Source organism: Danio rerio, chromosome 17 (assembly GCF_052040795.2).
Source record: "Danio rerio strain M-AB ecotype USA chromosome 17, GRCz13ab, whole genome shotgun sequence".
Taxonomy (NCBI): domain Eukaryota; kingdom Metazoa; phylum Chordata; class Actinopteri; order Cypriniformes; family Danionidae; genus Danio; species Danio rerio.
Window position 1 is genome coordinate 28,913,719 of NC_141037.1, and position 216,541 is coordinate 29,130,259.

At 36.3% G+C, this 216,541-nt stretch overlaps 1 protein-coding gene across 7 annotated transcripts; it reads left to right on the top strand.

Annotated features, from left to right (window-relative positions):
• Window positions 1-44,015: 44,015 nt before the first annotated feature.
• Window positions 44,016-204,604, top strand: pacrg (PARK2 co-regulated). 7 transcript variants are annotated; one of them, XR_015512538.2, is made up of 7 exons: window positions 44,045-44,251; window positions 71,463-71,597; window positions 137,843-138,014; window positions 142,175-142,324; window positions 161,366-161,451; window positions 161,597-161,651; window positions 162,176-162,249. XR_015512538.2 is itself a non-coding variant. In XM_087288973.2 (6 exons), exons 1-6 carry the CDS (start codon window positions 44,159-44,161, stop codon window positions 162,246-162,248), a joined length of 678 nt encoding a protein of 225 aa, XP_087145099.1. In that variant the 5' UTR covers window positions 44,045-44,158; the 3' UTR covers window position 162,249. The 7 variants fall into 7 exon arrangements, 4 of the variants coding, with proteins under 4 accessions (NP_001007399.2, XP_087145099.1, XP_087145098.1 ...); XR_015512537.2 differs by having other exon boundaries at window positions 161,366-161,651; XM_087288973.2 differs by lacking the exon at window positions 161,366-161,451.
• The last annotated feature ends 11,937 nt before the right edge of the window (window positions 204,605-216,541 follow it).

Genomic DNA, 216,541 nt, shown 5'->3' on the forward strand with positions numbered 1-216,541 from the left:
GTTCTTTCTCTGGATAGCTTTTGAAAAGACTGGTTGGGTTTAGGGAATGGCACTGGCAAGAGAAATTTATGATCAAAAAGCATACACAGTGGCCTCTGGTGGATTCACAAAAACAAAACCTTTAAAAAAGCATATTTTGGAATTTCTCCAGAAATGTATATAGGGGTACATAATTATAATGAGCCTGGGTTTCATCCTTACCTTTCTTTTCTGTAGAGAATTTTTTAGGACATTTTCAGAAATTGTGAAACTTGTTTAATGTATAGCAGATGTTGGTATTCAGCAGCTGGTTTTGTTTGGCATTTTACAGCTTATACATATTGTTTTGAAATGCATATCATAACCACTGTTTTCACATGAATGTAATTTTGTCTCAAATCTTGGCAATGAAAGCAAAAGAAAAACAAAATTTGCTCTTTAAAACTGATGTGAGCAAATAAATTGCTCAAACCACCACCACCACCACCACCACCACCACCACCACCACCACCACAACAACAACAACAACAACAACAACAACAACAACGATAAATGTTTCAAACCAAGGTTTATCGTGATTAAGAATGTACAGTATCACAGTCATGCTATGTGTTTTTTTTTGGGTTACACTTTAGAATAACTATCCGTTATAACTTGTTAACAGTCCATTAATAAACTGTTAGTTAATGAGTTATAAATGACTTGTTAAATAAAAGTTAATAGTTTGTTAATTATTTATAGCTGTACCTTATAGATGGCCAACAGATAACTTACAAGCTGTTTGTTAACACGTTATAAATGACTTGTTAACTGTATTTTAATGATTTATAACTATACCTTATAAATTAGTTATAGATCATGAACAAGCTGTTAGTAAATTACTTACTAAAGACTTGTTAAGTGTCAGTTAATAGTTTATGTATGTTATTGGGACGTTATTCTAAAGTTGCAATTATTCTTCATTTATTAACTGTTAGTAAATGAGGAATAGCTGCAACCTTAGAATAACGTCCCAATAACATACACAAGCTAATAACTAACACTAATATATTAACTCACACTCTACAAATCAGTTGTTCATAGTTTGTTAACAATCCAATAACACCAGTGAAACTTTTGTAGAATTTTTCTAATAAAAGAAATTTGTGTTTATTTTGTTTTCATGTTGCACAAAAAGTGCCCAAACCTCATGGGTTTGTATTTTGTTGTATTGTGCTGTTCTGCCATGTGAAGGCTCAGCATGTGTGTTTCTATACATTAAACACAATGTTCAGCGTTTCATCTGTGGAGTTTCTTTGGTAAAATACAGCACACAGAAAAGCCTATGAGTGGAACAAGGTTAAGGTACAAACATTTTAGAATTTAAATATTACATCAAATTTCTGTGGCTTGAACTTGTTCCATCGTTTTGCTGTTCTATAAAGATTCACTGGTATTAGTAGATTGTTAACAAACTATAAACAACTGATCCGTGGAGTGTGAGTTAATATATTAGTGTTAGATATTAGCTTGTGTATGTTATTGGGACGTTATTCTGAGGTTGCAACTATTCCTCATTTACTAACAGTTAATAAATGAAGAATAGTTGCAACTAGAATGACGTCCCAATAACAAACATAAACTATTAACTGACACTTAACAAGTCTTTAGTAAGTAATTTACTAACAGTTTGTTCATGATCTGTTACTAATTTATTAGGTATAGTTATAAATCATTAAAATACAGTTAACAAGTCATTTATAACTTGTTAACTAACAGCTTGTAAGTTATCTACTGGCCATCTATAAGGTACAGCTATAAATAATTAACAAACTATTAATTTTTATTTAACAACTCATTTATAACTTATTAACTTACAGTTTATTAATGGACTATTAACTAGTTATAACGGATAGTTATTCTAAAGCGTTACCTTTTTTTGTATTGTTTAAAGATTTAACATTTATGAATTGGATTATATGCTCAAACATTCATTCATTCATTTTCTTTTCAGCTTAGTCTTATTATTTATCTGGGGTCTCCACAGCAGAATGAACCGCCAACCTATCCAGCACTTGTTTCACACAGCGTATGCCCTTCCAGCCACAACCCATCTTTGGGAAACATCCATGCACACCCATTCACACTCATACACTAAAGACAATTTAGCCTACAAATCACCTGTACCGCATGTCTTTGGACTGTGGGGGAAACCAGAGCACCTGGAGGAAACCCATGCAAGTGCAGGGAGAACAGGCAAACTCCAAACAGAAATGCCAACTGACCCAGCCAAGGCCCGAACGAGCAACCTACTCCACTGCGTCGCCATGCTCAAACCTATCAAATGCATTTAAAGAGAGAGAGCCCATATGCCCACTCTTCTGATTGGCTGTCATGATGAATTGTGCGAATTCACTGTCAGGTAATTTTTTTAGTTATGCAGTTTCATTTCATCTGAATCTTACAATTGATGGCTAAAAGTTTACAAACTCATAGAACCTGTATGTTTAGCCTTTTTTTTTTTAAGGAAGGGATAGTTCACAAAAAAGAAAAGAAAATGCTGTCCTCATTTACTCACTCTCCAGTTTCTTCCTTCTTCCTTCTGTTGAACACAAAGGAAGATATTTGAAGAATGTTGAATAAAACAACCATTCACTTAATATTTTATGGAAGTCAATTGCTGCTTCTTCCCAACACTGCCCCAAATATCTTGTGAGGTCACCAGAAGAAAGAAATTCATAATAATTTAGATTTCAATTTTACAATTTAAATTTTTAGGTGTACTATCCCTTTAAGTTGTCACTTGCACCGTGCGAGCACTGCAGAATAATTGAAATTATGTAATTATGCCATGGTGAGAACGCAGCATGGGGTGGTTTAATCTTTCATATGTTTTTTTAAAAATGTATGATTCCATACATATCACATTCACACGAAATCAGCACCTCGTGAATTAATTAAACACCCCTTAAGATTTAAATTGGTTTTATTATCAGGCTAAATGAAAGCCTTAAAACATCTGTACTTAACATGTTGTTGACTCGTCATAAAACATCTTAGCATGCTAATCTCAGGCCTATATTGCACCACACATTTGATTCAGAGCACTAAAGCAGCTTTGTGTCCTTTATCAAGTACAGTCTTTCCCAAAGGAGCAATTAAAAACAGCTGTGCATGAAGCTTCAGCTACAAAAGACCTAAACATCTGACTAGCCAAACAAAGCAAAATATTCATGCTCATATATCCCTTAACACACAACCCGAGTTGCTATATTTTTTTGTATTCCATCTGTTTTATTATGTTAGTATTTATAGCCTGCACGAGTGTGCATTTCCCTTCTGAATTATCTGACAGCTTTGTATCACTGGCTTTCAGCTTGACTTTTCTCTACACCGTAGAATCCTATTAATCATCATAACACTCCGATCCCTACGTCTTCTCCCCTCTCCTTTCTTCTCCTCCTTTCCCTGCATCTTTATCATATTCTTCCCCTTTCCTTCTCCCTGTCCCAACGAGCCCTTGTAGAATAATGTGTGTTAAGACCTAGACATCACTTCACTTTCATTAAGGAAGAGTGCTTCTCTTCTTTCTTTAATGAGTTTCTGGGGGACAACAGCTGCCCCAATATGATGGCTGCTTTATATGAACCTGATTTATGAGGCATTTACACTGGGAAAAAATGAGAGATGACAATAGAGAAGGTGAAGGAGAAAGAGATAGAGACAAAGTGAGACAGAGAGAGAGAAAGAGAGCAGTGTCTAATTCTCAGGGGTGATATAAAGAAGAAAAGCTGTGATTAACTCCCATATCTGATCTGTTATTATTCTCTCCCAAATGAAAATCCAGACACGAGGATATATAAATCCCCTTGGCGCACACTCTTTCTCGCACATACACACAGGCTCGAATAACTCACCCCCATTAGCACTTCAACTCAGCGCTGGAGCTCCACCTGTGACACTGCAGTGATGTGTGTGTTTGTGTGCCTTGATAACTGACAGGAAATGAGGATTTTGAGCTGCCGTGTGTAATTTAAATTCACAAGAAGGGAGCGGGAATGTTTGATATGATAGTATGAGATTGAGGGCATGTTCCTTTAGAGATTAAATCACAAAGGAGGTGTGTATAGACAGTAAGTCAAACGCTGAATGATGTTTGGTTGTGTTAGTGGTTCTCGCTGATGTGGAGGGTACACTGAAATAAGATTCAGATTTTTCTGAACTATTTTGAATCTGTTCAAACAGAATGCAAATCTGATTCAGGTAGTGTAGTGGAATGAAAAATTAAGATAGTAATACACTACCTGACAAAAGTCATGTCGTCGATCCCTGTTGTAAGAGCAACACATAATAACTTGACTTCTAGTTGAAACTAGTGGCTGAAGGTAGATTTTTCCTGATGAATCATCTGCTGAACTGCATTCCAATCATCACAAATACTGCAGAAGACCTATTGGAACCTGCATGGACCCAAGATTCTCACAGAAATCTGTCAAGTTTGGTGAAGGAAAAGTCATGGTTTGGGGTTACATTCAGTATGGGGGCGTGCAAGACATCTGCAGAATGGAGGTATCAGCCTGAGGTATCAAGACATTTGTGATGCCCATTACATTACAAACCACTGGAGAGGGCAAATTCTTCAGCAGGATAGTGCTCCTTCTCATACATCAGCCTCTTCATCAAAGTTCCTGAAAGCAAAGAAGGTCAAGGTGCTCCAGGATTGGCCAGCTCAGTCACCAGAGCTGAACATTATTGAGCATGTCTGGGGTAAGATGAAGAGGGAGGCATTGAAGATGAATCCAAAGAATTTTGATGATCTCTGGGAGTCCTGCAAGAACACTTTCTTTGCCATTCCAGATCACTTTATTATTAAGTTACTTGAGTCATTGCAGAAATGTATGGATGCAGTCCTCCAAGCTCATGGGAGTCATACGCAATATTCATTCTTTCTCCACTGCACCATGATTTTATATTCTATACCGTACATTATTCCTGTTAAGTGACAAGACTTTTGTCTAAGCAAAGTCAGACTGTCCTAATTCAATAAATAAAAATCAAGGTATGATCATCTTTTATTTTGGTAAAATAAGCGTAATCTAGAGGCCTTTGCCTTATAAGCAACTGATAAGAAATGATCAACTAGAAGTCAAGTTATTTGTTGTTCCTAAAACTTGGATAGGTGAATAGACTTTACACCATTTTTAAGTTGAACATCTCTGCTAGCAAATCTAATGAACAAAATGTGTTCTAATATCTATTCTATATTCTATATCTATCTGAGGACACAATATATGTCAACTTAACAATATACACATTAAAATAACAATAAAAATTACATTCAAGCTGACGTTATGCCTCTTTGGGCGCAGAATATATTTGAATGGCTGTAGGGATGGTTTACAGATTGACCCAAAGATTGACCAGTTTGGTAGATGAAGAAGAGCACAAGTCAGAGATTTAAATAAATAAATCAAGTTTACTGAAGATAGTTTGCAGTTACATCAACAGAAGCCAGCTTCAACACTCGCAAAGAGTTCCTATATAGGCCGCTCTGCTTACAATCACTAATCAATAACAATTATACTCTCACATGACGTCATTAACTGCGTCATACATATAAGTGTTCTAACCTGATTGGTTAAAACACAGATAGACTAGGAAAATTTCCACGTGGGTGCATGCGTACAATTCTGAACATTAGCTTAAGCATAAACGTCAGACATCCCTTAGACTGAGTAGAGCTGACTCCAGACCTGTGAAACAGATCAACAATCAAATAAAACACACACACTTAAAGTACTCTCTATTTCTTATCCAAGGCTGAGTGTACTCTCAATCACTTGAATCACTTTAAAAGAATTAACCGTAAAAATTGCAAAATCACTTTAGACATTTTAGATAGTATTACTCGTAGAAATAACTATAGAAACAGTTGCTTCCAGTCCTCAGCCCTCAGTTCCACTCAAGGTCTCCGTGACCTCTGACCTAGTTGGATGGCTTCTGAAAATAGTTATAAAGAGACTGGCAAATGCACTGAACATTCTTATATTAAGCAATGTGTTAACTTATTCATTAATTAAAATCAATTCACAGTTAAATACTGAGAAACAGGATGATAAAAAGGATAAACGTTGGTCCATGATGAGACGGATTTGAAAGCAGAAATCCGAATCCTTCATGGGCTTTCCCGCATTTTACCTTCAGAAAATGCTTTGTTACCTGAGAACTCTATAATTTGTTTTCAAAATAAGAGTCCCACAAAAATAGGAAATATAATATGCTGTATTTAACTTAGACAATACAGGGGAAAATATACAATTGCTGTAATGTCTAGGTACAGGTATATTAAGATTTCCATTTAGTGGCACCTTTAAGAATACAACAACAACAACAACAACAACAACAACAACAACAACAACAACAACAAAACAATAGTAAACAATTCCACTGAGGACTGTTTTTCTGCTAACATTTTGGTCAAACACTTCTGTTTAGCACAAGGCTATTCAACTGACAGCCACAGATTGCACTGGAATGAAAATGTGAATTCTCTTTTTGCATCTTGTATTGTTTCAAATATAGTTAAGGTCAATTATTCAGTCTCATTCATGTTTAAAAAAAAACAATATCAGTGGTTGTTCATTTGTACATCCATATTAACGTTGAGCATTCAAGCAAGTTATTAGGCATTGTTTTCCGTGATTATGATGCCTGTATATTTGTCGCTTTGATATGCCATCTATGCAGAGTGAAATTGCTCTAAATAGGCAAATTAACCATAATGTAATTGGCTCATATTGTGTGATGGGTTGTGGGGGGCTGTGGGGGCGTCCCGTTCACCAGAGCACTAATTCCTACACAGCCATTAGAAAGCCGTTTAGTGCATGAGAATGAGCTGTAAAATATCACTGAGGTTTTCAAGAGTGGATTTATGCTGCTGTTTTGTATCCGTGGGGACTATCCGGCACTAGCAGTATTGCGATAAACATGGACCTGGAGAGAAGTTAATGGGCCCATAAGCTCGGCTTATAGGTCTGGCTCTGTTTGTTCTATCAGATGGGGTGAAGTCCAATGAATTTATAAGCAGTTCATATAGTAGCCTAGGGGCCACTCCAGTTATGTGGCCACTCGCGGTGGTCAGAGCTTCAAGCCTGTGTTTATCAATATGCAATGTACGTACACATTTAGATTCTGGGCAGGTTCTCATTCAGTGAAGCTGAATCTCTTTCTGTGACATCACAAGATGGATGGTTTGCTTGTCTGATTGGTCCTTTTGCCACATGTTGCCCTTTCCAATGCTCCCCTGTGAATGTGACAGGATGGAACGCTTCACTTTTGGGATTGTCAGGTGTGGTTTATATGAATGATGGTTTATCAGTTTGACACTTGACTGGGTATTTAAATAAAGACAGTTTAAATCTGATATTTGTCAGCATGTCTTAAAGAGACAGATCACACTGGTGCACATTTGTCCTTAAACTTGTGTTTTTAATCTGCTTTTCGTGTGTAATTGGTTGATCGGTAGTTAATTAGTTTGTGGAAGTAGGAGGACTCTATATTTTCTCACCTCACAAACATTTACAGAGTAAGTGTATATTTATTACATTTATTTAAAAATGCATATACAGTTGAAGTCAGAATTATTAGCCCCCTGAATTATTAGACCCTCTGTTTATTTCCCCCCCAGTCTCTGTTTAACGGAGAGAAGATTTTTTCAACACATTTCTAAACATAATAGTTTTTATAAGTCATCTCTAATAACTGATTTATTTTATCTTTGCCATGATGATAGTAAATAATATTTGACTAGATATTTTTCAAGACACTTCTATCCAGCTTAAAGTGACATTAACTTAAGGCTTAACTAGGTTAATTAGGTTAACTAGGCAGGTTAGGGTAATTAGGCAAGTTATTGTATAATGGTGGTTTGTTCTGTAGACTATCGAAAAAAAGTTAGCTTAAAGGGGCTAATAATTTTGACCTTAAAATGTTTTTTAAAAAAAATTAAAAACTGCTTTTATTCTAGCTGGAATAAAACAAAAAGACTTTCTCCAGAAGGAAAAAAAAAGACACTTTGAAAATGTCATTGCTCTGTTAAACAGGAATATTTGGGTAGAAAAAAAATCAAAAGGGGGCTAATAATTCTGACTTCAACTGTATATATTTCAACTAAAATATTTACATTATACAATACAAAATCTGTCGATTTATCAATATTAAAATGCATATAGCAAAATAATTTCATACAGTACATACAGTATGTCAGTATGATTTGTACTTTTATTTTATATACTTTTTACCATTAATCAATATTCAGAATTAAATTTATTATGTTGAGCATTTTTCCATTTATAAGGGAAAAAGCTTTGTTATGGATGTGACAGATAAGAAATTGGCACTTGTGTGACTGCTAAATTAAATATAATATTTTGAAAAGATTGACAGAAACATTTGTTTCCACAGACATTTAGTAGCACAACTGTTTTCAATAGATGCTAATGTTTCTTGAACATTTACTTAGAATATTTATATTGTAGATGGGTGACGCATAGGCACAGTAGGTAGTGCTGTTGCCTCACAGCAAGAAGGTTGCTGGTTTGAACCTCAGCTGAGTCAGTTGGCATTTCTGTGTGGAGGCTCTTTGCTGATACATACATAGATCTACATTTCTGGGCGCAGTGATTTACGTTCCTAGAGGTACGTCTGCGTGCAGTTTTATTTTTGCAAATCCATCAGAGACCACTTTTCTACACTTTCTGATAATCTCAAATTTCTCTCGCACATCCTCTTCTTACGTAAATCCACCAGAGGGCACAATATACACTTCAGCCAACCAGGCCTACTTGCTTTCGACTGACTGACCGACTGATCCACTTACTCTCTTCCCTAAACCCAACCAATAGTGTTCTCAAAAGCAAAAACAATGAAAAGCCATCATGGCCGTTTGATTTCATCACATTTTCAGCCTGTTGTTTATTTATTTTAAATGTTTTTTCTTTGGTTTTACCTGGTATCTGGAATCTTCGCCAGAACCGAACTTCTACTATCATCACGATGAACTCCTCTCTGCATCCAAAGTCCATCGTGGAGAGCTACTGCTAACACTGGAAAAATCTTCCACACAGAGGTAAGTGTTCAGCAGTAGCGTCAAAAAAGACCAGAATCTGTCTGTGTCATACAGCCCCATAACATTCATTTTACAGGTGAAATGGAGCCAGACATACCTCTGGGTACATATTTCACAGTCTCCAGAAATGTAGACAGGGGTACATATCCACAATGAGCCTGTGTTGCATGAAATGTATAATGATATATGCTAAAGCATGCTCTGATTCATGTTTTAAGATCGACATGTAAATGAAAACAGCAGGGTTACACAATACAATATCAAGATATAGAGTTTATTATAGACTAGACTCTTTCCCAGCACATTTTAGTTGAGGACATTTTTTAACCACTGAACAGAACAGCACTTATAAAAGATGTAATATTATATTCATCCAATAAAAGTCGAAGCAATCAGTGCAGATATAACCAGATTAGTAAAAAAGAAATAAACCCCCTGAGCCCTTGGATCTGGTCTCTTGTGCTGCAGCACCATGGACAGCGCCAGAGTGAAGCGACTTTACTGGCTGCATGTCAACCAATCACAGCTGCAGCCTCTCGACGCTCATCAACGACAAGGACAAAAGGAGCGCGAGCATCTGTGTCTGATGAGTAACAAGCGGAGGACACGTGCCCATGCCAGATCCTCACTTCATCTCTTCACAGCAAGTGACTGGACCACCAACAACTTCACATCTGCACCACTGATCATCATGCCTGAATGTGCTGCGTTGTAAAGAAATACAGCAAAACCATTTTACATTCTAAAATAATGTAAATACGTTGTTTATTTTGCCTTACATTTTTCATTTGGCTTGGCTTGCTGGTTAATAATGCATGTAATAAATATTATTAATATTGTTATTTCTATTATTAATAAAAACTCTTTTATACCAAAAGTGAAATGTGAAGCCAATAAACCTCAGTCTGATAAATTGTAAATTCACATGTGTACAGTCGAGCCAAAAAAACCTTCTGGATTGTTCTAAGAATTGGAATATGCAATATTTCTATGACAAATATGAATATTTCTCATTTTTAAAATAATTTTAAGAGGTGCTAATTCTGTTTTAATGAAAGTGAGATGATTAAATACATGTTTACATTTAAGTTAGTACTAGAAACTCTCTTGTTAACACATTGTACACCAAACATCTACACTTACTCTTAATTTTCAACATCAGAACTATGAGATAGTAAATGACAAAACAAAGTAACTTAAATTTCTTTCAGCTTAGTCTCTTTATTCATTTGAGGTCGCCACAACGGAATGAACCGACACATTATCCAGCATATGTTTAACACAGTGGATGACCTTCCAGCTGCAACCCAGTACTGGGAATCACCCATACACATGCATTCACATTCTGTCACAATCACCAGTGATCTAGTCCATACAGATTGATGGAGGACTACAAATCTGCCACAAAAAGAACTACAAATCCTTTCATGCACCACACACTCACACCTGTTTTCCGCTGATTGCCAACACACACAGCTAAAACTATTCATTGACTGATTCAAGCACTATATAAACATCACACGCATGCACAAACACATATCTGACACTTCATTCAGATCTTAATAAACCTAACTAGTAGCAAATAAAGGTAAGTATAATCTGGCAAGGGTGCATTTTCTCTACCAGACCTGTCCCGCTTAGAAAGGTTATTCAAAGTAAGGTTCAGTTTGACTTAGGTGAGGTATAGTTAGTATAAATGCGAAAACGGAAATACTTGGGTTCACTTTTTGCCTCGTCTATCATAATTGGTCATTAAAGCTGCAAAGTTTTTCCTGAATTTTGCTAACCTCCTACAATTGCTTGAGATTTCATTATGACAAAAGCACTGGATCTGTTTAGATATATATTGTGTTGTGTGTCACCAATTGTTCAGCACCATTCTTCAAACTGCTTGAGGGTCAGTACATTTCCCAACTATCCTTTTAACATTAAAACACTAATTATTCTGCAAGGCCAAAAGTCATAGCAAAAATGTTTCAAAAAAGTTTGTTCTTAAAAAAGCACATTTTATTTTCAGATACCATTTGGTTTGATATTGTGTAACTAATGCAATTACGTTAATTTGAAGGTGGTCAGATGGTGTTTGAGGGCCACTGTACTTTCCAAGTCTCAATCTGTCATGTGAAAGTTAATTAATGCTGTTATTAAGTATATTTCTGCTTGACTACACCATAGTGCGATCAAACCATATGGAAGACCATCCCCCAAGGTAACCAGAGTGATCCTTTGATGTTTATTTTTGCTGATCTCTGTCTTCAGAGATAAAGCATGAAAGCAGTTTTGTGACGCAGTTGCACACACGCCGCATAACTGATCCACTTTTAAAGTTATGACTTTGTGGAGAAAAATTAAATACAGTGTAACTACATAACTGATGTTTTTAGGTTTATTTGATTAATTACATTGCTCTAAACTTCAAATCTATGTTGAATGGTAATGATTTCCTTGTTTTTATTAACTGTAATTTACTTTTAATTACCTATTTTTTGCAGCTCTGCATTTACAAAAGAATTATTTCCAGTTTGTTTACCCACTAAGGAACCTTTAAAGTATTGAAAGGAGTAGCAACAGTACACAGGGAAATGTTACTCTCGTTCACCCCTTCTCTTAAAAAGAGCCAAAGAGTCAACAAATAATAAAAGTACACAACCACACACAAAAACAAGCTTGTTCAATCTGCTCAGCTCCTCTCCAGAAGTTTCTGATCATTTTTCAGAAACACTCACACATAGGCGCAGATATACGCACATATGAATATTTTATAATAAAGTAAGAACACAACTAATAAAAGTGAAAAAGTACAACCTGCCAGGCTTTACATGACAGCAGGTTCACCTCAAGCTTCCCTATAAAAACCCACACTTCTTAATTAGTGGTTTTCTACAAATATTTTCCAGTTTTATGCCTTTTAGTCGGTGCACCCAGAACTATCGGTTCATTTTATCTGGCAATTCACAACCGCGTATAAATTTAATTATAAACAGCTGGCTTGTGAATGGCGCTAATTAAGAGAAGGGGAAATGAGGGGAACAGCAGGTCCGAGGCAGACAGCCCTCCCCCATGAGAGAGCAGGAGGGACGCGTTTGACAGACAGATGCATTGAGCTTTACAGTGATGAAAATCATGATGCCGTGCACATAGTCAGTAGTCTATTAGGAATGACACAGCATACTAAGGTCAAAATACAAACACACGCGCGCACGCACGCACGCACGCACACACACACACACACACACACACACACACACACAGGGGTCTCAAATAACTCACCCGATTAGCACATACAGCCTACATGTATGCAGTGCTCTGCATAATTGAGTACACCTCATTTTGAAAATTATTTTTTTTATATATTTCTCAGTCAATATAGGCAATGTATTATGGTGCATTAAAAAAAACTGATTTATTAAACAGATGTAATATTAAAAATAATATTTTAGTCACCAAATATGTTTAGAAATGGAAAAATAACACAATTAAACTCAAGCAAAATACTGCAAAAAATAAAATAAAATAAATAACAACCTTCAAAATTTCAACAATTTTTTTCTTTTTTTTTTCTTTTCTTATTTTTTTTATTCATATTTAATATTTTTCTGTAATATATCAATTTAGGTGTTTGCAAGGCGAGAGGGGAGTTTGAGTTCAGGTAGATCTCGAGAACATCCCTGCTTTATAGCCAATGGATTGCTCTAAAGAGATAACTGTATGTGGTGCCGATTTGGATAAGTCGATTAACTTAAGTTGCATGTTTTTAGATGGTGGGAGGAAACAGATGAATCCGAGTGAAACCCATGTGCGCATAGGGAAACATGTAAACTCTGCACAGATACGTTATTTGGCTTGATAAGGACTAGAACCAGTGACGTTCTTGCTGTGAGGCAACAGTGCTAAACGCTGGGCCACCGTGCCACCAATCTAGGAAAAGAGGAGGAGTATGGGTGGAAGAGGGGATTGTTCAAAACAAAGATGGCTGTCATATGGAACTTAGGGTAATCGTCTGATTGGTGAATCATGAAAGCAAGCAATCTTAAGCACGTGATCCTCTCACAATTAGATTATAAATAAACTTAATCTAAACCTTTATGAGTTTCTGTTGAGCACAAAAGAAGATATTTTAAAGAAATCTGGAACCTGGAATCATTGACTTCCATAGTATTTGTTTTTTTTTTCCTCTATGTAAGTCAGTTATTAATCTTTCAGCTCTTCATTTGTGTTCAACCAAAAAAATAAACTCCTAAAAAGTTTGGAACCACTTGAGGGGGAGTAAATAGTGTGTAAATTATATATATTTTTGGGTGAACTGTCCCTTTTACGTATTATTATCATTATTATTATTATGGGTATTATTATTTATTAACATCATAATTATAATAGACAGACATCATTTTGAAAATCCTTTTCTGAAGCTTGCGATTCTACAATTTTTTTTTTCTTGCCTATTTTTTGTAACTCAACCCAACAACAACTTCTTCCCACAAATCATCTGCTCTTTTTTTATCATAGATTTTGTTTGGCTTTTGTGTTACCTCATTTTTACACTCTTGTTAAAGGTTGAATAATTTCTTGTTCCTAGTCACCAAGAAAAAAAAAAAAAAAATTGTAAATGAGGATATACTTCTAAAATATTTTCCTCATCTGATTTCATAGGGTTGACAATAATTGTGGAACACTTATATTTAATGACAAAGATATTTATTTCTGATAAAACTGTGCTGTGATTGCAGTTGTTTGTTCTTAACACAGAACAGAGTTCAAAAGGTTTAAAATGTTAAAAGCATTATTCATAAATAAACAAAAGACAGTGTTAATGCAATTGTAATGTTTATTTAATGAGGACTACACAGTAAAATAAATGAATTTAGAGTAAAATGAGTGAGATGCTGTCACCTAGAGAAATCTTGCCAAGGCACATTTTGTACTGTGCACTGGGTCGACAGGTCATGTGACTCAGCAGAGGGATTTTTCGCTTTGCTCTGCGATAAACATTCAGGCTGTGTATTTTGCAGTGGGGTCAGAGAGAGGTGATCTCACATCATTCTGCTGGTTAGAGCAGTTTGAAATTCTGTTTGGTATTTGGTGCTGTATGCAGACTTACATAATGGCTATTCAGTAGTTTTATCCTACTCCCTTATATAGAAGTGCGTAGATTGCAATGCAACAAGTATTTAATAGTGAAACAGGTCACCTTGTCATACCACTTGTTTATATCCACCCATTAATCAGTGTCTGATTACCGGAGAAGCTTTGTTTCATGTTATTATATGCTGTAAGATATCACTTTGAGCAATTTTGCAAATACTGAGGATCTGTTGTGAATTTGTCACCAAGAGACATTGTTCTGTCAGAATAGTTTTAAAACAGACGGTCCAAAACGGAAGACACATAAACAGGAAATGTCTGGCTGAGCGAGCAGGCTAATTAACTTGAAAAACTATAAAAATGTAAATTTGCAATTTGGTACCACAGGCAGCTAATTAACTGCAGTGGGACAGTTAGGAGCAAATTTAATTTACTAAAGGAAAGTGGAGAGGGGGGAAATCTGATTTCCCTGGACCAATCGATTGGACATCGTGGAATACTTACAACTACACGAGAGAGAGAGAATAACCTAAACCAAAACAAATATGAAAAAAAAAAAAAAGTTCATTATTAAAAAAAAAGAAGGTAAAGTTCTAATAAAAGGTTAATAAAACATCATTAAAAAATCTCGTGTTCTTGTGTCCAGTGGAACCTCAAAAATCCCTTTTACACATATTGAACATCCACATTTTATAGGGATTTTAAGGATTTTTATATGGTACACAATGTGTGTTTTTTTTTAAATCCCTAAAACCTAATAATTGAAAATAATTGTCCTTGCAAGGACCAAAATTTTTTTCATGCAGGTCAATCTTTTTAGGTATTATTTTTGTGGATGTCAGGGTTCTGCCACTCTGATCTTGTAAATTCTTGTTTTGGTGGCGGATCTCGGACACTACTCGTGTCTGGTCCTGTTTCTGTCTCTGTGTGCGCGCGCGCCGTCGTGGGTGTACGCAGAGTGTGTGCGCTCCTGCTTGACGCGGCCGCGCGCGCGCTCTGCGTCCCTCAGACGCGTGCGCTCTTGTACTCGTGTTTGTGTTTTCGTCTGTCAGCAGCATGAGGTTTCATTCCCAGCGTCTCAGTCTTGTTGGTTTCGGTTTTGGTCGGCGCTGGGATGAAGCATGCATGCTGCATATGTGAGCGCATGGTGAGTGTTTTCATTCATCGTGTCTTGCGTCTTTTGTCAAAGCACGTGGCTCGGTGTTTACATTGTGGTCACGTGCTTTTGTCGTGTGCTTCAGTGTTGTGTTATGTGAGCGCATGGCTTGTATTGTCTTTCTGTGTCATGCGCTCTCCCGTCTATTGTCTTGTCCCACCCACCTTGTTACCTTGTTTGTAATTATTATTTTCACCTGTCCGCCTGTCTGTTTATTGGTTTGTCTTTCCTATTTATTCTCCTAGTGTGCTCTGTTCTGTGCTGGTCCGTTATTGATTGTTCCCTTCCCTGTTGCTGATTTCTTTTCTACAACAGCGGTTTAAAGTATTGTCTTGAAAAGTTCCAGATCTTGTCTAGTTGTGTGTGTAATATAATGTTGTTTTTTTCCCCACATGGGGAGATTTGAGTTTTGTTTTTGTTTTATTTTTCATTAAACTCTTCATTCCCTGCATTTGGGTCCTCGCCTCCTCTTCACCACCCCCATACCGTGACAGTGGAAACATTTTATCTGGAATACTTGAATTTAACATTTATAACATTAGGAATACCTAAACTACATATTTATAAAATTGGGAATAGCCAAACGGCGGTTCATTCTGCTGTGGCGACCCCAGATTAATAAAGGGACTAAGCCGCAAAGAAAATGAATGAATTAATGAAGGAATACCTAAATCTCATTTATATTGAGAATACCAAAACCACTCTTGCACTGCACATTTACCATGCCTCAAAGCACTGTCAAAAACTTTCAGGTCAAATGCAGGTCAGTTAGAGCCAGCAGCCTCTGCTACAGGTGAGTCACATGACCTCTGACTCTACTTTAATTAATCTCTGAATTCATCTTTACTTTTATATTGCTTTTACAATGTAGATTGTGTCAAAGCAGCTTAACATAGAAGTTCCAGCAAACTGAAAATGTGTTGGTCCAGTTTTCAGAATTGAATTTAGGTTTAGTTCATTTGAGTGTGGTTTAATTGAAAGTCCAAACAGTGAAGTGGAAACCCATCAATGTGCAGCTCCACAAGTCCCAAAACCAAGCAAGCCAGTGGCGAAATGAAGTGGCGAGGAACAAACTTCACCAATTGACGAAAGTGAAGGCAAAAACCTTGAGAGAATCTAGGCTCAGTTGGGCAAGACCATTTCTTGTCTGGCCAAACTTCTTGTGCAGAGCTGCAGTTTAGGTGCTGGAGGCTGGAGAATGCTGGTTGTCTATTGTGGAGAAGCTGCAGGTGCGAGCAGGTCACCAGTGGGTGTTCAGGCTGGCCCACAGGATCAATGCGTAGACTCTTCTGTCACTTGGGTCTTTTAGGAGGTCTCATGCTCTTTACTCCTCCACCACCGCCACAGCATCTGCTCGGGATACGGCCTGGTCAAGGATTATAGAGACCTCGGGATAATAAAAAACTAACATAGGCATAGATGTCATTCAAAATTATAATGTCTTTTGGGAAGAGTTCCTTGAAATTTGATGCTATCTTTTTTTCAGAAATTCCAAAAACAGGTCTGCATTACATGAAATACAGCTTTGGGAGCATGTTTTCAGGGTGTTTGCAGGAGCCGGAGGTGCAGTCGGTGTTTCAGAGCTCCAGTGAAGGATCTGAAAGACAGAAAGTGATTGAGAACAAACTCCCAAATCGAACCTCGAACAAACATCATTTGAGTGCGGTTATGATAATGAGATTTAATCACAACACAAGTTCAGCTGTTGTTTTTGCATTTTGCCTTGTGGGTACACATTTAGTGCGAGTGTCGGGGGGCAAAACTAGCTTTATGGGTATTTATTGAGCTTTATTTTAGTAGAACGCAGTGCTGAAGATTTGAGATGCCATTTTAGCAGATGGAAACAGGAAGACGCAGGATGCCCATGCTTTTATTGGGCCATGAAAAAGATAATCGCTCCCAAACGTCTGATTTCAGAGCAACCCAAAACCACTCGTTACTTTGCATGTTAATGCACTTTACTGATGCGAGCAATCTCAAAGGGGCGAAGTGTGTGCGCTTGGGTCAGGCTTTGCTTATATTTTGCCTCCAAAAAGATAGCGAAACCTCAAATCATGCATATTGTGGTGGGAAATGGCTTAATAAACATATTTAAATAATAGGTTCATAAAAATGTAAAAATGCAAAATCCTTTCTGCCAGGGTTACATTTAGGTCAGGGGATAGAAAATAACATTGACTCTGTATAAAAACAAACGAAGATGGAAAGCATACATCAAGACACAGTAGAATAACATACATATGTATCTTTTTTTAACACTATTGAGCCTACGCAGCATTTCATATAAATGCGAAACATATTCAGCACAGTTAGCTCGAAGCTAGCTTGAGCTCTGAGAGAAGACAGGCTGCCAGGATAAATTTACAAGCAGCTATTTATCCTTTTCTTTCCTCCTTTCCCTCTCTCACTCGCTCTGTCCTCCCATGGCAGTAGCTGCAGTTTGTTATCTTTGCAGCCCTGTAAAAGTTTTATCTCATAGAAGGAGAGGGATGACCCTGTCAGGCAGTGGTCTGACTTACGGCCCGCTGTAAACAAAGCAGAGAAAGGAGATTAATCGCTGGGAGTGGCATTGGGATGGAGGATGCTGGGACAGAAAAGCGGCAGCAGGTAGTATGCTGTCTTATCAGGCCTACGGCCCTGAGCCCCGTGAGGTGGAGATCACAGATAAAATGCAAAGCGACTGGAAACCTAGAGGGTTCGACAATAGGGTTGTTGAAGAACTGAAAAAAACCCCACTGTAGGTTTAACTTTTAGCTATTTGTGTTTGTGGGTGGGTGCGTGTGTGTGTGTGTGTGTGTGTGTGTGTGTGGGGGGGGGTTTGCATGTTTTTGTGACGTATATGGACACCAATTTTTATAATGACATGGGTGTGACATAAGTATTATAAGCAGAAAGTGACATACAATTATAGGCCCACACAAAAATTCATGTGCAGAAATCTGCAAATAATTAAGTCTATTTACTTATGTAAATTACTGCAAATTCATATTTATTCAGTTTTTAATATTGATTTTAGTAATTTTTTTATTAATATGTAAATGTTTAAAAGATTTTCCCAGTGCAGGGTTGCAGCTGGATGGGCGTTCACTGCATAAAACTTACCAATACCAGATCAATACCAGAGTAATTGGCAATTCATTCTGCTGTGGCAACCCTTGATAAATCAGGCAATGAGCCAAAGGAAAACGAATGAATGAATGTTCAATATATAGTAATAAAGTAATACTTTCTCTATCTTTTAGATTTATTTTATGAGAGACTTTGTATACCAAACAAGTTCTAAGTGGAATTGTAAGCCTAAAGTTAGTTTTTTTAATGTGTTAGGTTTTTAGTAATTATACTCTCAAAATCATTTCAAATAAATCTGCAGAATTTTTCTACAATATTCTAAACAGAAAGAGCAAAAAATGATCTCAGATTCTGTTTCAAAAACCTTAGATACAGAATATGTGTGTGTGTGTGTGTGTGTGTGTGTGTGTGTGTGTGTGTGTTTTGGTTGCAACACAGGCTCATTCTGAAAACGCAGCCCTATATAAATTTCTGGAGATTGCAAATTATGTAGCCAAAAGTTTATATGACTGGATTTCATCTTTAAAATGAACACTACAGGGCAGTATGATGCCCTTCCTTTTCACGCTTACCAGCTGACCTTCGTATGGACTAACTGGTTTCCCCAGTTAGCTCGCCACTTATGTCAGCAGATTTTAGACACAGACCGGAGTTGACCATGAAAATAAAATTCACGTCCGGGGAAGAACGGTTCCAGAAAGCAGGTGAGACAAAAACAGAAGCCAAAAAAATAAAATAAGCAAGTAAATAGCAGAGTAAGAATGTGGTAAAATCTGAAAATCTTAAAATTTTAATAAAGCAATTCTGCACAAAGATTCATGTAGGAGATACTATAGGGTTAGTTAGGTCTAGGATTGATGTAGGGCAATATAATAAACAGATTATGTTGTGTGAAAACAGCAAGATGTATCAAATCTGAAAGCTTTTTATTGTACTTTCATTGGTCTCTTTGTCTTGTGTTTGTGTACATACAAATACAAATACAAATACAGCCCTAAAAACACTATGTAAAAACAAAACAACAAATTTAAAATTACTCAAGAACTTGAAACAAGGGATTGAATGTGAACAGTATATTTTTGAAAATGTTGCATCATAGAGCTAAATATTTTTCCATGTCTGCCAAATGTCCAGAAAAGTCGAGCAAGTAATGCAGATATTTGAGACATCCACACTTGAGGTACCAGAAGAGATGACCTTAATAACAAAATTAATTTCTTTGTCAGATAAACCAAAATGAAAAACATATGTTCGGCACAAGAATTAAACACTCCACTAAAACTCTCCACTAAACAGATAACAGATACAATTCTAAAGAGAAACAAAATTGTGGCTTGAGAAGAGGTCATAGTCACAGTACAAAAGGGTAAAGAAATAGTATCTTGCACTTTTGCAATAAAAATAAAAATTGAAAGAATTTCTGTACATTAGATGAAATTGCATGAAATTAATTATATGATACGTATTTTGGTAAGTTAATGAATCCACAATGAAGTTCGTTTGAAGTACAAATTGTTAATTACAAAAGTAAATCCCATAACTTAAATTTTTTCCCCGAGCAAATTATTTTTAAAAAGATAATCAGAAAAGGCAAAATGAACAACTCAAAATAGGGTTAGGGTTAACCCTATGTCTACTTTTATATAAACCTGTCATACTTTGTTACATTTTTTTTTATGTTCAAATCTCAGGTAGCTTTTATAAAAGGTTTTATAAAATGACTCAATTTTAGGTATTCAAAAGCTTTGGTTTTAAACCCACAATGCAAATCATATGATAATGACTTTTGGGTAATCCGGTTATATATTGATGTTATAAAGCTACTATTAGAAATTGCAGTATCTCTCTAATGGAAATGGGCACTTTAGACAAAGTCATTAAACTGAAGCCAACAAAAGCAAATGAAATGAAACCAGCATCAAAAAACAACAAATGCACAGTGTTAATCAAAATGCATCCATTAAACTGAACAATTAAAATGTTTGCTTCAGTAAAAGGCCAGCCAACAGCAAAATGATGTTTTAAATGGTGCCTTATGATAGATCCAGCAAATGAAATCAGCAACAAAGGAAAACACAACAATAAAAGGGTATGTGATTGGAATAGCAAACCTATGCAGCAGCTCTAACAAGTCTCAAACGAGTGTGACCCATTATCTCTATCTATAGAGCTGACAGAAGTGAATATGCCTGCAGGTCTGACTGCAAATTATTTAACAGATGTTCTGAATAAAACAGGTGTAGCTATAGAATTTCACTGGGGGTAATGAAATCCTGTGGTTTAAAGAGAGCTCTTACAAAATTTGACCATGGTTTTACAACAGATAAAACCAAAACATGGCTGACAACAAATTAACTGTAGTTTTGCTGCATTGTAGTTTAATCATGGTGTTTGGAGTAAAACTGTGATGATACAGTTTGTAATCATTAATCATTCATGCATTCGTCTTAGTCCCTTTATTTATCAGGGGTCGCCACAGCAGATCGGTTCACCTGGAGGAAACCCTCACGAACATAGGGAGAACATGCAAACTCCATACATAAATGCCAACTGACCCAGCCGAGACTCGAACTAGCAACCTTCTTTCTGTGAGGCAACAGTGCTACCCACTGAGCCACTGTGTCACCCTAATCATTAATGAGAACAGCAAAAAAACAACAACAAAACCTGGTTACAACACTTACTATTTTAAGATTGCGGGTTAATTTTTGTAAGGGCTAAAAGACCACCACAGCATGGTTGGATATAAGAATTTGCAAATATAACTTCTACAGACATTAAGTAAACTACCAACGCAATCTCAGGGCAATTCGTAACTTTTTGACTTAGTGGCTAATTCATATGAATTTGTACGATTTGTACAATTCAGTACGATTTGCTTATCACCCAATGACGGTTGGGGTTAGGGGTGGGGTTAAGTGCCACGCCTCCTTTTTAAAATCGTACATTTTTGTACGACTGAACTTGTACAAATTCGTACGAATTAGCCACTAAACTGACAAAACGTAAAATACTTACGTTACCTCGTAATGACTTACATTTTGACAAAGAATTACTAGTTTGTGTATTTTTGCTCTACAAACTTAATAATTTCCAAATGGTTGCATGTTCCTTGATGAATAAGTGTGTTAGAATGAATCCATTTAAGTGAACTACTAAGTGATAAACACAATCCTTGCATCCCAATTTGCTTCCAATCCATATAAAAAGTATTAGAGTTTATTATTCTTGAAACTATAAAAGGTTGTGGATATGCAGTAGTTTTGAAATTGTGAAGAAGAGAGTCTCATTTTTGATCAAATGATTCAAACAATATTAAAAACTAAAATCAAACAAAAAGTGCTTCAGGGGTGGTAAGTGAAATAGTTACAAGGTTTTTATTATTGTTACAGCCAGCCCAGGTTCGCCCCACAATCACCCCTATTGCAGTAAAGCTGCGGTCACACTGGGCTTTTCCTCCCATAGACTTCCATACATACGAATGCGTCAGACCGGAAACGCAGGGTCATGAGTCAAGTTTCGCAGGTTGCTGTGGTGCAAAGTTCAAGCTTGGTGAATTCTGACCTGCGAAATCGCATCCCTTGACTGCGTGAGACTATTCGAGGATCAAAACATAATCTCTTTGGACAGAAATTTAAAACATGGACCAATTGCTTGCTTTTTTTAATGTCTAATAAGCTTTTTTAATCCCGCCCCTTTTCGCAGCGCCACACGACAGAATATCACATGCTCAAACTCTAATGCAGGGGTGGCCAACCCTGTTCCTGAAGAGCTACCTTCCTGCAGATTTCAGTTGCAACCCATATCAAACACACCTGCCTAATTATCATGTGGTTTTCAGGTCCTAACTAATTGGTTCAGGTGTGTTTGATATGGGTAGCAAATGAAATCTGCAGTAAGGTGGCTCTCCAGGAACAGGGTTGGCCACCCCTGCTCTAATGTGACTGCAGCTTAATCTGCATTGTGATTAGCCACACACCTGCACATCATCACCATTCATAACCTCAGCCCCCACAAAACCTGCACCTTGCTCAATTCTCTGGCTGTTTCTCTATATGCGTTCTTCAGCGGTCTTGTGTCCTCGTGTTCTCGTGTAACGTTATCATCAACTTTCAACGTTCTGTTCCAATACTCAAAAACACTATGTTTAGACGTCTATTAAACATCTTTTAAAAACAATGCTTGCTGGATTGGACTTGTGATTTAAGCAAATTGTTTGAGCAGATTAGTCAAAGACTCATTCATGAGGACCTTCATTAATAATAACTGATGAATAATAATAATACATATAAAGTTTTTTCCTATAATAATTCTTCAATAAATAAGAATAAATATAACATATTCAATAAATATTCTTCACTTCAAACATAATTCCTACAGCATAATGAATAAAGTCTACATCATTTTAAAAATTTTTTTATTTTGCTTGTTCAGACTACCTATTTAAAATGATTTGAAACAACACCATTCATGAGATTTTATTGGGAACAACTCAATTTTTCCTGTTCAATCCACATAAATTTGTTACAAGTGTTAAGCTAATCAATTTGTGTTCGGACAACAGGATTGAATTGTGTGAAACCCTGCATTATTTACAGTCTAGTTTATTGTATTTCAGTATGGTATTTTTAACATATCGACCAAAATAAATCACAATCATTTATTCCACTGCAAGTGTGCTGAACTTTTGTAAATTGTGTGTGTCAAAACACAAGAGGTTTTATCTCTGCAAACAAGCTATTATAATGGAATAAGCCCCAGTCTCCCAATAGTCTTTTGTGGAAATGATAATTAATATTTTAAAGGCTTCATGATGCAGAGAGAAGTAAATAAATAAATAAAAGCAGAGGAAGCTGAGCATTCTGGGATTGTATTGGGCAGGAATTGAAAGAGAAGGAGTGAAGAACGCAGGAAACTCTGCCTTGAGTTCATGCCAAGACACAGAAAAAGCAGCTGAATGAGAAGTGAATGTTTATTAATTTGAGGCCTTTTATCTGTGTAATCAGTCGTGAAGGGTGTTTTTCTGAGTGAAGCAATGAAGATGCAAACATGGTTTGAACAAAGCTTCAACAAATGGACAAATTTAACAAATCTCTTTAAGAAGAGAGATCCAAAGGGAGCAATTAACCTTCCAATTTTAAAGAACAGCTGCAGGGTTTAGCTAGCTGCTCAATTTTGAAATACAGCCACCTGAGGGGAAGTGTTTAAAGTTTTAATAATCATTTTCATTATGAAGTGTGCACACTCTTCATGGCTTTGCTTCAGTGGATAAATGCCTTAGGTGACCAAAGCAAACACACCTTATCAAAAGTATGTTTTGAATTAATCTTTCTGACTTTCAAATCCATCTAAACTTTGTGTTTGTTTAATTAATGCCCAATTGGCAACATATAAGCCTGTGTAATATTACAGAAAATGTATAGTGTGATAATAAAATAATATTTGTTATTTATTCTGAGATATCATAATAGATTTTGTTGAATTGTGCAAATTAATTTTTTTTAGGCAAAAGCTTGGACAGTGTGACAATAACAAGCTGAAAACATTGGGGATTTGGTACATTTACAATTTGAAAATTTCCTTCATTCATTTTCTTGTCGGCTTAGTCCCTTTATTAATACGGGGTCACCACAGCGGAAAGAACCGCCAACTTATCCAGCAAATTTTTTACACAGCGGATGCCATTTCCAACCGCAACACATCTCTGGGAAACATCCACACACACACTATGGACAATTTAGCCTACCCAATTCATCTGTACTGCATGTCTTTGGACTGTGGGAGAAACCAGAGCACCCGGAGGAAACCCACACGAAGGCAGGGAGAACATGCAAACTCCTCACAGAAACACCAACTGAGCCGAGGTTCGAACCAGCGACCTTCTTGCTGTGAGGCGACAGCACTACCTACTGCGCCACTGCCTCGCCATTTGAATTTTTCAGTCTACAATAATATTATAACTTATAAATATATATTTATGATATAAATATATAGCGCTGAGCATAAAGGAATTATCCCCTATTTTAAAAATTAACATTTTCACTAATTTCTCAGTGAATATAGGCAATATTTGTTTATGAATTTGAACACATACTGTACATTTATTAAAATATTTGTATAATATGTTTTGGTCACTGAATATCTTTAGAAATAAAAATATAACACAATGAAGTTAATGCAAATTATACACACACCAACACAAACTACAAAAATTTTGTTTCTCTTGATTTTTGCTCTTTTTAAAATTATTATTTAATCTTTTCCCCTTACAGATACATTTGGGCTATTAAATTTTAAGAGACATTGTAAGTTATTTTGCTAGATTAACTCCAAATTTGGCTTTAATACAGACTATTCTAATGCATATGCACAAATATAATATATTGATGCATTATGTAGAAAATATTAATGTAAATGAGGAATTTGTGAGGGGTTACTCATATGCTGAACACTCTTTATATATAATACAATGTATATGTTTCATCTCAATATTCATTTTAATATTATTAATAGCTACTATTTTTCAGCTCAATCTGTGATAAACATTGCATTTAATCAGTGATGGAAAGAGTACTGAAAAATCATACTTCAGTAAAAGTACCATTACTTGCCTAAAAATTTAGTGCAAGTAAAGTAAAAGTATCTGTTGTAAATATTACTCAAAGTATGAGTAAAAAGTAGCCCTTTTCTAAAGTACTCAAGAGTAGTAAGTAGTGAGTATTATTCTGTGAAAAGCTGATGCGTTTACATGTAATTTGTGGATGTGTGTAAACGTAACATTCTGTAGTGCAGTTAGTTATTGCCCAGCAGGCAGACAATGTTATAAGACGTTAATATTAGGTTAGATTAGGTTGTGATGTCAGGAGACCAAAATTCAATGTCTAGCCAGCATCTAATGATGATCTTACTTTGATGTCCAATAATGACATCAAATGACGTTGATTTTTGGTTGATTTTAGGTTGTGTTGGAAAGTGACTAAAATCCAACGTCAAGCCAACATCTTAAACCAACGTCAAATTGACGTCAAATACTGACATTATTCGTCTGGTACGGAAACCAAAATCCAACATCTGATAGATGTCATAGTGGTAACGTCCACACAATGTCGAGCTGTAAAGTCATTAAATGTTGATATTTGGTTGATTTTAGGTTGAACATTAGACATTGACGTCGGCCTGACATTAAGGTCAGAGGTCAACCCGATTTTTGATTCTAATCAAATCGCATTATCCATTTGTGGATTTGTGATTAGTTACTTTACACCACTGCATTTATATGAAGTAATTTCACATTTTTGTTGAGAAATGGCAAATATTAAAAAGCATTTTGTATCTTTTCGAATTGAGAACAGAAATCATCTTTGACAGAGATAATAATTCCACAGACAGTGCAGAAACGCGCCGGATGCGAGTTCTCCAGCTTGGACTTTGACTGAATAAGAGCTCTGTGAAGCTCACAGACAATTTATCCCCCCGAGGAAAACCGAGCTGACTCTTCATAACAGCTGATCTCTGCAAGATTTATTAAAATGCTGTTTACTGGGAAATTGCTGAATGAAAATATTAAACTGCTCTGATGTGGTTTCAGCTGAACTTAAATCAAACAGAGTGTACATCACGGCAGTTCTGGCAGGGATATTTTGTGTACACAGCGCAAAGATGAAAGAGAGAATGATTCTCGCTGTCGTTATGAACAGTGTTGTTACCACTTCAAGAAGTTTCTCTGATTAGTTTTGGCTCCCACAGGTAAAGTTATGGTCAGCAATCCCAGAATTGTTAGACCTGTACCGCAAACTAACAACATCCCCAGATAATCTGAAACTGCCTAAGGAGCACTAAGACCATGTCCATTCCACTATGCGAGAAAGTTGAAAATACCAACTAACATCAAGGTTTGCTCGAGCAAGTTTTTTCACCCTCAAACCTTTTTTAGCTGGAGTATCAGAGTCTGGCATGAAATTCTGAAAAAGAAGCAAAATTTCTCCAGCTGAACAGCGAGGATGTTTGTTGTTTGTTCAGAGAAGTTTACTGACCTTGCTGCTCCTCGTGCATGTTGGGATTCTCCTTATTTAAAGAGAATAAATATTATTTAGCTCGTTCTGCAGCATCTTAAACCTGCTGGAGGACAAACATTAAAGCTGCGCATCTCAAGCGAGAACAATAAGAGCCACGTTTTTAAATCCCTGTCAGCAATTTCATTTTATAGGGAAAACACAATAAAAGCTCTAGTCCGTTGGGCGTCACAAAGGTTTGGTCTTTGGGCTCTGTAATAGAGGGTGCACAGAGTATAATGTGAAGTTATAAACACATTGGTTTTTAATATGTAAACATAAGGAGGTTATGAGGCACAAGCAGATGTATGGGATTCTGTGCTGAGCAGACTGCTATAAAAAGATAAGCCTGAAAAAAAACTGGCATTATAAAAATCAAACCTCCCCCTCCTTTCTTAGTACCAATAATGCATCTAAATACTTACATTAATATCCATGTCCTAATAATATTTTTGTTATAGTATTACCTTTTTCTTTTTAATTCGCCTTTAAAAATTACAGTATATACAGAAGCTGTGCTGTGAAAAATGTTGGCAAAACATTCTGTTTATTCTTATATCTATCTTCTCTTTTGATATATTGATGTTTATGTTGCTGTTACTGCTATTTGTTATTATTATTTTTTTTGCAACCCATGTAATGTCTATTATTTATCAAACTGTTGCAATAAAAATGTCTAAATTTTATTGTATATTGGTGAAAAGTCTAGTGCAGTATTAAGCAATTCTAAAATCTGATATATTAATGTTAAAATACAAGTACTAACAAGCATAGGATAGAGGAGTTGGATCAAAACAGAATACACCCTAATTAAAAAAAACGACTACTTTACTGGGTTGGAAGAGTTACTCATCTTAGAAGATCTTGTTTGAATGGGACAAGATAGAATTAGAAGACAGTGTATTTGTCATGGTTAGATGGAGGACCCAAACCAGAATGAGTGTTTATTGACAATATTATGTGAAATGGGTATTAGGTGGAGCACAGTTCTATAAACAGAGTAGTGCTGGTGAGACTTAGATGGAGCTGACAAAGGAAAGGGGTAGTGATGGAATGTCCTGGATTGTGCAGTGAATAATCACAGAATGCCAGGAGACTGAGCAGTGAGGTTAGGCCAGACAAAAGGTGGTGAAGGCCATGGACTAGCCACTGCAGACCAGAGAACCCAGAGAGATGTCCCCTCACCAGTAGCAGCCTGACAGAGGAAACCAGCAATCAGGGATTAATAGAAGGACAGGGCTGGCCTGGGGCAGAAAGACAAGACACAAAGACAGACAGGGGGATCTAAATGAAGAAACAAAACAAACCAAGTAACGACTGAAGCTATTAAAAATAAAAAATAAAAATTAAACAGGAAGAAATAAAAATCAATAGGAGAAGAAAACATTTAAAGCTACTTGACTAAACAAACAAAACAAAAAATAGACTAACTTAACTAGCACATTTAAGGATAAGCCAGGAAAGACACTGAAGATCTACTGAAAAAGACAAACATTAGACAACGACAACTCAAATAACAGTATAGAGAAAACAAGCATAGTCAAGTCACATGCAATAATGAACAAAGTCATGAGGGACGGGAGCACAATCTTATTCTTCGCTGACGAGAGGGCGCAACCATTTGAATCTTTTTGGCTCGAGACTTCCGGTCTCATTTACTTCCATTCATTTTTAGACATTAAAAACTGCTCATTACTGTTTGATGTTGCAAACTGATATTTTCTTATTATATTATTCTACTTGGTTTGTATAGTCATGCAAACATTTGTTTGTAGGGCAAGTAGTTTGACCGTTTTCTGCCGTTTATTATTCCTAGTCATTTCTCCCATAGGCGACTGAATCGGCCGTTCTAAAACAATCGTGAAAACAGGCGCACTTCCGCATTTTAGAATAAGGTCAATATAAAGGGAGGAAAGAACATGAGGGCCAGGTGTAGACACTAAGACTTATGAGAACTAGATGAGAGCTAAATAAGGGGGGCGTGGCATCTGGAAACAGGGAGGAAGGAACAGAGGAGCACATGGTGAACACAAACACAGGTCGAACCATGTGCTCAGACACAAGATAAACATAGACACATGGACAGTAGACAACAAAATGATCAGAATCAGAAATGAAAGACAAGGACTATGACAGTAACACAAAACAATAAGAGGAATGTACGTATTATAGTAACAAATGCTGAGAAATGTTCACTCTTATGTGGTGTGTCTTTTTAGTGAATCAAAAACATATAATGCAAAATGTCAGATTAATAAACAATTGACCCTTTATGAGCAGTATCAAATTACTTACTGTACCAAATAATCAAAAACAAATGACTCACTAACAAACTAGCAAGAAGAAGATGTGCAAGTAAATCAGTTTGAATAGGTTTAAACCCCACTCCAGTAGACCAGCACTTGAAATCTTGTGAAATTTGTTGACCAATTTAGATGATTGAAAGCTTAGTCAGTTGATGCCACAGTTGGTGCTTTTCCTGCAAATTGATTCCCGGCTCACGATTATGGCACAAAGAGCCATTGTTGTCATTCTGCAGCCAAGTCTATAATGGTGTCGCTGAATGCATCGCTTGAATGTTCTGTTACTGACATCAGGAGAGTGATGTGTGGCTCTCTCCAGCACAAAGCATATGTTAGACCGGTGCTCAACTAAAATCAACACACCATCTGAACAATTTGAGACTCTAGTGGACCTCATTGGTCATAGACAGAGCTGTTGCTGATGGATCATCTTGGTAGCAGTTCTATAGCAATTCTGTCTGGTTCTTTCTGTTTGTTTTTCTCTATTTCCTGGACCACATTACTTAAAAACTCTTTGATCCATTCTAGTCTCCTGTAGCCAGATCTTTGACAAAATGTGCCGTCTGAGGCTTGATGAACTCAGACAGGCAATGAATATGATTGTGTGTGGGTGTGTGTAGCGCGGGTCTAATACAGTCTGTTTATCCTCACTGGTGAGGGTAATGCCAGTTATCATTCAAGCATTCAGCTCAAGAAGGCAGACAAATCTGCGAGAAGCTCTTTTTCTTTCTCTCTCTCGCTCGCTCTTCTGTCTTCTTATGCAGTTTGCTGGGGAAAATCCTGTCGAGATCCATTATTTGGGTTTATGCACCCTGATCCATCCTGTCAGTAAATTCTTGGCACAAGCTGTTTAGTCACTATTATGGATTAATATTCATACAGGGAAAACAAATAGAGCAAGAAATTATTTGTCAAACAAGGACAATTTGCCGCAGAAACAATCACAGCTGATTCTTTGACCAACAGATACAATATTGCCTGTTTTTGCTTTGGCTCCACATATATTTAGCAGTTTTTTTTTAAATAAAAAATATTGAAAACAGGATAACTGTTGTTCATTACAGAGTGACAAATTAGATTTAGATTTATCAAAACTGAAATTTTACATAAAACTTTTGTTGATAAAGAAAAGTATTGTGAATAAATTAGTCAAAAAGAACAAAATTATCACATCCAGCTAAACTGGCACCAAATACCAAAAAGAGAAATGAAATAGGAAAAGCCAATGTGGGTTCTTTCATACTGTATAACTTACTTGTAGTTCAGAAAAGAAAACAATATGAACATGCGGCGGCCACTTAAGACAGATTTAAAATGTAACAATACTGAACCACTTTGATGACAGACTTTGGCTAAGAGATTTAAGAATGACCAAAACAAGATTTCAGATGTGTGCAGTGTGGTCAGTCTGTTGGTTTGTTCATTAAAATTGCCTCAACCACGTCATTTTTGTTGTCATGATATGATCTGTCAAAACAAAATCACATCACTTTTTTGATGTGCATGCTATGTATAGGGCGATTAAAAAAGAATACCCCAACTTTGAAAATCTGTATTTAATCAAAGAAACATGATGACCACAGCACTTGTTATGACAAAATGAGCAACCAGATGAAACTTCAGAGCTTCCTTAAATTGACGACAGAAAAAGCTTAGCTCTCCTTTTCTTCTTTGAAGAGTTGTTGATTTTCAAAGTTGTGGTATTCTTTTTGAATCACCCTGTATACTGATGAGTTTCCATCATATATACAAAATGTATTATCTAATAAAACTTCATTTTTTCTATGCGCATCTTTAAAATTTAAGAGCACTTTGGTGTTTCCATTAGGCATTTTTCTTCAATATTACAAAATGAGCATGAAATAGATGGAAACGCAGCTAAAGAGTTGTTGTTTTTTATTTCAGTTGATTAAAATAGCTGCTGTGTGCATATCTCCATTAAGTCCACCAGACTTTAGTGTGCACATTTATCACTAACAGAAGAGTGATATGGTTTGATTGCCTAATAGTTTTGCACATTTAAAAATGACAGCCTACATCTTTCATAGATGGATGCTGCTGCAATTTACGTAGGTTAAAAATGCAGAAATACTTTCCAAACTGTAAATCTGTCATAACTGGCTAAGCAGCATAGTGAACGTAATAAAACAAAACTATTGCCCTAATTCTCTGCTGAACTTCACATTTACTGTATATATAGCCTTGTCTCAAAAGGGAGGAAAAAACACAAATTACAAAATTCTCTTGTGTGGGTTTATTAGGTGCAAACTTTCCATCCTGCCAAGAGGGACATAGAGACACAATCTCCCAGGAGAAAAACTGAGCCAAGGGATCTGTCTTAGAGTGAGCTAGCTGAGAACACAGGAATAACATCTAAAAAACTCACCACGGCCTGACACACTCACATTAAACACATATAAATACCCAGACATGCACAGATGTGATATTTCCAGTCTCTTGCCCCTCCCTATGCAGTAAACAATCAAATTTGTGAACAACCTACAATATAGCATAGTCTAATTAAAAGTTAGACCAACAAGAGTAAAAAAGCTGTTCAAGAGGATATTGCATGCAAAAATTATTATTCTGTCAGTTCTCATCGCATATTTATTCTCTTAAAATATAAAAATAAATAATACATGAATGGTCTATTGGGATTCCAGCTGGAACTTCAAAATGACATCAAATTAACATTGACGTCAAAAACATGTCAAAATGCAAATCAATTTGATATTAAAACCTTAATGTCCATTTGACATCCACACATTGATGTCCTTTTGACCATTAAAATAATGACACAAAATGTGTGACAAACTTAAAAAAAAAAAAAACGAACACTGATCAAAATTACAGAACACTTTCAGAAACTTGCAGTTACAGTATGACGTGCAGTTCCTTCACTCAAAGCAGCCAAACATGCAGAGCAGGTAAAGCAGACAGATGAAGCTGAAAACAATCAAATAATGAAATGGCCAACCCTAAGTCCTGATGTAAACCTGAAAGAGAATCTCTAGAAAATCATTGGTGACAAAGTTATTGCTTGTTACAAACTCAATAGAGCCAGTAAACTGTTGAAGACATCAAAGATGAGATAATCAAGATCAAGGTCAGTGTGTGTAAGAGAATTCTTTGTTGATGATTATTTTTCCATTACTAGTTTAAATATTGCATTATTTACAAACTGGCTTTGATCTGGACATGTGCCAGTGTAAATGTGTACACCAACGCACAAAATGCCACGAGTAAAAGCATTGAAAAGCATCTGCTACCTTAAAAAATGGCCAAAATTTTTGTTTATGTGCCTTTAAAGTTACTGTAAAACACAACCTGATGGTATTTAAGAATAAAGTGGTCTAGATAGGGTCATTATTGATATGTATCCCTATATACATTTCTAGAGATCGCAAAATAAATCTTAGGAGGTAAGTTTTTTTTTGCAGGTTTTGTATTTTTTAAATCCACCAGAGGCCACGTACACAGTTTTAAATCTGAAATTTCTCTCACGAGTGTTCTCACGTAAATCCACCAGAGGCCGCTGTCGACTGGGTGACTGACTGACAGACAAATCATCCCACCCATCCCCTTCCCTAAACCCAACGTATAGTGTTTTCAAAAGCATCGACTGACTTCATCACCCCCTTTTCTAAACCCAACCGACAGTGTTTTTAGAAATTGCAGTCATCTTTTACCATGTTCTCACCCTGTTATTTACTTGTTTATTTTATTGTTTGCCTTTTTTTGTTTTACTTGCTTTCTGGAACTGTTCTTCACCGCAGTCAATTCCTCTCTGTATTTTAAATCAGCCTATGTATGTGGCAAGCCACTGGGCAAACTGGTAACAGTGGAAAGGTCAGCCACACAGAGGTAAAGGGTCAGCTGGCAGAGCGAAAACAAACAGAAGCGTGATTTTAAAGCAGGGAATGGTTCATCACCATTGAAGTGTTGAAAAAAGTCTCAAAAAACTCTGGCGATGAGCACAAACGAAAAACATCCCAGCGTGCACAAGGCTGAAGACTTTTCAGTATTACTATGGTAAACTGTGAGGCAAGAAATAAAAAATAAAACTTATTTTCCCCTGTGGTTTCCAGGCAACACCATTTCCCCTCTAAGCACTGTACGCTGGGAAAGCTGATACAGAGCCTGAATCCTGAGAAGCTCTCCCTTTTTCTTTCTCCTGCCTGGGATTGAAATGAGAATCCCGGGGTGATCTGACGCAGGCTCTCGGCTCTCTGAGGTTTTGTCATGAAAATGAGTGAAACATACTTCAGTTTGTCTTTCAGTAGGGATTCTCTAGGGGGTTGTGTGAAGGGCTGCACTATTTTATTTCACGACTCATTGATCTGTTGCACTTGGCTCACATATTCAGCCTTTTAATGCCATACTGTATGTGCATCAGTGTGTATTTTGTATGTGTACACTACCAAGGTTGTGTCTTGATTGTTCATGATCACATGACAGATGAGGTAAGGATGGAGGCTGTGGAGACAGTTGAGGTCATATACGTCTCCTTTGTTTGGTGCCCTCGTGTAAAGTGGGGAGCAAATGTTAAATGCTTTCTTTTGCCAGACAAGATAGCAGAGCAAAGGTCAAAGTCAGAATGGTGGGAAGATTCGGGACATTTCTATACAGAGATATGACCTATAAGGGTGTAGCTCTTTTCCCTATATATTAAAGCTTTTTTTCACTCTTCATGCGTTTGTCTCACACGCCCACACTGATATGGTGAAATATTGGCTCAGAATGTAGCATGAACAATTTTTTTTTTATCATTCACTCAACCTAAACTAAAAAGTGTTTCAGTGTACAGATGACAACACTGTCAAACATGATCCCCATTCAGATGGATTCACTAAAACAACCCTATTTATAAAAATGCCCCTATACCATCATCCAAAAATCTGAAAACAAGTTCAGTAATACATTCCAATTAAAGGAGCAAATGACAACAAGCAATTCAACCAGCTTTTTAAGGTCTCAAAACTCAGGGTTTCTAGTAGTACCTAGAACAGCAAATTCTACTAAAGGTGGTCGAACCTTCTCATTTATGGCTCCTAAACAATAGCCTTCCTGATAATGTCCAAGGCTCAGACAATCTCTCTCAGTTCAAAATTAGATTAAAGACCTGTCCTTTTAGCAAAGCTTACACACAATGCATCACATCATGGTATGATGCATGAGTGTGCTCCAGGCAGCCTTTAGAGATAAGGCAGTGCTATTGATGCAATCCAATACCTGTGAAGAAATTATGTCAACTCAAGGTATCTGGACCAGGCCATATAGAGCTGATTCTGTGGTGGTCATGTAGGAGCGGAGTGCATGAGACTAATTCCTGCAAGACCACAGTGACAGGCGAGTCTTTGCATTGATCCCATAGGCCAACCTATTCACATGCCGGTGACATACCAACATCTGCAGGGCTGCAGTTCTCTATGTTGAATGTCCGGCATTCTCCAGCCTCCGGCACCTAGACTATAGCTCGGCACAGAAAGTTTGGCCAGAGGAGAAATGATTGTGCCCAACTGAGCCTGGTTTCTCATGAGGTTTTTTCTTACATTTTCATCAATTGATGAAGTTTTGTTCCTCGCCACTGGCTTTGGGACTTGTGGAGTTGCACATCGATGGATTTGCTCTTCAGTGTTTGGACTTTCAACAGTGAATCTTAAACTTCACTAAACTGAACCAAATTGAACTTCAACTCTGAAAACTGGACTGACACAGTTTCAATTTACTAGAACTTCTATGTTAAGCTGCTTCGACACAATCTACATCGCAATAGCACTATATAAATAAGCATGACTTGAAGTACACCGGAAGGGACACAGTTTTGTTTGTGCTTTTACTGGTTGATAAATCCCTCAGATTTATTAGATATTTAAACTTGTTGGTCAGACCCTGCGATAAATAGTTAACACTTTTAGTGAGCTGTCTATTAGTATTGAAACAACGTATTTTGATTTCTGTCATGTCTACAAACGTTACATTAATTAAATGATATATTTTAAGAAACTAACACCAAAAGGAATTCTCTGTGAAAATCAGATGTGGAAAATAATTTGGCGTGCAAAAGTGCATTGTGGGTATTTTCTTTTTATAATAATTCATTAGCGTTTTTTCACCTTTATAAAGAAAGGACAGTAGAGGTTGCAGACAGGACAGAATTAAGAACAGAGAGAGAGGGGAAGGGTCAGCATAGGACTTCTAGCTGGAAGTCAAACTCAGGTCACTGTGAGCACCATGGTGCTACAGTATATGTTGGCTCACTTAAGAACTGGACTAGTTATTAAGTGTACATGGGTTGTACAAGCAATATTGTGGTGCATTGTGGGATTAATTAAGTGCCCATTATGGTTTTGGGCAGCACTACAAATATGTTTCTTCAAATAGTGCACTGTTTAAAGTCCACATGAAGCTGCGACTGTTTTTTTTTTTTTTTTTTTTTTTTTTTTGTGATGCAGTTCCTAGAGAAATGGAATGTTAAATGAGAAACAGTGGGTGTGGCTTGTTTTTTCTATGGCAAGCTGAATGTAGTAAAGTAGACATTTCATTCAAAAAATTGGTAAAAGAGTTTGAAGAGAGTTATTACAACCTAACAGACACTTCCTTGCTAGTCATGCCAAATTTCTAAGATATACGCAATCAATTTAACTGAAAAAAAAAACAGGAGGTGGATTTACAGATTTCAATTAAAGATTAGAAGAGCAAACAATTCTTTTCTTAATGACATGTACAGATGAGTTGTTAACAAAACTAGCAATGTCAACTAACAAAACCATATGATTTGTTTTGATTTCATGGGCACTTTAAGGGTATGAGGGGCATTTTTGTATACAGCCTCTGTATTAAGAATGCTAACCCAGTAGTTGGAAATATTCTTTGTAAAGTCTTTGTACATATCAGAATGCTTAAATCCCTTTGGTCAGTTTAATGCATCCTAACTGAATAAAATTCTGAATTAAAAGTATTCAAATAATTTTACACATATTAAAAGTATTTCAAATATTATATTGATAACATTATTGTTACAATAATGCATTGCAATGTAAATAGACATAACATATAGCATTGAAATACTGAGATATTTTAAAAGAAAATAACTTATTTTAACTAATAACTCATTTATATTAACTGATTTCATTTTCCACCGTGGAATGAACTGCCAACTTATTCAGCATATGTTTCATGCAGCGGATGCCCTTTCAGCTGCAACCCAGCACAGGGAAACAACCACACATGCTACCCTTCTTAAATATGTAACTGTATATTTCTATATCCCAAACTCCACCTCCCTCATTACGGAGTTAACATTAATGAGACTCACATCATGGATTCAGCATGTGCCAGATGTGTAGATGCACATGTTTGCCAATAATAAAAAAGTGTGAAAAACCTGTTGGTTTAAACTGTTGTGCTAAAACTGCTATGTGACTGCACAAACGAAAGCTGCTAGTGGCGCTCAGCTTGTGTAAGTCTTTGATTTCATTATGTTAATCATTCTCACCTGTGCGCTGGGCTCAGAAAGTCTGCTGCTGTGTGTGATTGCAAGGAGGTGCTAATAATATTTTACTTAAACGCCATCTGCTAAGACTACTGAGATGTTGAGAGGGGAAAGAGAGAAAGACAGCATGAAAAGAGAGAGAGAGAGAGAGAGCGAGAGAGAGAGAGAGAGAGAGAGAGACCGTCTTCAGCCAAACATGATTCTAATGAGAAAACTTGCAGTACATGTAAGTGTCTGAAAGTTTTGCATCATATTTGTGTCTTCATTTAAAGCTAGCTGTGTGGGTTTTTACAACAGTAACATTTTCACAGTGCTTCAGTAGAGTAAGCAGGCAGTATTAAAAGTGCAAAAACTTTTTTTTTTTCCTCTCTCTGCTGCGTTTGACCTTTCGGATGTCACTGAGGGAATATAATACAGTATGTTTAGAGGCACATTTGATTCCCTGAAGATTCAGCTGGAGAACAAAGATGACCCCACAGATGACCTCTGTAAACAGAATTAGATTCAGCAGGATAATATTAAAGACAATATGAATCAATACTTTTAATGTTTGCTTTCTTAGGGCACACCATTTTTAATTAAATACCTTTTTGAATTTTTGCTGTTCATCTACATGACAACAGCATATTTGAGGAATCTGTAAATCCAAACTGTCTGTGTAAACCACAAAAAAAAAAAAAAAAATTTATGCATGGGGTGTGTTCAGTCTACTATTTTAATAATAATAAAAATGATTAATTGCTATGTATACCTAAGATGGAGCTTATGCAAGGGCTCCAAGATGAGAGTTATATCACCAGCTCTGGCCCCAAACATATTTTAGCTGCCAAATATAGCATATATTGAAGTTTGTGTAATTAATGACTTATAAACTCCAACAAAATCATCACATTAGTCAATAAGGCAAAAAATAAAAAATAAACATGAATCTCTCATTAACAGCACATGGTGTAAACATGCTTTTAACACCATTATAAGATGAAAGAAGGATGTACTGTAACAGTATTTTGCAGAAAATTCTCAAATGACAGGCTAGCATTTAAGACAACTCCAACATTTTAAAATTTACTTTATAACTTTAAGGTAACACTATTTATAGACAAAGTGAAGAGGCTGCATTTTGCATGTGATGAGCCATAGAGAATAACTTCTTTTTGGCACTATTTAGGTGCAGAAAATTATTTGACATCCAGATCTTAATCTCAGCATAGCATTAATCTCTCACAGCAGTGGGTTTAAGAGATCTTAATGTAATCCTGCTGGTCCTATGCTACCCAACCCACTCCGAGCTGGTATCACTAGAGCACTCAGAGGAGTGAGGCTCACCTGCACAGCACCAACTTGCTGGCCTCCGTTACACTCACCCCACTAAACACTCCCATCCGGGTCATGGCACCAATGTAACCCCGCCGGTCCTACACCACCCAACCCGCTCTGAGCTGTTATCAAACCGGCAACCTTCCGCATGGAAGTCGTTTGCTCTAACAAGGAGGCTAAAGATCATGGCCTCTAGCGTCTGTCGCTAGAGCACCTTTAGAAGACAGAGGAGTGAGGTTTACCTGAACAGCCCCTACTGGCTGGCCTCACTTACATTAACAACCAATCAAGTAAGCATTATGAAAAAGTGAAAGACAAAGGACTGAGCCTTAGGGGACACCAGTACAGAGAGGAGTTAACAAAATAGTGGCAGACTATAGGACCATCTACTAGTCTTGCCTCCATAATTCAAAGTTTTCCATGTATTTTTCATGGCTTCATGTAGAAATAATTTTAACACTGTTGTTGTCTGCAGGCGAAACATTTAAAACAAACATAAAGGAAAACGTTTGTGGTACATTGTTGTCAACTTCTTGTACCATTAATGCCTTGTTATTTTTTTGTATCCATGTTAGTCTTAAAGAAAATGTCTTCAATCTTTATCAAAATGCAATAATTTTATTATTTTCAATCTATGAAACATAATTAATATTACTGTGAATTTACTTAGACCAGAGATGCACACACAATTTCTTAAGAAGAGTCAAAAAACAAAGTTGATTGAGGGTTGTGGCCAAATTAAAAGTTGCCATGGGTAATTTCCTAATTTATTTTATAATATTCAAAAGTAAATAACAAAAATACTTAATCATATTATCTAATGAGCTATTTATTTTAAAATCGTATGATGAATTCATTACAATAAAACCAATTATTTCAAACAAATAATAAAACCAGGCTTTACTGAAAGTCAATATAGCCAGATTCCTATCTATCCATCACTTTGACCATTTTTTTTTTTTTACATGCAATGCCCACTTTGCACTTTGCACTTAAATGGCAAATCACCTTGGCTTTATAGAAAACAGAATATTAGAATTGCACTTAAGGATGAAAATACACTGAAATAGAAGATTTCAAGTGATGTTTCTCTGGCTTTCACTGATTAAAGAAAGTAGCCCTATCTGAATATAATCCAGTCTATATTAAAGTTTTATTCTGCGGCATTTAGATTAGGCTCAGTTAATAATTCTCAGGCAAATGAAAAAAGGCAAAAGGGGCAGTCAGTCAGATCAAAGATTGGATTTAGACAGAATGAGTGAATAATCACCAGGAAAGATTAAAACAGGCCAACCGTGGATGACAACAACAGAAAAATAAAACAAATTACAAGGCCTCAAAATGTCCCTGCTGGATATTGATTGTTGTATGGATCTGATTGTCCAGATCTGATCTGGAAAATTAGTTTGTTGTTTTTTACTGCCTTAAAGGAGAAAAGTGATTGTATTTGAAAAAACACAGCCCCAAGTGTAATAATGGCTGAACAATAATGATTTTCAAGTCATATACTGTATGTACAAGTATCCTGTAAGTAAAAAATAAAGTAAAACGGCAGCAGGTGAAGAAGATTTTATTCTCTCTGTGTGAAGTATTTTCTAAGTGTAAAGCAGTTCATTTTCTCTTCTCAAAATGTATGGAGTGTTTGCAGCAAACATGCCAGTGTGTGTTAAAAATACAGTGATGTGTCTGTGTAAGATGAATATGTCTGCACAGGAGCAACACTAGGAGAAGGCTATAAGGCTGAAGAATGATTGTGTAGAATAACTGAATATGTAAAGCACTGATTATACATGTTAAATACTTGTATGAAGCTATATGTGTGAGAAGTTAGAGAGTAACATATTATAAAGTTATTATCCTATCATGACAATGTATGTAAACACTTAGTTCCTTTGCATAAGTTGCATCTATACTTTGCTAACATAGACCTGTAACATCTCTGTTGACATGAGCTAGTGGGCTGAGAGCCAAGAATAGTAGGACCCATTAGACTAGAAACCTATTTAAAAATGGTCAAGAGTTAAAAGGAGACATCTAGGGGTGTGTCAAATAACCCGTATAAAGATTTTGGAAACACACAGAAACTTTAGAAGGAGCAGGAGAGACTTTGGAAAGAGAGAACCAGAGATAGGAAGTGTCTAGGAGAGACATCACAATGCTCTGGGGTCTGCTCTTTCTTGGCTTTATTATGGAGAATAAAGTCTATTTTCTGATATTCAAAACCTCTGGTCTGATAATTTCTAATTGATAAGAAGTCGAATCACGACACAGGCTGTAAAAAAATGTAATTTACTATAAAGGCTCATATTAAAAAATAGCGCTAATATTTGACTTATTTGCTTAAAACTAAATGTGAATTTGCTGTAAAATTACGATTAGAGTATCATATATATGTGAAAAAAATTACCATAGTATTTTACACTGTTTTACTTTATAAAAGGATCAAAGGTTTCTTTCAAAACCAAAAATCATATGGATCCCTGATGTACAAAAATTACACAAACACAGAAGCAAACACATACCCACACAAAGTAATTTCACTAGTTACATTTTAAATTCATTCTGCTTTAGGATCGGTTTGAATGGCCACGACACATCCATCTAGCTCTGAGAGGCATTATTCTCGCTCGGTGACTTTCAACTCTACGGCATTTGATCTTGCACTAATGCATATATTCACCAGAATGTGATGTGTGAGGAGGCTGCGACGGCTTTTGAGCTTGTGAATTATTAGCATATACTCTCTCAAAACAGCAGCGCGAGGATCGGTGGAGACGGGAGACGACAAGTACACAACCTGAAACCAAACATAAGAGAGCAGTGGCACATGCTCTGAGAAACCCTTACGCTGATGAATCTTCATGATGCTGTACAGAAAAGTGCTCTCAGATGCATTGTTTACCATTCTGTTTCCTCTTCATTACAGTCGCTGTTTCATTCCTGACAGAGCGGAGATGCTGATGCGTCGTATCTCTGCTTGTCCTGTAGAGAAACTTGAACCCGCAGCCCTAATGGGCCGTTTGGGGGAAGCTGATTGGCATATCCGATGAGTCCTGTCGCCTGTGTTCTGTGTGTCCAGCCCAGCTCCTGCTACTGTTAGTCTGAGGCGTGCATTTTCCTCTGTTAATGGTCCTGCAGCAGCAAACTTTCGGGTGATCGCTGTCTAATTGCTGCCTGTGTCAGTGGATGCCAGATCAGCCCGGAGAGAAACGGCCAAATGAGACACACATCAAACGCCAGCAGAGGCCGAGATGATGAAGATGAAGGTCCGCTGTTTACTCATTACACACACATCATGTGTGTGCGGCGGAGGCAGTGGGACTGAGACCTTGGCACATCAAAAACGGGCCTCGCGCACATACACATCATTAGTGCCATGAGAATGGCATAAATGAGGCCCACGCACTCAGCATCTAATGGTTTGTGTCTGGGGGCAATTCTTTTAGCAATGTCATATGGAAAAACAGCACGATAGCAGTAAAAATATGTGAAAACGTCCAGCATGTGTCATTTTGCTGAGACGGAGATGGAGGATAAATATAAATACCACATCTAATTGATTTGGTTGCTAGGGAGTGTTAGCGCCGATGCAGTAAGAAAATGATCACAAATGGCCCTAATAGTAGCACAGCATTGCAAATATTTCCTTTCAAACACACACGCACAAGGCATTTCCTTCCTCGACGGAGTCATAAAAACCAAATAGGAGTTTTCAGAGAAACTGCTTGCACACCACACTGAAGATTAATTACTGTAGCCGACTGCTGAGAAGAGTCCAGAGGCAAAGACACACCAGAGATTAAAAGTGCCAAACTCTTATAGTGGAATGATTTAGTGCGGTGAAATTCTCTCTAGATTTAGCAGACAATGTGCTTGTAAACCTGTAGGATACAGCGTCACTGCTTAAGCGGTTGATGCAGGATGGACACTATGGCGACACTGGGGTGGAGCAGTGGGGAATGTTTTGTTCCCTGGGCTTGGCATGAGGGAGGCCCTGGTGCAGTGCACAGAGGACTAAGATCCACTAGACTGGAAACTTTAAAGTAGGTCAAATGATGGACTAAAATGATTTCAAATATGTAACTTTTAAGTAAAGATTGCTGTATGTCACTGGTGTTTTTAACTAGTGAAAAGATGATAAAGAATATATACACTCACTGGCAACTTTATTAGGTACACCTGCCCAACTGCTCGTTAACGCAAATTTCTTACCAGCCAATCACATGGCAGCAACTCAATGCATTTAGGCATGTAGACAGAGGATCTGCTGCAGGTAAAATCGAGCATCAGAATGGGGTTCACCAAAATGGGACAATAGAAGATTGGAAAAATGTTTTGATGGTAGGGTCACAATTTGGCATCAACAACATACAAACATGGATCGCTCCTGCCTTCTATCAATGGTTCAGGCTGGTGGTGTTGGTGTAATGGTGTGGGGGATATTTGTTTGGGCCACAGCCTACCCGGGAATTATTGCTTACCATGTCCCTCCTTAATGACCATAGTGTACCCATCTTCTTCTGATGGCTACTTCCAGCAGGATAACATACCATGTCATAAAGCACGAATCATTTCAAACTGGTTTCTTTAACATGACAATGAGTATGTTTTCATGGACACCGATAATTTAATTTTAATGCGATTAAGACAATACTCTGATTTCTATTTTTATACTTATTTTTTTTATTTTATTTTTTGTTTCAATTAATCAGATTAAGGTCATAACAGAACTAAAGAAAAATCGAATTAAGAAATGTGGAGTATGCTGATTTTAGTTGCATTATTGAAGTGCAGTACAGACATGTAAACACCTTAACCTGAACTATTACCGCCATGTAGGACTTTTTGCTGCTATTTGCGACAAGATAGTCCACACACACACAGCTGTTTGACACTCTTTGCACCTACCGAGTCAGTGAAGACCACAGACACCTGCATTGTGAAGTGCGGAGTTTTTTTCTTCTTCTATTAATCATGCTATATGAACTTAAACTAAAACAACACTCTTCCAGCAGTTCATAGTTGCATCCAATATCTGGTTTATCACAGGGGGCATGCATGAAATGTTCTCTAATGAAAATGAAAAATGAAATGCGGATAGTGTGGTGACGCAATGACAATAATCGAATTATGCGCTATGACATTGAAAACAGGATCATGAAAGGAACATTCAAAAAGGAACTCATGTAAATTAAGGCAAATAATTCAATAACTGTAAACGTATTCACTGAGTTCACTGTACTCAAATGGCCTCCACAGTCACCAGATCTCAATTCAACAGAGCACTTTTGTGATGTGGTGAACGGGAGAATAGCATTAGGGATGTGCAGTGAACAAATCTACAGAAACTGCGTGATGCTATCATGTCAATATGGACCAAAATGTCTGAAGAATATTTCCAGTACCTTGTTGAATCTATGCCATGAAGGATTAAGGCAATTCTGAAGGCAAAAGGGCATCCAACCCGGTACTAGTAAGGTGTACCTAATAAACTGGCCGGTGAGTGATAGACTATTTAGAAAGAGGTGATATATATATATATATATATATGATATATATATATATATATATATATATATATATATATATATATATATATATATATATATATATATATATATACATATATATATATATATATATATATATATATATATATATATATATACATATATATATATATATATATATATATATATATATAAATATATATATATATATATATATATATATATATATATATACATATATATATATGTATATATATATATATATGTATATATATATATATATATATATATATATATGTATATATATATATATATATATATATATATATATATATATATATATATATATATATATATATATATATATATATATATGAATGTAAACTTTGAATCTCATTCATCTGTCCCTCCCCACTTTAAATGTCTGCTACACCCCTGTATATACTGTGTAAATTATTAATGCATAAAACATTTAAAATGGTGAACTAAATATGATACATTTCAATATTTATCACATTTAATAATAGCCTTATTTCAAACATAAAATCAATGTAAAATATTGAATAAAATGTTCAAAATTGTAAAATATTTCTTTAAAGGATTGATATTATATTATATTATATTATATTATATTATATTATATTATATTATATTATATTATATATATAAAAAAAACTGAGAAGCCTAGGCTACTTACGATTGGAACTTTATAAATGATTTCAGGCCCTGAACAGACACATACGAATGTTACTTTACTGATCTCAAGTTTGTTTTTAAAAATACAAAAGCGAGCTATAGTAAATCGATTATTGTTTTTCCACAATATTATTATACTACAATGATTTCTCATCTCCTATTTATTTAATGACGTTTGATGAACGACTAGAGGGCGCATGATGTTTCTATGGCGAGATGAACAATAACATCCGGGTTTCTTTTAACCCTACATAGCAACCGCAGCGCGTCCTCAGCCCTTGGCAACTCAAACAGACGAGCATTAATGCGACGCCATTGAGTTATTAGCAGGTGTCCTCGGTGGAGTTTTGTTTCTGTTTATCGGTATCGAACTTAAAATATTGTTTGGTTAGCAATGTGTACAAAAATGAGAACCTTTGAACCTTTGGCTAAAGGAGAACTGAAAACGCAGGGCTTTACAGTGATGTCCACAATGAAGAATTCGGTGGTGAGTGCATTTTAGGTTTGTTATTTCGGTTTATAAGTATTTGATTTACTTTTATTTAGTTAGAATAATCATAAAAACAGAACACTAACGTTACTCGTAGCGAACGCAGATCATAAACAGCAGAACTTTTTGCAGCAAAACATAATATCACTGCAAATGCAGATGTTGTTTTACTTTTATTTTGAACAGTAACTCGATTGCTACCGTTACGACAGTAAGATTAGTGGTTAGCGTTAATATTTTCTTATCTTTTTCTTAATAAGTCGTAAAGCCTTGACTGTCATGAAATGATTATGCAATTTATTTATTTAGTTCCCAAATTATATTTTTTAGCCTATTCATCACATAACCTACAAGTGTAGCAACAAGTGTACATTAGGCCTTTTAAACGTTCATTTCTTTTTGGAATTTTCAGTGTGACTACACTAACGTTATATCTGCATTATTTATACTACATAAAAATATAAAAACTATATATTATATAAAAATTGAGAATAGTGTATGTGAATTGTGGGCAGCACGGTGGATCAGTGGTTGGCACTGTCACCTCACAGCAAGAAAGCTGCTGGGTCAGTTGGCATTTCTGTGTGGAGTTTGCAACTTTGCATGTTCTCCCCATGTTAGCGAGGGTTTCCTCTGGGTGCTCCGGTTTCCCCCACAGTCTAAAGATAGTCTACAATACTGTAGGTGAATTGAATAAACTTAATCGGCTGTAGTGTATGAGTGTGTGAATGTGAGAGTCTCTGGGTATTCCCCAGCACTTGGTTGCTGCTGGTAGGGCATCATCTGTGTAAAACATATGCTGGAATAGTTGGCAGTTCATTCTGCTGTGGCGACCACTGAAGAATAAAGGTTAGCAAAATGAATAAATGAATATATGTGAATTATGTTGTGAATTTGTTTTTGCATGACAAGGAGGTGTGATCAAGCTTCTGTTTATGTTCGCTGATCAATATTTGTATGTGAATGAAAAGCAAAGCAAAATCGTTTCATCATTTTAAGTGTCTTTAAAAAACTTGAACAGTTAATGTGAATATATTTTTTTATCTGTTTTGCTTGAAATCTTTCAGCGGAGATAAGAGAAATCTCTAACAAAATTTCTTCATTTGTGTTCTGAAAATTAATGGAAGTTTTATGGCTTTGGAACGACATGGGGTGAGTTAATGGCATAAATGATTTCAAACTCCTTCTAACTTTCAACTGTAATGGTTACTTTTTTGATGTGAAGCTATCACAATTGATATATGCAACTGACAAATCTCAGGAGGGTGCAGCCTTCACAATGAGACACGATGAATATAAACCACCTACATGCTTCTAAAGACATCAGTAAACAACATATCGAATCATCTTGTTGACTTACATCTTTCATATATGTTAATGGCCTAGTAGAGAGCATTTTGCAGTAATGCTCTTCTGTTTTTAAAACTGCTAATGGTATTGTGTCTTGTTTAATGTGCTTGTGACTGAGTTAATGTCATACTGTATCACTTATTAAAACACTATTTTTTTATTTATTTCACAAACGGATTTAGACATTAAACCATTGACTTGGGATGTATGAATTACATTAAGTTGGAACATTAATCAAACTAATTAATAATTTATTCATGTATGATAATAATTTTTTATGATATGTAATATCTTGAACTTCTATTTTTAGTATAAAATGTGCAAAGATATGCATCAAGCAGACAATTTTATTTTTTGTTATGTGTGTAGTTTTTAAAGTCAGCACAATACTTAAGTTAAGTTTGTCCTTTTTCTCCTACCATGATTTAAATCAAATTTAAAACAAGAAATCAAATGTAGGGTGGTGCATGACCAATTGGATCATTGGAAGATGGGCATTGATAACAAATTGAGCAAGATTTGAATGGCAGTTTGTACCTAGTTGTGGAGAATCACCGCCAGTACTCGGAATGCTTTCAGATGCCCACTGTTGATGAGGATGAGAAAAAAATTTACAGACGGAATCTTGTAATGTAAAGTATCTGCTCACACTGTGCTATTTGAGCCACGAATTGGTCATCTGAGAGAAATCCTAACAGATTCCTATAATTCTGGGCTAAAATCTGTATTCTTTGATTGTTGGTATGACATGTTCAGCGTCAGCCACTTAATAGCTGTTGCAATCAAATTGTCTCTTTGATAAAAAGTTGGCAGTGTCAGTAGTCATACACTTTGCTGCAGTGTGACTTAAGGCATTACTGTGTGTTTGTCATGAGGTTACATTTCAGAACGCAGTATAGTGAATGTGTCATGGATAAATTACGTCAAATTCTGGGGTGAGTTTTCTAGTGTGTTCGTGTTTGGCAAATCTTGATTGTCCTCAGTCTGACATTATGACAACTGAGGCCTTACAGTGACATGGGAGTCATGTGTGTGCAGTCTGACAGGCTGCAATTGCAGTGTGAGCTGGGCTTTAGTTTGAACCACTGCCTCTCCCAAAGGGAGGGCAGAAACAAGACAAGCCCTGATAGCCTTATCCTAAAAGCATTCCATGTGACCAGAAGCAAAAAAAGTTTTTTTGAGGGGGAGGGAAGGTTAGGGTATTTGATTAATATAATGAGAGCAAAAAATATATATTTTTTACTAAATGATGAAGTGCACAGATACATTGTTTATAACAAGCACTATACATATAAAAATAAGTACATTTTATGGAGTCAATTTAGGGCCATATATTCTTGCAAAATAAAAGAAAGTTTTTCAAGCAAAAAATAAAGTATTGCACAAAAAACTCAAATCTCCAAAAATCACAAAGCAATTTTTAGTTTTTAGCTACATTTTTTTAAACTCTGCTTTATTTTTATTTGCAGTTCTTTTTTGTTTGCAAGTTGAATTTTTATTTCTCAAATCTTAATTTTCCCTTTGCAGTTCTTTCTTTTTGTTAGCTAAATGAATCTTTATTTCTCAAAAGGAAATTTTTGCTTTATGATTTTTGGATACTTGCATTTATTTATTTATTTATTTTTTTGCTCAATACCTTATATTTTGTTTGCAAAACTTGTATTTTGCAAGCATATATGGCCCTAGATTGACTCCATAACATTTTGATGTCATGCCGACTTTAATCTGAAAACAAAAAACAAAGAGGATATTTGCTATCTGTAACATTGTTGAGGATAGATTATGGATTTTGATAGATTAGATATGTAATAGACTAAGTGTTTTTTTCTCTTTATCTGCTTTTCTTTCTTTCTTTTTTTATCTTTTCTTTTCTTACTAGCATCTATAAAACAAACAAGTGTCACTTCAAAATGGAGTTTCTGCTTGCTTTACACATTTACTTCAACACAATGAGGATCCCATTTTTCAGCACTCTGCTGACAGTTACCCATCATTCTCATGCCCCACGACATCACCCCCATCAGTGCAGGCTGGGGTATAATTGCCTAAAATGGGCTCGTATTTTGATAGCGTCTACGAGTTGGCCAGAGATGAAGATGTATTAGATGCCTGTAACAACTATAAAAGCCCATCAGTTTAAACTGGCAGCTCTTATCGCACTGTTGAAAGATTGTTTTTTCTTATTTTTGATTCAATCTGTGCAGTAGTTGAGAGGCATTTTCAAACATAAGGATGGATTTAGAAAATGAATCTGCCATATTATGTAACTTATGTGCAGGCCTCAGATTTGTGTCAAACTAGAGGTGCATTTATTAAAGCCACACACCATGAAATGAGCTATTTCACAACATGGATTGTGTTCATTTATTCTTTGTTTTTAAATTCACAATTATTAACACATGCACAGACACACACATGTCCTTTTGCCCACAGTTACTTCACTAATGAGCCTGTTTAGCATCTGCATGTGACTAATTAATTACCCTCCTTAACTCGTGGCTAAACCCTCGCTCCTGAGTTTAAACTGACCTAAATTTCCCACATGTGCTAATTAAGGTTGTGATCTAGACTGTGGACCCTCACAGGAGATGATGAGTGTTGTTGAGGGCATGTCTCTTAATTTATGACTGTTCCTCATTATAGCCATCAACTCACATCAGTGACAACCAACTCACTGTTAAGTTTAATTTATAATTATTTCCTGGAGTCAAACATCTGTTTGTTTGCATGTTGTCCTGATGAAAAAAAAATATTTTGCTTGGACCAACCAGTTTTCCTCAGATTTCTAAATTATTATCAGGTATTGAATATTATATAGTGTGTTAATCTGTGATTAATTATTATTGAAATTAGCTGTTGAGCATCTGTTTTTTTTTTTGTACATGTCAGATAACCCATAGAACTTTCCAGTTTTATTGATGCTTTTATGAGATTAGTCTCGCTGTAATGAGTTAGAGTGGTGAAAAAGGTTAGATCCAAAATAGCAGCTTTATTTAAGAATCGCTATACAGGCAAGGTCAACACAGTGACAGACAGGAGCATGCAGGTAATCTAAAGAGTGGTCAATATCCCAGGCAAATAGTCGAGGCAGAAAGCAAAACAATGTAAATAATAAACAAACAAGGGTCAGAAACTTGACAAAGTTCTAATAACTTAGAACTGCTCATTAGAGTGAAAACAAAACTCAGAAACAATGTGTGTGAGGTGTGTATGTAGTCCATATCATTAGTCGTGAACAGCTTAAGCTGTGTGTGCATAATTGAGAGGTGGTGTGGGGCTTGTGTGTAAGTGAAGTGCATGATGGGATCTGTAGTTCAATTAAGTGGCAGATTTGTAGTTTGAGTGAATGACAAGGAGTGTTCTCCAGCTATCTGTGAAAGCTGGTGATCATAACAGCGCCCCCCTCCAGGAGCGGATTCCAGATGCTCCCTTAACAATCCAGGAGGAAGGTGGAATGGAGGCGGAACAGGGGGAGGAACAGAGAGCCAGGTCCATGCAGCGAAGGTAGGCCTGGAGCATGAAGCTGCCGAGGGCCTTGAGCATGAAGCTGTGGGAGGCTCTGCATCAGCAGGCATTAGCAGGTCAGAAACCCTAGTGGGTCAGGAGGCTCTGGGTCAAGAGGCACTGGCAGATCAAACAACCCAAGTTGATCAGGAGGCTCTTGGTCAGGAGGCACTAGCCGGTCAGATAACCACAGTGTGTCAGGAGGCTCTGGGTCTGGAGGCACCAGCAGATCAGACAATCCAAGTGGGTCAGGAGGCATTAGTGGTTCAGGCAGCTAAATTGACGGCAATGGCAACTTGGAGGTCAGGCGACAGCATCTATGGTTGCCACATCTGTAGCTCCGGAGGCAGCCATATACAGTAGGTCACTGCAGATGGCCTGGATCGTGGAGCTGTGGAGGGCCTGGAGCTTAGATATTTGGAGGACCAGGAGTGTAAAGCTGTGAAGGACCATTAGTAATTTACTTCTTTTTTTACATTAGAATAATAAAATTGTTGCAAAAAATAATTACATGACTTGTGGCCAGAAGTACTGTAATAATAAAATGCCCTTTCCATTTTTGTTTGCTTTACCCCTAAAATTTACAGAGCAGCGCAGATTTATAATTAAGCTGACTCATTTCTATAGCTTTTTTTTATTATTTAAATATGAACTATGGCTTTGATCAGTATAAAAATGTGTCTGCCCTTCATCTTGAGTTTTTAATGGGATCTATTATGCTTTTTATACTTTCAGCTTCATTTAGCGTGTAACATTGCAGTTTGAGCATGAAAAAGTTATGGAGAGTTATAAAGCATAATGTCTTCTTCAAGGCGAGGGATTCTCTATATCACTTAGCAACTGTTTTTAAAATTACTTAGTATTATTTTCCTCTCTATAGTCTGGGAACGAACACAATATATGTAAAACTGGAAAAAATCTAGGGGTGTCAAAATTAATTGTTTCTTTGTTGCATTGTGATGCAGAAGTGGGAAATTCTGTATTAGTTCTATAATAGATCACACTGGTTAAATAACTAGCACGACGGTGTCAATTTTAGCATAACTTGATTCCTAGAGTGCCGCAGCTCTGCACAGTTTTACTCCAATCCTAATCAAACACAGTTGATCCAACTAATCAAGATGTGAGCTGGAGGTGGTTGGAGCTAAACTATGCAGAGCTGTTGCCCTCCAGATTGAGACTGAGACCACTGAATTATAGCATATGCGCTATGTCACAGTTGCATACTATGATGGGGGAGGCGAGGCGCAAATGCAAGTAAATAAAATGTTCAAACTACTTTTTTTGCTGGGACAGTTTTTCACTGACGCTGAAGATACAGTAGAACCCTATATGATTGCTATGGAATTAAAGAAAATATAGCTACTCTAAAGCTCTCTCTCTCTTTCTCTCTCTCTCTCTCTCTCTCTCTCTCTCTCCCCCTCTTCTCTCTCTCTTCCACTGTACATCCTTTGACCTGGTGGCACATCCGCCCATCGGAGGATTTATCTCTTATAAATCCTCCGATGCCAATAAAGAAATTTGATACATGGAAATAGATGCAAATTACATACAAAAAAAAACAAGCTCATGGAATTACATGAGAGTTCTACATCTTGTATAAAACATACATTAAAAGCAAAAATGTTCTGCATTATGTGAATGCCCCCAAAATTACGACAGAATTTATTTATTTATTTTTTTTTTTGGTGAAAAAAACTATTCATACTATTATTTTTTTTTTAAATCTTGAATATAAATCTGTCCAAATAGAATGGCTGATTTAACCAGCTCAGTTCACTGAATGTGGGACATTGCAGAAATAACTTGCTGTCTTTTAATAGTGCGGGATTATCATCATCTGCGTATCGACACAGTCCTGCTTTCAAAGCTGCTAATCTACAGCATATTGACACAGCAGCCCACATACCCTACTGGCTGCATTAAACATTTAGAGGTGTGTGGCTCATTATGTGTGTTAGAGGTAGAAGAGTCAGAGTCTGATTCATCCAGCAGTCACATCCTCTCTCTGATGGCAAGCTCATCACTGGGAGGCGTTAATATCTCTTATACCTCTGTCTGTTTAGAAATGCAAGCCAGACGAAGGATCTGTTAAGTTCGTTACACAACAAAGTATGTCATAGAGTCTGTGGTACAGTATGTGCAGTTTTCAAAAAAATGGGAACGATGTACATGTACATCTTCTGTCAAACTCACAAACAGATCAGCTTTGAGCGTTGTCTTACTGATTACAGGATGTCTTTCATTACTGTTGGTGATTGCAACAGAAAGAGACAGAGAGAGACGGACTGGAATGTTTTTCTTTCATTTTGTATTCTTCTTTATATTTTGTCTGTATACGCTGTGTAAATGAATGACTGACTGCCAGGGAGTGTTTGCTTTTATGCTTGTTGTGAAAGGGAGGTTTTGGCACAGGAGTGATTTTTGATATTTGTGCATGTTGCATGGCATGAGGTTTACTGTACAGTCATGAGTGTGTTAAGATCTGTTGATCTCAAAGAGCAGAGTATAAATTTAAAACAGTAGCCTATATGTTTATTTCAAGAGCCTTGTTTGTTGATCTAGTGAAGGGATTCTCAACTACTAGGTTGTGACACGAAATTGGTCACAGATGTGTTCTGATAGGAAAAGAGGAACATTACTGCATTTGGAGTTCTAAAAGGAGGCATCTTTTGTTCTTTCCCCTTTTAGAGCTTGTGTTCTCCCATTTGAGATCTCCAGATTGATGTTGTATACAGTGTCAGGGTTGCAGACAGAAATGAAAACCAGGGCTAAAAAAAGTGCTATTAAATTAAACTTAAATTAAAAAAATCCATTATTTAATTTTTGCTGAGAAATAAATATTGTATGACATGCCATTATTAGGAAGAATGAAACTTCTGTCATATAAAAATTTTGTTTGTTAAGGCATTGGCCATTGTGAAGCAATGTATGTGGCTTCGCTCTTGGACACAGCCAGTGATTTCATTACTTTCTGCAGGTCATAAACAAAACCTCTCTCCACCAAGGGCCCTCCATAATCTAGCTACTTACATTCCTGGACATTTAGCATCGCTTCAACACACCGCTGACCAGAGATCTGTCTTTGAAACTATTAATATCTACCTCTCTCTCTTGTCCTTTCATGCGGTCACTGATGTATGGTCAGCCTGGGTGGTGAGCAGCATGATTTGCTGATAACAGCAAGGCCATTTGATACCTTTAAAGCTGTGAATCTTGAAGCACACAGGCTTATTATGCTGCCAGGTATTTGTGGCCATAGAAACTGAATCAATACAAGGCCTTGCATCACCTTCTTTTCTCCCATTTATCCTGCCACAGAGGATGAGAGGAAGAACATTTTATATTTTCACATGGAGGTCTTTACCTCCCTTTAGAGTGGGGAAACACATAGGCTTTTCCATGCCCTGGGGCAGGCGCAGGTCCATGTTATGGATGAAATGCATTTCTGGGAGACAGAAGGGAAAGAAATATAGTGAAAATCTCTAAAGGGCACAAGTAGATGTTCGTACACATTCATTCATTCAAGTTGGAGAGGTCAGCCTACTTATAAGCAATCTGACATCTGTTTGAATCCCATCCATCCATCCATCCCTCTACCTTCATCCATCCATCCATCCATCCCTCTCCCTCCACCCATTCATCCATCCCTCTCCCTTCTACTATCCATCCATCCCTCTCCCTTCACCCAACCATTCAACCATCCATCCATCCCTCTCCCTTCACCCATCCACCCATCCCTCTTCCTTTACTCATCCATCCATCCATCCATCCATCCATCCATCCATCCATCCATCCATCCATTTATCTTCTTTCACCCATCCATCTAATTTTACCCATCCACCCATCCATCCATCCATCCATCCATCCATCCATCCATCCATCCATCCATCCATCCATCTCTCTCTCTCTCCCTTCACCCATTCATCCATCCCTTTCCTTTCACCCATGCATCCATCCATCCATCCATCCATCCATCCATCTTTCTCCCTTCATTCATCCATCCATCCATCCATCCATCCATAATTTCAAATAAAACACGAAGACAGGGTGGGGCATATAGTAGCTCCTCCCCTTTAGCAAAACAGCCAATAGCATTTATTTTTAGTGAGAGTGGCTGAGATCAAGGGCATCAAAAGAAAAGCAAATGATATGCATATTGAAGGTATTGGACATGTGAGTGAGATACTATGGAACATTTGATGGTTCAGAAGATTTTGTGTTGATCCATTTAAGTTGAAGTGACTGCAAGTGACTTAAAATGTGTGTTTCCATCCACATATCCATTCATCCATCTGTAAACCTGTCTCTCTCCATCTATCCCTCTTTTAATCTGTCTGTCGACCTCCATCATCCATCTATTCATCCATCCCTTAAACTGTCTTTCTCCCCACCCATCTGTCATCATTAAATTTTTAAGTCCGTCTATGTCCATCCATCCAGCTCTAAGCCTGTCTGTCTCCATCCATTCCTCACTTAACCTGTCTGTCTGTCGACTTCCATCCATCGGTCCATCCTTCTGCCCATCCGTCTTTCCATCTGCAAACTTGTCTGTTTCCATCCCACCATTCACCCACCCAGCCTTTACCATACAATCTGCTTGTCATGGAGAAATGGATGTGGGAGACAGAGTGTGAGTGTCAGTCACAGGCTCTATTGATTAAATACACTCACTACTCTGAAGGTCTTTGACTGAACACAGCATCTGGAAATGTTATTGCCTGCATAATTTTTCACCTTTCTCCCCTTTCCCTGGGTGCTTTTCTTGCGCATTTCACATTTCAAAAAGCAACATGAAACTGTGGATTAGGACTTTAGAGGCTGCATATGCACGCTAACTTCTAAATGCTTTCTCTCTTTAAAATTAGATAGCTGTGGATTCCTCTGTGCTTTGTAGTTTATCTCCAAAAGTGCCTTATTGTGAAAAAGCTGCTTTAAAGATAAATGGATACTGGGCAGAACTCTGAAGGATGTTTGCATGTGTCACTCTCGGGCTCTATGTGACCTTTTCTTTGGTGAAAAAAAGTGGAATTCTGGATGATGGTTGGCATCTTAAATTAAGTTCTCTTTAAAATGTAGACTATATTTAACCATATCGTTCAGAATGTAATGGCTATAGTGTGATTTTATGCAAGCTAGCTTTATTACATGATATAGCTTTACACTTCTAAAGCATTTTTAAAGTTCTGTGAAATTCTGCCACTCCATATTAAAGGGTCACAAAACACCAAAAACACATTTTTTGAGATGTTGACAAATACATGTCTATGTCTCATGTTGCTAAAAACACTATTAGGACATATATATTTTAATAAATAAGTGAAAATTGGTTGTTTTTGCATTATTTTTTAGCAAATTCATTCCTCCGGTTTGAAAATAAATTTTGAAGCTGCGTCACAGCCATGAGATCATTGTGTACATTTCAGCGTGGAGATTGCATGTCTATTCCGGCTAGTACAATGGGAAGTCATTTGAGTTTTCAGCATTAATTCATAAGAAAGACTTGGCTTAAACTAATCAGCACACTCTATTTTAAATGAGATGCAACTTCATTAATGTGCATGATATAGCTTCAAAAACTGTTTTTACCTGTCACAGTGTTCGGACAGCAGAGAGATGCCATGTTGTGTTGCTAACAGTATTTAAAACAAGTGGAAGAAGAGGAATTGTTTGGAGACATGGATCGTCAGTGTTGTTTATAAATTTGCCACAACAAAGGTTTTGTTTCTATATCCCTGCTATGAGAGCCCAGCTTGCATATGAACCCACATTTGTGGATTACAGTGGTCCGCTAACACGCAACAAAAATATGTTCATAAGAAACATTTTTTACCCGAGAGCTTTGCGCATCTGGAAAGTGTGAAATGTGGATTTGTCACTCGTCTTTAAAAAAAAAAAAAAGACACAGTTTCAGTTGGTATCGATTGTCCTGTCTCTACAGATTTTGTAAGTGTGCAATTAGCATTCGTTGTTTATGTTTATTCAGATGACAAAGTTACTTAGCATCATCAGCAGTACTTTTTTATTTTTTAAAGGTGCTGTATGTAAGTTTTTGACTCTTCTAAAGCTTAAAAATAGCATAATATGTTTGCAGAGTTTATTTTGTTTTCAAGATATGTAGTAAACTATATGCTGCTGCTTTCAGTATATGAAAATAAATGTAATTTAAAATGACATTCAAACTCACATTGTTAGCACAGTATTAACACTGAATAAAGCACATGAGGCGTACCTGAGATGATCATTCAGTTTTCTGTTGTTCACTTGTGAGTTTCTAATATATCTATTTGAGGTGTTGGTTAGGAAAAAAACTGCTTTTAGTATGGAAAATATTCCTTCTATTGCGTGCCGTTGCTTTTATTTCGAACATGGTTTAAATTCCATGCTCCTGTCCTCAATCTGGCAACCTGCACTTGCATTTGTTTTGATCCAGGAGTGCAATGCCTAATTTAACCACTGGGTGTCAAACTTACATACTGCACTTTTAAAGACATACCTTAGTCAAAATTATTTAGTTAATAGTTTACAGTAATATCACCACAATATTATGGACTAAAAGATCCACTGTAAATGCTGCTCTCTGAATGTAAACACGTAAACTCCTTAATCAAACTATTACCGTTGTGTAGGATTTTCACCGTGTATGATTATCGTGGCATTTTGTGACAGGATAGTCTATACACAGACATGGCTATTTGGCGCTAATCTCTGCACCTACCAAGTCTCTGCATCTACAGAGAAATGCATTCGGTGTCGAATTCCATTTAAACAACACTCTTCCAGCAGTTTCTTGCATCCAATATATTTTTGTGTTATGGGGGGCATGCATGAATTGTTACTGAAATGTTCATAGCCCTTTAATATGTTTTTTTTCTGCAGAACACAAGGGTACACATTTCTATAAACATTGCCCTTTCCTATCCAATGGTTGAAAAAAAGAATTGGATGGTTGATGTCTTACAATACCCTCAACAACTATGAAGAAGAAACCTAAGGTCAACATGAAAAAGAAATTAATATATGGCTGATTCCAGCGTTATGGATGTGACATTTGCAGTAAAAATTCAAAACATAAATTCGCAGAGAAAGTATACGTTAACATTATATTGAAGCATCTGTTTATATTTTCCAAAACAACTAACCACAGAGTTATGGGATCAAAAAAATTCAATCTGTGAACATTTTTATACTTTAAATGAGGAAAATAAACAAGCGTTATGGATGTGACAAAAAAAGTCAGCGAGTTTACAGTATACAACATATTTCGCAAAAATTCTGTGAATTAAACTGCACAACCTAAAATAAATAATGCTCAACAAAAGGATAAGAGTTGGCTCTTTATAGAACAAAACTAATTGATTTTATTTTATTTTGACATTTTTGCATTTTTGAGGGAAAAGCTTTGTTATGGATGTGACACTTTTTCGTTATGGATGTGACAGATGTGAAATTGACATTTGTTTGACTTTGGTAAATCAAATATAATAGTTTGAAAACATTGACAAAGACATTTTTAAGTATTTTTAAAGTACTGTAAAACACTTGTCTGAGCAAAAAATGTAGAAACGGTTTCGCTATTTTGGTGAAAACATTTTTCTTTTCATGGCAAGGTTGACATTTTCATGGAATTGCTCATATCTATTCTACAAATACATTTCATTGATCTGATTGCATCACTGTATCATTATTTCAACAGGTTTGGACATTGTGTCAACTTGCTCAACAAAACACTTAGCATTTTTGTGAGCAGTTTATTTACAGAAAACAGATATCAGGGCTTAAAAATGTAAATGGCATGCATAATACAGCGTTTTTTTTTTTTTTTTTTTGCTTATTCATGAGGAACATTTTGACATATATTTTCAGTTTTAGTATGTCATTGTCCTGTAAACACCATCAGTGAGAGTCATGGTGATGCCCAAGATTATGCCGATATGAGTGACAGCAACACAGAAAGGAAATGGTGAAAGGTAAAGCATGACTCAGATAAAGCTAGATAGCATCTGTGACCCATGATTGGGGTTCGATTCTATGTCTTTATGGACAGCAGGCTTAGGAATGTATGATTGGATGCGTTTGTCAATAGTGGTTAGGGTGAGGCAGACAAAAGACAATCGATACGTAACATATGCTAGCTGTTCTGGAGATAAGACGACTTACAGCTGTTTGGCAAGAAGGGAAAACATCAATATCACCTATTCAGGAAAAAATGTAGAAAATAAATTCTCAGTTGAAAAAAAAATTAAATGAACCAATTTTTTTTAGTTTCAAAAGCAAATGGGTTCCTGGAAAGGCAAATATATATTGGAAGGAAAACCAGGAGTCAAAGGTTAATAAAACATTAATGTGCAGATGGAAATGCAGAAAAAAATGCAGAATGCAACAGAGATGAACCTGTTGCCGGAGATGAATATGCAAGGATTTATCAGACGGTGAAATCGTTTTATTAAGACAGACATTGCCCTTGGATCTGGCTCAGGGTCACAGCCAGGATGAACCTGGTGTCGTGGACTATTATTCAGCTCAAGGCTTTGTGACTGCCCACATCATGAGGAGACATGGTTGGAAAGAAATCAATACACTCTGGAAAAGTCACATCATGCCAATATGCTGTACAATGTCATGTATTTGACATTCTTCTTTAAAAATCCATAAGAAGTACATTTCCTTTATCCTGACCTGGATGTTTATAATGGCTGTTGTTAGCCCTGAACAAATTAGATCAAGGGAAAAAAAGATTGGTTAACAGAATAACAAAAGGATGAAATGTGATGCATTGTGATTACACCTGCTAAGCTTGTTTTTCTTCTTTATTCTACGCTTATTTATCTAAATTGACTTACGGTACACTTATTACAGAGACAGTCCTTGTGGATCAACCTCAGGTTAAGTGCCTTGCTCTAGGGTGTGCTGGCTCATGAATTGCCTTTGTGGGTTCAGACTCTTTGGTTTCTAGCCAATTGTAACAGCTGCTACCAACTCTGTGTTTTGCAAGCAGATACGAAGAGGCAAATTTTGAATAGGGACAGATCACTTATGACTGTGATTACAAAAAACGTGTTTTTAAAACTTAGTTCTACTTAATATTCCTTATAGTCCTTTGTTATCAGTTTTTTTTATCTCCTGTTCCAGCACATGTCAAATGTGTTCTATTGGTTGGAAATTTGATGACTGTGGGCCTGAGGTCATTAGGTGTCTTGCTCAAGGGCACCTCAGCTGGGTATCAAAGATGGAGAGAGTGCAGTTCATTCACTCCCCCTTCTTCAGTTCCTGCCGGGTTCAGCAACCTTTCAATTACAAGTCCAACTCCATAACCATTAGGCCACAACTGCCCCTAAATTACTGTATGCCCCTTTGATTATAGTGTTTCACCTTAATGTTTAAGAAACCAGTTTGAGATCATTGTAGCTTGGTGTCTTGGCATGTTATTGATTAGACTTAACAAGTTGCCATAAAGTGATGGACATTGTCAGCAGCAAGACTCTGGGATTTAAATGATGCTCAGTTGGTACTGAGGGGCTCAAAGTGTTATTGCTGATCAAAGCCAAAAAAAATCTAGACATTTCAGGCCAGGAAACCCATTTCCAATCATTTATTGTTCAAATTAGTTGATCCTCTGTGAATTTTAACCATTAAAATCTGGTATCATTGGTGTGCTCTTTTGCTGTTGTAGCTCATCTGCTCCAAGGTTTGATGTCTTCAGAGATGCTCTTCTGCAGGACATAGTCATAATATTACAAAATTGATTAATATTATAAAGAGGTTTGCAGACATTGCACAAAGTTGCACATAAGATTTGGTCAGTTACCCATATGTGCAGCCATACTAGCAACCCTGGAATGCAAACAGAAGTATGGATTGAATGGCTGATGTACAGAACTAATGAAAATACTGCTCTGTCTGGAAGCTGCTAAATCATAACAGAAAAGGGAGACAGGATGCAAAGTTTTGACAAACTTTGATTTTAATAGGTGGGAAAAAAATATGTATGAGCAGTGTTAACTAGTACAAGATACTAGCCTAATAATCAGCTTATTTAAACAGAAATTATAAGAACAAACACAAATATTGACAACATTCATACCCTAAAATTCCTGGCCCATTCCCTCTTTTGCCGAAGACAAGCATACTATTCAAAATCTGTTAAGGACTTTTTCTTCCTTTTTTCTTTCTGCAGATGCAAAGCAGTATAAAAATATAAACTATATTATAACCATATTATTAGCTCTAATTTGATTCGAAGTTGAAACTATTCTGATTTTATAAACATTAAGATCATGATTTTCCAAAAGAAATTTGGGAAACAGTAATTTACAATGTGTCATAAGTAAATGTGACTTGACAAAATGTGCCAAAGGCTTTAGTTAGTTAGTCCTTTTTGTTAGTGTATTAGTTTTTAAATAAATTATTTTGTCATTCTTTTTTTTGTGAGCAGGTACTTCTTCCAGTGTCTCCAGAGAAAACACCCCTGATGTGTTAATCACGACTGGTGGCTCTAAAACAATTGCATATACACTGGATTTGATGATTAGGCTTTTTTATATGGTAGTCCTCAGCAATTAATCGTTCTGATTACTCAAGCAAAAACCACACATCAGCAGTTCATTGGAATTAACAATAGAGCATTTAGGTAGCTAAATGAAACAATGAACAGACTTGTTAACTCTTTTAATGACGTGAAACAATTGTCTAAAGAATGTAATCATCTCTTCTTGTAATTACTGATGACCAGATTGTGGTGACAAATTCATATTCAAACATGAAAAAAGGCTGAACTACTGTAATTGCATGTCAGCTTCTGAGTTTATACACCTGAATGTCAAAAAGAAGTCACTTCTCAAGTTTTAATTACACAATCCTTTTCATATTTTATACTGAGCACAGTGAATGTACTGTAAATGAAATCCCCCTCAGTTTCTTTATGTTCCCAGCATGAGTTTCTAGGTGTGTTTGCATGTTGAAAATGTGCCTGCTGTTTTATTGTGCCATCTTTGTGCAAACTAGGCAGCAGTTTTCTGTGTTAATGTCACCCATAAATTCATACATGAATAATAATTTTGTTTTGTGTCATTTGATGAAGTTCACACGTATACCGGTTGGCAACCAAGCGCCTGCTATCAAGCTTAAAATCGACAGTGGAATAATTTCTTAGTGTTTGTCAGCCAAAAGACGCAGTATCTTGTCATCTCTTCTGAATGTGACAAACGTTATGAGCTTATTATGATGATAAACGCAGCTCTGGTTTAATAATCTCATGGCATTCCGATATAAGAACATTTTCTTCTAAAGAAGCTACTGTAGATGCATAACAGGAAATATGAATAACTGCATCTCTAATTTTCTCATTTAAAATGTCTAGATAGTGGCATGGATCTCTAAGTCTGCTTCTTGACAGCAAATACTGCAGCAACAATCTAAGCAGAGCTGCTGGACAACCTTTTAAAAAAATCATTGAGATTATACACATCTGGATAGATTCACTCTTAAAGGTGTCCTGCTGCTAAATAGAATCCAGTGCGTGTCTGTTGGTTAATGGTCATGGCTGTTATTCTTTGTAGTGCTGTTAAATTGGTCTGTCCAGAATAGATGGACGTCTGATTACTGATCATTGCAGTAAATGTATGTGTGACAAGACTGATCAATGTGCTTGATTCATTGAGCTGGCTAAGCAAAACCCAGCAGTGACCAGAAGTGAGTGTGGGTGTGCGTGTGTGTGCCTCTGTGTAGGACACAAAGAGCTAGATGCAGTCTTTAGTCACATAATATATTTGCTTGTATACAGTAGTATCATACATAAACAAATTGTCACCTTAGATTTCTAAGGTTCTATCTGACATTTTTTGTCAAAATTAAGTTATTCACATATTCTTAATTCACATATTCTGATCTTTTTTTATAAGTTGTTTACATTTTAAGACTTTTCATTTAAAAAACAAAAAAGGTTTTATCTACAATGTCAAACTCTATCTTAGCTCTATAAGATTCTTTCTGTGAGCCAATCAGCATTTTGAATGCAAGCATGTGAACCAATCTACACTGCTACACTGACAGCAGAAAAACCACAAAGAAAGACAAAATCTGAGGCGACTAAATTATGCCGTGTCACACAGAATTTAGAAGAAACCTGAAACTGAAAAGAGGTGTTTAAAAGTGATGACTTAGAAGCATTTTTTGACATTGAGATGAAATGTTACATTTTACATTTTTGAAAAAAAAAAACAGTTATTAAAAAATGTAATATAGTAAATGTGAAATATTTGTATTTGTGTATATATAGTCAGTGAAACATTTTTTATTGTTTATTAAACCTATTTGCTAATTGTCTGTTTTCTTTTAAAGTTTTCAAATTTGATATAAAGTCTTTATTTCATGGGGCATATAATGCAACAAAATAATATTCAATAGTTCATATAAAGCATAAAATTTGACAAATACTGTTATATTAATTACTTACAAATTAATAGCTGCACTGAATAAAATATTTGCTTTCAGCCTTGTATTCTTAATTTGAAAAAAAAAAATATTCCTCCTAAAACATTAATTGTTACAGAAAGCAAAACATTTACTTTTTCAAGCATGAACGTATTGCTACAACACCAATGTTTTTCTTTTTGTAAAAGAAAGATTTCTTGTATTTCTTGATAAGTAATGCTTCAATTAATGATCTAGCAGGTTCTATCTTAGCCCTGTTTTTTTTTTTTTTTACCACAACTTGCAAATGTAAGAGAATTTTGATAATTTACATTTAGAGTACATTTAGGGTCTCTGTCATGTCAATGCAGGAAAGAGAACTGTTACACACATAGTTTTTGCTATATGGAATGCAAAAACTTTAAAGCTCAAGATCTCAAAATTATTCAGAACGCAGATAGAACCTTACAATTCCAAGGTGATGAAATATCCACTAATTCATTTAATCTTATTCATCCACTATACTACATTCAAAGAAATGCGGAAACTGATTTTTATTAACACATTTTTATTTTCGTTTTACTTGCATGCTGCTGAGGGTGAAGTTTACATTAATATGTGAAATTACATTCATTTACATTTCAATAAAAATTGAGATCTCTACAGGTCAGCTTGAATTCAAAAACTCAAGGTCCGAGTCTGCAATTTAAAATAAATGTTATTTTTTCAAATGGAATCGATTAGACCCATAATGTTAATGGAAATATTACACTCATGCTGTACATTCAATTATGAGGTTAGAGTGATCATCATTGAGTGATGAGTGATTGACATTTCAGCATTTTAGTGCATTCTTGTTTTCATTCTTGGGAAATGCATGTAACATTGTGTTTAAGTGTGCCAAATTATTAGTTTCTAAAATGTTTCAGCATACCAAATATGTTTTAATATGGTGTGTATTTACTTACTGTAAGTGAGACAATTGTGATGCTAATCAACAAGAGAAAGTACCAATAAATGGTCCGTACACCATACCAATCAAGCATTACAACTGTTTATTGGTGGGACATACAGCTGATATCAGTAATGATTATACTAATAATAACAATGATATTTAAAAGCCATATTCAATAATGAGTAATAAAAGTGCATAGAAGGCTTATCACAAGAAATAAAACAAGTGTATAGAAGACAGATTAGGAATGAATAAAACAATGTTAAGCAAGACGACTTATTCTCTCAGAGATGTGCCACCATCTTCCTCTCCAAAGACTGGGGAGCCCATTGCAGTCACATTGGAGGACCAACACATACAGTCGAAGTCAGTAATATTAGCCCCCTTTGAATTTTGAATTATTTTTTAAATATTTCCAAGTGATGTTTAAGAGAGCAAGGGAAGTTTTATAGTGTGTCTGATAATATTTTGTCTTTTGGAGAAAGTGTTATTTATTTATTTCAGCTAGAATAAAAGCAGTTTTAAATTTTTTTAAAAGCTATTTTAAGGACAAAATTATGAGCCCCTTTAAGCTATATTTTCTACAGAACAAGCAACCTTTAAACAATAACTTGCCTAATTACCCTAACCTGCCTAGTTAACCTAATTAACCTAGTTTAAGTGACCTTTAAATGTCACTTTAAGCTGTATAGAAGTGTCTTGAAAAATATCTAGTCAAATATTATGTGCTGTCATCATAGCAAAGATAAAATAAATCAGTTATTTGAAATGAGTTAATAAAACTATTATATTTAGAAATGTGTTGAAAAAATTTCTTTGTTAAACAGAAAAAAATAATCAGGGGGGCTTAAAAATTCAAGGCGGCTAAAAATTGTGACTTCAACTGTATCTTGCGATGTGACAATTGCGGAAGGGCAAAATGCGATATTGATGCTCAAACGATATATTGTGCAGCCCTTGTGCAGATGCTATTTTTAAACATTTTTTGAATCTAAAGATGAGGTACACAGGGTTGAACAGTGGTAGCAAATCTGTTATTTATTAGGCTATCGATTTAATTTTCATTTAGCTTTATTTTTTAAATCCAGTGGTCAGAAAGCCACATTCAACAATATAAAGCATAAGTAAATAAATAAGTGAAATGAATATACTGTATCTTTGCCGACTGCAGGGTTGAAGGCTTTGCACACATCAATATTATTGGGTCTGTCTCGGGTCAGATTTTATTTTAAAAAATGATTTATGCCCTTCAGGTTCAGATAAGATGTTATTCAGATTGATCCAAGTCTAAAAGCTTATTATCATTTTAGATAACAGATAAAAATATTTCTACATTTAAAATATCTAGGCCAATTATATTGTTTATAGCATTATATTTCACTGCTGGTGGTGGTTAACTTATGGACAAAAACAAACTTTATTTTGTTGCCATTTTTTAATTGCTCTTTTCTCATGCAATTGTTTGGATTTAAACTCTAAAAAACATCTTCACTCCCTCAAGTTTTTGTGCTGTAACTGAGTGAAGGTGATGCTTTTATAGGATTATAAGATTATAGAGGAGAGTTTTACTGGGAAAGCTGAAAAATGCAGATGAGGGTTGTTAAAGGAGGATATTTTCACTGTGATTTTGCTTTCTTGTATTTGTGAGCTCTGGAAGTGCTTGAGATCTGTATGTACTGTAAGATCAACTATAGTGTGGCTCTAAGATGTGTTGTTGTACAGTTGCCTTACTGAACCTAGCCGGAGTCGAAATTCATTTATTCGACGTCTGTCTTGTATCAGAGCTATAAGGTTTATAGAAAATCAGTTTTGTGTACCTCTTTTCATCCTTCTATCTCTGACTTTTTCATCATTGAATACTTGATGTTTGTTTCATCCCTCAATCTATTTTGTTCTCCACAGTGAGCGTAGCATGTTTGCATATGTGTTGTCATTTGTCATCAGAATCAGGAGTTACTACTCATACAACAACACTGAAATTCAGCAGGCTATCAGTGTTAAATCAACCTCCAAACCCATTTTCAGGCTCCATTACTCCTGAATTCATTTTTTTCTTACTTGCACTTTTCATATAGAGAAGAAAAGAGAAGAAAATCTCAGAAGTCTAATCTTACTATTACAGATTTGGTAAAAGGCTACATTAGTTTAGAACAGTTTTAGACTTGTTCCAAATCAGACTTTATTTGTTCTGTTGATCAAAATATCAAAGAAGATATTTTGAAGAATGTTGAAAAACTGTAACAATTAACTTTCATAGTGTTTGTTTGTTCTATTACTATGGATATTAGTGGTTACAGGTTTCCAACATTTTTAAAAATATATCTTCTTTTTTTTGTTCAACAGAACAAAATAATAATAATAATAATAAATAAATAAATAAATAAATAAATAAATAAATAAATAAATAAATAAATAAATAAATAAATAAATAAATAAATAAATAAATAAATAAATAAAAAATTGGTTTGGGTCAAATCCAAGGGTGAATCATGGCTGAATTTTTATTTTTGAATTAACTATTCTTTTGTTTGTTGCAAATTGAAAGTTACTGTACACACAAGGAAGACATATATTTTGTAAGCACTACTGTTTTTTAAAAAAAACTATTCTATGGGGTTAACTATTCCTTTAAGTTTGGGAAGAGATCAATTTCAGAATTCATAAAAAGCAGTGCGCTAACGTTGTTATCATTATTCTTATCATGACAATGTTGAATTTTTAGCAGCCATTATACTTAAATATACTTAAAGTCCTTGTAAGCCAAGTCATTTCACTTGGTGGCCATCTTTGAAATACCTCTCGGGCAGTATGGGGAACATCAAATTCTCCAAAACTGTTTGCCAAGCTTAATATTTAATTTCATATTTGTAATCACTAATAAAGCAAATGTCTTTTAAGTTTTGTTTCTAAACATTTGAATCACAAAAATCAGCATTTGGTGATTTGCTCTTGTTCTAGAAATGCGGGGATTCATTCACCATTGACCACTACACTTCTCCTCATTCAAAATTATACAAGTGACATGGTCTTTGGTATACTCACTCAAAAAAATATTTTTGCTGCTTTTTTAAACTACTTATTTAAAATGAGCTAAATAAATACAATTCTTGAGTTTTTTGGGGGGGACAACTTAATTGTTTTACGGTTAACTTATATTTGTAAAAGTCAAACTAACCGATTTGTAGCTTTTGGGACAACATGAGATAATTTTGTTGAACTCAGCATTTTTTTTTTTTTACCAGTGATCCTTCTAATATGATTAGAACTAGAGAAAATATTCCTATTATCAATGCTTAATACAATTTAACATTAACTGTTTCATATTTTTGAGCAAATAAATATAGAGTTCAAAAGAACAGAAACGATCCTCCTGTCAATACTAATCTGCATCCTTTTTTTAATCACTATCTATTTTGGCTTTAATTTAGTAATCAGTAGCTAAGATTTTGTATTATTAGACCTTCTCGCAGTTTTTTATGATGAATCACTGTATCCTTGGCTTTGGAGAAAAGTGTTTACTAAACAACCAATTGTAACTTTCAAAGTTTTTTTAATTACATTATAAATTTTTCATGGTTACTTTTGATCAATTAATGAAAATTAAATGAAAGCATTTCTTACTTTATAATCCCACATCTTAGAACAAGAGTTTGTTTTGCAGGCTGCTGAAAGCCTAAACCAAATGTTCTATCTAAATAAACCAGACAGGGATATTATTTCATAGTTTTATCACCATCACAGAAGGCTGTTGTGCTCATTTAAAACCTCACACTTGCAGTGTAAATGTTATATAATATCCATCTGTCTTGTATAAATTGGATAATTATTTAGCAAAGAAACTTGCATACTGAGAGAAAGACCTTTATGATTTTATTGATCATATTAAATGGATTGATAAGCCATTGTGTCATCTGATAGTTTGGTGCTTGGTGACTTCTCTGGGACTTTTGCTTTAGGTTTTGCATTTGCAGTTGTGGAAAGAGTACTGAAAAATCATACTCAAGTAAAAATGCCACTACCTGAAGTTGTCATAGTGCAAATTAAAGTAAAGTGCAAAGTCAAATTATAAGTAAAATGTAGCCCTTCTAAAAAGTACTCAAGGGAGAAGTTAATGGGCGATTTGGCCTAAAATCAAAATCTCGACTACAATTAATGAACAATTATTTTTATTTTTTGCTCCCATAGTTTACTGATAAGTGTTGTACAGTAAATATGCTCACATATTACAAGTCAGAGATTTTTGAATAAAAGGTGCATTACTTGATTTTAAAATTCTTTTTGAAAACACACACCATCTATAATTATTTATTGAACATCAGCGTTGAAGAACTGAAATTAAAACACACATTGCCTAAAACGAACATTCAATTTTTTTAATAAAAAAGTGAAAATAAATTACTTTTGGAAACAAAATTTATTGATTTCAATGTTTTTAATATTAAATAAATAAAATTAAATAAGAGTAAATAAAATACTTTTGCATATCCTGTGTATAATATTTAAACGGTGTATTTCTTACATCTTCTGTAAACAAATATTTGAATGTAAGTAATAATCTTAATCTAATGGAAAATTTGACGTCTCAAGGCATCTCTGCGCAACATCCAATCATCGTCAATGTAGTGCAAACGTGCGACGTGTAGTTACATTTTTTTGAGAGATGCGTGGGGATGCGACATTGGGATGTGTATGGGATGCGCAAAGGCTGCACTGGACCATATCCGTTTCATTCGATGCGTAGGTATCAATCATGTGACTCACACACGGTCGGGAAGGTAATTGAAAAAATTGACGTGGGAAAATTAGATCGATTATAGGTTCTGAATGTTGATTTCAGCCCTACTTTCTAACTTTAAGTTAAATTATTTGCTATTCATGCACTATAAATTTAAATGTGAGAATGTGAGATTAATTTAATGTGAGAACACGTCACGTTAATGTATTCACGATACACAATATATTAAAATATTATTGTTATCGCAATGATATATAATGCAACATATGTATCGCAGTTGTGTCTTAATTGTTTTTTTTTACGTCAAGAATTTGTGTGTTCTATGGATTGGTTGTTTATATAAATTTGATCAATCAGATGGGGCCTTACTAACTTTATCCCCACCTCTCTAGTAGTTGCTGTTCTGCAATTGGCTAGAAGTGAACCCAGAGCTGAAAATAAGTGAAGACGAGAAAAAATGAGTCACAATATCTGTTGAGGTTTTCAATCATTAATAGGGATTTATAGACAATTTTTTGCACTTTTACACCATTTTAAAAATGTGATTAGATCTGGAAAAATATACATTTTACCTGTTTATTTTAATGTCCTTACATAAATAAATAGTTTTAAAACATAGATAATAAAAATAGCATATTTCTAAGGAATAGTTTTGTAAAAAATATTGTTATCACAAGACTTGACAACAATATTGCATATTTTCCCAGTATCGTACAATCCTAATACGGACCTATAATAAGCAGACAGGTTGATGCTATTACAGCACATGTGAAATCTGTGAAACCTAACCTAAGGGGTAAAAATCTAACTGTGATGATATATTAATTCTTAGATTATGCACTTTGAACCTTGACATACAAGCTTCAAATGTCCAGCAGTATTGCAGCACGGATAGAACCCATGCAGTTTTTGCATTTATTTGAAAATGTAACATTGTGTAGTGAGTTTAGGTATTATTTAGGGTCATTTGGCAATTTTATCATACGCTAGGTATCCTTCATCTTCTCAGCAGACCAAACAATCTCTTTGTATTGCTTGGTACTATTTAGCATCTTCTTGGACATTTTTAATGTATTTGCATTATACATACTTTTTGCAATTGTAAGTGTCTGCATCTCAAGGACGGTTTGCGATTTGTGAATCCCATGTTGATTGGCCAATACTACTTAGTCAAGCAATCATCATAGACAAGAAATAACAAATATATAAAGTACTTACTCCTTGTTAGGGGAAAGAATGCAGTAAAACTACCCCTATAGCATTAAACATTTGTATAAATAAAGGCACACTTTTTGTTTTTTCTACTTAGTAAAATATACAACTCCTGAGAAAAAAAAAAACTACTCAATTACAATAATTTGAGCATTAGTAATTTATTTACACCACTCTGCATGTGTGTTTGTGAATTGCTGGGTGTATGTATGCAGTGTGGAGGTGAATGCTCCATGAATAAAGTGAGGTAATTTAGTTGCCTGCAGCGGTTGTGTGCAGTCTGACCTTATCAGAGCAGCCTCTGTTTTTTTGGCTAAACCTGGTGAGTCACAAGCCACACACACACACATGCACACGCACACACACATTATCAGAAATTGAATGATATTGTCAGGGGAATGTGTCCCATGAGAGTGGAAATGTTAATGCGGGTTTCACCTGCGCGAGCAGAGAGCTGCAGCCTCTCACCAAGCATCCATCAGAGGCTCTCAGAAGCAGTTTAGGAGCCCAGAGAGAGAGCGAGAGAGATGTGGCCTCAGCTTGGGCAGGTGATTGATCACCTTCATGGAATTACACCATCTCCAATGCGAAGTCAGCCTGAGGATTAATGAGCTGCTCTCTCTCTCTGAGGTAGAGCGCTTTCCAGTGATTGAAACACAGCTTTCATAGAAAGGGAAGGCTGAGGACTCACAGCTCACTCCCCAGACGAGTGTGTGTGTTCTCGGGTCAGCAGCAGATAGAATGGACTGAGCTGTCATCGTCTTCCTTCACACAGGAAGTGCTCACTTGACCATCACTTTGTGGAGAACATTTACTTCTTGGCCGTCCATCACTAGCTGAATGTTGTGGGTTAGCATTCTGCTGCCATCTAAATGAATTATTTGATCATGTACTGAAGAGTTATTAAATGCTTGGTTCTGGATTCTGCTTAATGTTTTTAAAGTGTTTAGTGATTTTCAGTGAAACACAGAAGAACTAACTGCAACTTTAATGAATAAATTATTTGGAAACTGACACATGACATGATTTTGCAGTCGCTGTTTTGAACCAGTTATACTTGTTATTAAAGAGATGTTGACATTTTCTGTATATGTGATAAGTGAGAACAATTCATTGATATTTTTTGTGAATAGATTCTCTGATCTTATACATCCTTTTTGTGGCATAAAAACCATACATAATCATTTATTTATAAAAAAAAATAACTTCTTGATATTTTGGAGATTAATTTGGGTAACAATGATCAAGGAGTATTTTGCTGAATGCCTTTATGTGGCAGTGCCTTGACTGAAAAAAAATATTCAAAGATGATTCCTTGGATTTACAAATTTTTTTAAAGTTAAGAGGTTGTAAACTATTTATTTGGGCTGAATTTAAACAAACAAATTAAGTTGAACATTACTAAATTTAAGTTCTTTGTTGAAATTCAACATATTTAAATTTTTTACAACAATTTTGCTGACATAATTTTTTAAGTGTTGGATGGTAAATAAATATGACTAAAACAGACAGTTCTTTGAGTCATTCATTTAAATGAATCATTGATTTATTCAAAATTGCTGATTAATTTAGAAACGGCAAGTTACAATCTTTATAAATAATTCATTGAATTATTCACTGTTTTCATTTGTTCAAAAACAGATTCATATTAGAGACAAAACACCTAAGTAGTGATATGAGATGCACAGATGTTCTTCTCTGGCAAAGTTTGGAACATTTTAATGGTGAAACAAAAAAGAACATCTCAAAATGTAACGCTATATTAACTAATAGTTTGTCTATTACTATTGTATAAAATCAAAACAGCACTCTCATCTTATATACTTAAAAAAAATTTATACATATTAAAAATAACACCCAGACACATTGAAAAAAATTATTCATAGGATTTACTTTTTTAAAGTTGTTTGCAAACAATTTATATGTGCTGAATTTAAACAAACAAATAAAGTTAAACATTACTTCATTTAATTTGTTTGTTAAAATTAAGCCCATATTCATTGTTTGCAAACACTTACCTTAAAATAATTTAGTAAATCTGAATCTTTTTTTCAGTGCAGAGCCGTTTTTGTTTTTACAACTTGAGCTATGGGGTGACTAACTGCACTAGAGACTGCTTTATCACCCAGTGAATGCTTTTGTACTCGCAAGTCATGTTTTTGTTTGTTTCTTGCAAAGAACATGACATAATCAATGATATTAGCTTGCACATCATTAAAACAACAGTTATGGCTTTATTGCAGATAAAAAATATATGGGAAAAATAAATAATATTGCACCGCCCAAGCTAACTTCAAACAGTTGACATCTATAATTCATGTTCACAGCAAGACTGCAAATTTAGTATAATAGAGATTACTCCTGTATTTCATACAGGCACTAAACAATAACTCAATTCACTCCTGCACATGAACTTTGCTTATACCCACAGAAAAGATATGGGATGCGTTTCAAGATATGATTTTATGTGCCAAAAGCGTGATTCTCGTATAAACACATTAGCATAGTTGCTTTGTTAACCATTAGCCTTATGCGTTCATTTAAATTTGAACAACCATAGCAATTAAGCAAAACAGCATCATTGTGTGACTCACTGCATGATTTTATTCATATGAAGTCAGAATATAATGCCAAGGCCTGGAGCAAAGCCCCGGGCCGCTGCATTCTCACTGCAGGGGCCGTCGCGATTTCAACTGTGCTCCTCAATAAACAACTCTCATTTCATTTTCTTTAGCTCGACACATTTTAAGCATCTTGTATGTTTGTGGCGAACACATCAGTTATTTATGCCGTTAATATGAACTTTGTGTGATCTGATAGATTGTATTATATGAGGCAGATGTGGTAAATAATTGATGGTTTGTAGTGTGTCGCTAAAAAAACCGAAAGATGCTTCCTCTCACATCAGAGGGAAAGCAGATTTACATTGGGATGAAAGAGGATCAAAACCATTTCATTTTCTGTGATGATTTTAGAACTGCTATTCTCTCTGATGAGACAGAATTTGACAGGCTTTCTCTCTCTCTTTGTATGTCTTGTAGGTGGTGGGTCCTCCAGCTGCAGGGGCTTTCAGAGAGAGGCCAGCCAAACCCACAGCCTTCCGGAAGTTTTATGAACGTGGAGACTTTCCAATTGCACTGGAACATGACTCCAAAGGCAACCGTATTGCATGGAAGGTATAGAAAAACTTCTCTTTTGCTTCTTTTTTTTTATGTGTACATAGCAACTCTCAACTACATACTAATAACTTGTACATCGATTTCAGATATAACTGTTTAGATATAGTCAGACATAACTTTTAAAATTCAGGAACACAACAAACTTCACTTCACAAGCTACTTCAATGCAAACTATTGCATTGCTTTTTATGCTTTGATTTTTTTTGTCTTGTTTCTAGTCCATTCATTCGTTCTCTTTCAGCTTAGTTCCTTATTTATCAGGGGTTACCACATTGGAAATGAATCGCCAACTATTACTGCATAGGTTTTATGCAGAGGATACCCTTCCAGACGCAACCCAGTAGTGTGAAATAGCCATACATTCTTGCATTCACACACACTCTCATATACTATGACCAATTTAGTTCATCCAATTCACCTATAGACCATTTCAATGTGGTCATGTCATTGGCCCATGAACATTTCCTGCTTGTTATTTAAGTATTTAATAACTGTAAATGTTAAAACTGCTATCGTAACATTATTTATCAATATCTGGCTCTTTTGGAGAAGCTCTCAAAAGCTGTAGAAATAAAAATGAGAAACAGGAAATACATTGAGAGCATTGTTTTTGTTTACATCCCTTAAAATGGTCTATAGACTATGTCTTTGGACTGTGGGGGAAACCAGAGCACCCAGAGGAAACCCATGTGAAGATGCAAACTCTACACAAAAACACCAACTGGCCCAGTCAGGACTCCAACTAGTTACCTTCTTGCCGTGATGCGACTCTGCTAACCACTGAGCAACCATGCCACTGTTTGTAGTCCAAATATCTAAAAATTCTTAATTCAAGGAGCATTTTCTAGACAAGCAAAAGCTATTGTCTTGTTTTAAGAAATATTATCTCAGAATTAAGTGGTTTTTTTCTTAAAACAAGCCAAATAATTTACCAATGGGGTATTTGCAAGTGTATTTGGATACACTTTTCCTAGTTTATTTTAAAAAGGATCAAACTGATCAAACTGAGAAAGCCTTTTTAAAACCTGAACTGAGCTTGACCATGACTTATTTATGTCTTTAGACACATCTTACACCCAGATATGCCAACTTTCATATTATTGAGTAGACGAAATACAGTATGTGATCCGAGTAGTATATCCGAATACATTCACGGTATTAAAAAATGATGAAATGAAATATACCCAGATGACTTAATACTTTTCAAGATTGCAGTAATAGACTCCAGTAGTGACCGCTCATATTCAAGTGCATTAGTGCCTTCCAAGAACCAGCTACTGGTGAATTACAACATAACAAACAATAAAATATTTAGAAATTGCACAAAAAGACAAAATGTACTTTATCACTATAATGAAGTAATGAAATACAATCCCATGAAGCACTTTGAAGGACAGAAGAGAATTAGTAACAAAAGAAAAATATGAAACTATTCATTTGAAGGTTTTGGGTTTTAGCTATCAAAAAATATATTTTAGGTTTATTGCAAAATATGCATATACAGTGTCATGCAAAAGTATTCATACCCACTCATTGTTTCACATTCCACTGTATGTTGGAGCATCATGTTAAATTTGTAAAAAAATAAATTAAAAATAATAATAAATTACCACATGAATCTCTTGACCTTATTCTGCAATAAAGAAGTAAGTGATTTTCTGTAATCTGTGTTCTGTTTTAGAACTTCTGATTAATTTGCCTATGATGAAGGAAGGACTAAAATGAATGACAATAAAGGATCAAACTACTTGCTCTACAAACAAGTGTGCTCATGACAAAACATAAAAATAAAATGCCATATAATAATAAAATACCAGTTTGCAACATAAAGCAGCAGACAAGCTGTCTTTTCAAGTCTATAAATACATGTAAGTGAATGAGACCAGTCTTCAAAGTCTCGTATTTAAAGGAATATGTTCAATACCCTACAAAATGAAAACCAGACAATTTAGCAAAACTATTAAAAAGGAAAAATGAAATTGCATTAGCATTCAAACTCGAAACTTAGTTCTAGCTGAATCACCTTTATTAATTATTACAGCTCCAATTTTTTTGGTATATTTGCCTTTTATTTCAGAAGCTTACCATAAATAGTCAGAATATTCTTTAGAAAAATTTTCAAAAAATGTATATTTAAATGTACAAAAAAGGCTAAACTGTAAAAAATGTCCGTAATTTTAATGGGAAAGTTTAAAAAGCTAAGATTCATTACATTCTTTTCTGCTCACCACCTGCTTTTTCATCAGCACTTTAAAATGCTGGTGTAATAACATTGTATAAGTTATTTAAATACAGTAATTTATCATACTTTTAGAAATTTTGTATTTTAAAGATTAAAGTTCTGGCAAGGTGGCACGGTGGCTCAGTGGTTAGCACTGTCGCCTCATAGCAAGAAGCTTCCCCCACATTCTTAAGGCATGCACTATAGGTCAATTGAATAAACAAATTGGCTGTAGTGTATGAGTGTGTGTGTAAATGCGAGAGTGTATAGGTGTTTCCCAGTACTGGGTTCCGAGAGGAGGGCCATCCGCTGCATAAAACATATGCTGGAATAGTTGTTGGTTCATTACGCTGTGGTGACCTCTGAAATAAAGACTAAACTGAAGGAAAATGACTGAATAAATGAAAGTTCTGGCAAGTTTTGCACATTTTTTTACAGTGTGTAATGACACTCAATATTGTGTTGACTGCACTTCAATAAATAATAACAAAGAAATACATTTTTATGCCTATCCCTACACTACAATAAATGCTTTTCTTAGATTTTTTTTTTTGTTTCTATTCCAAATATCTAAAAATTCTTAAATCAAGAATAATTTTTTTGATATTTGGACTAGAAACAAGACAAAATCTTTTAAATAAAGGTTAAAAAAAGCATTTTTTTTTTGCAGTGTAGTACCTCTTTGATAAAAAAAGGTTTGTGTGTGTGTGTGTGTGTGTGAGAGAGAGAGATACAGTAAGTACAGTATTATTCTTTGAACAAATGTTTGGAGTGCTGATCAGTCTGAGTGTTGCTCATTGTCTCCTCTGCACTGCGGTTTCTCAGTGTGTTTTGTCCAATGTACAGCTTGTATCTGCGGTTGACCTAATAGCAGACTATTTCAGGTCTCCGTGTGCCTGCAGGTTAGACAGTGTTTATTTCATGAAGGTCGGGAGTAGCATTATCAGTGTTAACCTGCTGCGAGCGCACTAATTCAGAGGGATCAGAAAAGCCCCTGCCAAACACAACTTGCAATAAACACACGCTCACCTCTCTCTCCTTCATCTCAGGTTGAAACACTCTGAAAGCCTTGGCATGAATTATTAAAAGCGAATTTCAAAATGAATTTTCCTACGCTTTTGAAAAAATAATGTCTCTTTTTCTTTGTGTTGTTATGAAATTGCTGGGAGCCGACAGGAAGCGGTGTATGAAATTGTAGCTGTCACATCTAATGCATCTGTAATGCTTATTGATTTTCCTTCGCATGCCACTGTTGATTTGATTCTGCTTTTCACACGCAGTATTTACGCGGCTTCGTTCGTTAATATAACACACGTATGCTTGAGTAAAATCATGCCCTTATTGACCCTTGTGATTCGAGGTCGCTTAGAGGTCGTACTTGTGTTGAGAGCATTTGTAAGTGTTTCATTAGGCATATAGTGATCTATTGTAAGTGGCAGCGGTGCATGTGTGTTTGAAAGAAAGTCTGGTTTATTACATGAAGTGTTTGGGTGCAGCTGTGTTAGCGCTGAGAAACCCTTGGGGCAGTAGTTCAAGATGAGGTGACCAGATCAATCTGTCTGAAAGAGGAGGCAGTAATAGAGTCTTGTTTTCATCTGGCTAGTTAATCATTTGATATCAGACCACCACACTTTTGAAATGCTACTGGGTCGATGGTATGACAGTCTGCCTCTATTAATTAATAAAAAAAAGTGTACATATGCCTAGTGATGTGAATAGCCCAATTGTATATGAGCATGTATCAGAGTCAGAATCAGTTTTATTGCAAGTGTGCTTCACACACAAGCAATTTGTTTTGGCTACAGAAGCTTCCAGTGTACATAAAGTGACAAGTGACAACACAAAATAAATATGGAAAAAATAAATATGATAAACATTAACCCTTTCAGGCTCAAATTACATTTTAGAAACCGGCAAAGTCTATGCTTTTAACTGTTGCAAATCAGCTACGCCTGCCTTGAGAGGGTTAAACAGAGATGCAGTTAGTCAAGAAATCGGGATGGCATTGTATATTGATATAAGGTGCTGTGTACAAGTGCGCATGAGAAAGTATTGCAAATATTTATTGCACAGTTCGGGTATATTTAACTGTATGGCCTGAGGAAAGAAACTTTTCCTGTGTCTGGCTGTTTTTGTGCTTGGTGCTCTGAAGCGCCGACCAGACCGTAACAGTTCAAACAGGAAGTATGCCATGATGTGGAGGGTAGTGCCAGGGATTCGTTCAGCAGTCCAGACTATTCGCTGTAGTCTACGGAGGTCGGTTTTGGCAGCTGAGCCAATACTTGGAAAGTTTTTACATTACATTTTTGGTTTATGAAGTAAACATGTCAGGGTCATGGAGATATCTTAATTTTATAATGAAGAAACAAAAGAATATGGTTTGTTTAAAATGTAAAATGTTTATTATAAAATGTGGTACTTTTTGGTTTTTAAACAATGATATTTACGAATAAACAATTCATGATATCAAAAAAAAAGATTTACCTTGGGACAAATATTAAATAAATTGGGACAAAGATGAAAATAATATTTGTGTGTTCTTTCAAATATATTGAGCACTTGAAAATTAATGTTTTCATAAAAACAAAATATGTAAGGTATATAGGGAGATTAAATTGAGTAAATGGTGAGGTAATTTTCATTTTTGGGTGAATTATAGCTTTAAGGGGGTCACACACCGGATGCACCACTTTGGTGTCTGCGGCGCCCAACTATGACTCAGGACACTGTTCATATTTTTGTCGTGCCACAGAGTGCCATCTGAATAGTTTCTTATTAAATAACATGCAAATGTACGCGTCTGGTGTGCAATACTTCCAACTGTCATGTGTGTGCCATGTTGCGGCGCTGAGAAGTGCATCCATTGGTATGACATTCATTTTTCATGTACTTGTTGTTTTAAGACAATTCTTAAAACAACATTCTTAACCATTATTTTTATTTTGTTTTTCACACTTTTTCAGTTTGTCTTCTATTACAATGCACATTTTTAAAGTTTGCACAAAATTAATTTTTGTTTTCTCCAACACTGTGCCATGAATCTTCACTGCAAACTTCACAGTTTTAATTATATATATATATATATATATATATATATATATATATATATATATATATATATATATATATATATATATATATATATATATATCCGCAACCGCTGCATTAAAACATGCTGGATAAGTTGGCGGTTCATTCCGCTGTAGCAACCCCGGATTAGTAAAGGGACTAAGCCGACAAGAAAATAAATGAATGAATGAATACTGTTGGTTTTTACTGAGGGATAATAATTAACCTAATTACGTACAACATTCTATTCTACAGAACTTGGAAATTTGGGCGACACAGTGGCTCAGTGGTTAGCACTGTCACCTCACAGCAAGAGAGTTGCTGGTTCGAGCCCTGGCAGGGCCAGTTGGCTTTTCTGTATGGAGTGCATGTTCTCACTGAAAAGGAATTAGCCAAACCATTCCCAATACCAAAACCCAAAACAAATACATAAACCATTGACTCTAATAATAATAGTGTATGTCAAATAAAACAAGATTTTTGAATCTGACTATATCCAGTGTTCATATTTTGTGCTAGAAGTGTATGCAAATGAGCTCATATTTAATTAAGCAAATCAGCCTTTTAGAAAGCATGTAATGCAAATAAAAATCTGCAATTCTTAATGTAATTAACCAACTGGGGAAGTACGGTAATACCTATTAGTTAATTCATTTACCCTGTTCACCTCCAGTGTCTTGCCTTAAATCAATATTTGTAATCATCTCCTGTGTTGAGTGTGTATCCCCCTCTCCGTGCAGCAGGGAGCAGCAGTGCATTCCTGCAGGCGTTTCAAAGTGTTTCCCCTTCTTCTCTCCTACAGATCTTTCAACTTCACGATAAACATGGTCTTTTCAAAGAAGCGCCTTTCAAGCTAGTTATTGCTTAGCTCATCTGCATCTTTCAACATAGAGTTTGGAACTTTTCCTCATGTGTGAGCAGTCAGATGTGTGTGTATTCTGACAGGAGGTGTATGTGTGTGTTGACATATGAGAACAGACGCCGCTGTTTAAATGTCAAGGGCAGCGTTTGAATGCACAGGGATGTGAAGCAGGAGACTGATATTTTTAGTTTCTTTCTGTGACTCCTCACAATTCTCTCTCGTGCTGTCTCGGCAGTTAAAGCTTTGACATGTGGTGTGTTAAGAACATGTGCGGTAGACTGATAAGAGTAAGCAGGAGGTCTCTTTTTTCTCTCTGGCGTGGTGTGCATCTCTTGCACATGGCCTTGTTGCTATCTGAACAGTCCATCAATTTTATGGTGTTCCAAAGTGTTTTCCAGGGATCTCCATTGAGAGAGAGAGGAGGAGAGAGAGAGGAGGAGAGAGAGGTATCTGATGTCCTGGTCACTGATAGGGATAACGATCTGGCTGTCCCCAACAAACTCATGTCCATGCATTCTATTTTTCATCTTTAAATGCCAACTGAAAAGAAGGAGATTGTGAATGAAGTCCTTAAAGGGGCATTATTATGCAAAAATAACTTTTATAAGTTGTTTAATCAGTTGTGTCGCTACAGCATATGAATATTGACAGCCTATCCGCTTGTTAAGTGGTGACGTGTTTGTCACGTATCTAATACTGTTTCCGGGTCCAAACCGCCATTCATTTGAGTGAAGAAATCATTCGTTTATGATCACGTTTTATTCCTGTCACACATTAAAGTTAAGTTTATATAAAATCATAGTGTTTACAACAATCTCTGGGCTTGCTGCATAACAAATATAAAAAATGTAACAATTTATAAAAAAATTTTATCACTTTCTGGCCATCGGATATTAGGCATGGACATATATACTGCGATCGTGATTTTCGAAAGCCTTAAATCGCTTTGTAAACGTTTATTATTACCATTTCATGAGTCTCCCCATTCAGTTGAATAGAGCGATTGGACCCGGAAGCCGCTTCGCGTGACGTCACACTTAACAAGCGGATAAAAAATTATTAATTCTATTTTTTATAATCACACCTGATGAAAACAGTCTACAGAAACACTTTGATTTGATTTGATTTGATTTTTTTTATTTTCGAACAGAAATATCATACGTTAAATATCATTAACCAAAAATACATTTCAACATGGTCGAAAATGGAGTGGGATGAAGCACAAGCTTTGATTGACATTCTCCCTTTGTAGATATCATCAGAGGGAAAAGCCCCACCTATTAGTGACAATCTCTCTCTCATTAGCCTAATAAACAGCCTTGAGTGAGAGGCAGCCATCCGCCATTTGATTTTTCACTTTACATTGTGAAGATAATGTCAGCGACTAAAGGCCTGTAGGGATACCAGTAGGGATTTTATTGTCATGTCCATAGCGCGATTTACGCATGTTTTGTATGCAATAGTTTTATACTAGTTTATATCGTTTACGTGGCGGATGTTGTGCTCGTGCTCTCTCGTTAACATGCTTAAATACTTGTGCTACATGACAATATAAAAGATTTTTAGTCCTCGTGTTTGAGATTTTGGGTTTGGGACTCTGTTGGAGTCTGTTCTGAAATAAAAACATGGATGAACACTGTAGTCTACAATGTACAATGTAAGGATGCAACGATTAAACTTTCATTAACTGCACTTTAATTCATCACGTAAAGTTATGCCAACTGTGCACTAGTTTCAATTTACAAGCTTGTACACCGAGGCTGATACGCACACACTGGATTAACTATGGCTGAGGCTATTCACTAAGGACCGTGCATATTGCGTCTTTTGCACTTGCAAGTTTGTTAGTTTCATGGGATTCGAGTGGCTTGCATGCACATATTGGGATCAACACGCATACTTTCCAGGCACACATAGTTGAAATAATGTCACGTGACAAGTACTTGACCGATCAGCTTTATGTTTTGCATGGAATATACACATTTCTACTCCAAAGAGAAAAAAAATTTAAAATAAAAATACCAAACTATTTTGTAATATAGCTGATATATCTTAGATTTACATTAGACAAATTTATATATTGTTATTTGTTCTTATTTTCATTTTCAGTTGAAATGGCAAAAACATGTATCACTTATTTTAAATCTGAAGAGAAATGAACTATTGCTTGTTTTTAATAATATTTTGTGCTCTATTATTTGGTTATTAAGCAGCAATACATAACACTTTAAAACACTAACACTAAAATAGTACTTTAAAAACACCTTTTTTTGAGTGATTTTCTAAACTAGTAGTGTTTTGGAATTCATGAATTCAGCCTAATGATTCAATTGCTGATTAAATTTATGATTTTGTTGTTAATTGTTAAGTCTGGGTGCATAACAAATGCATTTTCCTTTAGTGGCCTGTTTGTATAATAATTTAACCAAATACTCAATCAAATAAACAAACCAATTTAGCGAGACCATCAACATCCCATCACTCATTAACAAAATCAACAAACAGAAACAGTTACTTTTAAATATATTTTGTTGAAGAATGATGAGCTTTTGATGGACTCACTTAATAAGTTAAGAACCAATTTAATCAGCAATTGAATCATTAGGCTGATTAAAATCAGTAAATCACACATTCAAATTTTTTATCCTTTTTGAGGGGTTCATTAAAATTAACTAGCTTATAGGACAGTTACATATTTGCCTAATACATAAATAATATTCAGATCACAGACTCTTCTGAATAAGTACTACATATAAATATTCACTTGTCTGAATCCATCCATCATCCATCCATACATCCATCCATCCATCCATTCATCCATTCATCCACCCATTATTTTCCGCTATTCAAAGTCAATCTGTTCTCAATCCATCCATCGACCATCCATCCATTCATCCACCCACCCAATTATTACTTTCAGCTAGTCATTCAATCTGTTCTCAATCTATCCATCCATCCATCCATCCAACCATTCAACCATCCATCCATCCATCCATCCATCCATCCATTCATTATTTTCAGCTATTCAGTCAATCTGTTCTCAATCCGTCCATCCGTCCATCCATCCGACCATTCTTCCATCCATCCACCCACCCATTATTTTCAGCTATTGAAAGTCAATCTGTTCTCAATCCATCCATCCATCCATCTATCTATCCATCCATCCACCCATTATTTTCAGCTATTCAAAGTCAATCTGTTCTCAATCCATCCATCCGACAATCCATCCATTCATCCACCCACCCATTTATTATTTTCAGCTAGTCAGTCAATCTGTTCTCAATCTATCCAACCATCCATCCATCCAACCATCCATCCATCCATCCATCCATCCATCCATCCATCCATCCATCCATCCATCCAACCATCCAACCATCCAACCATCCATCCATCCATCCATTCATCCATCCATCCATCCATCCATCCATCCATCCATTCATTATTTTCAGCTATTCAGTCAATCTGTTCTCAATCCGTCCGTCCGTCCTTCCATCCGACCATTTTTCCATCCATCCACCCACCCATTATTTTCAGCTATTCAAAGTCAATCTGTTCTCAATCCATCCATCCATCCATCCATCCATCTATCCATCCATCCACCCATTATTTTCAGCTATTCAAAGTCAATCTGTTCTCAATCCATCCATCCATCCATCCATCTATCCATCCATCCACCCATTATTTTCAGCTATTCAAAGTCAATCTGTTCTCAATCCATCCATCCGACCATCCATCCATTCATCCACCCACCCAATTATTATTTTCAGCTAATCAGTCAATCTGTTCTCAATCCATCCATCCATCCATCCAACCATCCATCCAACCATCCATCCAACCATCCAACCATCCATCCATCCATCCATCCATCCATCCATCCAACCATCCAACCATCCAACCATCCATCCATCCATCCATTCATCCATCCATCCATTCATCCATCCATCCATCCATCCATCCATCCATCCATCCATCCATCCATCCATCCATTCATTATTTTCAGCTATTCAGTCAGTCTGTTCTCAATCCGTCCGTCCGTCCATCCATTCGACCATTTGTCCATTCTTCCATCTATCCACCCACCCATTATTTTCAGTTATTCAAAGTCAATCTGTTCTTGTTTTTTTTGCCCTATGTTGTCATTTTTTGCCAGGAGATGTGACATGGGTGTAAAATCGAAGAAGCATTTCATAAAAAACATCAATGTAAACTTGATTCCTGCTATCATGCGGCTGACTGGGGAGGGGGGAGGACAATCAATTAATCTGATCAAGTGCTTCAGGAAATGGAGAGGGTAAGCGATCTCATCCATTCAATCCCCTGATTGAATTATGCCAGGCAGAGGGGGTGGAGAAGACCTGTATGCGTGTGTGTGTTACTGTTTGTAACACTGCAGACATAGCGCTGAGGTGTGGTGTTTTTATTTCCCCTCTATTTTATCTCCATCTGCACATTAGCATTTTAATGGGTGGTGCCTTATGTGAGCACAGACCCTCTCTTGACAGCTATATGACCTGTCCAAGGAGAAGCATTACTCTCAGGAGTTAATCCCATGGTCCACTTTGGAATCCGAAAGCAGTCTCATTATAGACCTGGCAGAGCGTACACCTGTTTAAATACAGAGAATGGAGAAAACCTTCTTCTTAAATTTTTTTTTGAAAACACCCTGTCTCTGGTAGTTGTCCGCAAAGATTTTTGTACATGTTTATTTAAATCCGAAGAGAGCACTGGCAGTCCAATAACATCATCTTGCCCTTCAAAGGGAGATAGGTGATATGGATAAGTATACATCCAGTGCTGTTTTAAATGCTGATGCCATCTTTGACATGGGTGCAAAGTTCTGGATTCTGTTTTAAGTCAATCACCTGAGCGCAAATGCCATGTCATCAATCACTCTGCATAAAAAATGGCTTCTTGATTAGTCGATGACAGCACTGGTGATTGTCCTGGCCTGTGACATACAGTAGAAAGAAGCAATTTATGTGTGACTCAGTTTGTGTATGGCTCAACAGAAAAGGTAGAAAGTTGAGGCAATAGATATACTGGATTGAAACGTGATTTTATTTTGGTCAGACTGTAAAAACATTTGTACTTAAAAAAATATTATGCAGTAAAAACCTGCCAAGTTATCTTACCATATTTGATTAAAAAATGTATTGCAAAAAAATACACCTACCGGCCACTTTATTAGATACACCTTACTAGAACCAGATTGGTCCCCCCTTTGCCTAAATAGCTGCCTTAATCCATTGTGACATAGAAAGTACTGGAAATATTCCTCAGAGATTTTGGTCCCTACTGAAATGAAAGCATCACGCAGTTGCTGCAGATTTGTCAGCTGCACATCCATGACGCGAATCTCCCGTTCCACCACTTTCCGAAGGTGCTCTATTCTGGTGACTGTTAGGGCCATTTGAGTACAGTGAACTCATTTTTATGTTCAAGAAATCAGTCTGAGATGATTCACGCGTCATGACGTGGCACATTATCCTGCTGGAAGTAGGATGGGGACACTGTGGTGATAGAGGGATGGAAATGGTCAGCAACAATATTAAGGTAGGCTATAGCTTTGACACTATGGTCAATCGATACTTATGGGCCCAAATTGTGCCAAGAAATGATCCCCCACACCATTACACCACCACCATCAGCCTGAACCATTGATAAAAGGCAGGATGAATCCATGCCTTCATTTTTTTGACCACAAATTGTAGCAGAGCACAAGTTGTAGCAGAAATTTTTGGAAGATTTTGGTGAGCCTGTATGAATTTTAGCCTCAGTTACCTGTTTTTAGTTTTAGCACCTTGTGTGGTCTTCTGCTGCTGTAGCCCATCCATCTCAAAGTTGGACGTGTTTTGCATTCAGAGATGCTTTTTCAAATCAAATCAAATCACTTTTATTGTCACATCATCAGCAGCATGTGTGCTATGATGAGTGAAAAGCTCCAGACAGTGCAAAATACAGACAGTGCAAAATACAGAAAGTGCAAATACATTAACAGCACAAAATACAGACAGTGCAAATACAACAACAGTGCAGTGCAAAATACAACAACATACTCCCAAAAAAAATGCTCTTCTGCATACCTCGACTGTAATGTGTGGTTATTTGAGGTACTGTTGCCTTTCTATCAGCTCAAACCAGTCTGGCCATTCTCCTCTGACCTCTGGCATCAACAAGGCATTTGCACCCACAGAACTGATGCTCACTGGATATTTTCTCTTTCTAGGACCATTCTCTGTAAACCCTAGAAATGTTTGTGCATGAAAATCTGAAATACTCAGACCAGCACCAACAACCATGCCACGTTCAAAGTCACCTAAATCACCTTTCTTCCCCATTCTGATGCTTGGTTTGCACTGCAACAGATCATCTTGACCATGTCTACATGCCTAAATGCATTGAATTGCTGATTGGCTGACTAGAAAACTGCGTTAACGAGCAGTTGGATAGGTGTACCTAATAAAGTGGCCGGTGAGTGTATTTGAGTGTTTGGATTGCAGTCAAAATACAAAGATATATTTTGTGCACATAATGATGAAATTACGGCATCTGTCAACAGAGGCACACTGCTAATGCTAACCAGCCAAACCTTGACCCCTCTTCTCAGCACGTATCCTTCTGGTGAAGCCTTTAACTAATCATGCAACCCAACCGCAATTATCCAAGCAGGCAAGAAACACACCAACAACAACAGAGCACCAGTGGAATGAAAATGAAAGACCAGTCTCTCCGGAATGGAGAGTAAGTGCTTAATTAATTTTGCTTATGGTCTGCTGGTAGAAATGTGTTTTATTGATCAACTACTGTATATTTGCTCGTAGTCCTGCTTAAAGTAATGGCCTGGAATACTTCCAGCGAGTCATTGTGGGTAATTTATAAAAGGGCATTTGAAGATTTGGATGTCAGGATCTTTAAAGTGACACGATGTTTGTGCAGCTACAGAGATGAGCCAGATCTTCTGAGGTTTAATGTTAAGGCAAAATGATGTGAAATGCTGGGAAGTTTGAAAATTGTATTCTCTGAATGACTGATGATGCTTCTTCCAACTCTCTCTGTCTCTCTCTCTCTCCAGTCTTGAATAAAGAGAGACTCTCCATGCCCTTTAAATGGAGAAATATGGAAGAGGGGCGAGCTGCAGTCTCTGATGTATCTGAACTTAGAGATGGATGCCTCTGTGAGCCCAGACTTTGGCCAAAGGAGCAAGCCTCTCCGGGGGTGGAGGGTGTTGGATCACTCGTTCTGCCCCACCGTGAGCCACAGAGCTTCTATTGATTGACATGTTCATAGCCAGCAGGCTGCAGATCTAAATGGAGCCTTTAATTAACTAAATGGAGCCATAGCAGCTGGATGCCAAACACTCCTCAGCATAGAGAATGAGCAGGGCGCACACTAATGTCAAATACTAATGCTAGTAGGTGGAGGGGAACGAGTGTGGAGGGTGGGAGGGGTGTTTGAAACGGCCATTAGATGCTCTACCACCGTCTGCCTCATACTGCAGTCTAACTGTCAGCGTTATGCCAGTCCCGTCACTGTCTTAGACCCCTGTCACTCACTGTGTCCCCTAGCACAGAGCGTTTCCTCTTTTTTTTCTCAAAGATATCAGCTTCTCTCTCCACCACACTCTCTCCCTTCACTCGCTCTCATTCCTGTCCACTCATCCGTTCTGTCAGAGGTTAATTGGTTTGGAAATGATTCTATTCATTCTGGACGGTAATGCTGTTATCCTGAGAAAGAAGAAATACGCCACACATGCACTTAAGCCTAATTTAAAAGAAAGGATGGGGGGGTGTTTGGGGGGAGAGAAAGAAATCCAATTTAATCTACCCTGACTTTTTTTTATATATTTTCGCCCAGGCCTGTCCCCACAAGTCTTTTATTTAACTTATGGTGGAATTTCATTACCTTGAAAGCTTTTTCTCCCCCCTCTTTTGAGAGGATAGACGGCCCTAATGTCTTTCTTGTAACCTCAAGGTCGGTGTGTTTGGATTGGTAGAGGTGCTCGAGCGTCCCTGTGATTAATGCACTGTACAACGTGCACGCTGATTCTCTCTCGCCGCAGATGAAAGTGCCTCTGTCACTGCCCTTGTTGTGAATCAGGAAAGACATTCATATTCAAATTCAGACACCCACGGGGCTGTTCATGTTTCCCAGGTGTAGCGACACCACCTCCCTGGCCGCGTCTCTTTCTGGCTTCTTCCCCTCTATGTCTCCCAAACGGCTGCTCTGTAAGTCTCTGCGACTGATCTGACCTTCTCTCTCCCTCCAGCTGCTCAGATGATGACTGCCTGTCTTACTGACTGCCTATCTTTCCGGCGCTTCCTGTCTTCCTGCTGCTCTGCAGTCACCCTACAGCTGTTCTCTCTGTCTACAGTCCTTCTGATTGTCTTTTTCTCTATGTAAGTGTCATGGCGGTGTCTTTCCTCACATGCACCCTCTACTCACTTTTCCAGCTGTGCTGTCATACCGATGTAAGAATGTTTTTCAATCTGTAATTTCTTTTGTCGGACTTCATCTGTTTACCTGTGTTCATTCATTTCAAATTCAATTCATTCAACCATCAGTCAATCTGTCTATCACCATTCACCCATCTGTCTGTCTACTTATCTACCTGTATGTCATCCCTCCATCCATCCATCCATCCATCCATCCATCCATCCATCCATCCATCCATCCATCCATCCATCCATCCATCCATCCATCCATCCATCCATCCATCCATCCATTTATTTATTCATTTGCCTCTATGGATGTCTGTCTAAATCCAACAATCCATATGTCTGTCTATTGCACACCTGTCTACCTATGCATCTACACTCATTTATCCATCCATCCATCCTTCCATCTATCCATGCATTTATCCATCCATCCACCCTTCCATCTGTCCAACTGCCTGCCCCATTTACTCATCTGTCTGTCTTAATTGTGTCCATCAATCCATTCATCCATCCACCCACCCATCCATCCATCCATCCATCCATCCATTTGCCTCTATTACTGTCTGTCTATATCTAAAAACTCATATGTCTGTCTGTCACATACTTGTCTACCTATGCATCTACACCCATTCATCCATGTATTCATCCATCCATCCATCTGTGTCCATTCACCTACTGTATCTGTCTTTCTACTCATCTACCTGTATGTTTCCATCCATCCATCCATCCATCCATCCATCCATCCATCCATCCATCCATTTGCCTCTATTACTGTCTGTCTATATCTAAAAACTCATATGTCTGTCTGTCACATACTTGTCTACCTATGCATCTACACCCATTCATCCATGTATTCATCCATCCATCCATCTGTGTCCATTCACCTACTGTATCTGTCTTTCTACTCATCTACCTGTATGTTTCCATCCATCCATCCATCCAACCATCCATCCATCCATCCATCCGTTTATCTACTTGTTTATCTCAATCCATCCCTATCCTCTTTTGTATTGCCCTATAATAATCATTACATTAAAAGGATAATAAAATACAGTTTCTCTGTGAAAAACACTCAATAACGAGGTGTGTTACCTGTTGCTGCTGTAGATGTAAACAGCCACTGCTGTAATTGGCTAACTGCATTGCACTATATCTATGCCTTTCTTTACATTATGTCTAAGTATAGAAATACTTAGATATTAAGAGTATGTGGCACATACTAATTTGAAAAGGAAAAATAATTATTGCATTATTACTAAAGCATACATATGTTTGGACATCAACAGATGACATGCGAAATGAATGATCGCTAATACATATATATTTTTTAAGTTTTCACTATACTCGAAAGCACTAAATTTTGACAGCAAACAGTATTTACATCTGTATTGTCATCGTGAAAAGGAGCAAGTCAGTGAGACAGATTAGGCAAAACCAGTTAAAGTGATCATATGCTTGGTATCTTAATAACATTAAATGTTGAATTAATGTTTGGTACAGTGTAAAAAAAAGTAGTTATTTGCATTACATCCAATGACATTTCCACTGAAATGAAATGCAAAAAAAGACTTTATCTTGAAATCACTAAGGCACATCATTAAAGACAAACTTCAGCCATATGTTTCTAATGCTTAGATATTTAGCAAGGATATTGTTAACTTTCACTGACAAAGTAGAATTTGACAGTCTTGACAATTGTAATCCAACAGCAATATCACTTTTTTGAATAATGGACAGATGTGAGTTGTTCAGAACACATCTCCTTATGTTGATAAAGTGTTAAGGGGTGTATTGTAGAGAATTGTGACATAATGATTCTCCCAAATTTAAAGCTGGCAAGAAAAAAAAATTGTTGACAAGAGTAATTTATATATTAAATGACGTGGTTAGTTTTAAGATTTGAAACTTGTTGTATGCTTATATTGTAGAGTTACCCCTTATATGTGTAAATGATCTCTTTTATTTTTTATTTTATGATCCTTTAAAACTTTTTATCTGATGCTTACAATATGTAACCATACAGATCCATCTTTGTTTATCCCTTGAACTTATTCATGAAGATAACTAAAACTAAGCTAACACTACCTGCTGAATGGAAAAGATAAATATCATTTTATCTCTCCAGGCTCAGTGAGTCCCACTCCCACATGACACTAATTTCTGATGGCAGTGTGAGTAGGTAGGTTGTAGCCCTGCCACCCTCTTTTTTTCTTTCTCTCTCTCTCTCTGACTCAAATGACATTTAAAGGTAGGTGAGATTAGGCACAATCACTGGCCCATTTCTGGTGCTCTTGGGAGCATTGAGAACCCCCAGACATTGGCAGAACAGTGACTGATATTCCGGCAGTTTTCCTATTGTGTGTGGGATGTGATTGTAGGGTTGGTTCAGACTAAGGTTCAGGCAGTGTATGAAATATGGCATACTGAATATACAGAGGTTGAAAAGAGTACATGAAATATGGCATACAGAATATACAGAGGTTGGAAAGACATTGAGGCACACAAAAACAGATGTTTGTAAAGATTATTTTATTGTGTGTGTGTGTGTGTTTTTTTTTTCTTTGAAGGCAGCATAGATTTTAAATTCCAGATTTTTTTTTTTTTTTCTATCCAAGCATGAAAAACTTTGGAATGAAGATAATGAGACATTGCATTCAGTCTCTTGTACTTTACAAGTGAGCATGAGCAGTAAGTAAACATGTGCTTGTTCATGTTTAAAGCCCATTTGAATTAGTTCTAGATCATTAGATTCACTGTGATCGCCATAAACCTTTTGCTTTCCAGCTTAGATTTGTCCACTGCACCACCATGCCCATGATTACCTACATTAGCAGTTGTATAGATCCGTCTCTTGGTGAGTGGATGTCACTGAATTTCTGTCTAGGTCACATTGTAAAGCTCATTAGTGAATTTGTCACGCTTTCCTCCATTATGGGGTCTGACGGCCTTTGTGTCCTGATGGATGTGGCTTTGAGTCACTACATCAGAACTGATGATCCTGCCCCTGAGTCCTTATCTCCCCACCTAACACACGCAAACATGCAGGATAGAGGAGAAATAGAGATGGATAGAGCGACGGGACAGAGGAGAGAGAGAGAGGGGAGGGCTTGCTGACTGCACGCATCTCTCTTTTCCTTCTTTTGTGATAATGCGAGATTGATGGAGGAGACGAGCGAGGGATGCTGTCAAAGTGTCACCTTGCTTTGTTCTCGTCGCGCATAAGAGGCAGAATGACTGCGTAGGCCAGAGAACGTCGCAATGTCCTGCTGGCTGTATCAAACACCTCTTTTCACACCAACTGCTCTCAACAAACAGACAGCTACTGTCAGTGTGTGTCATAGGAAAAAAAGGGCAAAACAAAAGGAAACCGAGGTTGAGGGAAAAACAGAAAGGAAAGATGCGAATTGTCGCTTGTAAGCCCGTAAGAGCAGGGCAGAGGAGGTGGCGCTATATTAAAACGCTGAATTATGGATGAGGGGCCAAGGTGACAACCACATCTGTGACCCCAATATGGCTGAGAACTGACCCAGCACTGTGACTAAATCTTATTACAGCCCCAGAGCACCTCTGACTACGGCCAGCGTACGTGCGAGTTTGTATCTCGATGTGTGGCTGTACACTTGTGTGTTTTGTTGTCAATGGCAGAAAGGTAGGCAGGATCCTAAAAGTGCTGAGCTGTTGCATTTATCTCCTCTCTGAAACTCCACAAATCAGCATATTTTTTTCTTTGTCACAGACGTCCTCTGAGACACGGACCCCCTCTAACTATTTACAGTGTGTGGAAAAGACCCCCTCAACATTGCTTGCAGCAGGTTTGAGAGACACAGACCCCCCACAGACTTATTCACGGGAGATTTGAAGATCCCCCATTATCCCACCATGTGTGTTTCCATTATCTCTGCACCAAAAACAAACCACAATAGCTCTGTTTCAAAACCCAGTCAGCTGACTTGTTGGCTGCTGCTACCTACATATTAAATATCACAACTTAAGTAGTAACTCTGTGAAAAATATAACATGCTCTATATTTCAAATTTTTTTATTATAATGTGTTAAAAAGTGTCGTTTTGGGGGCGTGAACACAGGTCGCTGTTTTAGAGGTGTGTTGCTTCACATGAAAATTTTCGATTTCCCACCCAACATAACAAGGGGGCGGAGCCAAGGGCTACCACGCTCTGTTTTTGGCAACAGACAGGCAGACAGAGAGAAGCAACATGAGTGAGAGATCCAGCATTCAGCCGTACATGTACGACTCAGACACAGGCCTAGCAGAGAGTACAAAATCATTTGTGTCTTTGAATAGTTTTACAGCCAACTGTGTGCTAGTTTAAAGTTCCAAGCTTGTACACCGAGACTAAAAACCATGCACACTGAATTAACTTTTACTGAGGCACCGGATGTGCCGCGACACGGCACACCAGACATGCACATTTGCATGTTATTTAAACTATTCAGATGGTGTTCTGTGACGCTGCAGAAATATGAAGCGTCCTGAGTGGTGGGTGGGCGCCGCGGACAGCCGGCAACTTTAAGCGCCATTGTGTGTACCCTGATAGAAACCTATGTTTAAAATTCTAAAATGCATTGCGTTGCGTGGCACGACGCTGAGCGGTGCTTCTGGTGTGTGACCTGCAGGCAAGTTCGTTATTTTATTTCCAATTGAGGGACGCAAAGTTTAAGGTTAATGTTGATCTTGTGTTAAGTTCAATGAGCCTTACATCTAAAAATAGAGCAAGGGTGTTCCTTTGGTGACATCGCTTTGACTCACACGCTGAAAATGTGACACGTGAAAGAACAAACTGAGGATATGGTGAGGATATGGGCTGTCAATCAATATTGGTGGGCGTGGGGACCACACTCCTATGTCAAGTTGCGGTATATCTAAAAACCGCTCCAATTGGTCCACCATTTTTTATGTTGTTAAATGATGACAGCAGTGTTTGTGTTGTCAAGACGACTACCAAGATTTTTAAGGTTGTTGCTAGATCAGATATGGTTGCGGCCGGAAGTTAAGGAGAACTATTTATATTATTTAAAAAATGTCCTATGATTGTATTTTATTAACGTCTACCCCAACCCTAAGCCCAACCGGCACAGTAACATAAAAACAGTAGTTGTACCCAGTATTATTTATGCTTTCTATTCAAATTTTTATTTATCAAATTTCCGATTATTGACTTACTGTCACATTACTGTAAAATCATTAATTATTGTAAAACAGTAAAAAAAAAAAAAAGCTGTTATATTGATGTGCATATCCCACTTCCAGCCGCTTATCCAATCTAGACTTCACCGGCTTTTAAGAGGAGAAACTAGTGGTCACTATTTTGAGTTATTTGGAGCTGTATGACTTCACAAATCTTAAATATTACAATATTATTAAATATTAAAATTATAACAATATCAACAGCAACAATTGAGCACAATAGGCAGATGTTTCAGTCATTGCCTAGTGACATAAAAAAGCGCATCGCAGTTATATTGTCAACAAAAAGGCATTGCGGTGCACCTCACGTTTTTATAATGTAAAAGCGCGTTCAATGAGATCGGCCCCTTAGTGTGCATGGAATCGCTGGTTTGAATCCCACTGGGTGAATAGACCTGGAAGGGTTACATTAAGGCTGGGTAACTCCAGTCTTGGAGGGTCACTGTCCTGCAGAGTTCAGCTCAATCCCTGTAAAAGAAACTTGAAAAATATAACCTAATCTATTAGAGATGCAACTAAACTCTGAAGAATAGTGGCCCTCCAGAAACAGAGTTGCCCACCCCACGGTTACATTCTAGGATTATGTTTTTTTTTTTTTTGAAAAGTGTATAATTGATCCTACCTTGTAATTTGCTTCAAAGAAGGTATCTTTGTAGAATTATGCATTTTAATATCTCACTGGATTTTGGAACAGAACTAATAGATGGATTATACTCGAAAAAATGGTGGAAGCTCGACTGCTCACTGATTTTTACAAACACATGCCTACTGAAAAATCTTTAGTTAAGCTATACATTTTATTGTGGAATAATATAACTGGTTTCTGACCTTGCTAAATATGAGATATAGTCAAGCTTTTAATTAATGATATGATGAGCTAGTTTTACATTACGGTGGTATTTGTACTTTGATTCTAACCTATTTTAATCTTTGTTTGCTTTTACTGTAAGCACTTCTTGTCAGTGAAAGGTGCTAAATAAATACATTTTAATTACTTTTACTTATTTATAATTGATATAAATTTACTATTTCAGTCACACATGTGTGACCAGCTATTTCAAATGGTTAGTGGTAAGTGAATGGGCAGTCCTAATCTACCACTGTCTATCTATGACTAGATTGGGCCAGCTAGAATCTGTTTTAGAATATAAACTAGTACAGTATAGTATTCAATAAAACAAGTTCTATAAAACTACAACAAGCTTGTTTGTTCATTCTTCAACTTTGGAACACAGATTCAAAGAGGAAAGGCAGTGTGAGAATAGGAGAAAGAGAAATTGGTGAAAAAACAGGAACAGGGAGAGCAGGTGAGGCGTATGTTTCAGCGTGAGGTTAAATAGAGCATGGTTCAGCCCTAATGAGGGACAGTTAGGCTGTGAGCAGTCTGTTTTCCTCTACGGTGTTGGCCTGTTAGCTCTGAGAACTGTCCACACAACAATCTGTCAGTCCATATCTGCAATGAGCAACAGCGCTGTCCATTCTTGTTGCTTGTTAGATAAATTACTTGTTTCATACTTTGGAAGTATCTCTGCTAGGACTTTTGGATTACTTTGTTTGAATATCACATTTTGTGAAGCATTTTAAAACAAAATTCATAATTAAACTACATTGTTTAAGCTTCAGTTAATCAGTTTCTCAAATGTTTTCAGTCGGCTCGCTGTCACGATCATGTTCGAGGGGGCCTTGTGGAATCCGACATCCCGCAAGGCTTCACACACCATAGTCGTTCTTTACATTATTGAGCACCTCACAGTTTTCCCTTCTTTCTTTTTCAACTGTTTATTTGAATCTATAAGCTCCCGCTGTGCACTCTCAACATTTTTAGTTAGTCTCTCTGCGTGACAATACTTATGTAAAATGGTATATCTCAGTGAACCACGTGCTTTGATGTTACATCGGAGACTTTGAAGTGCTCAATTGCATTCGATGGTCATCCTCAATTTCTTCATCTTTGATCAAGCCCTTTTGAGCAGGGGCGACTGGTTAAAGAGCAGCTACTTGATGTCACACCTGATTTGGTTTGCTTTTCAGATGCACAACGGCTTCAGAGCGCTAGACGGAATCGTTTTTCACTCTCTCTGGTCTCTGATGGGATGACAGGAAACCCTGGAGCTCGAATTCGTTGGAGGAAAATTAGAAGCAAAGTGTTCATTCAGTCCTCAGAGCCGGCCCGCCCTCTCTCCGGCTCGGAGAAATGGGCTCCATTTTCCACAATCTTAATGACCTTTCATAATGGCTCTTTGTCAGGGTTTTATTTATGACAAGATTCAATGCAATCTGTCAGTCTGAGGGAGCGATGGCGCTTATAAGAAATGGGCACACTAAGGGAGACTCCATTATGAGGAACATTGTAGTATTGCTTTCCGTCTCCAAATAATAGCAATAAAACAACCTACGAGTAAATTTCAGCTTTAATCAAATTAAGCCAGAGCCAAATGGTGCATTTCAGAGAATCAAAGTAGGATGGAACTGAGTGGGCTTATATTAAGATGTTAAGTGGTGGGCAATAAAAGCTGCATCTGATTGGTCGGTAGAGGATTGAGCGTGTTTGCCATCTTATAGTCTAGCGCTCTGTCTCAATGAACGTCAGTGCCATCGTCCAGCATCTCCTGTGCCACCTCTGAGTCAGGAGCAGACGTTTCATCTTCCTGTCTGAGCACTTTAATAACCATAATGGCTTTGACGATAAATGACCCTTGGCCCAGGCAGGAGTGCGCATTGCAGGGTTTGAGTCTCACGTGAGGACGCTTGTTGTTACCCATCCCCCTCTCAAAGATCGTGGTCTGCGCCACTGCCAGCGCTCGAACAACGTTAAATCACTTCCTAAGTGGACAGAAATGTTCTGGTCCTGAGCCATGGCGGTTCCGCCGTACTGCTTAGCATCTTTCTCCCATTCCCTCCCTTGACAGTTAGAGGTGAGATGAAGTGCTGTATTATTTGGATTCTCGTGCTAAATGAAGACAGGTTGACCCTTCTTACGGTCGACTCTGACAGCCCATGCACCTGACATTCGTGTCTGCCGTCCCCTCCTCATGTCTTCATGCAGATGTGATTTTATTAAAGGCACCGGGGCTGAGGACATGGCTCAGCTCATTTACTGTCAGAGGGCAGGACGAGGACAAATGCAAATGGAAGTAATAAAGAAAAGGTGGAATTCCAGAGAGAAAAGTTCAAAGTCGTGTCCCACAAATAGACTGAAGTAGCAGTTTCAAATCAATCAATTTGCTAAATCAGTTACAGCTCCTGATATATTTTCTACTTACTTTATTCTACTGACGGTAAATAGTGCATGCTGTTACTCAGTGAGAGGCTTTTATTTATTGCTAGCCATAAAACCTCATGCACTTTAACAAAATATGGCTGTTTTTGTACAGAAAAACATAAAAATTGCAAGAACATTTATTTTAAATGATTCATGACAGTGACGTAAAAACAACATTTCGTTATTATTATTATTAACAATTTTCCTTTTAACATGAAATGATCCCATTCTTAAAATTGATCTCATTGTCATTGATCCCGTGGGCCAGCCTAAACACTCACCGGTGACCTACCCACATCTGAAGCTTTGTCATGACGGACATAGTGTTCTTCAGCCTTTGGGGGCTAGACTGCAGCTCTGCACAAGAAGTTTGGCAAGGTGAAATGGTCGTGCCCAACTGAGCCTGCTTTCTCTCAAGGTTTTTTCCTTCACTTTTATCAATTGGTGAAGTTTTGTTTCTTGCCACTCTCGCCACTGGCTTGCTTGGATTGGGACTCGTGGAGCTGCCCATTGATGGATTTGCTCTTCAGTGTTTGGACTTTCAGCTGTGAAATTTAATTTCAATTTTTGTGAAAACCACACTGAACTAAACTAAACTGAACTTTGACTCTGAAAACTGGACTGACACAGTTTCAATGTACTAGAGCTTTTATGTTAAGCTGCTTTGACACAATCAACATTATAAAGAAGTGCTATAAAAATAAACATGAATTGAATTGAAAGTAAAACCATGCTGTTTTTTTTTATGAAGCATAACACATAATATAATATATAAAACTCTAAACAAAAAGTATCAAGCTCATAATGTAATAGTTACATTATAATAAATATTAGACATTTATTCAATATATCTTGATGATGATATTGTGGGCACTTCAAAATACTGTGAATGACTTTTAGAGTGTTTTTAAGAATATTCATACTAGCACTAAATGCTTAAAGGCTGTTTATTTTTAAAATTAAACATTTTCCTATGTTAATCTGGCCTACGATGACGTAACTATTTGTAAGTTGTTTGTTTGTTAGCTCTATACATTTGATAGCATCAAATAAATTGACTAAAGCCAACGTAATAACATTTACAAAAGCTTTTATTAATCTTAGGTGATGATAATTTCTTAGTTAATACATAATAATAGCGTTTTTAAAATTGTTTTAATAAATTAATTTTAGTTTTATTGTTTATTAGCTTTAAAATATGAATATAATATGGATATTCCTCAGATTTAAAAATGCTAAATCTTTGGTTATTATTATACTTTAGCATAAATCTTTTTTGCAGTCTAGGTCAATATCTTGATAATGCCTTTACAACAGTTATTCGCGTAAAACATTTGGAGCATATTAAATATATTACATAATGAACTCATAAAACATTGTCATGTTACTATTGCAAATTAAGAAAAAATGATCCACACAATATGGCCAGTAAACTGCTACGCAATAATACATAAAAGTTGTTGCTACATTGAAGAATCATTATTACATTATGAGCTGAAAATGTTATTAGAACCATTATAAGCAATAAACTATATAAGCATTTTATTTTAATGAATGATGCTATCACTGTTACACTGTGTTCTGTTATTATGATTTGCTTTGTTATTGCATAGTGAGTTGCTTCGTGGGAAATTTATAATAATAGTTATCATGTAATTTTTTGGGGAAAATACAAGCAATTTAGTTTTTTATTCTTTCCATTTGTTTAGAAAGAAAACTTTTTTTTTTTTAGAGAGAGATATGGAATTAGTTTTTTCCATCTCTCTGGACTTGTACAACCCATGTGTGTTCACTGATTGCTGCTTATTCTCCTCATACAAGAGAACTTTAAACTAAACTAAATTCACAGTTGGCCATTAGCAGAAATAGCTCCATGCATGAGGTCAAATTTCAGATTTTTGTAAATGAATGCTTACATTAGTTCTGTGATATTGCAGTTCTTTTATCAGAGGTGAGAGAGATGTTGAATGAGAATAAGTGACCTAGAGAGAGAGAGAGGAAAAGAGCACAAGTGAGCTTTTTAGTCCATTCAGGGAGGAAAAGTGCTCCATTCACAGCATTTAATGTGCTCACATTCCCTTACACTTCCTTCACAATCCCCTTCTCTTGAAGAGCCGAGCAGGTGTCTGGAGCACACACACACACAGAGGAGCCTTTTCTTCCTCCTGCTCATTTATATTCTGATTAAGAGCAAAATGACACATCAGTGGAGTTTTTTCTTCACCGCCTGCATGGTTCCTCTTCACTGCAGTGCTCTTCTAGTCTGGGTCTGGCAGTGTAAAGAGCTCAGGTGTGCTTAGGATTGTCTGGAGGCAAGGCATATGTTTAATGATCTGAGCTTTATGCTCATTATTGCCTCTATATTTGATTGATTTATAAATTTATATAATTTTTGAACAAACAACACTAGTTTTAACAACAAATTTCTAATAACTCTTTGCTTCTGAGCTTATGCACCAACCTTTGAGATCTCTTTGCTCTAAGGATCGACTCTTTTTGCAAGTTCTGTGATCAAGTTTGAAATGTTGAGGTGATAGCAGCTTCTAGACTTTGGAACGATCTTCCACTCTCCTTAGGAACATCTCCAACTTTTGAATCTTTTCAGAGGTCACTGAAAACACACTTATTTTCTTTAGCTTTTAGTCATGTGTTGTGAGTTTATGTATGTTGGCTGTATAACATGTATTATAGCACATGTATTGTGTGTTTTTATGTACAGCACTTTGGTATTCAGTGTGGTTGGTTGAAAGTGCTAAAGAAATAAATTGAGTTGAGTTGAGTAGAGTTATCCATGATGATAGTAGACAGTATAACATTTTGCTTGTAATTTTGCAAGATTCCACACACTGACCCCTAAATATCATTAGATCAAGTGTTCCTCACACTGGTGAGTGGGCTTAACAAACCACCTGTAGAAAACACACAGTCTCAATCTGTCTGACACTTTAACCAACACTTTTACCAGTTTCTTTGAACATTTGCACTAGTAACATTTTCACAATTAATTACATATACAATAAATTAATAAACAAACATTTCACAAAAAACCGTGTGCATTTATGAAGTGCTTCACACAGATGAATGGGCTTGACAAACCACCTGTAGAAACACACACACACAGTCTCTCTCTTAAAAAAACTTCCCCCTTCTTACTCTAGCACTAAATTATCTTAGCATAAATTGTTCTCTTGTATAATTAGTACTTCTTGTGTGGATTGTGTAATCAAGAACACACGAGGAAGAACTAAGGAAGAGAGGAAGAGCCTTGTTTCTTTCTAGGTTTTATAATCTTTCATTTTCGCCAATTGGTGAAGTTTTTTTCTCGCCGTTGTCGCCGGCTTGCATGGTTCGTGACTTGAGGTGCAGCGCATCGATGGATTTGCTCTTGAACTCTCAGCAGTAAATATTAAACCACACTGAACTGGACTTAAAGGAACTTGCACTGTTCCAATTTACCATAACCTATGTAAAGCTGCTTTGACACAATCTAAATTTCAAAAGCGCTTTAGAAATAAAGATGAATTGAATTGCATTAAATTGAAGAGGGAACACAGGGACCTTTAGGGAAAATGAGACAAAGTGCAGGATGGTGGCGGTAGGTTTATTAATAGTACATTTAAGCGACACAGTGGCTCAGTGGTTAGCACTGTTGCCTCACAGCAAGAAGGTCACTGGTTTGAGTCCCGGTATAGGTTAATTGAATTAACTAAATTGGCCTTAGTGTATGTGTGTGAATGAGTGTGTATGAATGATTCCCAATACTGGGTTGCAGCTGGAAGGGCATCCACTCTGTAAAACATATGCTGGATAAGTTGGCAGTTCATTCCACTTTGGCAACCCCTGATGAACTCCCTTGTTCTTGTAGACTAAGCCGAAGAAAAATTAATGATTGAATGAATAAAAGAATAGTCAATATTGTAAAATAGTCATTTTAGCATTTTTAAAAATGTCGGAAGAGTTAATGTGCTCCTATGTGATGGAACTCGACACATTACACAAAAAGAAATAAATGAATTTTGTGTCCCGACACCCATTTACAAATCCCCAAGACACTGTGCATCAAGCAAACCATGCTCAAATTGGAAATAAATCGTATAATCGGAGTGGGGCTTAAAAGTGCAATTTAAAAGCTTAACAAGGTTAATTAGGTTAACTAGGCAATTTCAATCACTTAGGCAAGTGACATCAGTGACTTGTTCTGTAGCCAATTGAAAAAATACAATTCTTATGGGGGCTAATAATATTGACCCTAATTTTTTTTTCAACATTAAAAACTGATTTTATTACCACCAAACTAAACTAAACTATTAAAGGGCCATGAAACCTCCTCGTTTCAGCAGGGTTTTTTCACACCTCTACTTTGGAAAAAGTCAGAAAAGTTGGCGTGTCCAGCTCTGTTTAGGGGGGAGTGTCGGAGGAACTAAAGAGGAATGGTGTGGGAGTGTCGATTTGACCACGTGCACGACCACACACAGGGTAGAAAGTGACTGTGTTTACATGGACATCTGTTGTCTAATTATTTGCCAAATTATTAAATGGTGGACTTTAACTGCAGTTTGTCTCTTTTATTCAGGGAATTCATTCATGCCCCTCGCGACAAACAAGATATTTGATTAGAGGAACTGCTCTAAGAGTGTATTTTTCATGCAACGTTTGATACTGCTCGGCGAATGAAAGAAAAAAAAAAACCTCAGCATTTCCCGGAAACTTAGATGCACTCGGCAGGTAGTGTCAGAAAGCCTCGTGTGTTATTCAGGTCAAAAAAATGCTGTGAAAATCCTACACGAGGTTAAAGTTTGGTTGTGGTGCTAACATGTTTACACTCTGCAATAGTTCGACACGAACAAACTGAATAAACAAAGAGCACTGGTCGCTCACTTACCAAATAAAAAAAAGGTTTTATGCATTAATTCATAATCGTTCACATCTGCATTCTAGTGTATAAATGTTTGTGTAAGTTTTCATATAACACTGCTGTACAGTAATTACATAAGAGCATTTTCCCACTACAAATAGACTATTATCTGGGTCATTTTAGTTTACCCGTCAGAACATGGCAACCTATAGATAAAAGATGCCCATTGTAACTTTTGATTTATCAAGCAAGAGAATGATGGGAAGGTTGAGGTGATTGCCTTCTATAGAGATGGTTATTTCTAATGTAACATTTGTTTAATTGTGGAGCTACACAACAAAGCCAACTGAAATGAAATGTTTTAGTTGAATGTTGTGCATAAATCAGATATATTAAAATGTAAATACTGTCACTTGAAGGATAGAGGACAATGCACAAGACACAGATTAGCAAATCTAGGCAAAGGCAGGTGCACCTTGATATGTGCATTCAGCATTGAACGCCATTGTGTTATAAATGTGTTAACGTTTTTATTGTAAGATTTTCATTATAAAATAATATACATATATATATATATATATATATATATATATATATATATATATATAGTAAAAATTACCATTGCTGTCACGTTCGGTGAGGGGAAAAAGGAGCGAGGACTCAGGTGCAGCAAATAATGGGTGTTTATTAAGAATAAAATAAAAACAAAAAGGCAAAACAAACAACCCCGAGGGGGAAAACTCTAATAAAACAAATAAACGAACAAACAAACTTGACTAGACTGGCAGGACTGGCAGGACAAGACAGGGCTGGACACAACAAGACAGGAAACAATCGACGACGAACTGGCAAAGGACTGAAAACATGAGGGGGATTATAAAGCAAAAAGTAAATTGACACACAGGTGAACATGACAAACTAATAATGAGTAAACAAGGAGGGTGGGACTAGACAATAGACGGGAGAGCGCATGACACAGAGAGACAATACAAGCCATGCGCTCACATAACAACACTGAAGCACACGACAAAAGCACATGACCACAATGTAAACACCGAGCCACGTGCTTTGACAAAAGACGCAAGACACGAGCACACGATGAATGAAAACACTCACCGTGCGCTCACACACGCAGCGTGCATGCTTCATCCCAGCGCCGACCAAAACCGAAACCAACAAGACTGAGACGCTGGGAATGAAACACCACGCTGCTGACAGACGAAAACACAAACACGAGTACAAGAGCGCACGCGTCTGAGGGACGCAGAGCGCGCGCGCGGCCGCGTCAAGCAGGAGCGCGCGCGCGGCCGCGTCAAGCAGGAGCGCGCACACTCTGCGTACACCCACGACGGTGCGCGCGCACACAGAGACAGAAACAGGACCAGACCTGAGTAGTGTCAGAGCTCTGCCACCAAAACAAGAATTTACAAGACCAAAGTGGCAGAACCCTGACACATTGCAACATTAATGTAATTAACGTTTAGTATATTAACCTTCAGGCCACCACCCTCAATCAATTTTGGGTTTTGGCCCTTCATAAGAAAAAGTGTAAAGCACCCTTGCTCTAGATCTTCATAAATCAATTTGCGTGAAACCATCATCTGAACCCCTCATTAAATGGTACTCTATTGCTCTAGATGGCTCAAAAATATGTAAATGACAGTGAATCAGCATAGGGAAAGTTTTTTTTTTACACCTTTCTGGTCACTTTTAACAAAGAAAAAAAATGTATTCAGTCCCACAAGGAGATGCTGATCTTTTTTACATGTGTTGCCTTAGATTCCAAACGGGCCTTTATGGTGCTTAAATAGCTATAGGACATTCACCACATCCACCGTCCTGTCTGCTTGTTTGTGTTTTATCAGTTGCAGTGTGTTAGAAGAAATCTCACTATCCAAAACTACTGGCTAAAGGTGAGAGGTTTTCTGCTGAGTTTGGTTGCACTTCTTTCTCGGCCCATATCTCCCTCTATCTCCTTCCATCGGCTGGAAGGCTCAAACAGATGCTATGTCCTGTGTAGATGTGTGGGTGTTTGGTCTCCAGAGGGGCCTGACAGCGGCCCGGCCTGCTGTGTTATAACCCTGCGCTCAAGCCGACCCCCTGATGACATGAATCGATAGAGCACAGCAATGAAGTGGCCCATCGATTAAGCCCATGACAGGGCATTTAAAGGTTTAATCTGGCTAACGAGGATAACCTTTCCCTCTGAGGCAGCAGCCTGCATGAGAGGAATGTACTTACGGAAATCAGGAAGCCCAGAGCTGGATTAGACGACCTTTAGTGCTTGAGACTTATTTTTGGTTGAATACATTCAGAGTTCAGAATTACCTTTTTTTACAGAAACTCCCTGAACATTTGCTGGCCATAAATATTCCTTCCTGCATGTTGTTCTTTAAGGACATATTACATGTCATTCTGTCTGTATAAATGAAATTTTATTTAGTCTCTAGTTTCTATTGTCTTCATATTTGTTGTCTTGTGATTTGTTTTTATGAGTTAACATGATGTTTTTTGAGCAATGGATTCAGTTGATTTTGCTTTAATGAGGTTCAGTGACTTCAGCTTTATAGTCATTAGAGGGGACCTATTATGCAAAAATCACTTTTATAAGGGGGTTTAAAACCATTGTGTTGGCAACAATGTGTGAATGTATCCAACCTCTAATGGTAAAAATTAATTTATTCTATTTTTAATAATCACACTTTGATCAGCATTCCGGGCACTATCATAAGCTGCTTTTCCACTATCGTGCCGAACCATTCTAAGAACACTTCAGTACGGTTACGGTTGTTTCTCCACTGAGCCTGGAATGGGGCGGCACAATTACAAATCGTTCTCGGGCCCGGAATTCTCGGCACGGTTAGACAACTGTGCTGTGCTGACAGATTCTGTGTGTTGACGCCGCGGCTCTGTTGCCAAGCTACCACAGCTGGCTCAGCGGAAGCGCGCTAGACATAAGAGATCCACAAGTGAACTACACAACATTTATTATAAAAAAAATTATCCAGGTCTAAACGATACAGTTTAAAAAGGGGTTTAAAACCATAGAGCAGTCTCTGGCAGAGAAGTGAATAACACATCACATTTTTATGAAGATATTTTATTTATTAAAGTTTTTATTTTATTGACGTGAATACAATTAACCATGTATGATATAATTACTAACCCGTCATCTAAAATCTTAAAATAATAAAATAGCCTATTGTTTTATTCATGGCTAGAGTTTGATTAATTTGATTGAAATCCTAGGCAAGTTTAGATTTTTCCACCTGTATGGGGCATAAGAATTGGACAGGTGTTTGGATATAACTGACTGCACTTTGATGTTGTTGTTAATTTATTAGTTTATTGGTAATTAGCATTATTAATCTTTTCACTTTACAAACGAAATTAAATATGCAGACTAATGGATATATTTAGTGTAGTGCGTACTGTACAATACTGTTTTCTTATCTACGAAAGTAAAGCAATAAAGTAAAGAGTAAATGTATAGTGAAGAGAAAGCAAAGAGGTCGAATGGAGGAGGCTCCTTCTTAATCCTCTCGCTGCAGATGGTCTGTTAAACTGTTTTCTCGCTAGTGAAGCATTCAGTTTTTCCATGTAAATAGCAAATGCAATATAGCGTGACGCAACTGTCTCTTAAAGGGAATGTGAGATGAGACTCTGATTGGTTTAATGCCTGCTATGCTCAAAACACACCTATAACTCATTAAGAGAATAAGCACAACCCTGTTATACCATGCACTGTGGCGCAGAGAGTATTTTTCCATCCTTAAAATAGCAAAAGTGGATTCGGACATGCCCTTAATGCCTTTGTGCCATGTGCTTTAGACTTTGTGCCTAGATCATTAAAACAGAGCTCTAAATCTTAGAACATGTCATCAGAGAGGGAGAAACCCTACACATTAGTGACAATCTTTCCCTCATTGGCATTGACAGCCCTGGGTTAAAAGCAGCCGTCCACCATTAGAGTTTTTGTACTGTACCTGCTGAAGTCAGACCATAAGAGGCATTATAAATGTGGAGTTTTAGGATGCACAAATGAACACTATAGTCTCGGTAGGCTACCTTCTTTTGTGATACTTTTATAGTTTTTCACAGACAGCGTTAGTCCTGTTTTGAATCTGCTGCTATGCTGATGCATTGGCATTTGTAGCTCTGGATTCTTTAGAAAAGAGCACAATCTCAGTTGAATTTATAGCGACAGTCATTAAAACGGCACAGTTTAGATCAAAGCCTAAAAGGGGCAGTTTGAAAGATTTATTAAACATTATTCTGGGGTATTTTGAGCTCAAAATTCACATCCATACTCCAGAGACATCAGAGACTTATTTTACATCTTGAAAAAGGGGCATAGTAGGTCCCCTTTTAATATCTTTTGTCACAATCCTGTTAAATATTTTGATTCTTTGTTTTGCTTATTTTTTGGTAAGTATCCACTTGATTAATCTTTTCAGATTCACAGTATTGCTTTTTAATGCCACACACTAGATTAAATTTGATCCTTTGATCTTATAATTTGAAAAGTCTTACCAAAACTCAGCTAGTTTGACAATGGATATTCAGAAAAATTGTGTATTAAAGACAGTATTTATTATGTACCATCTAAAGTAACATTCAGATAGTAGCAACATACGGTCAAAAAATGCTCCATTAGCACAATATATATATTTAATGTGATAACAAACATGAACATCATGTATTATATAAAAAAAAAAACAATTACAGTAATATATTTCTTATTTTTATGAAAGACATCCTTTATAAACCATAAAGCTATACAAATATAATCTTTGGTTACATCATTAATGTCTTTAGAATCACTTTTTACCAATGTAATCCATCTTTGTTTAATAAATAAATAAATAAATAAATTAGTCAAACAAATCGTATCACTCATGCCTGCAGTCTTTTTTAGATTTTAGAATAAAATACATGGTATTATCTCATTTAAACCATGAAGTGCAGTTTGAATATAGTGATCAAATTGGCTCACCAGTTTTGCACATCGTCGTTGTTCATTTTGGACGTTGTGTACTGTTGGTTATTAACCCTTCTAGCGATCCCCCTGTACTAATGCACACTACTGCCATTTTTGGTGTCTTTATTGCTGTTCTTATTGCTTATTGTTTGTCTGTCTGGTTTAACACAGCCTGGTGAGATAATCATTTCTGTATTTGTCATGCACATGTCTGAATGTGAAGAGTCAAGGCTTGACTTCCAAAGCGCTTCATAAATATTCATGTGTGCCGTTCTTTTAGATGTGAGTGTACTGTAAACACAGAGAACCGTGAGCCTGCTCATAAACTGCATTTGTTATTGCCGAGGACATTTTTAATTTCATGCTTTTGGTCTGTCAGTCCTGTTTCCTACTGAGAAGCTTTTCAAACTGAACTTTACCCCTCTCCGCACACCATCAGGACTCCACAAATGGCTGTAATCTTTTCTGCTATACTTTTAAGTTCTCAAATAAAAGTTATGACTAATTCAAACGAATGTGCTTCTGTTGGAGAATATGACCTCTGGAAAGAGATGCCATATCTATAAGATGACATTGTTTGTCTCATGAATAAGCTAAACCATACCTTAAGTTACTCTATAAAAACAAATGGTTAATGTAAATCAATCAAACAAACAAACAAACAAACAAACAAACAAACAAACAAACAAACAAACAAACAAACAAACAAACAAACAAACAAACATACAAACAAACAAACAAACAGACAAAAATCATGTAAACCATGGTTGGGGATGAACAATATATTATTTGAATATTGATATCGCAATGTGTGTATCTGCAATAATCACATCACAGAATTAGATTATTTGTTAAAGATTAAAAGATAAAGATATTATTAAATATTTATATATTTTAATTATTTATTCATTGATTACCATGCTATTTTACATTTGATTGTTTGATTTCTGAGTGCTATTCAAGCCATCTAGTGAAATGATATTCTAATCACAATATATATTGCAGTAAAACAAAATATCGCAATGTCAGCGCAGATAAACTATGGGTTTGCAACACACTGCAGTTCAAAATGCTCAGTATGTAATTTTTGAAACTAAAGGCCATGTATTCAAAACAAACAAATGCGTAGTTTGATGACCCAGTGACTAAGTTTGGAATCATCAGAGTTGTAACCATTGCATCTTATGGAACTTCTGCAGAAATCATGTTCATGGATGAGCTAAAGTACTCAAAAATTATAATCATTATAGTATGAACCAGAGTAAGCCTGAAAGCTTCCAAGGGAAATGAGAGCGCTGTAGCAATTGCTGATGAAAGATGAGCGCGGAAGCAGCAGAGCTTTTATTATGCCACTTCTGGTTTATCCGGTCATGATCATATGTGGATGAAGCAGTGCTGTTTTTTCATACTGAATACATTTTAAGGTTCTGTTATAATGGTGCTGTGTGCAAACTAATAGATCACACAACATATCAAAGCATCTTTGGTGTTTTCCAGTTTTCTATGAAACCAAATTGGAAATTAAGGGTGTATGACATTATTACCATGGTCATACAAGACGCATACAGGTTTGTGTCACTTTTTCAAATTTGTCTGTATTCTTTGAAACATTTAAGATAATGTAAGTACACTGCATGTCAGCAACAATTATTGATTTTGGATATTTAGATGAAAAGATACAATTTTAATAATAAATTTAATAATAAATTTTAATATTTAAAAGTGGTATTTGCAATAAAATTATATGAAAATCGATGTGGCAAAAAAACAAGTGTACTACATTTTTGATTGTTGTTCATAATCATGACACAAGACCATGTTTTTTGAAGCAACCATGTGACTTATTTTTTTATACGTGACTTTAGGTTTCAAGCCCTTTTAACTAGACCATGTCTTAGAAATATTTGTATTAGAATTAAGTAGCCAAGCAAACCAAATATATTCAAAAAATTTACTTATAAATAGGACTTTAACCAAAGTGCTTGATATAGTTTATGCTAAGAAACAAAAATAAAGCCACTGTATAATCATCAATAATCTGCCCTGTATTCATAGTTTTATAAAACATTAACTAAAGTTGTAGCTGTTTTACCACTTTCTGGTGTTCATTTCACTTAGAAACTGCAGTGAAACATATTTATAAGCATGTTTTTTGTGTGAGCATTGTTTTTTTTTTTAGAAACATAGCCAAAGCCATATATTTCCAGTGAGCCTGGGTTGATGAAAACCACAAATTGCTTTTATTGTGTAAATGTTCAAGTGGTGGAAAGTGTTTGAACAGCAACAAAAGACCAGCTACTCTCCGCCTACAGACCTAACATGTGATTGTTATGAGACATGGTGAATAAGCACATCAAAATTAAGAATTCACTCTGCTGCACTGCACCATGCACCAACACATTGATTATGGTTCTGTAGTTGCCACCCATGTTGTGTTCATTAGATTTTTTTTGGTTTGTAGACTGTGTAACATGAGTTCAGAAGTAAAAGTCTGCAGTGATGTAGAGTGTGATTAGATAAGAGGGAAGGGTCCTAAAGAATTTGAAAAATATATGGTCATGAGATACATTTAAATGCATGTTAATACAAAGTGTGGAAACCATATGCCTTGGCTGACCATTTTATTGAGACCACTAAAAAATGCAGATTAATGCCAGGTGCAAACAGGGCCTGTCTAGGATCAAGATGATAGTGATTTATGCAGTGATTATTTAATGCTCTTTTTATAGTAGGATATACAAGCCAAAATACATTCTTGTGTCACTTGACTGTTACAAACTTCTTGGCATCATACTAGAATGTTACAGATGGTTAGTTTTTCCCCTATGTGTTGATATTCATTGTAACTATCTTTTAATGTAAATCTGGCAGATTTTTTTTTCTTGTATACTAATAAGCAAATCATGTACCAGGCAAAAAAAAAAAAAAAGATCACTTATCAAAAGATAATAAATTGCACCGCATGGAGACACGTGCTTGTGTATAAAGCAAGGATGTTAAAATATTCAAATAAAAAGACTACTGTTTTAAAAATGACATTCATCAGACTTTTCATTAATTTCACAGTTTTCACAAAATTATTAAGCAGCGGTTTTCAACATAATTAAAGTAAATGTCTCACATCATCATGTAAGAATGATTTCTGAAGAATCGTGTGATTCTGCACTGCATTTTCATTGTTTTTCGATGTAAAAGTGCAGTTGGTGGACGTGCTTGACCGATAGGTTTGCATCTTGTGTATTTTTGCAGCACCTCGGACATGATTGTCCTTTGTCTCCAAAAATCAAAACCATTAAAATAATTTTGTTAGCTCACATTGCTAGTTTTGTGGTGAACAATTCATTTATGAATGTTATTAAGAAAAAAAAAATAGTTTGCCCTTCCTACTTCTAATTGAAATCTGAAAATGCACCTTTTTCAGTTAAATTGTTAGATTACGTATATTTTAGGGATTGGGTGTGGCTAACATATTTAACCACGCCCCTCCAACTGCCAGTTTTGATAACAAACAGAAATGGTGAGCAGGAGTCTGTTACCAGAGACCTGTTAGGTTGTAATAACTCTCTTCAAACCTTTTTCTCAATGTTTCTGAATGAAACGCCTATTTTAGCTCGCGGTAGAAAAAAAATAAACAAACCCCACCCACCATTTTGTCATTTAATATTCCATTTTTCTAAAACAGAGATGCCCAAACTAGGGACCGTAGGACAAAGTTCGCCCGTGGTAACCTTTGATTTGCCCAGCCATCCCATCTGAGAATGGTTTAGAGATTGTAATTGCATACTTTATGTTCCCTTTTATTTGTTTTATTGTTAAGCTACAAAAAGCTATTTATTTTTTAATCTTATGAAAAAAATATGAATTAGGAAATTACCCATGGCAACTTTAATGTAAAATAGTTAGTTATATTCATCTTTGGCCCCTAGCTATCAATGATATTTGATTTTTGGCCCTTCATACAAAAAAGTTTGGGCACCCCTGCTCTAGGAACTGCATCCAGCTTCCAGTTCATGGGGACTTTAATAGATTTACAGCATTTACACACAGTGCTGCTCATCAATGTCAGTTTCAAAGCAGTAGACCAATCAAAAAAACAAAAAAACAAAACAAAACAAAAGTAAACGTGGGGCAAGCATCACAAGCTTCTATTTACAGTAGCTATTTGTCATGATGATTATTGTAGTTGATGGAAAAAAGCATTCTGTGTAAAGTAAGTAAGTAGGTGAGCTGAACTGATGAACTAGCACCAAATATTAACCGTAAAGACGGAATTTGCTGCAGCAGGAGAAGCTGCGGGAGTCTTTTCTTTATTTAATAAATTACTTGCGCCTCAGAAGACAAATGCCAACACGTAAGGAACACACGGTGGCATTTGAGGGTGTGAGATGTGGAGCACAGATGCTCTTGACAGTTCTAGAGGTAATTAATGATATAATAACACTAAAACTGATACAGTTAAGGCGTTGTAGAATGACCAAAACAACATTTTAGAAATTTTACAATGTAGTCAGCTGGCTGGATTGTTTATTCACACACATTTTTATCATCACATGATCTCTTATAACAAAATCACTTGACCTTTTTTAAAGCTCATACTGGAGTTTGTTCAGTAAAAGTGTTTCCATTGTAGTTTATGCGCATCTCTTTTTATCAAATAAAAAGTTTAAACTACTCAGTTATGTGCTTATGTTTTTATGCACATTTTCTAAATTCAGACGCATCTTGCTGTTTCCATCAACTGATTTTTAATGCGCATATCCAAAATGCGCATAAAAAAGTTGGATTTAAACTAAGACTAATGTCTTCAGTAAAAGAAGAAAGCAAATCACAACCAATTTTGTGACCGAGCAAGACCAGTTAAACAAGTGTGTGTGAGACAGAAAGCAATAGCATGGAAAAACACATGGTTTGAAAGTGCTTCATTCTCTAAGGGTGCAAAACACTCTCTGTCCTCAAACAGCCTTTTAGAACATGACACGCCTCATATCTGCTAGAGGGGTGAAACAGTCAAGCTCTCCTGTGAAATGAGGTGTGGGCATTCACACACACATACACACATATACACAGAGACACACACATGTCATCGGCAGCCGTAATAACTTTAAATGTGTATGACTCCCTGTGAGCAATATAGCAGTACCATTACAGTTCAGTACAAAGAGAACTGTCTGTATGTCTCCTAGAGAGAGAAAATGAAGATGATAAGGGAGCTGCAGGAGAGGAGTTTGTGGCTACATTAAGGTTTCAGAGCTGGCATGTATGGCCTCAGGCTACAGTAGCTGCTAATACTTTCATGTGAGAGCTGTACATGAGAGGAGATGAGCTTCACCTAGAGTGAGATGCAAACTCTTGAGTCCTACTTCCTGCTGAAATACTGAGCTGTGGCTGCTGGTCCGCATCCTTTTCTTTAAACATATTGTCTTTTTTGTGTGTCTGCTCTTGTTTTTAGCTTTGTTTCTTACTTAATATGCATTTAAAGTCTTATTGTTGCAAGTGTTCAACCGAGACACTTTTCATTTCCACCTGGTATTAACATACGTTCTTATGTATCCACTTGTTTTAATATAGATTCTTGACTCTTAAGTCAGAATGCGACAGACTGGAAACGAAAGCTTAATCGACATGTTTTGCATGTCTCTGCATTCCAAAGTTCAAGCTTGGTGAATTCTGACCTGCATATTATTATCACATTATTGTAGACCAATAGGAGATCAAAACCTGACCTCATTGTACTGTAATGTAAAGTGTAGAGCTCTATTTTACAACACTGTCCAACAGAATTTAGCTCAAACTGTCTCTTTGCCCAGCATTACTTTTGCAGCTCACTGCAATACACAAGTATCATTGCCATCACAACAGCATGACCCTGTTGTGCGGGTTAAAAGTGATTGGGAAAATAAGCAAATAAAATGTTTGAGGATGGAAAGGACAATTTTGATCCTAATCTTTGTGTTTTGTTACGGCAGAGCACAAATAACTTCATCATAACCATTTTCCATGAGGCCAAAACTCGCAAAATAGGTGGAACACACACAGACAAACAAGCATTTATGCAATGAAGTGAGGCGGTGTGGTGGCTCAGTGGTTAGCACAGCCAGAAGGTTGCTGGTTCAAGATCTAGCTGGGCCAATTGGCACTTCTGTGTGAAGTTTGCATGTTCTCCTGGTGTTTGCATGGGTTTCTACTGCATGCCCCGGTTTCCACCACAGACCAAAGCAACATAGGCTCATTCTAAAAACGTAGCCCTATATACATTTCTGGAGAACGCAAATTATGTAGCCAGAGCTGACCCGGGTTGAACTAAAGGCATGCGCTATGTGTGTGTGAATGAGTGTGTATGGGTTTCAGAGTTCTGGGTTGCAGTGGAAGGGCATCCGCTGCGTAAAACATATGCTGGAAAAGTTGGCTGTTCATTTTACTGTGATGACTTCTGAAATAAGCCAAAAGACAATTTATGAATGACAATAAAGAAATTGAATCAAGTGAAATTTAAACTGCATCATCCACTTGTGATTCTATTTACGAAAATGCACCGTAATATGTGTAAACGAGTCCTTAAACTGCAATATAGTTTCCAAGGCTGCTGGCTTGAAGTAATATTGAGACGCGGTTGGTCATGTCACAATATTTCTTCTAGCCAACAGCCTTGAGAAGTGTGTCACAGCAAAAAGACTACAAACCCCCAAGGCACAATAGTGGCAGCATTCCATAATGTAGTTGACACAGCATTTTGAGTCTAATGTGAAAGTAAACAAGATATTCTGTTTATTAGCTGCCACAGTTAAATAACTTCAAAACTACCTAAGTGCAGTCAATGATAAAACTATTAGGACTACCAACCCATTTGCTTATGAACAACACATTTTAGTTTGCCATTAAAAGAAGCAAAAGCAAACTGTTTTAAGACAGTAAAAATAAATGGACAGGAACAACTACAGAAGCCTCCGGAAGTTACAAATGAATGCACCCATTTTTATGTTCAAATAATGTGGTAATTACAATTTAAATTTCTTGTGAAAAGACAATCGCATAAAGCATGTCAAATTGCTTAGTAAAAAGGAAGGTTGACAATTTGGAAGACCTGATTATTCATTCATTCATTTTCTTGTCAGCTTAGTCCCTTTATTAATCCGGGGTCGCCACAGTGGAATGAATCGCCAACTTATCCAGCAAGTTTTTACGCAGCGGATGCCCTTCCAGCCGCAACCCATCTCCGGGAACATCCACACACACATTCACACACACACTTATACACTACGGACAATTTAGCTTACCCAATTCACCTGTACTGCATGTCTTTGGACTGTGGGGGAAACCGGAGCACCCGGAGGAAACCCATGCGAAGGCAGGGAGAACATGCAAACTCAACACAAAAACGCCAACTGAGCCGAGGTTCGAACCAGCGACCTTCTTGCTTTGAGGTGACAGCACTACCTACTGCACCACTGCCTCGCCCACAGACCTGATTATTGATTATTAATATATTCAGAATGTCTTTAATGAATGTCAATAAATTAGTGTTATGTTATTACAATTGGCCAGTTTTACCCAGGATTTATCTTTGCTGTGTATTGTTATGCTTGTTAGAATAATTAGTAGAGTGGTTTTAGCATGGTAGGGGTGATTTACAGTTTTAACTTAAAGAATGACCAGTCTGTCAGATGAAGAAGAGCCGGAGTCAGAGATTAACAGTAACAAAGTTTACTGAACATAGTTTGCAGTTTCATCAGCAGAAGCCAGCTTCAACACTCGCAATGAGTTTCTAGGCCGCTCTGCTTACAATCACAAATCAATTATACTTTCACATAACGTCATTAACTGCATTAAAGGCTGAGTGTTCTCTCGGCCGTCTTTATCAAAACTGTTTAAGAACTAGTATAATCTACATTTAGGCAGTTATATCGTTACTTCACAAAGTCTATCTTGAATAAAAAGTAGAATCACTTTAAAAGAATTAACCTAAAAAATAGCAAATCACTTTAGACATTTTAGATAGTATCAACTCATAGAAATAACAATAGAAACAGTTGCTTCCGGTCCTCAGCCCTTCATTTCCACTCGAGGTCTCTGTGAACTCTGACCTAGTTTGGTGAGTCCTGAAAATAGTTACAAAAAGACAGGCAAATGCACTGAACATACTTATATTAAGAATTGTGTTAACTTTATTCATTATTTAATAATCATCTTTATTAAAAATAATGAGAAACAGGATGATGAGAAAAGGATAAACGTTGATCCATGCTAAGACGGATTAGAAGGTATAAATCCGAATCCTTCAGCATACTGACTTTATGAAGAAACATTCCAGTGATTTTATGTGGACTTTTCAAAAATTCTTATTAATTACTAACGGAATAATTGTAGTAATTTGTTACAGCTAAAATTTGTAGTTTTTCACCAACCATAATTTAACTTTGGTTCTTTTAAATGTATTTTAATATAATTTTGGGGACATGCAGGCAGGTAGACTTGAGTTATCAGTTCTGTTCTCTCCCTATGAAGATATTCTTAATAAGTCCTGGACCAGGAGTGCCTGAAGACTCTTGCCAAACCTATTACACATGCTGATCTGACTTCATTCATTATTAAATCAAAATCCTCAAATTTATTGAATTCAAAATATTTATTGTGTTCAAGAAAAAAAATAATACATTCACACAAAGTAAAAATATTGTTTATATTGTTTAATATGTAGACCAATTATTATTATTATTATTATCATTATTTAATTCTTTTATTTTTACTTGGTACAATGTATTCTTTTAAATGAGATTTATGTTGAAATCGTTTGTTCCCTACTTTCAAAAAAGTGTTGTTTTATTTTGGTCCAACATGCTGTGTCTGGGTAGGCAAGGAAGACCCAAACGCAAAATAGAAAGGAAAACACAAGGTTTATTTACAAGATGGAAACAAGGCAATGCAGAAGGGCAGTAATGCAGGTTGACGGCAGTAGAACAGACTAGTGAGGGATTAACACTTACTGTAGAATTTTAGGATGATACAGAGGGGAGTGTCTTGTGCGGGTGGAAGTGGCTGGTCAGGAAAGGGGAACTTCCAAACTTCAGTCCAAGCAGTCATGGATAGCCTTGGTTTGGGACAAGGGTGGCAAACAGATGGAATGTCAAGTCAGGAGGATCCACAACCAGCTGAGGCTCATTAGCCAAGTGACACAAACAAAACAACAGGACTAGACAGTTGGGGGAACCAGAAAATCTAAAAGAAGAGTAAGCAAAAACAAACTAGAACAAAGTAAACAAGAAATATTTAAAAGATGGGAAAAAAGAAGCAAAATAAAGCAAATAAGGGACTATATAAAACTACTAAAACAAAAAGGTAGAAAAGCTGTAGAAAGAACTGAGAATTAAGAATAAAGAACTAACAAAAGACAAAGACTAGACTGGGACTGAGGATCACAAAAATGGCTAAATGAAAACTTTAAAACAAGTCTTGAACTACAAACAGGAATAAAAATTAAAATGACAAGAAACAAAATCAAAAGGGTAAATGAACTCAAGATAAAGAACTAAAAGACCTCATGAAGACTAGTCAAAAGAAACAAAACTAGATATATCTTCTATCAAGCACTAAGAAGACTAGCTAGACAAGCACACAAATAGATAGTGGAAGGGGTAAATTACCACAATATAAAGGAAGTAGCATGAGGAACAGGTCAACATAATTATACAAACAAGTACTAAACAAGGGGGCGAGGCATAGGAAAACAAGGAGGCAGGACAAGGGGAGCACATGGCCAAAAAAAACAAAGGGACAGCCATGTGCTGCTACACAAAACAAACATTGAATCATTAAACACAGACATGTAACAGGGCTGTAAAGGCTGGATTCTGACAGCAGGTTTAAAAAATATATACTTTGAGAAAAACAAATTCTTTTAGCTTTTTTTTTCTAATGGATTCATTCTTTACTCTAAAGTGATTTGAATAAAACAGGGTAAATCCATAAACCATAATTTTTCACATAATTGTTCACGATATAAAAATTAACTTAGAATAAAAGACAATAGTTTTCACTTTTTTTCTGTGTAGCTTACTGTATTATTGGAAGGTAGCTCTATTTAAAAACAACAGTCTGTGGTACGTGTGCACAGTGTGTATTTTATGTTCTTCCTATGCTTTGAATTGAACAGGTTCAAATTTACGAGGGTACAAAAGAGTTTGGATCATAAAATCTTGCCGTCAAGTTGTTTTTACGGCTCTGCTGCCGTCAGCTGTATGGTTTTAGCTTGTTTATTGCAGATAGTGGACTAATCATATCCAAATGACCAAATCATCAAAGCTTGCCTGACCAGGCAGCTTATCGAAGCCACCATTTTATGGTTGAAGACGCAGGAATTGCTCCCTGTTGGGTGTTTATGCATGTCGGCATTTTAGCCCGCGTGTGATGTAAGCAATGTTGCATAGTTATTATTCTTTCTCTGCAGTACCTCATGTGGCATCTCAAACTTTGCATTTATCCTTCACATTCTCCCGATTAGCATAAAGTTGCTAATAATTTCACACATCTAGCTGTTGTTTTATTCGTGTTGAAGCTGCAGTCTCCCAGATTTCTCTGATGTTCTCTCCTCTTTCGCATTTGTTTGCACCTTTAAGTGATAATTTTTCCCCTGCCAGCACTCTGGAAACAGATCTTTGATAATAATGAATCAAGGTTGTGTCAGCCATTAGTGAACTGGCAGTGTGCAGAATGGTATTCTTTTACAAGCACAGCCATCTGTGGATACTGCGGCATACACACATAGACGCACCTTGTGAATGGAAGAGAGTGATTTTATAAGGAATGATCTTCATGTCTTGTGCCGGAGAGCTGCCGGATCCATCATGTCTCATTCCTGTGTGTTCAATGTACGCTGTCAGAGAAAGAGCAGATAATGAACCTCAGGTAATGGAAGTGTGCATATGTGGCATGTCTGACATGTGTAATCTGGTCCTCTTTGTGTAGGCCACAGTCTACATTTGCTAAATTGAGCTGCTGAGACATCAGGAGTGCAGATGCTATATTACACCAAGGATGAGAACTATAAAGTCGCCATGCATATATTGACTTCTATATTGATATTGGCGGATAAATGCATGTCATCATTTTGAAAAAAAAATAAGGTTTTCTGCATTTGAGATTTTAAATTAAAGCAAATTTGATACTGTATTTGTTTGCATTTTTAAAAATTATTAGTAACGTGCATTTATTGGCCTGCTTAATGGTAATCAGCATCCGAAAGAATTAACAGGTATCAGTATTGGTCGAAAATCATAATATTGGTTCATCTCATACTAAAGAGTTTTAGGAGCCTTTACTTGAGTGTCCTGCAAAGTGCATGAAATATGCAGTTTTTATTCGATGTTTGTTGTAATCGCAACTTAATAATTAGGAGAAGGAGGGGCAAAGAGTAGCCCCCCCCCCCTTTTAAAAAACAGCCAATAGTGTTTTGTTTTTGTTTCAATAGTGTTTCCAGTGAGAGAAGTTGAGCTTAAGTGCATCAAATGAAACAAATGAGAAGATGGTAGGGCATGTCAGATACGAGAGAGGATTTTATGGTCGAGATTTGATGAGAAACTTAAGTATGAGGTTATTTAAAAAATTGTTAATCCATTTAGGCAAAAGTAACAAAAACTGCAAGCTTTACATGTTTATTTTTAAAATACGCAACACCTTTTTCATAGAATAATATACAAACAAAGTTGCAGTTTAAATAACTTATTTCACTAAATGCTTTTAAAAAGAGAGGGCTTGTAGATTTTTTTTTATCAATTGTTTGCTAATGTATGATTGATGTTAACTGTCAATAGTTTTTTGTTTGTTGTTTGTTAGACCCATGTGAAATGTACAGTGTGTACTACCTAATCCTAACCAGGACACTCTTGTAAAAGAGATTTTTAATCACAATGTAACTTTCCTGGTAAAATAAAGGTTATAATAATAATAATAATAATAATAATAATAATAATAATGATAATAATAATAATAACAAATATCAGTTTTATACTTTCTAAACACCAATTTTGTCACTGTTCTGGAGGAAACTAGCTAATAGATATCCTTAAAATATCTAAAGAGATATATCAAAAGACTGGAGATTTGTCTCCATGTAAACTACTCAAAAGTATTATGTGAAAAAGTCATTATGCACTTTCCCCTCAACGTTTTATTTGTTCATTGTAGGCAAGTGCTTGACAATCAAAAAACTTGTCGTGGGTTCACATGCACATGAGAGAGAGAGAGTGACCGTGGTGAAAGCAAATGCTGAATCAACTTTTTAAAATGCTAAATCATTATCGGAGTTACTTTTGCATGCTGGAGGAAGGTTGACCCCATGGCTGTAGTATTTCTTTTAGACAGGTAATTTTATGTTTTCTAACTATTTTAGTCACGCAAAGCTGATGTAGATTTAGTTGTTTTATGAATGGGTTATATGCATGGAAGTGTTGTTCAGCCACTGAAATCTTTCTTTGAAAGATTGATTAACTGTTTTCAATTTCATAAAGGACCTTTTACAGCATTGATAATGTAGATTTTTATGTAGTTTAATAAAAAAAAAAACATAAGTAAATAGCACTGTTTCACCTAGTCTGCTTTACTGAGGTGAAGTTGGTTTTATATTCACATCACATTGGTTCATTTTTGAACAATGACAATTTCTGACATGGTTTCTGTATTGTTTACCTACTTTGAATTTTCGGTCTGAAGCATGGACGTATGGCTTAATAAGTGTAATTACTGCACCTCGCTGGCCAAGCACCATAGTGGCTTAAGGACAAAGCGAGTGAGAGAGTGAGACCAGCAATCCTTCATTGCATGAATTATTGCACATTATGACTAGTTTTGCATGCTACACAACTAACAACGTGCTAGATACAATACAGTTTTTCATTGGGAATTGTAGTATTATGAAGTACTATAAAGTTTTTTTAATGGCGAATGACATGATCTAGTGGGTTGTCTACTGTCATCTTTATGGTGCGTGTTCGGAATTTCAGGAGGCATAGCTTTGCACGACTGTGTTTTCAAAGCTATTATGCTACCAGTTATCATTTTGGCAGATCACCTACTGCACCTTTAACATTCTACAATTAAAACAAAATAAGTTCACAGCATTGTGATAATTACAGAAATGAAATCAGTTTCAGAGCAATTTTTACAGGTAATTACAGTAATATGTGTGTTTAATATTAAAGCAAATATCATTGATTGATCCTATTGGAAACACAAATAATAATACATTAAAACTTTAGTTAAAGGACCAATTTTTACTTTTAACTAGTGGCTTATTACATACTTGATATTAAGATATTGTCTGTTAAAGTACATATTCTGCATGATCTTACTCTACATGGTTGCTTTTGCTTTAAATGTGTAATGTTCTCTAAATCCAAAACAAGCTTACTGCCTCAAACTTGAATTTAAATCAGTAAGCAGCGTAACTGTAATTGTATTATAATTCAGCTTTATGTTCTTGTCGTTCCCGCATGGTGACAAATATGTATCTTATACTGAAAGATGGCTTGTGAATTTATAATATCTTGTGAGTTATAAAGAAAAATGTCTTCGAGTCTCTTTTAAACGTCTGATATACGACAGTACCATAGCAGGACGTGCTTTCACCTTAACTCTCTTTGCTTTTTCTTACATGTGGAATAAAATACAATAAAAAACCCTGACAATGATAGAGAGTTGAGGAGTAACAGCATCATGTGTGTGTTGCCTGGTGCCTGCAGGAACATTGAAGGCTTTATGTGGCGTGGAAGAAGAGAGCACAGAACTCTAACAGATCTGCAGACTGTGAAAAGATGCATCTCTTCGTGCTGTCATCTCAGGTTTATACCGCATTAAAAAAAATGATAGCTCTCATAATACCAACTTTATATTGCGTGCCATCATTTTCTGCAGAATCAGACGTCTTTGAATCACTCGTGATGTGCTTGTAGAAAACATTTGACATATTAAACAATCCTGCTCAGTTTAAGATCTGCAAGCTGCTCTAGTGTGACCTCGGAAAGCTCTTCTTACACATTAGCACAAACAAACATCTGTCAGAAAACTTCTTCTCTGATTATGATTTAATTAAAATCCTGCGAAAGAGCCCGGAGAGATTAGAAAGGAGGGAGAGAGGCAGACAGAGGAAGAGAGCGAGTCTAATAAAGGGGTATAAAGAGCAGCTGAGTGTGCAGATTGAGCCCTGGGCACAGCAGTGGTCAGCCGGTCGCTGGCAGCCTCCGTCTGGCCGATCTGGAGTGCTGGAGAACAGGTCTCTGCCTGCAGCTGCACCCTCACTCATCTGCTCATTAAAACGGCTGCTCATAATTGAGGCCTGTTTAAAGTGGTCAGACTAAAGGGGCGTCATACTGATTTGCAGTAGTGAATCGGAAGTCCTTCATTTGCTGTGGGATTTGCTGTGAATGTTGCAGATGCAATGTGGCCACATTAACAAAGTTTAGGAAAATGAAAGAGTGCAGAGAATATGGTACCCATGTCTTATAAAAGGCCATGTCTTAATTGTCATGTTATGCATTTTAGAAGTGAAAAGAAGCAGATTAATATTAAACGAGATGCACCCGAGAAGGTAGCTCTCGAGAATTACCCCTGCTTGATAATGTGGGAGGTAGATTATGAATGCTATGGAGTGTCTATGCTGTCAATTTAATTTTGTCAATTTACTTATGTTACATGTTTTTGGGCTGTGGGAGGAAACCGGAGAGCCTGAGGAAAACCCATGCAAACACGGGGAGAAAATGCAAACTCTGCATTTCTTTGAAATGGCTCTCAAAAAAAAATAATTTCTCCAAAACTCTTTGCTAAGCTTATGCTTACATTACATATTTGGAATAACTAATAAAATAAAACAACAACTGTCTCATAAGTTATGTTTCTAAATGTTTGAATCAAACAAAATCAGCATTTTTTCAGATTGCCCGAGCTAATTCGCATGCGCCCATGAAAAAAACGAGATAATGATATCAACCTCATTTATGGCCGTGTTACACATTATCATGGGTCAACCAGAGAAACGTCAGTCTATAGCCATCGATGATTGGCTCCTGTACTAGTAGGCGGGTATTAATTTGCCATATTGACCATTACAGTTTTCCCCATTCAAAACTATACAAGTGACATGTCTTATGTATTCTATAGTCTTAGCTTAAACACTGCTGATTGGCCAATGTGTTCACATGCTCAACAGAGGTGTCTGTGATTGGCTGTGATGTTCATCACTTCACCAATCTTTATCTCTGTTCACAGAGTACAAACACAGATAAAGGGACACTAAAGTATTTCAAAGCAGTGTCGATCAGCTGTTCTATCTGAGCTGAGATACGAGCCATCCACTAATAAATCCAGGATTTGTGTATCTATGTGAATCACAGAGATTTTTGTTAACCATAACAGAAGTCTCACAAAACTCATCAAGACTTCATGTATTTGATCAGAAATACTATAAAAACAACATTATCATCTAATATTACAATTTCAAAGAACTTTAACATCTTTTAAATGTAATTTATTCTTGTGATGGCAAATCTGACTTTTAAACAGCAAAACTAAAAGTCATTACAAACTGAATCAATTAGGGTTAAAAGAACTGTCAGAAACCCATTGATCACTGCATTAAACATTCGGTCATAGATTTAATATTTGTTTGCTTACATTTAAACAGCAACTTTTTAAGGCAAAATATACACAGTAGGACGATAAAAATAAACAGAAAATTACATTCTACTAGAGATGTCACAGTTGTATGCCTTTGATGTTTACAGATAAAAGTGAGCTGATTATGGTAATAAATGGGGTTATTAATAAAACAGGCTTACAGTGCTCTAACGAGCTTGTTTTGTGTGTAATTGGTCAGCATCATGCTCAGTTTAATTAGTCTCTGAGCTCTCATTGACGGGAAGCAGGTTGCGTTTGAAGCGTTGGCATCATCAATAGTATCCGGGAGTGGAATGGGCGTAACACTCACTGCCCCTATTTACTGGACGGTTTAGTCAAAATTACCAGTCAGTTTTCAAGTGTTTAAATTTTAAAGTCTCATAAAGTGGCCGACATGAAGGCCACGCAGCATTTTGATTTAATAATGAATGAAGGCAATCAGATCAGCATGTGTAATGGGTTTGGCGAGAGTCTCCAGGCGCTCCTGGTCCAGGACTTATTAAGAACATCCTCATAGGGAGAGAACAGAACTGATAACTCAGGATACCTGCCTGTGTGCCTCCAAGCTCTAAACTAGACACCGAGGGAATTAATCCTAGACCTCTGAACGCACCTTATTGCTCATGCCCAAGCAAAATCTCCTTTTTTTCTTCTTCTTTTGTTAAAGATAGTGTTGCTAATGAACTCAGACCTAACCAGTAATGAAGTGGTAATTGCATTTACATTTAAGCCAAATGCTTTCTTGCCATAGCAACCACGTCAGCTAAAAAAGCATTTGTTTAAATCCAGATTGCAAATAAGAAGTGATGTTGATCAATAACATTAATATTTAATTTAATGCTAAATCAAAAATAGTTTAATGTGATTCCACATAGCTATTTACGCCCATATGTATATATATTTTACTCTTAAAGTACTGGCAGACACTTTTTGCTGAAATTTAATCTGCATTAGCTCATGACACAAGTCACATTAAACTAGAGATAAACTGTATGTTATGTGTTGGTGAAATCTCTGCTTTAAATGTTATGGCAACCAGGTTTTTATCTCTTTAGCTTCCCTGTCTCTCTTATTTCAAGAAGCGATCAGTGTGCTGTCAGTTATATGGATATGAGTGTCAGCAGACTGAAAGCAGTGATTACGTCTGATTAGAATGACAGATAGATATGATAATGATGACATTTAGTCTTCACTTAATATTTTATTCAGCCTTTCATCTCTTCCCATCTTTCTTCTCATTTCTTCTGTTTTAAGACCGTGCACCTCAGTCAGGGATCAGTCAGATTTACAAAAGTCAATCATTGCTTGCAGACACAGAATTCTCAGTAAGCACTAATTTCATTGCAAAATGTAGGCCACTACAACACTATATATATATATATATATATATATATATATATATATATATATATATATATATATATATATATATATATAATGGCAAACATGCCAAAGATTAAAAGACAGACTGTCAGTTTATAAAGTGATTAGCTAGTTCCCCACAAAAGTCATCACACTGATTTGCCTGTCATCTCTTAACTTTAATTAAAGATGTTAACTTCTCTATTATGCCCTATAAGAAACAGCTAAACAAATAAATAAATAAATAAAAATCAAACTGTTTATTCGCTAAACAACAGAAAGCTTTTCTATGTAATAGGGATTTCTCTGTGATCTATGCTTCTAATAACACTCCACTAATTACAGTACACCCTTTTTTACCCTGAAATTTTACTAATGTGACCACACATTTATGTTGGCCTATAAAAGCTTAGGCTCGAATAATTATCCACAGTCTCAGAAATAAAGGTGCAGGAGCCGTCACTGGGGCAGTACCTTTTTAAAGATACATATTTGTGGACTATACCTACATAGTCCACAGTACCTAAAAGGTGCATACTGTATTTGTACCCAAATATACCTAAAAAGTACCTTTGAGGTACCACTATGGACGATTCAGGTACAAATATGTACACTGTAAAACCCAATAAGTTAGGGCAACTCAAACCATTTGAGGAAACCGATTGCTACAAACAATTTGAGTTATAAACTAATCTACATGAGTACTGTGAACTCACTCCATTTAAACTGAAGTAATGAGGTATTTAATTAACTCCTTACCTTCAGCAATGAGTTCAAAACTCTTTTCAAGTGAGTAGAATTAGCTTTCAGTAAATTTTGAGTTAACATCACTCATTCTATTTGATAAAGTTGACAGTTTTTTTTACAGTGTTTTACATAGTACCTTTTGTAAAGGTACTGCCCCAGTGACAGCGACCATACTTTTATTTCTGAGAGTGCAGGGATTACTTTTCTCTTTCACTTATTCTTGCTAGCTTCTTTGATCGGTTTAGATAAGTTTCAACAATGAAAAGAGATAAAGATACGCTTTTTGTGAAGTTATGTAATTGAATATCCCTCCATGCCAGGAATTACTAATACATGGTAAACAAAACATTCATCATTTAAATAGCCGTCTCAGTTATGCTGGTTGTTTTTATTATTTGTATTTTGACAAAGTGCCAAGCGCATTTATAGAAACAAATATCGCATATGACTGGATCCGTCATCTAGCATGCTCGGTCACATGCCTCCCCGAAAAGTCTTTACTGTGAATACTGTAAACATTTATGCATACAAAGAAGAAGAGAAAATTGCCTCCAATTCAATATGTTCTCCAATTATCATGTGTAATAGGCTGTGAAATCCTCATATCTACGCAGCCGGTTGGAAAGGCAACAGAAATGGCCTGAACACTTAGCCTAGATTCTCTGCCCTCGGCGTGCTAATGACAGACAGCCCTGTCTCCACCGCACACAGAGAGAATATCTGCCATATTTCATTCAAAGGCCTCACAAGAATCCTCATATTTTCTCATTAACTCACTCCTTTTCCATTTCTGCCAATCTTTCCCTAAGCCCAAAAGTGATTAGCAAAGCCCAAAAGTGAATTCCACTTCCGCGTCTCCCAACACTCTCCTTTTTCTCTTCATCTTCCTCTTGAATGCAGACAGAGTCTGCCGTGTTTTGAATTGCTAGAAGAAAGAAAGTTTGAGGTTTGGTTTTACCATGTCATTGCTAACTACATTTTAAACTCATTCAGCGCACCATTTAGTTGGAGAAACCACATTTAGGGTGACAGGAGATGATGGAGAGAAAAAAGGAACGAGGCTGAGGAATGTTTTAAGCCATATTTAAATTGACATTGCCGATATGAGTGCTGGTTTGAGTGCCTGATCCTGGCGTAGGTAATATAGGCAGTTGCCTTCGGCATCAGTGTTCCTCACACAGCTCTCAAAAGTGCACTTCACTTCTCTATCACTCATCCACAGCACTTTCATTCCTGCTCTCTCTTCCACCTGCCTCTCTCATTGAAAGTGGATTTACTGAAAAAGGATATTCCCCTGAACTTTTGAAGACTTTTTTTAAATTGAAACTAATAAAATAAATTGATAAACACATTAATTATTAGTTAATCATATTATTTAGTGACTCGTTCTTACTTTCACTTTTTTAAATTAACATTTTAAATATGAAATTTATGTTTTGTAAATGTTTTGGTTTTGTGTGTGTTTTGGTTTTGAGTTGCTCATGACTGTATATGTAACTACAAGGGAGTTGGATGACAACAGAGTGAGGATTTTGCTTCAGAATGTAACAGGGTATGCACCAACAAGAAAAAACAGCAGCGTTTGTGTCTGTGTGTATGTGTGTGTGTGTGTGTGTGTGTGTGTGCGCTGTATATATGGTCCATGTAATTATTCTTTGAGCAGCTCCCAGCTGTGTGCGTAAGTAATCAAAGGAGAACCGGAACAGGTGTGTGTGTGTGTGGTGCATGACAGGATTTGTAGTTCCTGTAATGACAGGATTGTAGTCCGGGTGAATGTTCTCCAGCGATCTATGAGGGTTAGATCGCTGTTGATCATGACAGAATATGTTTGTATTTAGCTTTGTATTTGAATTTATGTTTTATTTTGTTTTGTTTGTTGTCTTTTTTTATTTTGGTCTGCTTTGCTTCGCTCTGTTTTGTTTTTTATTTTATTCCTTTGTTTTGTTCAGTTCTGTTTTATTTTGTGTATGCAGTACATTGCTAACAGTGTTTTTTATTCTGTTCCATTTAGTTTTTGTTTGTTTTATTTTTGTTCTGTTTTTCTCTGTTCTGTTGTTTTGTTTAGTTTTGTTTTGTTGTGTTCTGTTCTATTTTTGTTTTTGTGTTTGCAATTATGTAGTTGTGTATTTGTAATGTGGTAAACAGACTCGGCCCAGATGTGTGTGTGTGTGTGTGTGTGTGTGTGAGTGTGTATGTGTGTGTGTGCGTAGTATTTAAGGTCCATGTGTGGACACTTTAAATACTAGTATTTAAAAGCTGTGTGTGTACTCATCACCGGAACTTGAATCAGGTGTGTGTGAGCAGAGTGCATGGATGGAGTTGTAGTCCATAATGTGGTGGATTTGTAGTACTCCAGCGAACTGCGTGTTTCCCAGCGATCTGTTTTAATCGGTTTGTTATTTAATTTTTTTGTTTTCCTTTTTGTTGTGTTTATGGCTTTTTTATATATATATATATATATATTTAATATGCTGGTAACTGTGTTGTTTGTTTTCTGTTTTATTTTTTTATGTAGTTTTTGTTTTGTGTTTGCTTTTTTTTGTTTCTTTTCTGCTTGTTTTTTGTTTTAATTCAGTTCTGTTTTCTTTTCGTTCATGTCTTTTTATAATATGGGGTTCCTCATATCATATCTGATTTAGAACCTTACGTAAGTTATGACCTTTACTGACCATTTTAATTTGTTGAAGTGCATATATATTATTAACCACTAGACCTACCTCAGTATGTAATATACCTATCTTTTTATACAGTCTCTGTATGTGTGCATTCCCTCCTGCTGAATGCATTTAGTCCCTGATGAAATGAGAGGAAAAAATACACCTTTAGAAGCAGAATGATAAATAAGTATGTCTATTTCCATGTATTGTGAGTGTGTGTTGTGGAGTCCTGTTGGCTCAAGCTGTTTGCGCCCGCAGCTTTTTCAATAAACCCGTCAGAGACAAGCTCGTCTCCTTCCGCTGGCCGCTCACTGAGTTTCCTGACAATACCTGTCATCTCCGTCTGAAGCTCCAGCCTGGCATTACAGCCCTTCATACCCTGCAGCTCTTCACCACCGCTGACACTACAGCACTCTCTTCACATTAGCTTAAGTACATGAAGATGTGTGTTTGTGTTGTGATGGAAAGCCAGGGTTGAGTCATGCAGCATTATTGTTATCCTGACCAACTGTATGATATGCACATCATCAAAAGGAGGTTGGCTTTTTTTTTTTTTTTACCTCAGGTGACTGGAGCAGCAGGAAAAGATGACTGTCTCCTGTGATATAATTTTCTTGTTTGTTTAGTCATGTCGCACGTAATATTGGTTCATTAATGTTAAGAGAGTGGAATTCTTCAGATATAATATAATATAATATAATATAATATAATATAATATAATATAATATAATATAATATGATATAATATAATATAATATAATATAATATAATATAATATAATATAATATAATATAATATAATATAATATAATATAATATAATATAATATAATATGAGGACTCAGGAAGATTCATTTTCTTAAAGCAAGGGAACAATACAGAAGAAACACAAGAGGTTCCATTCTGGTTGCTCAAAGCAAAGGGTAGTTCTTCAAGGCCAGTTTATAGACCTTTTTCTTGGGTGCTGCATGAAGGGCGCCATAGCGATCAGCGTTTTTTGTTAGAATGTTTAGAACTTTCGTTTACAGTGTTTACAACCGGTAATTTGCTCTCCAAAAATGGGTTTTGTTAGCATTTTGAGTGGATTATGGAGTGTTTTTGTGACACACAACTTTGAAAGGTGTGTTTTAAAGTCGTTATAATCTGTCAGATGTGGTTCAAGCGCACGAGAAAAACTTTCTCCTAGTTCACGTGTCTGCCGTCCGAAATACAGTGTTTGTGTGTGTGTGTCTCTCTGTGTGTGTGTGTGTGTGTGTGTGTGTTTCCCTGGCCTGTCAGCTGTTAACTCAGCGGCTCTTCAACACACGCACACACACACACACACACACACACATGCAATACTTCACTGCATCATAGAGCAAACCATTCATGGCATGGTACTTAACAGGTATGTAAGTGATGCAATTTACAAAAATGACCAATAAAAGTCTGTTACTCATACTCTGCTGGCTGATTTGCATGTTGGTTCTATGCGTGAGCCGTTTATGTTTCATTTAGTGCATTGTGTTTACCATGGTTTGTGTATTTATGTCATTTCAAAATGTCACTTTATTTTCACTTTGTCACAGTTATTAAATCAGTGGGTTAGTGGGACAGTACAGGCTATGCGTGTGTGTCAAACATTTTGGTGAATTACATTTGTTTGGGCTGGTTATATGCTTTAAAGAAAGAGAAAATATTGATTTAGTGATGACAAGGCTTTATTTAAACGGCACTCTGACAATGAGGGGAAAATGCCTCACAGCAGTTGTTTTCCATCCTTTTAGATTGCATTTTTTTAAAAATCAGTCAAGGAGGTGGGGCTGATCCACAACAGTATTAGTTCAAAGATGATAAAAGCAGGTAGAACAGATCAAAACTATCATTTCAAAGCTGTCCAAATGTGACTGTTTAAACGCATTAGTTGCTGACCGGAAGATCTTAGCATTCTCCTTGTGCATACATGCAAAGCATAATGGGTAATTTAGTGTTTTAAGAAAACGGTCTATACACAGGCACACAAACAGATGATGATGCATTGTCTTTAATCATCATTGGTCTAAACAGTTTGTTTGGTAGAATCCTATCCTTTCAAATAATTTTTAGCACAATATTCCTGCAGCTGGCACATTCCAGCTATTCAACTGATTAAAAACTACAGTTGAGCTTGTGATTACATCAAGAAGCACACACATTTAACATTAACTTTGGGTTCCTTTAAAAGTATACACATAAAAAGAATATAAATATAATATATGGAAATGAACAAAAATTTAAATGAAATGAATAATTATTACTTTTCATGATAATGTTTATAAATGATTTACATTAAAATATTCATCATTTGTTTCTTGATTGAGTTGCATCATGATCAAGAGGGATTTTATCCTATAGGACTTTATATATGATTATATAATCATATATTCATGTGGTGTATTCATAAATCTTGACAGCCCTGCCTGTGCCACATGTTCCCCTGTGTGTCAGCTAGTGACAACCATCTCAGAAAAAAAGAAAAGAAAGATTTTCGAATAAGCCTGAAAATGTTTGCTCCCTCTCCTCTTCTCATGCTAGTAAAAGCACTCCTCTGTCTTACAGCAGGAATGTAGGAAAAAATAGATGTCAAGTTATTTTCCTCCCTCTGAAATACAATGACATATTTCACTTGCACAGGTCACACAGACTCTCTCACAGTGTTTACTTCCTCTCTCACACTAAAAAGCATAAAAAGTCTGTCCGGCTTGAAATCTGTGAGGAACAGGTCTATGTTGTGTACAGTACCATCTCAGTGGTCTTCAGAAAGTCCTTTGAGTGTCCTTGAGCTCTTCCTGTCTTCCAGTTCCTGTGATGGTCTAAAATCAAGTGGCCTGATTTGGTAGTTCATCTTCATCATAGACATCACGGGTTGGCCATTTCCCCCTACAGGTGTTTTTGTGGGAGAAATGTGCTGCTGGCGCTCACTTCAAGCCTTATGTCTCATCTCGGTGCCAGAGAGCGGTTAGTTTCGGCTCTGCCTCATCCGTTCCACTGCAGCTCAAAATGCACCTGTCTGTCTGTCTGCTCAATCTGTCAGGCATTAAGAGCTTTCAACAGCCTTGCTCATGGCCAGTTACAGTTTTAATGGCTTCCAAAAGGATCATAATTGCAACCATTCGACAGAAACTCTTTCAGCGAGACCAGCACTTTTCATGTTTCACTGACTCCCAGATTTGACTCTCTGACTGCACCTGTAGTTTCACCGCTCACTTATTTGCTACTGTGTCGTCATGAGGGCTGCTATGAGTTAACCCTGATTTGTCTTACTAACCTGTTATGACCAGGCTCACTCTCTCTAAAGCTAACTTTGTATTTACTTGTGGCTTTTGAAATGAGAGCAGATGAAGTCATTTGTAAATAGTGAAGATTGAGGTTTAGTTTCTGCACTGTAAAAAATTTATATGATGTATATTAAGGATATGTTTTTTTATGTTGCCTTACTTTGATAGAAGAGAATAACTATTTAAATTCTTAATATTTAAATTATGTTAAATTTAATTTGATGTTTTAATATCATGTATAGTTGAAGTCAGAATTATAAGCCCTCATGAATTATTAGCCTTCCTGTATATTTTTAAAAACTGCTTTTATTCTAGTCTAAATAAAACAAACAATATTATCGTAAATACTGTGAAAAAAATCTTTGCTCTGTTAAACATAATTTGGGAAATATTTTGTAAAGGTCCATCTATTAGTCCAATGACGGAACTAACAGCATGGGTGAAGGTTAAAGGCAATGAAAGACTTTTTTTTAGCACATCTGAAAATAAATATTTTAATTTGTTAAAATTTATTTTATTTTGTTTCCAATTCCAAATTCCATTTGACTCCAATTTATAATCATTTAAGTTTAGATTCATCCAATTCAAGCTGATCGCCTTGTGATTTGATCTAATTTAGATTGATTAACCTAATAAATAGTTTACCCGAAGTCGCTTAGATACAGCATGCTGGCCAGTTACATTTGCTCAGACACATCCTCGCCTGGTTCTTAGATGGAGGATAACTAATTTCCTTTAAGTAATATTAGGCAGCCTTATGCTTTCTCATACATAAAGAAACTTTGATTTAGCCACTAGATTATATCATACTAAGTCAGTGATTGTCAGAAATCAACAGGTCTCTAATGCAGTCCCTATGCTCCATCCATTAAGTCCGAGTGCATGAGCAATCCCAGTCATAGGTTGCAGAAACATCAGCCTAAACAATCTACTAGTTTCAGGAGATATTAGAGTTAAACAAGAATTTTACATTTATCTGTCAGGCAAAGATTTTCCATTCCACTTCACATAATTAAACAAAATAAGCCAATTCAGAAATGTACAACATCAATTACCCAAAGATACATTTAAGAGTTAGAGATTAATACCTAATCATGTAGAAGTACGCTGCAGCATATAAGTCTTGGTGCAGAGCTCAGAGACTCACACACTGCAACTGGATATCCTGGATACAGGATCTCACAGACACCTTTGCACCTTTCCCTTAAATACTCAAATCGCAACAAAAGACAATAAAGACTTCACAAAGACTCTTGTCCAGTCATTTTCCTAGAGTGGAGCATCTGTCAAAGATCTTAACAAAGCCAAAACCCAAATTAACATATACAAGAGAAATATTAAAGTGTAATTAAGACTACTTTACCAATCTCACAGAGACATTTAAAAGACACCTAACATAAATATATAGCCTCAAGATACGCCGTGATAAAAACTTAGACATCCTGTGTGATATGTGAGTGATCTGCTGTGATGGAGAAGGAAAAGTCAAGGGCAAAGAGGGTGGCTCAGGGTGGGTGACTGGGACAGTTGAACAACTGGTTTCCTAGCTGATCATCTTCTCAGATTAGACTATTGTTTAAGTGCCTGACAATTCTTTTGGTCGTGTTGCAAGGAATTCCATAACAGGTCTCAGGATTTATATATTATGGAGAGACTCAGCCATCCTTACAATTAAAAAAAAAAAAATCACAGGAGGGCTAACAATTTTTGCTTCAACTGTAAATTGACATAACCACAAAAGTTAATTTGCTTTTAATAAAATTTCTTAATTATGTTAGTTTAGTTACGTTTTAGTTTGAATCACAGGAGTGATGATAAATATGTTAAATCATACTATGCAATGGAATGCAGGGATGGAAATTATGCCCCAAAACGATGAAAACATGAGCCGGGAAAAAAATTCAGTTCACTGGTTTCACTCTCCCTCTAGCCGTTACTGCACAGAGTGAAGTTACTTTTACACTGGATGCGGAAAGCACAGTGCTATGAAACCCATTCATTTCATTGTGCCATGCAAAGGGTGGTTTGTTCCTGCATCAAACAAAGGACAAGAGCAGTACAGTCAATGTTCAAAATGGCTCAGTATTCTGCTCAGTAGATATTCCATTCATGAACTTGTAAACTTTTTAATGAACTGCACATGCTCCCTGGAACTGGAAAGTATGCTCAAATAATGCGCTGAGAGGACATTTTCATGTAATATATGCATTCTTGTAGTTTGAAATAACGCTACTGTGGTGTCAATGCTGGTAAAATGCCTCTCGACTCTACTAATAAAATGTGTTTTTTTTTTTTTTTTTTTAAATCAGTGTTGTTTAAGTTGTCAAGTTCAATTCTGAAAGTCTTACAAAATTATATTATTAAATAAACTAGACCATTTTGAGGGACGTAAACAATAACAATGGCCCTTAAGTACAGTTGAAGTCAGAATTATTAGCCCCCCTGAATTATTAGCCCCTTATTTATTTTTTTTCCCAATTTCTGTTTAACGGAGAGAAGATTTTTTTCAACACATTTCTAAACATAATAGTTTAATAACTCATTTCTTATAACTGATTTATTTTATTTTTGCCATGACGACAATAAACAATATTTTACTAGATAATTTTCAAGACACATCTATACAGCTTGAAGAGACATTTAAAGGCTTAACTAGGTTAATTAGGTTAACTAGGCAGGTTAGGGTAATTAGGCAAGTTATTGTATAATGATGATTTGTTCTGTACACTATCGAAAAAAAAATCTAGCTTAAAGGGGTTGATAATATTGACTTTAAAATGGCTTTTGAAAAATGTAAAACTGCTAGCCAAAATAAAACAAATGAGACTTCCGAGACCTTCTTCTCCAGAAGAACAAAAATATTATCAGACATACTGTGTAATGGTAGGGGGTTGGGGGGGGGGGGGGGGGAGTAATACTTATACTTTTAAAATAGTTTGACAACGAGCAAGATGTGTTCATGGGCCAATGACATCGCCACATTGACATGGTCTATAGCAAATAATCATTACAAACCATTTTCATATTTGGGTTTTAGCCAAGTGCATCCAGATTTTTTGGCTTTTATTCAGAATTTTTAGTATGATGCAGTCTTAAAATACAGTCCCAATTCCTCTAAGTGTGACCAACACTAACAAATAAAATTAGTGAGTAGTTACTATATATTTTTGGTGATATTGTCAAATGTTATTTTGCATTATAAACTCAAAATGGAATTTTCCTTGAGCCATTTTGCTCGCTGTGGTTTATGCATGTCAGAGATGCAGCATGTGTGATGCTCCTCATATTTCTTTGTTTCTGCACTGGTGACAAATCATTTGTCTTCCCTTTAACATCTCCGGCAGCTCTGAATCAATATGTTACACAAATAGTTTGACAGACGTGAGAGCTATCAAAATCCTTTTAAAGGACAAGCGCTCACACACCAGGAGCAAGCACAATTCACAATTCAAGAATTGGCTGGCTTGCTCTTCACAAATAGGAATTTGAATGAAATTTGCCACACCCCACAGGATATTGAAATGGAAAATGAGTGACAGGAAGTGGAATTTATTGGATTAGTGAACACAAGCTGTGTGAATGCTGTAATGTTTTAATATGGGCTGTGAAATGAAAACCGCAATTGTGTGTGTTGTGAAATAGGCATGAAGGTTGTTGTTAGGGGGGATGTAGAAACAGTATATGGCCTTCAGTGCCTTTATTGCTTTTAAACGTTTGTCAGACATACTGTATAAAAAGAAAACATGCAGTGTTGATCTTTTTTATTATATATTAATTATTTATATTCATTTTATTAAGCACCTTTGCTTGGATATGCTATACAGTGGCTGTGTGAGAGTAAGTTAAGGAAGTGTGTTAAAGTGTTTTAAACTATGACGTGTATCACTTGATTTTTAAAAAGTAAAGGTAAAGTTTGTCTTTCAATATTTTATCATAAAAAAATATTGATTTTATAGTTAATTAGACTTTGGTAAGGTACTATTTTGTGCCCAATTTTTGATTGTAGTATTTTTTTTTAACCCTAACCCCGATGACTAAAAACATTTTAAGTTTTTAAGTTATTTATTTATTTATTTATTTATTTTTAAATATTATTATTAAGAAAGCATACAGGCTGAAAAGTCAATATAATCACATATATCAATTCAACCACCCCACCCCCTTCCCCTGCAATCTCTTTAAACAGTGGTATCCAATGAATAGAAGTTAACAGAATAATATAATTAAAAAGTACAGTATCAAGAATGAGATCAATAGAGTGCAATTATTCAAAATAATCATTCTGGATCCTAATCATTGCTTTTTGCAACAAACATGGACATTTTGTCAGCAGTGGACGTCCAAATCTTTGATGTACACATATGTAACCAACTCCAAACATTTTAAAAAACAAAACACATTGGTGTTTTAATTATTAAATAATTAACAGGATAATAGGCAAAAATACATCTTTGTAATTGATTTAAAAACCCAGACTGTTTGCAAGAAAAAAGGATACAGGAAGTGTTTTGTGTCTCTTTTTTTTCTCTGTATAGGAGTGTGAATTTTATCAAGGTGGTTCAGCACATTTGGTTATAACGAGCACACATGCTGCCACTGAATTCACAACAACTAATAATACCCATTGAATCTCACAACCCGCAATATCCCTTCAACCTTTCACAACATTACTTGGAGATCTGCACACATATATGTGTTTTTATCATGTACGGGGTGGGCCATTAAATGGATAACCTTAATAAAATGGGAATGGTTGCTGATATTAACGTCCTGTTTGTGGCACATTAGTATATGTGAGGGGGCAAACTTTTTAAGATGGGTGGTGACCATGGTGGCCATTTTGAAGTTGGCCATCTTGGACCAACTTTTGTTTTTTTAATAGGAAGAGGATCATTTCACACACCATCTTATTTGAATTTGACAAGAAAAACAATGGTTTGCTCGGTTTTAACGTAACTTTGTTCTTTCATTAGTTATTTACAAGTTTCTGACCACTTATAAAATGTGTTCAATGTGCTGCCCATTGTGTTGGATTGTCAATGCAACCCTCTTCTCCCACTCTTCACACACTGATAGTAACACCGCTGGAAAAATGCCAGCAAAGGCTTCCAGTATCCATAGTTTCAGGTGTTGCACATCTTGTATCTTCACACCATGGACAAAAAATATAGTGGGGCCGTTCTTCATCAATGGAATCCTCAAGGCCACTGGATATTTGACATGGGTACATGATGATGTGTTTCCTTCTTTATGCACTGAAGCTGGCATGTTCCCTGAGTTTTACCAGCAAGATGATGCACCATCACATTATGGGTGTCAGGTTCGAGCATTCCTAAATGAACGAATAAATGAATGTTTCCTTAAAAGTGGATTGGTCATCGTGGGGCAGTTGAATGGCCCCCAAGTCTCCCGGTCTGACCCCCTTAGACTTTTATCTTTGGGGTCATCTGAAGACAATTGTCTATGGTGTGAAGATACAAGATGTGCAGCACCTAAAACTACGGATACTGGAAGCCTGTGCTGGCATTTCTCCTGCGGTGTTGCTATCAGTGGGTGAAGAGTGGGAGAAGAGGGTTGCATTGACAAGGTAACACAGCACATTGAACACATTTTATAAGTGGTCAGAAACTTGTAAATAACTCATGAAAGAACAAAGTTACGTTAAAATCAAGTGCACCATTGTTTTTCTTGTGAATTTCTCAATAAGTTTGATGTGTTGAATGATCCTCTTCCTATTGAAAAAACAAAAGTTGGATCCAAGATGGCCGACTTCAAAATGGCCACCATAAGCCCCTTTCACACATACAGACCTTTCCGGAAAATTGCCGGCAATTTTCCGGAAAGGTGTGTATGTGTGAACAGGTCCTTTTTGAAAATACCGGTAAATTCGTTCTGGCTATTTTCCGGAAAGAGAAATTGTAACATTACCGGCAATTTGCCGGAATGCTGCGCTGTGTGAATGCAAAAGTAAGATTGCCGTAATAAGCGCGTGCACGTCTAGAACGTGCTGACGTGAGACGTCTGCTTTAGCCAATCACAACAGTCAGACGCATTTACGTCCGCGCGGTTTATGAGAATAAAAGCCTTTGAATATTTTTCCAGACACATTTAGCTGCTAGAAGTTAGTCAGATCACGTTTATATGTTCTTCTTAATGCCAACTGTGTAAATAATCATCGATGAGATGCTTATGATAAGCCGTTGTTTGTTTACCTTCAAGCTTTGCGTGTGCCTGTGAAACAGCCTGTGAGCGCCTGCACACGCACATATTATGAACATCTCGACATGCGAAAGTGATCCTGCGAAAGTTGTTCACAATATTGATCATCCACAGAGTTTGTAATTTAGTCAAATGTTTACAAATACAAGCGCAGCCGTTTAAAGCTCATTTGTGGTGAATGATGTCAGAATTTACCGGTATTTTGGAATGGATGTGTGAATGCTCTTTTCCGGAAAATTTCTGTAACTTCCTTGCCTGTGTGAACAGCGCTTTTTTGAATATACCGGTAAAGTCATTCCGGAAATTTTCCGGATATTTACCGGTATCACTGTGTGAAAGGGGCTATAGTCACCACCCATCTTGAAAAGTTTGTCCTCTCACATATACTAATGTGCCACAAACAGGACGCTAATATTAGCAACCAATCCCATTTTATTAAGGTGTATCCATATAAATGGCCCACCTTGTAGATACTTTTTATTGACTGTTTTTTAAATTAATTGCATGTTCTCCCTGTGTTCGTGTGGGTTTCTTCCGATTGCTCCACATCCGCTGCGTAATCCATATGTTGAATAAGTTGGCAGTTCAGTCCGCTGTTTAATAAAGGGACTAAGCTGAAAAGAAATTAAATTAGTTCATAATTCATATGCCCTAATATGTCTTCACGTCTATCTATATGTTTAAAGCAAAACACTGTATGTGAATAGGGTAAAACTGTATAATAACAGTAGTCATTATATTTTTCCATGCGATTAATTACATTAAGAATTGAAAACCTTTTTGTAATACAACTTTTCTGAAAGGCTCTTTACCTATCCAAATGAGTCATGATTGAATTAAATATGTGATATTTTGCATATATTTTATTCGGTGTAGTCTTGTTAAAAAATATGTCTTTCTTTTTTTGAGTCTTAATGTAATCAAATCAATTAATCTCTTTGTATCACTCCATAATTCAAAAGATACGGCAAACAGCCATAAATTTCACAAACAATCCATTTTTTTCTTTTTTTATTGTTTATAATTTTATATAAATTATGTATAAACATTCTTCTGTAAAAACCTTCAGAACATATATATAGATGAAGCTGCAAAGTTTAGGCAACCTGTGTAAGTGCTACTGAATTGCTACGACAAAAGACTTTAAAACTTTTAAAAGTGCATTTGGATGTTTTCTTTAAATGACACTAAAACAATTTACGAAAAGCCAAAACTGTTTTTGCCAGCAGTGTATTCGCTTAAAGTTTCATTATTATTTATAGGAGCCATTGGTGTCTGGTCCACACAATGCTGTTGTTTTAATATCCATGTTGGGACATTTAGTTCTCATAATGTAAAACCTGATCCACCCACACAAACACTCACAGTGTTGTGCAGTGATTAATGCTAAAGGCTGAGACTGTGTCCTACAGACATCACCCCGCTGATAGGAGACATCTGTCTCTGCTTAGCTGCATGTGTCTCCACTTGCTTTTCATATGTGTATGTGTACATGTTTGTGTATGTGTGTGTGTGAGTATATGTGTGTGTGTGTTTGTGAGTGAGTATCATCTCTCCGCCGGCACACTGCACATATTTGCTTTTGTACTTGAGTTCTGCTGTATGACTCACCAAGATGATCTTGACCAAGTCAGAAAAGGTCAAGGTTAGCCAGTAAATTGGCTCTAAGCAATCAGTGCTTTCAGTGTGTGCGTGCGTTGTGTGTGTGTGCGCGAGTGCGCTTTCATCTTTGAGGAGGGGTTTGATGAGATCTGGCGACTTTCAAGCTCTCAGCTTCAGGTATCAATGACGCTACGACTACAAAGAACAGTTGTTGAAGGGTCATATGACACACACACACACACACACATGCACACATACGCATGCACGCCCGCGGGCACACACACACACACACAGACACACACACACATACAGACACACACATATATACACTTATTTAACTACCCCCTTTTAACCTTACAAGAAATGGAATAGCGCAATGCATTTAAATACTTTAGTTTTACAATAAAATAGTACACTTTGAAAATAGATAAACATGTATATTACTGTATATTAATATTAAAATAACTAATGATAAAAACTTTAGAAAATAAAATATTTGTTTTAATAATATCTTAAATAGATTTCAGATAATATATCCAGGATAATATGGTTTCTATGGTGGCTTTTATTTGTTTATTTATTTATTTATTTATTAACTTTTTCAAAAATCTGCTGCATAAAACAAATGCCGGAATAGTAGGCGGTTCATTCCACTGTGGCAACCCCTGATAAATGGACTAAAGCCCGATTCACAAGGGGCTGCAGCATCAACGCTTGACCGAGGGTGTGTCTAAAGTTGGGGTTGACTCGATCGTCATAGCAGCATCAGCCAATAAAATGAGTAAGCAATCAGCTACTGTCTGAGCTGGTGTATATGCATACAGCGATCTGATTGGCTGACTTTTCCGTCAGCGTTTGAAAAGTTGATAATGTCCCAACCTCTGCAAACAAGGCAATGCAGTTCGGCAATGCCTGACGTCATCCATTTAAGTGAATGGGAAGCTTTGACGCTGATCCCCCGTGTGAATGGGGCATAAGCTAAAGGAAAATGAATGAATGAATGAATGTATTACAACTGAATCAGTTTCTCCCTACACCAACTTACTACTGTAAAACTTCACATTGTTGTTGTTTCTTCACAACAATGACTAAAAATGTAAATAAATCACTCATTTCAACAAAGCTTTCACTCTTCCTGTTTCTCCTGTTTCCACATTTCTTCTCTTCTCTAGTTTGTGCTGTGATCTAGTTGTCTAAAAACTGGCATTGTGGGTTATGTTTTGATAAATTTCTTCATTCCTCTTTTGTTAGTTGCTTTGGATAAATATGTTGGCTAAATGCAAAAATACAAGCAGTTTCAAATATTCAGGTAATGTTTTTCTCTCTATAAAAAAAAGCAAATAAATATTTATTTAAAAAATGTTTGTGTAAGAAGTTTCATAAAACCAACAGACAGAGACTGTGTCACTTACATAAAATTAGTAATATATTTGTGAGACTCTATGTCAAATACTCAAGGGCAGGAAACAGGCCTAGTCTATTCAGGTCTATTTTCAATGCTCATAACCCGAGCAGAACAGGTGTGAATGTGTGATAGTCCCATGTTTGGGGGTTATAAAGCCCCTGAACAGCTGTCCCTTCTAGTCTCCCCTCCAGAATGTACGTTGGCATGCTTGGGGCCACTAAAACGAGGGCTGCCCTTTATGCGAATTGAACCTTGTAAGTATTTGTTGAGGACAGACGCAAAGGGGGTTATTTAAAAACACACAAACCCTTTAGCCTTCGCTTCTTTGAAGCCCTCATTCATTTCATTGTGAACAGACACATTTAGAATAACTCTGACCCTGCACTCGTGTGTGTTTTTAAACAGGTGGAGATTGAAAAACTGGACTACCATCACTACCTCCCCCTGTTCTTTGATGGACTGTGCGAGACGGTTCACCCTTACGAGTTCTTTGCTCGACAGGGCATCCATGACATGCTGGAGCACGGCGGAAATAAAGTCCTTCCTGTTATTCCACAGCTCATCATCCCTATCAAAAGTGAGTGGCATTAAGAGGAAACTTGGCACTCTTGGATCTAAAATATCAATTTCTCTCCAAAGCGATTAAATCGCAAAAATGGCATCAGTCTGCCTTCAGTGATTTGCATTTCATCTTTAGAAGGTACCTAAACAACTTGAAAGTATGAAGCATTAAAACAGAATTTATAAATAATGCATATTAAAACACAAAAAAGAAGGGAGGCTACCAAGGGACCCACAAAAGCTTTAAAGCAGTCACACTACATAAATCTGGCTTATGGAAAAACAAACCTTAAAATGCTGAAAATGCATATCCTATGTGGAGCTTGGCCAAAGGTCTGTGAGGGTTCAACCATCTGAAGGAGAATCCAGTGTTATGAGAGCAATATTGGGTGTCAGTGCATTATTGTTAGCCAGGGGTTGTTGAGCTTTTTTATTCCTCAACACTATCTAAGGATTTTGCAACAAAGTAAAAAGACACCTTTAAAGTTTATGTAATGTATAATGTTAAATGATTTGTTATTCTGTGGGTTTTATTTAGATTGTGAGTTTTGGTTAATTTTCCTTTTTTCTTGACTTTTTATTCAAAACAATGTTGTTTTCACAGGCCACTTTATTAGGTACACCTGTTCAACTGCTTGATAATGCAAATATCTAATAAGCCAATCCCTTGGCAGCAACTCATGTAGGCATATAGATGTGGTCAAGAGGAAGTTATGCTGAGCATCAAAAGGGAAAGGAAATGGCATATAAGTGACTCTAAACATGTCATGGTTGTTGGTTCCAGGTTGGCCTGGACTGACTGGTCGGAGTATTTTAAAAAATTGGCAGATCAACTGCGATTTTCACACAGACATCACTGGGGTTTACAGAGAATGGTCCAAATAAGAAACAATTCCAGTGAGGGTCAGTTTTGTTGGTGAAAATTCTTTTTCATAGAGAACAGCTTGTTGAGCTGATAGAAAGACAACAGTAATACAAATAAACACTTGTTTCAACTGAGGTCAGACTCTGTAGAAGAGCATCACTAAAGTCAAAGATAACTTAAAACTAACATACATTTTGCATTGGGGATATGGTTCTGTTCTGAGCAAACACTCCCTGCCCATAGATAGAAATGGGCAGAGTGTGAATAACCCCCTATGGTGAACAGAACAGCAGCAAAAGTAATGATTAATGTAGTAGATATCATTTATGTTCTAAGTGACTATTTTATAGAACAACATACAGTAATTGAGTGGTCTGACTCACTGGGTAAAAAATAACCAATGTCAAGTCTTGACTGGATGAGAGGAACAGTTGGGCATGGAGGTGGGTGATTAGCACTTGAGCAAAATAATAAGCTGCTGAATAATGAACTGAAAAGACCTTATGTGATTGGTGTTATATTACAGGTAGACATGGATCAGCTTAGGGACCTGCCAGAACTAATGCGATAGTTGCTCTTCCACTATTATGCTAAACAGTTAGGTATGGTTCCAGCAGTATTTCCATAAGAGCCTGGTATGGCATGGCATGATAATAAACTATTCCCTGCCTGGAGTCTAGGCACAGTTAGGCTACCATGCTGAGCTGTGCTGGTAGAGTGTGTCTGGCTGCCATGTTCTCATAGCTTGGAGAGCAGAAGAATATTTAACGAAGTAAATATAAGATAAAAAGGAATCCAAAACAAGTCTATGTTACTGTTAACATAACAATAGTAACACATTACTATATTCTAAACAGTTCTGTTATCAGCATTGCATGGAAATTGAAAACTTATATCTTCTCACTAGACTGGATCAGCAAAGAATGAAATAGTTGAGCGAACAGAACCAGCAAACAAAGCGACTTATCCTCCATGTCAAACCTTGAAGCAGATGAGCTACAACAACAGAAAGTCACATTTTTTACTTGTAGTGAATTACTGTCACTTCTGTCAGCTTAAAATAACAAACTGACTGCATTTCAGACAGGCTCACCAAAACGAAACAAAAGAAATTGCAACGATCCCGTTATGCTGTAATATCACTGTAGATCATAAACTGACAAATGTTTCCAGCACCATGTTGATTCTGTGTCACAAGGAATAAATTCAGTTAGGCAGTTCTGTAAGCACAGCTGACCCCGATGTTAGCATAAACCTAGCACAGCACATCACACTAACACAATAAGCTTGCTGGAGACAGTTATTTAAAACTAAATAAAAACTTGACCTTACACATACAGCAGAGGTCACACTGAAGAGAATGAAAATCAGAAGGGTGATGTTCTGCACTGACCCAATCAAAGGCCACAATCAAGAATAAATGAACTCCTGGTGGATGATTACATAAATCATCTTCATTCTGCTAAATTGCTGTTTAAAAAAATAGTTTGTATGGATGAATAGGTAAGTGGGTGAATAGATGGATGTGTTGGATGGTTTGGTGTGTGGAATGATATACAGATGATAGATAGATAGATAGATAGATAGATAGATAGATAGATAGATAGATAGATAGATAGATAGATAGATAGATAGATAGATAGATAGATAGATAGATAGATAGATAGATAGATAGATAGATGGATGGATGGATGGATGGATGGATGGATGGATGGATGGATGGATGGATGGATGGATGGATGGATGGATGGATGGATGGATGGATGGATGGATGGATGGATGGATGGATGGAAAGATGGTTGGGTGGGTGTATGGATGAATGGACAGGTGTGTGGAAAATGGTTAGGTAGTCAGATAGATAGATGGATGGATGGATGGATGGATGGATGGATGGATGGATGGATGGATGGATGGATGGATGGATGGATGGATGGATGGACGGACGGAGGACGGACGAACGGACGGAAGGACGGACGGACGGACGGATGGATGGATGGATGGATGGATGGATGGATGGATGGAAAGATGGTTGGTTGGGTGGGTGTATGGATGAATGGACAGGTGTGTGGAAAATGGTTGGGTAGTCAGATAGATAGATAGATAGACAGACAGACAGACAGACAGACAGACAGATAGATAGATAGATAGATAGATAGATAGATAGATAGACAGACAGACAGACAGACAGACAGACAGACAGACAGACAGACAGACAGACAGACAGACAGATAGATAGATAGATAGATCGATCGATCGATCGATCGATCGATCGATCGATGGATGGATGGATGGATCAACTTTCTCTCCTCTCTCAAAGAAATAACTGCAAAGGTGTTTGTATCAGGAGTTAAACTAACGCAATTACTTGAGGTGTCTAAATGTCGCGCTCCTGTGGTATTTAGAAAAGGAATAGGTATATATGAGCTCGTTCATTTTTAGAGTCTAATATGAAGGTGGAATTAATGGTGCCTTTATTTGGAGAGATTTAGAAACAGATCTTCACTCCTCCAGACGCGTCACACACCATGAATTATTGAACACTCCTTCGGTGCAAATGTCACACTGCTGGAAAACAGTTTGGCGTGTTTGTTTGGTAATTAGAATTTCATAGTGTATGATACAGATATAGGAGAGCGGCAAGTAAATGGAAATGATTGGGAAAGTACGGCACACAGCTGTCATTCAGAATAAAATGTCTTTTTTTCTGCTGAACACAAAAGGTTGTTTTTATGAATGTTGTTAACCGCTTTGGTGGCCTTTGACTCAATGTATCTTCTTTTATGTTTCACAGAAGAAAGCCTGAATAGTGTGAAAATGTGTAAATAAGCTCTCCCTTTAACTCCCTGAAAACTCCTGAAAACTTCTTCCGGCAGGCATCAGATACAGCATAGCATTATGTCTAATGGTCTAGAACAAATTCAATTAAGCCATTCAAGCGATAACCAAACATATTTTTAATTACCATAAAAGCTTACTTCTCAGGAGAAATCAAATCATACATTGAAAAATGGATATTTATGAATTTAATTATTTCTTTCAGCCGCTCTGTTATTCTTTCCACTAACCACTGAACCATAGGATTGTGGGAAATCATGCAAGATGCAAATGAAAGCTTCAGAAACAAAATTGACACTTTCCTCCATCCGTGCAGAATGTGTGAAGGAAACATTTCCAGGTTTTGAATGTAAACTAAGAGCGAGAATGTGCAAAAATAATATCTCATTAGTGTTCATAGCTAACATTTTTCACACATTGCCAAAATGTTGAGTTTTCTGGAGCTTCTCTTTACCCTCTGTACAATCTGTCTGCAGATGCTCTGAACACAAGGAACAGACAGGTCATCTGCACCACGCTGAAGGTTTTGCAGCATCTGGTTGTTTCAGCAGAGATGGTGGGTGAAGCACTGGTCCCGTACTACAGACAGATTCTTCCCATCCTCAACATCTTCAAGAACATGAACAGTAAGCAGCTCTTACATGTCTCAAAGTTACATTGTTAAAGCAGTAAGTCTCTCAAGGCTCTGTGTGGTGTTCTACAGAGCGGCTGCTTTTGTGCACAGTAAAATGGAAAAATTATTTGTTTTAACAAAACAGCAGTTTATTGTAACTTTGAGACTTTGATTTATATGCAATATTGAAGATCTTCTTAATTACAACTCTTTTAGTACACTACCGGTCAAAAGTTTGGGATCAGTTTTCTTCATGTTTTTTTTTATTTGTATTATTCTGTTCATCAAGGCTGCATTTATTGAATGTAAAAAAAGTGTTAAATTGTAAAATATTGATAAAAATTTTAAATACCTACTTTCTTATTGTATGTTCATTTAGTTTCAAATGAAATTATTACTCCAGTCATTATTGCTTTTATTACTATGATTTCTATTAGTGATTTCTGAAGAATCATGAGACTCTAAAGACTGGTGTAATGAAGCTGAAAATAAATTATTAAATTAAATTGTAAATTTCTCTGAACAGTTATTATTTTAGGTGGGAGTAGATTTTTTTTAATCTAGATTAATCTCTTCATTTGAATTCTGCCGAAGGCATTTAGCTACCCAAATAATAAGCCTTTAAGAACAGGTCTCTCAAGCCTGGTGGCGCATTAGACCAGGGGCTCATCTCCTGTTTCCAAATGCATCACAAACTGCTTGAAAAACTGTTCTACTATGATAATTGGTGATGAAAATAAATGATGTTCAATAAGATGTACAGGTACTTGTGTTTACTAACTGTTTATTCAGTTAAACATGAATTTTAGGCCTACATAAGCTCGAAACAGCGATTTTTGATAACCTTAATCCGACGAAAGTCATTACTGAACTAAACAGAAATGGTATTAATACATGGAGTATGCATATATTAGTGGCATTATTGAAGTAAACACCGCAATCAAACTGTTATCGCCATGTAGGACTTTTCGCCATATTTTCTGACAAGATCCACTCACACGGCTGTCAGTAAAGGACCGCTCCGGAACGCACAAACACACAAACACACACACACACACACAAATCGCGAAATGCGGAATTTTTTTCTTTCCATTTGGTTCTGCGTTATTAAATTCCATAACACTCTCACCTGTCCTTACTCCTTATTTGCGTCTAGTACCCCAGTTTGTCACGGGGGATGAATGAAATGTTCATGAGTTGAAACTGTTAAACTGCAGTTAAAGTCAGGCATCCTTTCATTCAGAAGGGCACTTTTTTGTCAGATGGCTTACCGGTCAGGTATACATCCTCGCTAAAATATCAAGGTAAAAGTCTTCATAGCTTGTGTAGAATAGCCCCAGCTTCCAACCCAACTTTGAGAATAAATTAAAAGCAATATTTTTTTATTGCACGATAAGAATCTCACTTTAACAGCACGTTGACGCCGATAACGGCCCACCACTAATATACTGCAATAACATATCACAATTTTACAATTTGTACTGTATTTTTGATTAAATAAATGCAGCCTTGGTGAGCAGGAGAAGCTTATTTTAAAACATTTAAAATTCTTACTGACCACAAGTGTACCCTAGTGACCGGTAGTGTACGAAATACAATAAAAAAATTTAAATGTATCATGTGAACTAAGTGCTTTTAATATTTATGGACTCAGATATGATATCGATCTGTGTGGGACTCAGTAAGGAAATATTTGAATTAATTTTATCCTTGAAGTTTTAAGTAGGAACTATTCCAGCTTTATGGATGTGGCATCTGCAGTAAAACTCGAAACATAAATTCACTGAGAAAGTATACGTTAACATTGTATTGAAGCATCTGTTTTCCAAAACAGCTAACCACAGAGTTCACCACAGAGAAAAATATCAATTTGTAAAAAATGTATACGTTAAATGGGGGAAATAAACATGAATTATGCATGTGACCAAAAACATTCTGTGAATTAAACTGAACAACCCAAAAGAAATAATGCTAATCAAAAGGATAAGAGTTGGCTCACTATAGAACAAAAATGATTGATTTTATTTTATTTTTATATTTTTGTATTTATAATGAAGAAAAAAGCTACATTATGGATGTAACCGATGTGAAACTGCCAATTATGTGACTTTGGTAAATCAAATAGTTGATTGAGAACCTTGACAAAGACATTTTTGAGTATTTTAGATTACTGTTAAATACTAGCCTACACAAAAAACATAGAAAGGGTTTTACTATTTTGCTAAAAACGTAATTTTTTTTCATGGCAGGGTTGACATTTGCATGGAATTGCTCGTAGACAGAAATACATTACCACTCGAACGTGTGGGGATTAAATAACAAGTCATTTTTAAAAACAATGAGTCTAAAAATACAACTTTAAAAAAATCTGCTTATAGTCCATATATATTTTAATTTGTGAATAGCTTGTAAATTAAAAATGCAAGGGGAAGCATTTCCGTCCTTTTTAAGTTGCATCTTGAGACACCACGATGTACAGTTTTTGTTTCATTTTGGTATACGTGGTCAGTGCTATAAAGGGTTGCATGATATTGGAAAAATCTAACATTGTTATATTTTGTTATTCTGCAATATATATTGTAATATGAATATAATTTCACCAGATTACTTAAATCTCCAACTTGATCTCTATTTTGAAAGGATTGATCATTTTAAAATGATTTTGGATGATTCTGCAGTGGGAGTGCATCTAAATAAAAATTAATATACAATCAATAAATACATACAATAAAGAAAAAGATACCATAGAAATGTTAATGTTTTCAATTTTATTGTTTTAAAATTTTCTTGTTTTTTGAATCTAACGAGTTTGCCTGTCAGGTATAGTAATTAAATAATAAAGATAAAATTTATTCAATAAAATTATAGCCACAAAAGAACAATTTGTAATGTCTAAATGTTTATTAATTCCTCATATATTCACAGGCCTAAAAAACACATTCAAATGATAAATTATATTACAAACTCAACATTGCAGATCCTGCAATGTAACTATTGTGAATGATCACATTGTGATATCGATACTGAAACTATATATTAGCCAGCCTTAGTGCTATATAGTACATATTTATGTCTACTTTCTTTACTTTTTCTCCTGCTAGGTTAAATTGGTATCTCTGATCCAGGCGCATAGAAAAACACTGACAATTACCATTGATTTTACATTGATCCCTGCGGCCCTTGTCTTGCTGGAGATCAGTGCTTGTCTTTTAGAATCCAAGCCTTCAGCTCTGATCTTTAAAGCTGGTCTCAGATCAGCAGGCATCGGCACTGCTCCGAGTCACTCTTATTGAACCTTCAACATCATTGCAGAACCCTTACATTGAATATTCTACATCATTACTGAGTGCTTATACCAACTTTCTACATGCCAATACAAGTGCGTGCATCATCTGACGCCTAAATTTACATTGATTTTGTAGTTGTATTTCTTTCTTTTTGTCATCCGTTGTCTGTCATCCTTTTGAACGGTTTTGCAGTGAGTGTTCTGCATTCTTTGTGTCTCAATGTCGGACTGGTTCGTGGTTCTATTCACTGCCTTTGTCAGGCAGACTATAGTCCTGCCAGACAGCTTGAGACGTGAGGACAAGCATTGTGGATCAATCACCTCATCACAGGCTTAACCAGCCGAAATGCTGCCACCTCACTCCTCTGATCAATATCCAATCTGAAGCTTTTGTCTTCTTAATTCCGTTACATTATCTGCTAATGTTTTGTTTGAGCAAAAGAAGGAGCGCCCAAGGAACAGAGAAAGCTCCTCTCATTAGCTCCAGGCTCCATGCTAATCTCCTCTGTGAATTAGCGCTAGGTAAAGTCTCTTAAGTGTTTAATGCCTGGTTTACAAGCCCAGATCAGGACTGGTTAGATCCAAACATCAGTTTTCTTTGGCTGTCAGACACTAGACGTTGTGCATCTTGTCGACTTTCGAAATGTGAAGATGCTATTTTAAGCAAACAAACCTTTTAGTTCTGTGGCGTACTGAAGTAGTTTGAGAGAGAGAGAGATGTTTGGAGACTTGCGGTTAATTGAAGTCGGGCTAAAAATGATACGCTTTTCTTGTCTGGATTCCTCTGGGGGGAGATGGTGGTTGTGAATGTCTCGGACGTGCTGAACCGGATCACTCTCACAGAGTGTGTCACGGGCCGCTTTGTGTACTTTGTGAGATTGTGTGTGTGTGTTTCTTTGCCTTGTGGCAGTGTGGCCAGAGGGAAATTGTGTCTACACAGTGGTCTTTTGTTCCCCAGGATGCAGCTGTTGGCACTGTGGTGTTGTGTGTCTATGAGAGCTTGCTTTTTGAATCTGGAATTTTTTCACAAGGTCACATTTGCCCAGCACTATTACAGCAATTAAGCACAATTACAAAAGCAAAAATATTTTTCTGTGTAATTTAACCAGTTCATTTGTATGTTTTCCAATTACAAGAAGTGATTCCAGTGTTATGTTTTAGAAACTGCTCAAAGGTTTGAGGGCAGAAAGTGTTTTTTTCACCTTTCCTTCAATTTTTTAATTAAGTTGTCTACAATCTATCTCAGATTCGTCTATTTAATTAATTCATCTACAATCTATCTCAGAGACTTGAAACAATTTCCCTCGATGCCCCAAAGTTTATTATGGGCGATTTTAATAACTGTGATGTTAAGAAGTGCTTGTGTACATATTATCAATATGTCGACAGCACTACAAGGAGGGAAAAGACTTTGGAAATGTGCTATACAACTGATAAAAATGTGTGTATACTTCATCAGTTCTCCACTCGTAGTGGCTGGTCACAGTGTGGTTTACCTATGTCCTGTTTATCAGAGACTACTTGAAAGGGATAAACCCCGGGAAAAGTCAGTTAAAGAATGGAACAATGATAGTATAATGGCTATGCATAGGTGTTTTGAATGTACAGAGTGGGATATTTTCAGTGCGGATGACATTCAACTTTGATCAAGTTGAAAAAGTTACTGATACGTACATTTTTGTATGGATTCTGTTATTCCAGCCAAAACATTAAGATTTAATATATACCCTAGTGATAAACCATGGGTGTTGAAATACTTAACGAATAAACAAGAAAAGGAATGCACATAGAAATCAGGATATGGTGGGTCTGAGAGACACAGAGAGATATTAAAAGACAAATACAAATAGAGCAAGAAGTATGCATACAAACAAAAAATAGCGGAATCTTTTAAACAAAGTAACTTTCGATATGCTTGGCAAGGGATTAAGCACATGACAAATGTACTTCACAAGGGACGATGTAAATCCTCTCTGAAGTTGCATTGATGTAAGCGGCTGGAGATGGCTAATCAGCTCAACTCCTTTTACTGTTGCTTTGAAAATAGAGGTAATAGTAATTTATTACCATTAAATTGATCGAATAATAGAGTACATTATTTTTATTGTTTCAAAAAACAATATTATTGTTAACAATGTTATTTTGAACTCATTCATTTAATATTTCTGAAAAATGAGCACCAAACCAAATTAATTTGAATATTTTTTTTAAATTAACACTAAACTCTGCAATAATGGCTGCTAAAAAGAGTATTTCATCACAGGCAAAAAATGTATTTTAAAATGCTTTCAAATGGAAATCGTTTATTGTATACTAGTTCATATTTTAAGTCTGTTTTAACAGCTTTAGTGAGCTTATACAGACTTCTTTCAAAGTCATGTAAAGTATTTTAGCACCCCCAAACTGGAAGAGTAAAACACATGAGATTGTTTACTAGTATAATAATAATACTAATTTGTCTATTAGTATAATAGTAATACTAACATTCATTCATTCATTCATTCATTATCTTTGCCTTAGTCCCTTTATTCATCAGGGTTCACCACAGAAGAATGAACCGCCAACTTATCCAGAATATGTTTTACCCAGCGGATGTCCTTCCAGCTTCAACCCAGTATTGGGAAACACCCATTTACACACATGCACTACGGCCAGTTTAGTTCATGCAATTCACCTATAGCGCATGGGATTTGACTATGGGAAAAAACGGAGCACCCTGAGGAGGCCCACACGAACACTGGGAGGACATGCAAACTCCACACAGAAATGCCAGCTGACCCTGCTGGGACTCGAACTAGCGACTTTCTCACTGTAAGGCGACAGTGCTAACCATTGAGCCACCGTGCTGCCCTATGATAATATAAATCTTTAATAAATTATAGATTTCTATACAGACTTTTACTATAACACACATACATTTTCTGTCCTTATATTTCCAATATAAATTATAACCTATCTTGTTCTGTTATGGAAATATGGACAGTCTGCCATAGAAAAAATTATCTTGACAGGAGGAATGAATAAGTTATGGAAGAAATTGCAGTTGGGGTCTAATTTGTACAGCGGTTTATAGTAAATTTAAAGTATACATTATCAGTTTATGGAATCAACCCCATGATTTGGGCATTCTGATCTACACAAACCGTACAATTTTCTGAGTTAGCTTATTCCTTTAAAAATAAAATTAGTGGTAAATTTGTTCTAGGCCAAGCTCCTTGACTCTGGAGAACTCATAAATGAACTGTGTGCGCTTTTCCCAATGTTATTTCAGCCTGTTTAAATCATTAAACAGCACGAGTCAGCAAGTTTAACCCCTCGTGCTTCAATCAATAAGTAGTACTGATATCTTGCCATGTTATTTTTACTTTTTATTGCTTTTATGGTCACTTGAGCTCCAGACACACTTTTTCACGATAGTAGCCTTTCAGCATTTTCACTTGTGTGTGTGTGTGTGTGTGTGTGTGTGTGTGTGTGTGTGTGTGTGTGTGTGTGTGTGTGTTTTTGTGCTGCTGTGCTTGAAACTACTGAACACGCTGGAACTGTAAATGCATGCAAATCACAGATGCAGTTTACACGCTTGTGTTGTTTTCCGGCTGGGATCGAGTCCTGTTGTTAATCAAACATGGTGACGTCTCTTATGAGGGACAGATCTGCTCCATCATGCAGTAGATTACACACACACACAAACTCTATTTCCTGCCTGCTTGCCTTTGTCCAGTACACACTCCTTGAGGAGAACACACTCTCAGCCTAGCGGGATGCTTCCTGAAAAATGTGTGTGAACAAATGTCCTGCTAATGATGCTTAACGACCTCGAGCTGTTCTGCCGTTAGCCTCGGCTTCACTCCTGTGCTCTGCGTGCGTGTGCGTCTTTTTATTGGCCTGCATTATCTTTGTGCTGTAAGTCTGCTTTCCACATTAATCTGCTGAAGACCTGCTGTGATACACTCTTTTGGTCCTATGAATCTTCCTGCTGGGAATGCAGTGTCTGATATCCACCAACACACACCCCCTTATAGCACCAGAGGCAACTGAAGGAGCTTAAACAATGCTCTGAGAGGTTCCTTTTTAAATAAAACACTGCTTGTGTCTATGGAGTAGTCATTTTATATATGTTGGGTTAAGGGATGTATGTGGTGATCTTGATCCCTTGTATACTGTGTGTATGGCAGAGCTCCCGCTAGCCTCAGTTTTTTTCTTATCACTCGTTGTCAATAGTATTTTATGCTATGAGACTGATGGGCAACAATGGCTCTATGTACACCTGGTATTAAGATGTGTTTTTATCAGTCTGATCACAAAAACAGGTGTAAATGGGATCTACAATTTTTGAGCTTGTCCAGTTTCTACCACTTCTAGAGGTGGTCAAAAAACATATTCAACCAGATTGGTTAATAGCACAATGTGAATTCTTAAAATTTACTTGAGCAATGTTTAAATTTACTATAAATCTGTATCAACATGATCTACTCTTTTCAGTTAAGAACTAAGATATATATATATATATATATAAATAAGATAAATGCTAAATGATAAATGATAAAAAAAACAGTATATAAATATTTTTTATTATTTAATGCTGTAAAAAAATCTTGACTGTTGTTATATATATAATATTATCAGGGATCACCACAGCGGAATGAACTTCTAATTACACTGCCTTATATTTCATACTGCGGATGCCCTTCCAGCCGCTACTAGAGAACATCTGTTCCAAAATTTACTGCCAGTCCATGAGAGATTTCTTACACTTTTTTATTTCTATTTTGTGATTATTTTATGTATGATAATTATTTTATTTTGTTTTGTTTTATATATTAGTACTTTTAATTTAATTTAATTTAATTTAATTTAATTTTATTATTTTATTTTATTTTATTTTATTTTATTTTATTTTATTTTATTTTATTTTTTTATTTTATTTTATTTTATTTTATTTTTATTTTTTATTTTTATTTTTTTATTTATTTTATTTTATTTTATTTTACCCAATTTTGAAAATTAATTCATTAGAGGTCATAGGGCTTTATTTGTTCCTGGTTTCCCACCCCAACACCTTGCTGGTGTGCATTTGTATACTTGTACACTAGAGAACACTCACTCCCTTACCATCCTTTGGCTTAGTCCCTGATTTATCAGGGTTTGCCACAGCGGAATGAACTTCCAATTACACTGGCATATGTTTTATGCTGTGCATGCTCTTCCAGACACCACTAGAGAACATCTGCTCCAAAATCTACTGCCAGTTCATGTTTCTGAGAGATTTCTTAATAAAGTTTGGTTTATCACCGCAGATACAAGACTCTCTTCTCTTGTAAAAAAGTATATTCATAAGAACACTATAGCACACAAACACAATGCAATATAAATTTCAAAGCCCACTCTCTAAAGGCTTGTGATTTTTTTGTTGTGTCACATGTCTTCCTCTCATGGGGGATTTGAGCCAATCTGGCCTCCTGCAGGAGTCTTACAGCTGTGATGAATTCATCATCTCTGCCACTGTTGCCCCCAGAGGGAAGAGAACAGCTCTGGCAAGCCCACCCTCATTCATACACCTCTATCTGTGCCCCCCTACTCCGTCTCAACATGCTTCAGAGCCCTTAATGATGCTACTCTAACACAGCCACTCAATATATATCTTTTGTTGTACATATATATGCATAGAAGCATATGGTGTGGATTTGCCCACAGGCTGCTCTAGTCTTTATCGTCAGTGAGTCGAGGGCTCTGAGCCAGTCAAATCTGAGACGGGCCCCCTCGGGTTTCCTGCCGAGCCGCGGCTCCAATTTAAAGGTCAACTGATAACAGGCCAGACTCATGAATACCCTAAAACATTCTCCCACTAACCCGTCTCTCCATACAGTACGTCTGGCTATCACTCGTATACACACGCCTGACCTTATGCGCCTGAATTTCTAGTTTATTTCTGTCCCTCCTCACCTATGTTTTGGTCTCTGGCCTCTATGAATTTAATTTATGCTTTCCTTTTTTATTTTTTTGGTAATATACTTTCGAGTGAAGCTTATGCATAGAATGTAGTTACTGCGGAAATCACATTTAAGGCTATGGTAAACTTCATTGTGTGTCTTTTGCATATACTTTGGCATTCACATACACATACACAGTTGAAGACAAACATTATTAGTCAATAATACTGCCTAAATTTTGGGCATCACATTGGATAAATATAGATAAACAGTCGTCACAGAGTGCATATAGTACTCCCAGCTAAAAATATTGCACTTCCCTTTACTTTAATGCACCATAAAGCAAACATCTCATTGCTACAACAACATATTATGTATCTATGCAACATACAGATGACAGAGCTCTTAATATATAAATGCCTAAATCTACAAATTTAAACAAACAAACAAAAAAAAAAACATAATTGCAAGCTTATATAAATAGGTCTTAGATCATCAGATAAGTAAAGCATTTTAGAAGTTACTGCTATTGCAGTGAGCAACATCACTAAAAGCAACTTATATCTGCTTAACCCCACAAGTTTGTTTAATGGAATAACCTGACAACTGCGACTAACCATCAAAACCTTTCTTAAAATGAGAAAAAGTATTGAATCACACCTTTTCTTTAGTAGAGCTGCAATCTTCTTTTTGATGAATAAAAACCTCATTTGCAGTGGGATGAGAGAGCACTCCTAAACACCAGAATTAAAGAATCAGGATTAAAGTGGTGATCCACTACGATATCATATTTATCATAAAAGAAATATAGATTTTTTTTATACATGAAGCATGAGCACACATTGCTTTGCATCTTATAAACACAACCAAGCCTTAAAAATACACCCTGGACCACCCCTTTAAACTTTACTTAACAGACTGTCCTTAATTAACATTGAAGTTAAACTAACATTAAAGTCAGAATTATTAGCCCTCATGTGAATTTTTTTTTTTTAAATATTTCCCAAATTAACAGAGCAAGGAGGTTTTTACAGTATTTGCTATAATGTATTTTTCTGCTGGAAAAAAAAGTCTTATTTGTTTTATTTTGGCTAGAATAAAAGCAGTTTTCATTTTTTTAAAAGCATTTTAAAAAAAAGGTCAAATTTTTAAGGTCTAGTAAAATATTATTTACTGTCATCATGGCAAAGATAAAATAAATCAGTTATTAGAAATTAGTTATTAAAACTATTATGTTTAGAAATATAAAAAAAATCTTAATTCAGTTAAGCAGAAATTGGTGAAAAAATATACAGCGGGGCTAATCATTCAGGAGGGCTGAATTACTGTATATTGAAAGAAATTGGTTATTTGTTTTATGGTTCATAACTTACTGCCATTACTCAGAATTTCACACGAATGCATCCTTTAAACTTTAAAATATGACATTTTGTGTGCTGAACTTTAGGGCTCCCAGTTGTCCGGTGTTCTGACAGGCATTATGTCTGGATCAGGATAATTAGTTTGAGTGCGTGCATTAACCATTCTCTGTATTTATTAGACATTCAAACATGAACTTGAATGTCGTGGTCTTTGAAATGACTGATGGCCTCATTCTCTTTCTCTCGCTCTCTCTATTGATCTCTCCAGTCTTTATGACTTGCGATCTGTCTGTGTATTAATCAGCAGAAACAGTGATCTGCCATCCTCTGTTTTGTTTTAAGGTTTTGCTATATTACCGGAGGTGTTTTTTTCCCCTCATTCAGAACACTAGCAGTGATGCTTATCTGATCTCAGATAATTCACGAAGCGTTTCTTGAATTCCTTGTGCTTTTGTGAATTAGAGCTAAATGAATGGGCAGCATTTTACCCGGAATCCATCTGCATGTCCATTGATTTTTCAGGATGGAACTAAGGCTGTGAGAAATCTTGCACGGAAACGGAGCTGATTCATTTGATAGATAAAGATAAAGACCACATCCAACTACAGAACAATGATCTAAGTTTAGAATTATGCATATGTGGGCCTACAGATGCCACGTGCACTGATTATATCTCTAAATGATTTATATCACTATTTATGTCTGTGATTATTTACAATTTTTTACAATCTGTTTTATTACAGCTCATCAAACATACATATCATTATGAAGTAAAAACAGCCATGTGTGAAGGGATAGAATGACAGCAGTTTATGTTGCATTGAAGTGGACATGGTAAAGCAATGAGTTGTCCTGTGGCCCCAGATCAGCTAATCACATTTTTATTGTAAGAGAGAGAGGGAGAGAGAAGAGTGTACAGACACCTGAGCAGACCTGCTTCCATATGTGCTGAGAAGTAAAACCATCTGTTCTTGAGGGCAAATGTTCCACACCTGAACCAACTCAGCATGCAAAATTCACTGTTTGAATTTACAGCACCATTCAGATGTTTTTTTTTTAAATAATAAAAAAATCTTCTGCTCACCACAAGTGCCTTGAACAAAAATATTATTGTTCTTCTTATTATTATTATTGTTCTTCCTGTAACTATTCATGATTACAATTTATTTTTAAAAATAATAATAAAAATAATAAATAATAATACCTATTTACAGCAAAAATACAATGTTGTTTTGTGATGGCAAAGCTTTTTTGGGGGGCGGGGGGTAGGGGGCTTATGATTTAAATAATTTTCAACTGTGACATTTTTTTATTCTTTTGGAAACCATTATGTATGTTTTAATAGACTCTGAATATTCATTTTCAGAATATGATTTTAAAAGATCATAGATCTTTTAAAATGATAATCATTTCTAATATTATAAACGTATAATATGTTTTTATGCAATTAATCAGTTTTATGCAGTCTTAATGAATACAAATTTTATTTTATTTTATTCTGTTTGCTATTGTTTGATTTTACCCATCACTGACCTTGCTGCTTTTTTATATTGACATTGTAAAGTGTCTTAAAAGGTGTACAGGGTTCACCAACATTATTGGCTCATTTTATTTAGCCCTATATACATTTCTTGAGATCGCAAATTATGTAGCCAGTAGTACATATGACTGCATTTCGCTACGGGGCAGGGTCGTATGGTCGGCTTTCCCGCTGTTACCAGTTTGCTCAGTAACTTGCCATGTACGTCGGGAGACTTGAGGCGCACTTTTTTCCTATATAACATTTTTACACTTTTCTCTCTTGTAACATGTAACTTCTACCTTCCTTTAGCATGTCCAGAAGTCCAACTTTTTGTGCAATGGTTAGCATCCTCCTGTCTTTTGGGTTCTACCGCGGCTGCCTTTGATGTTGCAGAACGTTTCGTTTACATTGTAGGGAGAAAACTTGCAGGCATACAGTACAGCACTTCAGAGTCACCCTGCTAGCAATCAAAGATTTGTCAATTTAGCAAGCTGAATGTATTCTGTTCAGTACAGGAGACACTGCACAGAGGAGATTGATTGACAATGGTCTACAGCCAATCAGGACACAGAACACAATGCACTAATCAGGGCACAGAACACAGTGCACTGTAAAACAAAGCATGTCAAATTGCACACAAAAAAAAATTCAAATATTTTCCTTTGGCTTAGTCTCTTTTTCAGAGGTCGCCACAGCGAAGCAATTCTGGCACATGTTTTACACATCGGATGCCCTTCCAGCCACAACCCAGTACTGGGACCTCACCTATTCACCTATAGCACATGTCTTCCGACTTTGGGGGAAACTGGAGCAGAGAGGTAGTACAAATCTCAAAAGGGGTGTTTATTAAGGGAGTGGAGCAGGAAAACAATTGTGCTTGGATGTGCTGGGCAGTGAGTTCTGTGTCCAAAGGGGTCCGGTGATTGGGTGAAGCGAAATGCCGATCAGGGAACGCAGTGGAAGAGGGAGAAGTCGGTGGTGTTCCTGCAGTCATCCGAATGTTACTCTCCCGTCATTGTCAATGGCGTGTATTAAATGTCCCTCTTCCAATGGACAGCAGCAGTCCCTGATCAGCACACAAGGAGCAGAGATTACAGTGAGAGAGTCCTATTCATGGCAACGCTGATGCCACACTAGCAGGTCTACCACAATACAAAACAGGTTTACTGACTTTTTTTAAGCAAAGTGAATTAAAAATAAGTTTACTGACTAATTTTAATATAAATCAACTAGTTTTAGTCTTATAGTTTCATTCTTAAAGTCCCCATAAATCGGAAGCTGCGACCGTTATTTTTTTTGTATTGCGTATTGACAGTTTCTAGAGAAACATAATATTAAATAACAGTGGGTGTGGCTTGTTTTTTCTGCTGCGAGCTGAATCAAAGAGCATAGAATCAACAAGAGGCGACACTCTAGTGCAATTTTGGAAACAGCCACTATATGCCGCGGTGGCCATTTTGGAATAAAAATTGCAATAGAGCAACAGCATATCATAAGTCTATAAAATAAACTATAAAAAGTGCTGATGATTGTGATAGTAAGTGTTATATTGTTGTCTTTCAGGTTGTAACTATATATTTTTTAATAAATAAATAAAAAACAAAGTAGCTGCTTGCCATCGCAACAGCAATAAAATCTAATGGACGGCCGATCACTTTCAACCCAAAATGGTGGAATTGCAGGGCTGTTGCTGGGCTCTGCTGTTGCAATGGAATGTTCTATTTAGTGTCGCCTCTTGGTCATTCTGGGGGGTAAATATGTTAGTCAGGCCCAATACCTAAAACATACATGATCTGACAATTTAACTAAAAGCAATCAGGAAATGCACTTTCAGATTAGAATGCAAATATTTTCAGTTTTCTTAATGACATGCACAATTGAATTTTTTTACCTTAAAACTGGCAATGTGGGTTAACACAATCCTATGCTTAGTTTTGATTTCATGAGGACTTTAAAAATGACTAAGTAGACTGAGTGGTGTTTTTATTTATAATATTTTATTTTTGATTTGGACTAAATTTGCCAAGACAACCAAACTACAATGTCCCTGTTTTGATAACACTTTAAACTTGTAAGATATCTAAAAAAAACAAAAAAAAAAAAAAACAGACCCAAATCTCATAAGTTTATTTGCTTGTAAAGCATATTCACTTTGAATATGAATAAAAACAAAACTTATTCTATCCTGGTTCAGTAGTGTTTACTGTGTAGTTCCTTTACTACAGAATGTTGAGTCGCATAATGCACCACGTTCACTAGCACCACAGTGAATAAGGCACACAAACACAGTAACACACACAATCAGACAGAAACAAATACAGTAACACACATTCACACGTCAGGATAGATGATTGCTGTTCTTGTGCTAAGCTAGTGAGCTCATTGTTCACCACTGACAATGCCATCTGTGCCTGTACTGTAATATGTATACAACCACACACACACACACACACACGCAAACACACACATATGCTGCATCTCATGTGACAAAGCTTCTAAATCTGTGCGGCTGCTATCCAGACTCCATTTCCACTCTACAGCACCTGTGTGTATCCTTAATTCAGTGTTAGGCCTCCAGTCGAATACTTCCACGTTCACTACCACCTGAGACCCACACACACACACACACACATCACTGACACCAGGCAGCTGAAGATGGTTCTATTTCAATGCAAATAGCATCTCATCCACAGGGTTGAGGTCTCTAGATTAGATTTGTGAGTTTTCCGTCTAGCTGTACTCCTGCAGCAGGGACTCCGTTAATCGGCTGGATTGACTTCTTCACGCAGTGGATTCTGTTTCTGAGTTTGCTTTAATAGACTCCGATCTCTCTGCAGACCTGCTGAAAGCATGACGCTCACTGAGAGCCGAGTTTGACTGTAATAGTGAGTGGAGATGATGGGCTGTGTACACATCTGCTATTAGAATTTACTTTAAAAACAGCTAGCCATATCTTTTAGAGTTTGCTTTTGTGCAAGTTATACACTGCAACAATATCGGTTAATTAACTGTTTTCGGATTTTGTGTTTTCCTTTTATTTACATTTGTATATTGCATTATGGAACATAAATCTCTAATTTGTTAACTTTTGATCTTAGAAATTGAACTCTAGCGTTAAACAAAGTGACTTTTATTGACATTTTAGTAGTTTGAAATAATATAATGTATAAGAAATAATATATAGAGAAATAAATCTGTAAATTAAAATAACAGGAAATGTACTGGCAGCTTAATTTTTGTTAGGTTTTTTGTATCATAATATACAACTCACCCAGACAATATATCACTTGAAGTGAAGTTGATTTCTAAACTGTGTATGAATGACCTCAGCTTGTCATGCATAAGCTAATGCATAATTCACCAATAACAGGGTATCCGTGGTGTCTTCAAAAGTCTTGAAATGTCTAAAATCTCAAAAGCTAGGTTTTAGGCCTTAAAAAGTCCTAAATCTACTAAAAATATTGTGTTATAGGTCTTATTTTTTTACAGGTCCTAATTTTCCCCACACAATCACCAAAAAAACTGACCTATTGTTTATTATTATTATTATTATTATTATTATTATTATTATTATTATTATTATTGTAGACTGAATTAATTGGCAGCTATGTTTTTATATTCTTGGTAAGGGTTATATGGTTTGTGAATAAAAATATATTTGAAAGTTTTTTTTTTTTAAAAAAATGTATTATTGTATTATTAAATGCAAAAACTATTTTATCATTTTTTGATAGGGCAAGTGAAAAATCTTTCCTGGGATATTCAGAAAAAAAATCCTTAAAATAAATTTAACTATGTGAAACCTGCAGAAACCCTGAATCAGATGATTCCTAACTCACTATAAATAACCAGAGTTTCTTACCTCAGTCATCTTCGTCTTGAAGAATCCCCCCTTCCACCCCTACTCCTCCCCCTTACTTGACAGGGCGGCATGACGGCCCAGTGATTAGCACTGTTGCCTTACAGCAAGAATGTCATTGGTTCAAGTCCTTACCTGGCCAGTTGACTTTTCTGTGCGGAGTTTACTTGTTCTCCCCATATTCACGTGCAAGGGTTTCCCCCGGATTCTCCGGTTTCCTTCCACAGTTCAAAGACATGCGACATAGGTAAATTGACCAAACCAAATCAGTACCATAGATAAGCTCTTAATCAGCAATTCTTAATCTGCCAGTAGCTATAAATAGAGTTATCTAGACCTACCTGAGCTCAAACTCCCGTCTCTCCCTACAAACGAGAGGGAGCCCCGAGCTTGAGGATCTTACTAGCTCAGGGCTTTTTCTCGGGACAGCATGCCAAACATGCTTTATTGTCAATCATCAGCTAAGTGTGAACTCTTGAAACTATAAAAAAAAGTTACTTTTTAAATAACTTTTTAAGGTTAAAAGTTGTGAGAAGAAATATTAAGGTCTCATAATGCAGTTCAAAGGCATATATAAATGTTGAAAAATAAAAACATGAATCACAAAATACATTAAAAAAAATTATTTACGGATATTTTTTTATAGATTACGTTTTCAGGTAATCCTTACAAATATTGTAATGATAATCCAGAATGTGTATTGCATATGTGCAGTGCATCTCTTATGACAAATACTGTTGTAAAATACCCCAATTTAATTGTAGAGCTTTTTTTATAAAAAATTTTTTACAATACTGTTTTATTTATGTTTTAAGTACTAATCAACTGAGATTCATATTTTCTCTCTGCTTGTCTGGCATATCAATTTTTTTCATGCAGTCTTGACATGCTTTTCCATGGTTTTTCCCCAGTGTATCTCTTGTTAGCCCTCTTTACAATAAATTTTCCAATATTTAGTTGTTTAATTGCATTTAATCTTAAGCTTTAGCATTCAATTTATGACATTAGTTTCTTTTCAAATATTGAATTTAATTTAGTAGATTTTTTCTATATTATATCTATTATATTTATACTTTTTAATAACATACATTTCTTTCAAATTTGACATTTTATCACTTTATCTGGCATATCTGTATTTTTTTCTCTCCAAGGAATGCTTTTTTTTTTCTCATACCTAATTAATATGTTTAACGTTTTCACAATGAACATTATTTCTGTTTTAAATATTTATTTTCATTTTATTATAGCTGTATTCTAGAAAAGCCGTAAAATGCCTCCATATGCCACACATTAAGTTTTCGAACAGAGCAGTGTAGTGTTCTAAAGCAGTGGTTCCCAACCTTTTTCTCTGGGGCCCCCCCCCATGAACATATACAAACATTGGAGCCCCCCCACCATATAAATACACACGCACGCACACACATATGTACCGTATATATATATATATATATATATATATATATATATATATATATATATATATATATATATATATATATATATATATATATATATATATATTTATTACTGTATGTGTGTGTTTATGTGTATTTAGATAGGCTTTGTCATACTGTCTAATCTTTTTCTTTGCCTCTGAAGAATCATTACATTGACGTTTGTCTGCCATTTTTGTTTTGATTTTGCCTTTACGAGAAGTTGGACAAGCACATTGCGCAAGTGAGCAAAATGTAAAAAATTATTTAGAGTTATTTATTTTAATTATTTTAACTATTATGCTGGAATTTTAAGCATGTGTTTTTATTTATTTTTTTTTTTTGGTACTTAAAAATACATATATTCCTGAGAATTTTTTTTTTATAAATATTTCCCAAATTATGTTTAACAGAACAAGGAATTTAACAGTATTTCCTCTAATATTTGTTTTTCTTCTAGGCTTATTTGTTTTATTTTAGCTAGAATAAAAGCAGGTTTAAATATTTTGAAACCTATTTTAAGATCAATATTATTAGCCCCCTTAAGCAATATATATTTTTGATTGTCTGCAGAAGAAACTACTGTTATACAATGACTTGCCTAATTACTTTAATTAAGCCTTTGAATTGCACTAAATTTGAATGCTTATATTTAAAAAAAAAAAAAAGTAGTAAAATATTATGTGCTGTCATCATAGCAAAGATAAAAGAAATCAGTAATTAGAAATGAGATATCAAAACTATTATGTTCAGAAAAAAGTAAAAAAAAAAAAAAAAAAAAAAAAAACTTCTTTCCATTAAACAGAAATTGGCCAGGAAAAGGGTTGCTAATATTCAGGAGGGCTAATAATTCTGACTTCAAGTGTATACATACAGTTATTTTCCACCCTGCAAAGGAAAGAGAAATAAATACAATAGAATAAAAATATAAAACAAACTGTGCTTTAAGCATCTCCACTGTGAGAAAAACACTTTAGCTACAAAAATCCTTCAGTCGAGAGCAGAGAAACATTTTCTTGTTATGTTTGATTAATGATAATAAAAACAGGCGGCAGCAGGAATATTTTGCGCTGTCTCTTTAATGGTTTCTCTTTCACGTCTTTTGATCCTCAACTCGTTTGTTTATTACACAAATGAGGGTTAATATAAATAATCACTAAACACCGCGTTTTGACACCTATTTGACCATTAAAGCGCTCACGTTAAGATGACTAGATGTCCGCGCTCCTCTGCTCATCTCAGGGTGCTAATGAGAGCGAATGCTGACCGGCCGTATGCTTCTGACTGCGTGTGCGTGTTGCACACACACATAAGCACGCGGTCTTTCGCAACACATACAACTGGAAAGGGGGCGGTATATGATGTATATAATTGTTTATCTTGATTAATGCTTTTTTATAATCGTTTGAAATCGAAATCGGATTTTGGATTAATTTTACAGCCCTGTATAATAGTGGAGCATTTTATGCCTTTTTCTACCTCAACACTTATCCTCTCCCGCGCCCCCCTTGTGAACTCTGGCGCCCCCCTTAGGGGGGCGCGGACCCCAGGTTGGGAACCACTGTTCTAAAGCACCGCTTCACTCCAGTGTTCTTGTTCTCATCTAGTATCCTCAATCACACAGATTACAGCCAATTAATCTCTCACCTTTGTGCCACTCCCATAGGAGTCTGACCTAAATACATCAAGATGAGTTTGGAATCTGAGCATGTTTGATAAGGACAGAGTTTCAGAGTGAGCTTTGATGACCAGGTCTCAGCCGGAGCTGTAAAAGATCTCACTGATATGACACACTGCAGTGTGGTTTGAATCTAGAGTTCAGACTCATCTGACTTAAAAGCAGAGAAATGAGATGAATTAGGCCTGTGGTTGAGTATTAATCTGTCGTTTTATGTAGGATGTCGAGAGAGAGAGAGATCTGGTGTGTCTTCATGTCTTCTACTAAACTCAAGGTGCAGTTCTTTGGTTTTCTTTTTTGCTTTGGTTTATTTATTTGTTTGTTTGCTTGATTCTTATTTTTGGTTTGGTTTGTTGCTTGTCTTTGTTTAACTTTTTTTTATTTGTTCGTTTATTTATTTATCTGTTTATTTATTTATTTATTTATTTATTTATTGTTTTGTACAGTTTAATTAGTTAATATTTTGATTTGTTTAATTTTGTATTTGTATTTATTTTTGTACTTATTTACAGTAATTTGTTTATTATTCTTTTGTTTTGTTTATTATGTTTGATTTTAATTTTGTTTTGTATTTTTTTTAATTGTAATTTTTGGTTTGTTTATGTTTTTTGTTAGTTTTTCTTGTCCGTGTGCGTTGTATTATGTGTTTTTGTTAGTGCTTGGCAACAGAAATAAGCACATTTGTCTTTCTGGTGATGTGGTGTTTGTTAAGACTGGAGCCTATTTTAACAAAAAACAGCACAAAAGTGAACTATTGTCCACCCATCCTGCGTTTCACTTTCATTTCCTGTTTTTCAGAGAGAGAGAGAGAGAGAGAGAGCAAGAAAGACTGTGCAAAGAAAAATATAATAAAAACAATAATTTCCTTTGAATATGTCTGGCCTGGTGAGAGTTGACTGGAGCTCAATGCCCCGAGGCCTACAGCTGGCCCCTGATCCACAAATGAAGAATTAGCAGAACGGTCTGGCAATTAGAGGCCAAATCCCTGCGCTGAGAGGGAATGCCAGAGAACATTCCTGCACTGGGAACGCCTTCCCAAATCTCACCAATTTGATCCAGGCATAAAACAATCTTGTAAGCATGCAAGACTAACTAACCCCTGAGAATGAAGAAAGAGAAAGAGAGCGCTGGCTGAAGGGCATATAAAAGACTTTGTTCCCCTTTTGACATTTTAAACTAGCCTATGCTGATAGAGAAAAGAAACACCAGCTTAAATCAATAGGAATTGGTCAAGGCAGGTTTGTTTCTGATATGATGAAGAAATTAGACCTTGTTTTGATCAGGTATTAACTTTTCAACGTTCCAATTAGTTTCCATCCTTGTTTTAAAGAGATATTTCACTCAAAATGGTGTAATTTGGCTGTTCATTTGCTCACCCTCAGGTCATCTGTGATGCACTTGTTTATTTTGCTTCAGTAGACAATTTTTAGCTGAAGCCATGGTGGAGAATATTTTAAGAATTTGTCTTTGGAGAAAATCGAAAATCCTGCTCATCTGTGATGTTTGTGCTATTCAACAAGCTGAATTTTGTCTTTTAACCTGTTAAACGAGTTTACAAATCATGCTGTAATTAATTCATGAATTGAACAGAGCTGATTTTATCTGTTCTCAAGTCAACCCCTCACTGATTCAAATGATGTATTCAAAGTGAGTCTATCTACAGTTAACAACTCCCTGATTCAAATGATCTGCTATGACGAAGTCTGCTGTTAGTAAATCACTGACTCCAAGTAGTGAAGTTTATTTATAAACAAATTTCAAGAGGATCACATGCTTATGATTGTCCATAGCTGTTCCAGCATTAGCTCATGACCAATCATCTAATCAGTTAATTCCTAACTCACTATAAATAACCAGAGTTTTCTTAGCTCAATATCTTCGTCTTGAAGAACCCCCCTCTCGCCCTGCAACAGGTGGGAGCCCAGAGCTCGAGGATCTCATAAGCTCAGGGCTCTCTCCCGGGACAGCATGCCAAACAAGCTTTATTAAAAATCATCAGCTAAGTGTGAACTCTTGAAATTTGTTTTAGAACGAATCGTTTTTAATTTAGATGTTAAGATGTTTATAAATGAATCTTCATGTTTTGAAAGAACTTGAATGAATTATTTAACCACTGCCCCATTCAGACTGAAATACTGGTGATTTTAGTGTCATACAGAGTGCTAGAGGGCGAAAAGTTAGGTTGATTCTCAGGGCCCATGCAGTGTTTGGGTCCTATTAGGGGGTACTATCTGGAGTACTATTTGGGGCTCACCAGAACACAATCCCAACTCAATCCCCCTTCTTTACTTTTGTCCGCGAAATCCACCATTGCCAACACCACCCCCCCTTTTTTTGCCTTACATTTGTCTGTGACACCCGCGGAATGTTGTCATAGGGCACGTACTGGCCAGCAGTGCTCCTGGTGTCATATATTCAGTAACAGTGAATAAACCAGCCAAGACCAGCAAAAAACACATTCCACAACTCACTATGTTTCTATGCTATGTTTTTTTGCAGTTTTTGTTTTCGCAAATCCACCAGAGGCCTTTGTGTACGCTTTTTCAGATCTTAAATTTCTCTCACGATTTACTCCTCCTGTTCTCATGTAAATCCACCAGAGGCTGCTGTCAACTGACTGACTGACCGACTGACCAATCAACTAAGCCACCCTCCTCCTTCCCTAAACCCAACCAATAGTGTTTTTAGAAGCACTGATTGACCCGTCCATCCCCTGCCATACACTCAGTCGACAGTTTTAAAAAGCAATCCAGAAAAAGAAAAACCCTCACCTGATTTTTCCAATGTTTTCAGATTTTACCACATTCTCACCCTGTTATTTACTTGTTTATTTTATTTTATTTTTTAGCTTTTGTTTTTGTCTTACCTTCTTTCTTAAACTATTCTTCACCGGTCTTCATTGTCGCTGTCAACTCTGCTTTGCGTCTCAAGTCCACGGACGTACATGTTGAGCTACTGGCCAAATTGGTTACAGTGGAAAAGCCATCGATACGGAGGTAAGTGGTCAGCTGGTAAGCGAGAAAATGAACGGCGTCATACCTCATCGTAGCATTCATTTTAAAGAATGAAGCTCTGGCCACATAATTTGCAAACTCTTTAGAAATGTATAGGGCTATGATTTCAGAATAAGCCTATGTTGATTTTGTCAGGCCCTGTTAGAAAGCCAATTTAATACATTTGTATAAATGTATTTAAAACTTTCCAATCACTATGTAAGGATAGCTACAGGAGCCTTATCCTACCAAAGAAATACCATGACCATACTTTCCCTTCATATATATTAACAGTTTGACCACTGTTTTTTAATAGAAGTCAAGAAAGTAGTTGAGGTTTCTCTTTGAGAAGCTATCAGAGCTGCCTTTTTTCTTTGAATAACACCTTATATAGAAGCATAGAGAGAGAGAGAGATCAGTCGCAGTGATAATTGCATGGTTGAGGTGGACTGAGGTTAATGAATCTCTCCTTCATCGCTCTGACCTTTCCAGTATCAACCCTCTGTTCTTTCTGGACATTTTTTAATGACAACCTTTAAATAATTTATCTAACTTATTTCCCTTCATTAGCCGTCGCCTGTGACATTTTCCCACTCCGCCTCACATCTTTCAGGGAATATCGCCATTGATTTTTGCCTTTTTTTTTAGACTTGATTTTTCTTCAATCATGTTTCCATTTAAAATGAAGTCATCACACACATTCTTTCTCTCTCTCTGCAGTGCACGGCAGAGGTGACGTTTGTAATAAGGAACTAATGTGAGCTCATTAAATGTACCTGGAATATGACAAAAGAGAGAGCGAGAGCATTTCTTTTGAAAACTCAAGTGGGGTGTAGTGAACCATCTGGTGCAGTCATGATGCACGTGAGATATTTATAGCTTTACTGTAAATATTGTCAGTAGGTAATGCTCATACTGTGTTTACAGTAATAGACTGTGATCATTATCTAAAAACTATTTAAAAATGTTTAAATGGAATTGCTTCCGTAGTCAACATTAAGGATGACTTGCCCTGTTGGGGGGATTGGTTAACAGTTTTAACAAAAAAAATGACAAGTCTGTCAGATGAAATTGAGCCCGAAACCTGAAATTCCCGCTAATATGGCATAGTACAATGTCTAATGTGAAACATGATGGACGATGGCATCGTCGTCGTAGGCGGTGGTGAATTAATTATTCATGAATTAATAGTTAATTCATAACAAATTAATTACTTGTAGCCTACTGTTTCAACGAACTGACCCGTATGGTCTTTGTTTTACCCATAACCAAATCATAAATAAATAAAGTTACACACAAATTAACACTTGTCAGTCACATATTCTGCGGGACTCTGGCATGAATAAGCAGAGTGACCTGTGTCGTTAAAATGGCGTTGACAAACTTGGTTGGTAAAAAAGCAACCAACCAACATAATTTGAGGTTTTCACTAAAAATACTAAGTGTGAGAGCAAGAGATTGAAGCAGTGTACTGACGCTGTCACATGATACCTGATAGATTAAAATTAGGCTAGGAAAGGTATTGTATAATATTGTTCTGTAGATAATCGAACGAAAATATAGCCTTAACAGGCTAATAATTCTGACCTTATAATGGTGTTTAAGAAATTATAAACTGCTTTTATTCTAGCCGAAATAAAACAAATAAGACTTTTCTCTAGAAGAAAAAATATTATCAGACATACTGTAAAAATTTCCTTGCTCTGTTAAACATCATTTGGGAAACATTTAATAAAAAATAATAATAATTAAAGGGGGGCTAATATTTCTGACTTTAACTATATAGTTGTAAGAAACTATTGTAAATAGTTGGAAATCTGGCAAGCGCAATATTCAAACTCTTGGGAACAACTGTGGTCGGAACCAAAGTTCACAGGACTGTGTTCTTTGCAATTCCTCTCAAGTAGTGCACTTCTATCTTCCGATTGCTTGCTTCCAAAGCGCATCATAGCTTATTATCATAAAGGTGACTTGATTTTAATGGGGTATATGCACATAAACTTTTAACTTCAGTCAGCCAGCCCCAGGGCTTCCGGTTAATTGTCATCCCAAACAAAATTGCAGCGTTTAAGATCTGATTACTTTAAAAAAAAAAAAAACTGCGATCTTCACTTTCTGGCTGAGATACAATAAAGTGGGTATCAGACCAAAGAAGAAGCACTGCATTAAGTTATATTTTTTCTGCACCATGTCTTTTTCAATGAAATTTCAATGAAGTTTTCAATTAAATTTCTGCGCTAGCCTGCTGCAAATGACGACGCTTGCGTTTAAATGGTCTTCTGTTTCTTTTTACACTTGTAAAAACCTAAATGTATGCTTAAGTCTATTTAACCGATTATATTAGAATTACATTACAACATTGATGCTGTAAAAGGAACCTTATGAAATTGAAAATCACATAAAGCTTTTACCCTAAATTTATCATCGGCTAAAAAACACTAGCTGTACATATAGCCAATTCTCCTCGGTGGCCACACTGGTGAAGACACACCTCGGTGCTTATTGCAGCTGGCTCCTATTGAAAATGAATGAATTCTGGCTACTTTGCTGCTCTTGCTGCTTTCAGTGTGAATGCACAGTTAAACTTTCAACTTTATTAATAATTATAAAGACATAAGAAAGGATATGTGTTACTCCATCCTGGGTTAGACAATCCATGTCATCAAACTACAATTATCTAACTGGCCAACTTTTGTATTTGTTTAACGTTTTTAAAATTGTCAAACAATTGTGTAACTAGATAACATGGTACCCTCAGAATAACTGGGTTGAGTACTATAAAAAGTCTTGCGGAGTTTTTTGTAAAATGATGGTAACCATATCATTTTCCACAATATTTTATGGAACATTTATAGCAGATGGAGTCAGTCTAAACTACTGGCCAAGCCAAAAATTCTACTCTTGGGCTCTAAAGACAAAGAAATGGTTGTTGCTGATGAAACGGTGACTTCTGCTTGCTTTTACAAAACTAGGATGCTGTTATGGCTGGTTGCCAAAGGTTTCTAAAGTGATAAGTTTGCATTGTTGGAAGTAGAAAACCCTTATTGGTAGATGATAAAGAAAATAAAAAGATAGTTAAAAAATAAAAATCTAATTCAGAGAAAAAAATGAATAAACATTATCAGAAATAGAGAAAATAGATCTTTGCTTGTTATATAAGCAGAATTTGGATAGAGATTTGGATAGAGAACAAGATTGTTAAGGGTGGGTTTGAGAAAATGAAACAAAACTACTCCTGCTTCCAGATGTAGACCTGAATGAGTCGTCTGGCTCACAGTCTCAGTATAACGGGAAGCCCTGGTGAGGAATGGAAACTCCTGCCGTCTCAGACTCTCTAATGACTGTCAGGATCCAGACGAATGGCCGCAGCCCCTCAGGCGTGAGCTCCAACGACAACTTCCATCTGAGCTGATCATTTCCATGACAAATTAATCAATTAGGAAGACGATCCATTCTGGCCATCTTTTTCTACACTGGACATCTGTCGTAGGTTTGTTTATTCTGCCTTTCTGCACTTTGAAAGGCTACTCCAAAAAAAGTCTCCTTATGCCAGGAAACATGTTTTGTTTGCGTGTTTGCCCAACTTTGGCCGAGCTCAACAAGAATGGCATCCTTGTGGCATCTTGTACGGAGGTTGTCAAATGAGGGTTCAGATTCTGTTGACAGGTGTTAAGCACAGGAAGAATGAGGAAATTACAGCGAATGGGAGAGGGAGAGATTAATTAATCAACACCATATGTGGCTGTAGGAAAGTTGAGACGGCATCTGTACGTTCACAAACAAAGTAACGTAATTAAACACACTGCCATTTATGAGGTACTGTACTGCTGTGTTTACAGGCTGATTTGATTTCGGTGAGTAATAGGGCTGAACCTCAGCTCTGATTAGAGTAAACAGATCTCATCTGATACGACACCAGCAGTTAATGAGAACTGAAATGAGAAAATGCAATATAGTCAGGTGAGAAACAATACAAGTCTCACAGTTCCATACCAAGATGGTAATTTACTAACTTGTGAAAGGTGATGTGTATGTTTGCCTTCAGGATCTTTTTGTTTTTCTTCTTTGTTTGCACAGTTATAATTGGGGACAAATATTACTAGAGCTTAAACTGTCAAGGATGGAAAAATATGCTCTGCGCCCTGGCGCATGGTCTAACAGGGTTGTGCTTATTCTCCTAATGAGTTATGGGTGTGTTTTGAGCATAACGTGCATTAAACCAATCAGAGTCTCATCTCCCATTCCTTTTAAGAGTCAGTTGCATTGCACCATGGCACATTTGTTATTTACATGGTGGACTTTGTAAGTGGAACAACTTAATACTAGTGAGAAACTAGTTAAACAAACCATCTGCAGCATGAGGAAGAACAAGCCTCCTCCATTTGGCCTCTTTACTTTCTTTTTACTTTTACTCTTTACTTCTTTACTTTTGTAAATAAGGAAACTGTGTTGTACACACTCCACTGAAGACATCCATTAGCCTACATATTTAATTTCGTTTGTTAAGCACAAAGATTTATTTCAAAACCATTTTTAAATTCAGTTCTAATTTCCAGCAAATGACAATAACGAACAATAATCAAAAATTGATCAAGCTTTATCCAAACAGATGTCCTTTTCTTATGCCCCATATGGTGATTAGTACGTCTCCAAAACCCGACAGGTGGACAAATCTAAACTTGTTTTTAATAAAACAAATATAAATATGCATATAATAAATAATAATTCTAATAGTAATAACAATAAATACGAATGTAAATTGTCATGAATAAACTGAAAAAAAAAACCTTTAAGGCATGGAGGTACTGGTTTCTATATTTATGTAGTAAATAATTTTTGTAATGTTTTAATCCATTTTTTTCATATGTAAAAAATAAATGTTTGTTGCTGTACATCCTGTATCTATTAAGCAATGTGTAAGCGTTTGGACCTGCATATGCGCATAACTAACGCACTTTGTGCTGGACTTTAGACCAGCTTTTAGTTGGTCAATGGCGTGGTCTATTTCAGTTCTTCAAAATAGCAACGCCCAACAATGCACCTTAACACACCTCCTTTATAGACCGGCACATCCATGAGTCCACAAAGTGGCACAAATGGATTTGCTATTTAAACAACATGATGCAAAACATTAACTATATGGTTGCGCTGGTCTGAAAATAGCTACAAATCGCATCATACAATCTTGCACATCTCATTGCGCTCGGTTTATGATAAGGTCAATTTTTTGTGTGTTTGGGTGGATGAGTTCAAAAATCTAGTATTCAACAGCACCATAGTGTAAAGTCAGTTTTATTTGCTTTATATGAGAATAATATAAATATTGTATTTCTTCATTATTTAACTAAGTAAACATTTATGTTTGTGTATGTGTGTCTGACAGTAAGAATTACGGACTCTTTTTTGAGATCTGTGGATGACAGGAAATGTATTTTGTGTTTCTATAGAAGCACAACACACACACACACACACACACACAGAAGACACTCTACCCTATTGGATTTAAATCAATCGTATGACGGCTTTTCAAATGAAGCAGTGAAACAGATGGAAAGCCTCAATGAAACATAAAATGCAGCAGAGGGTTTGGGGGAGGTCTGTTCTTCACCCTCTCTGTCATTCTCTCATTTTCTGCATCCCTCACTTCTCCCGTTTTCCTCCCTCATCCCATCGCCGGTTTCCGCTATTACACACATTCTCATGCTGTAATGAAATATCCCGTTTCTGCAGCTGTTGCATTTTCTGGACAGCTTCCACAGACTGAAGGAAGCAATATTTTTGTCAAGAGTTTGCGTGATAAACAGTGAGTGTAGAAGATATCTCCTACCATCTCCGTCAGGGTTGTGTACCATGAAGAAGAGATTTGAGAATACCTTTTAAATTGAGATTTTAAATTTAAATTAGAATGCAGGCTGTCTAGTTTGGAATGGCCTTTTCATTGCATACATTTTTCAAATTCAGAAATCTGTACACTGTAAAACCCAATAAGGTAAGGTAAGTCAAACCATTCGAGGACACCAATTGCAACAAACCATTTAAGTTCAAAAACTAATCCTATTGAGTACTGAGAACTTAATCCATTTGAGTATACAAAGCAATTTGAGCACAGTAAAACTCAAACCAGCTGAGTACTGTAAAACCCAATAAGTTAAGGCAACTCAACCCGTTTGAGGAAACCGGTTGCTACAAAGCATTTGAGTTAAATGTAATGTAATGTAATGTAATGTAATGTAATGTAATGTGTATTTTAATGTAATGTAATGTGTATTTATATAGCGTATTTATTGTGTATGGCCATACACCCAAAGCGCTTCACAATCATGAGGGGGGTCTCTCCACACCACCACCAGTGTGCAGCATCCACTTGGATGATGCGACGGCAGCCACAGGACAACGGCGCCAGTGCGCTCACCACACACCAGCTATTGGTGGAGTGGAGAGACAGTGATAGAGCCAATTCAGTGGAAGGGGATGATTGGGAGACCATGATCGTATGGGCCGATAGAGGGACTTTGGCTGCACCCCTTTTTTACACCCCTGCTCTTTCACGAGAAGTACCATGGGATTTTTAATGACCACAGAGAGTCAGGACCTCGGTTTTAACGTCTCATCCGAAAGATGGCGCCCACTGACAGTATAGTGTCCCCTTCACTTTTACTGGGGCATTAGGACTCACATAGACCACAGGTTGAGCGCCCCCTGCTGGCCTCACTAACACCACTTCCAACAGCAACCTAGTGTTCCCTAGTGGTCTCCCATCTAGGTACTAACCAGGCTCAGCCCTGCTTAGCTTCAGTGAGTAACCTTGGGCTTGGGCTGCAGGATGATATGGCTGTGGCTATAAACAAAAAGCTAATCTTTATGAGTACTGTGAACTTACTCCATTAAAGTTGAAGAAATGAAGTATTTAACTCATTACCTACAACACTGAGTTCAAGACTCTTTTCAAATGAGTAGAATTAACTTCAATCAATCAATCAATCAAGCCTTTATTTGTCACTACACTTTCGTATAGCGAAATTGGACCCCCCAGACCATACACAAAACATCACAAACAACTTTTCAGGGGAGACAGATCTTAGGAGGTAGCATTTAGAAACGAAGAAAGATACATTTGGACAGTTAGGCTAAAAAACACCCCCTCAGCTCGCCCTTGATTAGGACAAAGTGAGAAAAGGGAGAAAAACAGCCCTATCTTAGCATAAGCACACCGGCAAGACACAACATAGACAGAGGGGATGGGAACAGGGGTAATGGAAAACAGTCCGTTGAGTGCGGGTAGCCAACTGGTCCAGCAGCCATTTCCGGCGCAAGTCACAGCCCCGCCCACGCCCCACGTGGGTAAAAGCACACGAAGGCGTTTGGACTTTCAGTCAATTTTGAATTAACTACACTGATTGCATTTGATGAAGTTGACTGTTTGATTTTACAGTGTACACATTGCACAGTAAACCCTAATAAGTTAACTCAAACTCTTTAAGGAAACCAATTGCAGCAAACCATTTAAGTCTTGAAACAAAGTGATTGAAGTACTGTAAACTTAATGTATATATTGAGTCAAAAGCACATACATTTTTATGTTGATATCATGAAGCATTCTGAGCATTAGCGGCTTAAACATTTTAAGTTCAGTTATCAAATCAGTGTGAGAAAATAAGTTAATAGAACGAATGAAGTCCAAACAACTTGATAGCTACTCAAATGTTTTGGTAGTGCTTCTAGTATTAAAGTTATCACAAAGACATAACTAATTCATTCATAACTCATGTAGTTTGAGTTCTGCATAATATAATTAGTTTTTGAGTTACTATAGATCTTTTTCATTAAGTCAAAGTAACTTAAGAGTTAAATTAAATTATTTCATTCTTATTTTAATTTTATTATTTCCACTGTTTTACAGTGTAATATATATAAATGTAATAATAATAATAATAGTAATAATAATAATAATTCCTTACATTTATATGGTGCTTTTGTAGACACTCTAATCGCTTTACACGTTTTTGGGGGAAATCTTTTTATCCATTACCATCCACCTGGATGGCACGACGGCAGCCATATTGCGCCGAACCACACACCAGCTGATTGTTGGTGAGAGACCTAAGTGATCAAGCCAATTATGATATAGTATGTTTGGGAGACCATGATGAACAGAGGCCAGTGGGCAAATTTGGCCAGTATTCCAGGGTTAAACCCCTACTCTTTTTTTCGACTACATAGTCAGGACCTCGTTTTAACATCTCATCCAAAAGACAGCGCTCACTGAGCAGTATATAGTCCCTATTCGTATACTGGGGTGTTACGACTCACTCCGACCACAGGTTGAGCAACCCTCTGCTGGTCTCACTAATACCCCTTCTGGCATCAACCTAGCTTTCCCTTGGTACTGACCAGGCGCAGCCTTGCTTAGGTTCAGTAGGTGACCATGTGCGCATTGCAGTGAGATAGCTGCCGTCAATGTGAGAATGATTTTGTGAGAATGTTGTCTTGGACGATTCAAATTTATGTCTGAGTTAAGTTTACAGAAGATATTCTTTTTTTAGAAAACCTTTCAGACACAAAGACACATTAAACCATTCAGTAAAGATATGTTATTAATGTTAATAATTTCTATTTAAAATTAAAATGCACAGCTAGAGTTTTAAAGGCAACGATAATCTTCCAGTCAAAGCTTTCAGGTGACTATTTTCAATTTTACAAGGTTTTTACAGCATGGATGTTGTAATGTAATTACAATGCATTCAGTTAATTCAAATTAATTCTCAGGATAGCGCAGAAATTCCATTGAAAATACTGGGGTCATATTTTAAAGATATGGAAAATTTTAGAAATTTAGAAATTTGTTGAATATAAAATATTTAATAGGCAAATAAATCAGATTACACACAACATTTATTGCTGTTTTTTTTCCCAGTGTTGTCCAAAAATGGAATGATGAAATTTTGTCAATACAGCAATAAATTCATTTTATAATCTATTAAAATACAAAACACTTATGTGTTAATAATATGGCATACTATTACTGATTACTTCTGTAGCATTACTGTTTTGTGAACATATAAACATTTATTCTAAAACCTTTAAACCTTGTAAACCTTTAACATCTTACTGATCTAAACCTTTTGTGTAAAATATCCACAATGCAAGAATAATAAAAAAAAAGCCTAATCACTTAAATGTTAAATATGTTAAATGCTCTTTTTGTTAAATGCTCTTTTTAGTTTGTGTTTGATAAACACAATCCTCTTGTTTGTTGAACATCTGTAAGTACCAATTCAGTCATTTTACATCCCATGTAGCACAGCCAAAACAAATTCCAGCTCATGAATCGAAAGAAAACTTCACCCATTCCCTGCTGTCACTCCTTAAATCTTTCAAAGCAACAAACCAGATAAAATGATTAACCTGAAGTTTTCCCAGAGGCATGTCGAGTGTTATTTTCAGCTGTTGTTCTGTCTGTGTCAGTTAATAATGCATTTCTGTTACACTATAAAGTTAAGCTGGCTAATCCCCTTTTCCCTGAGAAGAAGGCAGAATGTGTGTAAGTTTTGTTTTGTAATGAATCTGGGGCTGTCATCAGTATTCACAATGTGCTATTGTACTGTAAGCTTGTCAGAGCTGTTTTTCACGAGTGGAGAGTATCCTACAGGAGCAAAGCTGCTTTTGACCTGATAAGCTCATTTGAATTCCACATTAATTACTCAAGTACCCTCTAACTCTGTAACGAGACCTCACAGCGAGGGAAAGAGAGAGCGAATCGGGAAAGGCAGGGGGAGAAAAGAGAGACTGAGAAAAAAGGGAGCGAGGGATGGTAAATTAGCCTGGCCGTCTCCGAGCATTTTCTCTGCCTTGTCAAGGCTAAACTGAGGGCAGCAGGGAGTGGGGTCCAATGTGTCAGAATCTCCGTGGCAACCAATCCCTCAGCCTCCCATCTGTGCGCGCGCACACATGCTCACAACACACTTGTGAAGCTGCACCCTACTGTGCTCAGGCTGGTGAATGGTTTGCATCTTTGACCAGATTGGATGTGTTACGGCCTGAGAAAATTTATGACACATCTCTCATCTTCTTTTTTTTCTCCCTCAGCAGACGCTGTTGCTGTTCATATCTCTTCCCTCCTGTTTTGGCTCAGCACTTGCATCACTTGAGCCCAAAACTACATCTCCCACAATCCTCCTGTGGATTCTGTGTGGAAAATAAAAAGACTGCTGCTTTTCCACTTTATCTTAATTTCATGTTGTTGAAAATTAGATCACTTTAAAAAAATAGTCGGGATGCGGTGGTGCTGTGGGTAGCGCTGTCACCACACAGCAAGAAGGTCACTGGTTCGAGCCCCGGCTGGGTCAGTTGGCATTTCTGTGTGGAGTTTGCATGTTCTCCCCGTGTTCGCGTGGGTTTCCTCCGGGTGCTTCATTTTCCCCCGCAAGTCCAAAGACATGTGGTATAGGTGAATTGGGTAAGCTAAAATGGTCTGTAATGTATGTGTGTGAATGAGTGTGTGTGGATATTTCCCACTGATTTATTCATCCCATGTCCGTTTGAAGCTGTTTGATGTTATTTGTTCTGCTGAACAACAACAAAACGATCATTGAGAACAAAACGTTTTGGGTTCCCTGTGATTTCTATTGCGATTTTTGTTCTAACAATGGAAATCCATTGGGACTCAAATTGTATATATAGCAGTATATTTACAGCAATGCTTAAGGAATAAAGAGACTACATGCAGAATTAGTGACTTAGGTGGCCATTAAGTGAACATATTATGTAAGAATAATGAGTGAAAAATACAATCAGGATTCAGTTTGATCAAATCCAACTAAATTGTAATGGCTCAATGTTGCAGACTTAATCTGAAGGAAAGACATTTTTTTTTTTTTTTAAATACATACTCTCCGGTTCAGTTCATGTAATGCTAATGACATTTTTGTGTGTGCTTTTGAGTGTGACTTTATTTTTTTCTCTGATTTGGTCTAAGATGATGTTTTCAGGCAATTAAAATGTAACATTTTGAAAATGCTCTCCTAAGTGAATAATTTAGCTTCATTTTTTTTTTCATTATGACCGTTTTTAATTTGTAATCAATTCACTGAATGATGCTAAAATAACAATTATCACAATGATTAATTGTTTTGGTTTTTTTCAGAAATAAATTTGATTAAAAAAATGAAATTTATTGTAATGTTACAAAACATTTAATGTGACACTGAAAACTGGAGTAATGCCTGATGAATATTCAGCTTTCTATCACCAGAATAAATTACATTTCAAAATATGGTGGAAACAGTTTATAAAACGAAATAATATATTAAATAAATAAATAATACAATATTATTAAAATTAGCTATTAATATTATTCATCCATTTTCTTTTCAATTTAGTCCTTTTATTAATCAGGGGTCTCCAAAGCAGAATGAACCGCCAACCAGCATATGTCTCACGCAGCGAATGTCCTTCCAGCTGCAACCCATCATTGGGAAACATCCATACACACTCATTCACACACATACACTACGGACAATTTAGCTTACCCAATTCACCTATACCACATGTTTTTGGACTTGTGGGGGAAACGCACGCGAACATAGGCAGAACACGCAAACTCCACACAAAAGCGCCAAGGCTCGAACCAGTGACCTTCTTGCTGTGAGGCGATTGTGCTACTCACTGTGCCACTATGCTGCCCATATTAATATTAATAACATTAACTAAATAATAACTAATAAACTAAACAAATCTAATAATTTCTTTTTAATCGAATGAATGCAGTCTTAGTGAACAGTGTTCTTTCCAAAACATGTCAAAAAGCATACCAAACTTCTGAACAGTTGTGCCAATTCAAATAAATTCGAATTTGATATAAATTCACAGAGGTTTTGGTACAGCCCACTCCAAACCCCTCAAGCTCTGAACACACAGCTCAACTTCAGCAGCAGCTTAAACCATGACCACTGCACTCACACTCACACACACACACACACACACACACACACATACACACACACACACACACACACACACACACACACATACGCACGTTTCCTGAAGCTGTGGTGAATTGCACTTGGGAGCCTGGACGACTTGCTTCACGAGTTCCTGTGCTGTCTATATACAGTCTTTCTGTTCTTTTCTATTCATTTCCACACTCTGTGCATATGTGAGCTCTTTGTGTATGTCTATTCTTTAGCTTAACTAGAACTAATCATTCTGACATCCACACATGGACTCGGAAGCACAAAAACATGCCACTTGAAAATTCTCCCAGCATGCATCTCTCCCATTCGGCTAAACATTACTCATTAAAACTGGCATACGGAAGATGTGCACACAAGCCGCATATTCTTTCCTTCTCTCCAATTCTCAAAGGCGAATCCAAAAGTGATGAATTGTCTCCATTCCACCGAACTTTGTTTGGAACGAACAGGCGAGCCGAGCGGGAAGTGATCCGTTAAACAGCCATGGGCCGCTACACACAGAAATCATTAAAACGCAGGGAAAGGAGCAGAAAGTACTAAACAGACAGTTATGGAGGGCCCGATTACAGAGCAGGAGGGCCCTGGCCTCAATTAGAGACTGAATATATATGTAGTCTGGACTCTAATGAAAATGGAGCCTTGTGCCAGCCGTAATTTCCCCTATTGAGCAGATACAGGCAGCTGAAATCACAGGATTAATCGGTTCTCTCTCTCTCTCTTGGAGAAAAAGAGGCAAGTGTTTCCCTCTCTCTCTCTTTCTCTCGTCCTTCGCTTTCATAAAACTGTTACCTGCAGCCATTGCTGAGACACACACTGGGGAGTTGATGCTTAGACTGAATACTAATGAAAGCGAAGCATGCAGTGAGTGTGTGTTTATCTTTAGTCTTTAATCAACATTCCCCATCAGTTGCGTGCGTGAGTGTGTGTGTGTGAATGTGTGAATTGGCACGGAGCTTCTCAAACAGGTTTTATGGGTGATGAAACAGAATTTCTGTTGTGTTTGATAATTCATGTGAGTCAACTGCTGTTTCGCAACTCAGAGTCAGGGCAGCGTGGAAGTAATTCTCTGAACACACACATAACCGTTGTCAATTTGAACCTTTTTTAGATGATGTGATGGTATACGTGCATGCGCAAACATACTGAGTAAGACATGTTTTTTTTGTGTGTCAGTCATGTGGTTTGTTTTTTGTGTATGCTGCTGTTTTAACATGTTGTCATCTTGCTTGAAGGTGCCTTTAGTGGTGTTAGCCGTTTCGAAATCACAGAAACTCTAAATGATTGACAGGTAGAGAGTGCCTCAGTTGCAGAGAGATTTGATATCTCACAACATATATTTCAGATCCTCAAACCAGCCTCACTGGAAAAATGCAGCATTATTGACATTAATTGTACGTTAGAATATGTACACTCTCTGAAAAATTGGTACAATGTTTTACCAAAGAAGGTACAAACCCTTGTCTCTGGGGCAGTACCTTTTTATGGAACAGAATTATACCATTGCAGTTTGTTCCTTTAGGGACATGATTTGTACCATGGGAAACCAAAATGTACCTTTGTTTTTAAAACCTGCAGATACAATATTGTACCTTCATCAAAGTTACAAATCTGATCCATAAAGGTACCACTACAGTGCCAAGACACTTTGTACCTTAACAGTGTCAAAAATGCTTACCGAACATTTATTTGAAATGCCTTAAATGTTTAGTTTACAATACCTATAGTTTCTAATAACTGATTTATTTTATCTTTGCCATGATGACAGCACATAATATTTTACTAGATATTTTTCAAGACACTTCTATACAGCTTAAAGTGACATTTAAAGGCTTAACTAGGTTAATAAGGTGAACTAGGCAGGTTAGGGTAATAAGGCAAGTTACTATGTAATAATGGTTTGTTCTGTTGACTATCGAAAGAAAATATAGTATAAAGGGTCTAATAATTTTGTCCTGAAAATGGCGTTTAAAAAATTAAAAACTGCTTTTATTCTTGCTGAAATAAAACAAATAAACCTTTCCCAAGAAGAAAAATATTCTCAGACATACTGTGAAAATTTCATTGCTCTGTTAAACATCATTTGGGAAATATTTAAAAAATAAAAAATAAAAGGGGGGCTAATAAATCTTACTTCAACTGTATACTTTTAAATGAATTGTTTTAATATGGAAATTATTCATAAAATCACTTTGACTTTCCAGTTATATTTATTTTCATAGATATTGTAAGAAGGAGACGTCCAACACATTTGTACCGTTTATATGAGAACAATTGTGTACCTTCATTTCAATTGTACCATAAAAAGTACAGAGCAATATCATAAGAGGTCTTTTCTGTACCATATAAGGTACGATTTTTACAAAGGTACAAATCTGTTCCTCAAGGAACATTATTTGTATCACCATGTACCTTTTTTTTCTAAAAGTGTACCTGTGCATACAGGTTATTGCAGTTTCAACTGAAATGAACAAATAACTAATAAAGGACTTGATTAAAATGCTCTGCGAATGCCTTTTGAATAAGTAAAAACGCTGCCATCCAAACATTGGTGCATAGCAATAAGCAAACTGAGACTGAAGATTTAAAATATCTTCAGAATTCAGAATTAATGAATAATGTGGCTTTTCCAGAAGAAAACATTGAACTACTGTCTTCAAAACTTATTTAAAGGCATAGGCTCCTCTAAAAAACATTATTTCGGAGGGGGGTGGGGGGGTTGGTCTTAAAAAGATCCACAATGTGTTTTTTGACATGCGGTTTAGGATTGTGTAATGTAATCATGGATTATTATGTGTAAAAATGCAAAAATATCATTCATTCATGCATGACAGCGAGTCACACCTTACTTTTTAAAAAAGCTAGTGTCTGGACTGTATGTTGTTTTCACATGCGGTAGTGCATTAATCTTTTAACCCCCTATATTGCATATAGATCTAATATACGGCCATGTTAACAAATATTTGAAATAATAGCTAATATTTGAACATATGTACATATTTATAATTCCAGTGATTGAAAAAAATATTTGTAAAGGCCATGTTTGCAATTTTTTATGAAGTTTTTCAAACTAATTTCGAGAGGAGCACGCAATATGATTGACTGCAGCTGGCCACCCATCTACATTCATTAGTTAGCCAATCAGATCTATCCTAACACTATAAGTAGCCTAGCTAGATTTACTCCCTTATCTTCGTTTTCCGAAGAAACCCCCCCATCCACCCCTTTCTCCTTTATTCCTTCTTTACTATAGGGGAGCTGAACCACCTGATCTCGTACTCCCGTCACATGCTCTATGGACCTGGTGGGAGCCCTGGGCTCAACTATCTCCGAGCTCAGGGTTCGCTCCCGGGACAGCATGCCAAACCTGCTAACAGTTCTCAAACAATATCTAAGTGTGAACTCTTGATCAATGCACTTTATATATGTGAAATTCAAACATTATTATTATAAACATGTGCATATATTTTCATATATTACCATGTATCAGATTTTTACAAGCACTTTAAAAAAATGCTGTAAAATGTACAATATTATTGGCAATTTTGGTTGCCTGTAATACTGTAAAATTGACAAGTGCACTGTGCACAAAATTTACAAGTGCACTGTAAATTAAGACTTACAACTGTGCTGTACAGGACAATTGTAACTGGTGATTTACAGTGCAGTTGTAACTTTTACAGTATTACTGGAAACCAAAATTGCCATTTGCAGTTTTTACAGTGTGGTTGAGTGGTGTAGCTTTACACAATAACCAAACATGCAAGAACGTTTTTTTTTTTTACATACACATTTTATCATTAAGCTTGAGTTGAAGATCTGTCAGGTGGAGAAGCATTACCTTCGAGTGTCTTTTGTAGGGCATTTTGAGTTGTTCGGTTTGTTTTATGTTGAGTTACTTTATTACAAGCACATTGTCTGTTCTTTGCAGTCCTCTTGTTTCTCCTCTACTGTTTTTTTTTATGTCGCTATCTCGTAGTGTTGATAGAGATGATAATTTTATGATTTTGCAGTGAAGCTAAGTTCATCTTCAGCTTCTTTGTTAATTTTCAATTACAGCAGTGTTTAAATTCAATATTCCTTTCACTAGCAATGATGATTCAACCTTTTTATGATAAAAGGTCCGATTTCTTTGTCTTTCTAAGGCTAATTTTCTTTCATTTAATGTATTGTATTTCCACATTTTTGCATAATGTGACATTTTATAGCTTGAGATTCAGTCAATGTGTGATATTAACTGTAATACGGAGAAAGCAAGTTCAAAAAAAGGTAACTCAAACCGTTTGAGAAAACAGATTGCAACAAACCATTTGAGTTCAATAAACTAATCTAGATGAGTACTGTGAACTTAATCCATTTAAGCTGAAGTAATGAGATATTTAACTAACTCATCACCTTCAACACTGAGTTTCAACTCATTCAATCTGCTGAAACATAAAAGTGGCCATATTTAAAAGAAACACCTACACGCTACACATTTACCTGCGCACACACCTACTTTCGCTCACACTTACATGACAAGGGTGGAATGTGTTGTAACCGAGAAGCATAAAGCACATGAAAGAGAGAGGTGTGTAATGGAAGAGAGAGAGATAGAGAGTGTGTGGTAGCCCCTGGTGGCCCATCTGTCTCTCTCGCTCTCATTCTGACTGATGTAATAAACCCGACTGCTCCTTATTCAGGCTTCTGTTTAATGTTGCAGCTCTGATTACCCTCATAAGGCACACAGAGAGAAAAAAAAAGTATTTGCATTCGGAAAGCATGAAATGGCAGGTTACATTAGTCATGTGACCCCTGAGAGAGTACCAGAGGTCAGGCGTTCACTGCTGTTTACTGTACACTGACTCATTTTACTAAGCATGTTCATAAATAACTGAGTTCATGTGTGTTCAGTGTGTGTGTGTTTTTAAGTGGAGTGTGAACGCGGTGCTTCTACTGGTCTTTGTAAAGGGGCCAAAATAAATACTTGCCTATATGTGTGCCTAACAAATAAATTTGGGCCACTAATTTTTGAACTGTTATTGTAAGTTATTTTGTTAGTTAAGCTCCGGTTTTGCTTCAGTACGGACCAAACTAATGTATATGCACAATTATAATATTGTAAAGCATCCTATAGAAAAACGTTAATATAAATGAGAGATTTGTGGGGGTGTACTCAGTGAGTGTGTGACAAATATGCAAAACAATTATAAATCAGTAAGATGCAAACAGTTTTTCAAACCACTGTAAAATACAGATTCTTATTTAAACCATTATTACTTTGACAATATTAATAATGAATAAAAATATAATAATTATAGTTTATTTTATTAAATTAGCATTTTAGCACTTTCTTGACAACTAAAAAACAATATTTTCAGAGAACACCTGAACCCCAAAAAAACACCTGAATCAAACCAAGACCCCTATCCTCTTCCTCACCTAACCACACACCAAACCAAAATACTATAAATTCTGAGTGTGCCTGGTGTGTAAGCTTAACAAATCATCAGTTAAAAACACACTCATTCATCTCACTGACACATTAACCGACACAAACACTGTGCATTTATGAAGTGTGCTTAACACAGGTGAGTGGGCTTTACAAACCACCTGTAAAAACTCAAAAAAAAAAAAAAAAAAAACTATAAATGTATTTGAGACAACTTACTGGATATTAAACTATGTGTGTATTATTTCATAAATAAAGATTTTCAAGAAATAAATAATTTAAGAAAGAAAGAAATATAGAAAGAAAATAATTGTTTAATAAAATAAATACAATATAAATTATAATCATATAATAAATGATTTTTATATAAACTTTAGTTCATTCTGGTTTATTCATTTCTAGTCTTAATTCACTTTTGATCAATTTAATTAATTATTACAGCTATTCTAGCATTTGGTTTTAAGCAGCGGATGCCCTTCCAGCTGCAACCCAGTACTGGAAAACACCCATACACACTCATTCTCTCACACACACACACACACACACACACACACACACACACACACACACACACACACACACACACACACACACACACACACACACACACACACTCATACACTACGACCAATTTAGTTTATCCAATTTACCTATAGCACACGTGTTTGGACTGTGGGGGAAACCGGAGCACCTGGAGGTAACCCGCACGAACACGGCGAGATCAAACTCCTCACAGAAATGCCAACTCTCCCAGCCGGTACTCAAACCAGCGACCTTCTTGCTGTGAGGTGACTGTGCTAACCACTGAACCACCATGATGTCCTGCATAAATCATAAAAAAAATTATTATTTCTTGCTGAGCTTATTCTTTTGAACATTAGCATGTACAAATGTAATAATACTTTAATGAAAACACAGCTTCATGTCATATTGTTATCCACCACTTCTCTAAATACTGCATTATTTCATAAAGTAAGCTTAAAAGAAAGAAAACAATTATTCAATTAAATAAATGCATAAATCTATTATAATCATATAACAAATAAACAAATTGATTGCAGTTTTTACTATCATTTTTAATTAATTTGTTTAATTATCACATAAATCATAAAAATGTAAATTATTTCCCACATCATGCTGAGCTAATTCTTTTGAACATAAACATGTGCAAATGTAGTAATGCTTAAATTAAAAAAAGCTTCATTTCAGTAATAATATTCACCACTTCTCTGAATGTTCAGTAGGATGTCAATATCCTCCATACTTACTCTTTTTGGCATCAGCATGCATCTCTCTCTCCCCCTCGCCATCTCCTCTGCAACCCTTACAGTCAAAATCAAATCAAAGACTTTTATTAGTTCGCCTGCATGAATTACAATATTTCCTAAAAGCGCAATGCACAAACTGTCTCTCCATATGATGAATGAGTTATATCAGTGTCCTGTGCCCCTCCACCTCCACCGATGCCCCAGTTTAGCAGCCAAGCACAACCGGCTCTGCCTGGCGCCCCATCAGTCATCGCACACTGCAGGCACAAATAGAATCATGTCAGATAGCGCAGGGCTGGGAAATATGAAAACAAATAGCCCTGTGTTTGGCTAATAGCTGTCATTTAAGCATCCACCCTGAGGGAGGAGAGCGAGGCACAAGTGAGTGTGTGTGTCGCGTGTGCAGACGGTAATGAGGTGAACAGAGAGACTATTCCTTCACCACTACACCACTGATGAGGACGCTAGTCATGTGGGACCGACTGAAAAAACACATCCCACTGTGGGTCTCTCTCACTCTCTTTGTCTTACTGTATGTTTTTCACTTCTTAGTAGGAGTTTCTGTGACTCTATATTTATTTTTAAGTTGTTTTCAACCCAGGCTCATTCTGAAAACGTACCCCTGTATACATTTCTGGAGAGCGGCAAATATGTCCCAGGAGCTAAGTTTTTTTTTTTTTTTTCAGTTTTTGTTATCGTGAATTCACTGGAGGCCGATGTGTATGCTTTTTTAGATCTCAAATTTCTCTCACGAGTGCCATTCATGCCTGCTGTTCTCACGTAAATTCACAAGAGGTGCTGTCGACTGACTGACTGACTGACTGATCAACTGACCCCACTTCTTTCTTCCCTAAAACCAACCAATAGTGTTTTCAAAAGCACAGACCCTAGCACCCACTTCCCTAAACAGAATTGTCAGTTTCAAAAAGCAATCCAGAAAAAGAAAAGCCCTTGCCTGATTTTTACCATGTTTTCAGATTTACCACATTTTTACACCATTCTCATCCTGTTATTTACTTGTTTATTATATTTTATTTTTTAGCTTTTGTCTTTGTCTTACCTGCTTTCTGTAACTGGTCACCGGACTCAAACCCCGTCATCATGGTCAACTCCTCTCTGCATTTCAAGTCCGCCGATGTACATGTCGAGCTACCGGACAAACCAGTCACGGCGGAAAAGCCATCCATAAGCGCAAAACGGAATGGCGTCACACCACCCCGTAGCATTTATTTTAAAGACATAATGCAGCCATACGTACTTCTGACTACATAATTCGCGTTCTCCAGAAATCTACATAGGGCTACATTTTTAGAATGAGCGTATGATGGTTGTTTTGGAAAAGTGGAGAACATTAAGTTGTTTAACGTGAGTATGTTTGTAATGTACAGATGTCATTTTTGCTCTCAGAAATAAGGGTATGAGAATGTATTCAAAATATAGTTTAGGTTCTAATTTGTACTTTTTAGGTACCAATATAAATAATTTCAGTACACAATGATTTGAAGTGCAGTGGCAGCTCTCGCTTTATTTCAGAGAGTGTGGAGTTGAAAAGTGAAGTGGTTCACAATGTCCTTTGAGGGTTCAAGTGAATAGAGTTTTCTGTCATGCTGTCAGAGAGGCAACTAAAAGTCAGTTTTTAGTGAACTTATACTGAAACTTTTCAGTATGGATATTTCAGTTTGGTATGCATGTGTGCCAATCACACTGTGGTTTTGCATGTGTGTATGAGTAAAACCTCTGTTTAAAATTGTAGTTTAATAAACGGTGGGGGAAATTTTTTTTTTTTCTGGGAATAATAATTATTTTTATTAATATTACAATTATATTTGGATAGAATTGTGGTAGACTGGAAAAAATTGGGAGCAGAGAGAAAGGAAGGGTCGGCAAAGGACCTCGAGCCAGTAATCAAACTCGGGTCACTGTGAGCACCATGATGCTACTGTATATGTTGGTGCACTTAACCACTAGGCTATTGGCACCGACTGGGAATAATATTTCTAAAGGAGCCATTGATATAGAATTGAACCAGAAACATAAAAATACAAAACATAAAAATAAAACAAAACCAAAAAATAAAATTAATAAAAAAATAATTCAAAGATGATTCCTTGAATTTGCTAATTCTTTTTAAGTTAAGTGGTTGTGAACAGTTTATTTGGGCTGAATTTAAACAAAACAATTAGGTTAAGCATTACTAAATTTAATTTGTTTAAATTCAACAACAATTTAGCAGACATAATTTTTTCAGTATATTTAATACTTTATATAAAAGGCTTTTTTGGTAATGACAGCTCAAAGACGCCTCTCACATGGAGAAAGAAGAATGATATGAATTGCTCCGGTGTAATTTCTTTCACGGGTTTTAGCAGAGTGTAAAAATCTTGATGGTTCTGTAAATCACGTCTATGAAATCTGATCTTTATTTTGTATTTTCCATTGGATTCAAGTCATTTTATTTCACATAACTAAAATTCTAAACAAATTAGATTTGTATTTGTTGCATGTATGGATTTCTTTGGTTGTTACCAACATTCAGTGAACATTTAAAGTCAATGACACCTTTATAAATATGTTTTCTGAGAGAAATAGTAACATGTTTAATACTTTTTCCCCCACTGTATGTCAATTTTAACAAAGTGTCATCAGTTCTTCATTTCTGACAACAACCTTTCAGCTTTTTGCTGCTTTCATCTACTTTTGTGTTCCAAAGAAGTGAAACAGATCAGAATGGCATGTACATTTCTTGTTCTGAATGTTTGAAGACTGCTCTTTAATTTATAGAAAACCTCAATGTGAGCAACCCCAATTTCCTCTTCCTTTTAAATAAGGGCTTTCGCATCTGCGAGCAATAACCCAACATATCCGCTTAAGACTCCACTATGGTTCACTGACTCTCAGCTCGCACAAAATGAAAGATGTTTGCTTTAGCAGTTTTAGCTTTGGGAATTTAGCCTGATGGTTTCCTGAATGAGGACCACCTGAACAGGAACCAAAACATCTCATCCCTGGTCTATCAAGTGATCTGGCAGCTGTCAGTGTAACAGGTTTGCTTTGACTAAAACTCAACGGTATCTGTTTTTGCCCTCAGAAGCTACCACATTTCCCATGATTCCCTATGTGTTCCTCTATTTTACAGAACACTAATTATCCTTTACACATGAACCACACACACACTGGTCATTATGTAAATAGAGCTCTTAAAATGTGCTGGTTAAGGAGGTGTGTTGTCCATAAACACAGTGAGGTCCTGCTCGAAGACCCATAAAACTCTCATTTACTGGAGAGCTGCACCCCTTCTCGTAACAGAAACCCTCCAAATGTTTTCTGTCACATAGCCTTGGATTTGGTTAAAAAGGAGTGAGGGAAAGACAGAGAAAGTGAGAGATTTTCAGAGCGCTGGTGTCATGCTTGGGCTATGCATTTAATCACTCCAACAGCCCAAGCTTTCCTTTCCCCTCCTCTCTTTTAGCCGCAGAGCCAATCATATTAAAGAAATGAATAACCTCCGCCAATGAATAGCCCTGGAGTGGAATGGATTGGAATGCTAATAGGCCCCGTGGGGGAGGTAGAGGAGCAGAGAAACGGATCAGATGCTCAGTCGAAAGGCTCTTCATCCCACTAATGGAGGGAGCAGAGCGCAGTTTAACTGGTGGATGCACGAGGAGAGCTTCGTAAGTGGTCCAGACCATTAATTCATTAGCGAGACATGCAGCTAACTGATCACTAGGAGGAAATACCAATCACAGCAAACACGGGGACGATAAATGATGGACATTTTAGTGTTTATTACATCTCCGCTGAAAGATACGATTTAATAGGAAAGTGCTTAAAGGGCCCATTTTCTACACTTTCAATTTATTTTTTATCGGAACTCCACTTGTAATCGTAGGCTTAATGTCGTAATATAGTTTTACATGACCTTTCCTCTGTCTCTGATCTTCTTTCATGCTGTTTTTGCTGCTATAGCTTTAAAACTTTTATATGTGACTGCTTTATGATTAGCTAACTGCTCTGTATGTGGCATACTGGAATAGATGATGACAGGTTGATTATAGTGTATACTGGAAAAGTAGGCAGCAGTTTTTTAGGAGAGGGGTTTGACTTCTCATATCTGGAGCATTTCTCATTTTTGAAAGCATTTTATTTTCTTAATAAACAGCATGCCGTGCATTATTGGTAAATCAATTTTGCAATCATAAAAATTGTTGGTGTTACCTACCCTGTAAGAAAATGCTGGGTTCCAAACAATTCCTTTATGTTGTTTCAACACAAATCAATTAAGTTAATCATTTTTACAAATTTAAGTGGATTGAACATAAAACAATTTCACCAAAACTTAAAGGGAACCTGTTTTACCCCTTTTACAAGATGTAAGATAAGCCTTTGGCGTCTCCAGAATGTTTCTGTAAAATTTCGGCTCAAAATACCCATCAGCTAATTTAATATGTCCTTCAGAATCTGCCCATTTTTGTCAGTTGGTCAGTTGAGATGTATTATCATTTTTACTCACTGTAAAAAGTATTTGTATTATGTTAAAGTAATAGTTCAGTTAAAAATGAAAATTCTGTCATATTTTGCTCACCGTTTGCTTGTTTCAAATCTGTTTGAGTTTCTTTTTTTTATTGAACACACACACAAAAAAAGGACTTTAAAGAATGTTGGAAACTGGTATAGCCATTTATTTCCAAAACAGTTTTGCCGGCTATGCAAGTCAATGACTAGCAGTTCCTAGTATTTTCCAGATAGACATCTTTTGTGTTCAACTGAAGGGATAAACTCCTGGGGGGTTGAAACTGAGTGAGTAAAGAAGAAGTGAATTTTCATTTTTGGGTGAACTATCCGTGATTTTGTCTCTTCTTTGTGCTCTTTCTGACTACCAAGTCAGTTGTTAACAACCTCAAAATGTTTAGATCCCAGTTGAAGCTTATTTAGATGGTCAATCTAATCACAAGGATGTAATGCTAAATACAAATGAAAATGGGGTCAGAAAAATGGTTAAACTGTCTACTTTTGATCATTTTCAGTGGGAGTCAAAAAAGGACATTTGAGTGTATTGTTTTGGTGGTGTAAACACTCATTGGGTCAAACCCCTTCAAATAGCCACTAAAGACAACCTATACTCGCTACTTATTGTCCTTATTCTTAAGCATTATGGGAAGTGTTTTGAATGACACTAGTCAAACAGGATACAAATTTGCCATTAATCTGAAATCATAAGTTTGTTTTGAGGATGAAAACTGTGAAAAGCACAATGCTCTCTTTCCATTCCTGATGCTGAAACAAACACACATTGGCTATGATTACATTGCGTGAATAATTTGATCATGTCCATTAAACAGAGTATGGATTTAATCACTTTATGATATATACATGTCAAGAATTCAAGCTTTTCAATCCCTTTTACATGCAATTTACAATATTCATATTAATCACACAGAACTGCAGTTATTTTTTTACCACCATCAAAAATGTGTAACGTTATTTATTCTGTAAATCCATGAGACCCATGGCACATGATTTAGTTAAAATGCCAAATGAGGACCAAGCGCAAGAGACGGTGAACCACTCTGAAAGCACATTCCATGCTCCACAGATGGGACAAAAATTGTGCATCCTCACAAGCACATGCACACTTTGGGTCAAGGATGTTAACATGATTATGTTTGCAGCGATTATGAGCCTAATCGCATTATTTGGATCGAAGTATTGCATTTATATGAGGTAAAGCATGTTGCAAAAAATCTCATTATAATCGCATTAACATGGGCCATGTAAATGCACTCGCTGTTTGACATAGTTTTGGGGTTATCAGAGCAGAAATAAAAGCTGCTTTTCCCCAGATCATTTTCTATTGTTTTCTTTTGCAATCTTGTTTTGCAAAATTACATCAAAAGTTCAGAAAATGTTTGTACAGTCACCCACCAACTTAAAGAGAACAGGACATTGATTAAAAGTAGACAAAAGATTACAAAAAACAGGTGTCAACAGTAATGATCTATATGATCTCAACAAATAAAAGCCAGGTGTAAACAGAGGCTACAGGTCATCCGAAATCATTTGTGGTCACATTATTTCAGCTTCAGACTTCCTGGAGTGCTTGAATTCACTAGGTGTTGAAGTGTCATCTGTTAAAACAGAGGAATCGACTAAACTAACACTGAACTCACCTTCCTTCCTCACCAACACGATCCATATGCTTCCGTGTGTTGGGTCAGGCCTGGTTGTAAAACTCTTTTTATTTTGATAGAGGTTTTGGCATAGAAATTCCTCTCATTCCCAGCTGTCTTGGGCCCCCAGCTCATCTTTCTCAAACAGCGGCTCATGCTCATCTCTCAGCACTCACGTTACATGTGGAACGTTTCCCTGTTTCTGTCTGTGTATTTGAGCTTAACGCCTCTTTTTCTGGGGAGCTTAACACCACTGATTACTCTGACGCCATCTTTACATGTCTTTGCTGTTGACCCATTGCTCCATGCCTTCTTTTGGTCTATTGTTGGCTCTAAAATTGTTATTTGTAACTCCATATTAAAAGAACAGGTTTAAAGTTGCATCCCTGCTGTATATTCAAAGTCTCTTAAGGTTTAGCAACATTCACATACACAAGAGGGATGTGGAAATTGATTGGATGTCAATGATGGCAATTGATCAGTCTTTTGACTGATGGGATTATGCTGACACTTTTAGAACCGCAACATAATGATTCAAAAAGTATGTCTCTTTGTTTGGCCTTTTATCCATGAGGATTGCAAAAATTATAAGCCAAGAGTCAAATACACCAAATCTGAGATAAATCACAATCTTTTTTTACCTTAAAATAAAAATGTTTTATCTTCATGATATTAAGACTTCCGGTCTTATTCACTTCCATTGATTTTTAGACATTAAAAACAGATCTTGAGGTTGCAAACTGATTATATTATTCCACTTTTTATATTGAGTCATGAACACACTTGTTTGTAGTGCAAGTATTCTTTATTCTATTTCTCCCATTGGCAACTGAATCTAAAGTTCTAAAACTATTTCAAAAAATGAGCACACTTCCTCATTGTAGAACAAGGTCAACATAGCTAAAATGATTATCATCATATACATGAAATACAGATGCCCTAAATGTACTGTATAACTCATTAAACAAAAATCCTATCATTTATTTAATTCAAATGGTCAAATGCACAAATAACCTTCTAATTCTAAAGATAAATCACTTTCTGCTGTAAATTGAATGGTGCAATAATTAAAAAAAATTGATATATTTATATGTTTTTTCAAACATAAAATTACTGTTGTAACAAGTTGTTGACAGTTAAATTTCTATATTTAATATATAAATTATATTTTAGTAATTTTTTCATGTGAGGTAATATTTTGTTTAGGGCAGAAAAATAATTTAGAAGAGAATATTGTCAAATTGAGTAACAGTTTCTTTGATTAGAGAGAGAGCGAGAGATAAGTAACTGTAATAGTGTAATTTCTCTAGACATCAATAGCTGAAATAACATGTTGTAAAATTGTTGATTATTTCATCTTTAGTTGTTAAATGTCAAACATTGCAATAACTGCAATAAAATAAGCAATGGTTCAGCAAAGTTGTTTAACTTTTCATCTAAATGCATTCAAACGTGTTCTTTTCTTTAACACAGAGCTATAAACACAGTGCTAATTCACTGACAAAAATATTCAAAGATGATTCCTTGGATTTAAATGTCTTTTAGTTAAGTGGTTGTAAGCAATTTATTGGGGCTGAATTTAAACAAACAAATTAAGTTGAACATTGCTAGTTTTAATTTCTTTGTTTAAATTCAACAGTGTTGGATTTAAAATCTCTTCACCTCTTGGATCCTCATTAGTCCTCTTCTGGATTCAAAATGTTGTTTGACTTACAAATAGAACCTTATAAAACTTATAGTTCGACCTTGTTTTCTGAATTAAATGTTTCAACATGAAAAATGTACACAACTCAAATTTAAAAAAAAATGTTGGGTTCCACACAATTCCTTCATGTTGTCTTGACACAAATTGGTTAAGTTAACTTCATTGTTATTACAAATTGAAGTAGATTGAACATAAAACAAGTTGTCTTTAAAAAAACTCAAGAATTGTGCTGATACAGCTCATTTTAAATAAGTAGTTTGAACAAGCACAAAACATATTTTTTCATGCATTCATTCATTTTCCTTTGGCTTAGTCCCTTTATTTATCAGGTGGATGCCACAGCGTAATGAACCGCCAACTTATTCAGCATATGCTTTACACAGCGGATACCTTTCATCACTGGGAAACTTAGCTTATTAAATTCACCTATAGCGCATGTCTTTGGACTGTGGAGCAAATCCAGAGGAAACCCACTCCAACAGGGAGAACATGCAAACACCACACAGAAATGCCATTTGGCACAGCTGGGGCTCGAACAGCTCGACCTTCTTGCTGTGAGGTGACAAGTATCCAAATATTTTTTCTTTTGTTTAAAAAATAGCGCATAATTTAAATAAGTAAGTGTAACTCATTGACTTTTTCCCTCTAAGGCCCAGCAGTTTTTTTTTCTCTTTCTCTGCATTTAGAAACAAATAATTCTTACAAATTATAATGCTGTCTTTGTGTGAACAATTGCCCATGCGGCCATTATGAGGTGTAAATGAGCTATTCACACATGCACACCTGTTCACAGAGCAAAGGTACATTTCATCAAGCTGTTGGACATGAATATTAATGCTAGCACCATTAGCAGAGCGCACACAAGGTCAGGACCTTTGAGAGGAAGCGCTGGGAATGTTTAAGGGGAAAAAATAAGGACATTTTTATGTATTATTTAGGGTTACTGCTAAATTGACATCTTTGCTTCTCATCTAGCATATCTGTGTGAGTACAAAAAGTATAGCTATTTGTTTTATGGCACCTATTGCAGCTAGCTAATATACTTGTATGTGTAATCATTTGTAGTGTGGTATATGTATGTGAAGAACAACTGGTGTTTGTCAGAATGCATTTATACAGTATGTGAGCCACATCATCTGCTAATAAGGTGCTAATGATGACAAAGGTGATACAATGCTGAGTGACAGTGATGAGGATGGTGATATGAATGACACCTCCTGTGACCACAAATACTAGTGTTCCTGGATTTGTTGTGTAGAGTAAATACTACCTTGATTTCCTGCTACACTAAAGTTACAGTACTTATTACAGTTTACTATGCTACAGTATTCTGTAGTATTCATTACGAAATTGTACACATTATACACTTTACTATGTGGTTCAAAGACATTCATTCATTCATTTTCTTGTCGGCTTAGTCCCTTTATTAATCCGGGGTTGCCACAACGGAATGAACCACCAACTTATCCAGCACGTTTTTACACAGTGAATGCCCTTCCAGCCGCAACCCATCTCTGGGAAAGGTTCAAAGACATGTTTATTATAATTTACTATAATTTTTTTTGGCGGCGTGGCTGTTCAGACTGATACCGAAACAAGAAGTCATGATGTTAATTTGTTTCTTTTAATAACAGCAGTAAAAAAAAACTAAACAATTATTTGAACTGTACAACTGTACAAGCTAAAAATAAACATTTATTTTTATATCTTATTTTTTTCACAAAGTGTGCAGCTTTTGTCACTGCAGCAGTGTTTCCCCTAGGTTTACAGTATTGGGGAGGGGGTAAATAACAGCATTAATCAACTGAACAAATAAGTGAGCTGTACAATATCATATTTTTTATCCACAAAGTGTGCAGCTTTTGTCACTGCAGTGTATTTTTCTTGGCTTCTGGGAGATAGATATTAATATTAGTATACTTACTATATAAAGTAACCTTTTACCCTTGACTTTACTTAAGTATGCTTCTTTTTCCTAAAGGTGTATCTGCGGCCTTAATTACTAAGATCAGTCTTGTTCTGCCAAGTGGGTCAAAGCTAGGGATGCTCTGATCAGGATTTTTGCTGTCGATACCGAGTACTGATTTCTTGTCATGGTGATCGGCCGATACAAAGTACTGATTCTAATGCTTCAAGCTTTATAATGCATTAAGCACATTTTCCCTCTAAATTTTATTGTAAAATAAAATAATTTACAAACAAAAGAAAATGAATGAATAAATAAATGAATTAATAAATAAATGAAATAACAAACAATGCAATTTGAAATAAAACATTGCAAATGATGAAGAAGAGTTCAACATATCTCAATCAAGAACAAGTTTGGAGCGTAAGTTTGATGCATAGGAATTAAAATGCACACCTATAAATCTAATACTACTTTACTAAAAGAAAAAGGGCCTATACACTGTTTATTGAAATAAGTATATTACAAGAAGTTATATTAATAAATATTCATGTTTAAAAAAAATTGTCTCTAACTATTGACAGCAGATCACTCAATGAGAGAGAGATAGAGATAGAAGGATTTGCACTTGCCATCTCTTTACTGCTCTATTCATTTAACCTTAGAAATGTAATGTTAAGACCATCACTGTGCCTCCTGTGATCTGTTCTCGTGCTCATTCACTCGCCTCGCCAAGATGCCCGGGTATTTTACCAGTTTTTGGGGATCACAGAGCCAGTATAAATTTGCGGGAGACTCACCGAGCTTTAGGGAGAGGTCATAAGATTAGACGAGACACTAGATAGCGGCGATTGCTCTGCGTCACAGCAGAAATACAAATTCAAAACACTGGAAATACAATGGCTGCACGTGCAACAAAGAGCATCACTTACGCGAGTCAACAAGCATAAACATGCATAACATACAGGAGCGCACATGCTTCTTCTTCAAAAAAAAAAGTTTGTACACAAAAATCTTTATTACATGCTGCATTTTCTTCCATTTTCCAGTCAGTTTCTTGAACTTTCTTCCCTTTATGTGCAAAAACCTTTAAAAGACTAACAGTTGTTCAGCGTTTCTTATTTTAGCCAATTTAAACAATTAAAAACACCATAAAATAGAAACATTTTGAAGCGTTTCCTATGAGTAAGAATCACTTCCTAAGTTCCTACCCTCCATCTGAATTCCACGCCTCATCAACATGTGAAAACAACCTATATGCAACAGTGAACCATCTCAGACTTGGTTTAGTGTTGGTTTCACTCTACTAATATCATTGTTTAATGTTCTATTTTTGTTTTGTTTTCCAGTAATATACAAAATTGAAAGTTGATACACAAAAAGTGTAAATTAAGAATTGCTCAACTGTATGCTGTAACATATATAGTCAGTAATTGAAGATTCACAGAGATATTCTTTGTCTATTATTGGTTCAAACAACATTTGTTTTTGAAAATGTAACTCTTTACATCTAGTTTAAGGTTATTTTTTATTAACATTTGTATTAATTTGAAGTGGCACAAAAACATCTGTCTATATCTATATACTAGTTTCTTAAGCAGTATATTGTTTAAACTACAAAAAAGTGACAATAAAAGTCCCTTTGTTGAATGCTAAGTTACATTTTTACATACAAATATGAGCTCAACTTCTAATAATGAAATTCAAAAGTGATAATTAATTAATATATACACACAGAAGTCAGAATTATTAGCCCCTCTTTGAATTTATTTTTCTTTTTTTAATATTTTCCAAATTATGTTTAACAAAGCAAAAAATAAATAAATTCACAGTATGTCTGATAATATTTTTTCTTATTTGCTTTATTTTGGCTAGAATAAAAGCAATTTTTAATTTTTTAAAAGCCATTTTAATGTCAAAATCATTAGCCTCTTCAAGTAATTTTTTCTCGACAGTCTACAGAACAAAGCACCATTATACAATAACTTGCCTAATTACCCTAACCTGCCTAGTTAACCTAGTGAACCAAGGTAAACCTTAAAATGTCACTTTAAGCTGTATAGAAGTTTCTTGAAAATTATCTAGTCAAATACTGTCATCATGGCAAAGATAAAATACATCAGTTATTAAAGATGAGTTATTAAAACTATTAGGTTTAGAAATGTGTTGAAAAAAATGTTCTCTCTGTTAAACAGAAGTTGGAGAAAAAAAACAAGCAAAGGTGCTAATATTTCAGGGGGGCTAATAATTATGACTTCAACTGTATATTAGACCATTGGTCAGCTGTTTAAGACTCAAGCTAAACAGTGGTTAAGGTTACTTAAAATAAAAACAAATAAATATAAATCAAATAAATTATTAAAGCAGCACAGTGGCTCAGTGGTTAGCACTGTCGCCTAACAGCAAGAAGTTCGCTGGTTCGAGCCCCGAGTGGGTCAGTTGGTATTTCTGTGTGGAGTTTGCATGTTCTCCCCATGTTCACTTGGGTTTCCTCCAAAGACTCGAACTGAATTGACGTGAATTTAATAAGCTAATGCGAATGTGAATGCATTCACTGTGTAAAACATATGCTGCATTAGTTGGCAGTTCATTCTGCTGTGGCGACCCCTTATAAATAGGAGACTAAGCTGAAGGTAAATGAATATATGAATAAATTATTAATTTTTGCTTTTAAAATTTAACCATAATAAAACTTAATTCTGAAAATTACTGATTTTTGAGAATTGTGATATTGAAATTATCAATAGGAAAACAACATCAGTTTAAGCGATTTGACTAAAATTAGAAATGTATCTTCAGAAGTTTAGAATTAGTCATTGTATAAACTGCCGTTTGTGGGATCCAATGTTAACAGTGTATGTGTGGAACAGTCCAGTTGAAATCCAAACACAAGAAGCATCAGTTGTCCAGCTGCTGCTCCAGAACAGACGTCCAGCTCTGAATCCGTCCAGAGAGAGACCTAGAAAGAGAAAAGGATTAGTTGTATAGACAGTGTTCTGGTGTGTCAACCCTCTTGACGCCAACCTGTCTGCCTGGATATCAAGAGGAAAGAATGGAGTGAGGGGTGAGAATAGAGGTGTGGAAAAGGAATTGAAGAGGGGCAATGGAAAAGACACAGCTGTTGAAACTCATCTCACACTTACAATGAACAGATGAGAGAAAGAGAGACGCACTCGCACAGATGGAGGAGGATTTTCTTATGATTATCACTTTACGGAGACATTTGAATAGAAATATTTGTTTAGAGTAAAATAATATCTCCAGTTCACACGATGATTCCAAATCCAATGTACTTAGGCTGCCAGATTGTGACTAATGTCTGTTCTGTATTGCAACTTAATCTGGCCAAGAACCACCCACTTATATAGGAAGCGACTGTCTGACCATTTAACGTGACCAAGCCAAGTTAATTTTTTTGCTTAGAATGAGTATGCATTAGTATTCAGTTCTCAAAGTTGCTATTGAATATCTCACAGTGTGACTTCAGTTGTTATTTTATTGTATTCATTGCTTTTATTCAGTAAGGACATTTTAGTCAATCAAATGTTACAGTAAGATAAGATTTCTGGCAAGTCTACTGAAAGTGAAGTGAGCATTGTCAGTAAGTATAAAAAAAGTGTTGTTTTTTCTGTTTGTCAAGGGAAAATAAGTGAAAATAATATATCACCACTTTATTTTGTCAAATTCGTTTTTTGAAGTCCTGATCAGAAGGATTCACTGTAACATGTTTTGTCCACATATATATGTATTCATTTTGTTATGAGTGTGTCTAGCTATAAGTTATAAGCAGCAATTTTCAACACTGAGCAGTGGTCTCAATTTCTGGAGGGCCACAGCTTTGCAGATTTTAGCTCCAATCACCTCCAAATCACACCTGCTTGAACACCTTCATTAGTTGGATCAACTGTGTTTGATTAGGGTTGGAGCAAAACTGTGCAGAGCTGCAGCCCTCCAGGAATTAAGTATAAGACCCATGGTTTAAAATAGGGCTTCTGAAAGTCTGGACTCTAGATCCAGACTGTGAGGGTTTTCAATCCGGACCAGAATCCATTTCGTGTTGCAAGACCATGACTAAAGGATTCAAATTGTGGATTTCCTTAATTTATAAATGCATAAATCTTGTAAATCATTAGTTTAGATCTTTGTATTTTTGTAAAAAAAAGAAAAAAGAATATGGGCTAAATTAAAATCGAAGGCAAAACATTTAAGGTTTTCCTTTGTGACTATTGTTGTGACATCCATTGATCATACAAGGCTTCATGTGATCGAGTGGACTAATTGCGCGTACATGCCTGCTTTAACGCACCGCAGCAAAGTGATCATTTGAATGGATGAAGATGTCGGACTTACGGAAAAGAAAACTTGATAAAGAGAATAGACAGTTCAAAGTTAAATGGACAGATAAATATGAGTTTATTTTGCCACAAGCCAGTACAAAGCTATTCTGCTTGATTTGTGCTAAGACAATTGGAGTTTTAAAGAGTGGAAATGTGAAAACATGTACATTTTTAATGCTAGTGTCCACATAATACAGATATAAGGGACGCAAAACTACAACATCTAAAGTTTACACACCTTTTGTATTTTTCACCTTTTTTAAGCTGTCTGGATATAGATCTAGACAGATCTTTATAGATCTTTTGTTATGTTTTGTACAAAAATGTTCTAATATGAATGGTTTTGCCTCATTTGCATTGTATTTAATGTGTTTTGAATGCAAATTCTAATTTGTTTAAAGAAAAATAAATAGTGTTGACTTTTGATGCTTCTTAAGAATAATTTTTAAAATCAAGTCATATAATATCAATTGTTTTAGACCTCTGATCTTCAAAAATTTAGGTTTGGACCTTTTAATGCATACATTGAGAACCCCTATTTTAGAGCATCAATTGATTTTCACAGTGTTTATACCAGAATTTGTTTATATGAAATATAATTAACACAGAGAAAAAAATATGCCAAAGTTTTATATTATTGTGCAAAAACTCTGTGCAAATCTAAAACTAATTATTGCTCAGAAGCACTCATTGAAGAATTCTGGCAACTTGTAAACACATCTTTGCTTTCTGGCATATTGATAAAAATCTATGCACCGAATCCCAGAAATCAGTTTTTTTTTTTTCAGTAAGCTCTTTTTCATTCACTCATTCATTTTCTTTTCAGCTTAGTCCATATATTAATCGGGGGTCGCCACAGCAGAATGGACCGCCAACTTATCCAGCACGTTTCAAGCAGTGGATGCCTTTCCAGCTGCAACCCATCACTGGGAAACATCTATACACACTCATTTACACACATACACTACAGACAATTTAGCTTACCCAATTCCCCTATACCACATGTCTTTGGACTTGTGGGGGAAACTGGAACACCCGGTAGGAGTTCTGTTTTTCTAAACGCGACTATGGATTGTTTTTTGCCGTAAAGTGACATGATAAATTGGTTGGACAAAATGTCATACCTTGTAGTATTTCCTGTGTTTAAGTTAAACTTTTATCAACTATTTCGTTCAGATGCATGTGACGAGGAAACAACACAGTCTGCTTTCATTGCAACTTATTCTTTGGCCTGTTAAATGTGTAGTTTCTGACTGAGACGATATTTTTATGTAATAATCCTAATTTCTAATACAGAAATAAATGCATTTATTTGTTTGATGTTTGTATGTTTTCTTCTGATTTTCCTCTGGAATCTCTATCCAGGGGGTTATGGGTGTGATTACGGTTTCAGAAAGATGCTGAGTCCTCCATCCTGCTTGAACTTTACACTCTCCCTGAACCCTATAGATCGCAGCCTGCAATCCACATGATTCCAAACAGAAGCATATCGGTGCAGTTCATGCGCAGATGGCAAATGAAGCTCTCCTACCTCTTCAAAGCATTCTCCATATACCTATTTTCTTTAAAAGCCTCTGGTGCGGATTTTTCCTGCTCAGACTCTCATTCTAACCCCCTACTTTCCCTCTCACTCCGCTTGCAGTGGTGAAAATAGATTGACAAAGATGCTGAGTGAAAGAGAGAGAGAGAAAGCAAAGGAAGCCTGAAGGCAGGATTAACGGAAAGAGTTGATTTTATTTTCTTGTGTTTGAGGACCGTGCTGATGTGTGTATGAAGCAGTGCCTCCAGTGTGATTGGCAGCTTTTTCTGGTGTGGCCCGTGAGCTGAAACATTTGAGCATGTTACCGCAGGATAGGTGCGGCCTATGGGACATGTTAGAATTGATCCACAGCAGACAATCGTCACACCTTAGAATTGAGGATCTGTGTAAGGTGACCAATTGCATATGTTTGTAAATCCTGGCTGACTTTGAAGGGCTTCTGTAGGCAGCAGGACCACATGCAGCTTTGCGTTCTTTATTTTTGATGCAGCATGCCTGTCTATAACTAAAAACTACTCTTTAAAAATACAATCATGATGCCACAAATTATTTTTATTTAGTCCAAGAAAAGAGTGAAACTCTGGTTCTGCAGGCCTCATTCATGCCCCATTTCCATTGAGTAGTGCGGTACAGTACGGGTTGGTACACTTTTATGTCTGTTTCCACTGTCAAAAGGTACCTAAAAGTGAACCGTACCGTACCACTTTTTGAGTACCCTTTTTCCAAAGGGTACCCAAAAAGTTGGTTTACAGTCATTACAGAATATTGGTTTACAGACAAACGTCACTAGCGTGTGTACAAGCCAGGTTAATGAAAACAAAGGACGCGCCATTTTTAAATAGACAGCCTAGACAGTAAATCATTATGATATATACATATGATAACGAGCTGTTTCATTTTCTCCAGAGAGCTCGCGATTGCTCTCCGTGCTTCTATATTTGAAATAAAGAACTTCTTGAGCTCATGATAATAATGTGTGTGTGATTATTGAAGGGCTTTTGAGATCCTCTCAGAAACGGACAAACACAAGCATGACGGTAAAAAACAAAACAAAGGGGAAGCCTGCAAAAACAAAAGACCAAAGGTTTCTTTCAGCAACCTAAAACATGAACCAACTGCCATGGTTAACTGTTATTATCACCTTTTAGAATTTAGACTTATGAACTTGGAAAGACTGAATTACTTCCTAACAAGAGGTTGCATGTTTTGGTGAAGAATAAAGATGCAGATGAGAGGTTTTCACTAACTGTGGGCTATATGTTGCATGTTGTTTTTGAAGCCAAATAAGGACTAAATGTATCAGAGGGGGATTTGAACCTGTGTTTCCAGCATGGCAGGTGAATGCAAATGAGGGCAGATGACCGTGTCAGTTTCTAGTCTGTCTCTGTAATCCAGGAAAGTGAGGTTTACTTGCAGAGCTCTGGTTAAACCTTATTGCCCTATAAACCTCACAGTCATCCGGGTCACGGCACCAGTTTGAACTAACTCTCTGTGAGAAATTACTCTATAGTGAATGGTCACGTTAGGATACCTCTTTAAATCTAGGACAAACAACCAAAGGTTGTTAAAATACAATGCCCCAGCATTGCTGAATTGTCAACAGTGAGAGATAAAAGGCATTTTAGCATGAATGTAACAGTAATTTTATATAGTTACTAGTGTTATAGTACTCAAAACAATATTCATGGTTTTGTCTTGTCATTCTTCTTCTTCCAACGCGATCAAACTGTTACTATTATGCCAGATGAGAAGTTAACAATTTGTGCAATTAAACAAATGTGTAAAAAACATGATGTTTATGTATATTCACTGGCCACTTTATTAGGTACACCTGTCCAACTGCTTGTTAACACAAGTTTCTTATCAGCCAATCAGTGGACATGGTCAAGACGATCTGCTGCAGTTCAAATCGAGCATCAGAATGGAGAAGAAAGGTGATTTAAGTGACTTTTAACGTAACATGGTTGTTGGTGCCAGACCGGCTTGTCTTAGTATTTTAGAAACTGCTGATCTACTGGGATTTTCACCAATCCTGTCAGCTAAGAACAGGAAACTCAGGCTACAATTTGCACAGGCTCACCAAAATTGGACAATATTGAAAAAACATTGCCTGGTCTGATGAGTCTCGATTTCTGCTGCAACATTGGGATGGTAGGGTAAGAATTTGGCTTCAAAAACATGAAAGCATGGATCTATCCTGTCTTGTATCAACGTTTCAGGCTGGTGGTGTAATGGTGTGGGGGATATTTTCTTGGCACACTTTGGATCCATTAATACCAGTTAAGTATTGTCTTAACGCCACAGCCTAATTTAGTATTGTATGATCACAGTGTACCTATTAACTGATGTCTACTTCCAGCACGATAACGCACCTTATCATAAAGCAAGAATCATCTTAGACAGGTTTCTAAAAGTTGGTTCAGTTTGACACGGGTGTGTTGATTTTCATTTTTTCTCATTTAAGTTGACAGAAGCTGCACAAGCAAAACTGCTGCCCGGGGGCATAGCTAACATGGCCACCAAGCTGCTTAAAATCAACTGTTTGTGTACAAATGAGCATATTTGCACACCACAAGAATTTCTTTGTATATTTTATTGACTTTCTGTGGGTTTTGAGACCCGAGTGTGGGGTCTATGTATGGAGAGCATGGAAACAATCCTCCAGTCAGAGGATGAGAAGAGCAGATGAAGACATTTAGTTACACGGGTTTAGACAGGCAACACACACTCACACCTGCTAGAAGGCAGAGACTCCCTACTTAACTGTTCTCTTTTCATCTGTCTGTCATTCTTTCCTTTTAATGAGCAGGAGGAAGAGATGGAGAGGTGCATGTGTGTGTGTGTTCAGGCTTCTGTGCAGGTGTAATTGGGCCTGTGACCTCAGAAGGAAGTTTGTTTGGTTGGTAGCTTGTGTGTGGGCTTGTGTGTTTATGATGAGCCTGTGTGTATGTGTGACTCTGTGAACGTATTGATTTCTGTGTGTGCTTATAGGTTACCCAGTGATTGATGGGTTTCTCTAATGTCATGTCAGAGAGTGGCAGAGATGTGCATAAGAGCACCCGACAAACACACACACACACTCCTTCTTCTGATGAATTATTCGAGACGTGTACACACTCCTGTGCAACGGATTTAAAAGTTATTAGAACTTCTTCCTTCAGGAGATCATTCTGTGTGTGTGTGTGTGTGTGTGTGTGTGTGTGTGTGTGTGTGTGTGTGTGTGTGTGTGTGTGTGTGTACATGTATTTATCACATTGTGGGTACCAAAAATGTTCCAAGTACAGCAATACCAGTAAAGTTTCACATTGTGGGGACTTTTTTAGGTCCCCATGAGAAAAATGGCTCATAAATCATACAGAATGAAACTGAAAATGGAAAAGTGCAAAATGTTTTTTTTTTCTGTCAAAGTTGGGTTTAAAAGTAGGGATGGTGTCAGGTGGTTGAATATACAGCCTGCACAGTATGAAAATCTATAAGAAGTGCCCATAAAGAGAGAGGGTGTACAAGTGTGAGTGAGTGTGTGTCTCAATGCCTTCTCTAAACTTTTTGACACGCTATTATGCTGAATCTCATACCAGAATCGGCATTCCTGAGGCTGCTCTGGCATATCGGACCAGAAGTGTTAGACTTCCAACAACAATTTTTTGTGGAATTATTTGTATTTATTGTCTAATCTTAACTGTTAGGGGAAATTTGGTGTGAGGGACACTCATTGGTGTCCCTGTAGGTGGTGGTGCCCTAGTCAACTGCCATAGTTTGCACATGCATAGATACAGTTAGTGACACATCTACTCAATGGATGTCAATGTCAGGGTATCACTGAGTTTCTGTTAGCTTTGACCAACAATAGCATTGTTTTTAATGTTATGTTGGTGTGTCATGGCCTTTATGCATTTTATTAGGGCTTTAGACTTTTAAAGTACCACAGTATGCTGTTATAGAAGATTTATTTTCAGTGGAGTCCTACAATATATTTACATTCATTACAATTGTTCATGAACTTAAACTTAAAAAATGCTCTAACAGTCTTAAATGTTGCATTGTTGTAAATAGAACATACACTCACCAGCCACTTTATTAGGTACACCTGTCCAACTGCCCAGTAACGCCTATAATTTCTAGTCAGCCAATTACATGGCAGCAACTCAATGCATTTAGGCATGTAGACATGGTCAAGATGATCTGCTGCTGTTCAAACCGAGCATCAGAGTGGGGAAGAAAGGGGATTTAAGTGACTTTGAACATGGCATTGTTGTTGGTGCCAGACGGGCTGGTATAAGTATTTCAGAAACTGTTGAGCTACTGGGATTCTTGCACAACCATCTCTATGGTTTACAGAAAATACCAGAGTTCAGAGGTGAATGGCTAGACTGGTTCCAGCTGACAGAAAGTCAACAGTATCTCAAATATCCACTCGTTACAACCGAGGTATGCAGAAGAGGATCTCTGAAAGCACAACATGTCAAACTTTGAGGCAGATGAGCTAAGAACAGGAAACTGAGGCTACAATTCACACAGGCTCACCAAAATTGGACAATACAAGATTGGAAAAACGTTTCTTGGTCTGATGAGTCTCGATTTCTGCTGCGACATTCAGATGGTAAGGTCAGAATTTGGTGTCAACATGAAAGCATGGATCCATACTGTCTTTTATCAACATTTCAGGCTGCTGGTGGTGGTGTAATAGTGTGGGGATATTTTCTTTGCACACTTTGGGCCTATTAGTACCAATGGAGCATTGTGTCAATGCCACAGGTTACCTGGGTATTGTTGCTGACCATGTCCATCCCTTTATTACCACAGTGTATCTTCTGATGGCTACTTCCAGCAGGATAACGCACCATGTCATAAAGAGTGAATCATCTCGGACTGGTTTCTTAAACATGACAATGGCCTCCACAGTCACCATGGCCTCCAATAGAGCACAATTGGGATGTGGTGGAATGGGAGATTCTCATCATGGATGTGCGGCCAACAAATCTGCAGCAACTGCATGAGGCTATCATGTCAATATGGACCAAAATCTCTGAGGAATATTTCCAGTACCTTGTTGAATCTATGCAATGAAGGATTAAGGCAGTTCTGAAAGCAAAAGTTGGTCAAACCCGATACTCATAAGGTGTACCTAATAAAGTGGCCCGTGAGTGTACATTGCAATTTCTAAATTTCAGCTCCAGAGGCTTCCTCAGTGCTTTGATACAATCTGATTGATGGCATTTACCTTAGTTAAATTTTATTCACGTTTATTTGTGTACACAAAAAATACTTATTTGTTTGATCCTGGTTCCTCATTGTTTAAAAGGGCATGCAGAAAGAATGTTTGTGCAAATGTGCATTATGAAAATGTGTTACAAAACCATAAAGGTTTATACAAGAAGAAAGACTACAATTACTAACAACCTATTTGAGGCAATTCAGAATTGCTGTTTTATTTTTGGTAAACCTTTAATATTTACAAACATCTACATCATATACTGCATGAAATGTAATATCTTAAGATATACTAATATGCACAATGTGTGTGTGTGTGTGTGTGTGTGTGTGTGTGTGTGTGTGTGTGTGTGTGTGTGTGTGTGTGTGTGTGTGTGTGTGTGTGTGTTTGTGTTTGTGTTTGTGTTGTGTGCAGAAAACTCAGGTGATGGTATTGACTATAGCCAGCAAAAGAGGGAGAACATTGGAGACCTGATCCAGGAGACGCTGGAGGTATTTGAACGCTACGGGGGTGAAGACGCCTTCATCAACATCAAATACATGGTGCCCACCTACGAGTCCTGCCTTCTCAACTGAAAAGACCAGAGAACTCTCTCACAAGCACACACACACTCACTCTTATACAAATATGTAAACACAACCACCTTATGTTACACTTCTTATTTCTGACTTTATTAAAGTCATTATGCAGATGCAATGATTCTGTGCTCCATGCCTGTCTCTATCAGAGAAAACACAGACACACACACACACACATGCAAACACACAGCTTCCTGTGAAGATAAACAGAAATGAGGAGCTCAGGGGTCAATAAATCTCTCGGTTGCAACTAACCTGCATTTCATTTTCAGTCGGTGAGGAATTATCTTGAAGAGAAATGCAGAACAAAATGTGCACATCTAGTCCGATTGGCCACAGATACAGAAAACAGTACAACCCAAGTTAATGGTTATTTTTCACCATATCATTATGGAGATCTTGAAGCCTTACTATCAGTTTGAGTGTTGATTGTTTTTGTTGTCGTTATTGTCGTTGTCTTCAAATCTCTTCATCAAAATACTATAAAAACATGTATTATGCTAAAATATAATAAGGCACCACTTGGAAATTCTCTTGATATACTTGAGTAATAATAATATAGTAATAATAATAATAATAATAATAATAATCTTATTCCATAAAGGTCTGAACACATTTTCCCCAAGTTTAAAATAAAATATTGTTGTTGTTTTTTTTTCAGAAAATGACATTGGTCAAAATAGGAACACATTTTTATTTATTGTGGCTAGACAGGATGGTTGGGCAGCTCGGTGGCTCAGTGATTAGCACTGTTGCCTTTACAGAAAGAAGGACGCTGGTTCGAGTCCCGGCTGATTCAGTTGGCATTTCTAGGTAGAGTTTGCATGTTCTTCCTATGTTGCCGTGGGTTTCCTTTGGGTGCTCTGGTTTCCCCCACAGTCGAAAGACATGTACACGGTAGGTGAATTGAATAAACTAAATTGGTCATAGTGTATGAATGTGTGTGAATTAGTTTGTATGGGTGTTTCCCAATACTGGGTTGCAGCTGGAAGGGCATTTGTTGCATAAAACATCGGCTGGAATATTTGGCGGTTCATTCCGCTGTGGCAACCTCTGAAATAATGACTGAGTCAAAGGAAAATGAGTGAATGAATGAAAAAGGAAGGTTATTGTGCCATTATATATTATATAATGTGTATAATGGTAATGTGTGAATGAATAAATCAGAAAAACATGTCTGAAAACATAATCCTTTAGTTGTTATGACCAATTGTTGTTTTAAGGTAAAATGCTCTAGATCAGGGGACACCAAACTTGTTCCTAGAGGGCCAATGTTCTGAAAATTTTAGTTGTAACTCTAATCAAAAACACCTGAACAAGCTAATCAAGGCCTTACTAGGTATATTTGAAACACCCAGGCAGGTGTGCTGAGGCAAGTTAGAGCTAAACCCTGCAGGGCACAGACCTCCAGGAACGAGATTGGTGCTTTGTTCTAGATGAAATCCGAGAATGAAACAAAAATTATTTTACTATAACTATAAACTTTACTATTACTTTTACTATAAATTGTAAAGCAACTAGGATTAAAAGATCCGTTCAGCTCTCTGTGATTATCAATCATCATCAAGTGTGATCAAGAATGAATTTAACAAGTTTAAAATATTTTTAAAACAGTGTATGTTTGTAATGAATTACAGCGATTTTACCATCTTTATCAACACAGCTGCTTATCAGTACTATTATAAAAGAAGAGGCTTCAATCCCAGTTTGTGAGTGTGTGTCTGTGTGCGTGAACAACATTGTAACAACATTATGTGCGACTCATCGTTGCAGAAAGGCTTAAATTAATGCCACAACAAATACAAGAAATAATCATTGTGAAAGTTGAAAGTTCTTACTGTAGTATTCCTCACAAACATTATGTAAAGACTACTTCCTTCATGTCTGTCACTGTGCTGTTTATCTGACATAGCTGAGATTGAGGCACACTCTGACAGGCATGTGGAAACGGTGGGTGGGGAGAACTAGCATTAAAAGTACAGGCAACAATAACAGCTACAATGTGTTCAGAGCAGAAAATCCAATATTCAGGAGGGTATAATAAATAATCTAATGTGTGTTTTGAGCTGAAACTTTACAGACACTTTCTGGAAACACAAAAGACTTACCTTTAATCTTGAAAAAAGGGTAAAATATGTGCCCTTTAAATATAGATCAAACAATAAACTGCATTAAAACATTGATCTGTTCACAAAATGAATTTTAAATTACGCGCAAAGCCTCTTGCCACTGGATCTCTTGCACTCATATCTGTATTTTTTTAGAAGGTCACTGGTATAATGTAGCTCTGCTTCCTGATATAATGAACATTTCCTTGCTTTTTCTTCCAATTTTCTCAGTAGTACCTTGCCAAAAAAAAAAAAAAAAAAAAAAAAACTCCCCCTCTGGCTGTTCATTCACCTCGAAACACCCAACATTGAAATCGCTTCTTCTTCTTCTTTCTTTTTTTTTCTTGTTTTATCTATTTTATCAGGGATATAACACCTAGTTTGTCAATAGAAATACATTTGGCCCTTAATAACAATAGTTTATATTTGCCTTTTAACTGTGGTTCACCTACAAATGTACTGTGCAAATCCATGATGAAGGTCAGTGGTACAAAGTGCTGCATTTAATACATTACTAGCAAGTATTAATAGTGTGCAGGATTTTTTTCAATATGTCACCTACCTATACGTTTATAAGTAAAAAATAGAATGATCATCCTCATCATGGATGTAAGCGTACACGAGAACAATAAAAATCAAGCTAGGTCATATTAGACAAAAAAAGAAGCTTTTTTTTAAGTTAGGATCATGCTTTCAGAATATTTTATATAGTAGTGTATCTTGGTTAGGCATTTTAAAGGCTTTGAGCTTTTTAATATGCCTCCCCACTTTTCAAATCATTTCAGCTTTCCTGCTTTCTGCTTGCTTTATCTCGTTCTTGCTTCTTTTATATCCGTCTCTTCAGGTCAGCTCTTTGTTGAATTGTTCGGCTTTATATTTGAATGTTTTTGAGTCTTTGTTCACTATCTGAAGCAAACATAGATCTGTTCATCAATTTATTCTAATGTATTTTCTTTTAGTGTGTGTGTGTGTGTGTGTGTGTGTGTGTGTGCAGTGATTTTAGACTTTCGCAGAATGATCTAGGGTGAAGCTTACAGATTTGAACTATGAATTTGACAAACTCACAGACACACAAACAACTAGTGGAAAATTTACTTCACTACATGTTTGTATCTAAAACTTTCACACATACAGTATATCTATACAGTATACAGTATTTATACATAAATTAAACAGTATATTATACATAAAAAGCACAAAACCCCCTTTTAAATTATTATTTTTTTTAATATTTCCCAAATAATGTTTAACAGAGCAAGGAAATTCTCACAGTATGTCTGATAATATTTTTTCTTCTGGAAAAAATCTTATTTGTTTTATTTCGGCTATAGTAGAAAAACAACTTTTTAATAATAATAATAATAAAATGTTTTAAGGTTAATATTATCAGCCCCTTTAAGCTATATATATTTTTTTCAACAGTCTACAGAATGAACTTGCCTAGTTACCCTAACTTGCCTAGTTAATTTTATTAACCTAGTTAAGCCTTTAAATGTCAGTTTAAGCTGTATAGAAGTGTCTCATAAAATATCTAGTAAAATATTTTGTACTGTCATTATGGCAAAGATAAAATAAATCAGTTATTAGGAATAAGTTATTAAAACTATTATGTTTAGAAATGTGTTGAAAAAATCTTCTCTCTGTTAAACAGAAATTGAGGAAAAAAAATAAACAGGCGGCTAATAATTTTGATCTTACCTGTATATAATCAGCAAAGAATGACAGCATCTTTTACGCATGTTGCCTTACTTAAGATTTTCTGAAGTTCAAAACATCACTAGTTTGGACTGGCAGGGTTGTCATTTCCACACTGTAAAAAAATATATAATCAATTAGTCCTGATTGCATATGTTTTTAGGTCATTGTAACTTATTAAGGTTAATCATGTTCAAACTTAATTTTAAAAGTTGCGCTAGCTGTTTTAAGTTAGTGTAACATAATATAAGTTTGATGAACTCATAAAGATAATTTGTTTCAGCTTAAATATTTAGGGCAACCAGGATTTTTTTACAGTGCAGATGAATATTTCAGAAACCGTTAATCTACTCTGGTTTTTACACACCTGTCTTTAGGGTTTTCAGAGACATAAAGTAAACTAAATAAAAATTAAATTAAAGAAACACCCAGTGAGCAGCAGTTTTGTTGACAAAAAATCCTTTACTAATACAAGTGAATAGATAAATTGGTTTAAGTTGATAGAAAGGCAACAGAGATTCAAATGTTCACTCATTACAACCTGCAGATGTCTGCAGAAGAACATCTTTGAATGCATAACATTTACTGCAGTAGTAGAAGACACAGTGGTGACACTCCTGACACATAACAACAGCAAATTGAGGCTACAATTTACATGGGCTCTGCAAAATTAGACAATATATTATTAGAAAATGTTGCCTAGTCTGATTTGCTGCTGCAACATTCCGATAGTTGGCTCAGAATTTGGTGTAAACAACATGAAATCCATTGTGCCTTGTATCAGTGGTTCATGCTGCTGGTGGCGCAATGGTGTGGGGGACATTTTCCTGGCACACATCTTACAAATCCTTTTGAGCATTGTTTTAATGTCACAGCCTACCTGAGTATTGTTGCTGACAAGTCCTTTATGGTCACAGTATAACCATCTTGTTATGGCTGCTTGCCTGCTTGCAGCATGATGATGCACTGTCACCAACTGCAAATCCACAGTTAAATCTCAATCCGATCTCAATGGTATGTGGCGGAACAGGATATTCGCATCATGGATGTGCCATGACAAATCTGTAGAAACTGTGGGATGCTATCATGTCACTATGAACTCGATTTCCAGACCCTTGTTGGTCTATGCCAAAAGGAACTAAAGGATTAGTTCACCCAAAAATGAAAATTCTGTTATTAATTACTCACACTCATGCTGTTCCAGTCCCCCGAGGCCTTCATTCATCCTAGGAACACAAATAAACATATTTTAGATGAAATCCAAGAGTGCTCTGACCTTCCAAAGGCAGAAACATTGACCTTGCATGAAGACATTCAAAGTACAGAAAAGCAACCAAATACAGTCAAAACTTTCCATGTGACTTCAATGGTTCAACTGTAATCAAACCCACATGATAAGAACCTATATAAACATACATTGTCCATTTCATTCATTCATTTTCTTGTCGACTTATTGGGAAACATCCACACACACACTCATACACCACGGACAATTTAGCATACCCAATTCACCTGTACCGCATGGCTTTGGACTGTGGGGGAAACCGGAGCACCCGGAGGAAACCCACACGAATGCAGGGAGAACATGCAAACTCCACACAGAAACACCAACTGAGCTGAAGCTCAAACCAGCGACCTTCTTGCTGTGAGGCGACAGCACTACCTACTGCGCCACTGCTTCGCCCCATACATTGTTCATTTTCCTTTATTATACATACACATAATACAGGAAAATGGCCATTTTTACGTCACATATTAAAAACCTATATCATGTATGTTTATATAGATTCTTTTTGTGTGGGCTTTCACTCATTTGCCATAGTTAAATTCCATAACATGCCAATTACATGTGAAATCAATTTCAAGTGTTTGCACTTATGTTTTTTGCATTTATTAATTTTTTTTTTAGTTCTCAGTTATTGCCTTGATAATAGAAAATATGAGCCAGGCATCATGTATGAAGTGAGATATGAGCTATTTAGGAAACATATCTTTTATGTACATATAGGGTTTATGTGGATATACAGAAGCTACACAGAAGACCTATATGGCCTGTACATGCACATACAATTGAAGTCGGATTTATGAGCTCCCATTAAATTTTTTCCTAATTTCTGTTTAACGGAGGGAAGATTATTTTAAACACATTTCTTAGCATAATAGTTTTAATTACTCATTTTTAATAACTGATTTATTTCATCTTTGCCTGTAAATAATATTTAACTAGATATTTTTGAAGACATTTTTATACAGCTTAAAGTGACATTTAAAGGCTTAACTAGGGTAATTAGGTTCACTAGGCAGGTTACGATAAATAGGCAAATCAGTGTATAACGATGGTTTGTTCTGTAGACCATCGAAAAATATATAGCTTAAAGAGACTTATAATTTTGGCATTAAAATAGTTTTTTATTAAAAACTGCTTTTATCCTAGCCAAATAAAAACAAATAAGGCTTTCTCCAGAAGACAAAATATTATCAGACATACTCTGAAAATTTCCTTGTTCTGTTAAACATCATTTGGGAAATATTTAAAAAAGTAAAAAACATTTCAAAGGGGCTAATAATTCTGACTTCGACTGTATATGCACCTCAATTTTGGCTATATGTGACATATATACACATATATGCAGCGTATATATTATCATTTATGTGCATATATACTGCATATAGGTTTAATATATGAGCGTGTATCCTCATATATGCTCTTTCCATGTGGGTATGGAATCTTTGTGGACATTTGTGTGCCAAAAATGTGTCAGATGTGTCAGGTTCCGGTCAATTTACTATGGCCAATATTACTACCCTGACAACCTGACGAGGAAAAGAAAACATTGGCAAACCCTGTTGTTTTTGTATTTTTTTGGCACACAAAAGTGTTCTCAAAGCTTCATATGATTACTCTTGAGCCACTGAAGCAACAGGAAATGTTTTGACTGTGTTTTTGTTTGCTTTCCTGGCCTTTGAACATCTCTGGACAGTTGCTGTCTATAGAGGGTCAGATATCTTTCAGATGTAATCTAAAATTTCTTAAAGGTCCCATGAGATTAAAATAATGTTTTTTAGATGTTAGTATCAGTTTGTTAGTTTTAAGGACATCTACAAGCTAGTGTTCTCCAAAGTGACAAAATTTGCGTTCAGATGATATAACACCGATATAAACATACAAAGCAGTTTGTCACTTCTGCCTAAATGGATTATCTCTTATTTTAGTTTCTCTTAAAATCTTGACCAATCAAATGCTCTCTAGTATCTGTCATGCCCCGCCTCCTTAAAGACGATTCTCATTTGCTTTTCATTTCTTGAGCTGTGATAAAAACAAAATGTTATTGGAGCTAATCTATGCCCCGTCCTCTCTTTATGTTTCAGTTAAGATTATGTCAAACATTAAATAAAAATACACCTTTAATTTGAAGATGAACGAAGGTCTCAGGGTATTGTAATGACATGAGGGTAATTAATCCTTTAGGGCAGTTTCGAATGCAAAAAGTGTCCAGCACGTCACTAGAACGGTGTACTCAATAAAGTGTCCATTGAATGCATCTACATTCTGCACACTGGATCCTGAAGGGCCACAGAGAGTGCACGGAATAACACCAGAGATGGCATTTATTCAGATGGCAACATTATGTGCTTTTGAAAGCCATGAACCTGAGCTGCAGGCTGTGTGCCAGAACACAATGTCTGAATGAAACGCTCATTTATCAGAGCGTGTACACACACAAACACACACTCACACACACAAACACACACTCACACACACACTCTCAGTCGGGGGCTTCCCTCATGCTTAACAACCTCTATCTTTTCTTACCTGTGAAATCAGACGCAGCGAGTGTCTTGGTTTATTTATTTAACCGAATAGTGTTTTTATAGTATATATTGCCCTCTGAGTCTTTTCACTTAAGGCTTTTACAATCAATTTTAAGCACTTAACCATGGAACTCCATCTTTTTGGTGTTATTAGAAAGGGTTTTGAGAATGGCATCTGCTCATTGGAGACCATGTCCTATTAATCACATATTTATTACTTACAACATATTTATTTATTGTTTAAACTAATAGGTCATGAGTAAACTGTATGGAATTACAATGTTTTGTTAAATTATTTACGGTGCACTCTCAGAAATAAAGTAATAAAGGTTAAATCATGGTAACTTAAAAAAACAAATTAGTACCTAAAATGTACAGTAGATTACCTTGTTAAAAAAAATAGGTACTAATGTGTACCATTATGGACCTTTTAAGGTACAAAAATGTACCTTTTGAAAAGTGTAGCAGCTTCAAGGAAAAATCTGTGTTGTGTCTGTGTTTTTATTGGGGAGTCCCATGAGCTGATGTTTACAGTGAGCTGAGATTTCTGGAACATTTGAGCTCAGTTCAATCTGGATTTGATCACAACGCCTGTAAATTACAGCTCTGAACAGACACAAGGGGGAATTGTGGCAGGATTTGCCCTCAAATCAGTTTTACTGCAACATTCGGGGTCAATAAAGAGACCCAGAGTCCCAGCATGAGTCCTAGAAATCAAGATGCCGAGAGGAATGGTTTCAGTCATCATTTACTCAGTACTCATTTATGACCTTTTTTTTTTTACAGCAGAAAGGTACGGTCACGTTTTTACACCCAAAAAGGTCAGTTGTTCATTGTCAAGCACAATAGTCATTTGGAACAACAACAAAAAATCTAACTTTTTCAATAGACTTGAAACATGTTGTTTCTGTTGATCCAAACATTCGTATTATGAATAAGATTATAATTTTGAGTCATTTTAAAAATTGATTTTGTCATTTGCAATGGTTTATGGAATTGTATTTCTTTCCCTCATTAAAGTCTTCATTTACAGTCTTGCTTCAAATCAAATGTAGTTATATAGAGATTCTCACTTTCCTTTATTAAATTTTGCAAACAACATTCCAAACCTGAAATCAAAATATGCCCAGGCAATGAATAAAAGCAGTTATCAATGAGATTTGAAACAGATTTCACTGAACATACTACATTTGTTTGCTTGTTTTGCACCTGTTTTACCTCTATTACAAGATACAAGATAAGCCTTTGGTGTCTCCGAAATGTGTCTGTAAAGTTTCAGCTCAAAATACTTATCAGATTATTTAATATAGCCTCCAGAATCTGCCCATTTTGATATCTGAGTATACTGTAGCTGTTTTTGTAGCTTGTGGCTTTAAATCCAAATGAGCCATTTCTCCCTGCCCACCATTCCCACATGCATGTCTGCTTCTCATGGATTACGTCAGATAAACAGCAGTCAGTGACGGAGACAGACTCGGATGAAGCTGAAATACAGTTCATTAGTCAAAAATATCAAGCAAGTTTATTTGATGTATTTGTGGTGGATTCTATTCAAGCCTTTCTGAAATGATGAGTCTTACACAAATGCCATGTGCAGTACACACACACACACACACACACACACACACACATAATACTGACACCATGCGGCCATGGTGATTATAGCGGTTAAATACATAGCTATTTTACTGTCTTTATTACAAACATACACTATTTTTAAAATGTAAACATGTTATTATAGAAATATGGCACCTGTAAGTCAATTCGTTGGGGGGGGGAAACTGCACTCCTATGTCACGTTGCAGTGGGCCTCAAAATCACTGGGATTTGGGTCCTATTTTAATGTCAGGAAATTCCAAAAGAGACTTATTGTCTTTCTATCACTTGAATATGACAGTATACACACTATACCTACACACAGTTCTGTCCAAACAGCTTACAAAAGTTGATTTTTATCATAGGCACCATTTAAAGAAAGAAATTCAAACAAGTCTGGAATGGCATTAGGGTGAATAACAGTTGACTGAATATTTCAGAGAACTATACTTCGCTTAGCTGATTTGGCTCTGGTCTAATTTCATTCTAATTCAATCAACACATTTATGGCATAAAACAGTGATGGAGACATTGATGCAGGAGCAGAGAGAAGGAAAACATTATATTGTAAGAATGCCAGATTGTTCTGTGTAACAGTGCAGAGGGGAGAGAGTGGGAAAGCGAAGGGAGCAGCAGGAATAAATAGCCCTCTGGGACCTATTCTTCTTGTTCAGCGCATCTGCCAGGGGCCGCAAAAAACCCAATGCCCGCCACTGAGCATGTGCAAAGCCCTGAGCTCAATGGAGATTTATTTCTTGTGTGACTTCATGCTTCAGGTGTCACCCGCAACTCTCAACCCCAGACCACCAGTCAACCGAATGGACAGCAGCTCTGATATTTACCCCAAAAATCACTCAAAGGCAACATTGATTTGCATTCAAAGGATTTATAATTGTATTTTTATTTTTAAAACTGCATTGCATTTCTGGTCTTATTTGCTGTATTCTTATACCATCCATCCTAAATAGTATTCGAAAATAGAATTATTATGTTCCAAATCATGGGATCCTAAAATGAGTAGTGCAAAATTACTCAGATGTTACTCTACTATTTCCTATGGATATTGGAAGTGCAGATCTGTGCTTAGGCTCCAATGGCTAATGTATTGCATGATGGACGTGAATTCGATTACAATGACATTCATGGGTAAAAAGTGTTAAACAACAAATATGGTTGATGTGCGAGACCAAACGTAAAGTGGAGAGGTTTTGGTAAAGATATTTGAATGATTCATCTAACCTTCTGGAATATGTTTATTTCACGTTTTACTGATTTAATTTTTTTTTGCAAGGACAATGTAAAGATCGGGTAAAGGTCATTAACTTCTGAATGCAAAACTATCCAAAGACCTAAGGAGTTTCACATGAAAGATCCAAGAATAGCAGATTAACCTGCTGCTGAGTCTTCAATATGGTAGGAAATAAAATATGAAAGAAATTTGGATGATGTGACAAGACGATTTTCATGGAATGTAAATTAGCAATATAACAGTCCTTTAATGAGGAGGTTGTATCTCTCAAAGTTTACGTTTTAATGACTGGAAATGCAACAAGGGTTGGATCCAAGCACAGCTTTTATTTAGAGTAGTCAGGCAGGCAAAGTTGAAAAAAGGTGCAGATGGTAGCATACAGTTCAAAAGAGAAGTCAGTGTAACAGGTGACTGGTCAAGGCAGGCGCAAAAACAAACAAACAAACAAACAAACAAACAAACAAACAAGGGTCAAAGCACTACAGTGAAAACAAGACTCATCATAGATGCATGTGTGTAAATGGTGAGTATATAGTAAAATGAATAAGTCAGCTGAAAACAGGTGTTTGACTGCAGGGCGTGATGGGATTTGGAGTTCAGTAGAATGACAGGAAATGTTCTCCAGCAGCATGCAAGGGCAGCACTGTTAACAAGAAAGTACATACTTTGATAGTATTACGCCAATTGGGACACAAAAAATGTTATACTAAATAAAATAAAAAAATTATAATTTAAACAAAACTTTAATCCATATCAACCACCTGGATCCCTTTTTGGTGCATAACGACCACTTTTCACCATTCAATCACGTCTTTGTGGACTAAATCAAGTCCCACACTATTTTATTTCATTTCAAATATATTTTCACTTAAAAATACATGAGGTTACTGCGTAAAATAAGTAGAGTAATGCGTATGTGCCATTTCAACATAATATCAATGCATTTTAGCAATTTTAAACTTCTATAAATCTCCAAGCAAGCAGAATTGAGCTGTTTCTTTGAGAAGTTTTTCATATATTGCACAGAGTCTCTTTAAAGAGTGCTGGTGTGTAGTGTGCGAGCTCGTGGTGTGTTTTGAAGGAGACTCACAGGAGGCCGATGGTTTTTCGGCAGGAGGCTGCAGAGATCTTTCTCTCATGCTCCAGTTCGGTGGGGTTCTGCTGTCTGATCCTCACTCCTCCTCTTCCTCAGCCAGACACTCTTATCAGACGCAAACACATCTGCAATTGCTCTGCACACACACAAATGCCTGTACAACCTAATCCTTTGGGCCACACTGAGAACCAATCAAACTCACATAAGCACACAGATTCACCTGGAAACGTTCAAGTATTTTTAAAACTACACTTACAGCAGTTCCTACTTAGCTCTTAGTTATTTATTTATAAGTTTATTTAAATAACTCCTTATACTCAATTTACTAATCTGTATCCAAATAACTTTTTGAGGTTGCATTTTCTATTATATATTAAATGGCTCTATATGTCTTTATTAACAGCTGTACTTTCATATTAAAAAAGCCTCACTAAAAGGATGAATTACTATGAATTTCTTAGCAACAACTCAGACCAAAAGATGTACTACATTCACCATGTG

Excerpts from the sequence above, each read along its gene's own strand:
- pacrg (NM_001007398.4), top strand. The coding sequence starts at position 44,159 with ATGTGTACAAAAATGAGAACCTTTGAACCTTTGGCTAAAGGAGAACTG. Across the intron at positions 138,015-142,174 it reads GCTCATCATCCCTATCAAAA|ATGCTCTGAACACAAGGAAC; the intron begins GTGAGTGGCATT and ends ATCTGTCTGCAG. Across the intron at positions 142,325-204,319 it reads CATCTTCAAGAACATGAACA|AAAACTCAGGTGATGGTATT; the intron begins GTAAGCAGCTCT and ends TGTTGTGTGCAG.